The sequence below is a fragment of the Tenrec ecaudatus genome, chromosome X (genome assembly GCF_050624435.1).
Source record: "Tenrec ecaudatus isolate mTenEca1 chromosome X, mTenEca1.hap1, whole genome shotgun sequence".
Lineage (NCBI taxonomy): Eukaryota > Metazoa > Chordata > Mammalia > Afrosoricida > Tenrecidae > Tenrec > Tenrec ecaudatus.
The window spans coordinates 152,518,699-152,807,056 of NC_134548.1; the positions used below are offsets into that span (position 1 = coordinate 152,518,699).

A 288,358-nucleotide genomic window follows, 5' to 3' on the forward strand; every position below is an offset into this window, starting at 1 on the left:
GGAGGAAGAGTCCCTGATGTTCTGTCTCTGGGTACTTGTGCAGATTATTCTCCCAGTCTGCAATGCATTATTTCTTCACCTAGAAAATTCCCTCAGCTCTTCAGTGTTATCTTCATAGGGAGCCTTCCATGGCACCTCACCTCCCACCCTCCACGTCCCCACCCCTGCCCATTTCCTATGGCGTGATGTTAAATCGACCATTTCTTTTAGAAGGATTAACGCAAAGCTGGATCCTGTGAAGCAGATGTTAAAGATGCCCCAAAGGGCTAGCTTTGCCAAACTACCGGTCTACTCTATCATCTCTAACATCAACCACTCCTCCAGCCTGTACTCTCCCACCTGTCCCTGGGTTCTGTAACTTGTGGGCTGCCTCACAGAACACGTGAGCCCTCAAGGAAATAGCTTGCCTGGACACTTGCCCTGACTCATGGTTACAGGGACTGAATAATCCAAATCATCGGGTCTCCCAAGTCTGCAGATGCTGGAGAATAAGGTCAAACAACAGACAGCTGACTCAAGAATTGGAGGTCAGGTGGTGATGAGCCAGCCAGCTGCAGGACCTGGAGCAAGAAAAGAAAATTTTGCCAGAAGCATTCATATTTAGTGGATAAGACCATGCCTTCAAAGAAATCCCCCTTCTTATGCAAAGCAGGGCAAAGGGCTAGCTTGAATGGGGGTGGTTAGCTGATGACTGAGCAAAGATGGTGAACTGAGTCATATCCTCGAAGGTGGTGACTCCAGACACCCACCCCAGTCCTGCCTCATTAACATAACCGACAACTCACTCCCCAAAGGGACTCCAACCACAGGCGTCAAGTCTGTGGATTCACCACATATGCAAAAATGGAGGATAATTACAACAGACCACAGAGTGGTGGATGATTGCCCAATGACATAACTGGCACCAGACATCATTACATAACTGTCAGTCCAAGAAGAAACATAATGCAGTCAAGTCGGCACATATTCTTCACTATCCCAGCTCCCTCGGGCCAGGTTTACATTAGCAGCAAGTTGTCAAGTCGCCTTGGTGGACACGGGCACATTAGTTGCATAGCCCCACCCAATAATTCTGGGAGTATTGCTATCACTAGAGGTGCCATATTAAGTACTTTATTTGGGGAATGATATAGAAGGATGAGTGAGGATTCTTTCTGTCTTTGTGCTAGACACACAGCAGTGGGCATTAAAGTCATACAGTAAATGCAATCGGATCCAAGATCACACAACTAGAGTGTCTTCCCTGAATTTCCTTTTAAGCAGAATGTTCTCTCTATGATAGGCAGCAACGGTTGAGGGAACATTCTTCTCTCCAGGAGACAACTCTGAGCTTTGTTCCCTTGGAGGCTGAGAAAGGCAAGAACTCACCCATGCTCCCCAAATCCTTATTGGCTGCTTGCCTCAAGACTGGTTCTCGCTCTCCAGTGCCCAGAGGGTAGGGAGAACACTGGTGAACATTTACGGAGTCAGGAAAGGAGAGCCTTATATAACTTCTTATCGAAGGCTCACAACACCTAAGAGGCAGGAAGTGGTTTTATTAGCCTACTTGATAGACAAAGCAATTGCAGTACAAAGAGGTTAGTCAAATATATTTATTACCAAATATGTTTATTACCAAAGTCTGGCTAATGTCGGTCACTCCAACCAGCCTCTTAGAAGAATTGTTATACTCAAAGAACATTCCCTAGTTAGATTAACGGTGCCACTATTTTCAAGTAAATATGTAAAATAAATGATAACGTCCCATAGCTATAGATGTTACCACCACAGAGGACATAGAGATGACAAAGATGCTCCACATCATTACCCATGAGGGAAATGCAAATCAAAACCACAACGAGATCATACTGCTCATGTATTCTAATGATGAAAATAAATAACACTAGTGATACCAAGTGCTAGTGAGAATAAGGAGCAACTGCAACTCTCATTCAAAGCTAATCTTTGGTAACAGAAGACAGAATAGTAATTACCTGTGGGAGAAGCGGCACTGTTTGGAAGGCAACAAAAGAGAGGCTTTGAGATACTAGTGAAGGCCTATGATCTGGATGATGTCACAATGGAAGTGCATCGTTTATGATAATTTATTGAGTTATACACTTATGATCGGTGCACTTTTCTGTACATAAAGGTTTACTTCAATATTGATGGTGGTCTTTTCTTTCTTACTCACTATTTGTATTTTTATTGTTATATTATTATTAATTTATCCTTGCCATTTTATTTTGTTTTTTATCGTTTCTGTTGGGTTTCCCAGTTTGTGAGTCGCAGAGGGAGAAGATGCATAGAGATAATAACTAACGAAATGGGTTATCAGGGATGTGGGCATGGGCAGATAGGGATGGTAAGGGGCTTTGGGGAACAAACAATAAATAGAGGAGGAGGGAAAGAGCACTAGAACTGATTGTGATTATGTATATATGACTCATTTTTAAAAGCAGTGTAACCATGGAAGTGTCTGATATGTGAATACTTTATTAAGAAAAACACACACACCAAAGAAACCAAACTTGACCAGCGGTTACCATAAGTGAAGGGGAAAGAGTTGTTGTGTAGGGGGCATTGAGTAATGTCAATGGTGGTAGAGTAATTAGGAAAAGGGTATCAATAATGGTTGTGCAAGAAGAAGAATATAATCAATGATACTGAATTATACAAGTAGAAGTTGTGGAATTCTAGAATATTCTGTAGTGAATATGCTAGACACAATTAGGGGAAAATTACATGAATAACAGTGACTACAAGGAAGAAGAAAATATTCTGGAATTGAATATGGTGACAATTGTACAACTCTTCTTGATACGGTTGCATTATTGAATTGTTTGACAAGTGGATGGAGTGCTAATACAACTGTTTTTTACAGGTTTACTTCGATGCAAAGTCCATCAAAAAGTAAAAATACAAACGGCACCAAATGTAGAATGAAAAGTGTAACTCATCCTCACACCCCAGTGGTAACCACTGCTAATTTTATTTGTCTTGCCAAGCATATAAATAAATAGTCTTTTTTCTTATATAATAGGGAATGGGGTCAGGGTGCCCACAAATCAAAAATAAAGAACTGGCATTTGCCAAGCACACCTGGATACCGAGAATGGAAGTAGCCAGCCTACAGAAATGGAGAGTAAGGATTTGGAACACCCTATCAAAGCTATTAAATAAAAGCAGCCCGGCACTCTGACCAGCCCTCTGATTGCATGGAAGATGCTAGAGATAATTGCCTCAAAGTCACCTCCTCCTGTAGGCCTCTGGCCAGAGCAAACTAGAGAGCTGTGCACAGTGAAAACAATGGGAGATTCCAGACTAAAAAAGCCAGGGACAGAGATGAATACAGAACACTGGCATTTGTCACTGGAGGGCTGGAAGTCAGGGTACAAACAGTTACAACAGGGGTCCCCTCTTCCAGGGAGCTTTACTGAAATCCTTTCTATTCCACCCCACACCCCTGGTTGGGTAGGATGAGTGCCTCCTTGGGGTTCCCACAGTATTCTTTGTTCACCTCTCCAGGGGCACTTTCTAGGTTGTTTATGGCGATACGCTTACTTAATGGTTCGCTTCTCTGGACTGAGTACTTTCCTGGCATGGCCGGGCCAATATCCCAGCTACAAATCTGGACCACAGGAGGCATTCAGTGATTGGTGCAAATGAACTGATTGAAATGAGGTGCCTCCTGAAATGGCTTCTCACCACATAGCCAACAAGTGCAACCTCCTGAAGAGTGGTTCCAACGATCGATCGGGCTTTCTGCTGCGGGGATGCCCACATGGCAAAACCCAAGTCCTCAAGGCCCTTGGAAGCTTTGAAATGCAGTATGTGGCATTGACGAGGGTCTATAAGAATGCTGATATTAATTCATAGATCTGGTTAAGAGAAAATAAGTTTTAAGTTATCATCCCTAGAGTGCCATATGTTTGGGTTAACATGACAATTGGTACAGGTTAAAAAAAAGACATGATTTTTAGTGTAAGTCCTGCGGAATGCCTCAGAAGATCCTTTTACTACATGAATTGCAACTTTTTTTTATATCATAAGATTAGAAGCAACCAAACTCTTCACCAATAGCAGACTCACTCAGAGCCATAGAGTCAGTGCTGACTCATAGTGACCCCCGATGGGTTTCCAAGACTGTAACTGTTTACAAGAGTAGAAAACTCACTCTGTCACCCTCGGAGCTGCTGGTGATTTCAAAATCTGACCCTAGGGATCACAACGCCACGCATAACCACTACACCACCAAGGCTGTTTTATAGGAACCTAGTTAAAGAAAAAAATATAGAAGACTAGTTACAGAACTTATAGCATGGCATCCATAAAATAGAATACTATGCAGCTGTAAAAAAGAAAAAGAAGTGCTTAACTGCTATGGACTGCTCTCTGAGCTATATTGTTACATGAGAAAACAAAGGTGCAGAGCAGTGTGTTGCATACTATTGTCTGTAACCATGAGAACAGAAACTATGTATTTCCTTAAATATACATGAAAACATCTCTGCAAAATATACAAGAAACTGGCAGCAGTAGCCGATGATGGGCAACTTGGAGGTAGAGTTGGAAGGAAGACTTTGCACTTCCTACCCTTTTGCATATTTTACATTTTTGAACCCTGTAGATGTATGTGGGGGCTTCAAAATGGTCGTGGAAAAATGAAATTGAAAAATAATAAGATCTCTCCAGGAACCATTTGAAGCACCCTCCTATTGCCTAGTCAAAAACAACTGTAAAAAGCATGAAATCACAACCACTGTGGAAAACAAGAAAAAGTAACAGCAACATGAAGTAAATGTCGAGGCACACCAGGGAGCAAGAAAGCCAATGACTTTGGACTAGGAGAGACATTAGAATGGAAAACATGGCAATTCAAGAAATCAGAGAATTTTCCCCAAGATAGCACCGGCCTCTGAGCAGCGCGAAGAGCAGGGATGGGGTGAGGGATGACCACTGGGTAACTCAGCCATCACCCACCTAAACTGGTGGGCCTTTTCTCTTCTCTCCTTTCCCCCCAGCAGACCATTGGTCCGCAGTACAATTCGGTCTTTGTCTTCAGGCTGAAGTTGTTGGCAAGGGCGCCAGGCAGGGGACTGAGACCTAGGCAGTAGATAAAAAGGAAACAAAAGGAAAACCAGCTGGGCTCAGGCGTGTAAGCCTCTGAAAGGGCTCCACCCTTAGAGAAAAGCCCTCCCTACTTGATCAATTGTGGGGGTCCCTGGCCTTCCTGCCTCTCCACCCACATAACCTAATGGGAAGTTGGCATGTTGACAGACTCTACCCACTTCCACAGAACCCACAGCCAGCCTTCCTATTCCGGACAGAGGCTTGTAAGGGAGACGCTTCAACACCACTGCAGGGGAACCCTGTGCAATCTGCCTATAACGACCAACATGGTTTTACAATGTAAATATGACAAGTCAACGAAGACCTGGAGAGGAAGATATTTGAGGCCATCTATCAACATGAGACGCTGCTCCTCTCACGGTTTACAGTCTCCAGCATCGTGTATCGGACTGCTATGAGTCGCAATCTGCTTGAAGTCAGTGGGTTTGGTTTGGCGTTTGGATCAACATGAATAGAAGGTCCATATGAAGGTAATGGAACTAGTCCCAGAGGAAAGAGACCATTACAACCTAGGGAGAAAACATAGAGCATCTATATCCTGATTGGTCTTGCCGGCGAAGCTAGCTAGCATCATTCTCCAAGGCTAGACTGTTTCACATTTTTCTCTTATTTAGACTCTAAATGTTAGAGGTTCCTCGCAGTGTTTAGGGGCCACGGGTTGCGAGAATTGCGTTTAAACTGTATTTTGCCTCTCCTTGCTGCGGGCTTCAGGCAAGTCAATTACAAAGCGATGTGACAAATGCTATGGTCGATGAAGCACCAAACAAGATACCTTGTCAACTGGGAGGGGGTGCATCACAGAAAGGAGAACTTTTATGGGTTGTTGGGAAAGAGTTGAGGGGCCCTTATGCACACAAGGAGCAGCATTCACAAGCACAGACTAGTTAAGGAAATGAAACTAAGTCAAAATGGCTGGTGCTTAGGATTGAGCTTCTGTCCTCCAGGCTGGGATTTTTTTCCGAAGAACAAACAAGATTCTGATTCAGGTAAATCTTTTATATGTACTGGAAAACATTTTACTAGCAGAAATGATGAGTGTTCGAGCTAATCATTATAGAATCACAACCACGAATGTTCATAGCAAAAACAAGGGACTGAAGCATGGTACATTATTTTTTGTTTTTCCTTTAAGACTTACTTGCTGTGGCTCAAGCACTAACTAGCAGTTAGTAAAACAGTAATGGGCTACAGGGGTTTAAGAAGACTCTGCACTCGTTGCTGCAGAGCCATGGCTCTGTGGTTTAGCACTGGGCTGCGATCCACCACCCAAGGTCTGCACTTCCAAACCATCAGGTACTCCTGGGCCCAGGAAAAATATGGGCTTTCTACTCCCGTCCAGAGTCACAGTCTGAAAAAAAATATTGCTATGAGACATTGTGGTAGCGTTTGTACAACACTGCTTTATGTAATTGAACTATGGAATGGTATGATGTATGGATTAGGTCCTAATAAAAGGGTTTTTTTCTGTAAGAAAAAAAAACAAAGTAAAAATTAGGTCATTTAATCCATTAACTTAATTCTTTCCATGAAGTAGTAAAAGATGACCCAAGTTGCAGAAACCTTCATATACTTCATGGATTCACAAGTTTCTTGGCAATGAAGTTTGAGAATTACTTCTAAAAACATTAGGAATCTGAGTGAATAAAGGGAGACCCAAGGCCAGGGCTAGATCACTCTTTTATGGAGAAGAAATGGGCTCACCTTTTAACAAGAACAACAGGTGTGACGTTCTGGACAACATCACAGATTCGAGGTTTATGGCAAATGAAGATGGTAGTGAAAGCCATGAAAGGGCATGGGAATCACCCAAAGAAAACACGAAGAATTCGAAGATAAGGCAAGAAGAATGAGAATGGAGGTGACCAAATTTTAAGAATATCAGACAAAGGTGAAGAGGAAAGGGGGTCTCGTGGACAAAGATTCTGAGAAGGAGAAGCCCGGGGCCTAAGAATATAATAGTGTAGAAGTCAGGAGAGGAGAGTGTCCAGAAGAATCGTTCAATCCAGTCTAAACAGTGACTAACCATAGAAGACGAATGTTCAGCCCAAAGTATTCCACTAATAATGGTAGGAGTGGCTTCTGGGGCCTACTTGTGGGCAGAGGACAGACTGGAAGTAGGTGGGACAGCAGGAAATGGAGGCAGACAATTTGGACAATTCTTTCGTGAAGTGGGTTGCGTAAACAAACCCTGACTTGATCCTATTCTTGGTGATCCCTTCAGTGTTCTCTCTTGTGTCCTGGGGTCTGGGCTGAGCTTCTAAGGGTCCTGGCTGCTCTGGCATTCTGTGATGGGATCCAATTGCCCTTGGAGAGATCCTTAAGGTCATTTTGACTGAGGTAATAATTTTCCTTCCATGGAACTAAGGGGACTGGTCTAAGAACCGAAGCTTTTTGACTTGGGTGATCAAAGTTCATCATGTGCATGGAAGCCACCTACTTGGCAGGTGCAGTGAAAAGCTGAGCAGATCTAGGCCCAGGACAGGATGCTGGGGCGTGGGAGGGGAAGAAAGCAGGTGCTAGCTATACAGACAACGTGCCTGTCAGAGCAGCTTGCTACATTTCCTACTGTCTCTCAAAATGATTTTGTAGGAATCACCAAAGCAATCTTATCATGGTTTCTAAACCAAGTTGGGACGTAAGGTAGGGATTTCCATCGTTGCTTTTATTTTGAAGGCAATCTGCATAATCCTACACCTCAATGGTTCAATCCACAGCTTAGACTTTGAGTGCATTTTTAATGTCATTTTTGCTTGTTTTCTACTAATATTTAAGAAGTTGGCCATTGTTGGCCAGGCTAAACAAATGATCTCAAAATCAGAAAGAAATTTGTGTTATGACTTTTCAAACTCTTCCATACACATCTTTGGCCAATGCTCACAACAACCTATAGGAAAGACAAAGCAGGTGCCACCGTCCTCGTTGGACAGGACGGAAATTGAGACCCAGAGAGGTGACACGATTTCCCCAATGTCGGTAGCGACTCATTGGTACAGCAAAGACTAGAATTCAAGTCTCTTTACTGCAGTCCATGTTCTTAACCGTTACATTGGCATCAGCGGTTATTGGGTGCAGGGTACAGGGTGGACAGGCAATTTAGCTAACCTTTGCTAATGTCCCCACTTTCTTCTCCATTTCCGAATTCTACTTTGTTTTCCCTCAAGTTTCTACTTCTCTTGGCCTTTGTCTTCTTCCAGCCTAAAACTATCAGCCAGTTGTCAATCCTTCTATTTTTGTTCTGCACCATCTAGACATGAAGTGAAAAGCTACTGGGAGTTTGTTGCATTAGAATAGTTAAGCACTTTAAAGTCTTAAAATTCTCACTTGCAAAAAGAAAACTCGTTAGTGGCATACCGGTCATAAACTCAATCCAATCTTTTGTCGGCATTTGTTTCTGTCCCCATCTGCCAGGTTCCCACTTTAGATTAGTCAGATTGAAATTGAAATAAGTCTGTTGCTGGTGGATTAATTTCTCACTTTCCTTGAAACTGGTGAACCCTCAAAAAAAGTTAGACAGTGATAGGAAAATACTGCCATTGTCTGTTGAGAGGTCGATGACATTTCAAGGCAAGAATGAATGTATGGAAGAAGAAACTTGTTTCTTCTTTACTAACAAAAGGGAAAGCCTGGAAGTGAATGATATGAGTATAACCAAAAAAAAAAAAAAAAAAAAAACCTTTACGTAACGTTTTTTGACGGGAGAGAAGACTACGAAGCACATTTTCCAGGAAGTGTGGGCTGCAACGATTGCGTGCTCTTAACTAATCCTGAGTAAGGTGGCCACTTTGACAGTCTTCTCATGCTGCCTCTGCCACCTTCGCAGCCAGAAGACGCCATTTCAACTCTAACAAAGCATGATAGAAACTTACAGTCAACCTTCTCCCAGCTCTGTGACTACTGGACCTCCTGTCAGTATGAAAATTTTCATGTATTTACTGACTATTTTTCTTATCACCCAGATGATTGGGTCGGCATTTTTTGCTGTGTATCTTCACAGAAGGTTGGACAAGGTAAGATGAACCACAGCCTTTTCTGAACTAAATGTGCGGTTATTACTGATTTCTGTAGGTTCGTCTCATTTCTATCAAAATGGTGGACAATGGTAGAAACACAAAGAGATGAATGGTTTCTGTGCCATAAGATTTGTTATCTATTCAGGACAAGGTCATATTCGTGTATCAGGTTAAGAGTTTGGGCTCTGGAGACAGAATGCCTGGGTTGAAATCGTATCCCTGTTCCTACCAGCTCAGTGATTCTGGGCAAGTTACATTTGTGTGCCTTAGTTTCCACATCTGAGAAATGGGGACAATAATGCTAACCACCCCAGAGGTTAAATTGGCCTAGCCAGAGAAATAACTTAGGACAGTGCCAAAAGACTGTAAGTACTGTGGAGACATGAATGATAATGACTCGCTAAGGTTTGACTTAAAAAGGAAAAAAGTTTAAAAACAGAGACCTGGTTTTCTTCCTTTGAAATTTCCAAGTCAGAAAGTAGAGCACCAATTTGATCTGTAATTTCCGAGGACCTCAGATTAGTGTAGACGCGGGTAAGTCCTAGAATTTGCTATCATTTAGTGAGAGCGGTTTTCTTTGCACAGTTCTTCAGCTACTCAGTTGCCCTCCAAGATGCGTTCCATTATGAAATGCTTGGAGTTACTTAAGGGACAAAATTGTAGCATCACTCAGCAGGTGGTTTTGCATGATGAAAACAAAGAACCTTGACAATGTGCCCCGCTTCCATTGTGTTCGTCCATGTCCACTGAGAGGCATGATTGCTGTGTTAATAAAACCTCAGTCAATGGTAAACAAGAGATCTTTGATCAGGTATCAGAACTCTGGATGTAAACATCGTGGAAATGACTGCATTGTCTCAGAGATGTTTGGGCAGGTTGTATTGTGCCCCCAAACAAAACAAGCCTCTTGCAGCTGAGGGCAGCTCTGACTTACAGTCATCCTGTGGGACAGAGCAGAACTGACCGTGAGCCAAAGGCTTGCCGAGGCTCAGTCTTTACAGGAGCACACAGCCTCATTTTTCTCCATTGAAGTGGCTGTTGGGTTTAAACCGCTGACCTTTCAGTTAGCCGCTGAACATCTTAACCAGTGCCCCTCCACCTCTGGGGCTCCACCAAGGCAAATAGAGTCACCCAAAGCCCATTGCTGTGGCGTCAATCCCTAGTCTTGGAGCAGAGAAGAACTGCATTTTACTTTGAATCTAAAAATCGAATATGAAGACAAAATTATACAGAATTGGGTGATTACACAGATGAATTCCATACAATTAATTAAGGCTTTGGAAAACACAATATCTTGTTTACACTTGAGATAATAATTTCTTTTTAAAAATGCAAATGTATTCTGTGCATAATAATGGTCGAGAAGAGAAAATTAGAACTTGAGTTGACACGCATTGCAGTTAACTTCTTTTTCCCAACCATGACATCACAAACCAAAATAAAATAGGCAAATAAGTCCCGCAGAGAAGTATTTTATAGGATGCATACAGTATACAGTGACTAATCATTAATGGAGTCCTGGGAGATACGACACTTATTGAGTATTGCAACTATGTTGTCGTTATTGTTAGGTACCATCACTGGAAAAAATGTGTACGGTGAGATAAAATTTTATTACAATAACTTTAATTTCTACCTGGAGTTTCAAATAAAACGACATTTTAATAGCTTGTGTATCTGGATGTTGAAAATTGGGGAAAAAAACAAATAACAATGATCAAGCATAATAATCTGTTATTTCTCATTTAAACCTCCCCCCCCCCCATTTTCTCCTATGGAACCCTGGTGACGTAGTGGTTCTGCATCTCAAAACCACCAGCCCTCTGAGGGAAAAAGAGGGGTTTTCTACTCCCATAAAGAATTACAATCTTTGTAACTCGCAGGGACAGTTCTATCCTGTCCTGTGGGGTTGCTATGAGTCGGCATCTACTTGATGGCAGTGGTTTGATTTGGGGGGGTTAAAATTCTCCAGTAACCATAGAACAGTGGTTCGCAACCCTCCTCATGCCGCAACCTTTTCATACAGTTCCTCATGTTGGAGTGAACTCCCAATCATAAAATTATTTTCGTTGCTACCTCATCCCTGTCATTTTGCTACTGTTATGAATTGGGTAACCCCTGCGAAAGGGTCCTTCGACCCCCAAAGGGGTCGCGACCTACAGGTTGAGAACCCTGCCATAGAAGGACATTATGTTTGGTAAAGTAGAAGGGCAGCAAAGGAGAGGAAGGCCCTCAAGAAGATTGACACTGAAACTGTCCCAATGGGCTCAATCACAGGACCAATTGTGAGGATAACACAGGACTGGGCAGTGCTTCATCCTGTTGTGCATAGGGTCGCTCTGGGCAGGACCTGACTCGATCTCGTCTAACGACATCGTCCCATAGAAGTGAGTGTGGAGCCGCCACCATTAGCCACATTCTCCGACTGGAGTATATTTCAACATGTCTCCTTTTTGTCCCACCAACAGATAGACGAGGAAAGGACTCTTCACGAAGACTTTGTATTCATGAAAATGATACAGCGGTGTACCAAAGGAGAAGGGTCCTTATCCTTACTCAACTGTGAGGAAATTAAAAGGCAGTTTGAAGGCTTCATCAAGGTGAGCAGTTCAGTTGTTGGTAAAAGTATCAGTGAAAACTTTTACTGCATTTGCCAGAGCAGGAAACCGAGATCTGCCCGCGTGAAAATTGAAAATATTTGTACTACATGTGTGCCTGTGTATCAACAAATCAAAATCAAAAACCAAGCCGAAATACTATGGTAAAAGGGAAAGGAAAGTTGGAAGTAGGAAGGTTCCTACAGGATCAGAATAAAAAGACCCTCTGAGGAAACAACGGGCTCTCCTAGGCACCATTTACACATATACACTCGCATGCATGCGCCTGCCTCTGGGCAAAATTATGAAGTAGGTCCAAGCTTTTTGATGGTGCCTTGTTGTTACTGATTACTTCTTTTATCTCCCTATCCAATCCTCCGTACTCCCTGCTCTGGACTTATGATCTAGTCTCCATTTCCCCTACAGCCTTGGCAGGCCACAAGTTAAGTTCTTGTCTTGACTGGGAGTAGTGGGGACTCTTGAAGACAGAGTTATGAAGCAATACTTCTGTGATGACGGGACTTCAGGAACCATGACAATGAGGAGGCTTTCCAATCCCTGTGCTGTGGGGAAGGTGACAGAAAATAGTTATACTCAAATCAGATCCTACATGATACCCAGTGCTCATGAATCCAGTCCCCTCTGGGGGCAACCATGACTGAGGCAGAGCAAGTTCAAAGCCTTCTAGCCTAACAGACTGGTACGCAGAGCAAAGTCACTGCAGCAGTTGTGGCACCTAAAACCAGGAGTTTGCACGCCTTTTCTGAGGGTGCATCTACAATATGTATTACCTCACCACAGACACGGGCTCTAGGACATTTCCTCTGAGGCAGAGCTTCAAGATTTCTATCGACCCTTTCCCCTTTCGAAACAAGGAACCAAATACCCTTAGAGTTTACCTCCTCTTGAAGTTTTAGGTAGAACTCCACTTTGAACACAGCTCTGTGCCAAGTGGGAGGGTGTCCGGATAAATCAATATCTAGTAGGTCTCGTGTGTCGCCCATGTGTAACTTAACCCAGGAGTGACGATTCTAAGAGAATAGTCCCGAGTTACCTCCCGGTATCCGAATGGGGCTCAAGTCCTCTGCTACTTCTCGGGTTCTTTACACTAATCTAAGTTGTAGATTACCCGTACCTTACCTGCTATTTGCAAGTTTTGGCTGGCCAGTGTTGGGAAGTACTTGAGGTTTTTCTGGTGCTTTGGGGATTCTGGCCAATGTGATAGAGTACTGGGAAGGCTTGTACTTTTAAATGTTTTCAAAAATGTTAAAACAACAGTTTGTAATAAAAATAGCATATTGAATGTGCATGACTACGTGACCTGGGAAAATGACTCCGCTTCTCTGGCCATGAGTTTTCTTCTTTCTTTTATTGTAATCTCTGGACCACCTCACGTACCCAAGAACTTTTTCCAAAGGTCCAACACCCGCATGGCAGTGAACTTCACCCCAAATCCTGTGCTTTCTAAGCCCTGTGGGCAAAGCTAAAATGGAAGAGTAAGGGACACCTCTCCAGCCCTGGCCCACCCCACTAGCCGAGTTTTCCTCTTTATAAAAGGAGACAGTTGGGATTGTCTGTGTCATCTCACAGAGCACTCCAGCTCTGATCTTCTGTAAGGATGTGACTAGCCTTCAATTCTTTCCAATGGCGATGAGAGCTGTAGTTGGCTTTGTCTTCTTTCTTCTCCCTCCCTCTTTCTTCCTGAGAGTTTGTCAGCTGAACTGAGAATTCTTCACATTTTTATTTCATGCCAGAGATCTAAAACTTGCACCATCAACTGCCCGTGACTGGAGAATGGAAACCAGCTAGGTTGGCCTCCCTACGGAGCCTTGTATATTACAAAGTAATAGCTCCAAAATGTCCCATTCTGTGAGGATAGACCTTCTCAAACATGAGCCTGGGTGACCCCCTTCCCTATGACAGAGAAGGCCCCTTGCCTTCTATTGCAGCCACTGTGGGACCTCAGTCAATAGCATCTGTACATAAGGTACTCACGATGCTTATACAGACTCCTCCGACTATGCAGTCCACTTGCAATCACTGACTCCCTTCCCATCATCCATTCCTCAACATTGCTTATTCTAAAACAACATCGGCAGTGTTATTATTATTTGTTTGTTTGTTTGTTTTAAACAACAGGGCAATGAGAGCAACCCCAGACTAGATTTGTGTGTTCTTAGGAAAGGTCAGCAGGATATCTGTCTGAGCCACCTACGTTTTCCATTGAGCCTTCCCATCCCGGAGCTTGAAGAGTAGCATACAAATCATCACATTCAAATTGCCATTTCCAGAACGTCCAGTCTTCCCCCAACTGTCCCTCAGAATGGTGGTGTTTTCCAGCAGCATTGCCCTGTTCACCGGAAAGGTGGTGGTGCAGAAGCACCAGCCGTTCCATGGGAAAGCAGTGAGACAGCTTATAGCCTGAGAACCCCCATATAGGGTCTCTCTGAGTCTCGATGGCAGTGGAATTAGTGGCCAGCAATGCATTGCCTCTTGAAGAAGGGAGCACCAAACCGTTAGTCTGGGGGAAGATAGGACTCAGGATTATCGTGGGGGAAGCAGAGACAAGGTTTTGTACAGTGGGATTTGACACCAAAAGTCACCATCCAGCCACCCAGCACCTATCCCAACAATCTGTCCCATAATGACCTCGCCACCAAAGCCTGTGATCCCGTCATAGAATTCCTACTAAGAGAGAACTCACGAAGCCCAGATTTTCTGATGTGAACATTTTCAAATCTTTCCTTTGAGGTGGGGAATGAAACAAGCCAAAAAAATGAGGGGGGGCAGGGAGTGGGGCTGGGGGAAGTTCACAGAAAGGCAGCGCTGGGCACATAAAAGGCAGGTTTGCTGACTTCACATTTTCACCTCGGCCAAGCCCTGACACCAAGGCACCCACTTAGCCTAAAAGTATCTTGAGCTCGATCATCACACTCCATTTTTTGAACATACACGAAATAGTCATTTGTTTACTTATCTCGAACACATTTTCCTGTTACCGCATTTGCACAGTGCAGTGCGTCAACTCGAATGGAAAGTTGAGCCTTTGCAGCCCGTGTGAGCGTTCAGAGATGCAGCCAACGGGGCTGAGTCTACAGCAATATGCTCAAAAGGAACAATGGGGACGATTCACTCCAGCCCTGAGAAGGCACGCAAGAACTTTGATTCTCTGAACATATAAACATGCTCTCTTCCCTCCCTGCGGTTCAGAATGATGGCGGAGGAGAGCCTAGCCTATGAATGTGATCTAGCCATTTCAGTTCTTGACTTTGGCCTCCGACTCTCTGAGGGAGCTCACTGTCCAGTTGCTGTTGACATGTGTGTCAGAGTAGCGCTGTGATCCAGAGGACTCTCAATGGAGGAGCTTCCCCAAGACTTCCAGAGTGCCTCTAGGTGGACTTGAACCGCTAACCTTTTGATGAACACTTGAGTGCAGCAATAGCCTTCACCATCTGTTCGCATCTTTAAGTCCTTCTAGGCTTCATTCAGTTGTTAAGTGTGAAGCAATGGCCTTTGAACACCAGCAGTCTTGGTAGATGACCCACGTTTCCTAAATGCTGATTATTCTAAATAAATACAGGTCATTCGGTGCAACTAACAACAAGACAATCTTTTCCGTTCATTTAAAGGGGAAAGAACTTTTTTTTTTTAATCTCTGAAGGTCTTTCTATAATCTGGGAGTTCTCTCCTAAAACCAAACTTAACCTTTTCCTAAGAGCTTTCAGGCCAATTTTATCCTAAGAGCTACAAACTAATGATTTCTGTTTAATAATAGTCCATATATCAGAACCCAGTGCAGAAACACCTTCTAAGTCAGTATTATTTATCAGTATGTCAAAGCCACGAAGGCTGCAGTGACAGGAAAGGGTCAGGATCCCAGCCTCTGATTTACAGAAAGCACTGGAATGGAGATCATAAGACTAGGATTCTGCGTCAGGATTCACCCCAGGCTCCCAGTTGATATGATGAAATTCATGACAGGATCTGGTCATCCGCCTCAGAAACAATAAGGACATGCGCCAAATGAAGACTCGCATCTCAAACCTCACCTGCCCAAATGACCTTTTGCAATTATTTTTATTTTAGGGCATAATGCTAAATGAAGAGACAAAGAAGACAGAAAAAACTTTTGAGATGTTGAAGGGTAAGTTACCACTGGCCAATTTCTTACAAAATGAAAAGTTTAGTTGGATCATAATGGAATAGCCCAGTGTTGAATCTAGAAACGTTGAGGTCTGGAAAGAAAACAAAATGACACCTTTGCTGGCCCCTGTTGTTTGGGACGCCTTCATGTGTACATAATGCTGACAATACCAAGTGTGAAAAGATCCCCTTCTGTGTAAGCTGTAATCAGAGCAACCAGATAGCCTGATACCTCCCATCGAAATAGGGAACTATGATAGGAAAGTCCTTATTTGGTAGCAGGGGCATTCTGTGCTCACTGATAAGACGTTTTTCACGAGGAACAGTGGCCAAGTGGAGCTGATTTGTAGGACAATGTTCTCAACCCTCCTCCTGACATCATAGACTCTCGACGTCTCAGAGCACAAGTCCCCTTCCCAGGAGCATTGACTTCCTGGCCTCGGATTGAACCTGCCTAGCGAGGGGGCACCTGCTACCGCATAAGGAAGTTGGACTTGCCTAAAGATAGCTCTAATGATGGCAGTGAGATTGCTACACTGCCTACTTGTAATCTCTATTTGCTGCACCTGGTTCTGCTCTTTGGGCTCATAGCAAGCAAATTATCATTGGTCTCCGTCCCCGCAGCTGTCCAGGTATTGCATACAATCCTGTGTGGTCCTCTGAGCCTTTTCTTCCCCAGGCTTACCATCCTCAGTGCCCGATGTTATTCCGATGGCACTTTCCAGATCATTCCTCTCCTCATTGCTCTGTCTCTGAACGCCCTCACGTTGCTCCCTTCCTCTTGGAAGCTAGTACTCCACAGCGAACACAGTACTTTCTGACATAACCGTTGCCACAGAGTTTGGATAAGGTGGAGTGGTAATCAAGGGGTGATGGTAGAAAGACTTAGAGAAACAGGAAAACCCTGGTGCCACGGCCTCCTCAATGTAGCCTCCCACAGAGACAGACAGAGTTGCCGATCCCGCTTCTGAGGCAAAGGGAGAGCTCAGAGCTCGTCTTCACTTTTTGCCTGGATGCGAGGGGTCACCAGCTTCCCATGAAGGCGAGGTCTTTGAGATGACCGACTGCACCATATGTTCACTAGCTGCAGGTTGTGTGTGTTAGTTACATGAAATTTGAGGGAACAGTTTCTGTGGAGGCTGCCTAGCAGTCCTCAATGCAGTGGAGAACTTAGCCAGACTGCAAATTCAGTTTATAGGATTCTATTAAACATTTATAGGGTGTCCATAAAGTATCCAGTACTAGACTCACAAATGGGGGGAGGGGGGGAAACCTCCACAAATTTCTGCCCTTTGGAATTTGGCACATCTAATTAAGAAGCAACACGTTCACATAAGGTACAATGAGAGAAGGCTACAATGCCTAGTTGGACCAGTTGCTTGTCTGAATCAGACACCAGAAGCATCTTACAAAGTGAATCTGTAAACAAGACCTGAGGCCGCACTAAGATGCCCAATGCATAGGTGTTCTGCACAAAACGCGAATCTGTACTATGTTAAATGAAAACTGTTCACTACGTTCACTGACATCGAGTACTAAGCGACTATTAAGAGTATGAGATCAATGGGGACACCCTCCTCCATGGTGGAAATTTGTCAGAACTCAATTTTTCCCACAGTGAGAACAATTCCAGACCTGTTTATTCTCCCTTTCACATAGACTCTTCCAGCACAGTGTCTATGACACAGTCATAAGACTGGACCAAATAGTTCTGTGTGCACTTTGGTATTATTTTGGCCTGAAAGTTTGCTTTGGGTATGATTTCAGGTGATCAGGAGCCTCGAATTGCAGCTCATGTCATAAGTGACGCCAGCAATACAACGGCATCTGGTGAGTCCCACCACAGTCCGCGGGTCAGGGAGGAATGCTGGGGTGCTGAAGCAATGCTGCCCAAGCTCCTCTGCTCCTCTGAGACCCAATTGGCAAGGCTTCCCCTGTACCTCCCATATGCTTCAAAGTGAGCTAAAATGCCCTCAACTTGAGGGACATAAGGAAGTGGGAAGCAGTCTCCTTGTCCTGATTATGTTCTTGTTCAATGGTTGATTCCAAATGATGAATTGCTGGGTGGAAAGAGCATTACTCGACATCAGCGGAAGGGCAGGTAGTGACCTCCTGACTGGAAACACCCCTCCTCCCAATCTTGGTTCACCCACTTGTTAATGGGCCTCCAGGAGGGGTATTTCCAATCCCAGTATGATTAACCTCAGCCTCCCTGCGGCCAACCTCAGGGAAATTAAAGGTAAAACCATGCTGCAAAGATCAATAGGTGCTGGGATGTTAGAGTTTCCAATGAAGTAATGACAGATGACATACTGTGATCTTTTCGATGTGGAACGATTTTATTTCCATACATGGTCTGCCATTAGTCTAGCCCTTAGATCTTTTTATTTTTTTCCCAAATCGGTACCATGTGATCGCTGGTGCTGGAGAATCTGATAAATGGATGGAAACATACGCACTAGCATAAAATCTCCCATCAACATAAAGGCACTTCTAGAGCCTCAGAGCAGTCTTTGAAAAATTCAGCAGAGTGGTTTGGAAAGGAACACTCGAAGTGAGACAGGCAGCGAGAGAGGGCCTGAGAACAGAACAAGATGCCATCTCATCCCCGAGAGCGTTTTGGCTTTTCAGTGGGTGGAACCCATGGCCACGTCATCCTGGGATGGACATCAATCAGAGGGAAGTTTGGCACACTGGGGTCAAGGACCATGGCCACCACCTGCTTGCTTGCACAGCAGTTTCCTGCCTCATCTGCTTCGCATGGTTGCAAGCGAGCATCACATCAGTTCAGCGGTGAGATGCTGCTGCCTCATAAGGTGTCACGGCTCAGTTTGACTACAGAGTGTAGTTCACAAGTCATCCTTTCTCAGAAAAACACACTTCCAGGACAGCATCAAGATTAGTGACCTTTCCAAAGTGATCTTCCACAAGGCACCTTCACATTTGGGTTGGATAATAGCAACTGAGAAGTCTCCCCCGCCCCCCCAAAAAAATTAGCTTTCTACTGCTCTTTGTCTCGAATCTCGTTTGAGGGTGGCTTTTTTTTTGCCTTTGGATTTTTTTATGGGGCTCACATTCTCCCCAAAGGCCCTTGTTTGACATTGTGCCTAGAATATTTTACAGACTGCATCATAGTAAGCAAGCCTGCCCGGGATCAAGTGAGAATGTTTCTCATTCTCCTCGGGTCATGCTGTTCCAAAATGGCCTAAAAGATGGGGCTCCAACCCCTTCATTCTCCATTAAATGGTCCCCAAATGACATGTTGGGTATTGGTGGCTGTGTCAAAAACATCATGATGAAGCATCCTTTCTGAAGTGGTCTGCACCACCCACCCACCACCCACCCCCCAAAAAAGTCAGACTTTTCAGGACACCTCTTTATTCCTAAAGGACGCATTTTAGTAGCAAGGGTCTCCCTCTCGAATAAAGTCAAAGACTACCAAATGGAAATAAAAAATTGGCTCAAGGAAGCATTCGAACTTCACTTCTCCCCCGCCCCCACTGCACCTCCATAGACCTCGGTGGGAGCTGAGATTTGCAATCAGGTACACAAACCACTTTGAACCCACTCACCATCTCAGCTGAGAAAATGGCAAACTGATGGTGGGTACTCAGCTCAGCCACAAGAACGCAGGTCCTTTCAAGTCGATGGCACCCACTACAAGGGGAGATCAAAACCCACAGTGCAATGACAGGTTTATTTTCATACTTCCTTGCCTAATTTTAGTCGTTGCTGTGGGTGAGTGGCAGCATGCTCGGTAGAAAGAAATGGGGTCTCTCCTTTTCTCTAAACTGAGGCTGAGCTAAGTGGACTAGCAAGGCATTAGCATTATAAAATTCTACTCCAAAAATCTGCTGAGGTTCGTATTAACAAGGAATTTGTCTGAATAATTTAGCTTGTGTAATTTATGGCAGAAGCATGGGGATTTTCTTTTATCCAAGGGCAAATTGGGATGCTAGAATATCCTGGTATTCTCTGCTACCACAAGTCTCAGAGATCGGCTTGGACATTAGGCCCGTGTGACAGATACAAAGGACTCCCCCAGAAGGTGCAAATGGTTGCGTGCTCAGCTGCTAACCACAGAGGTTGGTGGTTTGAATCCACCGAGGGGCACCTAAGATGAAAGGCCTGGCAATCTACTTCCCAAAAGTCAGACTTTGAAACCTTATAGAGTACAGTTCTATTCTTAAACCCATGAGATCCCCGAAAGTCCAAATCTAGTCAATGGCTTGGGTTGTTTTTGTTCTGTTTTGTTTTGCTTTGGGGACAGATGAGGCACTGAGGATCAGGGAGGTTTAGTGACTTGCCCAAGAGTGGATGAAGCCCGAGGTGGAACCAGATTTCAAGGGACTCTAAACCCCATGCTGATTTCTCTGATGTACTTTCTCCCAAGTTTCTGAGGGCTGGAAGGGCCCTGACAAATTCCCAGTACCCAGATCTTCCATCTGTCTATGTATTCCACTTAGAAGTCTATTCCCCGCTGGAATATGAAGCATCCTAGGCTCCCCCTCACTATAACGTTCTCCCTTCTTCATTTCAGTTCTACAATGGGCCGAAAAAGGATATTACACAATGAACACAAATTTGGTAGAGCTCAAGTATAAGAAGCAGCTGACCGTTCAAAGACACGGATTCTATTATATCTATGCTCAAGTCACCTTCTGTGCCACACAGAAAGCTTTGGAAAACGGGCCATTTATAACCAGCATCTGCCTGAGGTCCCCAAGTGAATCTGAGAGAATCTTACTCAGAGGGACAGACACCCACAGTCGCAACCAAAGTTGTGAGCAGCAAACCATCCACCTGGGCGGAGTTTTTGAATTACAACCCGGTGCTTCAGTATTTGTCAAAGTGACTCATCCAAGCTGCGTGAGCCATGGGACTGGCTTCACGTCTTTCGGCCTACTCAAACTCTGAACAATGAAACTTCCCAGGGAAACTGCAGCTGCGCTGACGCGGGCGGTCTTCCTAATACAGCAAAGCAGTTAAGACCACCCCTGTCGAACTGCCTATTTATAACCTTAGGATCTTCCTCCTGGAGAGCTATTTATTAATACACCCCAAGCATGTAGGGCTGTAATAAGTGAATTGCAGGGTGCGAAAACCCCAAACAGGTCCTGCTTCCATGAGAGCTTCTATTTGAAAGCAGAAGCCCCACTGGTCCAGACATCTAGAGGTCATGCGCAAAGAGAAAATCCTCATGCACGGCGTGAATGCTGAGCAAAGCGATGATTCGCCAAGTTTCATTTTGTTTCTCTTGAGTGCAATGTCTTTCAGTGGATCGTGTGTTTGATTCTCAGTGGAGATGCAGGAGGGAGATGGGGAGAAGCCCGGATCTACCACTTACCCTGATACTTGGTCGCCACCCACCCCCCCCTCTCTCTCCACGCACTCACACACAGAGTCTGGTAGTTGCTAATCAGTTACCTATTTTCAACCCCGTCCCAATCTCCACCACTGTAGATGAAGGAGGGCAGGGACAGCAGCTCCAAGCCCTGTCCACTGCTCATCATGAAGGGACTGTATTTAAAGGAAATCTCTTCTATCTATCTGCAGTCTCCATTGTTTCCAGCGAGAACTGATGATTATCTTGTTATTTATTTTTTGAATAATAAAGATTTGAGAACATTACTGTTGTCGTTCAATCTCTAAAATCCCTATGCTGGGTTGGGGGGAGGAGAAAGCCTTTTCAGGGACTCGTGCAAACACTTGTGATGTTCCATGAGGTAGGTCGTCTGAAGTTTGCTACATCACCAAATATCGTGGGGAGCGCCAACTCTCTGGCAGTTTGCTCTCATCTTTGAATGATGATATGGAGACCTGAGAGGCAAGCTGGGTCTTGCCATCTTACTCTAAGCTGGTTGTCATGAACTGAAGGGGAATGGGGACTTAAAAGGGAAACAATAGCTTACCTTTGAAATATGCGTCCAGGGGCTTCCACTTTAGGCACAAGGAGAAGGTTCTGGGAAAGGCCGATGGGAAGTCAACAGAGCCCTTCCTGGTCACCTCCTACCAAGGGATTTTTCACCTCTGAAGGCCAGCAGCTTCAAGGAGCATTGTGTATGACAAATGACCCCCATCTAACTCACTGCCACCGAGTCCACTCTGACTCATGGTGAGCTGCTAACCTCAAGGTGAGGAGTTTGAAACCACCACCTGCTCCTCATGGGAAAGAGGAGGTTTACTACTTCCTGTAAGGTCCTCTCTGTCCTATACCGCCCCTATGAAATAGCCCATATTTATCAAAAACCTATCATTGTCGAAAGAAGAATGAGAAATGGGCTAAAACTCTTGTCGTCTGGCCCTACCCTTCAATCCTATAGATAGACTCATCCACGCTCAGCTACATGACTCTAGGCCTTGCTTGGAGCATGACCTTCAAACCCAAGGCAGAAATTATGCTCAGAAAACGTCTTACAGTACCTTCTCCCATGAGAGCACTTTGATGTGAGTAGAGGTGGCATTGGTTGATTCAGGGGCTCCCTGCAGAGATGCCCACAGTGCTTTTCCTATCCCGCTGGGAGCAAATATTCTACACGTGATCCTCTGCATTGGTGGTGGACAGGGAATGGGCCAGCACCTGGAGCAGTTAGGGAGGCATTGGTCATGAAGTTCTCATGGGTGTGGACTTCCCTTAGGAAGGCTAGGACACCAGGGCCAACTAAAAGGAGGGTCTCACCCGGTCTGGGGAAAGAGGAACTCTACCTGATGGCATGAATGCCCCGCCATGTCACAGTAGACCAGTGCGAACTTTGCACTTGCTCATCTTGCCGGGGAGGGGAACGTGGGAGTGTGTGCGGCCAAAGGGCATCATTCCCTCTTGCAGGGATCATAAGAGAAACTCTGTTTAGAGTCCACAAACATTTTTGTCATGTTTATATACCCATGACCCCCTTTAAAAAATAATGTGTTTTCCAGGAGAATTTACACAGGAAACCAGGTTCCCTTTTGGCAATTATGACACAAATTGTTCGGTGACATTGGTTACATTTTCCGCAGTGTGTTAACGTTCTCCATTTCATTCTTGATGTTTCCTTTCATCTTTGCCTTGCAGCGGTTCACGGCCTTCCTAAGGCCCCAACCCTTTCATACCGTTCCTCATGTTGTGGCGACCTCCCAAACAATAACAGTATTTTCATTGCTACTTCATCACTGTAATTTTGCTACTGTTATGAATTGAGCGACCCCTGTGAAAAGGTTGTTCTACCTCCAAAGGGGTCGTGATTCACAGGTTGAGAGCCCCTGTCTTAGAGTAATTGCTGATTGTTAGGTCTCCCACAGATGTTTGTTTTGATGTGCTTTTTAAAAAAAACTGTGTAATATTCAATAGTCATATTATTTTTTAGTTAATAAATCATTTTATTGGTAGCTCTTATAACAAGCACATGTGTACGTATGTTGCCATCATCATTTTCAAAACATTTTCTTTCTGCTTGAACCCTTGGTATCAGCTCCTCTGTTTTTCCCTCCCTTATCCACCCTCCCACCATCATGGACACCTGATAAATTATTATTTTCATATCTTACATCGTCTGCTCTCTCCCTTTGCCCATGTTTCTGTTGTTCGTCCCCCTGAGGTGGGGCATGGGGGGATGTTAAAACGTCGATCATTGTAGTCGGTTCCCTGTTTCTCCCCCTTTCCCCCCTCACCTTCCCCCTACCCTCATGGTACCATTACATATTTGTTTTATGAGGCAATCTGTCATTTATCTAAAAGGTGACCTCAAGGGGGCAGTTTTGGTTTCGGTCTTATGGGGTATCTCAGCGTGATAGCCTTGGGAAATCCTCTGGTCTCAACTGAACCAAGAAGTCCAGATATTAATAAAAATTTTGAGTTTGATTCCACATTTTTCTTCCCCTCTAACAGAATCCATCTATTGTGACCTTTCTCAGAGCAGCTGTTAATGGTAGCCAGGCATCATCTGGTTCTTCTGGTCTCAAAGTTGAGAAGGCAATAGTGTCTGTGCAGGGTCCTGTAGACCAGTTTCTTCTTTGAATTCTGGTTTTCCTGCTTTCTCTTTTGCTGCAGATGAAAAAAGATCGCCGGTTCTATCTGAGATGGCCACTGATAAATTTTTAATACCCCAGACATTATTCACCTAAGGAGGATGTGGACTACAAACTTTCTACACGATAATATGCTAACTGACTGAGCTGTCCCACAATCATGCCCCATTTTTATTTACATGTTGTCCCTGCATTTCACTCCCTTCCTTCTCCTTGGGAAATAATTCTATTTCAGCTTATAGCTACCACTAATAACCATATTTCTAGCACTCTCTGTAATCAGAGACAATACTATAAATGCAGACACACTGTAAACTCCTAGGATAGCCCCTCCTTCCCCACAGTTTCTAATATCCTCTAAATGCCACTCCCCACAGTCCACACCTTTCCCCTCAATTCCAGCCTTACATCAACAACATCCCTCAGCCCTTCCTGCTGCTTCCTCAGGAGGTCACCCTTCCCTTCCCGAGGGCAACGGGACCCATCCTTCATCTTCTCTGCTTCCTGTTTTATATACTCACTGTGGGTGTTCTCTCCCTGTGTTCATAGTTTTCACCTCCATCTTCATTCTACCCATGAAGGAAGGGCGGGTATGGGGAGAAGCCTCAGCTTCTAAAGCCAGGTTCTAGAAAGTCCAACTTTAGTCCCTAACTGCTCCCCAGGATTTAGATGAACAAATTCTGACAGTCCACCTTTCCAAATGGTAGGTACCTTTCAGAATCTCCAACCGCACCCATCCAAAGAGGACTCTTGACCTTGTCTTCTCGCTACTGCACAGACTTTCAGAGCCTCTCATTTCTGTGCATGGAATAGTCTTCCACCTGACTGCCCAGCCAGAAACCTACTTGGACTTCTCACTTCTGCACCCTCATCTCTCTCCAGGCCCATCAGCCACTTCCTTCAACCCTGTTCCTTAAAGAGTTCTCAACCCCGTTTACTTACTTCTACCTCTGCTGCGACGTCGATTCCAAACTAGCATCATCTCTCTCCTGGAACACGATCACAGCCTCCTCCTAGCTTCCTTCTTCCACTCTTTGTTCTCTCTCCTCACTTTCCATGCACACCCAGAATGAAATTTGAAAAACAATTTTCCTTAAAACACGCTCCTGCTTATAAACCTTAGCAAAAGACCAAAATGATTGTGTTCTTTCATGGCCTGCCAAGGCCTCTCTTAGTCTGAGAAGACCAAACTCTAAGTACCTCTAAGCAAAGCTCCAACTATGTTCTGCCTTACGCGCCAGGCACCTTGCTTTTTCACAAGGCCATCACTGTCTCACCCCACTGCACCCTGCATTTTCATCGCATTAGCAGGGTTGAAATCGTTCCCGTTATGCTTCTTGAGAACCAAGAACTTGTTCTACTCATCAGGGTAAGTCCAGGGCCTGCCACAGGATCTGACAAATAATTGGCACCCTATTTGTTACATGGAAGAATAAATGGCAGCTGCCTATCCCTAAATAGCTCATCAAACGTCTCTGTGTGCTGGTTCAAGGGGGAAATAACCATAGTATCAAGAGCCTTACTATGTGCAACATATTTCATGAAGAAAAAACTAGGGTTAGAGAATGACTGAGATGATATGATAGATAAAACAGAAAAGATATATTTTGTTATTGCTTTTACGATCGTTTCCAAACCAGCACATGGTATTTGCTCCAAACCACACTTCACCGATTTACTTATGATGCATCATAAATCAACCAATGCACGTTTATAAATGTCATTTCTGCATTCAACTTAAGGTAGTGCGTGTTGGGAAGGGTGGGGAGCGCTTGAAATATCAAATAATTATTATTTCTAGGAAAAGAGAAAATGATCAACATCTAATATATTACTGTTCCTGTAGTTTAAGCTCACTGCTAGCACGTCACTTCTCACTCATGGCAACTCTGTAGGATAGGGTAGACCTGCCCCCTGTGGGTTTCTGAGACTCCAACTCTTAAGAGTAGAAAGTCTCATCTTTCCCCTGCAGGGTGACGGGTAGTTTCAAACTGGTAACCTCCCAAATAGCAGCCCAACACATAACCACTACACCACCAGGGGTCCCTGTCTGTTGTTTGAGAGGACACATATAACTACAAAATACCAACAGTGTGCTCCAACAGCTGTCAGTATAGGGTGTCCTGCGTAAAGAAGAGCAACACATCCACTCCAGTTTCTCTGAAGGGAATTCATTTTCTACAAGCGTGGACTACGCCAGTAGATTGAGGCCTTCATTGAAAACAGTGAGAAATTCTTCCAGACAGAGAAATATGGAACCAAGTAAGATTTTCATTACATTCTTTATCTCTGTGAATGACATCCTCATTTATAAAGAAAAAAATAAAAGCAGAATATGCTGTGGTGATCAACTCTGAAATCAGGCAGTGTGTTAGTCTGGGTAAACTAGAGAAACAAATTCATGGACACACATGTGCATAAGAGACAGTTTTATATAAAGGGTAATTGCACATTAAGGAAGCATTCCAACCCAATCCAGTCCAAGCCCATAAGTCCAATATTAGCCCATACGTCCCATACCAATCTATAAAGTCCTCTTCAGACTCATGAAACGTATGCAATGATGCCGAATGCAGGACAATCACAGGTCAGTGGGTGAAGCCTTTGGAGCCTGTGGCGTTGTAAGCATCTCAGTGCTGGCAGGGGTCCAGTTCTCAGGGCACAGGGTCTATCAGTGTCGTGTCATGAGTCTTGTCAGTAGAGTTTTTCCAAGGGAGTAAGCAGAGAGAGAGGATGTCCCAGAATTCTCAGGAGAAGGCCATGCTCACACAGAGGCCTCATTGACTATGACCCGATTGACAGACTACACTCCATCCCTTCACTCTTAATCCTCTCAAGTCCCAGATTGACACCAGATTATGTAACTATCACAGGCACATAGAGTCTTCATCTAGACTCCACAACATTATAACCAGAAGAAATTCTTGTCATCTGTTCTGGATCTCAGAGTCCTCATCTATAAAATGGGGAACATAATAATGCATGCCTTTCGGGGTGTTGGAAGGATTCCATGAGATCATCCATTGTAGTCCCAGGAAAATCTGCTCTCTGGCTGCAGATCATCATACAAGAGAGCATCAAGTGGGTCTCTATTTGGCCCCTGGTCTACAGCCAGTGGTGCAACAGATAGAAAGACCACTTAAAATGGTTGAAACCTACCACAGCTGGCAGTGAAAGGGATGGAAGGAGAAGTAATAAGTTAGTGGGTAGACAGGTTTACTTGGGGGAGGAGAAAGAAAATCCAACAAGAGAGAGATGGACCCCTCGAAAATGATGGGAACAGGGTAATGGGAGGTTTAATGAGTTGTTGACTATAAAGCTGATGATCTGGTCCATAAATTTTCACCTAATTCACAACAAAGAGTTTTGGGTTTTTTTTTTAATTAAACAAATGATTGAAACCTCTCAGACCAAAGAAACTGCAAAGTGAGCCCAAGACACTGTGTGCAGGTAGTAGACCAGTCACACCCTTTGCGAGGGCTCAATCAAAAGCAAACAAAGCAACACAAAATAAAAAGGCTAAATTTTGGATGAGCATCTGCATACCGAGAATGAATCTGCATGCAATGAACATCTGTCATGGATCAAAGAAATTAACTATTGGAGTTGCCAAATGTTTCAGTCGGCCTGAGTAGTTCTATGTTCAGGATGGTTTCATGAGAACGATATGATCATTGGTTCACCACCACCCAAAGGATCTTGTCATGAATTGAATTCTACACCCCCAAAATACTGGATCAACTTGGCTCGGCCATGATTCCCAGGACCACATGGCTGTCCTCCATACCGTGCCTCATCTGTTGTAAATCCTAAGCCCTGCCTTTGGTGAGTGAAGGGAGGTCGTTGTGGTTGTTGCTAGGTCCCCTTGAGTTGGTTCCAGCTCCTAGTAACGATATAATGAAATGTCTGGTTCAGTGCCATCCTCCCAGTTGTTGTGTGCACCCGTTGTCATAGCTACTGTGTCAATCCATCTCACTGAAGCGCAGTAATTCTGTCTCACTGACCCTAAACTTTGCCTAGCACAATGTCCTTTTGCTGGGACTGTTCCCTCCTGATAATATTTCCAAAGTACACAAGGTGAAGTCCCACCATCTTCAAGTCTAAAGTGCATTCTGACTCTGTTTTGTGAAAGACATTTGTTTGTCCTTCTGGCTGTTCATGATCCTTTCAGTATTCTTCATCAACACCATAATTAAAAGACAGTGATTCTTCTTCTCTGAGCTTCCTTGTTCATTGTCCAGCTTTCCCATGCTTATGAGGTGATTAAAAATACCATGGTTTGGATCAAGAACACCTTTGTCCTCAAAGTGACATATTTGCTCTTTAACACTTTAGAGCAGTGGTTCTCCACCTTCCTAAGGTCGAGACCCTTTCATACAGTTCCTCATGTTGTGGTGATCCCCCCAACCATAAAATTATTTTCGTTGCTACTTCATCACTGTCATTTCGCGACTGTGATGGATGATAATGTACCACAGATATCTGATATGCAGGATGTATTTGCATTGTTACAAATTGAACATAATTAAAGCATAGTGATTCATCACAAAATAATGTAATTATAGATTGTGAAACATTTATTTCTAATGACAAATAAATAAAAATTTTTCTTGAAGCATGGTGTAGCATGGGTGTCAGTTTTCACACCAGGTCCTCGTACATGGGCGTATCTGCATATGGGGGGACCCACCTGGAGACGGATAAAGGAATGGTGTCTCAGTTTCTAAGACCATCAGAAATAGGCATTTTCCGATGGTCTTAGGCGACACTTCCCCCAAAGGGGTCGCGGCCCACAGGTTGAGAAGCGCTGCTTTAGAGTTGATTTACCCAATGTATTAAACGCACACACACGGCCACTAAGCCTATTCCCACTCATAACAACTGTATATAGGGATGCAAAACTGTAAATATTTATGGGAACAGAAAGTCTCCCTCAGAGATGCTAGTGGGCTTGAATTGCTAATCTTGAAGTTACTAGCCCAGCAAGTAACCCACTATGCCACCAGGACTCCGTACCAAATACAGTAGTATGTCCTTGGATTTCTTGGCTGCTGCTTCTATGAGCAATAATTGTAGATCCAATTGGACGTTAGAGGATTCATTTCTTGTTATGTTGATGATGCAGCATTAAAGTTGCTTTCAATACCCTTACTCAAATCACAACCCCGTCCAAAGTAAGGGGAATTCCCCGCAGGTGGGGCCTGAGTCACCTTTTATCTTAATAGGAGATAAAAGGAAAGAGAAACTAGCAGAAAAGGAGAAACCAGACTAACAATGGGGGGAAAAAGGTGAGAACACAGTACATCTTTTGGACCTGGGACCCGTGGGCTGAGAATCTCCTAAGAGAATTGATTCTAAGACACATGGAGAGCTATCTCCAAGGATAGAATGCTGGGCCCGAAGGGTCTTCTTCCAAAGCCAACAGAAGAGAAAGCCTTCCCCTAGAGCTGGTGCTCTGAGTTTGGACTTCTACCCACATCAACTGTGAGACAAAAAGGGGAGTTTGTTAAAGCAACTCATTCCTCATATTTGTGATACCAGCACTTGATAACTAACACAGATACAATCACACAAATTTACCCCTTCCTTACCACACCATGCTTGGTAAAATAGAGGGGCCAGGAAAAAGAGAAAGGCCCTCGACAAGATGGACTGGCACAGTGGCAGCAACAATGGGATCAAACATAAGAACAATTGTGAGGATGGCGTAGGACCCCGCAGTGTTTCACTCTGTTGTAAACAGGGTTGCTTCCAGCCAGGGTCAACTCAAAGGCACCTAACAACAACATACTACACTGTCAAAATGAAGTAGGCAGTCCATAGCTGAAGGATTAGCCACAGAAAATATTGTGAATATCAACAGAACATTGTCTGACGTGTTGCTGGAAAATGAGCCCCTCCGGTTAAAAGGCATTAAAAATATGACTAGGACTTCTTCAAGTAAAAGCAGCTTCAATAGCGTGGATGAAGCAAGGCTTTTGAGCTGTTCATTTTCTGGTAAACTATGACTCAAAATGAGACGAAACCGCTAACACAACCATTAAAAATTGGAATGTGGAATGTATGGAGTATGAATGTAGGAAAATTATTACTGTTAGGTGCCATCAAGTCAGCTCTGACCCATAGCAACCCTATGCACAACAGAACGAAACACTGCCAGGTCCTGCACCCTCCTCACAGTCATTCCTGTGCTTGAGCCCATTGTTGCCGCCATTGGGTCAATCCATCAGTTGAAGGCCTTCCTCTTTTTCATGACCCCTCCACCTTCATGATGTCCTTCTCCAGGGCCTCATCTCTCCTGACAATATGTCCAAAGTTTGTAAGATGAAGTAAAAAAAGATGAAATCTTGCCATTCTTGCCTCTAAGGACCACTCTGGTCTTACTTCTTCCAATACAGATGAGTTTGTCCTTTTAGCAGGTCATGGTCCTTTGAATATTCTTCTCCAGCACCACAACTGAAATGCATCTATTCGTCTACATCCTTTCTTAATGTCCTCAATGTCCAATTTTCACATGCATATGATGCAATAGAGAATACCATGACTTGGGTCAGGTGCACCTCAGTTCTCAAAGTAACATCCTTGCACTTCAATACTCTAAAGAGGTCTCGTGCAGTAGATTTACCTAATGAAGTAAGTCTTTTGATCTCTTGACTGCTGCTTCCATGAGCATTGATTGCGGATGCAAGTAAGACAAAATCTTTGACAATTTCAACCTTTTTCTTCATTTATCTGGTTACCTATTGGTCCAATTGTGAGGATTCTGGTCTTCCTTACATTGAGTTGCAATCCATAATGAAGGCTACAATCCTTGATCTTCAACATCAAGTACTTCAATTGGTCCTCACTTTCAGCAAGCAAGGTTGTGTCATTTGCATATGGCTGGTTGTTAATAAGCTTTCATCAAATCGTGATATCACACTTTTTTTTTTCATTTAAGCCAGCTTATCGGATGATTGGCTCAGTATATCATTTGAAGAAGTATGGTGAGAGGATACAACCCTCACCCATACCTTTCGCGATTTTAAGCTATGTCGTACTCCCTTCTTCTGTTTGAACATCTGCCTCTTGATCCATGTACAAGTTCCAAATGAAGTGTTCCAGAATTCCAAGTCCTCTCAAAGTTATCCACAGTCCATGTGCTCACACCGTAGAACAATATACTTGCTATTGCACACAAGGAACATTGGAAATCATTAAAAATAAAATAGAATCAATCCTAGGCAATAGTAAGCTGAAATGGCATGGTATTGACCATTTTTGAGTCAGAAAATCAAATGGTTCACTATGCCAGAGTGACAAATTCAAGAGGAATGGCATTGCATTCAACATCAAAAAGAACACTTCAAGATTTATTCAAGGAAGTCCGATTAATATGAGTCTTATTCAAATTTTCATACCAATCACTAAAGCTAGTGATGAAGAAATTGGAGAATCCTACCACCTTCTGTCTGAAATTGATCAAACATGCAATCAAGATCCTATCAGAATTACTGGTGGCTGGAATGCAAAAGTTGGAAATAAAGAGGAAGGAATAGTAGTTGGAAAATGTTTTCTTGGAAACAGAAATGGACTTGGAGATCACATGATAGAATTTTCAACACCAATGACTCCTTCATTGCAAATAGCTTTTCAACAGCATACATGGTGATGATACACATAAACCTTACCGGATGAAATGCACAAGAGTCAAATTGATTGTATCTGTGGGAAGGAATGGTGGAGAAGTCCAATGTCATCATCCAAAACAAGACCAGGGACCAATCCTCAATTGCTGATATGCAAATTCAGGTTGAAGTTGTAGAAAATAAGTCCAAGAGAGCCAAACATGACCTTGAGTATATTCCAGTTAGATTAAGAGGATCTCCAGAGTAGATTGTAAACATGGAACACACTAATGACGCCATACCTGAAAAACTGTGGGATGACATCAAGAACATATGTGGGATGACATAAAGAAAAACATACATAAAGAAAGCAAAAGGTCATTTAAAGACGGGAGAGATAGAAAAGACCAAAGTGGATGCCAGAAGAGACTTTGAAACTTGCTCTTAAGAACAGTGTGGCTAAAGCACATGGAAGAAATGAAGCAAAGGCATGGAACAGAAAACTTTAAAGATCAGCTCAAGAAGACAAAGCACAGTACGATCATGAACTCTGCACAAAAACCTTGAGTTAGAGAGCCAAAAAGGGCATAGCATATCTGAAGCTGAAAAAAGTTGAAGAAAAAATTCAGGCCTCAAGATGAAATATTGATATGGGCAAAATATTGAATGATGCAGGAAACATCAAAAGAAGATGGTTGGCATTCACCAATTTCAAGAGGTAGCATGTGATCAGGAAGTAGTCAAAACTGCACTGAAGGCATTAGTGAAAAACAAGGAAATGGAAGACTACAGATTCAAATGTTTAAAAAAAAAAAAACAAACCTGCTGAAGCACCGGAAGTACTCACTAGTCTCTGCCCAAAAACTTTGATGACAGCTCCCAGACAAAGCAACTGCAAGAGACCCATATTTGTGCTCTTTTCAAATTGGCCCAGCAGATTTTGTAAATTATAGAACAATCTCATTAACATCACATGCAATAAAATGCTGCTGAAGATCATCCAACCAGTACATTGCACCAGTACATTGGTAGGGAGATGCCAGAGGTTTAAGCTGCATTCAGAAGAGGATGTAGAATAAGGAATACCATTGTTGATATCAGATGGATCCTGGCTGAAATAAAAGAACACCAGAAAAATGTTTACTTATCTGTTTGTTATTGACTATGCAAAGGCATTTGACTGTGTGTATCAGAACCATTTACCAATACCATTGAGAAGAATGGGAAAAACAGAATGATCCATTGTGCTCATACAAACCTGTATAAGAGGTGGTCATATGAACAGCACTACTTTGTAGTTTAAAATCAGGAAAGGTGTGGGTGTGCATGAGGATTGCATCCTTTCACCACATGTTCTTGGTCTGTGCGCTGAGCGAATCATCAGAGAAAATGGACTGCGTGAAGAAGAGAACAGCATCCGGATTGGAGGAAGAGTGACGAGCCACCTTTGGTCTGTCTTAACACAACCGTCCTTGAAATCTAAGAGGACTTGGAGAACTTGCTGATGAAAATCAAAGACTGCAGTCTTCAGTATGGATTTCAACTTAATTTAAAGAAAACTAAAATCCTCACAACTGGACCAATAGATAAGATCACGATAAATAGAGAAAATATGGAAGTAGTCAAGAATTCCATCTTGCTTGAATACACAATCAATGTACATGGAAGCAACTATGAAGAAATCAAAGGAAGCATTGCAATGGGCAAATTTTCTGCACAAGGCGTATTGAAGAGCAAGGATGTACCTTTGAGGACTAATGTATACCAAACGCAGCCAAAGCCCTGGTATTCCAATCACTTCACGTGCTTGTGAAGGTGGACAATGAAGAAACAAGATCATAGAAGAATTGATGCCTTTGCTATCAGAAGAGATAGTGTCTGGGGTCTTAAAGGCTTGAAGGTGAACAAGCGTCCATCTAGCTCAGAAGCAGAAAAGCCCACATGGAAGAAGCACACCAGCCAGTGTGATCACGAGGTGCCAAAGGGACCAGGTATAAGGCATCATGCAAAAAAAAAGATATATGTGTGTATATGTATATATATGTGTGTGTATGTATGTATGTGTGTGTATGTGTGTGTATATGTATATATATGTATATATATACCATATTAAATGAAGGGGGAAGTGCAGAGTGGAGACCCAAGGCCCAAGTGTTGGCCAATGGAGATCCCCTCATAGAGGGGTTTAGGAGAGGAGATGGGTCAGTCAGGGTGCAAGGTAGTACAGACGAAGAGCACAGCTTTCCCCCAGATCCTGGATGCTTTCTCCCCCCAACTACCATGATCCGAATTCTACCTTGCAGGGCTGGATGGGGCAGAGGTTGTACACTGGTGCATATGAGGGCTGGAGGCACAGGGAATCCAGGGTGGATGATACCTTCAGGACCAAGGGTGTGAGGGGCGATGCTGGGAGAGTGGAGGGCGAGTGGGTTGGAAAGGGGGAACTGATTACAAGGATCCACATGTGACCTCTTCCCTGGGAGAGGGACGGCAGAGAAGGGGGGGAAGGGAGACTCCGGATAGGGCAAGATATGACAAAATAACGATGTATAAATTACCAAGGGTACATGAGGGGGGGGGAGGGGAGGGAGGGGAAATATGAAAAAGAGGACCTGATGCAAAGGGCTTAAGTGGAGAGCAAATGCTTTGAGAATGATTGGGGCAGGGAATGTATGGATGTGCTTTATACAATTGATGTATGTATATGTATGGATTGTGATAAGAGTTGTATGAGTCCCTAATAAAATGTAAAAAAAGAAAAAAAAAGAATTGATGCCTTTGAGTTAGTTATGTATGGTGTTGACGAAAAATATTGGAGGTGCTGTGGATTGCCAGGAGAACAAACGAATCTGTCTCGGAAGAAGTACAGCCACATGCTCTTTAAATAGAAGATGTTGAGATTTTTATCTCATGTACTTTGGCCATGTTATCAAGAGAGATTAGTCCCTCAAAAATGGGAAAGAAGGGGGTGGATGAAAAAGAGGAAGACCCTCCGTGAGACGGATTGACAACAGTGGCTATAACAATAGATGCAAACAGAATCATTGTGAGGGGTCAGAGGACCGGGCAAGGTTTTGTTCTGTTGTACAACGAGTGGCCATGAGTTGGAAGTGGCCGGACAGCACCTAATAGGGACACGTGCATGTGAACGATGGGTGATGCAGAAGGAAGACCAGAGAAGAATTTGGTGAAATTGAATTGTGGCATTTGAAAATGTTGAAAGTACCATAGCGTGCCCGAAAAACAAAACAAAAAAATCAGTCTTGGAAGAAATACAGTTGGACTACTCCTTAGAATCAAGGATTGTATCAAGTCTTGGGGTCATGCTATCTTTCCTTCTGGTATTCTAGTTCCAGATCTTTGCACATTTTATGATAATACTTTACTTTGTGTTCTTGAGCTGCCTTTAAAATGTACTATTCCCTTCTTTTACTTCATAATTTCCTCCATTTTCTTTAGCTGTTCTATGTTCAAGAGCAAGGTTCAGAGTCTATGTCTGACTGTGTTCTGCTGCTATTCATAAGGTTCATAAGGTTTTCGCTGGCTGCTCCCTCATAAGTCAACAGCCCATTCCTTCTTTGTAATCTGTTCTTAGTCTGGACCGTCTATGAAAACCTGTTCACCGGAGGTGACTGTGCTGGCACTTGAAAACTGATGGCACAGTTTCCAGCATGACAGTATCACACAAGTCAGCACAAACTGATGGATATGAATATGGGGTCATTGAAAATGCCCTGGCCTGGGCCAGATGTACTTGATTCCTCAAAATGGTACCGATGCTTAAGTTAGTAGTCAAGCACAACTCATCTGTGCCACCCAGCCACCTTTGCAGATGGATAAAGGACTCAAGGAAGCAGGCAAATGGTGTCAGCTCATAAAGAACCCTGCATGAGAAAGAAACAAGTGTTGTCTAGGCCACACAGCACAGACAGATGTTGTTGGGGAAGGGGTTCAATGTTCATTTTGCAGAGATAAACTGCCCTCTGGCCAGCCTTCGCAGAGGAGCTTGCTGGATGATCCTGCATAGCAGTATGTCTGAGGTGGCCTGCAGTTTGTGTCATGGGAGAGATGAAGCAGTGGTTGGGCATAGGCTGAATCCTGCAGGCTCTGAAGCCAGTCATCCATGTTATAGAAAGCTTAGAACCCCAACAATAATAACCCATTGCCATTGAGTTGATTTCCATGCTGCAGGACAAGGTGGAGCTACTCTACAGACTTTCTGAGGCTGTAAATCTGGACCAAAGCAAGCTGCCTCTGCATCATTCAGAGGACAGGCACAGGAGACTGAGGAGTGGTAAGAGAGTTGAGTGAAAGTCAGGGAAATGTGAGATCATAAAAATGAAGGAGAAGAAATCTATCAAAGACACAAGCGGCCAAATATTATGGAGAAGTCATAATGAATATTGAGGGGGGGGGGAAGTTTCCTTGATTTGCCCAGGAAGAACTCATTGAAAACGTCCTCAGAGACCAGGAAATAAGGCAAGGACCAGACCAAATACAGGGACACACATGGTAGGCAACTAAAAAGGAGGTGGGGAAAAGAAAATAATAATAATATTAATTAAGAAGAAATGGGTAGCGGGGGCACAGGACACTAATCCTCCCCAGGGGAGGGTATTGTTAATATCTCCACAGGGAAAGGGGGACCAGACCTCAACCCAGTGCTCCAAGATGCGAATGCAACATGCCGGCATGGAGTAGGGGACCAGTGGAGAGGTGGGGGGGGGGCGGCCCCAATCTCAACTACTAAGTGGACACCTGCCCCTCCTCCCAGAATGTATTTCAAAGGATGGCATTGAATCTGCAACTCTGGAAGAGGTACATAACTGATCACAGCACATGGGAGCAGATGAAGGGGGAGGAGAGAGTAGAGTATATCCTGGCCCATCTGATCTTGAGGACGATGTTTCCAATTAGAGCAGCCAGTCCACAGAGAGGACCACATGGCCGGCCCCACTATGAGACATGACGCCCCTCACTGAACCATACATAGCCCTATAGGGGACAACACTGGAGACACAGTGCGGGAATTGCACCCGATATGATCCCACCACACCGAGGCAAAACACTAAGTAGGTACAACAGAACAGCAAGGGAACGGAGCGGCGAGGTCCCCAGGGAATGCTTAAAGTGGACTTTGGGGCCAGGGTGTGGTGCCCCAACAGACTGGACTGGAAAACACTCGTAAAGGCCAACAAACAATCCTTGAACTAACTCCAAGCTTTTCTTTCTTGTTGTGTTTTGTTTTTATTGTCATTGACTTGTTGTTTTGTTGTATATTGTTGCTTGGTTTTGATCTGTCTTGTCTTTGTGCATGTTACTATTTCCGCAGGTCTGTATAAATAAGATAGCCTCAATGAACAATCTAGAGGAGAAAGCAATGGGACCGACAGTTCCAGGGCGACATGGGAGAGTGAGAGGTGGGGGGAAAGGAAGTGGTATTAACAAACCCAGGGACAAGGGAACAACAAGTGATCCAAATCAGTGGTGAGGAGGGTATGGGAAGCCTGGTAGGGCATGATCAAGAGTAATGTAAACAAGAGGAATTGCTGAAACTCTGGTGGGGACTGAGCATAATAGTGAGGCAGGAGGAAAGCCAAGGGAAATAGAGGAAAGAGCTGGGAGGCAAAGGGCATTTATAGAGGTCTAGATAAAGGCATGTACATATGCAAATATATTTATATATGAGGATGGGGAAATAGATCTATGTGCATCTATTTATAGGTTTAGTACTAAGGTAGCAGAAGGACATTGGGCCTCCACTCAAGAACTCCCTCAATGCAAGAATACTTTTATTAATTTGCCATTCTGTGATGCTCACCTTCCCAACACAATCGCTGAAGACAAAGCGGGTGAATAAGCAAATGTGGTGAGGAAAGCTGATGGCACTCAGCTATCAAAAGATATACCGTCTGGGGTCTTAAAGGCTTGAAGGTAAACAAGTGGACATCTAGCTCAGAAGCAACAAAGCCCACATGGAAGAAGCACACCAGCCTGCGTGATCACGAGGTACCGAAGGGATCAGTTATCAGGCATCAAAGAACAAAAAATCATATCATTGTGTGCTCACCTCCCTGATACAATCACTGAAGACAAATGGGTGCATAAGCAAATGTGGTGAAGAAAGCTGATGTTACCCGGCTATCAAAAGATATAGTGTCTGGGGTCTTAAAGGCTTGAAAGTAAACAAGTGGCCATCTAGCTCAGAAACAACAAAGCCCACAAGGAAGAAGCACACCAGCCTGTGTGATTACAAGGTGTCAAGTATCAGGCATCATCAGAACAAAAAATCTTATAACTGTGAATGATGGGTGGAGTGCGGAGTGGAGACCCAAAGCCCATTTGTAGGCCACTGGACATCCCCTTACAGAAGTGTCTCGGGGAGGAGATAAGCCAGTCAGGGTGCAATGTAGCTATGATGAAACATACAACTTTCCTCTAGTTCCTAAAGGCTTCCTCCACCACCCCGCACTATCATGATCCCATTTCTACATGGCAAGTCTGGCTAGACCAGAGGATGTACGCTGGTACAGATAGGAACTGGAAACACAGGGAATCCAGGGCAGATGATCCCTTCAGGACCAGTGGTGTGAGTGGCGATACTGGGATGGTAGAGGGAGGGTGGGTTGGAAAAGGATCTGTATGTGACCTCCTGCCTGGGGGATGGTCAACAGAAAAGTGGGTGACGGGAGATGTTGAACAGGGCAAGATATGACAAAATAATAATTTATAAATTATCAGGGGTTCATGAGGGAGGGGGGAGCAGGGAGGGAGGGGAAAAATGAGAAACTGATGCCAGGGGCTTAAATGGAGAGCCAACGTTTTGAGAATGATGATTGCAATGAGTGTACAAATGTGCTCTACACAACTGATGTATGTATGGATTGTGATAAGAGTTGTGTGAGGCCCTAATAAAACGATTTTTTTAAAAACCTACAAAAAAATAGAAAACATCCTTAGCATAGGTGGCTTGACAACAAAGCTCACATGGAGGAAGCACACCAGCCTGTGTGATCATGAGGTGTCAATGGGAAGAAGTAGCAAAAGCTCAAAAAAAAAAAGCAACCAAATTGATGGGAAGGGGCATGGGTATAGTGGCGACCCCAAATCCACCTGTAAGGTAACGGGACAGTCCCTCTGAGAGAGCCACATAGAAGGTATGATTAATCCAGGGTGCAGTAGAGCACTGATGAACCACATAACTATCCTCTAGTTCTTTAATATTTCCTCTCCTTATTTGCAGTTTTTGCTTCACTTCCTTAATCATGTCATATTCACGTGGGTTCATTTTTATATTTAAGATCATTGAATACATGAAAGCCAAGATCTATAACACTTCAGAAATAGAAACAGGAGTGATCATTCCCTGTGGGTACAGGAAGAGGGGTGGGAGGTGGGGATGGGAGCTGATAGTATTGAGGACTGTATAACCCGACTTGATGGGATCTAACAACAGAATTGTGTGTGAATACATATATTGGATGTGTAAGCTATGTCCATAAATAAATAGATAAGGGTTCCTGGGGGTATGGTGGGGGTGGGGAGGGTATAATGGGAGCAGATATGAAAGAGTTCAAGAAGAAAGAAAATGTTTTAAAACTGATTAGGGTAGCAATTGTACAATACTGATGGGATTGAACTATAGAGTGTTATATCTGTAAGAGCTCCCAATAAAATGATTTTTAAAAAAGGAATAGGTGGCTTGAAGGGCAACATGCAGAGGAGAGAATGTGGTAGAAAGAACCTGAATCCTAGAGGCACAAAAGGCACTTTCAAACACGTTATTGAACGTATCTGTGCCTTTATGAATCTGTAAACTGAAACTCACAATGGTGCAAACAACACAGGGTTGTTGAACGTTACATGAGCTTACCCATGCAAACCAGTGGTTCTCAACCTCCCTAATGCCGCGACCATTTATTACAGTTCCTCATGTGTGGTGTCTGCCCCACATAAAATTATTTTTGTTGCTACTTCACCACTATCATTTTGCTACTGTTATGAATCAGGCGACCCCTGTGAAAGAGTCATTCAACCCCCAAAGGAATCGCAACCCACAGATTGAGAACCGCTCATGTAAACCATTTAGTGCAGTACTGGTTCAAAAGAGGAGGAACGTAGTGCTAAGTGGTTCAGGGCAGGAAAGTGAAACCACTGAAGGTTTCTTAGCCTGGACTATTGGCTTCAAGGTCATCTCACTGTAGGTGTAATCATGTCAGGAAACTTCTGCTGCCATTGTTCCCACCATTGAGGCAACTACAGCCCCTCACCCACAACGCTGGGACTCGGCGCACTGGAGCATGGTGTACAGGTGCCACGATCATGTCTTTAGAAGCTCCCTACCAGGCACGAAGGCCCAGCAAGATAGCCTTTGCCTGACATACACCGTCCAGACCTTGTCCATGCGTGTTTCATCGTCCGAATCAAAAATGTAGTACAGCCCACGTTGTATAAGGACTTCCAGCTTCAAGAGAATCTGGAGCATGCATTTTGAGCTTTTCTATAGGGAGGGAGATGTGAAGGGGCAAGAGTGGGTGCTGAGTGCCAGTGGGTTGTGTCAAGCTCATAGATCTTGATACAGAGCAAATTTTCTCAGGCTAATCATGAACCACCATTCCAACTGTGGTCAAAATACAGTATCTCACTGATTGACAAAAGTGTACAAAATATAGAGGAATAGAACAAGACTCAAAACCAAAGGATCAACTTGAAGATTTCTTTTTGTAATATTGGAAGTGGGAGAAAGATGAGGCTCACTACTACTGTAAAGATTTACAGCCTTGGAAACACACAGGTAAAGTTCTGCCTTATCCTATATGGTTCAGAATCCATTTGATGTCAGTGAGTGACAATATTGGAAGATTATGGCGAGAGGGGGCACAGATAGTTTATAGGTTCGAGAAAGAGGTGGCGAGAGGTGGAGAAGCCAAGAAAAGTTCTGCCTCGCGGTGTCTATTTTCTGTGTAAAGTAGGGAGCAAACATTATCTGCCCACAGGCAAAGGGATGAGATGGACTAGGCAGTCTAAAGAGAGTGGACTAGCTAATGAAAGGGGAAAATGAGGAGCTGATTCCAAGGGCTTAAGTGGAGAGCAAATGTTTTGAGAATGATGAGGGCAACCAATGTACAAATGTACTTTATACAATTGATATATGTATGGATTTTGATGAGTTATATGAGCCCCCAATAAAATGATTAAAACAACAAAAAGAAAGAGATGAGAGAGGATGGCACAAGGCATCGCTCAGCATACCAGCTAGCAGAAAACAAAGAAACAAGAAGACAAGAAACCAAGGGTTTATTTTATAAAGCATTGTTATTCTTATTTATTGAAAATGTTCATTTTAAAAGTCTTCAAAATAAAAACAAGTTAGAAAAATTGAGCTTGTGTAATAGGGGGCATGACAGAAGAGGGACTAAAAGGCCTTTCAGGACAGCAGTTGAATTAATTACAAGGTGGCAGGGACCCAGTAACAGCGTACTGTAAACAACACAATCGTGGAGACACTGCTTTCAGGCTAACATGGCTTCATTTCCTTTATATTAATGTTTAGTGTGTGAGCCTGCGACACCAGTCTGGACTCAGAGACTCTTCGCAGGATGGCGAAGTCCAAACACATGCCTATGTACATATCACTTTCGAAGAAAGATCTGTCACGATTTGAAACAATCCTTATTGCCAGCTGTCGACTAACCACACACACAAGCGATTCGAAGATGGAAGTTGGTGGTGGTTTAATTTTTTTTTAGGTGAAGGGTGTTGTATTCTAAACCACTGTGCTGGAAAACAGGACCACCATCATTACTAGAAATCTCCACCCTTCCGCTTCCAAGGAGCAATGGGTGTGATTGGCGGATGTTGGACCGCAATTCCTGTGGATGGGGTTATTTCTACTGTGCAGTCAACATAGACAACTGCCCCATACTATATAGCCATGGGACCTTGAGGTGCCCCCAGTATCAGAGAGGAAAGGGGTTCCTTTAGCAAGCTGAGAATTTCAAGCTCCAAGTTTGACTCCTAAACATTTAGAGTGCCCACATTGGCAGGTACCCATTAAATGTACCTAGACGACCATTGACTCTTGGCCTCTCTTTCCAGTGACCTTTCTACCGGGTTACATTTTGCCTTTATTTGTGGGCAGAAGGTTCTGCTTTGTCCTGGAACCTAGGGTTGACTCTCAACTTTGTTGAATTTGGATGTGTGCTGTCCTCTGTAACACTCTCTTGAACCTGTGCTCATGTCCTAGTTTCTGGGTGACTCCCAAAGGTGCTTGGATTTGATTGGCTGAGCAGCTTGCATACACCAGCTCCAAATAAGTAGCTTCACTAGTAACCAGCACCCAGTCACCAAAGGGGCCTTCTCATTCTGGATATATATGCTGGACAATCTGAACGTTTCTGCAAATAATGCTTAGATCCTACTCACAGAGGCCAAGGAGTATTACTTCTCCCAGCATACACGAGAGAGCACTACAGTGAGTGAACGCTGTCTACTAGGGCACAGAATCCCTTCAATATAGATGGTTTTGAAGGTGGAAAGGTAAGAGTTTCCATGTGCAGCGTAGAGGATGTGATTGCTCAGAATCTAATTATGTTGTTAAGAAACACAGACATATCAGGTTTACACACTGTTTGGTACACTTGGCTAAAAGCACAGGAACATACAAACTTACACACTAGTCTGAAAGCTAAGAAAAACGCCCATCATGCACTATGAAGAAGTGGTCAACTCTGCTGTGGAGGGGAGGACTGTTCAGTACGACTTGCTAATGGATTTGGTGCTGGCATGAATGACCAGAGCTTCTGCTTCACTGAGTTTAAATGTAAATGGACAAAAAAAGGAATAAGAGAACTATTCTTGTCTTGTTTTGCAGACAACATAGGACAATAATCAAAAAAGACATGTGCCTTGAGGGCTGGCACATGATGGGCTAAGGAAGGGCATTGGGATCACTCGGCCAAGGACGTTTATGTTTCATCTTACTCTGGTCACACTAAGTACTAAGGTGCTTCCGACCTTTGAGGGGAAAGATGGATTTGCACTTAGCTCTCCATGGCCAGCCCCCGTAGGACAGCAATTGAACCCAACAAAAGTGACCTGAGCACAATGGTTTTGCAGAGGCACTGTGAATTGAAGGCCATATGAAGACCACTCGAAGTCATTGACCTGCGTGAGCTTTCCTTTTCTTAGAGAATGGAAAGGACCCTAGAAAGACTTCTACCACTGGCTTCTGCATTATTCTCTGTTTAAAAACAAAACAATCAACTAATAGCCAAACAGCCACAAACATCCAAGCAAAGATAGCGCACACAGGGGCATACACAGAGAGAGAGAGAGAGAGAGAGAGAGAGAGAGAGAGAGAGAGAGAGAGAGAGACTTGAACACAAAATAAAACCCAAAGAAGTCAACAAACTGAGTCAAATCGCTCAGCTGAACATTTTCAGATGCCCTGAAGGCACACTTTGCCCAGCTGCACAGTGCTGGTTATGGAAGAATCGAGGTCTTGCTACTGGCCTCAGCCCGAATACACTCATCCGTTTGCTTCAGCAATCTCCGGACCAGCTTCTCTAGGTCCCTTCTTGATTTCAATTCTTCTTCCAAGCATTGCTTCATTCTTTTATTCTCCTGCAATAGTAAAAATTGTTTTTCATTACAAAGTATAGTGACCCCTTCCCAAAGCCCCTCCTGCTCACCCGATCAGCAGTCTTCATAGCTGGCTACATGTTCTGTCTTAATTTCACCCTCCTCAGTTCCCAATACAAGGTGTTTTCCTGGTGGTCTTGCCTTTGTCTTTTCATTCAACACTTTCTTCACCTATTTTCTCCAACTCCAGGTTTGATAGGGGACTTCTAAATCTCAATGTGTCTGACTTCATCTCCTGAATACCAGGGGCACGAGGTCTAATGCTCACTTGCTCTGTGCACCTCAAACTCATTCGAGTCTAACCTGAACTCAAGATTTCTCCCATCACCTCACATGTGGGTACTTTCTGAATTTCATGAAGGGCATTATCAAATCACACTGGAACCAATGTTTCCCTAAGTGGGCGATACTGCGCCCCCTGGGGTGCTGGAACACTATAGGGGCACTTCAAAAGCGGATCTCCACCCTTCATTTAGGGTTGTGGGCTACAGTACAAACATTCTTCATTGTCAGGGAGGCACCGAGTAAATTTTTTTCTGACTATGCTAGAAGCCCTGATTTTAAAAAACTCCGTCTTTAATCCCAGATTATTCGTGTTGTGCCATGCATCCAGACTTGATTTCTCCAAGTGGCTGCATGAGATGCCCTTGCATGTACATGTTGAGTTGTGTTTCCCCAGTCATCGGTCGATATACTGGATGCTTCATTCCAACGGCACACCCTCCTCTTCAGCAGGAGCCACCTCTGCCATGGGCCTTCCTCTATGTCCCTTCTCTTTCTCCACAGCCCCACTGGCATCACCTCAGTTCTAGACTTCATCAGGTTTTCACCCGCATTTTTGAAATAACTTCTTTAGTGGTCTTCTGGTCCCTGGTCTCTCTTCTCGCCAACTCTTCTGTCATCCTGGCACCATCAAGTACAATCCGTCTGCAGACACGCTGGGAGGTAAAGTCCCATGTGCCCCAGGGAAGAGTCTGGATCGTGGTAAAGCGATGACAGCTGCAGAGGAGCCCACAAACCTCGAGGGATGGTTCTGCCGAGACTGACACAGTCAAGCATGGTTTCTCTTGTCTTACATCCTTTTTATAGGTGTGAGGGAACATGAGCGTGGTGACCAAGTTTGGGACTCGGTGGCAAACTGCTAGCGAGCAATTTAAATAAAGCTCCAGAAAGACATGTGAACTCAACGCCACATGCTTACAATTGATATCTAGCCCACCTTGATCACAGAAGGAAAAGAAAAACCGCCATCTTACCACTTTCCTTCTGGAGACTTCCTGGAAGCATCTATCAGTGTGAGGCGAGGATGGGAGAGTGGTCCAAGAAAATGACTTTTTCTTTTGCTTTTTTTACATTTTATTAGGGGCTCATACAACTCTTATCACAATCCATACATATACATACATCAATTGTATAAAGCACATCTGTACATTCCCTGCCCTAATCATTCGACTTTTTCCTTTTAATCATTTTATGGGGGGGCTCATACAACTCTTATCACACTCCATCCATCCCTCCATTGTGTCAAGGACATTTGTACGGATGTTACCATCATTGTTCTCAAAACATTTGCTTTCTACTTGTGTCCTTGGTATCAGCTCCTCATTTTCCCCCTTCCTACCCTCCCTCCCTCACGAACCCTTGATAATTTATAAATTATTATCATTTGCCATGTCTCACACTATCTGATGTCTCCCTTCACCCACTTTTCTGTTTATACGTGATTACCTGTTTCAGTTCTTTGACCTCATCCTTCAAGGCATAAACGGTATCAACGAGGCTCCTAGAAGAAAGATAAAATTCAGAGACGAATTTCTGAGGAACCGAGGAACTTTCTAGTTGATCCGTCGAGTTACCAGGAAGGACATTGCTTGGCGTTCCTTGTTTTGCATGGTGCCCCACCCCCACCCTCACCCGCTTCCCCGCCATGCTCATTCAAATACCATTTTCCTTTGTCTATGCTTCCCTCCTCCTTGGCCACTCACCCTCTAGCGGAGATGAGTACAAAATAAGGAGGAGGCCATCAGGAGGCATGGGTTGCTCTATCTGTGAGGTGGTAATGCACATGACCGTGATGAGAAAGGGACCACAGGGCCATGCTGAGGTATACTATCTGTGCTAGGGCCTTGCTTTTCGCATCGGTCTAACCTCCTGTGGACCTGCTCTTCTTGTTGTTAGGCGTTGACGAACACGTTTGGACTTATCGTGACCCGTATAGGACAGAGGAGAACTGTCCCCACAGGTCTCCTGAGATGTGTACACGACTAATTTGTCAGGTCTTTCTCCTTCAGAGCCAACTGCTGGGTTCACTCTGTCACACTTCATTAGTTAGTACGGTGTCACCAGGCCTCCTTGACATGACCCGCTAGCCCTTTAGAGAAGGGGCCTCGGGAAATGTACATATGTCACCAAAGAAGCGATGAGGCACCCCGAAGCTGGAGATCTGGGTTCCAGATCTGATTCTATCACTCGCTATGAAAGCTTGCCTGACTAGCTTCCTTGTTCTCGTCACTGTGTTGTTTCTGGACATATCAAATAGCAAGAATGCCACATTCCTCCCATGACCTCACAAATCTTCTGCTGGCAATTCATTTAGGTGAAATAATAATTACTAGAATGATCATCATGCATTGCGTGATTTCTGTAGGTGAGCCCTTCTACTTATTGATCCATTTAACCTCCCAATGTAGGACCATCTTATCCATTTTATAGATGAGAAAATGGGAGGTGTGGCAGTAAGAGGATTGGTGTAAGGTCGCACCACGTGGGAGCTGAACCAGGACTTTGCTCTGGAGCTCCCATGCCTTTATGATTGTGCTCTATGGCTTCATGCACCCGACAGCCAAACGCATCGGCAATACCGAACACGCTGAAATGTGCTGCTCTATGCAAATTCACGGCTTGACTTCAGAAATGACTCACCTTTAAACAAATGAATTATTTTGGCCCCTTTGTAATTATTTTATGAGCCATACGGTACTAAACCCGGTTTTCCCCCATTAAATCACACTTACTACTACTGTGCAGAGGTAGGCCAGTGATATCATTTCCCTGAACCCGAGTTTCTTCAACTATAAAAGCGGTAAGAATAGTGTCTCGTCTGATGGCTGTAGGATTTCATACATGGTGAAGTATGGAAAGTTGTGCCCAACTCCATCAATGCACGCAGTGGCCCTCTGGGCCAGGAAATCCATTCTAAACCCAACCGAACAAACAAAGGTGTGGATATCTATCAAAACAGCTTCCAGAGGGTCCATGTCAACAGCCCCATGTGTTTCACAGAAGAGCTGAGCTCCATAGGATTGTCGTGCCTGTGACCTTGTGGAAGAGGATCACCAGGCCTTTTTTCCAAGGTGCCTCTGGAAGGGTTTGACCCTCTAACCTTTTGGTTAATAGCACAGAGCCATCCAGAGTACTGATAGTCTCATGTGCTATAAAGGGCAGCTGCCTCCAGCAACAGCCACACCACTGAGTCATTCTGAATGTTCTAAGTCATCTGCCTCTGCTTTTCTCTTGACCTCGTTTGGGTGTTGGGGGGTGGTGGTAGCTTTCCCAAAGTTCCTAACTGCATACTCAGCAAGGAGGGTGCCATGCCCAGATAAGTAAAGGCTGTCCATCAGTGGCAGCTTTACAAGAGCCATCCTGCCCGGCCAGAACTTCCTTCCCAGCCCCCAGCTGAGTAGCCTGGTCTACTCACTTTTCTTCAATGATTGTCTGGCCGTTACTCCTGGTTTCTTCAATGATGAGTTTTTCTTCCTCGGGGAGTAAGACTTGTGGAACAGAGTCTTTGCGAGGGCCTACAGACAAGGAGTATAAGAGCCGAGAGTTCTAATGAAGTCAATTCATAGGTGCTAGCACCTCTCCACTATTCTTCTCGATGGAACTTGGTGGGTAACACTGGTGCTACCCAACATGAGCTAACGGGATCTTACTGGTATGAAAAATTCTAAATGTCTAAAGAAATGAATTTCATGGAGGAGAGCAGTTGATATTCGGTTCAATCGTGTGAAAGGGCTGTGGGAAATACCTGTCCTCAGTCAAGATACTCATCCTTGGCCAATGTGCTTCTCCCAAAAACAGGAGCTGACAGGGCATTTTCTGTTCCTGGGCAGTGCAAGTCGTTAAACACTCAGCTGCTAACAGAAAGCAAACAGGCTCAAGTCTACCGAGAGGTACCTCAGAAGAAAGGCCTGAGAATTTACTCCTGAAATAGCCATGAAAGGAAGGTCATAGGATGCCAAGCGGGGCTCAATCAAGGGCAATGTAGCAGCGAGGAATTACTAAACCCGAATAAAAGCCGAACATGACCTTTGGGCCTTCGGTCTGCCTGAGCCACTGCCCTCTTTTCTTCTGATCCAGGTTCCTTCAGAGTTGTCAGCACTCTGGGCTTTCACTCATGCATCTACCTTTCTTTTACCGAGGGCACATGTGGGTGTAGGGTCCAGCCCTTCATTGGTGCTTAATAAGTGGATGATGAACCGAGCGTTCTGCCATGTGCCAAGCACTGTACTAGGCACTCCCCACATGTCCCTGATGAGCTTGTGGCAAGGAGGGGCCAAAACTGTGACTCTTGAGACCAGATACCTGCCTTTTTGTAAAAAGAATCATGGGGAAAAGTCATAAAAGAGATGCTGAGGTCAAATCTGATGTTTAAAAAGAATTGCCACCAAGATGTGTCGGAACAGAAGTGTGCCTCATAGCATTTTCAGTGACTGATTTTCTGGAAGTAGACCTCCAGGCCTTTCTTCTGAGTTGCCTCTGGGTGGTTGAACCTCCAAACTTTTGGATTGCGGCTGAACTTGTTAACCATTTGTACTACCCTGGGGCTTCTTCTTCTTCTCTCTCTCTCTCTCTTTTTTTTTTTTTTGCATTATTCGCCACCATAGAGTCAATGCTGACTCAATGTGATCCCCTCCCCACTGTGGGCTTCTGAGACTGTAACTGTTGATGGGAATACAAAGCCTTTCTCTGGCTTAGCTGGTGGTGGTTTTGAACTGCTGACCATATGGATGGCAGCCCAACTCGTAACCAATAACACTACCAGGGCTCCTTTTTGCAATAGCGCTGTTTTTTTGTAGTAGTATCTCCTTATCCCCTTCTCTTTCCTAATTCTCACTAGAAAACTACTTTTACATTCCTCTCCTGGCTCCTGGAAACTTGTGATCGAAGCGGGCGGGCCCTAAGCCACAGGCAGGTGTATCTGTGAAACAGAAATCTGCCAGTCCCCCCTCCACAGTCAAATGGGTCAACTTTTCATGGAAGGTTTTCCTCAGGAGGGCCTTGGAAATGCATTCCTCGGCAAGAAGGCATCTGGGTAAATCCACCTCAGAACTCTCCTTCCACACTCAAATGACTGATAACTGGTTTCTCTAAAATGGAGCATTCTTGCTCCAATTGATCCATTCCTTATGCAGGTTCACAACCTTCACAAAAGGGACCCGAGGGTTTTTCGAACAGTGAAAGCCCAGAGACGCAATGGGACCCAACCTTGAAACAACACCAAAATGAATCAGAAAAATGTCCTTTCACTCCCTCCTTAGCCCGTGAGTCGTGCAGGGAAATAGCCTCACCTCATAGGATCCTTAGGAGTCCCAATCACTCGAGAGCAGTGAGTCTGTTGTTATGTAATTATTATTATTAGGATTTAGGTATGTGAATAGCTCCGACACTCTTTAAATATTTTGCTCAGGCCCTGCTAGGTAGCTACATTTCTAGTTTGGTGAAGCAATGTTCTCTTAAATATGCGGCTGATCAAAGATCACATTTTGACTTCCTTTCCAAATCAGTCTATAAGAGAAGATTAGCATCGGTTCACAGACACAGGAACTCTCTGGACTCTTTAATTCCTAACTAGTGCTGGTCTCTGTGTACTTCAAAGGCAAATAACTTTACCCCAAAAAAAGCCTTTTCTTTATTTCTATCACCTCCAACTTTTTTTTTTTTTTGTAATGCCTGCATCTCTTTCTCTCCCTCCCTCCCACTTTCTCTCTGGGTGAAAAGAAAGAGTGGGTAAACAAAGCGCTTGCTAGCAAAACCATCTTATCTGAAAGATGTGCAAAGTACCTGCTGTACTACCGTGCAGGCCTCCTGGGTTGCTTTTCTCTTTTTCTAAGAGCCAGTGAACAGGTACACAACAACAACACATTATTAATTAGAGATAGTAAGTTGGGGGGGCCTACTTAAACTATAAGGAACCTGGTGACCTAGTGGGTTATCACTGAACTGCTAAAGGCAAGGTCAGCAGTTTAAATCCACCACCTTGAGCCATGGGAGAAAAATGATGCTGTCTACTCCTATAAAGATCCAAAGTCTAGGAAAGCCCAGTGAGCAGTTCTACTCTGTCCTATCGGGAGGCTATGAATCCAAGAAGTTGATGGCCTTGGGATCATGGAGCTATAAGCACAATGGTTAGTTACTCAGCTACTAAACAAAGCCTTGGCGGTTCGAATCTACCCAGTGGCTCCGTGAAGTGGAAAGGCCTAGCGATCTGCATCCAGACAAATCAAAGCATCCCAGACAAAACAAAGCATCTGGGGGCAGCGCTGCTCTACGGAGAAGCCCTGAGCCAGAATCAACCCGGTGGCATGAAGTAGCAAGCACTTGAGCTGTGACCTTGTTGAAAATTTGCGCTGGTACAATAGGCTTCGATCACTTTGAGAATCTGAGCGTCCTCTTCCAGAGCAGCTGTACCTGTGAAATTTAATTTATAGTTAATTTTCAGAGAAATATGTGTCTCGTAGCCCTCAAACTATTGCAGTGCCCCCCCTTCCCCATTCCCTGGAACTGACTGCTCTGACCGGGATGTGACAAGAAGTCCAGAGAAAACCCTATCCTAGGCCCCTCATGAGGGAGCCAGAGTGATGGCATACCCGGGAAGCACTGGGGTCAACCTCGGTGAGTCAGCACCAAGGGTGGCTGCTCCTACAGGTCAGAGCTCGACATCGGGGGTCTTTCCAGCTACCTCTGAGAAGCCACGATGATAGCACTGGGCTGGGTGCTGGCTTCAGTTTACGTCTGATACACCACATCCTTCCTCTCCTTTAGAGTTCAAGGTCGTCTTCTCTAGGAAGCTCTCCCCTCCAACGACCCCACCCATTTTCCAACCAGCCAGCCTAGTCACCGATGCACCCAACTCAGTCTTGAGACCACAATAGGGTAGCACCCTAGTCACATACTCATGTTCACACCCAAGTGTGGGTGAGAAGTGGGGGGTGGGGAATGGAAGTAGAGCAAAGATTGATCCAAACCTTATCCCCCCCCCCCCAGAGATATGCAAACTTGTCACCTCTTTGTGAGTCATCACTTAGTCCTTAACATTTGCCCCAAAGTATCTTGTTCACAGCCTTCTGGTCAAGGACAGGAAGTACTGTGGACTGCTTGATTGAATTCGCGTTCATCCCCCAAACACAGAGGTATATTTGAGATGCCAGCAGGCTGATTCCTTGGCTACCCAAGGATGCCATTGAGAATTAGACTTCCAGAAAGAATTTAGCCTGCAGGTCGATGTATTCTACCTCTATAGAGGAGGTCATCGCGGGCATGGGAAACAAAGAGGGGGCAAATGCATCCCATCAAATGGGGCCCTTTAGTAGTTCTAGAACCAAGCAGAGAAAAAGACTGGACGCAAAGAAAACACAGGTGGTGTTCACCGAAGATGGCATAAAGTGCAGCAGGAAACTGCAGAAGTCTTCGAGATGACCAAGCCTCCCCACTCATTTGTATGTAGCAGCTGATGCCGAGAACAAATTGCTCCCATCAGCTGCTTTAAGCAACATTAATTAGTTCATCCGTAATTAAACCTCAGAAAGCACAGAATACATACTTTTCCGAATCACATACTCCTCCTCTGATGGTTTTCTTTCGGTCTTTCTTTTGTGAAGAAATTTCTTCATGGTTTTGGGGCTCTTACTGGATTCCTGTAAGAATAGAGGTGTCTTAATGATTTCAAATCCTCTCCCCAAGCACACGCACATACACACACACTCACACACAAAGAACAAATGAACAAACAGAACATCTCTTTCTTATTTGGGCAGTTTTAGTTATGAGTGCATCACAACTTAATATATACATATGAGCATGGCTCCAATAAGCTTTAGGAGGTCAAATAAAAAAGGGTCAATGACATTATCCTCTCAAATGCCATAGGAATGGAGAAGGCCTACTGAAGATGGGGGTGGATGCTGTCAGAGGCCAAATGCCTTTAGGGTACCATGTGGACAGAAAATGAATGGGAACCCAGGAGGAAGAACAGGATCCCTAAGTTGATTCCTGTTTCCCACCAATGTCCTCTTAGGAGAATCAAATAACCATTCTACCTGTTGAGGTGGTATATGTGCCTTTTCAACAGCTTCACAAGTTCTTCCATAATTTCCCTTAGCACGAATCCCAGAAAGAAGAGCACACTTGTCACTTCTCATATGGGAAAATTAAAGAAGGGAGAAGCAATCATTTTCCCAAGGTCAGATAGATGAGCATGATGAAGAATTTCCCAGTAACTAAGTTTGGATGAGGGGATAATGGATCTGTGGCCAGGTTTACGTAGATCTACATAAAATAATATCTTTACTTGGCAGATAAGAGGTGTTGATTATTTTGCTTTTGCTCTGCCATGGGGATAACCGGGAGGTCTAAAAAAGTGCTTATCGAAATAAACAGGCTATGACTTCATCTTCCTATTCCACCACCCCATGCCATGTGCTCTGGAATCATCCTTTACACTGTATGAAACGACGTTTAATTGTGTCCACTTCACCGCAGGGTTCCACTTAGACTTGAAAACAGATGGACGTAAAAAGCTCACATGTAGCAGGAACACTAATATTTTTTTAAGCACACAGACAAACAAGCATTGTTTAGGACGGTATAAGATGACATTCTCATATTTATTTCACAAGAGCCTGCTCTTTGAAGTTACTTACACGTCAGAATTGCATCTTCTTATTTTAGCCACCGATTGTAACAAGGAGCAAAATAAGCATCAAAGGCTACAGCGCAAGCATTATGACGTCACTGAAAGCCAAAGATATTGTTCTACCCTTACCTTCAAGATATAAGACATCCTCTAAAGTGAATATGTAAAGAAAGAGAAGATGAGCGTGAGAGGTTGATGATTATAATGACCCCCATCCATTTATCAATACTTCTACAACATTTTGAAATGTTAGTGTTATCATCAATTACACGGAAAGAATATTGCCATGTCCCCCGCATTAGTTTTAGGTGCAATACCATCATGCAAAAGCCCAGAGAACACAGTTCTGCGCAGAATAACAAATGCTGAAAATAACTGCAATGCACACCACCTAGTAAGACTATATTAATCACCCTTCCCACAGCAGAAACCAAGTGACCATGCTGTCGTTTTAATAGATTAGTTTTGTGAAAGATTAAGTCCACTTTATCCTTGGTGCTCCCCTGACCTTGAGTTTAGTGACTCGCAGATACAAAATGGACATGGTTTAAACTGGGACCTAGAGAACTGTGAAGTGTCACTCCCAGATTAGAGAAAAAAAAAATCGGTTGCTTACAGGCATCACAGGTCAATTTCCAAAACAAACCTACAGGACTATCTTCTGATCAAATCCTAAATTCAGGCACATACTAAAGATGCCACTCCAGGGATATAGCTCCTCGCACGTGGATCTGAAAGTGTCAACAAATTCTCCCGGGCCCACACATTTTCCAGTTTTTATTTTACTAAGAGCTGGATACAATAATTTATCAAAACAGCAGAAGTGCGGTGTATTAAGTGAAAAACAAAGTCACTGCCACGGAGTCGATGCCGACCCTACAGCAGGACAGGGTAGAACTGCCCCTGTGAATTTTTGAGATGATAACGTTTAACGGGAGTAGAAAGCTCCACCTTTTTCCCTTTCAGTCAAAAGAAATGCTAAATTGAGCTAGTCTGTGTCACTCATCCCAACACACACTTGACAGAGACATAGGCTGTCTTGGCGCCGTGATTACTGCATCTCATAACTGTCACCAATGTACTGTTCATGCCACAATTTCAAGAACAGTGATGGGTAAATCAGCCTCCTTCGGAGATCTGAACTTGACAAAAGCTGGGGGAGGAGGGGATCCCTGTTAGGATGGAAGGCTAACGTTCCACGTGGTCTTGCTAACTGCTAGTGATTGGCACAAAAAGAAAAATCAAACAAACCATCCCCACCCTATCTAAATATCAAATGTCTTTCTGAAAAGCCTTTCTTGAAAAGGCATCCCTTTTATTAAACTACTTCCTTCTGCAACTGCAACATGTATCCCTCCCATGTTCTAATTCATGCCATGGCCCCATGAAGCGTTACTGACTCATCGATCACAGTGATCCTCGGTGCAGAATTTTATCTGCTTGGCTGGAAATTCAACTCAAATTAAGCGGAGCTTGTCAGAAACGCGTGTACAAGCTTACTGATTTCTGGAACTACTTATAAAGGAACACCAGAGACCCTTCAAGCAACTCACAAGGACATTCACTAAGTATGCATGAATGTACAATGAGAGACATAGAAAAATACGACCTGAAAATCACCAAGTCTAGCACTCCAAAGTGGGCTGGCATACTATTGCCTCGTAAAAATTCTAACACATTCCCACAGAACTCCTGGTAATAGGCTCTGAAATTAGCTCGTCAGAAGCATTTTATAGCACAGGGAGCAAAGTTACCTCTTTATAACCTAGTGCTGCTGAAGGTCTGAGTGGGGGTGCAGGTCGTAGACAACTTAAACTCCACGGGTTTATAATTGGAGGAGGTTCCAAGGGTCCTCGGGGCTGTCCAGTAGAGCTAAAAGACTGGGAAACGTCTGATGAGATGTTGGCAGTCTGCCATCCGAACCCAACCTGCTGCCACATAGTGAGAAATTCACAATTGCTCCATCGGTTTTAGCATGATCAACAAAGCCAGCCATCGAAAGAGGAAGATGGGGAAACAAAGTTCTCTAGTTTGAGAGCTGGCCCTTTGCAGTCACAAAAAAACTGACTCCACATCCTATAATCTGGCAGGAGAGTTACACAAAAGTTAATATGTAATGGATTCAGTGATGTGTTTAGCACTGCATTAGGTGCTTACATTGGTAATTTTGTCGGAATTAACCTTAGACCCAGCAAAATGAAGTTAACTCGCTAGTAACTGGCAAAGACAAGATTTGAACCCAGTCTGATGCCAAGACTCACGTACTTCCCACCACAACACACAGTGCTCAGAACTGGAATTTTGGCATTACCGGTTCTAAGTGTTAACAGCACCACAATCATCCATGTCACCCAGAAAGTACAGTAAACACTCATCAATTCAAATTCCATGACTTCTGAATTTATGGTAACTCAGGAGGCAATGCTAAAAGGTTATCTGTGAAGAGGGTTACTGGGCAAATGTGTTAGCACGTATGAGATTACATGGAGATGTTGAAATACTGATGAAGGTAAATGATGGATTTAGATTTAGCATCTTATTCATATAGGAATAACTGACTAAAATAAGCCTTACAGGCTCATTAAGAGATCTTAACAGGACCACTCGTTAGAAACACTGATTAGCAGTTAGTTAGAGTAATTTAATACAAAGCTATGCATCTCAAAGTAAAACTTCTCGCTAATTTTGACAGGCAGGCCTTCACAAGGAAAAAAAATCTGAATTAGTGAGATTTAACTGTACTTCAAAATCTATAAATATCATAAATGACCCAGAGATTACAGGCATGCTCACTACTTTTTTGGTAAGTCTTCAGGAGGCAGGATGTGATGAAAAACTCCACAATCCCTGTACAAGACAAATGGACTACTTACGGAATGAGCACTGCCGGATGATGAGGTTTTAGATAATGAGCTGCAAGAAGCAGGACCTTGGGTCAGTCTGCAGAGTTGTTCCAGCCACTCCTGGAAGTCCTGACTGCTGTTGCAATGGACCACAAGTCGCTCTGTGATGTTACCTGCAACACCCAATGAGGGGCATTGGAAAGCAAAAAGGCAAGGCCGACCTTTAGCTGCGTCAGCAAGACTTCACACAAATAAAAGGTGGATGTCAATTTTCAAGGGCTCTTATAGCCAAGTCTGCAGTTTGAAACCACCAGCTGCTCCTGGGGAGAAAGTTGAGGCTCTCCAAACCTGCCCAGAGTTACAGTCTTGGAAACTCACATGGGGCAGTTCTACCCTGCACTATACAGTCATCATGAGTCAGAACTGACTCGATGGCAGTGAGTTTGACTTACGGGGTCTATCGATGGAGTGTTGCCCAGTCTTGCATCATTCACACAATTATTGGTAGGTGTTATCAACAAGATTTTCACTGACTAAGTTTCAGATGTAGATCACCAGACCTTTTTTCCTAGTCTGTCTCAGACTAGAAGCCCCACTGAAATCTCTCTGCGTGGGAGGGTGGGGGGGCTACTGGCATTTTCAATGCCAAGGGGATAGCTTCGAGTATCACACCAACATGCAAGCCACCACAATACAACAACCTGTCAGACACATGGTGGACCTATTGTGTAACCCTGTTTAAACTTAAGAGAGAAAGAACAAACACAAGCTATGTTACTAAAGTAAATAAATATTCATATTGACGTTTAAAACTCTCCTCGATTTCTACTGCATACACAATTTTTGTTCATCTAAAAATGAACTCACAAGCCAAAACCTCAAGCATGTCCTTGATATACATCGTCTATCTAGTCCAGGGAAAAATGAGAGTATTATACCGGTTACCACAGAATCGAAGTTGGAACAAGATCAAACTAAGATTGGCTCCAGTCACTGGGCAGACACTGACTCTTCGAAGAAGAGATGAAGGCCTAGCACCATTGTTTCTGTCCCCAACCACTGTGACATATAAATTCAGAGATATGTACTCATTACATGAAAATATCACAGGCCTGGCAAAAGGGAATAATATGCCCAACTACCGGGGAGCATTAGCAATGACTGGAATTTATTCAATGTATGAAGAAAGTTTCCTGGCTTTTCAGTACTTTTGAGAAACACACCCAGATCTTAATAATCCCTAGACTGATGATAAAAACTGCTGATAAAAGTCTATGGAGGAGAGAACAGAAAAGAAAGAAAATTACATTTCCATCAGGCCATTTTGTTATTTCTTAGCTTGAACAAGTAGCTCTTATGCAAGAGAAGATTGGAACTAATGGCAAAGCCATGGCTTCTGAATGACCAGAAAACTTCTCTGTACCCTAATTATCCCAGGGAATGGCAGAGATTTGGCCATGACTGTGTAAAACTTGAATATGATAGAAAATAATAGCACAGCCCTTATTTATTTAAGCCACACTGTATTCCAAAAAGGATTTAAAACAGCTACACAAAAAGAAGCAAATTACCTACCTGTGATTTCAAATGTGTAGTCATTCCCTTCTAGCTCGTCTAGTCTTGCTACCACCATTCCTGCTATGGCTATTTTTCCCTACCAGAAAAAGAGAATTACAATTAATTCTGTGATTATGTAGGTTTCTCCTTATTTCTATTAGATATTCTGACCCTCTCGGGAATCACCGCTGAATTATGGCTGAAGAGATTTCTTTGGTCTGCCCATTGAATAATATTTCTCTGTTCTAAATTTTAAGCAGAGCCTCTGTGATGCGTAATGGGGAAAGTTGGAAACAATAATGGCATTGAACGCAGCCCATGATGACTAGAGTTAATATCACTAAATTACTCGTGTGAATAATGTTGAAATGGCAAGTGTTTTGTTACCAACATTTTACCCAAAACAAAATTTAAACAAAAAGCCTGCCTTCACAATATCAAGAAGTTGAAAACAGCACAAATGTCCATCAGTAGAAGAGTGGGTAAAAGAACTTTCGTACACACACACACACACACACACACACACACACACACACATACACACACACAATGGAATACTATGCACTCCTAAAATGCAGTGATGAAAATAAAAAACAGTGATGAAACTGTGAAGCACCTCATGTTATGCATGGACCAGGAGATCATTATGCTGAGGGAAGTGAGACAATCACAAAAAAACAGATATTGTGTGAGACCACGACTATAAGGATAAGCACCAAGACTTGTGTACTGAAGGGAAGAGATTTTGGAGACTCCCAAAGGAGGAAGAGCAGAGCTGAGACGAGGAAGCAATGGGCCGTGGGTTTGAGATGTGTTGACCTAAGTGCAAAGAAGGGAGGTCCATAGGGGAGAAGAGAAATCAAGGGAAGGTGGGGTGGGATAGACTATGAGGTTGATAAAGTCTTTGAACTATTGACTGCAGAGTTGGTCTGAAATGTAACCCCCACTTCACAATAAAAAACTCATTTAAAAAGAAAAGGTATGCAATGTGTGCTAGCACATCCAAGGCCACCCCAAACACATTATTATGAGAATCAGTAAACAAAATAAAGTCTCAAGTCTTCTGAAGGGTCATCATTCAGAAATGAGGTGCGGAGGAAACTGGTGATTTGCTCTCATAAGTATTACCACCTTGGTAGGAGGCCTGGTAGGGCGTGATAGAGGGTAATGCAACCAAGAGGAATTACTGAAACCCAAATGAAGACTGAGCATGGTAGTGGGACAAGAGGAAAGTCAAAGGAAATAGAAGAAAGAGCTAGGAGGCAAAGGGCATTTATAGAGGTCTAAATTAAGGCATGTACATATGTAAATATATTTATATATGAGGATGGGGAAATAGATCTATGTGCAACTATTTATAGGTTTAGTATTAAGGTAGCGGATGGACATTGGGCCTCCACTCCAGTACTTCCTCAATGCAAGAATACTTTCTTCTATTAAATTGGCATTCTATGATGCTTACCTTCCCGATGCGATCACTGAAGACAAAGCAGGTGCATAAGCAAATGTGGCGAAGACAGCTAATGGTGCCCAGCTATCAAAACAGATAGCATCTGGGGTGTTAAAGGCTTGAAGACAGACAAGCGGCCATGTAGCTCAGAAGCAACAAAGCCCACATGGAAGAAGCACACCAGCCTGTGTGATCATGAGGTGTCAAAGGGATCAGGTATCATCAGAACAAAACATCCTATCATTGTGAATGAGGGGGAAGTGCAGAGTGGAGACCCAAAGCCTGTTTGTAGGCCACTGGACATTCCCTTACAGAAGGGTCTGGGGAGGAGATGAGCCAGTCAGGGTACAATGTAGCAACGATAAAACATACAACTTTCATCTAGTTCCTAAAGGCTTCCTCCCCCACCCCCCACTACCATGATCCCAATTCTACCTTAAAAATCTGGCTAGAGCAGAGGATGTACACTGGTACAGATAGGAACTGGAAACCCAGGGCATCCAGGGCAGATGATCCCTTCGGGACCAGTGGTGAGAGTGGTGATACAGGGAGAGTAGAGGGAGGGTAGGGTGGAAAGGGGGGAACCGATTACAAGGATCTACATATAACCTCCTCCCTGGGGGACAGACAACAGAAAAGTAGGTGAAGGGAGACGTTGTACAGTGCAAGATATGGAAAAATAATAACTTATAAATTGTCAAGGGCTCATGAGGGAGGGGGGAGCAGGGACGGAGGGGGAAAATAAGGACCTGTTGCCAGGGGCTTCAGTGGAGAGCAACTGTTTCGAGAATGATGAGGGCAATGAATGTACAAATGTGCTTCACACAATTGATGTTTTATGGATAAAGAGTTTAATAAGAGTTGTATGAGTCCCTAATAAAATGATTTTTAAAAAAGAATTACCACCTTGGTAGCCTATAAACAAATATGCCTGATAAAAATGATGTATGGATTGTTATAAAAGCTGTAAGAGTCCCCAATTTCTTTTTTTAAAAAAGAAAAAGAATTGGCACTTAGGGAAATCTATGAGGTAATTCTACTCTGCCAGATAGGGTCACTGCGAGTCAGAATGAACTGGACAGCACACAAGAACAGGGCAAGACATAAGGGGCAACATTACAAAGAGCAAGAACATCAATAAATCCGGCTGTTGATTCCCACTCATAATAACCATGTAAGACAGCATAGAATTTGGCCCCATACGGTTCCTAAAGTTTTCATCTTTACAGGGAAAGCAAATTCCCAGGTCTTTGCCCAAGTGGAGCTTGCTAGTAGGTTCTAACCTTGGAGCTTTGGTTAGTAGGCAAGCATTTAACCATCTGCGCCACCCTGGCTCCTTGATATCTTCATGTACACATTAAAGATTCAGCTCATCGCCCAGGCAGTTGGCAATCAGGATAAACTCATTACAGCAATACAAATGTTTTGGATCTAAGGAACATTAGCTCTTATAAGCAGATTGATTACAATGAAGGGTCAAAAACCATCTGCCCTCTCTAGCTGGAGCTTTTAATGTCAGGGTAGAGACAGAGCATTTGGATGGAAACCTGTTTTCATTCTGGGTCCCACTATTGGGTTTATATGAAATCTACTAACCTGATAGATAAAGCCACTCATCCGAGGGCTCGCAGACAGCAGTATCAAAACATTTGAAAATAACATGAGGTACCGCTCTTCTTTTTCCTGAAGGGAAGTGGAACACATGAAATGGAGAATGGAAATTAGACTTTTCTCTTTGTTGAGAACGTTTAGAGTCACTGCATTGAAACAGAGATTTTCTATAATCAACTGCAGTATGCCTGGAGGCTTTGATTTGATAAGCAGCAATGAGACAGTGTTTCCAAGTCACAGGAAATGTAGTAGACTATGTCTATGAAATTCTTATTCATAAACTTATGTTTAATCCTTAATCAGGATAATTATTGTACCCATGTAAACCCAAAGAATGAATACACACATACACATACAAGGTGCTTCTCTCCATGTCTCAATAGGTATGCAATCAATTGCTATTGCTGTTGTTCAATGCCCTTGAGTCAGCTCTGATGCACAGCAGTCCTATATACAAAGATGGCAGCACCAACTGGTCCTGTACCATTCTTGTTGCCATATTGGCGCCTATTGTTGGAACCACTGTGTCAGTCCATCTCATAGAAGCGCTCTCTCACTCTCTCTCTCTCTCTGCTGTCCTTTCAATTTAACATGCATGATGTCTTTTTTCCAGGGACTGATCTCTCCTAGTAACATGTGCAAAGAATGTGAGGCACAATCTCTCCAATCCTTGCCTCTCAGGAGCATGCTGGCTGTACTCCTTCAAGGCAGATGGGTTTGGTCTTTTGGCAGTCTTTGGTACATTCAATAGTCTTTTCCAGCCCAAGTCAAATGCAAGCGTTCTTCTTCAGTCTTCCTTACTCAATGTCTAATGTTCACATGCATGTGAGGTGATTGAAGATGCCAAGGCTTGGGTTAGGGAGCATCTTAAGTTCTCAAAGATATATGCTTGTTTTTCAACATTTTCAAGAAGTCTTGTGCAGCGGCGGTGCCCATGCAATGTGTCATCCTATGTCTTGATGGCTGCTGCCGTGGCAGGCTTCTATTGGCCATCCAAGCAAATCCTTGATGACTTCAATTTTTTCTCAGTGTATCCTGATGCTACCTATTGGTCCAGTTGTGAAGATTTGGGTCTCCTTGACATTGAGTTGTAAACTTGATCTCCATCAGCCAGCTCTCCAAGTCCTCCTCCCTTTCAGCAAGCAAGGTTGAGTCATTCATCTGGATATTACCAGTGTGAATAAGCATTCCTCCCATCCGGATTCCATATTCTTCTACCCATAATCTATCATCTCTGATGTTTTCCCAACATACAGATTCACTAAGTATGGCGAGAGGATACAATCCTGATGCACACCTTTCTTGATTTTAAACCATGCTCTGTCCCTTTGCTCTGCTTGCACCAACACCTCTTGATGTACATGTTCCACAAGGAAGTGTTCTGGAATCCCCATTCTTCTCAAGGCTGTCCATAGTTTGTCATGATCCACACAATCCAATGCCTTGGCATAGTCAATTATGCATAGTCACCATGCAATTAGTGGGTGCAAAATCTACATCTTTGAAAGAATGCTCCATGTGTCTGGGTCCTTCTCCTTCCATTCACTTAAGAGCAGCTGCCCGGCCTGTTTTACAACTAGTTTTGCCTCCTTCACCTTCAGCATCTAGCTGCACATCTCCAAATGACACCCTGCCTTCATGGTCTCCCTACTGAGGTCCTCCATAACATGGTCCTCATGCTCTTTGACCTCTGAACCTTCTGCGGCACTCAGAGAATTGACCATGCTCAAGTGCTCCTTGTGGAATGCCCTCTTTTGTTTGGGTTTGCTACCCTCCGGCACCGATTCCTGCTCCCTGCAAGAAGTTTATCCCAAAGGAGATAGTTTGACTATCTAACAATTTGATTCACTATGTGAGCCTTCCCTAGGGTATCCGCATATTAAATTAGAGTGTTTATGAACCCAATGCAATGACTCTCCAACGCAGAGATACCCGGGAACAGAGGAAAATGTTTTGGGAGAAGGAAGAACATTCTAGGACCCAATAAATCATACCAGGTGATGCAGCCAACCTTCTGTCCCTCCTATCCCCTGCCATCTCCCCAAACCAGATAATTCATCTGCAGCCCTTTGTGTCGCCCTCGGGATATTTGCTCCCTAGGATGGCATATTTGTTCATGACAGCTGAAGCTCTGGCCTGAACCTTGACCTCTCACTTACATATATCCCTGCTACTTTATCATAGCAGGCCACAGAGCCTCTCCACCTGGATAGATACAGGCGCTTGAAAGATAGCAGGCCTAAAAATCAAGCCCCGTGGGTCACCACTTCCTGTTGATTTTCCCTTCTCAGTGTGTGTCGGACCTGCCTCTTAGGCTCCATTTCCTCTACCACCTCTCTAGCTGGTGTTAGCACATCCCACCTCAGCTGACCTTTCTGTCTCTAGTCCTGCCCCCTGCCCCAGTTTACCTAATATACATCCTTGTGAGGTCAAGTGTCATAAATAGCCCTTTTATCCTTCAATAGTTTCGGATTGCCTGCTACATCTATCTGAACTTCCCTAGCCTGATGACCATGGCTCTCCACACCTGACTCCACCAGTCTTTTCGGGAATGGCCACGGCCCTCCTCTGCTCCCCTCAGGCTGCTTTCTTCACTGTTCTTCAGAGCAACCACATTACTGCTCTTTCCTGCGGTAAGAATGGTCTGCCTCTTTCAAAATCCTCCCCTTGTCTCTTCACGGGCCTCCTCCTCAAGTCTTATTTTTATACTCTTCTTGATTGCTTCCTGCTCTGAAGGGCTATAGGATCTCTTGTTGAACGAGCACAAGCTGACATGATTGCTTTGGGTTTGCTTCGGAGTTACAGGTTGTGTTTGCATTTGCTTGGAACAAGTTCTTGTCAGGTAGGGAGCTTGCTTGTTCTGTCCCTCTCTCTCCCAAATCACCTGGCAGATTGTTGGGCAAAGTGGAAGTGTTCAACTTCTGATATGCATGCTTTCACATCTGTCTTTGATGGAAGAATACAAGAAGCAAAATATGAATGGCGGAAGAGGGAAGAGATAATGTTGCAATTTGAAACATCATACCTCACATGCTCCGTTCTGCACCATTACTTGTGACATAAAAATCACATTTCCCAAGGATTTAATGTCCTCCCCTTCCCATGCCTGAATAGGTTCAGAGAGTATCTGCAACTCTAGCTGTTTTCTCTTCCTCAGATCTTGGCACTGACCCTGCAGAAGCAAAAGAGAACACAATGGAATGGAAATGCTTATGAAACAGACGTAACACAAGATCAAAAGAAGCTCTGGCTTGTGGATCAGGGATCTCCACTTAGTCTCTACTCTCCATCAGGAATCCCCTGGTCCATCCCATTCCTGACACCCTGAAGGACCTACTAGACCTTACAGCTGTAGCCTGGGGCTCTCAATCATTTTTGAAAAGAGATACTTTTTGTTTTCCCAAAATCTCAAGAAAAATTGCTAAGAAAGAGTTTGTTCCTCCCTTCTTGTAGAGAAAATGGGAAAATAAGTAGTAGAATTGCATCCATTGGAGCCTAGAGAGCCAACTGGTAGATGCAGATCTGTTCCAGCAATTCTAAAGCATGTTTCCCTTGAAGCACTGGTACTTTTTTGAACAAAGCAATTTGATTTTTCTAAAGCATGCTCCAACTCCAACCAAGCGACATCTTGAGAATGTCAAAGACCAAAACAACAACAACAAAATGAAGCAGTGGCGAAGTTATAAGGAAAAAATTATGCTAGCTCCCTGATGTCCAAATTCATCAAATCCATCTTATAATGCAATTGAATTTCATGATAGCTGCAGATTCAAACCAAGAAGTCATTAATTCACAGCTTACAACACTCTGTGAATACTTGCATACACCTACATATTTTCTAATCATTGCTTCAGAAAGCGTGAGGCTATCTCCAGGTAATTTAACAGCCTTCCTTTAAAATTCAATATGAAAAGCAGCATATGGTTAAATATGTTACTGTTTCTGAATGAATGCAATTGTTTGGGGGAAGTGGGTTTTCTATAAATCTTTGGCTATCTCACTTAAATGAAGATGAGAAGAAATAAATTCCTTGTAACATATTTTTTTAAGCATCCACGCCAGTAATGAGTACGCTACAACTGGCAAAACAAGTAATCATATCAAGTGATCAGAAAGATATTTTATTTCAAATTTTAATAGTCAACTGATCTACCAAAAAAAGGATTGCAAATGGCAAGATGTATCACGGGTGAACCATATAAAAATGATAATATTCAGCATTTTGACCTGCAACAACGACAATTTGCACTTCATGCCTTATTCTAACTTTCAACTTGCAATTTAGCCATAGGCATGTGATCTTTCTAGTAGCACTATAAGCCAGGGGCTAACCAATGCTGCCTCAAACCTTTACAGCCAGAATCGATCATTATAAACACCGCTCCAGCACTAAGAGTGCTAAACTTAACCCATCCCTCAAAAAAAAAAGTTCTCTCTCCTTCTGAAATGTTACCACCACGTGCTTTTAAAGCAATAGTTTTAAGGCTCAAAAGACAAGAAGGCAGGTACCTTTGAATGGCAATCTATATAAAGCAATTGCATTTTAGGGTTTGGTTTTTTTTTTGGCCTTTTAGAATTTATGAAGGATTTCTTTTTCATATGCAAAGAAACCCCACACTGTCTGGCAGAAATAGCTGAATCCATAGTGACAGCCATCAGTAAGAGAGGAGGTAAGCAAGGACAACGAGACAAAAGGAAACCCCCCACCTACACAGCCGTGCTTCATGTGGCACAGGCTTGTGATAGCTTTGCATCCTTGGCCCTGCAACCGTTCGTTCTCGTTCGCAGGTAAGGATGATGTTTGGAAGGCGAAACCTCGGTGAAACAATCACAGTGATATTGTCACTAAAGCTTAGTGTTTCCATTCTAAAGACCTTTGCAGAAGCAAAGAAAGGTCACACACAAAACACCGGATTTCAAAAAAAAATTTTTTTTAAGACTAAGAAAAAAAGGTGCTCACTTAACAAACAAAGCATGTAAAATGGAGAATTATCATTTGAAAGCATCACCTACCATGAGCATTCTGAATGCCGTGATTGCCTTCAGGATATCCTGATGATCTGGATGAGTATCCTATTAAAGGAAGACATTTGAAGTCAATCTTAGAGGAAGAACAGATCAGTGGTTGTCAGCCTCAGGGGTGGGATGAGAGAGTTCTCAATCCCATTAGCAGTCGCACTTCTCCTTACTAAGAAGTGCAGGGCTGTGCACAGAACAATCAACTTAAACACAGTCAAATGTGAAAAAAGAGAGGAGTATTGGGACAAAACCCTCCATCATTCGGTGATTCTGGAATTAAGACAGTGGGCAACCTGGAATGTATTTGGTAACAATGGACTCTGAGGCAAGAGCTATCATTTTCCTTCTTGCTGTTATGCCTTAGATAATAACGCATCAGTCTTTTGTGAGCATCATTAAATTGGGTTGTTAGTCACTAACAGGAGGCAGGGTATTGTGGAAACAAGAGTGGTAGTTACAGGAAAATCACCCTAATCTCATTTCCCAAAACACCTTCATTTTCTTTCAGCAGATTCATCATGGAAGATGGGAATCCCTGCCCCCCACCTGCGCAAGATTCCTGCCATGTGTCCCCTTGGAAGCAAGACTATTACACTATTACACCCATTCACAATTTAACAAAGCCCTGCCTGGTCCCTCGCTAGGCCCGCGATGGGAAGGGGGCCCAGACCTTTGTGATCTGTTGGATTTGCATTCAAATTTTGGAAACAGGCCTTTCCTTCTAGGCCATCTTCGTTTAGAATCTCAGCGCAAAGCTGTTCGCCATAGTAGTGGCAACACAAAAGCTTCCACTATCAGACAGGTTTGGGTTCGTACAAGAGGCACGTGTGTCAGGCACCAAAGCTGGGTCTCTTGCAGGGAAGTTGAGAGTTCTACCTCTCAACCACCAAGGCCTATTCCGTGGTACTGACAACCTTGAGTGATAGGTTTAGCATGCCTTTGAAGAAGTCACATCGCCACAGGAAGTAGAGCTTCCGGGGTGTAGATTTCAGCCTCACCTTTGGGGTCTGACCCAAGAATGGCAGTGCTCATGAGAAGCACCGTTTTACTCCTTGCTAACAAAACTCCTCCATCCCCAAATCAGCTGATGAACTGCTCTTCCAGTTCCAGTCTACCAGCGGCCAGCAGCCTTGCTAACCCATCAGGAAGCTGGAGTAAGCATCTCAGGCCGAGGACATCCCCAGACGTGTGGTGACCGGCGGGATAGGGGAGGCAATGGGAACACCTGAGTCTGTTTCCTCACGTGGTTGTTCTTTAGTACTGAGCAGTAACAGGATTTCTGCATTCGGAGAAACGAACCGGAACCAACCTCAAATGGCTCCGTGAACAGACCCTTGGAGAGCCCCAACTGCCCCAATGGCCGGTTGCCCATTGGCTTCAGTGTTCAGGCAGGCCAGACACCTGAACATGTGGTCTCACTCCGAGGGCCCGCCTTCCAGCCGTGTTGACGGGCCCAGCAGTGTGCACCCTTTCCCTTTAAGATAACCAACCCTTTTAAAACCTCAAAACCTTCCCCCAGACACAGGAAGAGCAACTAGGGTAAATGCCGCCTCCCCCACGGCCCTCCTCTCCCACCCACCGCTCAGTCCTCGGTGCATGATTGAGCAAGCACGGCTCAAGAAGCTCTACCTGCTGATTATTTTTAAATAACAAGAAAATTTGCATTTGTGATGAGAAAATATACCATTATCAAGCCTCATTGCAAATCTTAATGCTTACATGGTGAGCGCGATAAGACAACAGTTGCATGCACACTGTAATTTCATAAACAAAACTGGGAGGCAATTTTGAGGCACATGCATAGAGAGAGAAACTGATAGTAATCTTTAAGAAAATCCTGAAATCTTCTGGTATAATCCAGAGTAGGAGAGAGGAAGAACGACACTGGCCAATAGAGAGATCTTGCTTTAGAGTGGGTGTGCTTTGTGTGTTCTCTCGGCTTTCTTGGTCTACTTAGGAACGGTGGTTGTGATAAGAAGGAACAGCAAAAGACGGCTGTCTAATTTCAGGAGGCCACCTTTTACAGAAGGAAACGTAAGTCAATAAATTACAATAACTTTGAGGGACGCAACAGAAGCGAGGCAGGAAGAATGATCCCGAAGATCTTCTTGGGCTGCATAAACATTAAACAACAAAGAACCCCACCAAAACCCAGAAGCCTGGGGAGAGGAAAATAGAGTAAAGCAAATGTTGAGGCCAAGGCAGTTTTGGAATGACTGAGCAAGGTCAGTGTAGAAGCAGCTGGCCCCTCCCTCCAGAACATGAAACCACACATTGTACATAAGTGTCACAACTGTGGCTTCACTTACCTCCATGTGCCGTTCCAGCTCTTGCAGGAGAGTCACATACTTTTCCAGTCGCATGAACGGTTTGCTGAGGCTTGTTGTTAAAATGAGGATACCTGGGCTGGAGGCACCTTGATTCTCCATAAATTGCTCCAGTTCATCACTAGGAAACCAAGGGATTTAGCTCTGTCACTATCTCATAGTCCATGGAAATCCCTCATCCCCCTAAGTTTGCTATACCACACAGAACACAAAGACGAATACAATCCACTTCACGTGTGCAGATGCTGTTCATGCCAACCCATTGCAATTAACCCCAATCCAGCCCCTTCCGTGCAAGCACCGTGGTGAGCTGAACACTTGCGACTCCTGTTCTCCTCTACTCTCCTGGTCATCATTTCCTGAACATCGAATAAGCGCCGGCTCTGTCCTAGGTGGCTAGCACGAAACATGAACACAACCAAAGTACCCACCCTGCAGGGCCCGCACTCACGGGGCTGAGAGCCTAGCAGCTGATCTCTACATACAGTTCAAATATGTATGTATTTGCTATTGGCTGGCCAAATGCCAAGGGGAGCAACTCAACAAGGACTGCCTATCACTGGGGTATCCACTTGGAATGTTCTAGAATCAAATCCTGAACTCAGACACCAGCATGCTTATGACTAACCACAAAGTGTCTTCGTCTACCATCTGAGTCCACCATAGCAAGCCACCCAAACACTTCCATAAGGCAACCATTTATTTAAAAAAACCAAAAACATTTCAAAAGATGTGATGTTGATAGGTGCTGCTGAGTCAGTGTCAACTCCCGGCGCTCCTATGTCCAACAGAACTCACCACCACCCCGCCCTGAGCCATCCTCACGATTGCTCTTCTGTTGGAGTCCATTGTGAATCCATCGTGCGGAGGGCCTTCCCCTTCTTTGCTGCCTCTCTCCTTTCCCCAACATGACAGCTTTCTCCAGACCCTGGTCTCTCCTGACAGCATGTCCAAAGTGCGTGCGAGAGTCCCTCATCCTTGCCTCTGAGGAACAGGCTGGCTGGACTTCTTGCAAGACGGACCGGTTTGTTCTCCTGGGAGTCCAGGGTGCTTTCGGTACTCTTCCCTAGCACCGTAATTCGAACACAGCAAGTCTTCTTCCCGCTTCCTTATTCAAGGTCCATCTTTCACATTTGAACCAGCGCTGGGCAGCTGGGCCATCTGGGTGGCTAATTGTAAGCTTGGGCGCTCTCTCCCCTTTCACACCCTTCTGGACCAACTCTTTCCCACCAGCAGCTGTGGGAACTCCTGTGGCGGCTTAAAATACATGTAAGAAAGTGTGATTAGCGAAGGAAATGCACTGCCTAATTGGTGGTCTATTTGGAAAAACGTCTGCTTTACCAATTGACTCCTTCATCTCCTTGCTGTTCCGTGCACACCCCGATAGCCACAAGTCTTCTTGGAGTTGTGCGATCATTCCCAGTCGACTACTTTTGCCCAGACCTTCATCTTATCCCACAGGTTCACAGGACTCGTCCAACTGGTCTCCTGGTTTCCGAGTTATTTTCCCTTGAAACCAGGCGTCCTCAAACTATGGCCCGAGGGCCACATGCAGCCCCTCGAGGACATTTATCTGGCCCGCCGGGTGTTTTTGCCCCGTTTGTTTTTTTTTCTTCAAAATAAAATATGTGCAGTGTGCATATGAATTTGTTCATAGTTTGTTTTTGTTTTTTAACTAGAGTATGGCCTTCCAACAGTCTGAGGGCCAGTGAACTTACCTCCTGTTTAAAAAGTTTGAGGACCCCTGTTCAAGACCATCCTGGCAACCATCCCTCCGACTCACTCGCTGCCTGATGACTGGAAACTCTCTATTTGCCTCTAAGATTAAGCCTAACCTTTCCGCAAGGCCCCACCAAACCTTTCTCCCCACCCCCAGTCAGCAACCCTCTACTGCAGGGTGACCTACTTATCCTCCCTAGAACACATCATCCGTCCGTCCGCAGTGGTTCCCAACTCTCGGGGCGGTCGCCACAGCCTGTGAAGTGCGGTCAAAGAAACTCACTCTTCATCATTAAAGTACCGAAGGGGGTTGCGAATGGGGTGGATCGCTGGTTCTTCCTCTGAATAATCAACACTCTCTCTCCTTGGGCTTTGGCGAGTGGGAGGGAGAGGGATGAAGTTTCAGCTCTTGCACCAGCAGCGTTGAGTCATGCAGTGTCAAGTGTGTGGGAGCGGGAAACAAGGCAGAAGCTAGAGCTTCCCAGAGTGGTCACAGCTCACCGTCAATGCTAACCATGTTGTTAATTTTTGCAATCCTGCTCCATCCAGGAGCATCCAAGGAGAGAGAAGTAACAGAGAAGTCGATGAGCCTCAACGGACTCATCTGTAAAAATAGAGATAAAGCCTACTTTCTAATACATGAGTGAAGGTTAAAAAGTGGGTGTCTGAAGGCTACCATGTCACATTAAGATCTTTGTAAGCATTCAATTCAGCATCTCAACACAGGTGTGGCCCCTCCCTTACAGATCACGAACCTAAGACTGTGGATGGGTAACAGTCGGCAGGTGGCTAAGCTGGGATTCGAACCATGTCTGAAGGCAAGCCCCACATCTCCACATCGTACACTACACTGCCTGTCAACAGGAACAGATTTTTCAAACTTTAAAGTAATCACTTAAAGAAGAAAGAAGTCACTAGATGCATTACTAGTCTTATTCTTCCAAGGCAAAAACCTAGCTAAAATCATATCATTATAAACTACTAGTTTCTGTGGTTTCCAGCTTAATGGAAATTCAATTGTTATTTCTTTACACTCTAAAGCATGCCGAGATTTGTAAATTCGAGGCATGTAGAATCCAATTAGAAAAATAATCTGCATTGGGAGAGTGCATTTGAGTAGAAATGTAATTTAGAGAAAATCACTTTCCTAATTTCTATTCAACTTAGTAAACAAGTCTTGTTTTATTTTTTTTCTTTCCAGACAAAATGACTGCCTGCATCCTTAACACATTCTTCTTTAATTGATGTGAAGTTCAACTCTAATTGATTGACTGGTCTACTTTAATTACTGTTACATTCCACTCCATTGCTGTAAGGTTTACACAAATTAAAAGCAAATGCTAATTAATGTGTATTTTGTTATTCCTTTTCATGGAGCATTCTACCATCCAGGCGTGTGAAGCATTATAAAGCAAACACTGATTATTCAGAAGAAATAATTTCCTTTTTAAAAAAACTGCCATATAAAACCACTGCCCATTTTGATAAACAAACCCTAAAAGACATATTTCACTTACCCTAGTAAAATGTACACACCAAGTAATCACACAACTTTATATCAAAGAATAACCCCTGTCAAAAATTAAAAAAAAGAATAACCCCTGTCTTTAAAATGCAGTTTTTCTCCCTTTTATGTTGTTGCGTGGAAGGCTGGCCTGCTTGGCAGACTTTTACTTCACAATGTACATGCAGTCCTTAGTTTTATATGGTCTTGGGACATAGCAGCGAGTTCAGACTTGCTTTTCAAGCGGAAGATGTTCTATCACGTGATGTATCACACCAACAGCGGCTCTCAATGTCTCCCGTTATTAGGAAATCAATTTTCATGGTGGATGGGGTTGCTGGTACATTCTGGGTTGGCCGGGAAGCTCAAGATTATTGTACACTATAATAGCACTATCGAACCTAACCATCTTCTAAAACAATGTTACCTGTGGAACCTTTGGGCAGATTTCTAATTTGAACAATCATATCTCTTTCAAGAGCAGTCCTAGCAGAGCAAACTCACTGCTATGAAGACGATTCTGACTCATAGCGACCCTCACAGGACAGGTAGGGCAGAGTAGAACTGCCCCCGTGGGTTTCCGAGACTGTAACTCTTTACTGCAGTAGAAAGCCTCCTCTTTCTCCCGAGGGGCAGTTGGTTGTTTCAAACTGCTGACCTCAGGCTAGCAGCCTAATGAGTGTCCACTAGGCCACCAGGATACCTCTGCCAAACAAGCTCCTCCCACCAGTCTTTCATGGGAGGTGCTATGATGAGAAAAGATGGTGAAGCAAGAGGAGCTGTGCCACCAGTGAAGGGTCACTCTCACTGGACGGGCGCTCCCTCCTCGCCCTTTGTCTTGTCTTCTGTCCCAGAATAGACGACCTCCTTTTTTCATTTTTTGTGCCACCAATTTTTTGTTTGTTTCTTTGGAAGCAGTTTCATCTGCCCCTTGCCCTGGTTCCTTGTGCTCTGAAATTGGCCTATGCACCTTGTCCTCGAAACAAGGACCCGACTGCGGTTATAGTAAAGTCTTCATTACTGGCTACAGGGGTAAACATAACGTGAATCAAACTAACAAAAGGAAAGGTATAGGAGCTGCAATAGAGATGGAAGGAAGGTCCAGATGGATCTTGGTGGCTATCCATTGCCTACCCCCACCTCCACCACCCCTACCTCCTGCCCCTACCCCTAGCCCTACCTTGCTCTTTCAACCCTGGATCCTTTTGCTTTGTGAAAAGGATGAACACTACACTGAAGCTTGGGAGAGAAGAATATATTTTTGTAAGTCAGAGGTTATTCCCAGGAAGAGAGAGCAACTATAGTAGCAAGCCAAAAAAGGGACTAGAGGAGAAAATGACAAAAGTCACATCCACACAATGACAAGAGTTTCTGTGGATCTTTGGGATGACCATGTAAATGTATCAGCCGACCGACAATGTTAGGGCACACAAAAGATGGCAATCTACTTATATATCCAAATTCAGGTTATTTATTACTACATTTTGGACAAGGCATCTCAGTGGGTTTGGTAACCATACAACGTTGAAAGGAAAAGCAATTGTCATGAGCATTTTTGTACAATAATGCCACCTAGAGGTCTTCATGGAGAAGTTCACCTGACTGGCCTATTGAAGCTCTGAGTTAGAGAGCCACTAAGTCTGTGACATAGTGGTTATGCATTGACCTGTTTGCTAAGCACAGGGTCAGAGGTTTGAAATCATTAGCTGGTTCCTAAGGACAAAGATGCGGATTTCTACTCCCGTGAAGAGTCTCGGAAACTCAGAGAGGCAGTTCGACCCTGCCCTATAAGGTCACTATGAGTTGGAATTAGAATCAACTCAACGGCAGTGAGTGGCTTTCTCCTGGGGTCATTATCAGTCACAATTCAGATGGACTCGATGGCCGTAAGATGAAAGAATTTGTCTCTGAAACGCACAGGGGCAGTTGTATGCTGTCTTATAGGGTATCTAGGAGTTGGAATTGACGCGATGGCACTAAGTTTGGTTTTTGAGCAAATAAGGTGGTGTGCTGATGGACAGAGCTCGGAGTCGGAATGGACTCAATGGCAGTCCATAGTGGATCATCCCCAAGGGGTTCAGTGGGTTAAGGGTGGGGCTGCTAACTCCAAATCGGTGGTTCTAAACCCACCATGGAAGACACGGAGGCTGTCTGCTCTTGGAAAGATTGACAGTCTCCAAAACCCTAAGGAGCAGTTCTATTCTGTCCTATAAAGCCTGTGACTCAGAATTGACTCGATGGCTGTGTGTGTGTTTGGTTTACGCAGAGACCAAAAAAAAACCAAGCCCACTTATTGTCATCGAGTTGATTCCGACTCATAGTAATCCTAGTGCAGTGGTTCTCAACGTGTGGCTCGTGACCCCTTGGGGGGTGTCAAACGGCCCTTTCATAGGGGTCACCCAATTCATAACAGTAGCAGAGTGACCGTGATGAAGTAGCAACGAAAATAATGTTGTGGTTGGAGAGGTCACCACAACCTGAGGAACTGTATGAAAGGGTCGTGGCTTGAGGAGGGTTGAGAACTACTGTCCTAGAGGGCAGAAGAGAACCTTTGGGCTTCTGATATTGTACAACTTTATGAAAGACGGAAGCCTCCGATTTATCCTGTGGAGCAACTGCTGGATTTGATCTACTGACCTTGAAGTTAGCAGCCCAATGCAGTGGTCTCCAGACATAGAGAAGAAAAGATAAGGGGAGGGGGACAATAGGAGCCCTGGGGATATGTGTTGGGCTATGATTAGCAAGGTTGGCACTTTGAAACCACCAGAAGCTTTTGATGGCTCGGCAACAAGTCGAGGGAAGTGCGTTTTGATGGGGTTAATAGGAGCTCTGGTGGCGGAGTGGTTATGAGCTGGGCTGCTAATTACAAGGTCGGCAGTTTGAAACCACCTGTCGCTCTTCAGGAGCAAGATGGGGATTTCTACTCCCATAATGAATCACAGTCTTGGAAAACCACAGGGGCAGTTCTATTCTGTGTCGGCTTCCCGGTGGCAGTGATTTTGACTTTTTTTTTTTATTCCGAGGAGGGTAATGACTGATTAGGAGCCCCGGTGGTGTCGTGGTTAAGCGATGGACTTGGGCTTTCTACTCCCTGAAACAGCTACCATCTCAGAAACCCACAGGGGAGTCACTACCAGTCAGCACTGACTTGATGGCAGTGAATTTGCGTTAATGACTGATTATGGATAAGATTGGCTTCCTCTGGAAGACCTTGGAAATGTAAAGGTCAACCCCAGGGTTAGAAGGAAGTGAGTTACCAACTAGGTGTCCCTTGATCTTGGATGTTACTATTGTAATTGTCTGGGTGCCTGGGTCTGAAGGCTCCACTGGCCCAGCCACACCCCTTTATCTCGCCAATCCCCCAAAGCCTCGCCAATTCCTAAAGGAAGAATCAATCAGTGCAGCAAACTTCTTTAATGTCTTGTCTGAGGAAAGGGTTTCAGCCATCCCAACCTTCAGCAACTACCAACCTGAGCAGTCACAGCCTTCAACATCAAGGCAAGACCCTCTACCAACCAAAAGATTGTCCCTCGCGAAAGGCTCAGATGATGGTTGGACATTTTTAGCCAAAAATAAATAAAAATGAGTAACTCACAGCCATTGAGTTGATGCTGAGTCATAGCGACCCTATAGGACAGGTGTGAACCTGCCCCCTGTGAGTTTCTGAAACTATAATTGTTTACAGGACTAGAAATCCACACATTTCTCCCATGGAGCAGCTGGTGATCTTGAATTACTGATCTTGTGGTTCGCAGCCCAAGGCATAACCCACTGCACCACCAAGGTCATTGAGTCCATTCTGACTCAGAGCAACCCGATAAGACAGGCTAGAACTGCCCTTGTGAGTTTCTGAAACTGCAACTCTATACAGGAATAGAAAGCCTTATCTTCCCCCTTGGCGCAGCTGGTGGTTTTGAACTGTAACCTTGTGGTTAGCAGCCCAATATGTAATCACAACACCACCTGGGCTTCTGACACCTCTAGGCCTAGTATTATTTATTTGAGTTCTGTAAATTGTTTGTTTTTTTATTTAAAATGTATACTTGTTAAAAGACCTAATTCTGATCACTTAAAAAATACTGACACCAAGTCCATTTCAACTCATAGTGATCCTATCTAAGGTTTCCAGGGGTGTAAACAGTTATGGGAGTCTCCCCTGGCTCCTGAGGCGCAACTAGTAGCTTTGGGCAAATGGTTTATATGCTGGGAATTCATGCTTAACCCCAAGCGCCTCCACTTTAAAGTTTCTCTCTTTACAGTTATTATTCCTAGAATTACCTTACTAACATCGGTCAATGCGGTCAGTAATATTTTTACCCAGAGAGTTACAACAGAACTCTTTAGCATCCGAGACAATCTGTCATTTCTGGTACAGCATTTCTTGCTGATATTTATCCAGAAATACTATTCTAAGATTTGTGTTGTCTTCCTAATCAAAAGGAAAAGAATCTGTGATCATGTAAACAGCAAGCTGATGTGTACAGGAGGGGGCTCTCACTGTGTTAGCAGTAGGGAAGTTGCCCTTGGAAATGCAGGCAGTTAATGTCGCCATCAAAGGAAACAATTACCCTTGAATCACTGTTTGCTTTGTTGAGGATCCTGACTAAAGGATGTGGCAGAGAGAAAATTCAGATAGGTGGCTCCCTCTGTTGAGGGAGGGAGGTGCAGCAACTATTGGAGAGCACCGGTATATGGTGTGCCTGCCGCAAGTGCTTCCATCTGCTCCTTAAGCTGAACGGTGGGCAAGCGTAGACATATACTATACTACCTCTGCTCTTAGGTGTGCCTGAAATACTTCTTCTTCCGTGGCGAGTGATTCTAGGTAGGAGATGCATAAAGTAGATACGGAGACTGATGGCAGCCATCTGGTACTCTGTGTCAGCTCCAAAGATCAAAGCAAACTCATCGCCATTGAGTCGATGCTGACTCAGCCACATGATAGAGGGGTCAGCACCGATGATCTCATTTCATGCTCACACCAACCCTGCAACATGGGTGGCTTTATCCTCATCTTATAAGTTTAGACACTCCATAAATTGTCTGGGGTAGCAGCACAACTGGTAAAAAGCAAAATTAAGAATGGAGACTGTTTAAACATCATTTTTAAAGGGGAAAAAAGTGTAGGCTCAGAGCAGAAATGGGCACATAAGGCTAAAGAGAGAACCATGAGTTCCATTGGCTACTCATGCCTGCTCTCAAGCCAAACAAGGCTAACTGGTAGGGTTAAAAGAACAAGCATGGAAAGTATCCGCAAGGTGTGATACGAGCTTACTAAAGTTCAGGAAAGACCAGGAGAGTTGGTGGCATTTGAGCCAGGACTCACTCTACCCGCCCTCTAGCCCCTGTAGAGCTTAGCAGAGGCTCAATTCACCTCAGCTCCCCATCAAGGGATGCAATAGCCCATCAGAAGATTTCAAAATGACTTCATTGGGAACATCAGTAGGTGAAAACTCAAGCCTAACGGTACTCACAAAAATAAATGCTATCAGGGCGCTCCCGAAGGAGTGCAAAGGTTACACTCGGAAGCCAGAGTGTGGCACCCCATCGGACCTGACTGGAGGACATGCCTACATGTCAAAAAACAGACATTGATCCAGTTGCAGGTTTTTCTTTCATTTAAAAATTTTTTCTTTTCCATTTTTAAAAAATTAATGTATTCTTTTATGGGTCATTGGATTTCTTTTTTGTTATCATCGTAGTGTTCTCCTTTGTCACTTTGTCTTGCTATGCCTTGTTTTTTGGGTATATTTTATTATCTCTCCAGATCTATCTAGATAAGATGGGCTGGAATGAACAGTCTGGAGGAGAAAACAACAGGACTGATGGTTCCGGGGGACATGGGAGATGGGGAGGCAGGGGTAAGGAGGTGGTGCTGACCAACCCAGGGACAGGGGAGCAACAAGTGATCCAAAATGAGTGCCAGGGAGGATGTGAGAGGCCTGGTAAGGTTAATGTAACTGATAGAAATTACTGAAACCCATATGAGGGCTGAGGATGATAGCGGGACAAGAGAAATGTAAAAAGAAATAGAGGAAAGAACTAGGAGACAAAGGATATTTATAGAGATCTAGGCATTTACATATGTAAATATATTTATATAGGAGGGTAGGGAAATAGATCTACATGCATATATTTATAGGTTTAGTATTAAGGCAGCAGATGGACATTAGACCTCCACTCACATATTTACTCAATGCAAAAACACTTTGTTCTATTAAATTGGCATGCCAAGATGCACACCTTCCCAACACAATGGCTGAAGACAAATGGGTGCATAAGCAAATGTGGTGAAGAAAGCTGATGGTGCCCAGCTATCAAAAGACATAGTGTCTGGGGTCTTAAAGGCTTGCAGATAAACAAGTAGCCATCTAGTTCAGAAGCATCAAATCCAACATGGAAAAAGCACACCAGCCTATGTGACCAGGAGGTGTAGCAGGGACCAGGTATCAGGCATCAAAGAACAAAAAATCTTATCGGTGGGTGCCCACCTTCCCGATATGATCGCTGAAGACAAATATGTGCATAAGCAAATGTGGTGAAGAAAGCTGATGTTGCCCGGCTATCAAAAGATATAGCGTCTGGGATCTTAAAGGATTAAAGATAAACAAGTGGCCATATAGCTCAGAAGAAACAAATCCCACATGGAAGAAGCACACCAGCCTGTGTGACCATACGGTGTCAAAGGGATCAGGCATCAAAGAACAAAAAATAATATCAATGAGGGTGAGTGCAGAGTGGAGACACAAAGCTCATCTGCAGGCAACTGGACATCCCCTTACAGAAGGCTCACGGGGAGGAGAGGAGCCAGTCAGATTGGAGGGTAGCAAAGAAAAAACATACAACTTTCCTCGACTTCTTAAATGCTTCCTCCCACACCACCCCCCACTATCATGATCCCAATTCTACCTTACAAATCTTGCTAGACCAGAAGATGTACACTGTACAGATAGGAACTGGAAACACAGGGAATCCAGGACAGATGATCCCTTCAGGACCAGTGGTGAGAGTGGCGATACCTGGAGGGTGGAGGGAGGGTGGGGTGGAAAGGGGGAACCGATTACAAGGATCTACATATAACCTCCTCCCTGGGGGATGGACAACAGAAAAGTGGGTGAAGGGAGATGTCGGACAGTGTAAGATATGACAAAATAATATTTTATAAATTATCAAGTGCTCATGGGGGGGAGTGGGGAGGGAGGGGGAAAATGAGGAGCTGATATCAAGGGGTCAAGTAGGAAGCAAATGTTTTGAGAATGATGATGGCAACAAGTGTACAAATGTGCTTGACACATGTGTATGGATTGTGATAAGAGTTGGACGAGCCACCAAAAAAACAATTTTTAACATATGTATTTTACACCCGTGCCATTGGTTGGTTTCATCTAAAGTTATAGCTCTGCTGTAGGACTTGGGATATATAGTGCTCTCCAGTCTAAGCCAGGTGAACAGCACAAGGTTCTTTTAAGTCGTGAGCAGCCTCCAGAAGCCATATCCACTCTGTATCTAGTCTCCAGGTTAAGTCAAAAGAACTTCGTTTTGAACTTGCTGCTGTCCAACTTGAATTTCTATTACAGGAATTCACAGTGAAGACTGTGTTTTTAAGCCGACTGTATGGTTTTCCGTCCCAGTGAATGTATCATAGATGGGTAGTTCAAGAACAGAAAAGGGTAGAAGAGATATCACACTAGTGTGTGTGTGTGTGTGTGTGTGTGTGTGTGTGTGTGTGTGTACCATAGTGAATGAAGGGGGAAGTGCAGAGTGGAGACCCGAGGCCCAAAAGTCGACCACTGGAGATCCCCTCACAGAGGGGTTTAGGAGAGGAGACTGGTCAGTTAGGGTGCGATGTAGTACCAACGAAGAACACAGCTTTCCCCCAGATCCTGGATGCTTCCTCCCCGCAACTACCATGATCCGAATTCTACCTTGCAGGACTGGATAGGGCAGAGATTATACACTGGTGCATATGGGAACTGGAGACAGAGGGAATCCAGGGTGGATGATACCTTCAGGACCAGGGGTGTGAGGGGCGAGGCTGGAGAGTGGAGGGTGAGTGGGTTGGAAAGGGGGAACTGATTAAAAGGATCCACATGTGACCTCCTCCCTGGGAGAGGGACGGCAGAGAAGGGAGACTCCGGATAGGGCAAGATATGACAAAATAACAATCTGTGGATTATCAAGGGCTCATGAGGGAGGAGGGAGCGGGGAGGGAGGGGGAAAAAAAGAGGACCTGATGCAGAGGGCTTAAGTGGAGAGCAAATGCTTTGAGAGTGATTAGGGCAAAGAATGTATGGATGTGCTTTATACAATTGGTGTATGTATATGTGTGGATTGAGATAAGAGTTGTATGAACCCCTAATAAAATGTAAAAAAGGAAAATGATTAGGGCAAAGAATGTACAGATATGCTTTATACAATTGATGTATGTATATGCATGGATTGTGATAAGAGTCGTATGAGCCGCTAATAAAATGTTAAATAAAATAAAATAAAATAAAAAATTTTTAAAAAGGACTCATTTTTTGTTGTTGCTGTTGTTAATATAGTATTTTCTCTTTTATAAAAATTCATTTTATTGGGGGCTCATACAACTCTTATCACAATCCATACCTACATGAATTGTGTCAAGCACATTTGTACATTTGTTGACATCATCATTTTCAAAACATTGCCTCTCTACTTGAGCCCTTTGTATCAGCTCATTTTCCCCTTCCCCTCCCCAACCCTCCCTCGCTCATGAACCCTTGATAATTTATAAATCACGATTAATTTTGCATGTCGTACACCGATCAATATCTCCCTTCACCCACTTATCTGTTTTCCATACCCTAGGGAGGGGGTTATATGTAGATCATTGTGATCGGTTCCCCCTTTCTCCCATCACCTTTCCCTTATCCCCTAGTATCGCTACTTGCATTGTTGGTTCGTAGGGGGTTATCTGTCCTGGATTTCCTGTGTATCCAGCTTTTATCTGTACCAGTGTATATGCTCTGGTCTAGCCAGATTTGTAAGGTAGAATTGGGATCATGATAGATGGGGTGGGGGGAGCATTAAAGAGCTAGAGGAAAGTTCTATGTTTCATCAGTGCCATACCGCACCCTGACTGGCTGGTCTCTAACCTTGTGACCCTTCTGTAAAGGGATGTCCAGTTGCCTATAGATTGGCTTTGGGTCTCCATTCTGTCCCCCCCCCCCTATTGACATCGATATGATTTTTTTGTTCTGGGTCTTTGATGTCTGATACCTGATACCCATTGACACCTCGTGATCACACAGGCTGGTGTGCTTCTCCATGTGGCCTTTGTTGCTTCTCAGCTAGATGGCCGCTTGTTTATCTTCAAGCCTTTAAGACCCTAGACGCTATATATTTTTTGATAACTTGGCACCATTAGCTTTCTTCACCACATTTGCTTATGCACCCTCTGTCTTCAGTGATTGTGTTGGGAAGGACACAATGGAATGCCAGTTTAATAGAACAAAGTATTCTTGCATTGAGGGAGTACTTGAGTAGTGGCTACCTTAATACAAAACCTATAAATATATGCACATAGATCTATTTCCCCACCAGAAGAACTTATTCTTTTTTTTTCTTCCTCTTTTCTTTTTTTACATTTTATTAGGGACTCATACAACTCTTATCACCATCCATACATCCATTGAATAAAGCACATCCATACATTCCCTGCCCCAATCAATCTCAAGGCATTTGCTTTCCACTTAAGCCCCTTACATCAGGTCCTCTTTTTTTCCCCTCCCTCCCCTTTCCCCCCTCCCTCATGTGCCCTTGGTAATTTATACATTGTTATTTTGTCATATCTTGCCCTATCCGGAGTCTCCCTTCCCCCCCTTCTCTGCTGTCCCTCTCCCAGGGAAGAGGTCACATGTGGATCCTTGTAATCAGTTCCCCCTTTCCAACCCACTCACCCTCCACTCTCCCAGCATCGTCCCTCACACCCTTGGTCCTGAAGGTATCATCCACCCTGGATTCCCTGTGCCTCCAGCCCTCATGAAGAACTTATTCTTAAAGGAGATATTATTCTATCATTCTCTGTGAAGCTGAAACAATTCATTTTCATTTAAAAGGATTATCAGATGAAAATTTTGGAAAGACAGAGGCATAAGCTAAATCCCTCCATAATTAAAATAAATACAAGAGAACAGTGCTCAGCTTAGAGGAAATCATGGAGCAGAGGAAAGCAATCAAGAACTGCAGAGAGGATTGAACTTCGTCAAATTAGTTTATCTCACAGGGACAACAGAAAGAAGCACCACCCAGTTCTGCACTACCCTCACAATGATTGTTATGTTTCAGCTCATTGTTCTAACCGCTGTGCCAGTTCATCTCAGTGAAGGTCTCCCTTTTTCACTGACCCACTACAAAGCATGGTGTCCTTCTCCAGGGACTGTCCTCCTGAGAAACCTGCCCAAGGAACGTGAGACAAAGATTTGCCATCCTTGACTCTAATGAGCATGGTGGCTGTATACTTCTTTCAGGACACGTTGTTGGTTCTTTTGGCAGTCCACGGCACCTTCGATATTGTTTACCAACACCATAGTCCAAATGCATCAATTGTTTTTCAGTCTTCTTGATTCGGTGTCCAACTTTCACATGTATATGAAATGACTGAAAAAAACCATAGCTTACTGATGCCCTGAATAGTTTTAGAAAAATACAACTGGGAAGCTTCTTAGAAGCAAGGATGCTAAAACCTGAAAAGGTCAACTAACTTACTTTGAAGGAGTCATCAGGAAAGACCAATCACTAGAGAGGAACATGTTCCACAAAGTAGAGGGTCCAGCAAACGGAGGTCAACCCTCATTGAGGTCTACTGACACAAAAGCCACAATAATGATCTCGAATACATCAAAAGTTACAAAGAAGCTTATGACCAGACAATGTTTCTCTCATTCTATTATACATAAGATTGCTATGAGTCATGGCTGACTCAACGAAGCACAATAATAACTCTGCATGGTACTCGTGTGCTGTCAAATCCATTCTGACTCAGGTGACAAGCGACCCTTTATGACAGAGCAGAAGTGCCCTAGAGGATTTTCCTAAGCTATCATCTCTCCAGGTGCAGATGGGTAAGTCTTTGCTCTCACGGAGTAGCTGGATAGGTTCAAAGCACAGACCTGTTGGTCAGCAAGTGAGTGCTTACTCACTGTGCCACCAGGGCTCCTTTAAATGGTCCTTAGAGAGTACTAAATAATTAGTTTTATTCTGCAGGAATCCTCAAAGAGTAAAGAATATCGACTCTTAAAGAGAGGGTTGAAAGAAAATGTGACAAGCATAAGTACAAGCATGTATGAAGAAAGAACAATTGGACATAAAGATCAGGGTGGTGCCATCTAGGAAGACTAGGAGGCTTCAAGAAGGAGGCAAGATTGGCAGAAGTAGGAGTCTGACTAGGAGTGGAAAGAGTAAAATGCTTTCCAACAAAGGAAGAGCAAAAGCTGGGAGCTTGGGTTGGGCATGACATAGACAGGCTGGAATGTGGAGGGGGCAGAATTCCTATGTTTAGAGCCCAAGGAATGTGGCTGACAGATCTGATGGAAAATCATTATTAGAATAGAAGCTGAAAGCGCAGAAATAGATTGGCATCAAATAGTAATGGGCCTTGTATGTCATGTGAAAAATTTGGATTTCACCCCTAATGAGGCCAGTGTTTCTCCACATGGAGACAATGAACTACCTCCACTAGAATAACCTGGCTGTGTGTGATCATGAGGTATCAACGGGATCAGGCATCTAAGACCCAGAACAAAAACATAGCCAATGTGAATGGGGGAGGGGCATGGAGTAGACTCAATGCCCATCTGTAGACAATTGGACATCCCCTCACAAAGGGGTTACAGGGAAGAGATGAGCCAATCATGGTGCAGTATCGCACCGATGAAACACACAACTTTCCTCTAGCTCTTAGGTGCTTCCTTTACTCCACCATCATGACCTCAATTCTACCTAAAAAAAAAATCTAATAAGACCAGAGCCTATACATTGCTACAGAAAAGAGCCCGAAACACAGGGAATCCAGGATAGAGAAAACCCTCAGGGCCAACAAGGAGAGTAGAACTACCAGTAGGATTAGGAGAGGGTGGGGAGAGAAAGGGGGAATCAATCACAAGGATCAAACTAGAAACCCCTCCCAGGGGGGATGAATAATGGAAAAGTGGGTGAGGGGTGATGGAGGACGATGTAAAATATGGAAATAATAATCTATAACTTATCCAGGGTCCATCAGGAAGGGAGGGTAGGGGCGGGGAGAGGGAAGAAATGGGAAGCTGATATCAGGGGTTCAAGTGGGAAGAGAATGCTTTGAAAACAATGATGGCGGCCCATATGCAAATGTACTTGACACACTGAATGAATGTATGGATGGTGATAAGAGATATAAGAGCAACCAATAAAAGTATTTTTAAAAAGAATAATCTGGCTATTTGCATAAAAAGCAGGTTCCCAGCCACATCCCAAGACCTGCAATCATATATATGAGAGGGATGCCAAGGAATTGCATACTTAACAAGTGTCCCAGGTAATTCTGATGCACACTAAATTTGAGGATCATTGGAGACCCCTGAAGGGTTGAAACCAGTGGAAAATTACAGTCGAAGAGTGAATTAGAAACAGGACTGCTGACAGTGTGGAGACGTGGTAGTTGGATGATTTTATGTGAACTGGAATGTGTATGAAAGTATAAGGGTGCAATCTAATCTGCCAATCAGGTCACAACCTTATTGGGGGTGCTACTTTCTAATGAGGGAGAAACTAGGAACTTCTCTCTCCATCTGCCTCTGTGCCTATCTGCTTGCTGGGACTCTGCTTGCTCTGACTCTGTCATAGGGGTGGTCCCATATGAACCACCAAGCCCTGAGAGCGGTCAGCATCTTGCCATGTGGCCAATGACTGTGGATCTATACAACTCTGCACCTACCAGCCTGTGATGTTCTTGCCTCCTACTCCACCTTTCTGCATCATCAGCCTGCAGCTATGTGAGTCTGGAGAGAGGACCCCAATGTGCACCAGACTTATTTATGGACTGGACTGGGATGCCTTCTTGATATGATTATTTCTTTATAGCTTGTGTGTGTGTGTGTGTGTGTGTGTGTGTGTGTGTGTGTATGACCATAGCTTGCATCGGGCACAACTTAATCCTCAAAGTGACAGATTTTCTCTTCAATATTTGAGAGAGGACTTGTGCAGCAGTGTGGTATGTCATTTGGTTACTTCACCGATGTTTCCATGAGCATTGACTGTGGATCCAAGAAAAAGGAAATCCTTGACAACTTCAATCTTTTCTCCATTTATCATGATGCTGTCTATTGATCCAGCTGATAACATTTTGGTTTTCTTTACATTACGTTGAAATTCCTATTGAAGGCTTCAGTCTTTGATCTTCATCAGTAAATACTTAGATTTCTTCTCACCTTCAGCAAATGGGAGTGTCATCTGCATATTGGAGGTGGTTGAAAAGCCTTGATCCACGTATTCTTCTTCATATAGCGCAATATGTCTTCAACTCCAGTACATGGGAATCAGTCACCACTGTGGACCACATTTTAGGTCACAAAACAAGTCTTGTCAAATTTACAAAGACTGAAACCAGACAAGTATATCCTCTGACCACAATGGAGTGAAGGTAAGACAATAATAATAATAATAATAACCCAATGCAATATTAACCTACCAGTGAGTGTGGGTCATGGAAGAAATCAAAGGAAAATAACACCACAACATTACAAAATGTATGGGATGTAGTGAAGGCAAGTCCTCTGAGAGAAATTTAGATCAATATTTCCCTACATTAAAAACAAGATGAAGAAAGATATCAAATTAAGAGACTAATCTGACAACTCCAGGAACTCAAAAAAGAAGAGCAAGCTAAGCCTAGACCCACAAGAAGAAGGGAAGTAACAAAGATTAGGGCACAAATAAATAAAATAAAACAAGCCAGAGAATCAATAAAGCCAGAAGTTGGTTATTTCAAAGGGGTGGTAAAATTGACCAATTTGTTGCTAGACTGACAAGGGAAAAAGAGAAAAAAAATACAAATTATGAAAGTGGGGATATTAGAACAGACTCAACAGACATAAAGACAATTATGTACTCAATTGATGTATGCATGGATTGTGATGAGAGTTGTATGAACCCCAATAAAATGATTTTTAAAAGAAAATGATAGAATATTATGAACAACTGCACCGTAACAAACTGTATAATGTAGATAAAATGGACAAATTTTCAGTGCACACAATCTACCTAGAAAGTCTCAACAGGCCCATAACTAGCAAAGAGATCCAATCAGTGATCAAAAAGCTCTTCACGTACAAAAAAAGATAAATAATTAGGAATTAATCTAATGAGGAATATAATAGACTTATATAAAGAAAACAAAAAAGACACTATTGCAAGGCCAAAAATTGACCTACATAAATGGAAGAACATACTATGTCCATGGATGGAAAGATTGTTAGCATTGTGAAACTGTCAGCACTACTCAAAGAGACATGAAGAGTTGATGTAGTCTTGATCCAAATTCCAACAGCCATCTTTACAGAAATATAAAAACCAATTCTCAGCTTTATATGGAATGGCAAGAGGCACCATATAGCAGAAACAATAAGGTGTATGTACTTATACTGGCTGGTTTTAAAATAGTCAATATAGCTACAGTGATCAAAACAGTCTGATACTAGTATAATAGACTCAGAGACCTATGGAATAGAACTGGGAGTCCAGAAAGAAATATATCTATAGTCAACTGATTTTTGATAAGGTTGGTTAAGTCCTTTCGATGGACAAAGATGAATCCTCTTTAGATAAATGCTGCTGGGAAAAATTACGTTTCCAAGGGCAGAAAATGAAATCAGATCCTTTGCTCAGTCACACCACACACACACACATTAAAATGGATTGTTTGTTGTTGTTGTTGTTGTCAAGTGCCCCCGAGTTGGTTCCAACTCATAACGACCCTATGTACCACAGAATGAAACACTCCCTGGTCCTGCATGTTTGAACCCATTGTTGTAGCCATGGTGTCAATTGATCTCCCCAACATTCTTCTTTTTTGCTGCCCCTTCCCTTTATCAAGCATGATATTCTTTTCCAGGGCCTGGTCTCTCCTGACACTAAGTCCAATGGATGTGAGAGGGAGTCTGGATATTCTTGAATCTACGGAGCATTCTGATTGTACTTCTTTCAAACTGACCAAAATACTGTTTGGGTCTTTCAAACAGATCTGAAGGTTCTTCGGGCAGGACGTCAATATTCTTTGCCAGTGTCATAATTGAAATTCATTCATTCTTCTTTGGTCTTCCTTATTCATTGTCCAACTATCACATCCATATGGGGTGATTGAAAATCTCATGGCTTGGGTCAGGTGAACCTTTGCCCTCAAAGTGACATCCTCACTCTTCAACACTTTAAAGAAGTCTTGTGCAGCACATCTACCCAATGCAAAATGGATTAAGGACCTACATATGCTAATTAAAACCATAAAGTTCTTAGAACAAGCAGGTCATACAACAGCATTGTCACACCTGGCTGTAAACAAAGGGTTATCTACAATAATAAAAGAAACAGTAAAAAATAAAATAAATAAGCAGCAAGCTAACAGAGGATGACAGCACTGGGCCCAAACCTGTTGACCCACTCCCCAGAAGAAGGTAATAGAGAAGATAGTATTGAAGAGATAGCCCGGGGAGAGAGGCAGGTCTGTCCAGACCACACGGAGCAAACTAAGACAGGAGGAGAGAGAGAGGTGGGGGATCTCATCCTACCCCACCAAGCCTCGGGATGACATTCCTGCTAAGAGCAGCCAGTGCACAGAGAGGACCGCAGGGCCAGCCCCACCACGAGATATGACATTCCCTCGCTGACTAATAGTGCTATGGGGAATAGCACTGGAGACACTGTGCAGAAAGTGTGCCCAGTCTGACCCATTCACAGTGGGGTGAAACGCTAAGGGAGTGCAACAGGGCAGCAAGGGGAGCAAAGGAACCAAGTCCCCGAGGAATCCTGAACATAGACTTCTGACTCGGGGGACAGGGCTTGGCGCCTCACCAGACTTGATCAGAAAACATACATAAGGGTCATCAGACAGACCTGGAACTATCAGGTTTTTTTCTTGCTTTTGTTTGTTTTTGTTTTTCTTTTGCCCTATGTCTAGCTATATAAGGTAGGCAGGATGAACAATCCCGAGGAGAAAACAACAGAACCAGCGACTCCAGCAGAGACATGGGCGAAGCAGGGGTGGGAAGAGGGAAAGGGAAGGCAACAAACTCAGAGATAAGGATACAACAGGAGATCTAAAATTGATGGCCAGGAGGGCTTACAATGCCTGGTGAGGTATAATCAAGTAATGTATCCAAAAGAAATTACTGAGAGCCAAATGGAAGGTAAGCATGATAGCAGGATAGCAGGAAGGTAAAAGGAAGAAGAGGAAAGAACTAGGAGACAAAAGCTATTTATAGAGGTATAGCTAGCTATAGGCATGTATGTATACATATATATATGTATTGGTTTATAATGAAAGGTATAGAGACCAATGTACATTTATTTATATGTTAAGTATTAAGATAACAGATGGATTTTTGGCCTCTACTCAGGGCCGCCCTTAACACAAGAACACTTTGTTCTAATAACCTGGCACTCTTTGATGCTCACGTTTCCGACAAAATCGCTGAAGATAAAATGGGTGTATAATCGCTAAAAACCAGTGATCAACACAAGAAGTACATCGCCACATGGGAAGAACTGGAGGAAAGTATGCTAAGTGAAGTAAGCCAAGCACAAGAGGACAATCACAACAAGACTCCACTGAGGTAAACTTAAAAAATGCAAAAGGGGCATAGGGGAAAAGATACTGTATACAAACATTCCTGGAATGAGGTCCAGGTAGTATGCAGGGGCCAGACCAAATCCAGGGATACATATGGTAGCCAACTAAAAGGAGGGTGGGGGGAGAAAAAGAAAAGAAATGGGTAGCAGGGGAACAGGGCACTATCCCACCCAAGGGGAGGGTATTGTTTACATCTCCACAGGGAAAGAGGAACCAGACTTCAACCCGGTGCTCCAAGATGTGAATGCAACATTCTGGCAACTACGTGGACAGCCACCCCTCCCCCCAGAAGAGTTTATTTCAGAGGACAGCACTGAAGATGCAGCTCAGGGAGAGGGACATGTCTCATCAGAGCGCACGGGAGCAAATGAAGGGGGAAGAAAAGAGAGTGGCCCACATCCTGGCCCACCAAGCCTTGAGGACGATATCCCCACTCAGCACAACCAATGCATAAAGAGGACCATAGGGCCGGCCCCACTATGAGACCCGACATCCTTCACTGACCCATGGCCCTACAGAGGACAAGACTGGAGACACAGTGTGGGAATTGCACCCGATCTGACCCCAACACACCAAGGCAAAACACTAACAGGGTGTGCAACAGAACAGCAAGGGGAGCAGAGCAAGGAAGTCCTGAGGGAGTACCAAAAATAGACTTTGGGGGGAGGGCATGGTACCCCATCAGACCTGACCGGAAAACATTCCTAAAGGTCAACAAACAGTCCTTGAACTATTTAGAGGCTTTTCTCTTTTTTTGTCATTGTTTTTTTGTTGTTGTTTTCTTTTGTTGCTTCGTTTTGCTCTGTCTTGTTTTTCTGCATATTATTATCTCTGCAGGTCTATCTAGATAAGATAGGCTTGACAAACAATTTGGAGAAAACAATGGGACCAATGGTTCCTGACGTGGGAGAGGGAAAGGAAGTGGTGTTAACAAACCCAGAGACAAGGGAACAACAAGTGATCAAAATCAATGGTGAGGAGGGTATAAGAGGACTGGTAGACCTTGATCAAGGGCAATATAATCAAGAGGAATTACTGAAACCCAAATGAAGGCTGAGCATGATAGTAGGACAAGAGGAAAGTAAAAGGAAATAGAGAAAAGAACTAACAGGCAAAGGGGATTTATAAAGGTCTAAATACAGGCATGTACATATGCAAATATATTAATATATGAGGATGGGGAAATATATCATTGTGCATATATTTATAGGTGTTGTATTAAGGTAGCAGAAGGACATTGGGCCTCCACTCAAGTACTCCCCCAATGCAAGAATACTTTATTCTATTAAACTGGCATTCCATGATGCTCACCTTCCGGCCACGATGGCCGAAGACAAAGTGGGTGCATAAGCAAATGTGGTGAAGAAAGCTGAAGATACAGCGTCTGGGGTCTTAAAGGCTTGAAGGTAAACAAGGGGTCATGTAATTGAGAAGCATCAAAGCCCACATGGGAAAAGCGCACCAGCCTATGTAACTACGAGGTGTCAAAGGGATCAGGTATCAGGCATCAAAGAACAAAATATCATATCATAGTGAATGAGGGGGAGTGCAGAGTGGGTATCCAAAGCCCATCGGTAGGCAACTGGACATCCCCTTACAGAAGAGTCTCGGGGAGGAGCGAGCGACGAGCCAGTCAGGGTGCAGTGTAGCAACAATGAAACATACCATTTTCCTCTAGTTCTTTCATGTTTCCCCCCCCACACACACACACATACTATCATGATCCCAAATCTACCTTTCAAATCTCGTTAGACCAGAGGATGTACACTGGTACAGATAGGAACTGGAAACACAGGGAATCCAGGACAGATGATCCCTTCAGGATCAGTGGTGAGAGTGGCAATACCTGGAGGGTGATCAGGTTTCAGGCATCTAGGACCCAGAACAAACAGCTTATAATGATGCGGAGGAGGGGGGTTGGAGTGGAGACCCAAAGCCCATCTGTATCTAGACAACTGTCTATCCCTTCGCAGAAGGGTTATAAGGAAGGTATGATTCAACCAAGGTGAAGTATAGCACCAACAAATCACACAGCATTCCTCTAGTTCCTGAATGCTTCCTGCCCCACCCCTCACCCCCGACTGCCATAACCCAGTTCTACCTTACAAATCTGACGAGACTGGAGAACACACATCGGTACAAATAAGAGCTCTCCACACATGAAATTCAGGACAGATAACCCCCTCAGGAATAGTCGTAAGACTAGCAAACTCATGAGGGTAGAGGGATGGTTGGGGACGGGGAAGGGGGAGAAAGGGGGAACCTCTCACAAAGTTGGATATATTCCCCACCCCAAAGGGGACAAATAACAGAAATGTGGGTGAAGGGAGACAAAGGACAGTGTAAGATATGAAATAATATATAATTGGTCAAGGATTCACGAGGGGGAGAGGGGGAGGGGGGAGAGAGAAGCTTATACCAAGGGCTCATGTAGAAAATGCTTTGAAAATGATGATGGCAACATATATACAAATATGCTTGATGCAACTGATATATGGAATGTTATAAGAGCTGTGGGAGCCCCGAATACGAATGATTTTAAAGAAATAAATAAGACATCATAAAACATCAAAACTTTTATAATATATGTAAGACCAAACTGCCTGCCCCTGAAACCAACGCATCCTGAGTTAGAGGATTCAAAGTGATGACTAAATGGATGTTCTCCAGCCCTATGTAGTGCCCCTTCTAAGGAAAAACGTTGGGTGCTATATATATTTGTTTCTAGGGCAGTGGTTCTCAACCTTCCTAATGCCGTGACCCTTTCATACAGTTCCTCATATAGTAGTGACGCCTCAATGATAAAATTATTTTCGTTGCCACTTCATAATTATAATTTTGCTACTGTTATGAATCAGGTGACCCCTGCAAAAGGGTAATTTCACCCCCAAAGGGGTTGAAACCCACTGCTCCAGGGAGATCATTCATGTGCTGTTATATAGGGTAACATGGCCTGTAAGGGTGTGGAAACTCCTTGTTTTGTATTTTACTTTTGGATGGCTGATTTGACTGTTTTTGCTGTGCTCTTGGAATGCCTCTCTATCCCTGCCTCCCCATTTTGGCCATCTCTTTCTGAAAATGAAGCCGTGGATCCTCTAGCCCACTTCCATGCTCTCTCTCTTTGTATTGCTCTGCGTGATACAAGGTGGCTTAGTCTGGTTATTGGACAGCTTTGGAACCTGACAATCCAAATATCTGAAGACATTCTCAAATATCTGAAGACATTCTCTGTAAAATCAAACTGACGCTTTAAGAATACATGGCACCCTGCTTGATACTTGCCTTCAAAATAATCACCAAAGATCATATTGGTACTATAACAAAATGTGGTGAAGAAATCAAATTGTGTCCAGCTATCAGGATGACATCTGGTGTCTTAAAACAAGGAGCCATCTCAATGAGGTGTCAGACAACTCCAAGTGGGAGAAAATGCCAGCCAGTGTGATCAAAGCATTACGAATATATAAAATCCATGCTCAGAGGGGGAGAATTGTATTAGAGCTCGAAATTTGTTTGCAAAAGGCTATGAATGAATGAAAAAAAAGGCTATGAATGACAGCCCCATCTAGCTTAAGGCACTATTGAATTCCCTCAGTTCATTGACTAAAGCTGTAAATATTCTTGTCCTCAGTACAGCCAGATTGCTGCAGATACTGTTAAATTTAAACATCTGAATATGTTTTCCTTTTTGACTCATTTGTAACATGTTCTATTTTTCAATTCTGTTTTCTTCTGCATTGAGGTTTTTCTTTGTTTTGTTATTATTGGGGACTTTTTTGTATTACTTTATATGACATTCAGGATATGTAAATCTTTACTAGGTTAATAGTTTCTTAGGACTATGGCAGGGGAGACTTAGGGAAAGGAGGAGCTAACAATAAATATAAGAATGAAGATGTTCTAAGTGATCGTGGTGATAAATGCTAACTAATATACTTATTGTACATAAATCAACTGTATGTCAATAATAAAATTATTTGTTTTTTAAAAGAATCTAAAGTTTGCACAAATTATTGTAATTGTTGTCAATAAGTGTACCCTCGTATAAAATTCAATTAGCAAAAGTTATGTGAGAGAAATCTTGAAATAATAAGCACAAACAGTAGCTGCTAAGGCTGCTTAAATCTCATTGGATTTGGTTTCTTGATGTGGAAGTTTAAGACCATGGCTTCAAGGGACATCCTAGTTAATTGGCCTAATAGCATGTTTGGTGTACCTGTCCAACCTCTTAGTTCAGTGTCTGGTGCCGAGGATCGTAAAGGCTTGGAAGCAGGGTGGAAATGGTTGTACATCTCAAAGAATAGCATCAAGTCCCTGAACGACGCATGTACGAGAGGTTGAAATGGAAATATGTTTATCTGTGGATTTTCTCAACCACCGTAACAAATTAAATAAAATTAAGAAGAAAAAAAAGTATTATCATGGCTCTTTGCTGAAAGAATTCAACCGTGAGTTCACAGGACGTCTTACTTTCTTTCCACTTGCACTACTAATACCTGCCTCTTACACTACCTGCCAATGCGTGGGGCTCTCATTGCCAAATAAAGAGAAGTGAAAAGTCATAAACCACACAGGTGAACGTTCGTTCAGCAAAGTCGATCTAAGACTCACTGGGATAGGGGCTCTGCTACCCCATTAGCTTTCAAGAAGATCCCCTTCAGCAAAGCCTTCCTTGACACCGCTCACAGCCCTGCCCTGACAAGGTTGCTATCACCCAGCAGAGTCTCAAGCATTTCCCCCTTTTCTAGCAAATCCAACATGCCTCCAATGTGTGACTTCACCTACAGGGTCTAGTTTCTAGGAGGAGAGGGACCTTCTCTTCTTCACTGACCACTGAATCCCCATCATTGAACACGGGGGAGCGCTACGCAGCAGATATTTTTTGATAGAATATTTGTTGGATTCATGAGCAGTGAACACCTGTAACAATGAAACAATTCCTGGCATTATGAATAAGGGATACTCAAGAGGACAACTGGAGACCTCGGATTTCCAAAGAAGATGGTTCTAGAAAGGACTTCCCTGTGAAGCATCAGAGTTGAGGAAATGTCCGTGTTTTACCTGCGCTGCGTGAGTACATTTACGGCTGACGGATGGTTTGCACAGTAAGCCAGATACATGGACTTAAAGTGCGGCATGAGGTTCAGTAGGCAGCCTCCGACTTTGTGTTGGTTTTCCGGAAACCTGTAAGGAAAACAGGCGAAAGACACAATATAAAGGAGGAAACAGGAGGTCAAGTAAAACAATTCAAATGAAATGCGGATGCATGTACAAAAAAAATGAGGGGGTGCAAATTTCAAAGAAAAACTGATTATACCAGCTTTACAAATCAAATGCAAGTTTGTGAACTCTGCTTTAAACTCTAGCATTTCTCACTCGAAGCGTATCCTTCTAGATCCATCACCTGGATCTCGCTCAGCAATTGGACATTTATTCCACCTTCCTCCCTAGACATCCATCCACCTGTGCCCCACAAAGCTCAGGAAACTGACATTTCCTGATAGATGACAGTGGCCAACTGCCCTGAGATGATGATCTTGGAGAATCCTTTTTTTGTAAGGATTTATTTTTAAAAAAATAATTTTATTGGGGCTTTTCCAGCTCTTATAACAATCCATACATCCATTGTGCCAATCACATTTGTACATATGTTGCCATCATCCTTTTCAAACATTTTCTTTCTACATGGAGAATCATTTTTGTTACAGAAATATACTGCTTGATGAGCATTACAACTCACTCTGTAGGATATATGTGTACCTTTCAACAATTTTTCTCTCTTGAAGCAGCTGGCAGTTTTGAACTGCTGACCTTGAAGTTAGCAGCCCAGTATGCTACCAGGAGTCCACAATCGAGCTACTCATCAGATATATGCTGAGGTTGTTGGCATAATGATCTGCTTTCCCTTTGCCTACTATAAAGAATGACTAAATCAAGGACCGGATTCAGATGAAACGGAATGAATCATCTGAATGACTTTTCCCAATAATTAGCCAGGAACTAATCAAAATATGTAACCAATGTCAAGGCAGTCTCCATGAGCAATTAAAAATTGGTGTGTACTTGACCAAAAGCAGCGGACAAATGATTTCTCAATAGAGCTAGGAAGATTTTACTAGTTTTAGAATCCTGGTAAGGGAACCTTGGTGTTACAGTGGGTTATGAGTTGGGCTGCTTACCCCAAGATCAGCACTTTGAAACCAGCAGCTGCTCTGTGGGAGGAAGATGAGGCTCTCTCTTCCGGGAAGTCAGAATGGATAGTGTGGTAGCACGAGCCCTGATATTTAGTGCTTTGCTTGGAATCAAAGTCACAGTACTTAGAACATGCACTAGGTGGCAGTGTTCACAGTGTCAAAGCACTAACAATGTTGAAGCTGTCTCATAAACAAGAGCTACTTGTCAGGTGTCCTTGTCTAAGAATGTTCAGAAGACAAAAGTGAACAATGTCACTGGCTAGCCCCGTGGCAACACGTAACACTTACTTGGAACAGTCTTCCAAGGCTTGGCAGAGCGTCTGTTGAAATGTGCAGATTTCTTCAAAGTTTCCCAACAGAGCAGTAAACTCCACAGTACTCAGACTGAGAAAAAGAAAAAAATCCCATTTCAGTGAGTATTGTTTGAAGCTGACGGTAGTAATCTATCTCCAGTCTACAGAGCTGGCAGTTGCTAACATCTGGTACATCGGAGAAGTGATTTCTATAGTTCAGGGTTTGCTTTTAAATTCATCTAATTTATGATCTTAGGCAGCTTTCTTTAACTTCTTGTTTTGATTTGCTTTTTCCTATAAGAATCACGATCCTTAGAAAATGAATAGGTTGTAAGGGACATCTAGATGTTTTAAAAAACTAAAGGAACAAATACCAAACCAAAACCCATTGCTATTGCAGCCATTCTGGCTCATGACAACCTCATGTGCTACCACCAGGATGCGCTGTCCCATAGGGTTTTCCGGGTCGCAATGTTTCCAGAAACGGATCGCCAGGCCTTTCTTCTACAGCATCACTGGGTGGTGGTTCAAACTAACAACCTTCAGGTTTATATCATCCAAGTAAGTGACTAGTAAGTGCTTAACATCTAGTATCAAGGGAGATAAAATACATCATAGATGAACATTAAATACACACGTGTTTTTTTACTAACTTCCTCTTGATAACTGAGAAGGTAATTTTGAGAGAGTATATATCCTGATATAATATTTAGGAAAAAATAGCAAAATCCAGTTTCTCCTAAACGAAAATGCTCACAAATCAGTTAAAGAAAATCTTCTGGCGAAGCAGGAGGGCAGAAAATAATGCGGCCTTTCTTTTTCTTGTTGTCCTGCCTTCCTTCTTTCCTTTTCTTGTCTGTTTTCTCGGCGTGGCGTCAAATCAAGGCAAACTGGACAGTTTCATCCAAGGCTTCCATACTAGCCGCTTGCCGCCATTCTTGGTAATAACAAGAGCTAACCACTCACTGCGCTTTTCACTGATCCTATCGCTTTACAAATAACTCCATTCAGCGTCACAGCAACTCCAGGAGGTGAATGGGATGGCTTACTCCATTTCACAGGTAAGGAAATGCAAGCTCAGAGAGGTTATTAAGCCAGGATTTGAAAGGAATCAGTCTAACTGGAGGTTTTTTTTGGTCTCTATTCACTAATTTGGAGGAAGACGGTTTTTTACCCCCTTAAAAAAATGTGTTTAAAAGACCAGTGCGTGCCACCTGGTTTTTCTCCTAATTGACATAATAAAACTAGGGAGTAGGTGCAAAAGAGTGCATTTTATAGACTGATAAAGACAAGGAGACGCAAATAAATGTTACCAGTAAGCCCTAGAGTGTAAGAAGCCCCTAGTTCCTCGGCTAGCAAGCCCTCTTGACCCGCAAGCTGGCAAAGCCGTACTCTGGTACTTTCTCAGAATAGCAAGACTCTTACTTAGGGGGCTTATTTTGCTCCTTAGGGATCATACAGTAAACAGTCCGGATTGCTCAAATCAGTTTAGGGCCTGCAAGACAGACCTGGCAGGAACCCCGTCCCAGGATCCGAAATGGATTTAGAAAGGGCGTAGATCTCTCACCTCCTCTTCCTGGAGCTCTGCCTTGCCTTTCCCCTCACTTCAAAATCGGCAATCTCACCATGGCCCCTCCCTAGGGTCCCTCTCCTCCTCCTCTGCCTGCCACTCCCTGTGGTAGCTATATAATCCTTTCTCAATTCGAGGATTGAGAGTGTAGGGGTGGAGTCTAGCCTATCAATCAGATCATAGCCAATAAGGCCTCTATGTGGGCTTGGCTTTCCCCTAAGGATTCTGGGAAAACTCTGGGATTTCCTCCTTGGAGGCGGAAGACACACTCTCACTCTGCTCACTCCCTTGGAGGCACTCTACTGACGAGTCACATGGAACTACTGTAGTGCCCTAAGCTGGAGAAGCCAGGTAGAGACCCCTGTCAGTGGTGAGATGCTTACGCTGCCACTGGATCCAAACACTTTCCACCCACTGGCCTGTGATTGTCCTGCATTCGTTGTCATTGCATGTGTTTAGTGAGTCTGAAGAGGGCTTTATAGATTGGTATTGGACCTATGGGCTAATATCAGACTTACGAGCTTAGACTGGACTGGGTTGGGATGCTTTCTTAATGTACAATTATTCTTTATATAAAACTCTCTTATACACATAAGAGTTTCGGTGGATTTGTTTCTCTAGTCTACCCAGACTAACACATTTCCAAAACAAAAGAAGGTACATTTCATTTGGGGACTAAAGACATAGTCTACCCATTGACTGGCTGCGTGGTGGGCAATACACTAAACTGTCCTGAACTTCTGTTACCTGTCTAGTCAATGAGAAATGTCGTCATTTCTTCCCTGCACTAGACTCCCTGACTTATAAAAAGTCTCATCCAGTTCTAAGAAGTATAATTCAAAAAACACTTTGCATTTTAAACAGCAGTGACAAAAAGCACTTTATCCTTGATGATGTTTAAACTCTCCCAATACAGGAATACACACTAAAGTGAAACCCTTGTATGGTTAGCTCCTAGCAAGTCAGCACTCACTCCTGGTGAGCCTCTCTGTTCCGTGCCATCCCTATGCCAGTGATCACTTATCATTCTGCTCACTGTGGACTGCTTTTTGGAAACAGATCACCAGGCCTTTCTTCCTAATCTGTCTTAGCCTGGAAGTTCCACTAACACCTGTTCAGCATCACGGCAACATGAGAGCTGAGCGGTGGCTGCACAACATGAAGGACATGGGCCAGTGGCAGAGCCTGAGTCTCCCACCCAAATTTCCCATTTCCAATTTTTAGTGTCTGTGAAGTTGATTCTGAAGGTTACTCCGACATGGCTATCAGATTAAAACTGTGCTCCATCTGGGTTGTCAATAGTGTAAGGGGTTCATGCCAGTAGAAATGTTGGAGATTTGAGTATCCTTGGCGAAGCCTCAGAAGAAAGGCCTGGCAATCTACTTGCCAAAAGTCAACCATGGAAACTCTACGAAGCACAGTTCTACTCTGACACACATGGGATTGGCCTAAGTTGCAATCAACTCGACAGCAACTGGTGTAAGATTTCCACATCACCATGAAAAGAATGAAGCGGAAATTTTGGCAAGCCACCATTATGCCTAAGCTTATGCGATTTTGATAAAGGGGACAATTGCAAACTCTATGGACTTGGTTAAGCTTAATTTTAGTCGATAGCTTGGGCATCCATCCCATACAATTTACTTCCATGAAAACTAAGGTTTCAATTCAGGCCTCCAACACTTCGGATTCCAAAAGCTAGGATGGTTTTGAATATTTTGCTTAAACAACAAATACCACCACCATTTTGTCCTTCACCTTTGTCTGCATGAAGTGCCAGCTCTAAGTGCTCTTCAGAACCATGCAAAGGGCCACTCTCTTTCTACTCTCGGAAGTTCTACTCTGGTGAGCAAAGGTCAGGACAACAACCTCCCCTTTACACACTGAAAGCGCCAGGGAGGCTTCTCATGGTAAGACACAACCAGCTACCTCACTTTCAAATTGAACAAGATTAAAAACTAATGGCAGATAAGCAGAAATGCGCATCCTTCTCACAACCCAGAAAGAGAGAGAGAAGAGAGTCAAGCTCTCTCAAAGCAGCATCTTGCAGAAATTCTGTGGTCCTGACCATGTTCTTGGCAACCTGTGATCTGTGGAAATTCTTCTAAAGGGCAAAATCAATTATTCAGTGACATTAAGAGTGATGACTCCTTAGGCTTTCTTTAGCAAGAGGTTTTCAATATAATCTTACTTGTTATTGGACTGCAGGGGTCTCAAGTAAGTAACAAGAAGAGACTGAAGTTCCTTAGCATATTCTTTTTCAGTGTCCAAGATATTCTGTAACACCTATGGAAAAACAAAGGTCAAATTATTGTGATTGTCAGGAGAATCCATGAGACAATATAAGTTTGGCTTCTAAAGAGATTTTTTTCTCTTTTAACCAAAATAGTGTGTGTGTGTGTGTGTGTGTGTGTGTGTGTGTGTGTGTATGGGGGGGTGTCTTGTTTACTTAGGCTGGCATTGTAAAGGGCACAAAATCTGAATGCACTTCGTTTCAATCTAACTAATTTCAATAATCACATAGGGGCTGTCAGAATAAATCATACAAACATGAATTTTCATGGTGATCCACCAACTGTCCAACCTTGTCACTTACACAGTATTCATCCAAGTGTTTTCAAGAGCTTTAAGTCCTTCTATCTTCAGAAAATAGCTCAGGTAGCTAACTAAAGCTCATTAGTCCCATTTTATGGATGAGAAAATTAAGGCCAACTAACTCCGTGGTGGCATAATGGGTTATGCATTGGGCTGTTAATGGCAGTGTCAGCAGTTTGACTGTATCAGACACTCCACAGGAGAAAGATGAGGCTTCATGCTCCCATTGAGATTCTAGAAAATCCAGAGGAGCCGTTCTACTCGGGCCTCCAGGGTTTCTATGAGTCAGAATCGACTTGATGGCAGTTGCTTGGTTTCACAATCTTAAAATACAGTGACAAGGGTATTTAAAGGAATGATGTCAACCATCGCAGAATACTTTTGTTTAACGTTGTGTTTTCAATGAGACCTTTAAGGAAGAAAATTCTTGGACTCTAGATTTTTAAGCAGGACTAAAACGGATCTTGTAATAAAGCTTAAAGGTGATAGTATGAATAATTCAAAGAGAAAGGGATGCTGAAAATGATTACTTGGATAAGAAATCATATTTATCAGGATGATTAATGACAGCAGAATTAAAATTCTAGAGGCAAAAGAACCAATGTATGGAAGTGTAAGTAAGTCTTGTCTCCCCTGCCTGGCTTGAAGCCTTGCCCCACTTCCCAGCTTCTTCTGGAAGCAGACGACAACAACACACACTGCTATTGCTAAACACCGTGCTGCCCATAAGGCACTTCCATTCTAATTGAAGAAAACCAAATTCACTGCCATCGAGTCAAGAGTAATTCATAATGATCCCCTGTGTGTTTTCAAGACTGTTTATGGGACTAGAGAGCTCCTGGTGGGCTCCTACACTCCCCACCTTGTAAAATCATTTTATTGGGGTCTCGTACAACTCTTATCACAATCCATACATACATCCATTGTGTCAAGCTCATTTGTACAGTCGTTGCCATCATCATTCTCAAAACATTTGCTCTCCACTTAAGCCCTTGACATCGGCTCCTCATTTCACCCTCCCTCCCCACACCCCCTTCCCTCATGAACCCCTGATAATTCATAAATTATTATTTTGTCGTATCTTACACCGCCCGACGTCTCCCTCCACCCACTTTTCTGTTGTCCATCCCCCAGGGAGGAGGCTATATGTAGATCCTTTTAATCGCCCCCTCCCCTTTCTGCTGGTGGGCTCCTATGCTCCCCATTTAATGGCTCCCTCTTGGCATGGTGGTTATGCGTTGGGCAGTGATCCACATGGTCAGCAGTTTGAAACTACCAGCAGCTCCGAGGGAGAAAGACTAGGCTGTCTACTCCCATAAACAGAGTCTAAGAAACCCACAAGAGGTCGCCATGAGTCAGCTTTGACTTGATGGCAGCGATTCTGGTTGTTTGGAGGGGGGAGTTGTTTGGGAGATGGCAGTGTGACGCATTCAAGCCCACTTGCCCATTCAGCAAATAACTCCTCAATATCTGGCATCTGCCAGCCATCTACTCACAAGACAATGCATGCTGCTCTCTTTTGGAAAGGTAGAAGGCCCAAGTAAGTGGAAGAACCAGGTGCCTGTGGGCTCCCTAGGAAACAGCAGACGTGGAAGATGGTGGACTTGGCTGCACTGCCAACTGACAGGGGGCTTTACTTTTTTCAAGCTTTATTCACTTCACCCACATTGTGACCTTACACCTACCTCAAGGCCATTATGAAGGAGTGAGCCACTTTATAGGTAGGTGCTGGGGGAGCATAAAACAGCCCCTCCCCCTATATTAAAAGGTTTAAATGGGGTTTTTCCCCCCAATGGCATGGCTATTGATATGCCTTGGAGACATTCCACCCCAATTATAACAACCAAACATATTTATAAACTTTGCCAAATGTCACCTGCTAGGCAAAAGCCCTCCTGGTTGAGAACCTGGTTTGGAAGGTCACAGGGTATCTTCCAAAAGTGGTAGGCCCTCCCTCCCCAACTACTTGAGTCTACTTTCAGTTCCTCAAGAATTGTGCCCCCAAATTGTAAATCCGGGGGCCTGGAGATATTGATATGTTCCCTCCCTGGTGGGTACATGTTGGACGGGGATCCTCATGGTCGGAAGTTCAAATCCACCAGCAGCTCAAGAGAAAGACAGGGCTTTCTACTCCTGGAAACAGTTTCTATCTCAGAAACCCATAGGTATTTCTACTCTCATTAACAGTTACAGGGGGTCACTGTGAGTCAGCACTGACTCGATGGCAGTGAGAGGATACGTACTGGGGGTATATTCGTGATGCTTTGACATCAATTCATTTCTCTTAATTGGTAATGTCTTCTAAGACTGCATCTCCTAAGCAACCATGCCACACCCTCATTTGTCCACGTTGCCCCTGACGAACAGTGCTACCCGCCTGCCCCATGATAGGAACCCTGGTGACTCAATGGCTAAGCACTCCACCACACATCAGAAGGTTGGCCAAATGAGCCCGCCCAGCGAGAGAAAGACCTGGCAGTCTGCTCCCATCAATATCACAGTTTCTTCTATCACAGAGTTGGAATGGACTTGATGACATACAACAACATTCACTATAATATCTGTTGAGGGGGTGGGATAGTCATTGCCTGAGGGAATTTTTCAACCTGAGGGGAAAGAACCGATAGGATTGTCTTCATCAAATGTGATTTTTTTAATGTGTATGATAGTTTTTATACATTTTTATCACTAATGATGTGAATTTTAATTTAGCATGGGAGCCAATAGCTTTTTTTTTAACATCTTATTGGGGGCTCATACAACTCATCACAATCCATACATATACATACATCAATTGTATAAAGCACATCCGTACATTCTTTGCCCTAATCATTTACAAAGCATTTGCTCTCCACTTAAGCCCTTTGCATCAGGTCCTCTTTTTTTTCCCTCCCTCCCCGCTCCCCCCTCCCTCATGAGCCCTTGATAATTTATAGATTGTTATTTTATCATATCTTGCCCTGTCCAGAGTTCCCCGCCCCCCATTCTCTGCTGTCCGTCTCCCAGAGAGGAGGTCACATGTGGATCCCTGTAATCGTTTCCCCCTTTCCAACCCACTCACCCTCTACTCTCCCAGTATCGCCCCTCACACCCCTGGTCCTGAAGGTATCATCTGGTGCTTTTATACGTTTTAATGAACTTTGTAAGTTTCCCTCTCATTATGATAAAAACTCAATTGCCGTTCAATAATTTCTCAGCCTTTCATCAGTTTAAGTTTTCTTTTTTTAAAATCATTTTATTGGGGGCTGGTACAACTACAACTCTTATCACAATCCATACCTACATCCATTGTGTCAAACACATTTGCACATGTGTTGCCATCATAATTCTCAAAACATTTGCTTTCTACTTGAGCCCCTGGGATATCAGCTCCTCATTAAGGCAAGTAGACATCATGTGAAGTCCATCGTTGATAGAATCCAAACTCCCCTGCCCTGCTGACACAGCTTCAGTATGCCAGCTTCTTTTAAAAGTCCAGCAACTGAGCCTCTTTCAATGGCATCCCTGAGCTCTTGCAGGAAACGTGTCAAAGGTTTGATTTGCTAGAAGCAACGGTGTACTTCACAGGGTGCCACCTTTGCTGGAACTCTGCGGGCAGATACGTACAAAGACTTCCAGAGAGCTGCTACCCTCAGCTCCTACCTTTGAAGCATTGCGGGTAAGAAAATGCTACCTTGGCAAAATGAAAAGGACCAAGGTGATGAAGGAATTTTATTATTATTATTATTATTATTATTATTAAATTACGGTATATACTCATGGATAAGCTAAGTTTTTCGACACATTTTTAATGCAGCTTTTGTGGTAAAATTAGGTGCCTCGACTGATATTCGGATCAGCTTATACTTGAGTATGTACGGTATGCACACCAAAAAATTACTATCCGCTGCATGGGAATGAACTAAAGAGAATGGTCCTTGCTGTGCTTTGAGCAGCATCAAGGAAAGTCAGCATGGATGCTTGGGATTCTTTCCCCAATTCACTGGAATTTTTACTGCTATCCTCCTTCTCAAAGGACCAACTGATGAACTTGGGAGACGGGTTCTTTCTTTCTCTGGCCACCAGGCATCTAATGCTAGGAGGACCAGCAGGCAAGCAGACAGAGAAGGCTATGTGTTCCCAAACAGAAGGCCTCCGTGGGGAGGCAGGACACAGGGAGCTTGGCAGACCCATCCACTTCAGAGGCCAATTTGATTGAGATGAAATCCAACCCGGGGTCTGCAAATAGTCTCTGTCCAGACACTCTTTGCCACTCTGACTCTGGCTTCACAAGGGCAACTGGGCATCCTTTGGTTCAAGTAACCTTTGCCTGAGTTGGGAATAAAACAGATGGTGAGACGCCAGAGAAGGGGAAGGCCTTTTGTGCTTCCCTCACAGACTATTGATTTCCCAGTAAAACAGATCTCCTACGTTTCCTGGAAAGGCTTTCGAGTCAGTTCATTTATTTAACTCTCTGTTCCAAAGGGGAAGAGTCCTGTGAGTATGAAGACATTATTTTAAGAGGCTCACTGCATAGACAACAGCTGAAAATAGAGGTCTGTCTAATGATACAAAAGGAAGGCTAAAAGGGCCTCAGAAACCTTAAATGAAAGCAAACGGATCTGCTTACAGGAATTCTGCGATAATGATGCAGTCTGTAAAAATGAACGCAGGTTAGAAAAGCCTTTTAAGGCTTCCAGGAGCAGTGTATGGCTGGCTGTATTTGTCTCAGTGGACTGATAGGCTAGCACTGCTGCCTGTCTTCGTCTGAGGCAAGTGACCGATTTCATACCCCAAGGTCCTTGGCCTTCACCCAAACAGCACTGTCTCCCCACCAGACTCCCTAACTTCACAAGCTCCCGTCACTCCCGCCACCTCCCGCTCTCGGATGGAAGGAGTATTTGGAAGAACAAGACGGAAGGGCGGCGAGGGTAGAGGATGGGAGACACAGAGAACAAAATAGATGGGGACAAGCCACATAAGGCCATATAGGTTGGGGGGTGAAAAGGGATGGGTGAGCAACAGAGTACCCAAGCCAAGCTCACTGCCGCGAAGGTGATTCTGACTCATAGCAACCCGAAAGGACAGAGAAGTGCCTAGAAGGTCTTCAGGGGTAGAGATCTTTCTGGAAGCTGACTGCCGCATCTTTTCTCTGGCAAGGAGCCTGGTGGGTTCTAATTGGTAACCTTTTGGGTTACAGTCGAGCACATTAACCACTGCACCACCATGGTTCCTTGAGTAACAGAGAGGGAGAAAAGAATCGGGTGAGAGGAAATTGGTGGATAGATGAGGGAGGGAGGAAAGTGAAGGGATGCTGAAAGGGAGTGGCGGCGGCAAGGAGCTCAGGAGGCTTCCCTCCCAGGACGGCACTATGCTCACTACTCCGTGGAGCTTCAGTTAGGCCTACCCTTTCAACATCCACCATAAGTTCTGCGAAGGCAGGCTAACGTCGGGAAAAATAAATAACACTGGTCTTTACTGATTAGGTCTTCCCATTTGGACAGAGGAAAAGGTCGTTTCTCCCTCTGCAGACAGAGGCTCAATCTCAGAGTCCAATCGTAGGATTACTGTGCGTCTGGCTGACTTGTGACAGCAGAAAGGACAACTGTATTACAGTACGCTGCAGGAGCGGCACCAAGGGGGAATCGGTGGCGATGAGGAATGCTTGGAGGAGAGACTGTGTGAACTGCAGGGCCTGCAGAGATGAATCCCAGGCATGGGCATTCTGGCCCGGGTGCCTTTGATCTTGCAATTCTCCTACTGGAATCCCCTGGAGGATTAAAGTGTCATAGTTAAAGTGCTCAATTGCTAAACAAAGGGTCTGCAGTTCAAACCCACCTACCACTCTGCAGGAGAAAAATGAGGCAGTCTGCTTCTCCCAGGATGACAGCCTTGAAAAGCTTCTGAGGCAATTCTACTCTGTGCTACAGGGTGGCCATGTGCCAGCACCGCCTCAACCAGCTCAACCACAAGAGGGCACAGGAATTACCTTGCAGGTCCTCTCTGCTTAGCTAAGCCCCTCCACACTCTGACCCTTCCGTCCTCCCTTCAGCCTTTCTTTTATTGGTTCTCAAGATTTAGTTTCCAAAACCAAACCAAACTCACTGCCAAAGAGTCAATGCTGACTCACAGTGACCCCCTGTTAAGGAGAGTAGAAAGACCCAGTCAGCCTTCCCCAGGGCTGGTGGTGGTTTTGAACTGTTGACCATGCAGATAGTAGCCCAACTCAAAACCACTATACCACCAGGGCTCTCTAAACTGTAGGTTAATGAATACCAAAGTCCCCTGTGGGTGTTGGGGTCGAGGAGGAGCAGGAGCAGGAGGAAGAGGAGGAGGAGGAGGAGATAAGGAGTTGTTAAAATGCTGTTTCCTAGGATCTGTGCACAGAAATTCTAAGTTAGTAGCTTCAACATGGGGGCCAGACATCTTCGATGTTAACAAGCTCCTGGGTGCTTCCGCTGCAAAGGATCCCCCACCATCTTTTCCGAAACCTATCTCCCAACATCCCATGAGACCATGAGTGTCAAGAGGCCCGGTGTTAAGCACCACATACAAATTAAGTAGGACAACTGAACTACACAGATGTCTTTTTTGTTCTTTTCTTTTTCTTAGTCTTTCCTGGCACATACGTATCAAGCTACAATGAGCAAAGAATGCCAGCGAGAGGCAGAAGATGATTAGAAGCATAACTAATAGAAAAAATTAATTATCTTTTCAGTGGTTTTAGAGTTGGCAGAGAATTTTGAGGTAAATGAAGGAGCCAAGATCAAGGGCTGTAAACCCGTCTGTGGTCCATGAAAGATACTCATCTCCCATTCAGAATAACAGACCAGAGGACCCGCTCAATGGCACGAACACTTAAAGAGTTCCATTACTAACCGAAAGATGGCTGAGTCCAACCCGCCCAGAGGCACCTTGATTAAAAAAACACACACAACAAAAACTAAAGCTTGGATTTAATTTTTTAAAAAGCTTGGAATTGAAGGGGAATCCCTCAATGTGATTCAAGATATGGATGAAAAGTTACCAGGCAACATAACACATGAGATCTTTCCCCCTTGAAAAAGGGAACAAGCCAAAGATGTCCTCTCTAACTACTTCTATTCAACTTTGTCTTGACAATCCTAGCCAGAGCAGCAAGTCAAGAACAAGAAAGAAAGGGTGACCAGGTTGGAAAATATAAGTAAAACCATCTCATTTACAAATGATATGAGCCGATACATAGAAAATCCCAGAGTCTACAAAAAACCCTCTAGCGCTAATCTAGGAATTTAGCGAAGCTATACCAAAAAGTCAACACCACTACCAACAAAACTTAGTTGGGTTTCTAAATACCAGAAATGAGAAATCTGAAAGCGAAATTAGGGAAACAATTCTGCGCACAATAGCATCTTAGAGAATAAAATATCTATAATTACATCTTATCAGGGTTGTGAGGGACTTGCACAATGAAAACTGTATAAGAAACACTGCTGAAAGATCAAAAACAACTTCAATAAATGGACAAATGATCCATAATCATGGATTAGAAATTTTAATATTGTTAAAAGTTGTCAATACTTGCCAAAGAGATAGATTCAGTGCAGTCCCAAACAAAATTAAACAGCCTTCTTTCAGAAATAGAAAGAATAAAAAACCACCCTCCACTTATTTGAATAGGTATGAGGCCCTGAATAGCTGACACAAAGAATGAGGACTCACATTCCCTTTAAAGCATACTGTACAACTATAATAATCAAAATGGTCTGGCGCTTGTGTAACAATAGACTCATATGGCAATGGAATCAAAGGGTCCAGAAATAAACCCACACATCTGTGCTTAACTGATTCTTGACAAGCCTATTCAGTGGGCAAAAAGAGTCTCTTCACTATTTGGTGCTGGGAAAATTGGATTTCCACATGGAGGAAAATTAAACAGGGTCCTTTCATCATACCATACACAAAAACAAATTCAAAATGGATTAAATTCTAAATGCACAAACTACAATTATGAAGTTCTTAGGATAATCAGGGGTATCATTGTCAGGTGTCGCTTTCAACAATGAATTGTCCCATATGATAATAAAAGCACACACAGCAAAAGGCAAAATGAATAAATGAGACATTGTAGGAATTTATTTTTTATCAAAAAATGATAAGACAAGTTGCCAATTGGGAGAATGTCTCTGAAAACAATCACATATCCAACAAGAAGCTGATAACCAAAATGCACATAAAAGTTTGACAACCTAACAACAACAAAACGACAAATGGCCAAGTCCTAAAATGGGCAAAGGAGATGAACAGGAAGTTCTCCAAAGCAGGCATTCCAATGAGCACCAAGCACATGGAAAGATGGTCAGCATCATGAGCCATCAGAGACCTGCAAATTGAAACCATACTGAGATACTATTTCCCTCCCACAAAGAGGCTAAAGGAACTCTGGTGGGACTGGGGATGAAGCCTAGGGTCACTCAACGGAAAGGTCACTGGCTCAAAGTTTTCAGTTGCTCCATAGAACAAAAGATGGGTCCGGCAACTTCCAGAAAGATGCACAGCCTTTCCAAAACCTTATGAAGCCGTTTTCCCCTGTCCTCTAGGGTCACTATGAGCCCAAATCAACCTGATACCTGTGGCAGTGCAATAGGGTGCCTAAGATACAATTACAAACAGAAAGTAACAGATGTTGGTGGGTGGGGGAATTGGAACCCTTACCCATGGCTGGTAGGAATGCAAAACAGTACAGTCATTGTGAAAAACCCTATGGCAGTTCCTCAAAAAAGCTAAAACTAGCACTACCTTCTGACCCAGCACTTCAACGTGACATATAGACCCCAAAGACACTTGTCCACCCATGTTCATTGTAGCACTAGTCAGTCACCAAACGTTGGAAACAACCTAAATGCCCATTGATTGGTGCATGGATAAACAAAATGTAGTACACACATACAATGGACTCAGCTAGTTAAGGACATGCGTCAGTGTAGCTGGAGCTTGAAGCCACTATGCCAATCAAAGGCACCGGATTCTACATGAGGGAGTTGTTGAATTGGAGGATGTTTGGTGTGTATATCTTTGCCACAATTTAAAAAATAATTACACGAATAGCAATAAGCACAAGGAAGAAGAAAATGCTCTAAACTTGGTTGTGGTGATGAGTGAACAACTCTTCTTAATTTGAGGGGACTGTTGCATTATATGATATGTGGATGATGTGCCAATAAATTTTTTTAGAATAAAAATAAATGTTAAAAATTTAAGACATACTGAGGGAAATAAGCCAATCATAAAAGGTAAAATAGTTCAAAGGAAAAATGGACCGAGAGCAAAGTTTATCAGTGTTTACAGGCACAGGAAGGAAAGGAACAGGAGGGTCAACGGCGATGGGAACAAATGCATTGATTAAAGGCAGAGTTACACAGCTGATGATTGTAATTACTACCAATAAGTTGTACATCTGTAAAAAGGTGCATTGGCAAAAGTTATGTGGTAGACATATTTACAGCAATGATTAATTTTCCCAAGTAGCTGCCGAGGTTGCTTATATACTGTAAAAGCCTCATAGGATTTGATGCCCTAGTTTAGGGATTTAGAGTCAACATTTCATGGGACACTCAGTTAACTGGCCTAATACCATGTCCAGTGGTTCTGCTCTACCTCCTAGTTCATTGTGTAGTGCTCAGAGTCTTTAGAAGCTTGCAGGCAGCTATCCAAGGCAAACCACTCGCCTCAGTCCACCTGCAGCCATTGAGGAAGGAGAAAAGTTGTCACCGAGAAGAGGAAACAGAATGTGTGGCTAATTGTCTCCTCAAATATCTACTTCCTAATGTTTTGAGAATGATGAGGGCAACAAATGCACAAATGTGCTTGACACGATCGATGGATGGATGGATGGATGGATGGATGGATGGATGGATGGATGGATGGATGGATGGATGGATGGAATGTGATACGAGTTGTACAAGCCCCCAATAAAGTGATTTTTAAAAATACCTGCTTCCTTTGCCATGAGACCAGAAGACTTGGATGGTGCCTGACTACCACTAAACATTTTGGTCACAGATTCCATAGAAGAATCCTGATGAAAAGTGAAGAAATGCGCAAGAGAATTTCAAATTCTCATGTACCCTAGGCTTTGCGGAGTCATGGAGGTTGGATAAATGACAGAAATGACCGCCTTGAAATCATCTTTAAACCCAAAACCAAAATTATATTCCAAGTTGTCTTTAAGCTTCACTGGTAAAGCAAAGTTTACCTTAAACATTGTACTCTTTTAAGAACTATCTTTATGAAATAGAATCAACTATTACCATGTGCCACTGAGTTCATTTCGACCCCTAGCCACCCTACATGGGATTGTCGAGGCAGTATCTCTTTTAGGGAGCAGGATAGCCTCATCTTTTCCCCTCTGAGTGGAATGACTGGTGATTTGAACTGCCAACTTCTTAGTGAGCAGTCCAACACTTCCCCAGCAGGACCACCAGGCGTCCTTAAACCTGGCAATAGAAACGGGAAAGATGTGATAGGAACCGAAAGGGACCGTGAGCTATGTAAACAATTGTACAGAGATGTTTCAAAATGGTTTGTCCTTGTACCAAATGAAAGGAGCACACAGCACACATGTACACCCAGGACAGTGGGTTAACAACTGCAGGTGGATTTCAGCAGAGGTGGGGAGGAATGAGGCCAGCAGTCAGGGAAACTGAGGAAATGATGACTTGACCTTTTCATTTGTGACTAGAAGGAAGACATGAAGAAAAGCAGAAAGTAGATTAAAGAGAGTGATGTGATTTCTTTTTCAAACGGGAACTTATTTTGAGTGTTGCACATGCTCTATTTATAGCTATTATATTTTGACATCTCCATGTTCAAGCCAGAGTCATTTCCTTCTCCCCTCGGTGCCAAGGGCAGTCTTCCTTCCGGGCACTCCTCAAGAACAGGGTTGATAATCTTTCAGAGAACATAATAACGGATTGATTGATTCTAAAATAAAACCATAGAATCCAATCACTGAAAACGTATGGCATTGCAGGAATTATGGGGTCCACCTTTTACACAGCTGATAGGCTTTATCTAACTGCTGAATTTCAACACACACACACACACACAAAGTTGCCTTAAGTCATTTCTGAGTCATGTGTGTCATGGTAGAACGGTGCTCCATAGGGCTTTCAAGGGCTATGACTTTTGGAGGAGAGATAGCCAGGCCTTTCGTTCAAAGTACTTCTAGGTGGACTTGAACTGCCAGCCTTTCAGTTAGTAGTTGAGTGCTTAACCAGTTACGCTGCCCAAAGTCACCCAAATTTCACCAAAATGCATCCACATTAATCAACTTCTCTTTATCCTTTCTTTAAAATGCCTGATTCTGAAGTTTTGAGCTACTCTGAAACTTTCTGGTACAGTGTATCTAAAATTTCTAGACATCTATTAGGAGGCTTACAAGTAGAAGAGCTCGATTGTAATGTCTTTGACACTGAACCCTTTTCACGCCACTTTACCCAGCCTTCTGTTTATGTTGCACAGACACATCCGTGGTTGGACGAGTACAAAGATTCCATAAGGAGAGTCACGAAAATTTCTCGTCCTCATGTGGACACTCACCACAGTATAGTAATTCTTTGTAAGCGGAGCAGTTTCAAGTCCTTTGCCAACCTTAGGGGAGAGGGGTCTCTCTGAGGGGAAAAAAAAGACATTTCAATGACTTTAATATCATACAAGTCTAAGAAAAACATTGTCTCTCAGAAGTTCAATGATACTATAAATATTGTCAAGTGATTATGTCAATATATTAATATATAATGATAGGGCTTATAGGTTAAGTATTAAGGTAGCAGACAGACTTTGGGCCTCTCCTCAAGTCCTCCCTCAAAGCACGAACACTTTGTGGTAATGTTGTGACTTCTCCTTCTCCCATGGAGCTGTTCATGGTTGATGGCCTTCTGATTAGCAGCCCAATGCATAAACCACTACGCCACCAGGGGCCACCTCATTGCCGGCACGGCCAGGATAAGAACTTCATTCCCAATTTAGAATTCTTTCTTTGTTTCCAGACTACTGTATGCAATGTGTTCACAAGAGATAAGCAAAATCAAAACTAATCAGGTGTGGTAGTTACATAATCTGGTGTCAATTTGGGATTTGAGAGGATTCAGAGTGAAGGGGTGGAGTCTAGTCTGTCAGTCAGATCATAGCCAATGAGACCTCTGTGTGGGTATGGCTTTCCCCTGAGGATTCTGGGAAAACTCTGGTATTTTCTCCTTGGAGGCAGGAAACACTTCACTCTCTCGCCTCACTCCCTGGGAAACAAATGCAGCTGACAAGACACATGGAACTATACTGGTGCCCTGAGATAGAGAAGCCACATGGGCCTACCCTGATGCAGCCCTGATAGCTGGAGAAGCTACGTGGGGACCCCTGCCAGCACTGAGATGCTTACTAGACTCACAAGACTTCCCACCCACTGGCCTGTGATCTTCCTGCATTCAGCATCATTACATGTGTTTTGTGAGTCTGAAGAGGACTGTATAGATTGGTATTGGACAAATGGGCTAATATCAGACTTGATCTGGACTGTGTTGGGATGCTTTCCTAATGTATAATTACCCTTTATATAAAACTCTCTCTTATACACATATTCATGTTTATGAATTTGTTTCTCTAGTGTACTCAGACTAACATACCAGATATACAAAGATATATTTTAATGCCTATATTTGTAACTTGCAACGAACCGTGCAAATATAATAGTAATCGTGTGTTGTGGATGGAATTGTGTTCCCCAAAAAGTTAGGTTGAAACCCCAATGCCCCTACCTGTCAAAATGACTCTGTTTCAAAATAGGGTTATTTTTTTTTTCTTTTACCATTCAAGAGCAGGGTGGGTCCTAAGCCTAACCCTGCGGAGAGATGTTTTATAAAAGAGTAAAATAAAGGGGCGGGGAGGGAGGGGGAAAATGAGGGGCTGATACCAAGGGCTCAAGTAGAAAGCAAATATTTTGAGAATGATGATGGCAACAAATGTGCAATAGTGCTGGACACCATGGATGGATGCATGAATTGTGAAAAGAGTTGTACGAGCCCCCAATAAAATGATTTTTTTTAAAGAATGAAATAAACATAGACACAGACATAGGATAACAGAGGCCGTGTGAAGATGCATTTATAAACTGGAATGCCAAGAAAGATAAAAGGCTACAAAATGGAAAGAGGCAAAGGTTTTCCCCTAGAGCTCAAAGAGCACCGAGCCCTGCTGATCATCCCCTCAATTTGGACTTTGAGCCCCCAGAATGGTGTGACAATCGATCTGGTTGGTTGTTTTTTTTTTCAGTCTCTGTTCTTTAAAGCCACACACTTGTGGTATTTTGTCTTACAATCCCACTAGGAAACTTGTCCTGGGGCTATCAGCTAGGTCACAAACAACATGATCTGAATCTTTAAACCGTTCAAATCCAGAAGAAAAATCTTCTCTCTTTTAAGTATGAGTTTAAAATTTTTACATTGTAGGGTAAAATGGCTCCTTCCTTTCATAAAATGAATCATATCTACTAAACTCACAACTAATAGATAACCAAGGACATTTTCATGAAAGAAAGACAAAAAAAGCAAACCATCATGATGCCTGAGCTCCTCATTTTATCCCTTGGTTCATTCTCTGGGGCTTTTCCTTTTTTTCTTGCTATGTTACACACTTCATAATGTATGGTGGAGCATAAATTCAAACGAACAAACCAGCAGATTTTGAGTTTTCTCTTTTTAAGTAGAATTTTCTAATTATACATCTATGACATTCCCACTCTAAAAATGCAAACTCTAGAAAATAAAAATCAACCATTATCTCACTCGCAGTGACCTTTTGACGTGTGTCTCTTCCCACACTGGGATCATTCTTCGTTTCCCTACAGTTATGCCATGTTCTCATTACAACATCATTTCACGAGTGTTTGCACACATGACCTTGATTTTAATTATTAAGAGGTTAATAAAGTTCTTTGTATTTATTTGGTGATGAAGATATCTGAAGACTATTTTAATCTTTACACAGCAACCCAGTCAGGTAGAAAAGACATCTCATTGTACAGGAGAGCTCATGGAGATACAGGGAGATGAAATCAGTTGTCCAAGGTCATGCAAACAGGAAATGGCAGAACCCTGGTGCGTCTTGACAAGAGCCAGCACTCCTAATAAAAAAGGATGCCAAGAGATTATATAGTCAGTGGAGAACCCCGTTAATGTCAGGGGGAGGGGGTAACTCCCTAATGGACATGAGAGGGGTCATCGGTTTGATCTGAGACACAAAGATATCACAGGACTCCCTGGTGGGTTGTTAGAATTCCGGCCCGGTGGGCATAGGAGGTAAGAGAGAGCTTTCTGTGCAGGGAAGAGTTCAGAAGTACAGCTGTCAAAATGGCAATACTCAAGGAAGGCCTGTTCCTGGCAATGAATCACCCAGGTGGACCTGGCTGGGCAGAGTAGAAATACGGCAAAGGGGGCAGTCACAGGGCCAATTCTGTCACACTCCAATGGCGACAAGTATGATATAGCCAGTCCCTGGAAGCTTCATGCTACTTCCAGAGGTATCTGATAGCTTCATGTGGCTGAAATAGGCGAAACTGAGACAGTAAGCAGCAGACACATGTCTTAGGCCCAAGCACTAGGCTGTTAAGCCTCATGTTCCTTCCAGGACACCGTGACAGTGCACTCAGCCACTCAGCCTACTCGAACTTGACAGCAGAAAAGTCTAAGTTTCTATTAGACACGTTTGCTGTCATGTGACTACAACAATTTGGAACTCACAACTGCTTCAAAAAAATGAAAATTTCTCAAGATACCAGCAAGATAGAGTCACCTTTTGAAAACAAGGCCCAAAGGAGGGGCATGGCGGAGTGGCTGCCGAAACGCCGAAGAGGAAAGGAGAGAAACCAGGAAAGGGTCATTGAAAGAGAAACAAAATGTTAACTGTGTAAAGTAGAAAGAAAGGAAGCATTAATTGAAAAGAAAGAAGTGACTGCCCCGAGATCCCTGAAGTGGCGGAACATGATGCAAAAAAAGGAGCTGGCTTTTTGAAAGGATCAATAAAATGATGAAACCACTAGCAAGAGACGGAGATGAAAAGAGAGAAGATACCAATCACCAGTATCAGGAATGAAATAGAGGATATCATTGCCATCATCTCTGTAAGACATCCAAAAGATAATCAAGGAATGCTTCCAACAATTCCACACTCGTACTCTTGACAACTCCGATAGAACAATTTATTGGAGACTTCAAACTACCACTATTCACTCTGTAGGAAATAGATGATTTGAATATACCTAACACTATTCAGGAAACTGGATTTGTAATGGTAAAGCCCCTGACAAAGAAATCTCCAGGTCTACGTGGCTTCAAGGAAATCTTCAGATCCATGTGGAGAATTCTCCCAAATATTTAAAGAATTCATGCAAATTCTACACAATTTCTTTTCTTTCTTTCTTTTTTGATCATTTCATTGAGAGCTCTTACATTTCTTATTACAGTCCATACATCAGTTGCATTGGGCATATTAGTACTTATGTTGCCATCATTCTTTTCTAGACAATTACTTTCTATTGAACCCTTAGTATCAGCTCCTCTTTTTCCCCCTTCGTCCCTCACCCTCATGACCCCTTGCTCGATTATAGTTTATTATTATTTTCATATCTCACACAGACCACTGTCTCCCTTCCCCCATGTGTGTGTGGTTGTGTGTCAATCAATCATTATGATCGATTCCCCCTTCTTCCTCATCTCACCACCCCCTGCATACCCATCTGGTATTACTATTCCCATTCCTGCTCCTGGGTTGCATGAACAATTTCTTTTGAAAAATAGAAGATGCAGGATCATTTCCCAATTCATTTTATGAGGTCACAATTATCCTGTCAACAGAATCCAAAGGAAAAAAAACAGTAGAGAGAGAGAGAGATAGAGAGAGAAAGCTGCCTACCCATATCTTTCCTGGATATAGATCTTAAAATTCTTAACAAATTATTAGCAAATAGATTTAATTGATATATATTTTAATTACATACTATAACCAACTAGGATTCAGTCTAGAAAGTGAAGGTTGGTTTAATATCCAAAATTCTATGTAACCAATTGTATTAACAGACCAAAGAAGAAAACTAACATCATATTAATTGATGCAGAAAAGGTATACGTTATCAATGTCAATGGTTTCAATAATGTGCTATATTTTAATAAGATTTTACTATAAAGGAAACTAGATAACATGTATATGGATTTTCTGTTTTATTGCTTACAACTGCAGGCATTTCAAATAGAAAGATTCATTTTTAAAATGGTTAAAAAAGAACAGGTTAATGAAGCCATTGCTCTCCTCTGGATTTTTAAAGTTCTCTGGGCTACACGTTGAGCTGCTAAACACAAGTTCAGCAGGTCCAAGCCACCAGCAACCTCGCACAGGAAAAACGAGGCTTTCTGCCGAGGATGATATTCCTGCTCAGATAGCCAATGCACAGAGAGGACCATAGGACCAGTCCCACCATGAGACAACACGTCCCTGATGGACCCATATCTCTCCGAGGGACAACACTGGAAGCACAGTGCAGGAATTGTGCCGGATCTGACCCCACCGCACCGGGGCGAAACGCTAACAGCATGCGACAGAGCGGCAGGGAGTGCAAAGCAATGAAGTCCCTGGGAATAACAAAAATGGACGTTGAGACGAGGACGTGGCACCCATCAGACTGACTGGAAAACACTCCTAAAGGTCAACAAACAGACCTGGAACTATTTACAGGCTTTCATTTTCTGTCGTTGGTTTGTTGTTGTTTGGGTTTTTTTTTAATTTTGTTGTTTTGTTTTGTTCTCCCTTGTTTTTGTGCTTTTAAGTGTCTCTGCATGTCTAGATAAGATAGGCGGGATAAACAATATGGAGGAGAAAACAAGGGAACCGATGGTTGGGGATGAGGGAGGGAAGACGTGAGAGAGGGAGAGGTAGGGGAACGGAAGTGGTGCTAACAAAACCAGGGCCCAAGGGAACAAGTGATCTCAAATCGATGGTGAAGAGGGTGTAGGACGCCTGGTAGGGCTTGATCAAGGGCAATGTCACCAAGAGGAATTACTGAAACCCGGCTGAAGGTAGAACATGATAGTGGGATAAGAGCAAAGTAAAAGGAAATAGATGACTAGGAGGCAAAGGGCATTTATAGTGGTCTAAATACAGACATGTACAAATGTAAATATATTTGTATATGACGATGGGGAAATAGCTCTATGTGAATATATTTATGTTAAGTATTAAAATAGTAGATGGACATTGGGCCTCTATTCAAGTAACCCCTTCAATGCAAGAACACTTTGTTCTAATAACCTACTATTCCATGGTACTCACCTTCCCGACACGATCGCTGAAGACAAAATGGGTGCATAGCAAGTGTGGTGAAGAAAGCTGATGGTGCGCAGCTATCAAAAGATATAGCATCTGGGGTCATATAAAGGCTTGAAGATAAACAAGAGGCCATCTAGCTGGGAAGCAAGAGAGTCCACATGGAAAAAGCACACCAGCCTGTGTGATCATGAGGCGTTGATGGGATCAGGTATCAGGCACCAAAGACCCAGCACAAAAAATCATATCAATGTGAATGAGGGGGAGTTCAGAGTGGAGACCCAAAGCCTATCTGGATATAATTGGACATCCCCTTACAGAAGGGTCACAAGGAAGAGACGAGCCAGTCAAGGTGCACCATGGAAACATACAACTTTCCTCTAGTTCTTTAATGCTTCCTCGTACCCCCCCCCACCCCTCTATCATGACCCCAATTCTACCTTACAAATCCAGCTAGACCAGAGCATGTACATGGGCACAGATAAGAGCTGGAAACACAGGGAATCCAGGACAGATAAACCCCTCAGGACCAATAATGAGAGTAGCCATACCAGGAGGGGAGAAGAAAGGCGGGAGAGAAAGGGGGAACCAATCACAGTGATCTATATATAACCCCTCCCAGGGAGAGTTGAATAGGGACCAGTTGGTGTCTGGATAGGGTAAAAGAAGGACGCAGGGTGGAGGCGTGTCTGACCTCTGCTTTCTGCCAATGGCCTTGGGCTAGTGTGGAGATGGAGTCTTCTTTTCCCTTGGGTAACCAGAGAAGATCAGCTGTGGCCTCCCTGCCTTTTTCTCATACACAATGTGCTAAGTGGCTCCAATATGCCATCGATGATGAGTCATTGAAATCACTTTCCATGCGGTAAAGAGGTGCGATGATTTTAATAGCTAGAGTAAGTGGGGCCGAGCAAGGCAGATATGCGCAAGGTTTCAAAGTTAATAAGTGACAGGCTCTACGCCACCAGCTTAACTTAAGATGTTCTGGGTAGGAGAGCCACTGGCAAGCATGGTATCTGTGAATGACACTATGGCCTCTGAACTGTAGTTGAAGCACTGCTTGTGAGCTTGGTTTGAGATCAGGGATCAACACAAAGTTCAGGAGGAAAATAGATTTGGAAGGACATGTAGCCAAAGCAAACCCATGGTCCTGTGAGAACATTCCAGAGGGAAATGTAAAGAACCTTCTGACCTCACTGATTCTTGCCTCTTGCCTCCTCCTGCCACAAGGGATTTTCTCTGAAACCCAAAGTCAACAGCAGGGAGAATATAAGGAGGCCCAGAGAAACGAAGTTCAGTCTCTAGAGGTGGCTCAAAGTGAGTCAACAGGAAGTAACATGAAACCATCGACATTTTTGTTGAGGGCAATGAAAAGATTGGTCTATTCAGTCCAATTGGGTGGAAGAAAAAATGTACTCAATACTAAAAACTCAAACCCTAAAACTTACTGTCATTGAGTCAGTTCCAATTCATAGGGACCCTACAGAACTGGGTAGGACTGCCCCTGTGAGTTTCCAAGACTGTAACACTTTATGAGAACAGAAAGATCCATCTTTTTTCCTCAAGAGTGGCTGGTCATTTCAAACTACTGCCCTTGCAGTTTGCAGCCAAATGCATAACCACTATGCCACCAGGGCTCAGTGGAGAATGATTCAAACAGGAAGTGTCACACTGACACACACACACACACACACACACACACACACACACAAGAAAACTTCCTAATTCTAATAGGGAGATCCCTTTCCAATCAATTTTTTTTCTAAAAAAAAAGTATGGACTGCGTCGTGAATTAGCATGTCATCTTTGTGTCTGATGCATGCATGCTAATCCCTGGGCCATTCCAATTTTAGTAATATGTACCGTTGAAAGGGACATTCAATTAACTTTCAATTATTTCCTCTCCCTTTCTGATCTGCAGATTCCTGTTGCCTGTTGGTGGTTATAAAACAAAAAGGAACTTTGTGCCAAGTAGTTTCTCCGGACATGAAACCCCTAGGGATTAAAACAGGAAGTCTAAATCCAAAAACACAATCCTAGCTTGGATTTACAATGAACAGCACTCACTTGTTAATCTGCCTTAATACAAACTTAATTAACCATCTTCCTAATCCCCTCATTTGATATCTATATTTACCTGCCAATAAGAAGTTCTAGGAGAGTTGACTAGGCCCTTAACTTAATGAGCTGAAGAAAATAGAATATGCTTAAAATATATCTGCTATGAATATACATGCCTCAATATTTCCTTGGCATGGAAATTCTGCCAAGAAAATTTTAATGCAAAGCCCAAACAAAACTCATAGTCTCTGTCAGTAAGAGAAAACAAAAAAGAAAATAAACAAGAGATACAAATGATGAGTTACTGATGGGTTGGCAGGAACTATTTCGTTGTATAATATGTTCATTTCCAGGCTGCCATTGATTTTTTCAAAAAGGACAAAATTGTATAGATGTCTCATTTTCTTATTTATAATGTATCTGATACAAATAGATGAAAGAGCCCAAGTCCTATCTTCTGTAGCTTGGATAATGACTAAATTATCCATAATGTATTTTTCATGAAGATCAGTAAAGAAAAAAATGAACTCAAAATAGACTTCATTGCTCTTGTGACAATAAACCCAGGATTGGCAAGCAGGACGGGTAACAACAGTGTCCTAATGTCACCAGTATCCGGGTTCCACCAGCCCTGCTGGATCAGCAGCCTCTCGCTCATGTTGAAAGGACATTGGCATTCATGTGTTTTCTATTCAAGTGGTCTCTTTGAAAACTATGGTATTGTCAGGTTGCTCTTTCCGCTGGGCTTTCTCTGAAACCAGTCCCCTCTCAAAGAGAGGGAAGAAGTCGACCCCAGGACTTTGGCCGTGATTACAACAGCAGATTCCAAAGCAAAGGGCAAAGCCACCAGATCACAAAGTGCTCTTGTCGATGGTCGACTCAAGGGGAAGAGCAAGTCTGCACCACACTCCAATGGGAGTTTTATGGGCTCAGGTTCGCTTTGCTCTAACAATAATACAGCAAGGTGTACGATATCCAGTGAGAATAATCCCCCAGGCTGCACTGTTATATGAAATCTAATGAGGAACACTCAACCAGATGAACAGACACCAGAGCCGTAACAACGGATTCTAACATAAAGTGATCAGGAAGTCAACACAAAGTGTCATGGAGATGACACAGGATCAGGCCATGTCCTTTTCTGTTGTACATGGAGTCACCATGAGGTACAGCAACAACAACTGACTATCCGAGTGACCATACTGGACCCAATAGCAAGTTGATAGAGGTCTCCCACTCCACATCTCATTCAACTTCGTAAAAGATCCAAAGGATTGTTGCTACCTCAGTGGGATTGCTTTGAAAAATGTGCTCCATCAGGAATCATTTCCGAGAACTCGAGAGCAACACATCTTCTTTATGACACAGAAGCCTCATTCTGGATTGCTTCTAAACTAATTCCAAATCCCCCCGACAGGTTTTCCAGCCCAAAGGTGAAACAGCACCGAATGTACAACAGTCCTCAGCGGCCCCCTAGATTGGTTTTGTCAGACTCACCATTTTACAAACATGTCAAGAGTTGAGGTGGGAAAGCATTCATGTCAGCAAAGATTTCTTGTGCACCTCCTTTCCCAACAAGATGTTTCGTTTCCGTGAACTGAGCTCCTCCAGCGTTCCCTTGGCTCACTCGCCTCACTCGTAAAACCAAAGCGTCATGGCTTCGGTTTCTCCTGACAAATCGCTATTGCCTCAATGATCTGTCCCTCTCTTCTCGCCCTAGGCACAGTCTGTGTCTTTCAGGGTACGACTCAAGCCCTCCCTCCTCCATAAAGCCTCCTGGAACCACTTTAGCCACCAGACACCCTCTTCCCTGGAGCGCTGAGCTACTACATATAATTATATACTGTTAGTTACCGATCTCATCTCCACTTCTTAACTCTCTTATGCTCCACATCAATGCTGACAACGACCTGATGGGATTGAATTATTATGTCAGAATTATTATGACTCCTTAGTACCTCTACTCCACGTGTCTAAAATAGCTCATCAGCTTCCCTACGAATGGAGTCTGAACGCGCACGCACACACATACACACACACACACACACACAACTCCATTTCCCTCCTGTATTCTCTCTTAGTGGACTGCTTCATACATGTGACATTTCCTGTGTCTAAAGCAATGATAGCCACTGCGAAGGACATACAAAGATTTGGGAACCCTCTACTTTCCTGTCAGCCTGTGACACACCCCTCTCCTGTTCTCCACTGCCATAGCACCCTGCCCTTAGCTCTGTCAGTAGGCTTAGCATACTCGTCTGATCGTGCTCTCTATCGCCAGACAATGAGCTCTAATTCAGCAATGAGGAGAACAGAGGCCGGTAGGCTAGTTATATTAAAGAGGCATTTGCTAGCTGACGAACTCGATAACATGTTTGTCTTTAAGGAGTTTGCCAGCAAGCTGGATATCTAAATTTGTGTTATGCTCAACCCTTTCCTTTTTCTGAGTCACAAACTCAGAAATTCTCTTACTACCACTTCAACAGTAACTAGTGACATAGTGGTTACGCATTGGGCCGCTAGCCTCCAGGTCTTCCGTTTGAAACTGCCAGCTGCTTCTTGGGAGAAAGATGAGGCTTTCTCCTCTCGTAAAAAGTTACAGTCTCAGGAACCCACTAGCGCAGTTCTACCCTGTCCTTTAGGGTTGCTCTGGATCAGAATGGACTCTACGGCACTCAGTTGCGTAGTTGTTCTTGGTTTTGTTATCACCACAATGGACGACACCACTATCCAGATTGCCTGAACTTCAAGAGACCCCTCTACATGTTTCTCCACATCCATTTTGGTTAGCTCCACGATGGTCCTCCGATCCATGCCCTGTACTGTCACCCAAAGGACGGTTCTAAGACACATGTTGTCTCCTGCTTAAACTTGTCATTGCTGCCCTCCTTAAAGTAGCTTCAGCAAGGCCCATCTGTTTTCACTCTTCAGCTTCTGAACCCAAATCACCCCATCGCCCACTGCCTGCTCTTTCCTACACCATGCTGTCACGTACTCCGTCCCTCTAACCTCCATCTACTGAGCACAATTCTTCTTTCATCCTTCAAGATGCAATTCACAAGGATTGCCCCTATTTAGTTTATTGCTAATCAACTAGTTTCTTTTTAAAAAAACTACTTTATTGGCACTCCATCCACATGCGATACGATTTAATAGTTCCATCATATCAAGAAGAGTTGTGCATAAGGTATAGCATAGCACAGAGGAATCATACATCATGCCTCTACTTCCTGAATACTTCCTCCCCGCTGCCATCCTCCGCTACCATGATCCAGTTCTGCCTTACACACCTGGCTAGACCGGAGAACACACATTGGTGCAGATAAGAATTCGCAACACTGTACACTGGTACATATAGAAATTGGAAACACAGGAAATCCAGGACAGATGATCCCTTTAGAACCAGTGGTGAGAGTGGTGATACCGGAAGGGTGGAGGGAAGCTGGGATAGAAAGGGGGAACTGATTACAAGGATCTATATATAGCCTCCTCCCTGGGGGACGGAAAGCGGAGAAGTCGGTGAAGGGAGACGTCAGACAGTGTAAGATATGACAAAATACTAATAATTAATAAATTATCAAGGGTTCACGAGGGAGGGGGTGACGGGCAGGGAGGGGAAAATGAGGAGCTGATACCAAGGGCTCAAGTAGAAAACAAATGTTTTGAGGATGACGAGGGCAACAAAAGTACAAATGTGCCTGACACTATGGATGTAGGTATGGATTGTGATAAGAGTTGTACGAGTGCCCAATAAAATGATTTTGAATATAAAAACAAACAAAAGAGAGCTCTTGACACATGGAATTCAGGACAAATAAACTCCTCAGGAACAGCAGTGGGAGTAGCAATATCACGAGAGTAGGGTCGTAGTCAGGGAGGGGGAAGGTTGAAAAGTGAAAACCCATCACCACATTGGAAAGGAACCCCCCCCCCCACGCCGAAGGATAACAGAAATGTGGGTGAAAGGAGACAAGGGACAATATAAGATATGAAATAAATATAACCATATATAATTGATCAAGAGTTCCTGAGGGTGGGGGAGGGAAAGGAAAAAAGGAGCAGTACCAAGGTCCTCAAGCAGACAATGTTTTGGAAATGATGATGGCAACATAGGTACAAATATAGTGGATACAATGGATGTATGGAATGTTTTAAGAGCTGTAGGAGTCCCCAATAAAATGACTTAAAGTAAAAAGTGGAGAAAAAAACTAAAATTCCTTGTGGGTGTTTGTTTAAAAGAAGAAGAGGAAGGGTTGTGCAATCCTCACCACAATCAATTTCAGGCCATTATCTTCTTCCTTGTACTCATTGTAATTTTGTCATTGTGTTTTTAATAGTGGCAAAGATGGACACAACAAAACAGCCTTTAATTCAACAACTTCACCATGGATACATCATTGTGGACCACCATTATCGATAGCTGTTTCCAAGTGACTCCACCACCATTAATATCAACTCAATACCCCCTAAGCAAAAACTCTTCCTCCTTCACCCATAGATCAAGTTTGGTTTCTTCCCCCCCACCCCTTTTCAGTAGTATGTTGATATAATATTCACATATCCTATACTTCTATCATTAAATCGCTTTTAAAAAGAGTTGGGGATCCATCATCGCAATCAGTTCTAATGCTCCCTCCCCACGCGCCCCCACCCCCCAGTTGTTTCTTTACCACTTAAAGAGAGATGACAGCAAGAACCTAAGTAAGCCATGGATGTTGTTCCCTGTACTCCTAGCTCTAGGCCTTCCCTGAGTCTCGGGCCTCCTGGGTCCAGCTGCCCAGACCTCTCCTTATAGAAAGAAGTTACTCACGGGTTCAAATCAGAGTCATGTGAGCCCAACAAAGACTGTAGGAGAAACTTGAAGGGAAGAAGCCCCAATCAGGACAAACACTCAGGGGAGCCCATAAGGGCATGGTCAGACTATGGTAACAAAGTGACACAGTGAACAACATCATAATGAAGGCCACCCACAGGAGGATGTGCTATCCACTTCCCACGCACCTTCAGTGATGCTTGGGATTTCCAAGCATGGCAGCAATTGCTGGAGTCACTGAATCAAAAAGTACAAGGGAGAATCTAGAAACACTGTATTGGGGTTGAGATTGTACCACTTGAAAGATGTAGCAAGGCATAAGCAATGACTGTGAAAGCCATCCAGACCAAGGAAATTCCAGGCAAGGCCTGGGAAAATACTTCAGAGCTCAACAGGAAGTGCCCAGTTCCCAGTTTTAAAAATACAAAGAATTCGATGCACACAATGGTCAATGTGCTCGCATCGTTAAAGGAGATGCTCCTCTTTACCCAGTACTCAGTTACTGTCACCAAGTCCATTCTGAGCCTGTAGGGCATAGCAGAGCTGCTGCTCCTGGGGGTTTTCGGAGGGTTTCCATCTTTATAGGAGAAGGAAGCCTCATGGTCCTCCGGGAGAGTCACTGGTGGTTGTTACCATTCATAGTTCATTACACTCCCAGGGCTCCTGTCATGGCTCCATTCATTTTCAGCAAGCCGAATTACCGAATTAACAACTCATAATAATCCATATAAGTAAACCAGATAAGAAATGAGTAAGTTACACTTACTACAGCATCAGATGAAAACAAGACATTTGGTAAGTTCAATACATTTTAAAATGTATTAAAAACTTTACACAATTAAATCGATTAACACATATAAATATATTCAACAACACCACAAAGCATGCAAAAGAAAAAAAAGATCCTGAGGCACTTATCGCTCACAGGAGTCCTTAGGAGAACATTTTTTAAAATGAAGAATCCTGTTTTATCTGTACTGTGAACAACCAGTTTCATATAGCAGAGCTAGGGGCTTTTGAACAGAAGCATGGCCGACCTTCTTAAATAATAAAAGGCAAGGAAATTGCCCAGTAAAACTCTAGCAAGGCCGATCAAGAAGGAATAGAGTTCCTTCTCTGGAATTTATGACGAAGGAGGGGAAGTGGTTAGCAGTTATCAATGAGTTAAAGGCGATCTCAATCAGCATCAGAGTGGCCAAACACATCTCGGAGGCATTTGGTTTTAGGTCGGCTGAAAGAGCATAGAGCTAAAAAAGGAAGGTAGCACATGGTGATCCCCAGAGTAGCAGGAAGTGCTGTGTACTGTGTTACATAGGCTAGAGTTAGGAGATATAAAGGGGCATGGTTAAAGCGGAGCAGTTGTCTGAGCTTGAAATTCCTTTGCTCTTTTAGGTTTGGGTTTGGGATTTTGCTGCCTTTTTGTAATCAAAATGTAACCTTATTTCAAACTATCGCGCGACAGATTTTCCCACTTCTGTTCTAGTCTTATTTTTGACATAAACAATCAAGTATAAATAGATTCTGCTAACCAATTAAAAGTGCCAGGTTTTAGTAAGACTACTAAGAAAGTCCACGCGTTATATGCAAGAAGACTCTCAAAAGCTTCACTTACCGCTGGATTTAATTTCTCGGACATAATTGCTAGGGAACCAGCCTGTTCTCCCATTTAATGTGCCTTCCCACCAGCCTCCTTCTTCAACTCGAGTGACGTAAATGATGTCCCCTTTACAGACTGACAGTTCATCTTCATTAGTCTGCTTAAAGTTGAATCTCGCCTTTACAATCAACTGGTGACTTCCATTTTCCGTCATCTCCTAGAGAAACACAAGCCACGGCTGGTTAAGGGTTCATCAAAATGAAGGAGGGGTGGAAATGGTAGGAAGTAGGTGGATTGGGTGGGGTGGCCGGGGATCAGCCCTCTCAGCCCTGGGGTTTTGATTGAGGAGCCCAGTCTCGGGGAGAAACTGGATACAACCTTACAGTATGTGTGTTTTAAAGGGGGTCCTATCCTTCATGTCCTTCTTCCGTCTCCCAATAAATATTGAAAGACACCAATTTATTTGAGCCAGAAGGCAGAGTAGGGTGATAAAATAGTCCACCGCACCCTCAACCAAGCACACACAAACACATGACCAAGATTAGAGACTAACTTAACTCACATCAAATGGTCCTCCCACTGCCTACTCACTAGGAATATTTTAATTCGAATAATTCAAATACCAACATCAAATAAAGATAAACTAGCCCAGTTACTTAAATCAGGAAGTTTTAGCCTCTCATTGGAGAACTGGGCTTAACTTTTGATGGCTACACAAACCCTCTTGGAAAGCTGATGAGCTCATAGAGACGCACGCCTAAGGTTTTGTATATGATCCCTGAGGGTCCAAGGGGTATAGCATTTGTCAGCATCCCAGAGGGATCCTGAACTCACAGAGGTTAAGAAGGACATAGCTAAGCAACTTGGATCAGCTCAAGGTGACTTACACTCAACAGGTGGCTTTGGACAAGGAATAAAGGCTTCCCCTGAATAGCAGAACAGGAGGAATTTTCTCTCAAGTAAAAGTTCCTTACAAGACCAAAGGCTGGTATTAAACATCTGGTCTTGCTCAATGGGAATGCAAAGAGAAAGATAATCGTGACAATAATGAAGATGCTCTATCATGGGCCAGACACGACCTAATTTCCCTTAAGGAAAAAAAAAACAGAGGAACAGACCCGTTGCTGCAGAGTCCATCCTGATTCATGGTGAGGCCAGGTGTGTCAGAGGAAAACCGTGCTCATGCGTGTACTAGAGCTCCAGCGTTTGGGTGAGCCACCAAGCATGCGCACTATTTGCACCATCCAGACACACTTCACTCAACCCTGGGACTGGCATCAACTGCCATCAGGAAGGAGTCATCACAATGCACAGCATGATTTTCAGCAAATGCCTGCTCCCGTCTAGTAAGGGACCTTCCATGCTAGGCCTTCCATCCTAACTTCATACTCTGCGCGTCCCCGCTCCCTGCCCTTATATCCTGGGTTTGTTCTGATCAGGCCAGCCACAACTGGTGCTGGGTTTCAAATGAGTTCTCTCGGTGCCACCCGAAGTAAACCCGAGGGCCACCTCACCCCACACAGAAGACTAATAGAATTTTTCAGTTTTTCAAAGAGGCCAAGGAAACTGGCGGCTCTACTTACCACTGCCTTAGACTGCCTTTGCAGCCCCGGAGCGGTGCTAGCAACTGCTCCCGGTGGGTTTGTCTGAGAACTATTGGCAGCGCTAAGAGAAGAGGAGCGTCCGCATGGTCTTTCTGAGAGCCGATCTGTGAACAGAGGAAAAGGCATGGTAAAGGGAACCCCTCGTGCTAGACACCACATCACAGAGCCCTTGGGGGCACTGCTCGAGGCAACGTGGTCTCCACGCTGACTGACATCATTATGAGCATGATCCCACCCTCCCTTTGGGTGGCCAATTTCTTTTCCGGAACCTTACTGGCCATTTCTCTCCAGTAAAATGAAAAACAGCGACACAACCACATTTTCTCTTAACCCATGTCCCTACAACTCTTCCCTCCTGCACCAGTTGCAGCAGTGTGCCCTGTGAGCCAGGGCAGAACTATATTGAGTTCCAAACAGCTGTTTGTGGCTCTTATTACTTTGAAATATTTCAAATTTCTCTGTTTGCTGTTTGGGTCCATAACTGAGAGGTGCTTTTCTTACTGACATGTAACGCAAATGTGTGATGGCGTAGAGAATGGAAAATCTCCCACCGGAGGCTCTGTGTGTGTGTGTGTGTGTGTGTGTGTGTGTGTGTGTGTGTGTGTGTGTGTGTGTGTGTGTGTGTGTGCGCGCGCGCGCGCGCGTGCGCGCGCGCACGTGGGGGGATGTTAGACAGAGAATGAGAGTAGGCGCTGGGCTGGGTGGTTCAGTATGCTGCGAGTGTACGAATGGGAAGAGCTGGCTTCTTGACAAATTCAAATGAGGGTTCTTTTCCCCGCCGTTTATTTATAAAAGATATAAACTGCAAACATCTAAAAGCCCAAACATTCCCTAGGCGACAAGCTCAGTATCCAAGTAATTTCCTTGATGCTGTGGGTTTTCCCTTTCACCTCCTTGTATTTTTATGAAAATGTCTGTGGCAAGGGGAAGAGACGGTCAAACTTGCAGGGAAAGTTTGGCAACGGAACGTATCATTTGTGGAGCATACTGTGCAAATTAGACGATCCCTCCCCCCCCCCGCCCAGATCTGCAGAGTTGTCATGTGTGTTAAATATAGCTACTTGAATTTGCTGTGCTGATTCTGCTGTATGCCTTGCAATAGCTCAAAAGCATTTTCCCCCAATAGCAAAAGAACAACCTCAGAGGAGTATTTTCGCCTGGACGGTTCTATTATTTCCTCTGACTAAAAAGCGTGATAGCTTGATCGCTTGCTAGATGCTCCACCCTGTTTGGCACGCGTTTGTATTGTTTGCTCTTGTTCTCCTAATTGTTGCCCGTGGATAAATGGAGTCTCCCTAAATAGACTTCCATTTTCGCAGAGGCAAGGCTACATCTTCCACGTCCTTTGGAGCACCTGGTAGACACCACCGGTCTGAGCAGTGAGTCTGAGGTAGGATCTAAGAACTCTCAAGTTCATTGGGTTTGACTTCCATTCCCGTGTCTCAATCTCCACTTGGGCAACTAACTGTGAGCTTGAGTTTGCTTACCTAAACTAAACCAAAACCGTACTCATTGCCAACGAGGCGCTTCGCTTCTGACTCATCAGGACCCCGTAAGACAGGGTGGTTTCTGAGACTGTGACACTTTCTGGGAGGAGAAAGCCCCACTGAATTGCTGACCTTGTGTCACCTACAGACCTAAACATAATACCTGCATCCAGAGTGATCTCAAATATTAAGTGAAACTTGCCCATGGCCCTCAGGACAGCCTCGTGTCTATATAACCCAAAGTGCAGCATGTCGAACATTGCACGTGCCCCGTCTAGTGGCATTTATGTTCACTAGGCTGTGCCAACATCACGCCTATCTGTGTCCCTACTTCTCTCATCACTTCAAAACAGAAAGTGAGTGCCACTGAAGCAATGCCTTCCACTCCCTCCTGTCCTCAGTTCTTGGGACCCGCCCACCTCACCCCCCCCCTATAGACACTGGACTCGGCATTTGCTTATTCTAGATATTTCCTGTCATGAGGGTTTTCTAATATTTGTCCTTTCGTGCCTGACTTAGGTCACCCATCACCATAATGTTGTCAACGTTCATCCACGTTGTAGCTTATATCAGACCTTAATTTGTCCTTAAGGGTGAGGAATATTCCACTGTAGGGATAAACCACCTTTTGTTCATCCATTCATCTGCTGATGGACACTTGGGGCTATCTCCATCAAACTCAACCCGTTTTCACTATGATTATTACTACCCACTGCTAAGTAAGATACTATATCACAGACGGCATGGGATTGCACTGACTAGAATTGATATTTATTATGTTCAATCTAGTGGGTGTTAAAAGCATAAGTAGCAGATATTCTTCTCACTATGGGGTTCCATTGCCTGTGCAAGACTATTGATGTCCTTTCTGACTCAGGCCAACCCTTTAGAACAAGCTAGAACTACTGCATAGCGTTGCCAAGACTGTAAATCTTGAAACGCCGACTGCCACCTCTTTCTCCCACAGAGCACATGGTGGGGCCAAACCAATGACCTTTTGCTTTCCAGCTGAGCACTGAACCCCTGTGCCATGAGGAATCCTTACATCGACACAGCCATATGGCCAACTGTGAGGAAAAGGTGAGGCCTCGCACAGAGAAGGGCAGGTAGCAGCTATATTTTGTCAACGTTATGAAAAGAGGGAGCAGTGTTTTCCTTTATATCTTCTGTCCCGTTAGATTTCACTTGGTTAGTCAATAACTGGGAGTGAAATCTTTTTTTTGATTCTTCTCATTATGTTAAGGACAATGGAATGGCATCTGCAGTAAACCCACTCATTCGAGTCAGTTCCAACGCACAGCAACCTTATAAAGCAAAAGAGAAGTGCCCTATTGGGTTTCCAGGACTGTAAGCTTTCTGGCAACAGACTGCCACATCTTTTTTTCTCCTGCAACACCTGTGGTCAAAACAGAAACGGAGGCAAAGCCCTCACTACCACTCAGGATGCCAACTCCTCGCGACGCTACAGGACAAGATAGACACTGCTCCTGCGAGTTTCCGAGATCCTGACTCTTTAACTCAATAAAGCACTTGACCCACATTGGGGTTTATGTGCGGGCCAGGGCACCTTTTCGCACCAAGTGAACAATCCTGGCCATACTTGGTCATGAGAAACACGTGGATTCAGAAACGTCACCCAGACCTGGGTGCCTTTGCTTACCTTCTGTTGCTTTGTTGACAGCTAGAAGAGTACTCAGAACCTTGGAAAAATTGATCCCCAAATAAAGGTCCTCAGGTTCAAACACCTAGGAGAAAGGAAAATTGAAACTGTGAGGCTCTCGTAAGACTCAACCCACCAAAGTATCAAAAGGCCACTTCCTCCAGCTCTCAGAAGGGGAAAAAAAAAAAGTAAAAGGCGAGACGAGAACCTCTGTGTAGATCTCGGAGAGAAATGAAAGCGGCAGCTGAGCCACCTAATGACATGTGGCAGGCAGGCCATCAGAGAGCCCGAGAGAAGCAGTAATGGGAAATGAAAGCCAAGCCGAGAACGCAGCGCCTACCAGGAAATGCAGAGTGCAGACGCCGGGCCACTCTTTCAAACCTGACCCTGTCAATACTCCCGGCCCAGTTACAGGAAACACGCGTGCACAAGTTACTGCCCACTACCTGCAGAATGTTCTCCACAATCCACTCATGAGAAGATGGGATCTGTTTTAGACTCTTGGCCGTCCTTCCTCCCCACTGCCACCCATTGGATCCCACCTACCCAGGATCCCAAGGTCCACGTTGCCCCAACTCTCTGCTGCAGTCTGCCTTTTGCTCCCTGCTTTGTTTCCTGGTTTCTATTGCTTGGCCTTGCTCCTCTGACAGATATTCGTGCACTGGTACCGTCACTCCGAGTCACTGCCTGGATTTATCCTGACCTGAGAGGACAGCTAGGCTCTCGGCATCAAAACATGCCAGAAATAAAGCATTTCACTTGGCAAGTCTCGGCCATCATTCTGAATATTTATCCCTACTGACGATACCAATCACTTGTCGTTTTGAATAGTGCCGTTAATTTTAACGTATTAAAAGGCACTGAGACTTCTAGTCTCAAATAGATGTCATTGAAACTACAAGCATTGTCAGGTACCAGCACAATCTGTTTATTTGCTAATGAGGTTGCTATATATCTACACGGGGGTGGGGTGGGGGGTACAATACACCCACCATCAGGATGGAAAAAGTCTCCACTTAAACCCCGCCCCCATCCTTCCAGGATGTCTACAAATCTCTTGAAGAACACAGATCCAGCAGCTGATTCCTCTTGGCGCTACAGTAATCCTGTCTGGACGTAGTAAAGGAGGGGAAGGTGCTTCCCAACATCCAAGGTCATCGCCCAGCCAGCCATCCACCGCCTGGCTCCATGTGGCAGTGTCAAGCGCATACCGGGTCTTATTTATAAGGAGACCGCAGAGTTCTCAAAGCTTTCTTTGAGAACGTCATTGGCGACACAGTAACCTAAACAGAGCACGGCCATGGACGTGGCCTACACGCTCAAGCACCAGGGATGCAGCCTCTAGATCTGGGCGGCTAACTGGCTCCTGATCGCTGAGAAATCGGACACTGAGAATGCAAATGTGGGCCCGATTCTGTTGGGTTGTTGTTTCCTTGTTGCTGTAGGTCAGCGGTTTTCAACCTGTGGGTTGCGACGCCTTTGGGGGTCGAACGACTCTTTCACAGGGGTGGCCTGATTCCTAACAGCAGCAAAATGACAGTGATGAAATAACAATGAAAATAATGCTATGGTTGGGGGATCACCACCACATGAGGAACTGTATGAAAGGGTTGCAGCATGAGGAAGGTTGAGAACCACAGCTGTAGCGATACTGAGTACATATTGAAAATGTGGACACGAAATCACCAGCCTTGAGGTTTCTCCGGCACTCTCCAGACCCAAAGGGCTCAGCTGCTTACACAACAGGATTAGTCTCTGCCCCAATGACATTAGGCTTGACCTTTTGGTTTGCTATGGTCTGTGAATGTGAGGGAAAATGGCCACTCTTGTTCAGAAATCCTAAGAGCAGCCATATGGCCTTATCATTATTTCCTGAGTCTGATTCCCAGGGTGTAAGACACATGCAGACTAGAGCTGGAACTGATCCACAGGGAAACCACAGTCAAGACACATCATGAAAGAGAAATAAACCTACCGTATATACTCGTGTATAAGCCAAGTTTTTCAGCACAAAAAATGTGCTGAAAAATGGGGGTTCGGCTTATACACGGGTCAGTGGTACCCCAGCGAGGAGAGGTGTAACATCTCGCGGGTGATTGCCACGTTCCTCCACTGTTCATTCAAAGTCCCGCTGACACTGCAGGGCTTTGAATGTTTGTTTACTCACATCTAACCAATCAGAGCCGTCCTATGACGTGGATGGCTCCAATTCGCAGAAGCACCCATAGTGATTCACTTACGCGGCAGCTGAACTGCCTGTGGTGCGCTCCGTCTCTTCCCTCAGGTCTCTGTGTTAATTCACATCCTGCATTATTTTCCACCCTAGGCTTATACTCCAGTCAATCGGTTTTTCTGGTTTCCCAGGTAATAAGTAGGTACCTCGGCTTATACTCGGGTTGGTTTATATTCGAGTATACACGGTATAGGACAGCAAAGAAAAAAAGAAAGAAAACGGATCTCTCTCTCTCTCTCTCTCTCTCTCTCTCTCTCTCTCTCTCTCTCTCTCTCTTTCTGAATGTAGCCGTGGCAATGCAAGCACCTGCCCATAGGGGACCTGGTGGGTAATGGACTAAGACTGTCAAGGGTCTCTCTTCATGGAGTCATTAATTGTGTTTCTAATCTGCAAATCTTCTCGGTTCGGAGTCAAGACAAATCTGTATCTTTTTTATACATGGTCTAGAAGACCGAAATGTCTGTCAAACGAAAATGTATAGTATTCGATTTGTATGAGCCTCACTGGGATGGACTGACACAGTGGCTGCAACACTGGCCTTTAACATCACCATTGTGAGGATGGGGCAGGGCCTGGCAGCGTTTCTTGCTCTTGTGCAAAGGGCCGCTATGAGTTGGAACTGACTTGACATCATCCCAATGTGAGCCGCCTCTAATCACCCACGCTGTGATTCACAGATGTACTCTTCCTGTCATCAATGAATGTTGCTGATTTACTTAAAATAAAGTAACATCGATATTACTACTAATGGAGCGCTGGTGGTGCTGTGGTTAAATGTTGGGCTGTGATTCACAAGGTTGGCAGTTCAAAACCACTATCAGCTCCAAGGGAGAAGAACTGGGCTTTCTACTCCTGTAAACAGTTACAGTCCTGGAAACCCACAAGGTGTTGCTATGAGACAGCATTAACTCCATGGCAGTGAGAATATTATTGAAAAATTCAGTGATAGCTTGATCAAAATCCTTTTTCTGCTTTATACTACATTCTAAACCTCATTGGTTTCCAGGGGGGCTGCGGAAATGACAGGAGTCCTGCTTTAGTCTGCCAAAGCCTAAGTGACCTAAGGATATGTGTAGCACTGGTGGAGTCCTGGGGTAGCTCAGTGGTTAAGCGGTGAACTGTCGCCCGCACAGTGGGCAATTGGAAACCACCAACAGCTCTGCTGGAGAACGACTGGGTTTTCCACTCCCATAAACAGTCTCAAAGTCCCAGAGGGGGTCGCTATGAGTCAGCGTTGACTGGATGGCAGCAAGCTTGCTTTTGGTGTTGGGTGTTGGGTGCAGAGTAAGTGTTGGGCTGGCTGCTGACTGTAAATTAGGCAGTTCAAACCCACCTGCTGTTCTGAGAGAGAAAAAGATGAAACTATCTTTTCCTGTAAAAGCTTCTGCAAACTCGGCAACCCTACATAGGAGCAACATGGCTATATGGAGCCTTGGTGGTGCAGTGGTTTGGCGCTCGACTGCTAACTGAAAGGGCTGTGGCTTGAACCCCACTAGCTGCTCTTTGAGAAAAGATATGCTTAAGAAAAAATTACAGTCTGAGAAACCATCCTCTTCTGTCCTATAAGGTTGCTATGAGTCAAAATCAATTTGATCACAATGGAGGATTTTTTAAAATATATGTACATACTTTTAAAAAATCTACTATCAAGACTGCTATCCCAAAGCCATGGATGAGGAAGTCATTGGATTCTGGTTCAAAATTCATGCCTTGAGAACGTCCAGTAAATGGCTACCCAAGACTACCATCCATATACGTACTGTTTCCATGCTCTCTTTGCCTTGTTGGGCATTTATTCCAGTTCTACCTTTATGAATAAATATGATGGAAAGTGTTGCCCTGTTTCCAACCTTCATTGTGTGTGTAGTGTCCACTCACCTAAGTTGTTAATCGGTACATATCAACCATCTAAGAACTGTCGTATATATGTATACCTTCCTTTTCTCCACAATATTTTAAATTCTGTATATCTGGCTAAATTAATAGTAATATCAATAGATATGCTCCCTCCGAGGATCATTTATAATGTCTTTCAGCAAAATAATGTTTTTAAAGAAGTGAACCAGAGACAGATATAAACCATAGATATATGAGTGGATTTTGAGTTTGCACATAATCTTAGTCCTAATTTAAGAATAATTCATTCTTATGACACAGCCCTATTCAATACCTGCCCCATGAAGTGACTGCTGAAAATATGGTGCTGTGGAAAAGTATGGTGAAGTAACGAAATAGTGCCTGGTTACATAGCATTTGGGGTCTTACAGACTTGTCTTAAAACAGGCAGTCATCTAAGTGAAGGATCAACTAAATCCACATGGAAGTAGCACACCGGCCTATATGACCGAAGAATGGTAAATAATAAAAACAAACAAACCCAGAGAAGGGAACAAGATTACAGCCTCAATTCTAAACAACTGGTTGGCAGAAGGCTCTGAAAGCCCGAAACCCATTCCTAAGGTCTCTCACTCGGATTAAGCCTCAGGTAGATCTCCTCTTGTTGTCACACAGGGTATATTTTAGAGTGGATTACTGTGCTTGCAGCTAGGTTAAAACGTGACACGTTGCCATTTGGCCTACCTCTTGATCTAATGTATAATTGTTTCAGCTCTTAATATTTTCTACTTTTGTTGTCGATTGAAGTCTCTCTCTGTTTCATTCTGTCATTGTGGTAGGGCTACTTGTCTGAGTTTTCTTTTGATTTTGTATGTTCTTCTGTACATGAAACCCAGGATAGGTAACCTATAGAAAAAACAAAATCTGGAGTAACAGTTTCAAAGGGACACAGCAGAGAAGGTGGGTGGGATACAGAGAGCTAACAGCAACGAGCATAAGAAGGAAGAAATGTCCTGAACTGATAGTGGTGATGGTTGCACTACTCTTATGAATGTGAAAAGTAGGATGTGTGAACTATATATGTCATTGAAAATGTTACATATAAACTAATGAATGGGTTTGGTTTTTTAATCCGACCTAGAGTTTATTTTGTCTCCCTAACTGCCTACCCAGGACAGAGTTTTCATTGTTGTGATTACAATTTTGCCTCATTTGGTTGCAGAAGCAGTGCCTTGAAACCATCTAGGAGTAATCTCAGACGCTGGCAGTTCCTTCTTTCTTGTCTGTGTCACATTGGAGATAGGATGAATGGAGAGGGAACCCTGCTATTCATCCGGCATTCACAGATCCAATGGGAACTAGCCAGCTCATTTCCATACCATCTACCTCTGGACGCAAAGAAAATTTCGCTAATCTGGGACTCAAATCACATACCAGAGATGCTAAACTGGCTTGTGAGACGTGCACAGAGGGCCGTGCCCTGGAAAATTACAGACAGCAGAAATGTGTGCCTTTGCATTACCTTTTACCAGGTCAGTGCTTTGCGGAGGGAAATGGCCACAAGTTTTCTACATATGAGGGCCAGGAAAATGGCCTCTCCTGGAACTTATTTTCTCCTTGTTCTCTTCCCACCCTTCTTTCCCTGCTGGGTTATGTCCCATCTTCTTCTCTAAATTTAGCCACACACCTCTCGTTCCCACAAAGGTTTAACTACCAAGAAGCACTGTTGCCTTCCCTTCCAAGAATATTTTCATTTGAGTAGGAAATCGATCTTAATTGCATGGAAGAAAGGTGTGGGGTGGAATGTCCAATCTCATTTCATATGGAGCTTGGGAGGATGTACAGTGAAGGATACTGGTTGTTCCAGCTGATCTTCCAATTACCCTGAAATGAAAACCCACATGAATTGCCTCCTTTGCTGGTTCCGAGAGGCTCTTCCAACTCCCTGTGTCACTCCTAGTGTTTAGGCAGGGAGAAGAACAGGGTCAGTGGGCAAATTACAGTGCATCAGGGTCTTCTCAAAAGGAAACAGTGCACAGTTCCAGACAACTTGCCTCAAGCAGATACAATGGCTCTGGGTGCCTATTTTCATTTTCTGATCAACTTACTTGTTCTCAAATTCAATCCAGTACTCACCAGAGCTCCATTGGCAAGTTCCTCAAACTCCAGAACTTGCTGCCATCCAGTCAATTCTGACTCATAGCTATCCCATAGGGCAGAGGAGAACTGCCCCTGGGGGTTTCCAAGGCTGGAGTAGAAAGCATCATCTTTCTGTCATGGCATGGCTGATGGTTTCAAACTGTTGACCTTCTGGTTGGCAGCCCAACACATAACCCGCTACATCACCAGGGCACCTGAGAGCCACATATTAAAAAACATAGCAAAACAAAAAGCACTGCCATTGAGTCGATGCCAACTCATAGCGACCCTGTAGGACAGGGTAGAACTCCCCCTGTGGGTTTCCAAGAGTGGAACTCCTAACAAGAGTAGAAAGCCTCCTCTTTCTCCCACGGAGCCTCTGGTGGCTTCAAACTGCTGATCTTGGAGATCACAGGCAAACAAGTAATCACTACGTCATCAGGGCTCCTAGGTTCTACATATAGCCAGCTTAAAGTCCAGTCCTACAACAGCAGATGAAATGAGACAAGACCTGTAATTTTCAAATGTTTCCCCACATTTTTCTAATTTGGATATCCACAATGACAGCAAACCCTATTTTCCATCCACTAAACACCAGGTGCTGATTCTGAATTGTTGGGGAGTCTGCCAGTATAAACAGCACATAAGTTAATATTTTTATGACTTTACAAATAGATCTTTTTTGGAGTCCTCGGTTTCAACACGTATGTTATTTTATGACGTTTTCTCTAAGCAAAAAGAAGAACATGAGTGGAAAATAAATCTTGTTCCATTCCTTCACTAATCTTAAAAATGTAGCTCCCAGTTGAAGGGGCAGGAGGAGAGAGTGGAGCACAGCCTGGCCCACCAGGCCGTGATGATGATGTTCCTGAGTAGAGCAGCCAGTCCACAGAGAGAACAACATGGCTGGCCCCACTATGAGAAATGATGCCAATCAGTGACTAAGGGCGATACAGGGGACTGCACCGGAGACACAGTGTGGGAATTGCACCTGACCTGATCCCACCACACCGAGGCAAAACACTGGGGGAGTGCAGCGGAAAAGCAAGGGAATGGAGTGGCAAGGTCCCCAGGGAATGCTGAAAGTGGACTTTGGGGCCAGGGCGTGGTGCCCCAACAGACTGGACTGGAAAACGCTCCTAAGGGCCAGCAAATGATCCCTGAACTAACTACAAGCTTTTCTCTTGTGAAATGTTTTGTCCTGTTCTTTGACAGTGGTTTGTTTTTGTTGTTTTGTTGTCTGGTTGTATACTGTTTCTTTGTTTTCCTGTCTTGTTTTCCTGCATGTTAGTGTCTCCACGGGTCTGTCTGAATAGGACAGGCTGGATGAACTATCTGGAGGAAAAACAACGGGACCGACAGTTCCGGGGGGACTTGAGGTGGGGGGGGGTAGGGGAGGGTAAGGAAGTGGTGTTAACAAACACAGGGACAAGGGAAAAACATGGGACCCCAAATGGTAGAGAGGGGGGAGTGGCAGGCCTGGTGGGAAATGATCAAGGGTAAGGTTGCTTAGAGAAGAGGTATACTCTAGCCCAGGTGGCGACGAAGCATGGTAGTAGGGCAGGAGGAAAGTCAAGGGAGATGGAGGAAAGAGCTAGGAGTCAAAGGGCATTCATGGAGGTCTAGACAAAGACATGTACATGCAAATATATATAGGAGGATGGGGAAATAGATCTATGTGTCTACATTTATAGGTCAAGTATTAAGGTGGCGGAAGGACCTTGGGCCTCTACTCAAACACTCCCTCAATGCATGAATACCTTCTTTTATTAAATTGGAACTCTATGATGCTCACTCTCCCGACACAACGGCTGGAGCCAAAGTGGGTGAACAAGTAAATGTGGTGAAGAAAACTGATGGTGCCCGGCTATCAAAAGAGATAGTGACTGGGGTCTTAAAGGCTTGAAGATAAACAAGCGGCCATCTAGCTCAGAAGCAACAAAGTCCACATGGAAGAACACACCAGCCTGAGTGATCGAATGGTCCCGAAGGGATCAGTTGCCAGGCATCAAAGAACAAAAAATCATATCATTGACTACACACCTCCATGATAGGATCGCTGAAGACAAATGGGTGCATAAGCAAATGTGGTGAAGAAAGCTGATGGTGCCTGGCTATCAAAAGACATAGTGTCTGGGGTCTTAAAGGCTTGAAGGTGAACAAGCGGCCATCTACCTCAGAAGCAAAAAAGCCCACATGGAAGAACCACACCGGCCAGTGCGATCACAAGGTGCCAAGGGACCAGGTATAAGGCATCATGCAAAAAAAAAAAAAGATATAAGTGTGTGTATGTATGTGTATATGTATATGTATATGTATATATATACCATATTAAATGAAGGGGGAAGTGCAGAGTGGAGACCCAAGGCCCAAGTGTCGGCCAATGGAGATCCCCTCATAGAGGGGTTTAGGAGAGGAGATGGGTTAATTAGGGTGCGAGGTAGTACCGATGAAGAACACAGCTTTCCCCCAGATCCTGGATGCTTCCTCCCCCCAACTACCATCATCCGAATTCTACCTTGCAGGGCTGGATAGGGCAGAGGCTGTACACAGGTACATATGAGGGCTGGAGGTACAGGGAATCCAGGGTGGATGATACCTTCAGGACCAAGGGTGTGAGGGACGATGCTGGGAGAGTGGAGGGTGAGTGGGTTGGAAAGGGGGAACTGATTACAAGGATCCACATGTGACCTCTTCCCTGGGAGAGGGACAGCAGAGAAGGGGGGGAAGGGAGACTCCGGATAGGGCAAGATATGACAAAATAACGATGTATAAATTACCAAGGGCACATCAGGGAGGGGGGAAAGGGGAGGGAGGGGGAAAAAATAGAGGACCTGATGCAAGGGGCTTAAGTGGAGAGCAAATGCTTTGAGAATGATTGGGGCAGGGAATGTATGGATGTGCTTTATACAATTGATGTATGTATATGTATGGATTGTGATAAGAGCTGTATGAGTCCTTAATAAAATGTAAAAAAAGAAAAGAGGAGAAAAATGATTAGGGCAAAGACTGTACAGATGTGCTTTATACAATTGATGTATGTATATGTATGAACTGTGATAAAAATTGTATGAGCCCCAATAAATTGTTTTAAAAAATGCAGCTCCCATTGACTAATGATGATGCCTGGCATCCTCAAAATTAGCTCTCTTGATAAACAGATCTTTTTAGCTCACTGCCATTGAGTCAATGTGGACTCACAGCAACCCTACAGGACAGGGTAGATCTGCCCCTGTGAGCTTCTGAGATGACAACTCTTTATAAGTGTAGAAATTCCCATCTTTCTACCATGGAGTGGCTCGTGGTTTTGAACTGCTGGCCTTGCAGTTAACAGTCCAATGTGTAACCACTATGCCACCAGGGCTAAGGTCACCCCAAATCAACAGACACGCCAACCCAGGTGATAACGGGAATCTTATTGGAAATTCAAGGCAAGGGAAGGAGAGTGGAGGGGAGCATGTACATCTTGGAGAAGGTGATTACACTTCTGTTGGTATATAAACTGAGTGGAGCAACCTGCCATCAAGAAGAAAGCACAGAAGAGGAGGAGGAGGAGGAGGAGGAGGAGGAGGAGGAAGAAGAAGAGGAAGAGGAGGAGGAGGAAAACACTTAACAATACTTATATAAAACCCAAGGGGAAAATACACCAGAATTATGTTCCTAATTGGACACTTTGACCTAGCTTCTATCCAGCCCCAGGCCATGTGCTATAGACTACTGGGATTTTACACTCTGTTATTTTAATACGCAAAACATCCTTCATAGGCCACACCAGAAGGATTCGATGCAGATACCCAAGTAAGCAAACTGGGCTTTACCTCATGCTCACCTGTAGCACATGAAATGAACCGACATACTCACTTGGACTTATGACTACTGCCCCAAGGTTATAGAATTGGTGGTTGTTAAACTTTGGTTTTGATCTCTTGTTTTGAGGGTGCCCAATAAATGGGGGCCTGGAACGACCATATAATTACTATTTTTATGCCCTCCTTGCTTTATTATGCCATGACTTGGTGTGTTCTGCCCTTGTGAATGAGTGTTATTGAAAGTATTGCCCTAGAGGGAGGGCCCCTAGGGACTTGGCTTTCCATGGGTGGGCACCCTCTACTTTCCTCTCTTGCCTAGCCTCTTCTTTGTATTTAAAACTAAAAAAATAAAAAGAAAGTATTGCCCTATCACCAACATCTTTTGTTTGTGTAAATAACTGTCCCATCACTTAATACCTGTCCCATCACTTAAGAGCAGCGTCTACACATGGATGAAACCTCCAGGGGATCCCCTGTGATCACAGTCATGGCATGTGAATAGCCTTGCTGTCAGACGTAGTTAGGTTAAAATAGCTTTGAATGAATTATTGAGTTATGTGATATGTGCATGAAGTGCCAAAAAACTGGTAAAAATGTAATATCTTCTCATTTGATCTCCCTTCTGATTCTCATAAAGTTGTTACAGTTTTTAGTATTGTCTGCTTCCTTTTTTATTTAAATTTTCCTGTTTTGTTTTGTCACTATTGTTGAGTTTCTTGGTTGGTTTCTTGTTTGTGTTTTGCATGATTTTTTTATATATGAACTCCAGGGTAGGTAAATATATACAGGCAGTATCTGAATACATAATTACTTAGGGGTATGGCTGGAGAGATTTGAGGGAAGTGAAGAGCTAACAAGAAGCAAATGATCTGAATTTGACCGTGGTAGTGATTGTACAACTCTTCTTAATGTGATTGGATGATTAAATTGTATATTGTGTGAATTATATGCCAATAAAACAAAATTTTTTTTAAAGATTTATAGTCTTGGAACCCTGAAGGAGCAGTTTTACTGTGTCTTATAGAGTTGCTGAGTCAGAAACAAGTCTATGGCAGGAGAGTATTGAACTTGAAATGGAATGTTGCTGGCTTTTAAAAATGTGACCATTAAAAAATAATTAGAGTACTAATTTAATAAAATCAATTGCTATCCCTGGGGATTCTACTTAGGGAAGAAACAAAGGCAAGGAAAACTAATCTACTCTGTAAACTTTCACTCAACTTATGATATTTTTTTAAAATAATGAAATTCGGTACCTAAGGGAGCATGGAGAAAGGACTGGGATGGAAAAGGACAGGGGTGAAAGTAGCTTGAACCATGTGGAAGTTTTGCCTATTGAAAAGTTTAAGTGAAATGTACAAACACACAACAAAAAAAATCAAGGGCAGCAAGACTTCATCTCACATGCTTTGGATATGTTATGAGGAGATATCAAACCCAAGAAAACCCAACAAACCACCAAACTCACTGCCATGAAGTCGACGCCAACTCATGGCAACCCTGTAGGACAGGGTAGAACTGCCCCCGTGGGTTTCCAAGAGCATGACTCCTCACACAAGTGATAACCTTATCTTTCTCCCTCAGAATAGCTGGTGGGTTCACACAGTTGATCGCGAGGTTTGTAACCCAACCGTAACTACAAGACCACCAAGGCTCCTGGTCTCTGGAATAGGCGATAAGCAGCTGGGTAAAGTAGAGGGTCCGTGAAAAAAGCAAGACCCTCCATGAAATGGACTGTCACAGTGGCTGCAACAATGGGCTCGACCAGACCCACAATTGTGAGAATGGTCCAGAACCGGGCAGTGATCCCTACTGTCGTGTATAGGATTGCTATGAGTCAGAGCACATAACAACAACATGTCTGTATTCATAGCACCTCAGTCTGCCAGCAAATCTATAATGTGCTTACAATTATTTCTCTATGTTGCCCATGAGTACTCTGAAGGAGTGACTGACTGTGTCACAGAGCAAAAAACGATAAAACCCAAAGAATCTGTGAGTGGATTCCGATTCATAGTGACCCCGTAGGACAGACTAGAACGGTCCATTAGCGTTTCCAAGGCTGTCCTTTTTGCTGAAGCAGACTGCTTCATTTTTCTCCTGAGGAGTGGCTGGTGGTTTCCGAACCAGGGATCTGTCCTTTAGCAGCTGTGCCTGTCACCATGGCATCATTAGGACTTCTCAAGAGTGTGATGTTGGTGGTGGGTGTCAACGTTATGTACAACAGAATTGTATTGCTCTCTCCTGACAGCATGTGTAAAGTCCATGCGATGAAGTCTTACCGTCCTTGCCTCTAAGACGCATTCCGGCAGGACCTCTTCCCAGAGAGATCTGTTGGCTCGTTGGCCAGTCTATGGTGCTTTAGTGCTCTTCACCGGCACTACAATTCTTCTTCGGTCTTTCTTCCTCCACGTCCAAGTTGCACATTTATCGGAGGAGGAGACAACAGAAAATACCTTCCTCGCTTGGCTCTCGTGCACCTTAGCCCTCAAAGTAACAGCCTTGCTTCCTCAAAACTTTTGAAGAGATCTTGTGGGATGGAACCAGTAAAGTACCCACCAAAAAAAAGAAAACATGCCCTGGGAGATGCTGTAGCCCTGCACCAAACATAACCTTTTCTGTAGCACCTAAAGAGAATGAAAAAAATCTGTGGGTTCAGACACACAAAGAAACCCCTAGCTGCTTCAATACACACAGCAGTTGTGCAATGTGCGCCAAGTTGGTAACAAGCGTTAAAATCTACAATAACGAATCCAAATAACTGAGGCCGAAGAAGTCCCCCCAGATGCCGCGATTGTCTCTGCAGGAGCCTGGCCTAATTCCTGTGCTGTCCACCCCATGCCAATGGGGCAACCCCATCCCAGCAGGCACCTAGCCCTGTTTGCCAGCAGCACGATGGGGGGTTGCACTGAGCTACTCCTATTCATCTGGTGCCACTTTGTGAGCCATCGGCCACATTTATGACAGACTAGTTGCCTGTGAGTGGGGATGGGCAGTGGCAGATTGTGGTTACAGGGAAAACCTAAAGTGTCCGGGCCACTTGCAATGACCTTCTGCACTCTACCTTCCTTGACATCATGCTCGAATCACCTGAATAAACCAGTCATGACCTGTTATGGATTGAATTATGTCCCCACACACGCCAACTATTCTAGACCATGATTCCTAGTATTGTACAATTATCTTCCATTTTGTTATGTATTCCTCTATCCTAACCTCAGTCAGTGGCTAATGAGGCAAGATTAGGTTATGTTAAAGAGGATTAGGTTATGTTTATTCTATTAACGAGGGAGTATTAGGTGGCTCATCACCTCCCATTTAAATCACTACCCTTACTCAGGTCATAGGCCTGATAGGATGTAAGCTGTGATCTCGCATATATATATATATATATATATATATAGTTTTTCAAGAGATGAAAGAGTCATGGCAGAGATCTGAGGGAGTCACTATCATGAAGAAGAGACTGGCGAAGACTGCGTCCTTTGGACCCTGAGAACCTCCTGGAACTGGAAGACACACAAAGAAACACAGAGTGCCCAGATTTTTTCCAAGGAATGCCAGCCCACGGATGTTGAAAGAAGTCAAGGACCTTCCTCCCTAGCTGACAGAGAAAGAAAACATTCCCCCAGAGCTGGGGCTCTGAAGTCAATTTCTAACCTCTCAAAACTATGAGAGGAAAAAATGTCTGTTTGTGGAAGCCATCCACTTGTAGTCTTGGTGGGCCAGCCTCATTAGAGAACCAAGACGCAGCCCCAGCCGCATCCTAGAAAAGACGAGGAGCCCTACCCTGTTCTAGTTCAGAACCAAACAGTTCCATCTAGATGACTAACATTTCTAAAGTGACATGGCTTCACTGCCAGCCAATCAACTTATGTTTCAAGCTCATTTCGGGGTTGAGATGACCACAAAAGGTTCCATCAGTCAACGGTTCGGAAAGCCACAACATCTAATCAACTGAAAAGCAAATGATTCATAACTTGCTTCGGGCTCTCTCCAACGGATTCCAAATATTTCAGAAACATTCCAGCTCTCCCCCTCGTTATTAATGTTCTTGAACAAAATCTGAAAGTAAACTGAGCTCATCTTGAATCACATTGTCTAATTCTCACAGCTGAGCACCCAGTATCTGGGAAGCGCTGAAGTTTGGGGCAATGTCATTACATAGTGCAACAGAACAAGCCAATCTGAGTTGCTTAGTCATATGTCCCTGGGTGGCAGCACTCCAGGCTCTGTGAATGCAAGCTGGGATGCTTCCATGTAACTCCTACTAAAAGCAGTCACAAAGTCAGCAACAAATAAGGCTCTTAGCTCTGCAATTGGACTCAATTACCCGTTGGTATTCCACTTACTAGAGTGCAGTGGATGGCATTTGTGCCCTGCCTGGTATTAAATAATAACTGTTCTATTTTAATACCGAGCAAATGCAAGAGCCTAAACCCGGCTCTCCATTCCGTTCTTGCCTCCTCCCCTTCTCTTCATTTCAGCAGTGTGTGGAACAAGATCTGGCTTGTGTGTGTAACAACAATATGATACAGTGCGTTGAAAAGGGCACCTGTGTCAGGGTGAGAGGGAGCCCTGATGCTGTCATGCGTGATTAAGCGCTCAGCTTCTGATCAATAGGCTGACACCCAGCAGCCACTCCATGGGAGAACTATGTGGCAGTCTGATTCCATAAAGTATTACCCTTCCTCCCAGTATCAATTAATCAAACCCGTCCCCACTGAGTTCAAATTGTAGTGTTTCTATTTAAAATAATTATTTTTTTTAACTTGCTGCCATCGAGCTGATTTCAACTCACAGTGATGCTATAGGGCAGAGTTGAACTGCCCCTGTGACTGTGCCAGACCGTACATCTTTACTGGAGTAGAAATCCTCCTTTTTCTCCCATGGAACACCTAGTGGTTTCGAACTGCTGACTTCGAGGTTGGCAGGCCATGGTGCACCCCATTACACCACCAGGGCTCCAGGGACCCAAAAGGGTAGGGTATCGCTGCCCCATAGGGTTTCCAAGGTTATAAATCTGTACAGCAGCAGGCTGCCACCTCTCTATCCTGCAGAGTGGTTGATGGGTTTGAACAACTGACCTTTCCGTTAGCAGATGAGCACTTAAATAACCATTACACCACTAGGGCCCCTCGGTAAGGACTACGGTTTGCAATCCTATGGGGAAGATATTCTCTGTCTTATAGGGTGCTATGAGTGAGAACAGACTCAGCAGCAATGAGTTCAGTTTCGTATGAATGAGGTCAGAAAAACTGGACTCCAATTTCAATTTAGTCCATACCACTGTTGTGTAGTGCAAGGTGGTATCTGGTCTGGGTCTCCATGGTTCAGGTCTTCGAGTCCCTTGAGAATCGACTCATAGTAAGCGAGTTCACAAGAGGTCAATGCATAAACCAAATGCCAATCTATGAATTTTTCCTGACAAACCAGAGGCCTGGACAGAGCACTCCCTTCCAGTAGAGAAATCTGTATGGTAGACCAAATTATAATTAGAAATGTGCTGGACAGTGTAGAATCAAAACAAAGACATCTGGAGTACCATGGCCTAAGGTGATCGTTGTTGTGTGCTATTAAGTCACTTGTGACCCATAGTGTCTCCATGTGACAGATTAGAACTGCACCATAGCGATTCCAGGCTGTAATCTTTACAGAAGCAGCCCAATTCACCTTTCTCCCATGGGACAACTGGTGGCTTCAAGTGGCACATCATTCAGTTGGGTGATTAAACACTGTGCCCCCAGGACTCCATTACCTGACAACAAACAAACAAACAAACGTCCCTGCCACTGAATCAACTCTGACTCACAGTGACCCTATTGGACTGGGTAGACCTGCCCTTTGGGTTTCGGAGGCTGGAACTTTATGGGAAATAGACAGCCTCCTCTTTCTCCCTTGAAATGCCTGGTGATTTCAAACTGCTGACCTTGTAGTCAGCAGCCCATCACGTAACTAACTACACCACCACCCCTCCTTGTTAGTCACCTTGTGTATTATCAAATAGGTTGTTGTGGGCTTGTGAGAAAACATAATTACCACATTGAACTTTGCTTTGATGGAGGAAAACAACCCAACTTTTTTTCTCCCCATTTCCCACCAACTTCTCTTGCCATAACCCTCTCAAAACAACCTCACTCGCATGGAGGCCATGCTGTCGCACAGGGGCCTGCCCCGCCAGGTTTCCAAGACTATCTAACTCGTCTCTTTTGTACATTGTTGTTGGCATCTAATCCACATAGCCTACAATTCAATAGATCAATCATTCAATAATATCAATAAGGATTGTACAATAATTATCATAATTCATTTTAGGACCCCCCCTCCCCATAGTTTAATTGCTTTTAAAATGAGTTCTCGTGCTCCCTCTCCCCTCCTGCCTTCATTGTCTACTCCCCAAATCCCCTCCCCCTACCTATCCTCACCTCCCACCCTTATAACTCCCTAAACCCTTGCATCAGTTATTATCTCTATGCATCCAGTCCTTCTGTGCTTCACAGACTGGGAAACCCAACAGAAACAATAAAAAAACAAAATCAAAATAATGTGGGAAAGATAACATAATAATAATATAAAGAAACAAATAGAAATAATGAGTAAGAAAGAAAAGACCACTCTCAATATTATAAAAGCCAAGAAAGAAAGTTTTTCATTGGAACATGCCAGAGATACTGACACCTAGAACAAATTCAGGTTAGGTCAATAGGGTGGTTACCTGACCGAGGATCAAGTTCAATCCAGCATAATCAAGGTTACAATGATCTCTGTTTGATAGTAAAGCTGTTTGAGACTCTTGTCTACGGCTCGTGGGAATTTGCCAGCAGCTTAATCTAACTAGATTAAGATGGGTTTAGCTGATGGGTTTGGGCTCCCACTGTTCTTCGATATAGCAAAATGTTTTTGCTGTTCTTAATAGCTTGGAAATGTTTGGTATGTGTAGGAAAAATCACTTTTGTTTTTTTGTAAGCATTTTATTGGGGGATCATACAACTTACCACATTCCGTAGTGTGAAACACATTTGGACATTTGTTGCCATCATTTTCAAAACATTTTCTTTCTGCTTGAGCCCTTGATATAAGATCCTCCTTTTTTCCCCTCCCTCCTGAGCCTTTGATAATTTATAAATTGTTATTATTTTTTCATGTCTTTCACTGACAAATGTCTTTCTTCACCCACTTTTCTGTTGTCTGTCCCCCTGGGAGGGGGTTATATGTAAATCCTTGCAATCAGTTCCTCCTTTCTCCTCCCACCTTCCCCTTCCCCTCCTGGTATCGCCACTCTCCTCATTGGTCCTGAGGGGTTTTTCTGTACTGGATTTCCTGTGTTTCCAGCTCTCATCGGTACCCGTGTAGAAGCTCTGGTGTAGCCAGAAAAAAATCCCTTTTTCAGTTGAGGAGTACAAGGGTTTATAAACAGGTCGAGCTTTGGAAACATATAAACAGGTACTGGTTAAGTACCTGGCTACTAAGCAGAAGGTTGGTTGCATCCCTAATCAACATCCAATGTCCTCTTTGTTTTTCCTTGTCTTCTCCTATAAAGTGTGTATAGATGGCCTACAAATTAAAAAAAAAACCCAAACAGCAATAGCAACAAAAGCCTCACTGCCATCTAGTACATGCCAACTCATGGTGGCCCCACAAGATAGGATGGAAGCTCCCTGTAAGTTTCCAAGACTGTAACTAATTACGGGAGTTATAAGCTTCATTTTCTCCAGAGGAGCGGCTGGTATTTTTGAACTGCTCACCTTGCAGTTAGCAGCCTAATAGAGAGCATAACCACTACACCACCCACTCACCAAGAACCAAACTCACTGCCATCGAGTCAATGCTGACTCATACAAGGGTCCCTGTGGAACCCCTCAGGACCAATAATGAGAGTAGGGATACCAGGAGGGGAAGAGGAAGGTGGGGGGAGAAAGGGGGAACCGATCACAATGATCGACATATAACCCTCTCCCTGGGGAGGGAGGGAACAAACGAGGAGCTGATACCAAGGGTTTAAGTAGAAAGCAAATGTGCTGCCCATGATGATGGCAACAAATGTACAGAGGTGCTGGACACAAAGGATGGATGCATGCATGTATTGTGATAAGAGCTGTATGAGCCCCCAATAAAATATTTTTAATAGGAAAGGAAAAGAAAAAGAGGCCCCCTGTGGGTTTCCGAGACTGTCACTGCTCACGGGAGTCAAAAGCCCAGCCTTTCTTGGTGGTTTCAAACTGCCGACCATTTGGATTGAAACCCAACTCATAACCACTATACCACCAGGGTTCCAACATCACACTCGAAGTACTACTAATTTTAGATCTCTCCATGATGAGAAAACCAAGCTGTGAGTATGAGGACTACGAGACTCATGTCAGAAATGTCAACAGTCGCCAGCTCCAACCTGTGTGACAGATCCACCTGGGTGGAGATGGGGCTCCGCAAGCCTCTCCTCTCCTCTAAGCACCTCACAGGATGGCAGGGGGGAGCCCAGTAGCACCACCAAAGCAACTGCTGCACTAACTTCAAATGAGCTCCACACAAAGTGGAGGGTGGACCAATCCCTGGTCGGCTTTAGACCTTGATTCAAAAACATCCCCTGAAGTCCTCCTAAAACCACACAATGGTTTCTTTAGCTTCATCATTTAAGCTTGCCTGCCTTGAACATTCTGCTCGCTTGAGCTCTGATCATCTGGGGCTCAATTGACAGCAGCCACTTGAACAATGAGACAGAGACCTCAGCAAGTCTTGAGAAAGGATTAGGAGGTGTGAACTAGGGAAAGGGGGGTGAGAAGGGTGGCACGACTTGAAGAATGCCCGAAGAGAAATGGCTGAATTGCTAGATGCCCTGCTGAGCGTATGGTCAACCACAAAAGTATTATTCCAAAAATAATAATAATACATGAAGGAGGTCCAAAACAAAATATTTAAAAGGAGTCACGGCTGCAGGTTGCATCCTGCAGTTCTCCTGGCAGCAGTTCTCCTGGCAGCTTCCCTCGTTGGTTTTAGAAAGGCCTCCACTGCCCCTACACTTGGAATGGCTCTAGACTTCCAGTCTCTGGAGATGCTGCACACCGAAGGCCGCCAGACCCTGTCATTCAAATTTTCCCTCTTTATTCTACAGTGACAAGATTGGTGCTGGATTTCCAATTCCAAATCCAGATTCAAGAAAACCAAGACACGTGGTCGACAGTCATTCTTTCGCTACTTGACAGTACAGTCTGCCAGAGAAATTTGATTATAAATTATATCTAGAACGTAAGCCCCCATGGTAGTTCAGTGGCAGCATGTTGGCTTTCCAATGGGGAGACCCCTGCTCGATTCCTGGTCACTACACCTCAGACGCTGCCACTACCCCATCTGTCAGTGAAGGCTTGTGTGTTTCTGTGGTGCGGAACAGGCTCCCATGGGATTTCTACACTAAAATGCACTGTGGGGGGTGAGCGGATGGGGGGGGGGCTAGCCATCTACTTCTAAAAAAATTATCACATGAAAATCCAGAATCCAATCACAATGAGTCAAAGGCCAGCTTGAAAGTAGTTAACAATCTGCAACACATGAAATCAGCTCGACAAAATTAGCTTCCCTCCCCTCTTGCCTCCACAAGGAGCTGTCACGTACGAGGCACTCAACGGGTATTTGAATGAATAAGCATTTAGGATGATTAATCGTAAGTGAAGACAAAGTCTAGCTCCAATTATACTCAAGTAAAAAGATATATATATATATTATATATATATATCATTAAGAAAGAAATGAAAGTCAATTCCCATAAAACTGTCCAAGAATACAACTAATCTCTATGACAGACCTGTACTCGTGTGAAAAATTAAGCTCTGTGACTCTTAACGTGCCCAAGGGCGCTTCACACGCCACAAGCTTATGGATTTCATTGCGCTATCAGCAAAGTCCTCAACTGCTGCCGGGTCACAGTTCATAAAAAGCCAAAAACTCACCGCAGGCGATTCAAAGAAGCCTCATAGGACCAAGCAGAATTGCCCCTTAAGACTTCCAGGGCACCAGATCTTCCTGGACGCAGACTGACACGTCTTTCTCCCTCTACATGACTAGTAGGTCCAATCTGCCTACCTTTGTGTTGGGCAGGTGAGCACTAAACCATAGCACCACTAGGGAGCCTTCCTTCTTAGTGAAATCCTAGCACAGTAGAGAACAGAAACTGGAAAGAACTATAGGATTGTACTGCTCTGATGAAATCCACTGTATTTTATTGTAAAATAGATTCTAAGGTAAAGGGTGACCTCTCTAGTGACAGGCACGACAAGTCACAGTCACCTTGGTCATACCCCTGTTCTAGAACCAGCTCTGGCTTACAGCTAGAGTTCAGTGGGACAGTCCAAAGTAAGCCACCACAAGTGAGATTCTGTTATTCTGGGTTGATTAGAGAAACAAATCCAGAGACACTCATATGTGTATAAGAAAGAGCTTTATGCTTGAAAACAAACAAGCAACCATCTAGCTGAGAAACAACAAAGCCCACATGGAAGAAGCACACTAGCCTGTGTGATCACAAGGTGTTGAAGTGATCAGGTATCAGGCATCAAAGAACAAAAAATCATATCACTGTTAATGAGGGCAAGTACAGAGTGAAGACTCAAAGCCCATCTGGACACCCCCTTACTGGACACCTCCTTACTGAAGGGTTGTGGGGAGATGAGCCAGTCAGGGTGCTAGGTAGCAACGATGAAGCATAAAACTTTCCTCTAGTTCATAAATGCTTCCTCCCCCCACTATCATGATCCCAATTCTACCTTACAAATCTGGCTAGACCAGAGGATGTATATTGGTACCGATAGGAACCAGAAACACGGGGAATCCAGGACAGATGACCGCTTCAGGACCAGTGCTGAGAGTGGCGATATCTGGAAGGTGGAGGGAAGGTGGGGTAGAAAGGAGGAATCGATTACAAGAATCTACATATAACCTCCTCCCTGGGGGATGGACAACAGAAAAGTGGATGAAGGAAGACGTCAGAAAGTGTAATACATGACAAAATAATAACGTATGAATTATGAAGGATTCATGAGGAAGGGAAGGGGAAAATGAGGAGCTGATACTAAAGGCTCGAGTAGAAAGCAAACGGTTTGAGAATGACGATGCAACAAATGCACAAATGTGCTTGACACCATGGATGGATGGATTATAAGAAGTGTACGAGCCCCCAATAAAATGATTTTAAAAAGAAAGAGCTTTATATGAAGAGTAATTGTATATTAAGAAAACATCCCAGCCCAGTCCAGATCAAGTCCATAAGTCTGATAATAGCCCATATGTACAATACCAATGTATAAAGTCCTCTTCAGACTCCTGAAACACATGCAATGATGCCGAATGCAAGAGGATCACAAGGCAGGATGAGGGAAGTCTTGTGGATCCAGTGGCATTTTAAGCATCTCAGCACTGGCAGGGGTCTCCACATGGTTCCTCCAGCTCCCAGGGCTCTGGTTGCATCAGGGTCGTTTCATGTGGCTTCCCCTGAGAAATGTCTCACAGGGAGTGAGCCAGCGTCCCACCTCCAGCTAGCTCTTTATCTCCTTAGTGCCTCCAAATGAAGTCATCAAGCTGCGACCTGATCGACAGGCCAACCTCTACCCCTCCGCTCTCAAGTCTCAAATAGACACCAGATTATGTAACTACCACAGAGATGTAGTAATGAGCAACTTAAAATAAGTCACGTACGGGCATTTTTGGTTCAGTGACAGAATTCTTGCCATCCATGACGGATACAGAGTCCTGGTCAACAAAACTCCTAGACAGCCACCATTCATCTGTCAGTTAGGACATGTATGTTCAGTTTGTTTCCAGATGAAGATGGACGTGCAGATAAGTAATGTCTTGCCATCTACTTCAGAAAATGTAGTCTGAAACTCATCCTGGTGATGGTGCAGGATTGGGCAGCCTTTTGTTTCATTGTGCCTGGTGTCACCAAGAGATCAAGGCAGACTCTGTGGCAGCTAACAGCAACAATATAAATCATATGCCCCTTATACCTGCTTCTACTAGTCAGTGTGGGAGGGATTTTGTGCTGTTACTACCACCTTTTTTATTTAGAGATCCCCTTCCGTAATGTCATCTGTCAAAGACTTTTGGCACACGTCACTTTTTTAAATGTTATTTTCAGAGTCAATGCCAAGTAGACATCAATCAATTATGTTTACTCACTCGTATTCCAAGCAGGATTCACACCTAGGAAACATTTCAAGCACTGTGAGGCATCCTGATGGTTAATTTTATGTGTCAAGTTGGCTCGGTGCTCAATTGTTTGGTCAAACACTAGTTTAGATCGGTGGTTCTCAACCTTCCTAATGCTGTTGTGACCCTTAAATACAGTTCCTCGTGTTGTGGTGACCCCCCAACCATAAAATTATTTTCGTTGCTACTTCATCACTGTCATTTTACTACTGTTATGAATCAGGCGACCCCTGTGAAAGGGCCATTTGACCCCCAAAGGGGTCGCGACCCACAGGTTGAGAACTGCTGGTCTAGCTGTGGCTGTGAAGAATGTGTCTTGGATTCATCATTAGCATCATAAGCAGGTGACTTTAAGTAAAGTTGATCACTCTAGAGTCTACAGAATGTCTGTTGTGGGCCTCATCTAATCAGCTGGAGACCACATGCGCTCGCTCTAAGTCTTCTTGGAGAAGTAGGGATTCTGCTACGGTATTGTGACAGTTACATAGTTTCCAGTCTGCTGGCCTGTCCTAAAGATTTTGAACTCAAAATTGCAGCATCAACTCTACACTGAGTTCCTTGGCCAACACATCCCTCCACATTGCAGACTCACTAACGCTCACAATTACTGTGAGTTAATTTTCTCTCTCAATCTGTCTATTCCCAGTAATGTTACACAGGGATCTCTAGAGAAACAAAACCAGGACACTAATAATTCTGTATATATTTACATAGATAGATAACATGAGAAATAAACAATCTATAAAGCAGTACAAAGGGCTCAGTGCAACTCACTCCCGTGGGACAACTAATACACCGGCAGTCCTTCAAGTCTTGAGGGCCACCGGGTAGTCCTCCGTGGAGCAATTCAGGCTATCCGGCCACAGGCAGCAAACAGCAAGCACATCGCCAACAGTCAGCCAGATGACAGAGTCCGCGACAGTCCCCAGCTTCCAGTAGCGTGGCGAAGCAAACTTGAAGGAACCTCAAATTACAGCGACACAGTCCACGGGGTAGGTGTCCCACAGGTAGTGTAGCTTGCAAATGGAGGCACAGAACAAGCACACTGGTCTGATGATCAAAGAGCAAGAGAGGGAGAGGCGAGGCCATTTATCTCTCCACCCTTCAACTATTCTCACATGTGTTCAATAGCAATGTTGGCACAACAAACCTAACTATCACACCATGTCTCTCAAGGCACAGCAATTCCATCCAGTAAAACCTAATGGAAGCCAGCCTCTAACTGCCTAAAAATCCAGTCCGCACTCCCTAGGCTGACATTCAGACTTCTTCTCAAACTGGCCCTATCATAAGAAAGCCCATCATTCCTGTTCCTGTATATCCCAGAACTTTTGCTTTCCACACTGTGCCTCTCCCTGCTATTGATACTTCTCTTTATGAATGTGCCCTCAATCATCTGGATCCTAAATATCCTTCAGTGTCCATTCCAAATAATCTCAGGCCTCCTCCATGTCTTCCTCAAACGCTATTCCTCGGCACAAAACCAAACAAAGTCCCATTGCTGTTGAGCGTGCTCTGATTCAGGGCAGCCCTCTGTGTTTCAGAGTGGAATTACGCACAAATGGGGGGTTCGAGGCTGTGACCTTTCAGAAGCTGGCTGCCAGGCCTTTCTTTCAAGGCACCTCTGGTGTATGCAAACTTCCAACCTTGTGATTAGCAGCCAAGCACATGAACCATTTGTGCCACTCAGGGACTCCATTATGGAGTGTGACACTTCACACTGACACTTTCCAGTAGAGAAAGACATGGCACACACTGTAGTGACAGTTAACAAATATTTGCAGACAGCCAGTCATTCCTTCCAACCTAACATGTAATTAGGTGGGCATCTTTTCCACAGGAAGCACCTGTGCCCTAGGCATGCCTTCACCAGAAGGAAACAGACAACCCTCTACCACCAATTTGATTCCAACTCATAGCGACCCTATAGGGCAGAGTAAACTATTCCTGTGGGTTTCTAAGGCAATGGATACTTATGGGAGAGGAAGCCTCAATTCTCTCTCCCAACTTGACCTTGAAGCTAGCAATCTGAGGACTAACACACTACTATGATCCCTGGGGCTCCGACAAAGGGAGAAGGATATTTTTTCCCTTTTGGTTTTTTCCCCTTTGTCTAGTAGCAGTTGATAAATCGCGGCTCATATTTTTTCCATCACAAAAACCTGTCGCTGTTTGCAGAATGTGACTGATGGAAGTGAAGAGTGCCGAGAACAAAAGGCAGCGCAGCTACTGCCGGCCTCACTTTAGAGAAAGTCACCGAGAGCCCTCTCGTGCAAACCTCACACCAGGGAAATGGAGGAAGTTTGGGTAATATAAGAAAAAAGGGGGGGAAAGAAAGACAAAAATAAGAAATGGCTAGAGGCAGAGAATGGAGAGAAGCTCTTCCATATGAAATCATGGTCCCTAAACCCCTGCACATTAATTGTACTGATTGTTCTTTCCTTTAAAAAACACTGAAATATATGCTGTCGCTGGGCATACAGAGACTGAGTAACAACTATACTCAAGGAAATCTGGTTTTCTACCCCTTTTCTTCACCTGTGTTAGTCTGGGTACTTTAGAGAAACAAATCCACAGAAACTCATGTGTAAGACAGAGTTTTATATAAAGGGTAAGTGTACATAAAGAAAATACCCCAACCCAGTGCTGCCCAAGCCCACAAGTCCAACATGAGCCCATTTGTCTGGCACCAATCCACCAAGTCCTCTTCCATCTCACAAAACACACGCAATGACGCCGACTGAAGGAGGAAAGCCGAGTCAGTGAGCGTGTAAGCATCTCAACGCTGGCAGGGATTTCCACATGGCTGCGCCAGCACCCAGAGCTGCATTGGGGTAGGTCCATGCTGCTTCTCCATGGGGATGTCTCTTGCAGGAAGTCACCCTTGCCAGCTGAAACAGGGAACTGCTAAGACAGCTGCACCCTGGTCCGACCATCACAAGCAAGAGACCTCAGAACTAGAAAGGCAAGGTTCACCGAGCCATATATCCTTCCACCCTTCAACTAACCCCACCTGTGTTTATGGGCCAGGTTGGCACAATAAACTAACGGCCTCACCACTGCAAGGGCAGTTCTGCCCTGTCCTAGGCCACTATAAGAAGCGAATCGATGGCAATGGGTTTGTATGTGTGTGTTTGATTTTCACCACAAAAGATTAACTTCTATGAATAAAAGTCAACTCTTATTAATATAGATGTAGACTGTTAACTAGACAAGCTCTCTAAACAGAAAAAAATAATTTCTTTCATCCCTTCATCATTCAACCAATATTTACTGGACATTTAGCTGATGCTAGGCACAAATACGTAAACTGCTTACAAGATAAACCATCAAAAAACAAAACAAAAAAGAAGATATGTAATCAAAAGGATATGATCTAAAGTCTGGGAAACAGTGAAGGCATCAACAGATACAAAAACCTCTTCCATTGTTTTCCATTCTGTTGTCTTTGCTTGACGGTGATTTTTTTCAACCTCAAAGAAATGTTACCCCCACCCCTCCACCACTACCCCACACACAACACATTGACGAGCACCAGCATGTCTGCAGAGAATACAAAATGATTCTAATACAGTGAGAATGCTTGTTTGCCCTTACACTATCTAGCGTGTTCCAGACTTGCTCAGATTCTTTGTGAGTAACGCACTAGTCTCTTGGTTGTACACTTGTTCCTCGGAAATGCTTGGTCAACATCACCCATGTTGCTAGTGACCTAGACATGAAGAATAGACGAACTGCACGACACAATGCTCCTTCGCGTTCAGGTCTACTTCACAGGCAGGGCTCTTCAGAAAAGATGTCAAGAGCTTGACACCTTCCAGCCGTCTCTTAAAATAATGCTCACACTTCCGAGGAGTAGGGAACCATCTCGATTCTTGTCTGGGCCGAGAGAAATCCTTAATAACGATTTCCCTCCCTGCTTTGCAAGCTGCTATATTCGGCTCACCTTAATTTAATTCCTTCTTTTCCCTGTTGCCTTATTTAATCCCTCAATTGACACATCGCTGATCTCTGTAATAACATCCAAGTCCCCAAGAAAGTATTAAACTGGGATTTTACTCTATTTGTCTAAGCAGAACTTAATTAGGCAGGTAAATCTTCTGGAAAGGAAGTGTGACTATATAGTGTTTGGGATGATTCACTTCTCTGAACCCGGGCGCCGCTCTGGGTAGCAGAATCCAGCTTGCCTGGGTATGACACAGCCTGAAGCTAATCAGACAGATGTCTGGCATCGTAAATCTTTCCTCCAGTTGACAGCCGAGGAAATGGCAATGTTGAAACGCAGGTATGGGCAGCATTTGGATTAAGTGGCCAAACGCCCCCTCTAAGAAGTTGGGAAGCCACAGCCTGAGACTGGCAAGTGGCTTCACACTTCTTCATTTGCAATTCAAGGCCAGGCCCTGTCTTTCCTTATGTTGGCAACACTTCATCGTTTCTCAGAACGATCTTTGGGGGCCGCCACTAAGCTAACATATGACCAAATTAGAATTCGGCTGGAGCATGGGGTGGCTGGCCAAGACCATGGATTTAATAAGGAACGGTATTGTGCTCTGTTGCCCCCCCCACCCCAGAAAATGGCTGGATTGGAACCAACAGTTAAAGGAAGGTTACAACGACTTAGATTTAAAGCAAGACCATTTATATCTGCAGTCAGGAAGATTTACGTTAGCAAATGTTCTAAGAAAAAGCACTCCTTTGGTTATGTATCAGTATACAGGTACAGTCGGCCCAACACTGAATTAGTGGATGTTTCCTTTGTAGGTATCACATACTCTGTGGGGAGGCTTTCTGTGTGTATGCAGGTGTACCCAGTTTACAAAGTATTAAAAGTAACAACCATTCCCACTTAGGTCCATCTGTTTCGTGTGTGTGTGTGTGTGTGTGTGTGTGTGTGTGTTCAGTACATGCCCACAGTAGTAATATGACCTATATTCAATGTTATGCCCCACAATGTTGTGGTGTTATCATTCTCCGCTGTTCGCTTGCAGATGCTCCAAGGCCAAACTTACAAATCTTCTCATAATAAGAATGAAAACTAAAAAGCACCGCCTACGCTGGAACAGGCAGAATGGCACCCCATCATAAGCCAGGGACCACCAGAATAAAGAGGCGATTATTTTTGTCCCTCAAACTATGCCCAAAGCAACAGGTTGGCTATTCCATGGGAAAGGAAAATATTTTTTGTCAATCATCACCAAAAACAAAAGAGCATGTGTTGAATTGTTTAATTTAGCGAAGACAAAACAAAAAACATCTGAGGGACATTATTTTTTACATTTCAAGTACACTGAATTATAGTACCTTTGTGTGAAAGATAGGAATTTAGCTATTTCAACCAGATCAATATAGGGGGGGGGGGAGTGAAATGCTCTTTTCTTACATTCTTGCAGCTTATGCATATAAACAAGTGAGAAGCTTCCCCAATTTTTCAACTCTTAAGAGGAATCCGTCCAAACGGTTTCTATTATTAGAACAAAAAAATGTAGCTAAAGGACTGACTGTGGTTAATAACTAAAGAATTCAGTCTCTGAAGAATTCAGCTAGTTGCTCTGTCTTCTCTACTTCCTGGCTACAACTCTTTTAAAACTGGATCCTCAAACATATTTCTAGAAAAGAAACGCCGTAGACGAGCACATGTTCACATCAACAGTTAAAACGTGGTCACAGTAAACACAGAGAATAGCAAGACAATAGACTCTGATACAATGGGAGCTATTGCCACCTGTTCATATAACTCTTCCGAGTATCTGTATCACTTCTGAACAGCATTCAGTTGCTCACCATAAGGTCAGTGGTTCAAGCTCACTAGCCAATCCCCAGGAGAAAGATGAGGCTGTCTTCTCCTGTGAATAGATTCAATCTCAGAAACCCTAGGGAGCAGTTCTACTTTGTCCTATAGGGTCACTATGAGCCACATTCAATAAGAAGGCAGTGGGTGGTACAGTTCAAAATTCCATTCTCTGTTCCATGCTACCTTTGGGCTACAAGATCACTGAGATCAAATGCTTCAAATAAATTACACAGTGTAAATAAGCTTTATAATTTCAAACATACTTCAGCACATTCTGGTCTAAGTTCAAGTATTTCCTATGACGAGAAGTACTGAGCTTTCAAGTCCAGGGAACAAAACACTTCAATTAGTGAGTGACAGCTGCTCATAGTGCTGAGGATTCACTTCTGCTGTTAAGCAAGAGAGCAGAGGTCTCGCAAGCCAAGACTCTTGTGCTAAAACTCCCAGAAGCGTTCGACATGGTCTTGCCTTTGGAAGAATGGTGTGAAGTGTGGGAAACTATGTGGAGATTTTACCTTTAGCTTTTTTTTTTTTTGCTGTTGTTTTAAAATGTTTTCCCAAGAACAAATAGTCCTTGCCAAATAAAGCATAGAACCAAGAGACAAGATGGCTAGGATTTTTTTTTCCTTTCCTATTTTTAAGTAGCACCCTTGTCCAAATTCACAATGTAACTAGAGTAAAACCTCAGAGCCTTTGGAGAGGTCTTGGTTTCATACAACCCACAGTTTATTCCTTCCTGCATCATATATATAGTGTTAACTGTTTCCAAAGGAATCTTTCTAAAAACGCATTAGTCATTTCTTAAACTGACTAAAACCTAAAAACCAAACCCACTGCCATCAAGCTGATTCTGACCCCTAGAGATCCTGTAGGACACAGGAGAATGCCCCCACCCCCAAAGGTTGCTAAGACTGTACATATTTACCGTAGGAAACATGTATCAGTTTTCACCATCAACCTTTGGGTTAACAGTTATGTGCTTTACCCAGTGTGCCACTAGAAATCCTAGTACCAGACTAAGTGAACTTGTTTTGATAATGCCATGTTAGCATTTATGGAAATAGATTAAAATGACACTTAGGAGCAAGTTCTTTTTTCTTTTTTTTAAATCATTTTACGGGGGGCTCATATAACTCTTATCACAATCCATCCAGCCGGCCATTGTGTTGAGTACATTTGTTGCCCTCATCAGTTCTTACTGAGTCAGGTGCTCAGTGCTTTACATGCTTCCTCTCATTTAACTTTGCTCTTGTTGCAATCTGCAGTCCCGTTCCAACTTATGGTGACCCCATGTGGTGCAGACTGGAACTGCTCCATAGTGTTTTCCAGGGTATTAATTCTTACTTCTTGAAAGCTGATCACCTGCAGAAGGGCCTCTGGGTCAATTTGAACAACCAGTCCTCGGGCTAATAGCAGAATGCTTGACCTTTTTGTGCCACTTAACCTTTTGTGCCACCCAGGGTCTCCTCATTGAGCTCGAGGTAGTAGCATATACCTATTAAGTGATCTGCTCCTCAAGAGAAACATGAGGCTTTTTGCTCCCATCAAGTTTTTTTTTTTAATTTTAACAATTTATTGGGGTTCATACTCCCATCAAGTTTTACAGCCTTGTCAGAACCCCCAATAAAACGATTTATATATACATATATATATATATATAGCCTCAAAAAAAGAAAAAGATTTACAGCCTCAAAAATCTAAAGGGGCAGTTCCACTTTGTCCTTAAGGGTCACCATGAATTGGAATCAACTTGTGAACTCTAAAATGTCAAGCAAGAACAAACATGGATTGTTCTGGTGAAGCTTGGGTGGAAGAATGGTGAAACCATTGGTGCTTTATGAAGCGTTGATGGAGACAGTCCCCCAGAGATATCAGCAATTTACAGTTAGAGGAGCTTATTTTAAGAAGGGATGAAATGATATTGAAGATGAAGCCCACAGTGGTGGGCGATCCACATCCATTTGCAAGGAAATAATTTCATTCATGCCCTAACTGAGGAGGACTAATGATGACCAGCAGAAATAATAGCCAGCACCATAGACATCCCAACTGATTTCGTTGATACAATTCTGACCGAAAAAGTATAGTTGTGCAAGCTTTCTGCTCAATGAGTGTCAAAACGATTGTGTCCTGATAAGCTCTAGACAAAAGCCAAACTGTCATGGAAATCTTAAACATGTGGGATCGAGATTCTGAAGCACTTCTGGGAAAAATTGCCATAGGACATCAAATACGGTGTCCACCTTACAGCCCTGATTGGGATCCTTCTTGGCTTCTTTTTTGTTTCCTAATCACAGAAAATCTTTAGAGGACAACTATCTGGGAGTCAGATAGTTGGTGGATGTTGGCTTAGGGGTAGTGGAAGACAGGCCCCTCGGCTGCAGAGGGGAGGCTGGAATAAAGATGTGGTTGATCCGCAATGTGAATTGCCACCTAAGTTACAATAAAAAAAGGGGGAGGACACCCATTTTTCTTCAGTGAAGAGTGAGGAAAAGACTGTCTTTTTCTTTTTTTTAAAGGCTGTTTCATCACTTACAAAGAGACTTGACCTTGGCAGGGTTAATTTTGAAAAATAGAGTTTCTGGGGTTTTGTCTTTTAATTTCATCTTTCATAAAATGTTTTAATTAATTTCGTATTCATTAGGAGTCAATACATATTCGTATATCATCTCATTCCATAGCTCAACCGTGTCAAGCAGAATTATACAATTGCTACCACATTCACTTTCCAAGCATTCTTTTTCTCCCTGGACTCCTTGATATCGTCTCCCTTTTACCACCCCACCCCTACCCCGATTTCACAAAATGTTTGACTGGGCCTTGCCTGTCCTATGGCTTGACACTGGGATAACTATCATGCAGTACCTATGAAGGCAGAATATTCATGCACCCAATGGCCCAGTAGCTCCACTCCTAGGTCTAAACCCAACAGAAATGTGTGTCTATGTTCAGAAGACATGCATAAAAATGTTCATACCAGTCCAAAAGTGAAAACAACCAAATTTCTATTGACAGGTGCCTAGATCAACAAGATGCGCTAACCCATACATCAGAATATTGCTATCCAGCAATTAAAACACAACCCCCCAAAAAAACAATAAAGCACTAGTTCCTGCAACAGGGATGAATAGTACAAAGGCTCGCTGAGTGCAAGAAACGTCCACAGCTGAGCAACTGTGTACGACTACATCTACAGATATGCACACAACACCAACACAGAAAACACGAAGCTATCGTCTTAGAACTTAGGGAAGAGGTTCCCTTTGGTGATGGGTTGTGACTGGGTTGGGACGAGAGGGTTTCTGGGTGCTGGTCATGTTTTCTTTCTTAATCAGAGCACTGATTACACAGGTGTTTCCAGTTGGTGAAAAATCATCCAGCCCGACATTTAAGATGTGTACAATATCCTGGATGTATGTTCTCCCTCTCTATCTATTCCAAGTCACTGCCATTGAGTTCATTACAACGCATAGTGACCACAGGGTTTTGGAGGCTGTGATTTTTTACAGAGCAGATAGCCTCAGGCTGCTCCCTCAGAGCGGTTGATGTGCTTCAATGACCGACCTTGCGGTCAGCAGGCCAATGCTTACCTGACAGCGCCACCAGGGCTCAACATAGAGTTCACTTCAAGATTAAGAACTGGAAAAAGAAGTATCAGTGCCTGGGCCTCACGGCAGACCAATTAGCCACAAACCTCTAGGAGTAGGGCCCAGACATATTTTTTAAAGCACCCTAGGTGATTCTAATGTGTAGCCATGTCGGAGAACCAAAGGAAAAGGTGCTCTTAGATTTAGCAATAGGTCCTTAGGAGGCGGAAGTCTGGTACATGGCAAAGAATGTGAGTTCTGATGTATTGGGCATTTGTGTAGATCATCCCTAAGCCGCCGTTTCCACAATTATATCATGGGACCAATACTACCTCTCTCTCAGAATTGTTGCGTGAGTTACACGAGATAATAGGTTTAAAGTATCTCGTAGAGCAGGACTAGGTCCCGGTGGCATAATGTATTACACATTGAGCTGGAAACCACCAAGTGAGTAGTTCAAACCCACCAGTCAGACACTCCATGGGAGAAAGGTGAGACTTTCAGCCTCCACAGAGATGCATAACCTAGGGAAGGTGGCCACTCAAGGTAGCGGCTCTATTCTGCCCTATGGGGTCGCTGGGAGTCAAATTTGACATGATGGCCTTGAGTTTGGTTTGGAGCATAGTACGTGCTACAAAAGAGGCACTTGAAAAATGCTGGGTATTCTTCTTCCTCTTTTGCATCCATGTTTCATGATGAGCATGGAGCCCAGTGGCACAATAAAGCCAAACTCACTGCCACTGAGGTGATGCCGACTCCCAGCAACTCTCTAGGACAGGGTAGAACTGCCCCTGTGCGTTTCTGAAGCTGTGTAACTCTTTTAGAGTATAGAGCTTCGTTCTTCTCCTGAGGAGCAGCTGGTGCTTTTGAACTACTGATCTTGTGGCTAAACAGTCCAATGCAACACCACTATACCACCAGGGCTCCATAGGGCCACGATAGTTAGTGATTAAGTTCTAGGCTGCTTACCAAATGGTAGGTGGTTTGACCCCAGCCACTCATGCTGCAAGAAAAAAAGATCTAAAAATCAACTGTGGAGACTCCAGTCAATATTATTCCCTATGAGGCAGTTCCACTCTGTCACAAAGGGTTTCTATGAGTTTGTGGTAGTTACATAATCTGGTGTCAATTTGGGACTTGAGAGGATTAAGAGTGAAGGGGTGGAGTCTAGTCTATCAATTGTGTCATAGCCAATGAGGCCTCTGGGTGGCCATGGCCTTCCCCTGAGAATTCAAGGAACTCCAGTTTTCCTCCTTGGAGGCGGGAATCTGCTCTCTCTCTCTCTCTCTCTCTCTCTCTCTCTCTCTCTCTCTATATATATATATATATATATATATATATATATATATATATATATATATATATATATATATATATATAGGCTCAATCCCTATGAGACATCCATCCCTGAGAACAAGCCACATGAGGCTATCCTAATGCAGCCAGAGGAGCTGGAGGAGCCAGGTGGAGACCCCTGTCAGAGCTGAGATGCTTACAATGTCACTGGGTCCACAAGACTTGCAATCCACTGGCCTGTGATCTTCCTGCATCATTGCATATGTTTCATGAGTCTGAAGAGGACTTTATAGATTGGCATCTGGCATATGGGCTAATATCAGCCTTATGGACTTGATCTGGATTGGACTGGGATGTTTTCGCAATATTCAACTGCCCTTGTATATAAAGCTCTTTCCTATACACATAAGAGTGGATCTATGAATTTGTTTCTCTAGTCAACCCAGAGTAATACAGAGTTGGAATCCACTAGAAAGAACTTAACACCAGTGACGAGCCAATTGCAGTAAATGAACAAAACTTGCGCTCTCCAATTTCTCCTCCTGAATGAGTTGCTTTATAACGAGGCAGGTAATACAACACTTGGACTGGTGATGTCACAGGAACATGGGATCTTTCTGGGCCCTGGTTGCTGGCGCTATTCAATACCTGCTATTCTTGAACATGAATGGAGAGGAAGCAGACCCTCCACTGGAAAACTGTGCTCTCAGCCTGACCCCTAAGATCAGCGCCAGACAAAACCAAGAGGCATGTTGGCAGAAAGAATAGAAAATGAATAGACATATCCTCCACTAGATGTGCCAAATGCAACACTTTCGTATGAAATGTCACATTTCAGTAACAACAAACACACAGTTCAACCCTGGACCAAGAGCAGGAGATCTAGGTTAGCGTTTGAGATACCACCACTGAGGACTTGGCGTGCCCTTTCTCTCTTTCTGTTGTGACAGGAAAGCCAAGCCATCTCTCCTCCATCCTTTACAAGGGCACTGAGATTCAGATAAGAGAAATAGATGGTATCCAGAAAATGAAGCCCCCCCCCTCCCAGAATGCAGGTGAGAATACTAACTAGGGATGTACTTTGTGCAAAATTGAAATCACTGCCTCCTCCACTCAGCCGGCAACCCAGACTGAGACAGAACTCTCTCTGGTGTCAAGTGTTCCAAACACGGCCAGAACCCCCACTCTACCGGCAGGCTGGCTTATGTAAGAAGGGACTGTATGCAGCACAGCCTGGCGGGTAGCAGAATACATTGCTTCAGAGAAATCCTTGGAAATGTCTCAGCCTCAAGTACAAGGGCAGGGTCGGGTCTTAGGTTTCTGAGAGAGAGGTGCTGTGCACATGTGAACACCAGATCTATGGCTGGAGCAAATGAGGTCATCCAAGCTCCTCTTACCACCGTCAATGTCAAAATTTGGATAGGAAGTTCAAGGACACGCTGTGGTTTTTTTCCAGAGCAATATCCGGTAGAAAAACACTTGTGAACTTAAAAATCTTGCCTAAAAAATTAGTCATACTTTCGCTGAAACGGATTTTGTGCGAGGTGTTTTGTTGTTTGTTTTTTTGTATCTTTGGATGTTTGTTTACATAAGGTTTTATCGCCTAAAACATAATTATATCTTTGTAATATCTTCTTTTACTGCCTTTTTCAATCTCACTAGACAAAGCCAAGGAATCGTGGGAGTCACCCCTCTATTCAAAACCAACAGCAAAGCAACAAAACATAAAAACACAAGCTCTCTGACAAGAGAGTAACTTAAGGGCTCCCCACTCGAGCTCAGAGAGGAAATAACTCAAATGCCTGTTGGGATCCTAACTGAAAACTCAACGTTAACCGCGGGGCATGTCGGAATATTGTGTACCCTGAAACCTTTTGGAAGGCATACTTAGGTACTCAAGGCCCACATACAGGGAAGAAATGCCCACACACCAGGATGCAGGGGTTGAACTGGCAGCATCGAATTAATGTCAAATCGGACTCCTGTCCTGTTGGGAGGAGGGGGAAGGAATTTTGCCCGATCCGACCCCGCCTTGGAGCTGGCTGCTCGCCCCCTAAGTTTTGGCGCTCCCAGCTCCTTGTTCCCGGCACCCACCTCCTTCCCCCTATGCCTCCTGGAGCTCAGCGCTCCCTGGGGCCCTGGTGGAGACGGAACTCCCAAGAGAGGAGCCAAGACTGTGGGGTGACTCCTCTCCCAGGGGGTCCTCAGCGCCCACGCCAGCCCCCCCCCAGCCCCCGCGCGCGCCTCCCGCCTGGCTCCCTGCCCCAGGCGGTCGGTCACCTGGCTCTGCCGCCGCCGTCGCCGCCGGTCCTCCGCTCCCGCCGCTCCAGCGGTGCAGCCGCTGCCTCCGAGACGCGCTCGTCCTCCGGTCACGCGGCCGGGAGCGGCCGGCGAGCTGGTGCCAAGGCTGTGGGACCGCTCAGCCCTGCCGCGCCGGGGCCTGCCTGCGCGCGGCCGCGACCAAGGCGACACTGGCGGGCTGGGCTCGGCGGCCCGCGGGGGGGCGCCTGCAACTTTGCTCCGGACGCGGCGGGGGGCGGGGGCAGGGTGGCGCGGGGGGCGGGCGCGCGGGCTCCAAACTCCACGCCGCCCCGCGCCACCGCAGGCCACGGCTGGACTGGGGCGGCGCACGCGGGGCGCTTCTTGGGCTCTAGCGAGAAGCGGACTCGCTGGCGGAGTTGGGCGGCGAAGCCCCGCGCAGGGTGGGGAGCTGGGGGCGCGGGCGGGATGGCCGCGGGGTGCTGCCTCCCTCCCCTCCTCCCCCCCCCCCCCGGTCCTCGCCCCCCTGCAGAGCTACCCGCGCCGCCCTCCGTCCCGGAGCCCGGGAGGAAAGCAGTGACCCGGACCTGGATCGCCGCAGTAGGAACTGGAAGTGACAGCGGCGGCGGGCAGAGCAGTGGCGGCGGCGGCAGCCGGGGTGGGTGGCCGTGGCAGCAGCCGCCGCAGCCGTTGGGGTAGCGGGGCGGCTACACTGCGCATGCTGCCGCCGCTACGGGCGCCCCTTCCTGTGGGGCCGCTTCCTCCCCAACCCCGGGGGCCACTCCAGCCCGCTCCCGCCCGCCCCGCCTTGCGATGGGCTGCAGTGACCATGCAGCCTCGTGATACTCCCTGGAGCAGCCCCTGGCGCCCCTTTCGAGGGTCCTCCTGGATGCCCTTCCTGGGCTTCCAGATAACAGGCCCCAACTCAGGGACTGGGGGTGGGGGGTCTCGGAGAGGTCCGTAGTATTGGAGAAACACGAACAATCTCTCGTTTTTACAGAAACACAGTGGCGTCGGTGATGGACGAGGGTGGCCGGCGTCAGGAGTGACATTTAATGTAACTCTTGGAACTTCCATTAGGGGTTTGAGATTTGCTCACCGGTCCAAAATGATTTTTTTTTAAAGGCAAAATCTTCTTCAGTCTTTCTGCTAGCTCCAACCAAGCAAAAAGCTTTCCCTGGGGAATGAGGGGAGGGGGGCTAGATAGACATAGTCTAAAAGCACCGTGTCCAACCGTTAGACGGGGCCTACTTCCTTCTCCAGATTCCCCTGGTTTCACAGAGGAGAGGTGAGTCGACTGAGGCCTAGAGAAAGGACCTCTGACTTCACACAGGCGGCAGGGTCAAGGCCAGGGCTGGAAGCCAGGTCTGCGGACCCCATGTATGTCCCTAGTTAGTTGCCTGCCATTATGCCTGGCTCCTCCAGTGAGTCCTTCTCTCCTAGAACTAGAGCTCTCTTCTGGAAGATTGAACTCTGAAACCTCCAGTACCGCTTCCCCACCGAGCAAGCAATCAAGTAAGCAAGCAAACAAACTTACTGGCATCCAGTTAGCTCAGACTCAGGGTGACCCTCTAGGACGGGGTGGAACTGCCCTGTAGGTTTCTCCCACAGAGTCACTGGTGGCTTTGAACTACTGACCTGCCTTGCAGAATAGCCCTTGGGAAATGGCAAACCAGCCGTCCCACGGGCCCCTGCTTTGGGAAGCACACCGTGCTGTTCCAGTGACAAGGCAGATGGAGTGACTCAGGGAGACAGGAGGCAGTGAGGGGGTGGGGGCAGATTAAAAGCCATCCTGTTAGGAACTGGTATTGACAAGAAAGAGTCCAACAGACTGATAGAAAGAGGGGAAGAGGGACAGAGGAGAGGAGAGCACGATAAAGGGAGGGAGGAGAGGAAGAAGGAAAGAAAATAAGCAAGACACTCTGGCTGAACCTCACATACATTCAATGTACTCTTTCACGAACAGAACGCCTTTGTACAAAGTGGACTTGGTCCAGGAGCAGAATGGAAAATGATAGGGCGGCCCTGGCCATGAGTTGGCGTTAATGGTGGCAGAGGAGAAAGCCAGAAGACCTGCTGGGGATGAGACAGGGCGACTGAGAGGAAAACCACAGGGATAGAGTTCTCACAGACTAGTCAGTCATGCGGCTGAAGTCAAAGTGAGAATCAAGCTGGACTACCAGGTACTCCCCAGGCCACTCACCTCATTACCGCACATCCCTGATTCCCACCAAGTTCAAAGGTAGCACAAAGCCAAAACTGTCCTTGCTGGAAAATCTTGGTGGATTTCCAGTTCGCATGAGTGACACAACCTAAACACAAAGACTTTGCTTTAAGTTCGGGAAAATTTTCTCTTAAGGCCTATAGGTCCTCCCTGCCTTCTCCATTTTTTATTTCATGCTAACAAGAGAGACCTATTTGGTGCGCGGAAGTAGAAATACAAGTAGATGACAAAAATGGTGAGTGGATGTCCAAACTCACTTAGGCATCATGGAAATGCTAAGTACAGAAACAAGGAAAATACCAGTTCATTGTTCGGTCACTAGTTTGCTGTTGCTATTGGGTGCCGTGGTATTGAGTCCAGCTCCCAGCAACCCATGCACAACAGAACGAGACACTGCCTGCGCCATCCTCGCAACAGTGCTTTTGTTTGAGCCCATTGCTGCAGCCACTGTTCAATCGCCTTATTTTGCTCTTTTTCGCGGACCTTCCACTCTACTGAGTATAATGGCCTTTTCCAAGGACTGCTCTCTCCTGATAACATGTCTCCTGATAACCATCAGTTTAGCCAACATTAAAAGTTCGGAGGGCATGAGAAAGAAGATGCCTTTTTATAATATTGGTGGAGTGCAACCTAGCAGAGTATTTTTTAAAGACAAATTTGCCAGTATTCATTGAAATGTGACACAGGAATTCAATTTCTATGGAAAAGATGCTCCAATACTAATCACAAAGGCACACAAAGACATATATGCGTAGACACTAAATCCACGTGAGATTTATCCCGGCAATGTAAGACTGATTTAACATACAGAAACAATCGATGTAAATAACATATGACTATCATAAAGGGCAAAACACCACATGGTCATCTCAATAGACATAAGAGAAGCACTTGACGGCAATCTAACGCCCTTTCATGATAAAAGCAACCCAGGAAATCCCTCAACTTAATAAAAGGCATCAGTAACAAGACAAAGGTGAGAGTGGTCTCATCGCTCTACTTAACCTTATACTGGCCATTCTTGCCAGGGCAATTAGAAAAAGAAATTGAAAAGGGCATCCGGATCAGAAAGGAAGAAGTACAACCATCTCTGTTTCTAGACTGATTATTCAATCCTGTCTGAGGGCAAATGGAATAGTATTGCTATGACATCAAAGAAACCTTTATTGAACAAAAATCCCAAACGTGAGGCTATTGCTCTCAACATACCCTCTACACTTTGAAGGTAGTGGTTCTATCTTTCTGCTCCCCTGTGCGCTTCAATCTTTACCGCGTCAAAATGGCAGTTTTGGCATTTTCCAGGGACTAAAATTATATTCCTTAAAATATTCTGTGAAAGAAATCTATTCTTTGAGTTTGGGGCACAAAGAGAAGTCTTGAAGGGGTACGATCAGGGCTGTAGTGTGAATGGGATGAAGGTTCTCAGTGAGCTGCCTTCAAGAATGAACAAGTGCGTCGTCATAATGCAATAAAACAACTTGTGTGGACCCTTTTTCTTAGCAGTATACGTTTCCATTTTCTGAAAGGTTTTCCTAATAAGCCCCTTGATCATTCTGTGTCCTTTGAGAAAATCTGTCAGGATAATTCCTTGGTAACCCCCCAAAGGTCACCAGAACCTTGTGGGATGAGCTCTCTACCTTGAATTGAACTGCCCCAGCATTTGCCTTTGGAAGTCAGTCCCTGGACTGGACCTTTTTGGTGAAGGAAATATAGCTAAAATGTCCCTTAGAGTCAAGGATGGTGATGCTTACTTTGGACGTGCTATCAGTCCCTGGGAAAGGACATCCTACTTGGTAGAGTCGGTGAAATAGAAGAACTTCAAGGAGATGGATTGGCACAATGGCTTCAACAATGGGGTCAAACAGAACAACAATTGTGAGGATGGCACCGGACTGGACAGTGTGTTGTTCCCTTATACATAGTGTTACTGTGAGTCAGAGCCAGCTCGATGGCACTTGTGTTAGTCCAGGTAGACTAGAGAAACAAATCCAGGGAGACACTTATATGTGCCTCCTTGTCAGTGGAGAGTCTCCAAGGAAGTGAAAAATCCAGATTTCCCAGAGTTCTCAGGAGAAGGCCATGCCCACATAGAGGCCTTACTGGCTATGATCTGATTGACAGACTATACTCCACTCCTTCACTCTTAATCCTCAAGTTGACGAACGATTATATAACTACCAAAGCAGTTAACAACAACCCTAATGAGACCACGAAAAGTACATTACTTAGAGAACTTGTCTGCAGCCAACCATTGATCACAGAGACATGATTAAGTACAATTTGTTTGGAATAAACCCATGAACTGGAAACAGTACCAATACTTTTTCACTTTATCTCTTACCTAAAAATTATAAGGACTACACTTAAACCTATTGGAACTAATAAACAAGTTCAGCTGGTTGGGGACTGTAAGATCAATATACAAGAATCAATTACATTTCTATATACTTGCCATGATCCACCTGAAAATGAAATTGCAAAAGCAATTCCATTTACAAGAGCTTACAAAATAATAAAATATTTAGAAATAAATTGAACCAAGGAGGTCCAAGACTTGTACCTTGAAAACCACAAAATGTTGTTGATGGAAAGATATCATGTGTTCAGGGACTGGAAGACTTAATTTTGTTAGGAAGAAAATACTCCCTAAAGAAATCTACAGATCCTTGGGTGAGGTTGAGGTAGGGGCCAGACCAAATCCAGGGGTACATATGGTAGCCAACTAAAAAGGAGGGGGGGTAGAAATGGGTAGTGAGGGAACAGGGCACTAACCCACCCAAGGTGGGGTGGGGTGGTAATTGTTTATATCTCCACAGGGAAAGAGGGACAAGACTTCAACCTGGTGCTCCACGATGTGAATACAACATACTGGCATGAAGCAGGGAACCAGTAGAGAGGTCTGAGGTGCCGGCCCCAATCCCAACTATGTGGACAGCCGCCCCTCCCCTCAGAAGAATTTACTTCAGAGCACAGCACTGAAGCTACAGCTCAGGGAGAGGGACATGTCTGATCAGAGCACACAGGAGCAAATGAAGGGGGAGGAAGAGAGAGTGGAGCACATTCTGGCCCACCAAGCCTTGAGGACAATATTCCTGATCAGAGCAGCCAATTCATAAAGAGGACCATAGGGCCCGCCCCACTATGAGACCCGACATCCCTCACTGACCCATAGCCCTACAGGGGACAACACTGGAGACACAGTGTGGGAATTGTGCCCGATCTGACCTCACCACACTGAGGCAAAAGGCACACTAAGGGCATGCAACAGAACAGCAAGGGGAGCAGAGCAAGGAAGTCCGAAGGGAGTACCAAAAGTAGACTTTGGGGTCAGGGTATGGCACCCCATCAGACTCGACCAGAAAACACCCCTAAAGGTCAACAAAAAGACCTTGTACTATTTACAGGCTTTTCTTTTGTCATTGATTTTTTTTGTTGTCATTTTGTTTTCTTTTGTCGATTTCTTTTGCTCTGTCTTCTATTTTTGTGCATATTACTATTTCTGCAGGTCTATCTAGATAAGATAGGCTGGATATACAATCTGGATGAGAAAACAACAGGACCAATGGTTCTGGGGGGAACATGGGAGAGGGAGAGGTGGGAGAAAGAAGTGGTGTTAACCAACCCAGGGACAAGGGAACAACAAGTGATCCAAAATTAGTGACAAGGAAGGGTGTAAGAGTCCTGGTAGGCATTGATCAAGGACAATGTAACTGAGAGGAATTACTGAAACCCAAATGAAGGCTGTGCATGATAGTGGAACAAGAGGAAAGTCAAAGGAAATAGAGGAAAGAACTAGCAGGCAAAAGGCATTTATAGAGGTCTAAATACAGGCAAGTACACATGCCTGTACGGGGAAATAGATCTATGTGCATATATTACTAGGTTTAATATTAAGGTAGCAGATCGACATTGGGCCTCCACTCAAATACTCCCTCAATGCGAGAACACTTTGTTCTATTAAACTGGCATCCCATGATGCTCACCTTCCAGACAGGATCACTGTAGACAAATGTGTGCATAAGCAAATGTGGTGAAGAAAGTTGATGGTACCTGGCTATCAAAATATATAGCATCTGGGGTTTTAAAAGCTTGAAGGTAATCAAGCGGCCATCTAGCTCAGAAGCAACAATACCTACATGGAAGAAGCACACCAGTCTGTGTGACCACGAAGTATCAAAGAGATCAGGTATCAGTCATCAAAGAACCAAAAAATCATATAATTGTGAATGAGAGAAGTGCGAAGTGGGGACCCAAAGCCCATGTGTAGGAAACTGGACATCCCCTAAGAGAAGGGCCTTGGGGAGGAGATGAACCAGTCACGATGGTGTAGTGTAGCAACAATGAAACATACAACTTTCCTGTAGGTCTTTAATGCTTCCTTCCCGCAACTACCATGATCCCAATCCCACCTTACAAATCCGGCTAGACCAAAGCACGTACACTGGTATAGACAGGAACTGGAAACAGGGAATCCAGGACAGAGGATCCCTTTAGGACCAGTGGTGAGAGTGGCGACACTGGGAGGGTGGAGGGCAGGTGGAGTAGAAAGGGGGGACCGATTATAAGCATCTACATATAACCTCCTCCATGGGGGATGGAGAACAGAAAAGTGGGTGAAGGAAGACATCGACAGTGTAAGATATGACAAAATAATGATAATTTATAAATTATCAAGGGTTCATGCAGGAGTGGGGAGCTCAGAAGTAGGGGAAAAATGAGGAGCTGATACCAATGACTCAAGTAGAAAGCAAATGCTTTGAGAATGATGAGGGCAACAAATGTACAAATGTGCTTGACACAATGGGTGGATGTATGGATTGCGCTAAGAGTTGTACAAGCCCCCAATAAAATTGCTTTCTTATTATTAAAAAGGACAGTGCACATCAGAGCACACGGGAGAAAATGAGGGGCAGGAGGAGAGAGTGGAGCACAGCCTGGCCCACCAGGTCGTGAGGATTATGTTCCTGAGTAGAGCAGCCAGTCCACAGAGAGAACAACGTGGCTGGCCCCACTATGAGAAATGATGCCAATCAGTGACTAAGGGCGATACAGGGGACTGCACCGGAGACACAGTGTGGGAATTGCACCTGACCTGATCCCACCACACCGAGGCAAATCACTGGGGGAGTGCAGCAGAACAGCAAGGGAATGGAGTGGCAAGGTCCCCAGGGAATGCTGAAAGTGGACTTTGGGGCCAGGGCGTGGTGCCCCAACAGACTGGACTGGAAAACGCTCCTAAGGGCCAGCAAACATCCCTGAACTAACTACAAGCTTTTCTCTTGTGAAATGTTTTGTTCTGTTCTTTGTCAGTGGTTTGTTTTTGTTGTTTTGTTGTCTGGTTGTATACTGTTTCTTTGTTTTCCTCTGTGTTGTTTTCGTGCATGTTAGTGTCTCCACAGGTCTGTCTGAATAGGACAGGCTGGATGAACTATCTGGAGGAAAAACAATGTGACCGACAGTTCCGGGGGGAATTGGGGTGGGGGGGTAAGGGGGGTAAGGAAGTAGTATTAACAAACCCAGGGACAAGGGAAAAACATGGGACCCGAAATGGTAGAGAAGGGGGAGTGGCAGGCCTGGTGGGAAATGATCAAGGGTAAGGTTGCTTAGAGAAGAGGTATACTCTAGCCCAGGTGGCGACGAAGCATGGTAGTAGGGCAGGAGGAAAGTCAAGGGAGATGGAGGAAAGAGCTAGGAGTCAAAGGGCATTCATGGAGGTCTAGACAAAGACATGTACATGCAAATATATATAGGAGGATGGGGAAATAGATCTATGTGTCTATATTTATAGGTCAAGTATTAAGGTGGCGGAAGGACCTTGGGCCTCTACTCAAACACTCCCTCAATGTATGAATACTTTCTTTTATTAAATTGGAACTCTGTGATTCTCACTCTCCCAACACAATGGCTGAAGCCAAAGTGGGTGAACAAGTAAATGTGGTGAAGAAAGCTGATGGTGCCCAGCTATCAAAAGAGATAGTGACTGGGGTCTTAAAGGCTTGAAGATAAACAAGCGGCCATCTAGCTCAGAAGCAACAAAGTCCACATGGAAGAACACACCAGCCTGTGTGATCGAGTGGTCCCAAAGGGATCAGTTACCAGGCATCAAAGAACAAAAAATCATATCATTGACTGCACACCTCCATGATAGGATCGCTGAAGACAAATGGGTGCATAAGCAAATGTGGTGAAGAAAGCTGATGGTGCCCGGCTATCAAAAGAGATAGTGTCTGGGGTCTTAAAGGCTTGAAGGTGAACAAGCGGCCATCTAGCTCAGAAGCAAATAAGCCCACATGGAAGAAGCACACCGGCCAGTGCGATCACGAGGTGCCCAAGGGAGCAGGTATAAGGCATCATGCAAAAAAAAAAAAAGATATGTGTGTGTATGTATGTGTATATATGTGTATATGTATATATGTATATGTATATATGTATATATATATATATCATATTAAATGAAGGGGGAAGTGCAGACTGGAGACCCAAGGCCCAAGTGTCGGCCAATGGAGATCCCCTCATAGAGGGGCTTAGGAGAGGAGATGGGTTAATTAGGGTGTGAGGTAGTATCGATGAAGAATACAGCTTTCCCCCAGATCCTGGATGCTTCCTCCCCCCAACTACCATCATCCGAATTCTACCTTGCAGGGCTGGATAGGACAGAGGCTGTACACTGGTGCATATGAGGGCTGGAGGTACAGGGAATCCAGGGTGGATGATACCTTCAGGGCCAAGGGTGTGAGGGACGATGCTGGGAGAGTGGAGGGTGAGTGGGTTGGAAAGGGGGAACTGATTACAAGGATCCACATGTGACCTCTTCCCTGGGAGAGGGACAGCAGAGAAGAGGGGAAGGGAGACTCCGGATAGGGCAAGATATGACAAAATAACAATGTATAAATTACCAAGGGCACATGAGGGAGGGGGGAATGGGGAGGGAGGGGGAAAAAAAGAGGACCTGATGCAAGGGGCTTAAATGGAGAGCAAATGCCTTGAGAATGATTGGGGCAGGGAATGTATGGATGTGCTTTATACAATTGATGTATGTATATGTATGGATTGTGGTAAGAGTTGTATGAGTCCCTAATAAAATGTAAAAGAAGAAAAGAAAAAAATGATTAGGGCAAAGACTGTACAGATGTGCTTTATACAATTGATGTATGTATATGTATGAACTGTGATAAGAATTTTATGAGCCCCAATAAATTGTTTAAAAAAAAGGTATACATTATACATAAACATTAAATAAACTACCATCATGGTAAACTGAAAAAAAAAAGGACAGTACAAAAAAATCAAACCAGGAGAACTGAAAACAAAACCACAACAAAAATAAGAAATCTACAGATTCAGCACAAATCCTTATCACAAGCCCAGCTATTTGTTTGTTGTTTCCATAAAAGGACAAACTGATCCTAAAATCCCAGTATACATGCTAAGGAATTAGAACAGCCAAACTAAAATGAAGAACAAAGTTCACACTTCCTGATTTTAAAACTTCAGTAAATGGCTTGATGGGGGAATGAATAGTCTTTGCAACAAGCCGTGATGAAAAATTGGATGTCCATATGCAAACATAAAATGAGGTTGGCCCCACAACTCACACAAAAACTAAGTTGATAAGAATCAATGACCCAAATGAAAGAGCTAAGACCATAAATCGTGTAGAAGAAAATGAAAGTTTAAGCTGTCACTCCGGCCTAGGCCAAGGTTTCTTAGCTGCGACATCAAGAACACTAGCAACAACGACAACAGCAGCAAATCAGATGAGTTGGACCTCAGCAAATATTTTAAATATTTGTGGTTCAAGCGATATTATCAAGGTTGAGGTTCAGAGAACACTATGTTTCTCAAGTAGATTTTCAAACCAGTTTAGTAGCTGTGTGAGCCTCTGAAGTACTGAGGACACAGAAAAGGCATTTGTGCAGAATAACGAGACACCCACAGAGATGGTCGGCAGATGGCGGTTCTTCATTGTGGTCACGCAATTTATCGGTGTGATGCTCCATTCTTACTCCAGTTCCAAACTGGCCATTTTAAGCTGTCATTCTTCCTTTGTTCTTGTGTGGTTTGGGGGGGAGGTTGTTGGTTTATTTGTTCTATTTTTTTGCTTATTACTGTGGTTTGGGTGAGAGTTTACAGAGCGAATTAGTTTTTCATTAAGCAATTTATATACGGTTTGTTTTGTAACATTAGTTGCAATTTCCCAATGTAACAGTGCTTCCTACTTTTCCCCTAAGTTGCCCGTTTCCATTTGTCCTTCTTTCCTCCCCGTTTGGAGCAAAGGTTGCTCTTTTGGCTTTAATGGTTCGCTGTCCCGGGAAATACGTCGCTCACTTCATGCTACAGCTCTGTGTGTTGTCTGGCTGAAAGGTGATCCCCAGGGTTGAGTCCATGGCATTCTTTCTTTATAAATAATAATGCGCTGTGGACAATCTTAGCAGTTTTATGCAGGCAACACAATCTATTAAGCATACCCTATGTCATGGGCGAGGAGGAGTCGACTCGATGGCAGTGGACGGTGTTTTTATTCTTTGTTTGTTATGTCCTGCATTATGTTAGGCACATTGGGCTTGGGTGGGGGGGGTGTTCTATCTGAAGTGACTTTTGCAAATATTGGTTCTGGTCTCCTAAATTCCTGGAGTTTGCGATTGCATGGCTTTTGAGTATACCCCAAGTCACTTTGCAGACTCCTTCCTGATGGGTTGATTTTATTTGACTTCTCTGAGGGTCCTAGGTGTGCCTCAGTATGACTCTTATGTTCTTCTTCCAAGGTGCCTTGGCGGTGCTGACAGGTAAGTGGTCAACTGCTAACCACCAAGGTCGCTTGTTTAAATCTACCAGCTACTCCTCAGGAGTAAGACGAGGCTGTCTGCTGTTACAAAAATGTACAGCCTCAGAAACCCTGTAGAGTCACTCAGAGTCAACTCAAGGTGGTAGGCTTGGTACTTGGGTTTTTTGTTTGTTTTGTTTTTTTAATTTTAATACAGCATCTTATTGGGGGCTCTTGCAGCTCTTATAGCAACCCATCCATCCATTGTATCAAGCACATTTGTACATATGTTGCCATCATCATTTCCAAAACATTTCTTTCTAATTGAGCCCTTGTTGTCTCTTATAGGCATACTTGTGCACACAAGAGTGCAAAGAACACTACTGAGTAGTAACTGAAATCACGAAAAGTTATCATGCATGTATTAGGTGCAGTAATCAAGTTAGTACCTTAAGTATCTCACCTTATTTGACCCCTAAAACCACCTCACATAGCAGATAGGATCAATGTCCCCATTTTACAGATGAGGAAACTGGAGCATCGCGCCACTCTGTCAGTAACTGGCAAGTCAAGACTCTAAGTCCAGAAATATCAAACTAGAGAATAGATATGCTTATTAAACATGACACCAGACAGACACCCACTTATTACCATATTCACAACAGTCAGCCTGAATAATAAAAAAATAGAAATATGCCCCAGTGCCTTTCATTTAAGAAGATAGACTTATTAAAAAGACTTTCATCCAAAACAGACCAACAGATTCAAAGCACTGGTGGGTAAAGGAGTAAGCACTAGAGAGCAGGAAGATTGGTTTTTGTGAGACAGTTGACACGAGGCTCAGGAGATGCTTCTGTTTCTTCCAGTATTCTAAGAACGGCAAAGCTTCAAAGTGCTGAAACTATTGGCAATCTCAACACATGTTTATGATAACTAAAAAAGAAAATGCTTGCTCTGTTCCATAGTTCATGAGTAGTAGACAGTGGTCTCATTTCTGACTCATAATGACCCTATAGGACAGGGTAGGATTGCCCCTGTGGAATTCTGAAAGTGTAATTCTTTGCTGGAGTAGAAAGCCTCCTCTTCCTCCCACGGAGTTGCTGGTGGTTTCAAACTCCCAAACTTGTGGCCAGCAGCCCAATGCATCACGTACTACACCACCAGGGTTCCACGCAAAACTTAAAAATGAATTAAGGAAAATCATTGCATTTGAATTATGGTGCCGGCAAAGGATACTGCAAGTACTATAGACTGCCAAAAGAACAAATAAATCTGTCTTGGAGGAAGTAAAATTACAGTGCTTCTCAGAGGCCAAAATGGCAAGACTTCAGCACATGTACTTTGGACATGTTATCAAAAGGGACCAGTCCCTGGAGAAGGACCTCAAGCTTGGTAGAGGGGCGGTGGACAAGAGGGAGACCTTCGACAAGACTGCATCTATGGGCTCACACATAAGGACAACTGACTCCATGGCACCTGACAACAATATAAAGTGGTCTTGAGCCACGACTACCTAAACCCAGCACATACACACTCAGAGAGAGAGAGAGAGAGAGAGAGAGAGAGAGAGAGAGAGAGAGAGAGAGAGAGAGAGAGAGAACATTCAAAATGGACTAGACAGGAAAACTCAAAATCAAATATTTGGCGACAAGTTTAAGTTATGAAGGAAGCAAAGTTTATCTGGGGCAGTGCTATTACGACTCTTAATAATAACAATTGCCACCCGGAGAACGCTTTTTACTTATTACGGACCAGGCCCCTTCTAAGGGCCTTCGGTGTATGAACTCTCACACCAGTACTATGAGGTCGGCGCCATTCTTCTTACTATTTTATGGTTGAGAAGATACAGGCATAGAGAAGGTAAGCGATTTGCCCAACTTCTCAAAGCTTTGAGTGAGAGAGAACTAAGATTGGCACCCAAGCAGACTGCTTCCCTAATCCATTCACCAAACCACTACAAAGGCTGCTTCTCCACAAATAATGTTCCTAATGGTTGCTTACTAATTTAGAGTACTTAGGTCTTTGGTCCTATGATGAGTATTCTATGTACATTATCTTGTAAATCCTGAATTAGCATACAAGCATCTCATTTGATCCTTAAAACAACCCCAGGAAATAACCAGTTGTCATGGAGTCAATTACTACTCATGAGACCCCATGTATGTCACAGAAGTGTGCATGGGGTTTTCAATGGCTGCTTTTCTGCATGTAAAGCACCAAGTTTTATTTTTCCCAAGGCATATCGGGGTGGATTCAAATTTTAATCCTTGCCATGAGCCGCCAAGTGAGCAAACCATTTTTCACCACCCTGGAACTTCAATTCCATGAGGGAGTTATTATTATCTCAAAAGCAACAACAACAAAAACCAAATTCCCTGCCATCGAGTTGATGGTCAGGGTTTTCTGAAATCGTAACTCTGTACCAGAGCACAAAATCCCATGTTTTCCCCAGAGAAGCTGCTGGTGGTTTCAAATGCCGGACCTTGAGGATCACAGCCCAACTCTGCAGTAACCACTGCGCCACCAGCGCACCTATTATTGTCTCCATGTTACCTATAGAAACACGGAGGGACCAAGTCATCAAGGAACTGGACACACAGGTGAAAGTGCCACTTCCCTTTCAGTGACACCCTTCACGCACACTGAATGGAGCCCGAACCCAGACTCCTAGCGACGCTCTAGGACAGCGTAGAACTGTGTCCCCCGCTACACACACACACACACACACACACACACACACACACCACACACCCCCCACCGACGGCTTCTAAAGCTGTAAAGCTTTACAGAAACAGATTGCTTCATCTTTCTTCCACGGAACGACCGGTGGGTTCCAACCATGTAACCTAGTGTGCCACGAGAGTTTCTCACACACACACACCCAGAAGGGACCACGACAATATACAAAAACGCACTGTTACTGAGTGTCCATCTTCTACCTCCAGATCAGCTTCTCTCAGCTTATCAAGGTCTCTGTTCTAAAGTGCCAGGGGGTGAGGGTGAGGGGGGGGGATGGGGGGGGAGGGCAGTGGCCTTTGCTCCCTTCCCAAATCAGGGTGATTAACACTGTTTGTCGTCATTGGTCATTGGCCACACTGGGTCCCCTCAGCAGAGGCGCACAGCCACACAGCCACATAAGTCCTGTCACCAGAAAACTCCCTTCAGAGCTCGGATGGTCTATTTAAAAAGTATCAGTTGGGATCCTTGAGCTTTCCTTCCTACCTCGCTCCCTTTTGGGAAGTGGCTTCTGGAAAGGACAAAGGAGCACTCCATCACTGGGGACACGCCCCCCATCTCAAATATTGGTCCCACCAAATGCTACCTCTATTTAATCTGGTGGCCATAGACAGTAACAAGAAACCAAGGATTTTTACTACAATTTCCTCTTCATTCAGAGTGCAAAATGGGGACATCTCAGAAGGCAGTCTTACCTCCACTTGAAGTGTTGCACATCCTTTCAGGAAGCCAGTGATGTTGTGGGTGCAGTCCCCTTCACATTGGGGCTCTGGACAATACTGAAAAAGTACAATCATGTGTCACTTAGAGACTGTCCTGCTTTTGACCAACAGCCCATGTTCATCACTCGCTGATAACTAGATAAAGGAGGCTTTTACAGGCAGGGCCAATGTTGCCGTGAAACCAGGAAGAGAACTACCCAGTGAAGGAAGTGATGACAAATCTAAACGGTCCGTCTTTGTTTCAAATGTCACCAAACCTTTAGTCACCGACCATCTCTCCTGACGAACTTTGTCTCGGGCTTTCTGCCAACGGGTTGCAAGAGCAAATCAGAGAGAGCAAGACAGGGCTTTTGAATTTGGTTAATGTTTTCAAATGAGGAATGTTTTTCAGCCTGATGGCTCCCGGCCCCCTCTTCATGAAAATTCAGGAAAATTCCATTTTCCCCTTTGCTGCTCTCTACACTTTATCAAATTTCTCCACATTTTGCCACCATTTTATCGTCAGGTCTCAAGGTTAAGAAATAATAAGTCAGTTGATTTTCTCAATAAAAACTCAAAGTGGCTCAAGAAGGCAAAAGAGAATATGCAGTCACAGTCCCCGTGGGTTGGAAGAAAGTAATTGTTGGACATTATCCTTAAACTTACTTATAATGCCTACTTTACAAATTGTTTATCTTCATGGTCATGAATTTCCAAAATTAAAACATCTAAAGTTTTCAGGGTTTTTTTTTTAAGACAGTAAGGTTAGTTTCACTTTGAACACATGTTACATTTTAATTACATACAAGGGGGTTTCATAAAGTTCATGGAAAGACATGATCTTTTAATTTCATTTTTGCACAAGCTTTGTAAAGCTTATCACTCATGACTTCGTTTCTAGTTTTGTTTTTTACAAACCTTTATGTGTTATTTTGAATTATTTATCCTAGCTGCAAAATTGTCTGTCGGTTAGTGGACACGGATTCTTCATTTTTATAAGAAAATCTATGTTGGTGTTAAGTCAAATTGTCAACAAACACCATAATGTTGATTAAAAACCATCCCATTATTCTACAAAGTCTCAAGGCCCCCAGTTCAAATCGTGGCCTTGACAGCCAGGAAGGTGTTCTCATTCCACATGGCCGGTAGCATACAGGTTTTTGCTCTACTAAAATGTGTGGGCCAGTTACTGCAGGGCAACGTTTTATTTTCTGATTTTTCTCTAATGACACACACTGAGTAAGAAAAATATATATATTATATCCAACTCTTAGAAAGATAAGAGGATTTCAAAAAGTTTGTGGTCCCCCCAAAAGGAATGAAAACACAGTGGAATTGATCCATGCGCTTTCTGAAACTCTCTCATAGTCAAGAAAGGGATTCCCATGACCTGGGCAGTAGAAAATTCCAGCAGTTGCTGCCCTGCTACGCCCTGGAGGTAAGCACTCCCCAGGATCAGACGCGCCATGCCTTACCTTTTCCACAGAGCCAGGAACAAGTCTGTTGATCAGTTTGCACAGCACGACCCCATTTTTCAATGAGGACTTCAAGAACTCCTCCGGATCACAGATGGTCTTTTTGGGGGAATCCAAAACTCCCAGAGAGATAAGCCATGTGACGATTCTCTCTTCTGGATTCATGACTGAGGACGGGCAGCTCGGCGCAGCTCTAGGGGCCGCTGCAAGGACTAAGCCACATCCGTGATTGCACCTGATGTTGCCCTTCCTTTCGACGAGCTGGGCTGGGGCGCGCCCAGCGAAGGTCTCCAACAACCTTCCCTGGACAACAGTGAAACCCCCTCAAAAGAGGGAATTTGTCAAGCCACACAGACCACACTCGAAGATGAGGAACCGGATAGAATGAAAGTGACGATCCTGGACAAGATTGGTTTTCTTTTTGAAAATCTGCAAAACACACCCATTAGGATTTAAAAAAAAGAACACACACACACTCCTCACGGGGGAGGAGGAACCACTTCGAGAAGCTGCAAGGGAAGGAAGTGAGGAAGATGCTGGGGAGGGAGGCGAGAGTAGGAAGCAAGTGCTCTTGGAAAACAGAGGTGGGCCAGCCCTTCAGGGGACCTTGGAAATGAGACACCCTTGGGCCAGTCTGGGGAAAAGCTGTCAATAAATAGTCTAGCCCCAGTAAAAAATCTGGCTTCTGTCAGGAAGAGGATGCCAACTGGCTCTTAGGTCAGACAGCTCCGAGGCTCACGGGGAACTGTGCCGATGCGACATGGCTCAAAGAAGAAAATTCTTCCTCCAAGAAGTGGCTGGGTGCCCTCATCCTATCTCACAAAGATGGTGTGCCACGATCATGCCTTCCCTACAAAGCGCGGTGCGCTGCCTGCTGACAGCGTGCCAAGGACAGGAAGATTGTAATTGCTGGCAGCCATGTCCCTGTGTGTAAGCAGAAGCTAGAACAAGGGCATTTTACTTTGCAGCCAACAAGCCATGTTTAGGGAAATAGGCGAAGGATAACATCTGACATCCTGTTTACTTGCATTCTTTAGCAATTGTTTTTCTGGACCTGCTTCCACTCCTCAGGCCAGCTGCAATGCCCTCAGCAAAGGCTCAGGCACAGGCTCAAGAGTGGGTAAAATACACTTGAACATAGAGCGTTTGAGAACAAAAGCGCACTTGTTCCCTGTCTACACTATAGTCAGGGAGACTGGTGTTTTCCCAGTAACAAACACTTTGAATTAAATGTGCCGCTGTGGAAAAGACAAACAGAAAACAAAACAAAACAAAAAATGAATCCTTAGGAAGAGATTTTCACAAGCCCACATGGAAAAAGCACACCAGCCTGTGCGATCATGAGGTGTTGACAGGATCAGGTAACAGGCATCAGAAGACCAAAAACACAAACAACAACAACAACAAAAACATGGTTCAGAACAAGGCAGGTCAGAACAGAGACTCAAAACCCATTTGTAGACTATGGGACATCTCCTCACAGAAGGGTCACAAGGAAGGGATGAGTCAACCAGGGTGCAGTATAGCATCAGTGAAACACACAAACATGTCTCTGAATCTTTGAGTCTTCCTCACACACACACAGCCCAACATTATCATGACCCCAGTCGCGCCTTTCAGTTTTGGCTAGACTGGAGCGTGTACACCGGTACAGACCAAAGCTCACGACACACAGAATCCAGGTCAGGTAGACCCCACAGGGGCAGCAATGGGAGTAGCACTGCCAGGAGCTTAGGAGGAAGGGGAAACCAATAGCTGTGATCTACACATAACCCCCACCCCCCCCGGGGAGGAACAACAGAAACATGGGTGAAGGGAGACAGCAGTCATTGTAAGATATGAAAATAATATTAATTTATAATTTATCAAGAGGTCACGAGGGTGGGAGGAGGGGAGGGAGAAAAAAAAGAGGAGCTGGTACCATGGGCTCAAATAGAAAGTAAATGTTTAGAAAATAATGATGGTAACATATGTACAAATATGCTTGATACAATTGATGTATGGATTGTTATAAGAGCTGCAAGAGACCCCAATAAAAGGATCTTTAAAAAAATTTTTTAATAAAGTATGATAATAAAAAAAGAGAGAAAGAGAGGTCTTTATTATACTCAAATGTTTTCACAGCCAGGTGCAATAGTTACACTACCAGACAATTTATCATAAGACCAATCTTTAATAGCTTACTCCCCTGTTAGCAAATACATTACTACCCCTCCTCTTCATGCAATGGAGACACTGTCAACCAATCATAGTTCTTTTGTGCTAAGCTTCAGAATCCTTCTGAACACTGCTTCAGACAACCAAGTAATAAGTTGTCCCTTCTTCGCCTATACTGGCACTTGTTACACGTGACTGCTATTGCTGGTGGCTCTATCCCCCCGCCCCTCTCACGGCAGAATGGAAGCTCCCTGCAGTAGGTATCTCACCTGTCTTATTTATCACTGGACTCTCAGCACAATGGCTGGTACATCATAGAAGTTCAAAAAGGCTGACCAATGGATGTGCTACGTGGGGTTCCAATACAGATACTATGTGACTATACAAGGATTGTAGAGCTGAAAACAGACATTTTCTCGCAGTAATGATTTTTTTTACAGCTCTAGTCACATATAATTGACACAAAGGAAACGCCAAAACTTTAGGGTGTGTGATTTAATGGAGTTTGACTTATTTATGTAGATGCCCTTTAACCCCTTCCTCTCCACCCCATCCCAATTCCCAGACAACCACCAATCTACTTTCCGTCATATATTAGATTACATTTCCAAGAATCTTAAATATATATATGATGAACTTTCTTTTTATTTATTTAGTTAGTTAGTTTTTTCTATCACAATCCATTCATAAATCCATTGTGTCAAACACAGCTGTACATATGTTGTCATCATCTTTTTCAAGACATTTCTTTCTACTTGAGCCCCGAGCATCAGCTCCTCATTTTCCCCTCCCTTTCCCACCTTCCCTCCCCATGTGCTCTTGATAATTTATAAATTATCCCTTTTTTCCCCATATCTTACATCAACCGCTGTCGCCTTTCACTCACTTTACTGCTGTCTGTCCCCCTGGGATGGGGGCCATTTGTCGATCACTGTGATCGGTTCCCCCTTACTCCACGCCCCCCCCCATTACCCTCTTAGTATTGCTGCTCCCCTTATTGGTCCTGAGGGGTTTATCTGTTCTGGATTCCCTGTGTTGTGAGCTCTTATCTGTACCAGTGGACATGTTCTGGTATGCTATTCACTTTCTCTGGTCTGAATTCCTTCGCTCATTATCATGATTTTGAGATGCATCCCTGGTGTGGTGGCTATCAGTTTTACAACAAAGATTCTACCTCCACGTGTTTTGCTTTGATATTATCAGAAATATAAGCAAAAGTAAGTGTGGTCCATCAAAAGTATTACTGAATTTTTGACCCAGGGCAAAATCTGTGCATTAGAAATAAAAAACAAAATTCACTTGCTAAGAAATGAAATCCCCAAATTTGACCTACTTTAAACACACATTTCTATGTCATTTGGATAGTGTTCATAATTGGCCATCAAAATTTCACTCTACAGCCAAGTAACTGGGCAGTGTTAGTGTGATAGTTGGTTTTCTGATAAAGAGCAGTCAGAGTAATCTCAGGAGCCCAGCCCCATTCAAAATAGGCCCAAGCCACTGAGGCTGCCTGGATAAACATCTCCCTAATTTTGAATACAAAATGAATTGCAACACGTCAGAACAGTAAAGCTACCTCCTCAATGTAAAAGAAGCAGCTCTATCATATAAACACTGGAGGTTATAACTGTACAGTAAACTATCAAGAAAGCTAGTAGTTAAGTGCCGAAAGGTTGGCAGTTTGAAACCATCCAGAAGGACGTAGGAAGAAAAGCCTGGCCATCTGTTTCTGGAAGGTCACAGCTTTGACAATCCGATGGAGCAGCTCTGCTCTACACACATGCAGCTGCCATGAGTTGCAATGAACAGCACGGCCACTAATAGCAGCAAGTCAGTATATCCGTGGAATGACTAACCATGGTCCCCAGGCTGCGTAAGGAAGAAGTGAAAATGGAAAGAAGCTGGTGAACTGGAAGAATAGGAAAAGATGAACGACTGAAGGCCACTGTTTTCACCGAGCATGCGTTCAAAGTGCCTCACTCCACTTCAGATTCTCTGTATGTACATCCTGGGCCACTGCTCCTGCCTCGTCACTGGCTTTCCCACCTCCATTCTCTCTCCCAATAAACTCTCTTCCAACAAACACAATGTGATTGAATTTTCAGAAACACTTCTAGTAGTGCATTACTGCTTCTCAAGACTCTCTAAGGCTTCTCAGAGGTTCTCCAATTGCTTAAGGTGGTAGTCTTCATGAGAATTTCAAATTCACATGGAATCTAGACTTTCTGGGGCCCTCAAGATTGTATGAAGCCCTGAAACTATTGCCTTGAAATAACCTTTAAATTAAAAATATCCCCTAAAATCATCTTCAAACCAAACAATAGTTTAGCTTAACTAGTTAAGAGTGTCTGGCTTAAACATTGTGCTCTTTGGGGATCCAACTGACAACACCTCAGAGTAGACAGAGAACTTGGGGCAATGAGTTTATCTTAATGGGAAGCAATAATGGGGTAAAGAAGGATGAGAATAGATGCACAAGATTGTATGTGGAAGAAAGGGATATACCGAAGAATATCATCAATGTCACTGAGTTGTGAATGAAGAAATTGTTAAATATCCTGCTATGTATATTCTCAAGCACAACCGCAAACAAAAAAAACATTTTTCAATTGTTCATAATAAATATCTCTAGTGAGGAAGGAAGAAGAAAGGGACTAGAGGGTGCCACTTGAGCTAAAATCCACTACCGCCACCAGTTGCCTTAGACTTGATCCCAACTCTCCCAGACCTTGACTTTCAGAGCAGTCCTGCACTCCATTGGATTTTCATAGGTGTGAACATTCAGGCCTTTCTTACAAGACTCCTCTGAGTGGAAATGAACTATCAGCGTTTTGTTTAGTAGCTCAGTGATTAACCATCTGCTCCACCCAGAGATTCCTGGAGCCAACTCAGATAACATTTTACGATGAGGAGAAAATAAGGCAAATGTTAACGTTTATTGGATATACGAGTGTCTGTTATATGATTTTCTTTTAAAAGAAATGGTTCATTTTAAAATTTATTAGAACACTTACAAAGCAATTTTCAGGGGTTTATACGACTGTTATCACAATCCATAGATACATACATGTGACAAGCACATGGGTACATATGTTGCCATCATCATTTTCAAAATACTTGCTTTTTACTTGAGCCCTTGGTATCAGCTCATTTTCCCTCCCTCCCTCATGAGCCCTTGATAATTTATAAATTGTTATTATTTTTTCATGTCTTACACTGACAGATGTCTCCCTTTAACCACTTTGCTGTTGTTCATTCCCCCTCAAAGGGGGTTATATGCTGATCATTGTGATTAGTTTCCCCTTTCTCCCTCCACCTTTCCCTTCACCACCTGGTATCACTACTCTCATTATTGGTCCTGAGGGGTTTATCTGTCCTGGATTCCCTGTGTTTCCAGCTCTGATCTGCACCCGTGTACACGAAGAGCACTTTTTTAAAAGATTTCTTTTGTTGTTGTTAAAAAGATTTCTAGGTGATGTTCTCAGATGCTCCAGTTTAGAAGGTCTTCCATCGGCAGAAGAATGTATATTATTAAGTAATCCCTTTTGACCTCTTTAATTCCATCCTAATTTGGGCCAACACCCAGTTTAATTCAACACACACACACACACTAAAGAAACCAAAAACAACAAAGAGGAAACCATCCAACATCATTGACCAGATAGGTCCTGGCCCATCTGTACCCTGCACTCCAAAAATGAACCTGGGGCCTTTAAGTATTTTTTATTACTTTGCTTGCATGGTATGAGGTGTTATCGTTAGACCAAGGTAGCCAGACAGTGCAGGAAGAAGAAGTTTTACTTCCTGTTTCCTGTGCGCTCACTCTACAAGCTCCCACAGCGCCCCCAGCTTTCTTTGGGCCCACCTTCTGCAACACTGGCTTCCCTGTGTGCGCTGCTTGCAGCAGCTTCCCCCAACACCACCCTCTAGTAAGACACCTCCCCTGTGAACAGGAAGCCAGCACCCAAGAGCAGATGTCCAGTAAGTTCCACCAACTCAGCAAGGCAGTAACTTCTCTACTAAAGTCTAGTCTCCACCCGAGGAGTGTGTGGATGGGAGGCTCAATCTTCGCTCTAGAGGAGGTGATGAGTATCGATTATTTTTATGTTGTGGCTACTATGACCTATTCGATCTCTTTCCACGTGTTTTTGGTGCTTAGAGTTCTCTGTACTTCTTACTAACCAGTCCCTTATTCATCTAATCCCCTTTCTAATGTATTCTTTATATTAAACTTTCCCTGCTCAAGTTACTGTGTGGTTTCTCCCTCCCATTTGGACCCAGATTAAAATACCTCATAATTTCCCATGAACTCTTCCTCTCCACCTTTACAAGGTCACACCTTGAATTTGGTCAGCACACAAACGTCTCTACCTTCTAAATTACAAATCTGATCCTTTCATTTTTTCACCACAACCTGCCACCTTTCAGTCTGGCTTGTTCAATTACTCCTTGCTGTCCTAGGATTGCTAAACCATTGTTTCCCCAGACCACACAGACTTACACTCCCACAAACCAGGTGTGAAATATACATTTCTCTGATTACTAATAAGGAGCACCTGGTCATTTGTTTTTGGTCATACCTCCTTCCTCTTTTGTGAAGTACTTGGTCATTAAAAAATAGCTTTATAGTACTTGTTCACTTTTATTACCCATTTTTTTCTATTAGATTCTTTACAAAAGTTTGAACCCTAAACCTTTCTTTTTTAAAAAATTCATTTTATTGGGGCCCATACAATTCTTATCACAATCCATACATACATCCATTGGGTCAGGCACATTTGTACATTTGTTGCCCTCATCATTCTCAAAACATTTGCCTTCTACTTGAGCCCTTACTATCTGCTGCTCATTTCCCCCCTCCCTCCCCGCTCTCCCCTTCCTCATGAACACTTGGTAATCCATAAATTCTTATTATTTTGTCATATCTTATACTGTCCAACGTCTCCCTTCAGCCACTTTTCTGTTGTCCATCCCCCAGGGAGGAGGTTATATGTAGATTCTTATAATCGGTTCCCCATCCTAAACCTTTCTTAGTGCTTGCAAATATCTTCTCCCACTCTTGTTTTTCAGCTGTTCCGTGTGTTTCAAGAAAGAAAAGTCTTTAATTTTATTAAAGTAGTCTCTCTCCCTATGATGTGAAGTAAATCCAGAGACTGGCCGTCCAAAGCTAGCAGGGCAGCTCTGTGGCCATCAGATGCTCAGAACGTCACTCTCCTGCTGCCTTCGGATTTTCAGCATGATCTGGAATACTCCCATAAGGAATGACAGGGGCAGTTCTACTGTGTCCTATAGGGTCATGATAAGGTGGCATCGACTCGATGGCAGTTGAGTTTAGTATTGTTTGTTTGAATTAGGCAAGGTTTTCTCGCATGTAGTATTAAAGGCTCATGCAACAAAAGAAAATAATAAAGTTGCCTCCATTAAAATGAAAACCTCTGGTTTCAAGGAACACCACCAAGAAAATGAGAAGATAACACTCGGAGTGGGGTTTGTTTATCTATTTTCCCTAGACTATCTTTAGCTACTTGTCCTCTGAAAGTTTCAGAAGCTCTCTAGCTTCCTGCTTTGTGGACCCTGCTTTGCAGATGAAGTGTGATGACATGGTAGCTGTCTTTATTTCAGCACCTCATTTTAGGTGATAACCCACTGTAAACTTAATCATTAGAAATTGGAAGAGACGAATTATGAGAGCTCTATGGTTAGTTGTTTCATTCATTAAAAAAAATTTTTTTTACCGCATCTATAGTTAAAAAGTTATCTGCATCGTTCTCCTATATCTTATACACTGCCTTTTAAGGAAAAAAAAAGATTGCTATCGGGCAGTGGAGTAAAATTGTCTGGGTTCCAAAGATGACTGCAATATATTCTCTGGGATGAAATATTTTCAGGTCATGTATCAGATAAAAACGACTTGTATCTAGAATACTTAGGATTCTTAAAACTCAATGATAAAGGAAAAGGAAAAAGGGGAAAATACAAATAATTTTTAAAGGGCAAAGATCTCAATAGACCTTTCTTCCAAGGTGGGTGGGGGTATATATGGCCAATTGTTTTTATTGTGATCAAGTACCACGAAGCTTTTTCCCACTCAGTCTGACCCTATAGACAACAGAAAGAAACACCTCCTGGTCCTGCCCCATCCTCACAATGAATATCATGTTGGAGCTCATGGTTACAGCCACTGGGAGGGCCTTCCTGTTTTTTGCTGCCCCTCTACTTTACCAAGACTGAAGGCCTTCTCCAGGGACTGACCTTTCCTGACAACAGGTCCAAAGTACATGAGAGACCATCCCTGCCTCCGAGGAGCATCCTGGCTGTACTTCTTTCAACACAGATCTGTTTATTCTTTTTTGGTTGTTTGTTATGTTTTTGATTGGTAACGTATTTTATTGGTTGTTTTGAGAAATTATAGGGGATCACACTGGCTGTGTTTCTGATGTGAGGGTGGGCAGGTTGACCACTTTGCTGCCATTTGTTCAGGATGTTCTCAGAAACTGACTCAGCTCGGTATCCACAGCCAAGGGAAGACAAGAGCTCTGCTCCACATCTCCCGGTGCTGTTCTTTTGATCTCTGGCCCACACCAGGGGGAGTTCTAGGCAGGGGACTCTACAACTTCCCAGAACCTCTCAGATATGCTTATTCTTTGTAGAGTCTATGGTACTTTTAATATTCTTCACCAGCACCATAATTTAAATGCATTGATTCTTCTTTGGTCTTTCTTCTTCAATGTCCAACTTTCACATGCAATGATTCTTCTTCGATCTTCCTAATACAGTGTCTAACATTCACATGCATATGAAGCAATTGAAAGTTTGCCTGGCCAAAACATACTTGAAAAGATGCACAACATCATTAACCATCAGGGAAATGGGTGGGGGGAGGCAATTCATCAAGCTCCCCCAACCCCGCCACATGTTAAAGTTCAAGCATGCACCTGGCTTGAGACCACATCCCTTGCCACTCCCAATCTTGCTACTCTTGGTCTTTTACAGGCTTGGGATTTTGTTTTCCTCAAAGTCCCCTCCCTTAAGAAAGCACATGTATCCAAATCCCCCTCTCAGGCTCTGCTTCTAGGGAGCCTAATCTAAGAGTGACTCAGTCTTAGTCAACTTGGAAAATTGTAGGCTTTGCCTTCAAGGGCAGAGCCTTCTAAGAGCAGAGCAGAGCACATAGTCTCTACCGGCAGGAAGATCTCAGAGTGAGGGAAAGAGACAAAGGCATGGGGGGACAGGAAGGATCTGGAGAAGTCTGGGGTGTTCCTTGGTGGTGGCCCTGCCCCTGACAACTGAGGAAGTGAGGAATGCGGAACCCCCTTTACCGTGGGGTGGGTTTCCCAGAAGCAGACCCTGAATGAGGATTCGTGCCTATGTGATTAATTAAGAAGGCAGATAAGGAAATAGAGGAAGCAAGAAAGGAGAAGCAACAGAGCAGACAGGTCATTTCAGGCACAAAGTCGTAAAGGATTGCTTTAGCAGGTTCCAACAGGGAAACAAGGAGTATAAATTAGGCCTCGGAATTTGTCCCTACCAGACACAAAGGAACTCATCTGAGTTAGTTTATTGTGCCAACCTGGCCATTAAATACATGTGGGGTTAATTGGAGGGCGGAGGGATAAATGGCTCAGTGAACCTCGCCTTTCTAGTTCTCAGGTCTCTTGCTTCTGATGGTGGGACCAGGGTGCAGCTGCCTTAGCCAGGTCCCTGCTTTAGTGGGCAAGGCTCACTTCCTGCAAGACATCCCTGAGGAGAAGCCACATGGACCTATCCCGATGCAGTCCTGGGTGCTGCAGCAGCCGTGTGGAGACCCCTGCCAGCGCTGAGATATTTACACATTCACTGACTCGGCTTTCCTCCTGCAGTCCGCATCATTGCGTCTGTTTTGTGAGAAGGAGGAGGACTTTGTGGATTGGTGTGGGACATATGGGTTAATGTTGGACTTGTGGGCTTGGGCAGCACTGGGTTGGGATGTTTTCTTAATGCGCACTTAAGCTTTATGTAGAAACTCCCTCTTATACATATGAGTGTCTGTGGATTTGTTTCTCTAAAGTGCCTAGATTAACAAATCATCCGTCCTATTCCCACACCAGTCAGCAAGACAGGACTGTGCAGGGCTTGCAGGCAACACCACTGTATTATCCTGAGCACAAACTAGGGAGAGGGTGGTAGCAGCCTTTAGAAAGAAACATACCTAAAAACCAGGGGAGGGGTGCTCAGAAGTTGTCGAAGAGATCAGTGTGCAGAGCAACACCGACCACTCAGCCTCATTCTCACAACTGTCAAGCCCGTTCTGACACATAGCAACACTAATCCAAGGCGGGTAATCTTTCTGCCAGCAGATTGCCAGGTCTTTCTTCCTCGGAGTGCCTGGGGGCTACAAGCTGCTGACCAACAGGTAACCGAAATGTATCAGTTTTATTGTTTTTTTGAAATACTGTCGTGAAGTATGTTTGTCCATTTCAAGGATACAATTTGATGTCTTAGTACATTTACCAAGTTGTGTATCTATGACCATAATTCAGTTTTTGAACATTTTCATAACCCCAAATAAGATCCCATTTACTGTCTTAGTCCATTCCCATCCCCAGGTCCAAGCAATCATGGATGTGCTTTCTGGTTCTGTGGATTAATCTTGGGTGGACATTTCACATTTAGAATCATGGAATAGGTGGTCTTTAGCATCTGGTTTATTTCACATAAGGATCCCTCATGATGCAGTCCAACATTTGTCTGTCAGTTTGTGGTGGCTTGTGTGTGGCTATGATGCTGAGAGGTATGTCACTGGTATTTCAAAGACCAGCAGGGTCACCCAAAGGGAACAGGTTCAGTGAAGCATCCAGACTAAGGGCCAAAAACAAAGAAGGAGTCAGCTGCCCACTTTAGCAGAAGCCAGTGAAAACCTTATGCATCACTTCAAAACATTGTCAGATACTGAAGGCCTAATGAATGGAAGCAGAACGTTGTCATAGGCCCAAAGTTGAGCCTCTGGGGTTGGAAGACACTCAACATATGACTGAGGGAGAGCTGCCTTTCCAAAGTAGAGTTGACCATAATGATGCAAATGGAGAAAAGCCCTGAGGGGTAAAGCCTTGAGGACCTTCATGTGCCGGTGGGGCACAACTCAAAATGAGAAGAAACAGCTGCAAATATAAACTAATAATTGGAACCGGGGCTGTCCAAAATATGAATCAAGGAAAATGGGAAATCACCAGAAATGAAATGGAATGCATAAGGATCTAGATCATAGACTGAAATGGACTGGCATTGGCCATTTTGAATCAGAAAATAATATGATCTACTATGCTGGAAATGATTGGCATTGCATTACATGTCAAAAAGGACATTTCAAGACCAATCTGAAGTACAATGCTGTCTGCGATAGGATTACACCTATCTAGATTAAGGATATAAAACCAGTACAACTAATATTGAAATGTATGCACCTACCACTAAAGCTAGAGATGAAGAAATTGAAAAATCCTATGGTCTTCAGTCTGAAATTGATCAAACATGCAATCAAGGTCCATTGATAATTATTTGTGATTTGAATGCAAAAGTTGGAAACAAAGCGGAAAATATGGTCTTGGCAACAGAAATTAAGCTGGAGATAGCATGACATACCGGTAATTTTGCAAGACTAACAACTTCTTCGTTGCAAATCATTTTTCTCAATGACACAAACTATACATATGTGTGTTAAGCCAGTTTGAGTAGAGAAACAAATTCAGCAACATTCATATATATATACATAAGGAAGAGCTTTAGATCAGAGAGTAATTGTATAGTAAGAAAACATCCCATCCCAATCCAGATCAAGTCCATAAGTTCAATATTTGTCTATATGTCCAATACTGGTCTATAAAGTCCTCTTCAGATTCAAACTGCACCTGCAATGATGCCGAATGCAGGGAAGATCACAGGCCGGTGGGTTAAAAGTCTTGTGGATCCAGTGGTGGTGGAAGCATCTCAGCACTGGTGCAGGTTTCCTCATGACTCCTCCAGCTCTCTGATTGTCTCAATAGCAGGAAAGTGAAGCAGAGAGGCTTTCACAAGGCTCAGCAAGTCTTCACGTGGTTGTCCACAGGAAGATGATAGCAGAGAGAAAGAGAAGTTCCCAGAATCCTTCATGACTCTGTCCACAAGGAGGCATCATCAGGCTGTGACAGGCTGTGACCTGAATGACAGGCTAGATGCCACCTGTTGACTCATAATACCCTCAAGTTGACCTGAGATTATGCAACTACCACAATGTGGACTTCTCCAGATGGAATACCCAGAAATCAAACTGACCACATCGCTGGGAAGGGAGGATGGAGAAGCTCAATGTTGTTGAGTGCCATGGGGTTAGTTCCGACTCCTAGCGACCCTATGTCCAACAACACACAACCCAGTCCTGGGCCATCCTCACAATTGTTTTCATGTTTGCGCACATCGATACAACCACTTTGCCAATCCATCTAGTAGAAAGTCTTCCTCTATTTCACTGCCCTGCTACCTAAGCAAGCATGATGTCCTTCTCTAGGGACAGGTCTTTCCTGATAACATGTCCAAAGTGTGTGAGAGAAAGTCACCCATCATTGCCTCTAAGGGGTATTCTGGCTGTACTTCCTCCAAGACTGATTTACTTGGTTTTTTTTGGCAGTCCATGGTCCTTTCAATATTCGTCGCCAGCACCATAATTCAAATACATTGTTTCTTCTTGGGTCTTCTCTATCCATTGTCCAATTGTCAAATGCATATGAGGCACTGGAAAATGACATGGCTTGAGTCAGGCACACCATAGTCCTCAAAATAACATCCTTTTCTTTTTTATTTTTAAATTTTATGGATAAATATTCCACTTATATACACACTGGTATAAACAGATTTAAAACACCTATGCAATCATCACTACAATCAATTTTAGAATATGTTCTTCTTTCTTGCACTCATAATTATTAGCTCCCAATTTTCCCCTAACCTCCCCTGCCATAACCCAAAGAAACTATTAATCTAGTTACTGTCTCTATAGATTTACCTATCCTGGGGAATTTTTCAGGAAATTATAAGTATGGAAGTTAGATCCAGGGAAAACAAAAACAGATCATGTACAATGTGCTATGTTGTCTGGTGTTGTTGTTGTTGTTGTTAGTTGCCATCAAGTCAGCTCTGACCCATAGCAACCCTATGCTCAACAGGACAAAACCCTGCCCGGTCCTGCACCCTCCTCACATTGTTCCTGTGCCTGGGCACTTTGATGAAGTCTTTATCTGTACACTGTATAGTTTGTACAGTAGAGATCATGTCTTTTCTATTTACCTGTCGAAGTCATAATGAGTAAATAAGTAAATGTATGTGAGAGTTTTGAAGAATAACAGCACCATCTGTTAATAAAAAACTAACATCCTTGCCCTCAACACTTTGCAGAGGTATTGTACAGCAGATTTACCCAATACAAGGCATAATTTGATCTTTTGACTGCTGCTTCCATGAGCATTGATTGTGAATCCAAGCAGGATTTTTTGTTCTTTTGACAGCTTCAGTCTTCTCTCCATCTATCATGATGTTATCTTTCAGTCTATTTGTGAGGGGTTTGGGTTTGTTTAGCTTTCAGCAAGCAAAGTTGTATCATTAAGACGCCTTCCTCCTGGTAGGGGAGGGGAGGAAGGGAGAACTGACTCAATTATCAACCCATAACTGCGCCCCACCCCAGGGGGACAAGCAACAGAAACTGTGGGGGAAGGAAGACAGCAGTAGGTGTAAGATATGAAAATAATAATTTATCAAGGGGTCACGGGGGTGGGGAGGGGAAAAAAGAATAGCTGCTACCAAGGGCTCAAGTAGAAAGAACATGTTTTTAAAATGATGATGGCATCATAATAAGAGCTGTAAGAGCCCCCAATCAAAATAACCTTTTAATAAAAATAAATAAGTCTTCCTTCCATCCTTCTTCATTTAGTCCAGCTTCTCAGAGTATTTTCTTAGCATCCAGATTGAATAAGTATGGTATGAGGCTACAATTCTGATGCACACCTTTCCTGGTTTTTTTTTATTTTATTGGGGCTCATACAATTCTTTTCACAGTTCATACATATACATGCATCAATTGTATAAAGCACATCTGTACAGTCTTTGCCCTAATCATTTTTTTCTCTTTTCTTCTTTTACATTTTATTAGGGACTCATACAACTCTTACCACAATCCATACATATACATACATCAATTGTATAAAGCACATCCATACATTCCCTGCCCCAATCATTCTCAAGGCATTTGCTCTCCACTTAAGCCCCTTGCATCAGGTCCTCTTTTTTTCCCCTCCTCCCTCCCCCTTCCCCCCTCCCTCATATGCCCTTGGTCATTTATACATCGTTGTTTTGTCATATCTTGCCCTATCCGGAGTCTCCCTTCCCCCCTTCTCTGCTGTCCCTCTCCCAGGGAAGAGGTCACATGTGGATCCTTGTAATCAGTTCCCCCTTTCCAACCCACTCACCCTCCACTCTCCCAGCATCGTCCCTCACACCCTTGGTCCTGAAGGTATCATCCACCCTGGATTCCCTGTACCTCCAACCCTCATATGCACCAGTGTACAGCCTCTGTCCTATGCAGCCCTGCAAGGTAGAATTCGGATCATGGTAGTTGGGGGGAGGAAGCATCCAGGATCCGGGGGAAAGCTGTGTTCTTCATCGATACTACCTCACACCCTAATTAACCCATCTCCTTTCCTAAACCCCTCTATGAGGGGATCTCCATTGGTCGACACTTGGGCCTTGGGTCTCCACTCTGCACTTCCCCCTTCATTTAATATGATATATATATACATATATATATACATACATATATACATATACACATATATACACATACATACACACACTTATATCTTTTTTTTTTTTTTTGCATGATGCCTTATACCTGGTCCCTTGGGCACCTCGTGATCGCACTGGCCGGTGTGCTTCTTCCATGTGGGCTTATTTGCTTCTGAGCTAGATGGCCGCTTGTTCACCTTCAAGCCTTTAAGACCCCAGACACTATCTCTTTTGATAGCCGGGCACCATCAGCTTTCTTCACCACATTTGCTTATGCACCCATTTGTCTTCAGCGATCCTATCATGGAGGTGTGCAGTCAATGATATGATTTTTTGTTCTTTGATGCCTGGTAACTGATCCCTTTGGGACCACTCGCTCACTCAGGCTGGTGTGTTCTTCCATGTGGACTTTGTTGCTTCTGAGCTAGATGGCCGCTTGTTTATCTTCAAGCCTTTAAGACCCCAGTCACTATCTCTTTTGATAGCCGGGCACCATCAGCTTTCTTCACCACATTTACTTGTTCACCCACTTTGGCTCCAGCCGTTGTGTCTGGAGAGTGAGCATCATAGAGTTCCAATTTAATAAAAGAAGGTATTCATGCATTGAGGGAGTGTTTGAGTAGAGGCCCAAGGTCCTTCCGCCACCTTAATACTTGACCTATAAATATAGACACATAGATCTATTTCCCCATCCTCCTATATATATTTGCATGTACATGTCTTTGTCTAGACCTCCATGAATGCCCTTTGACTCCTAGCTCTTTCCTCCATCTCCCTTGATTTTCCTCCTGCCCTACTACCATGCTTCATCGCCACCTGGGCTAGAGTATACCTCTTCTCTAAGCAACCTTACACTTGATCATTTCCCACCAGGCCTGGCACTCCCCCTTCTCTACCATTTGGGGTCCCATGTTTTTCCCTTGTCCCTGGGTTTGTTAACACCACTTCCTTACCCCCCCTACCCCCCCACCCCAAGTCCCCCCAAAACTGTTGGTCCCGTTGTTTTTCCTCCAGATAGTTCATCCAGCCTGTCCTATTCAGACAGACCTGTGGAGTCACTAACATGCACGAAAACTAGACAGAGGAAAACAAAGCAACAGTATACAACCAGACAACAAAACAACAAAAACAAACCACTGACAAAGAACAGAATAAAACAGTTCACAAGAGAAAAGCTTGTAGTTAGTTCAGGGATCGTTTGCTGGCCCTTAGGAGCGTTTTCCAGTCCAGTCTGTTGGGGCACCACGCCCTGGCCCCGAAGTCCACTTTCAGCATTCCCTGGGGACCTTGCCACTCCATTCCCTTGCTGTTCCGCTGCACTCCCCCAGTGATTTGCCTCGGTGTGGTGGGATCAGGTCAGGTGCAATTCCCACACTGTGTCTCCGGTGCTGTCCCCTGTATCGCCCTTAGTCACTGAGGGGCATCATGTCTCATAGTGGGGCCAGCCATGTTGTTCTCTCTGTGGACTGGCTGCTCTACTCAGGAACATCATCATCACGGCCTGGTGGGCCAGGCTGTGCTCCACTCTCTCCTCCTGCCCCTTCATCTGCTCCCGTGTGCTCTGATCAAATATGTCCATCTCCCAGAGCTGCAGAGTCAATGTCGTCCTTTGGAAAAAATTCTTTTCGGGGGAGGGGCAGGAATCCACTTAATTTATGGTGCTGGGGCCAGCCTCCCAGACCTCTCCACCGGTTCCCTCCTCCACACCGGGATATTGCGTTCTTTCCTGGTTTTAAACCATGCAGTATTCCCTTGTTCCAGTCCCACAACTGCCTCTTGATCCAGACACATATTCCAAATGAGCACAAGAAAGTGTTCTTGAATTCCTGTTCTTCTCAATGTTATTCATGTTATGCTATGATCCACACAGTTAAATACATTTGTATATTCAATAAAACACAAGTAAACATATTTCTGTTGTTCTCTGCTGTGAACCAAGATGCATCTAACATCAGCAATGATATCCTGTCTTCTACCTCCTTTTCTGAAGCCATCCTGGCCCTTGGAAACCCCCTGTCAATGTTCTGCTGCGATCTTTGTTGGATGATCCTTTGCAAAAGTTTACTTGAAGGTGATATCAGTGATGATGCTCTATAATATGAGTATTCTGTTGTGTCACCTTTCTTTGGAATGGGTACAAATCGGGATCTCTTCCAGGCAGTTGGCCAAGTAGCTGTCTTCCAAATTTCCTGGCATCGATGAGGGAGATCTAGTCTGTAATCAGCTTGTTAAAAACATTTCCAATAGTATTCTGTTAATTTCTGGAGCCTTGCTTTTGGCTGATGCCTTCAGTGCAGTTTGTACTTCTTCCTTCAGTACCATCTGTTCTTCCTCATGTGCTTTCTCCCTCTTGACATGGTTGAATGTCGACCAGTTCTTTTGGGTACAGAGGTTCCATGTGCTCCTTCCATGTTCTTTCGATGCTTCCTCCAACATGCATTATTTTTTCCATAGACTCTTTGAAGATTGCAACTCGAGGCTTGACTTTTTTTCATCTGAGTGCAAGCGCTTGTGTGTCCGTATTTTTTGTTTCTGCTGGGTATATGCCAACGAGTGGAATTTCTGGGTCATATGGTAACTATGTTTTAACATTTTTTTGTTTTCAAATATAATAAAAGAATCAATACATATCATTGTGCAGCTGTAAGTACTATAAACAATTTTATAGGCCAAACTGTTGGTTTTGAGAAATACAAAATGGTAAGTTGAGCTGTTATAGTTAACGGGTCACAGAGGTGAATGTGACAGGTTCCACTGTGTCAGTTTCAGAACCATTGTTGTGTTAGTGCACATAATAGCCATGCTTCTTAGGATTATGTTACTAGAAAATAGCTTTCAATAAATACTCTAAAATTCCCATACAGAATGAAAATGCAGATAAGAAAATAGGTAAAATTACCACTTTATCATTTTTACTACATTTCATGTTGATAGTATCAATTTGTACACTATTTTTGGAGCTTAATTTTTTAATTAAAAGATCATTTAATTGGGGACTCTTACGGCTCTTATAACAGTCCATACATCAATTGTATCAAGCATATTGGTACATATGTTGCCATCATGATTTTCTAAACATTTACTTTCTATTGAGCCCTTAGTGTCAGCTCCTCTCCCCCGCCCATATATTTAACATTTTGGGCATCAAAATGTTTTCCAAAACAACTGCACACTCTACATTTCTACCAGCAAAGTATAACCGTTCCAATTTTTCCTCATTCTCACCAACATTTGTTATTATTTTCTTCTTGGTTCTAGCCATCCTAGTAGGTGTGAAGTAGTAGCTCGCTGTAGGTTTGATTTACATTTCTCTAATAGCCAATGCAGAGTATCCTGTCATGGGTTTATTGGCCGCGGAGAAATGAAGACAATTAGCACCTGTTCACTGCTTAACTCAAATTCCTTGATGCCCTGCCGGGTAGTGGCAAAGGGTGAACTCTTGGATCAGCGCTGCTGACATGGCAGTGTATAAGTGGCCTACTGTATTGTGTAGCCTGCACTTGCACACCTCCTCCAGTCTCATTGATGCTGGGTGGGTGCGGAGACTCAGATTTCCACTGGCTCAGGTGGCCATCAGGACTGGTGAGGTGGAAGGTGGCAGGGTGCTGCCTCACACAACATCCTTCCACTTGGGGACCCTACACTGTCCTAATGTTTGGCTTTTGCAGTAAAGGACATTGATGAGATACTACAGGAAGCAAAGGGTTTTACTTCCTGATTCCATCATGCTTGCTTGGCAGGGCCTTGCCGCATGGACTGCCTTGGCAATGACATCTGCAGCCTTGGGTCCCTGCTGTGTTCACAGCTTCCTCGGTGTCCCTGCTCTTGAAGTGTGACACAAGGTTCATGCAGTTTTCCCCAGCACATTCCTTGGGCAGTTTTGTAGCTGAGTGCCTCTAGGGAAATATGTGGCCCCGCAAACAGCTTGCCCTGGTATCAAAGAGAGTACATTTTCAGCAAGGTCTGCCCATGCACAACTACACTGACTTCTCCACCGTGCATGGAGCCACATCCATGCTTTGCTAATTGAGATATCTCCAGGTTGACATTTCAGCCCTGGAGTGAATGGCGGACTCTTCTTGAGTCTTCAATTGCAGTCCTAGGGGAAATCTTCCTACAGAGCTCTTTCTCAACCTCATGGGTAGTGGTAATTGCATATTGCTATCATATATCATATCTGCTATTATATGAGGTGGCTCCAAAAATTTCCTGGAAAGTGGAATTAAAAGATAATGGTTCAAAAGAGCAAGAAGACAGAAACATCTAAATGCCCACCAGTAGAAGAATTCATATGAAAACTTTGGTGCTTGCTCACAATGGTATACTATGCAACCCTAAAAACAAGGATGAACCCACCAAGCACGTCATAGCATGACTGGACCTGGAGAATATTCTGCTGAGTGAAATTAGTCAATCACTAAAGCACAAATATTGTAGGAGACAACTGTTGAAAGAAAGAGAGAAAGAGAGAAAGAGAAAGAGAGAAAGAGAGAAAGAGAGAAAGAGAGAAAGAGAGAAAGAGAGAAAGAAAGAAAGAAAGAAAGAAAGAAAGAAAGAAAGAAAGAAAGAAAAAAAGAAAGAAAAGTACAAAGACTTTCGTACCAAAAAGAACAGAATTTGGAGGTTACTAAGTGGGGGAAGGTAAGGAAGGAAAGATGGAATAACTGAAGCGGGCTGACAGGTATTAAGTTGGGGGAAGGGAAAGACAGTAATCCATAAGAGAGAAAGGATAATTCAAGGGGGTGGGGGTTAGGGTAAGTGAATGGAAGGTTTGAGAAGTAGTTTACATTGTTGAATACAAACTTGCTTATCTGAAATATAACCCCCTGACTCATTCACTATTATTTAAAAATATATATTAAAGTGAAAAAAATATTAAAGTGGTGAATATATATATATATAATGGAATTTTACCATGAATTTTTAAGCCCTTGATATGTTATCCTACTATTATATCTAGCATGCCTTTATTCTTCTGTACTATCTTTACTTCTTTTGTTTTCCCAAGTGGCACCAAGGGTGATTTGCTTGTGTTTGCATTTGAAGTATTCGTCAATGACATCCTTGGCCTGAGGTGCTTTGCCATAGTCCTGAACAACCACACAAGTGCAGCAACTGCAACCAGCACCCTTTCAGTGCTTTCCTTCCCTCCTTATTGCACTGGCTTCTGGTTGGCATCCACCTTCACGAGGTTGATGTGTTGTTCAGCACACAGAGCCTCCGCTCACTTGACATTCATAGGCTCATCACAGTTGAATGCAAGCACGTACAGATAGACTTGGCACTTGTCTAAGGCTTTGGTGGCTTCATGAATTCCATGTGCTAGGCCATTGCGTTAGCATCTATCACACACGTGGTAGCAATGCCTTCTTTGGGCATGGCAGTGGGTTGCAGGTGAGACCGAATCTTGAATGCACCTGAGTCTCTGCCTCCACACAGCTCGGCAGTGAAAAGCAAAGAGCTCTTTACTTCTTAGCCAGTCACTCATTAATCCTAAGCCAAAACCTCATTGCTGGCACATCAATTCCAACTCACAATGACCCTATAGGACAGAATACAACTGCCTATAAGGTTTCCAATACTGGGGTAGTTACATAACCTGGTGTCAATTTGAGAGGATTACAAATGAATAGCGTGGACTCTCGCCTATCAATCAAGATATATGAGGCCTCTTTGTGGGCTTGGCCTTCTCCTGAGAATTCTGGGAATTCTGGTATTTCCTCCTTGGAGGAGGAAGACACATTCTCTCTCTGCTCACTCCCTGATAGGATGCTCTATGCTGATAGACCCCTCACCCTGGAGCAGCCATGTGGAGACCCCTGCCAGCATTGAGATGCTTACAACGCCACTGGATCCAAAGACTTTCTACCCACTGGCCTGTGATCCTCCTGCATTCGGTGTCATTGCATGTGTTTCGTTAGTCTGAGAGGACTTTATAAATCGGTATTGGACATACGGGCTAATATCAGACTGATGGGCTTGGACTGGACTGAGTCGGGATGCTTCCTTAATGTACAATTACCCTTTATATAAAACTCTCTCTTATGCACATATGAGTTTCTATGGATTTGTTTCTCCAATCTACCCAGACTAACACAAATATTCTAACTTTTATAGCAGAGCCTTGGCATGTGGAAGAAAGGCGGGGCTTTCGACTCTCCTAATGAGTAGAAACTCGGAGAGGTAGTTCTAGCCTGGCCGGCAGGCCAGCAACAAAATGGCAGCGAGTTTGTGCTGTTGTAGCTGTTATTAGTTCTTTGTTTTCACTCTTTATAGAGTGAAATATATATATATATATATATATATATATATATATATATATATATATATATATATATATATAATATATTGCAATATCTTTCCCCTTCAGCATGGCCATTGGATTGAAATGGCCAACTTTTTGCTCAGTAGGTTAGTGCCTAGCCGTTTTATTGCCAGGGCTCCTTCTCTGTTATACTTATCGCCTGTTACATTGATAATTACTTATATCAAACTTACCCTATTCAAAGTGCTTTTTGGATTTCCTCTCCTGACTGGACCCACACTGCTATTGCACTGATACTGAGTTGCCCCAGAAATACATGCACAAAATTGAGAGTTGGGGGTCAGTTTGTTGATGCCTCTGGGTTTGAGTGTGGCACTCCTTGCCAACAGGAAATAGGATGCTAGCCATGTGTGGCCTGCAGTTTCACCAATTAGACGCTCACCTCTGGTTGATCAAGTGCCAGCTGAAACCCATGCTTTGGGAGCCCCAGTAGCTGCTGCCCGTTTTTATAATGACCACAGAGACTGTGAATAGATTCTTTTGAGTTCACTTGAGTGCTGTCAAAGACCAAATGACAAGTTAAGGTCCTTTAACGCTCAGCTCAAATCATAGAGTGAGAGTCAAAGAACTTCTGTACTTGCCCTAGAAGCGCTTATTTTCTTGTAGTCAAGGTATTGACGTTGCCAAAAATCAATTATGCAGGATACTGAATTACAAGGTTGGTGCCTCTAAGTTGTTTATGGGAAAGAGCATTGATTGATAAGAGCTGAGTCTGAAACTTAAAATGGGAACATGTGTTCAGAAGCACATGGAGCTGAAAATCTGGACACGCCCCCGCATACACACACGCAGACATACATCATTCTAAACTTCCTTTACCAGTTACAGTTAGGTTGCACGCCACTGTCTGAGGAAATAAGCCTTCTTCTGCTTGAAATCCCTGGGACAGATGCCATTCCCACTACAGTATTCGCAAAGACTTTCTACAGTCACGTCCCCTGTGACTAACCCCACGCTGTTGTTACTATTACTAGGTGCCATTGGGCTCATTCGGATTCATAGCAACCCTAGCTCCAACCAAACAAAACAAAGCAAGTATTGTTGCAGCCACGGTATCAATTCATCACGTGAGGGCCTTCCTCTTTTTCTTTCTTCTTTTAAAAAACTGTTTTATTAGGGGTTCATACAACTCTTATCACAATCCATATACATCCATTGTGTCAAGCACATTTGTACTTTCATTGCCCTCATCATTCTCAAAACATTTGTTCTCCACTTAAGGCCCTGGCATCAGCTCCTCATTTTCCTCCTCCTTTCCCACTCCCCCCTCCCTCGTGAACCCTTGATAATTTATAAATTATTATTTTGTCATATCTTGCCCTGTCCAATATCTCCCTTCACCCACGTTTCTGTTGTTTGTCCCTCAGGGAGGAGGTCCTTGTAGATCCTTGTAATCGGTTCCTTGTAATCGGTTCCCCCTTTCCAACCCACCCTCCCTCTACCCTCCCAGTATCGTCATTCATGCCACTGGTCCTGAAGGGATCATCCGCCCTGGATTCCCTGTGTTTCCAGTCCCTATCTGTACCAGTGTACATCCTTTGGTCTAGCCAGACTTGTAAGGTAGAATTGGGATCATGACAGTGGGGGAGGAGGAAGCATTTAGGAACTAGAGGAAAGTTGTATTTTTCATCGTTGCTACATCGCACCCTGACTGGATCTTCTCCTCCCCGAGATCCTTCTGTAAGGGGATGCCCAGTGGCTTACAAATGGGCTTTAGGTCTCCACTCTGCACTCCCCCCTCATTCACTATGATATGATTTTTTGTTTTGATGATGCCTGATACCTGATCCCTTCGATACCTCGTGATCACACAGGCTGGTGAGGGCCTTCCTCTTTTTCGCCACCGCCCTTCTCTCTATTTCACCAAGCATGATGTCTATCTATAAGGACTGGTCCCCCTGATAATATGTCCAAAGGACATGAGACAAATTCCTCCCTTCTAAGGAGAATTCTACTTGCACTTCTTTCAACGCCAAATTAACCTAAATGAAACTCATTGCCAAAATGCTGATGCCAACTCATAAGGACTCTACAGAACAGGGTAGAACTGAGACTGTAGTTATTTTTTAAAAAATCATTTTATTGGGGTTGCATACAACTCTTTTTTTAAAAAAATCATTTTATTAGGGGCACATACAACTCATCACAATCCATACATACATCAATTGTGTAAAGCACATTTGTACATTCATTGCCCTCAACATTCTCAAAGCATTTGCTTTCTGCCTAAGCCCCTGGCATCAGCTCCACATTTTTGCCTTTCCCTCCCTGCTCCCCCTCCCTCATGAACCCTTGATAATTTATAAATTATTATTTTGCCATATCTTATACTGTCCGATGTCTCCCTTCACCCACTTTTCTGTTGTCCATCTCCCGAGGAGGAAGCTATATGTAGATCCTTGTAATCAGTTCCCTCTCTCTACCCTACCCTCTCTCCACCCTCCGGGTATCGCCACTCTCACCACTGGTCCTGAAGGGATCATCCACCCTGGATGTTTCCAGTTCCTATCTGTACCAATGTACATCCTTGGTTCTAGCCAGATTTGTAAGGTAGAATTGGGACCATGATATTGGGGGTGCGGAGGAAGAATTTAGGAATTAAATGAAAATTGCATGTTTCATCATTGCTACCCTGCACCCTGACTGGCTCGTCTCTTCTCCGCGACCCTTCCATAAGGAGATGTCCAATTGCCTACAGGTGGGTTTTGGGTCTCCACTCCGCACTCCCCCTCATTCACAATGACTTGATTTTTTGTTCTTTGATGCCTGATACACGATGCCTTTAACACCTCATGATCAGACAGGCTGGTGTGCTTCTTCCATGTGGGCTTTGCTGCTTCTGAGCTAGATGGCCACTTATTTACCTTCACGCCTTTAAGACCCCAGATGCTAGATCTTTTGATAGCTGGGCACCATCAGCTTTCTTCACCACATTTGCTTATGCACCCATTTGTCTTCAGCAATCATATGGGGAAGTGAACACACAGTGATATGGTTTTTTTTTGTTCTTTTATGCCCAATAACTGATCCCTTCGGCACCTCATGAGTATGCAGGCTGGTGTACTTCTTCCACATGGGCTTTGTTGCTTCTGAGCTAGATGGCCGCTGGTTTACCTTCAAGTCTTTAAGACCCCAGATGCTATATCTTTTTATAGCTGGGCACCATCAGCTTTCTTCACATATGCTTATGTGATTGTATCGGAATGGTGAGCATCATGGAATACCAGTTTATTAGAACAAAGTATGCTTGCATTGAGGAAGTACTTGATGGAGGCCCAATGTCCATCTGCTACCTAAATACTATACCTAGACATATATGCACATAGATCTATTTCCACATCCTCATATATAAATGTATTTACATATGTGCATGTACAACTCTATCATAATCCAAACATACATCCATTGTGGAAAGCACATTTGTACATTTTTCCCTTATCATTTTCTTTTTTTAAATCATTTTATTGGGGGCCCATACAAGTCTTATCACAATCCATACATACGTCAATTGTATAAAGCATATTTGTACATTCATTACCCTTGAGACTGTAATTCTTTACAGGAGTAGAAAATGCTGTCTTTCTCCCTCGGAGTGACTGGTGGTTTCTACCTACTGACCTTGCAGTTAGAAGCCCAATGCAAAACCATTACATCAGTCTTCCAACAAAGGTTTGTTTATTTTTCTCACAGTTTGTGGTATCATTGATAGTCCTCACCAACACCATAATTCAACAACATCAATTCTTCGCTTGTCTTCCTTATTCATTTTCCCGCTTTTGCATGCCTATGAAATAATTGAATAACCAGTTGCCAGTTATTCATATGCCCCATGGGGATCATTTATAATGTCCTTTAACAAAACAATTATGCCTTTTGAGGGAACTGGAGATTAATCCGTAGAAACCACAGCTAAAGGAATGTATTTTTGAGCTTACACTTCGTTGTAGCCTTAATCTAAGAACAATCAGACATAACATAACTTTGCTCCATGTATGTCCCCATGAGGTGATCACTGAAGCTATGGGTGCAATAGTAGAATGTGGTAAAGAAAGCAGGAAGGATAGTCTGTGGTCTTAAACACTTGTCAAAACAAGCAACTATCTAAGTGAAGTATCAGCCAAGCCCATGTGGAAAAAGCACACAAGGCTATGTGGTCCAAGAGTTGTAAATAATAAAAACCAAGCCCAGAAAGGGAATAGTATTAGAGCCTAAATTTTGAGCACATGGCTTGCAGAAGGCTATGGACGACAGCAGAAGCCCAAAACCCATATGCAGACTACGGACCAGGGATGAGAAAGGCCTTGTTTATCAGAAAAAGTACTTTGTAGGATGAAATACTGCATTTGCAATTAGGTCAAAATGTGACACCTTGTTATTTGATCCCCCTCTTGATCCAATGTGTAATTGTTCCACTAGAGCCAAATATGACTTTGAATATATCTCATACAAATTTTGAGAATATATCAAGATGAGATTTGCTACATAAAACACTAATGATAAGAGACCCGATGAGATGTGGGAGTACATAAGGACATTCATGAAGAAAACAAAAGGTCATTAAAATGTGATTGAACTATGGAATGAGATGTCATATGTATTAACTTCCAAGTTACAGCAAATGGGGAAAAAAAGCACAGATCCAAGGATGGGTTTAGGGCTTGCACTAAATCCTAGCTCCAACTTAAGTACAATTAGTTCTTACATCATGGCCCTACTCGATACTCACCCTCAGGAAGGGAGCACAGAAGAAAGAGGTGCTATAGCAAAATGTGAATAAGAATCTAGATGGTGCCCAGCTATCAGATTAAATAGTATCTGGGGTCTTAAAGGCTTGTCTCCAAACAAGCAGCCATCTAAGTGAGATGCCAACCAAGTCCCCATGGAAGAAGCACACCATCATCAGTCACCGAAGCACTGGAATCCAGATAATCTGAAGTCAAAGGAAGGATCAGTATCAAAACCTAAATTCTGAGAATCCGGTGTGCAGAGGGCGATAGATGAGAGTGGGAGGCCAAGATCCATTAGTGAAACTGCATAGGAAATCAGAGAACTCCCCCTATCTGAAATGGAGGGATGGAAGGAGAGTGGTCCCTAAGCAGAGTGCTTGGGAGAGAGGAGTATAGAGGATCAAAGGCATAAATCTGACCTGAACAGTTAAACCTTTGTCCATAGATCCCCCTATGATGCAGGCTGGCTGGACTTGATCTGGGTTCCAAAATTTTCTGTATTTTTGGTTTGCATTGTTTTGTTCAATTTCTGTTTGTTCATATTAGAGCGTGTCTCAGAGGGATGTTGCCATTGGGGGGTCACCCTATTGAATCTGTGTTATTTGTTTCTCTGTGTTTTCAGTAAATGAAACCCAGGTACTTTGAACCTAAAGGGAAAGCAAATAGAACAAGGGTTTCAGGGGCAGGGGATATATAGAGGGGATGGGGAATAAGAGGGAGATGATGTCAAGGAGTCCAGGAAGAAAAAGCATGTTTGGAGGCTGATTATGGAAGCAATTGTACAATTCTGTTTGATGTGATTAAATTATGGAATGATATAACATATGTATTAGCTTCCAAGATACTACAGCGAATTAAAAGGAAGGTGGGGGGAAACGTAGATCCAGGAATGGGTTTTGGGCTTGCACTAAATCCTTACTCTAAGAACAATTATTTCTTACATCATGACCCTGCCTGTTACCCACCCTCAGGAAGGGAACATGGAGGAGACCGGTGCTATAGCAAAATGTGGTGAAAAATGTAGATGGTGCCCGGCTATCAGATAAAATAGCATCTGAGGTCTTAAAGGCTTGTCTCCAAACAAGCAGCCATCTAAGAAAGAAGTCAACTAAATCCACATGGAAGAAACACGCCAACATCAGTCACTGCAAGATTGGAATTCATATAATCCAAAATTGAAGGAGCGATCAGGAGCCGAGCCTAAATTGTGAGAACTGGGTGTGCAGAATACGATGGATGACAGTGGGAGCCCAAGATCTATTAGTGGAACTGCATAGGAAGTAAGCCTCTAGAGAACTCCCCTATCTAAAATGGAGGGATGGGAGGTGAGTGGTCACTATACAGACTTCTTGGGAGAGAGGAGTATGGAAAAGCAAAGGCATAAATCGGACCTAAACACTAAAAACTTTGTCGGTAGATCCCCCGCTATGATGTAGGCTGGACCTGATCTAGTTTCCGATATTTTCTGTATTTTTTGTTTGATTTGTTTTTGTTTGTTCATATTCGAGTGTATCTCATTCTCAGAAGTGTTAGGTCAATGGAGGTCACCCTCTTGAAACTGTGTTATATGGTTTTCCATTTTTCAGTATATGAAACCTGGGATCGATAATCTTATAGGGAGAGCAAGTAGAATAAGGTGTTTGGGGGGTAGAGTGGTGGAGATAGAGTAAAGGGGGATAATATGTCATGGAGTCCATGTAGAAAAAGAATGCTTAGAAACTGATTGTGGTAGCAATTGTACATTCTATTTTGTGTGATTGAAATTTGGAATGATGTGTGTATTTATTTAATCCCAAGTAATAATTCTTTAAAAGATAGGAACGATGAAAGTGGATGTCAGAAAAGACCAAAACTTGGTCTTAATCCTAAAGTAGCTAAGGCAAATGGAAAAACTGATGAAGTCAAAGATCTGAACAGAAAATTTTATAGAGCAGCTTGAAAAGACAAAGTCAAATATTATCATGAAATGTGCAAAGCCCTAGCGTTAAGAACCCAAAAAGGAAGAACACGCTCAGCATACCTTATAAACGGAAAGAACTCAAGAAAAAAGTCAAGCCTCGAATTTCAGTATTGAAAGATTCCATAGGCAAAATATTGAACGATGCAGGAAGCATCAAGAGAAGATGGAGAGAGTGGAGCACATTCTGGCCCACCAAGCCTTGAGGACAATATTCCCGCTCAGAGCAACCAATCCACAGAGAAGACCATCTGGCCGGCCCCACTATGAGACACAAGATCCCTCACTGACCTTTATCCCTACAGGGGACAACACTGGAGACACAGTGGGGGAAATGCACCCAATTTGATCCCACCACACCGAGGCAAAACACTAAGGGTGTGCAACAGACAGCAAGGGAAACAGAGCAACGAAATCCCCAGGGAATACCAAAAATAGACTTTGGGACCAGGGCTTGGCACCCATTCAGACTCGACCAGAAAACACTCCTAAAAGCCAACAAACAGTCCTTGAACTAACAAACAAAGAGAGAAGATGGAAAGAATATATAGAATCACTGGACCAAGAATAACTAGTAGACATGCAATCATTTCTAAAGGTAGCATATGAGTAAGAACTGATGGTACTGAAGGAAGAAGTTCAAGTTGTACTGAAAGCATTAGCCAAAAAGGCTCCAGGAATTGATGGAATAACAATTGAAAAGTTATTTCAAGCTGATGAAGCTCTGAAAGCACTCACTCATCTATGCCAAGAAATTTGGCAGACACCTACTTGGCCAACTGTTCACTGGAAGAGATCCATATTTGTACCCAGACCAAAGAAAGATTACCCAATGGAATGCTCAAATTATAGAACAATATTATTACTATCACATGCAAGTAAGATGTTGCTGAAGATCATCCAACAAAGGTTGCAGCAATACATTGATAGGAAGTTGTGAGACGATCAGGCCAGATTCAGAAGACAACATGGAACAAGGGATGTCATTGTTGATGCCATTTGGATTTTGGTGAAAACAGGGAATACCAGAAGTTGTTTACTTGTGCATTGTTGTCTATGCCAAGGCAGTTGACTGTGTGGATCATAATAAACTATGGGTAGCATTGAGAGGAATGGGAATTCCAGAACACTTCATTGTGCTCATGCAGATCTTGCACATGGACCAAGAGGCAGTTGTTTGAACAAAACATGGGAAGACTGTGTGGTTTCATATAAGGAAAGGTGTGTGTTAGGGTTGTGTCCTCTCACCACACTTATTCAATCTGTGTGCTGAGCAAATCATCAGCGAAGCTGAATTATATGAAGAATGCAGCATCAGGATTGGAGGAAGGCTTATTAAGACCTTGGCTTGCTAAAAAGTGAGGAAGCCTTGAAGAACTTGCTGTTGAAGATCAAGGATTGCAGCCTTCACTATGGATTAGAACTCAATGTAAATAAGTCCCAAATCCTCGCAACTGGACCAGTAGGTAACAACATGATAGAGAAATGATTGAAGTTGCCAAGGATTGTGTCTTGCTTGGATCCACTATCAGTGTTCTTGGAAGCAGCAGTCAAAAAAATCAAAGGACATGTTGCATTGGGTCAATCTGCTGCACAAGACTCCTTTAGAGTGTTAAAAATCAGGCAAGTTACTTGTTGCACAAGACCCCTTTAGCGTTTTGAAAAGCAGGGAGGTTACTGTGAGAACTAAGGTGTGCCTGGCCCGAACCATGGTATTTTCAATCACCTCATGTGGGTGTGGAAGTAGAGATTTAATAAAGGAAGACTGCAGAATTGATGTATTTAAATTATTGTGCTGGGGAAAAATATTGAAAGTACCCTGGACTACCAAACAAACAAACAAATTTGTCTTGGAAGAAGTACAGTCAGAATGCTCCTTAGAGATAAGGATGGCTAGACTTCATCACATGTGCTTTGGACATGTTTTCAGGAGAAACCAGTCCTTGGAGGAAAACATTATGGTTGGTAGAGTGGAGGAGCAGCGAAAAGAGGGAGGTCTTCAAGGAGATGAATTAACACAGTGGCTGCAACACTGGGCTCAAGCACAGAAACCATAGTGAGGGTGGCCCAGGACTGGGGCAGTGCTTCATTCTGCTGTGCACAGGGCCACGAAGGGTCAGAAACCAAGTCAATGAAACCTAAGGACAACATGTTTTCCATTGAAGTTTTTGCTCTGTTTCAGCCTGTCATTGTGTTTTGGCCATTTATTTGTTTTGATTTTATATGTTTTTCTGTATATGAAACCCAGGCTAGGTAAACTCATAGAGACAACAACTGGATCAATAGTTTCAAAGGAACATGGCAGGAGAAATGGGCAGGAAATGGAGAGCTAACAATGAGTGCAAGGAAGGAACAAATATCCTGGAATTGATAGTGGTGATGGTTACACAACTTTTATGAATGTGATTGAACTAGTAAAATGTATGATGTGTGAACTGTTTATGTCCGTGACACTGTTAAACATAAATGTGTTTAAATCAAAACTGATGAATATGATGAATTTACTTTCTATGCTGAGGGTCAAATCATGCCTTCTTGCCTGCTTTGCCCTGTGCTATCCCCTACCCCCCCCACGCCCCTCAAAAGGAAGAAAAGGTTTGTAGTGGGTACTTTCACTTTCAGTCCTTGATATGATGACCTGACATAAGCTGCTTGTTCCTGCCCCCAGTTCCTACCCTGAAAATGACACAGAAGATGAAAGTTGATGGATAATGATAAACTCTTAATACAGAGGCATTTACCATGTTCCAGGCACTATTTGGCTCATTTAATATTTGCAGTGATGCTAGGAAATAGTTCCAGAGTGACCAGCTAATTAGTTACTAGCTGGTTACATAGTTACAATTGGTTGAGTAAATTCTACACCCCCCCATGCCCTCCCCCGGAGCTGGTAATGGTGGAGTTGGAATTTGAACTCAGATTGTCTAAATAGAAAAATAACTAGAGAGTGGAGAGGGTATGTTTGCAGGGGAGAGTGGCCGAAAATGGGAGGGGGCAGACAATATTGGCAGAGATGTTTATGGAGTACTTTGTGATTGTGTCTTTTTTCTGGAACAGTACTACAGCAGAAAGGCCACACGTAGGGGGGCTGTAACAAACAAGTGGATTCTCTCAGTTTAAGACACTAGAAATATTTCTAGGTTTAGTATTAAGGTAGCAGGTGGACATTGGGCCTCCACTCAAGTGCTCCCCACTCCCTCATGAACCCTTGATAATTTATAAATTATTTTGTCATGTATTAAACTGTCTGACATCTTCCTTCATCCACTTTTCTGTTGTCCTTCCCCCAGGGAGGGGGTTATATGTAGATCCTTGTAATCGGTTCCCCCTTTCAACCCCACCTTCCCTCCACCCTCCTGGTATTGCCACTCTCACCACTGGTCCTGAGAGGTTCATCTGTCCTGGATTCCCCGTGTTTCCAGTTCCTATCTGTACCAGTAAACATCCTCTGGTCTAGCCAGATTTGTCAGGCAGAATTGGGATCCTGAAAGTGGGGGTAGGGGGAGCATTTAAGAACTAGGGGAAGTTGTATGTTTCATTGTTGCTACGCTGCACCAATGGCAATGTTTTTAAATGCTTAAAATGTGTAGATATGCTACGGTCAAAGTCACTGTTGCCTTCTCTGGGGGTGGAAGATAGGCTATTAACTAGGAGGAGACAAAAACTTCCTGGAGTGACATATATTATCTTCATGGAGTGTGGGCTCTAGATGTGATCGCCCTCCCCCCACCCCCCAAATGGATCACAACTGTACACTTGAAAACATACACATTTCACTGTATACAGTCAATTTAACCATGAGCTCATTTTTACTCATCAGAGTAAAACAAAGTAAATCAATAATCACATAATGCAACACCAGAATGTTAACCCCCAAATGAAGCATGAAATAATTAGGACACCCATGAAGGGGCTTCAGGAAACAAATACAATCCACGATCTTCCAGTTCCTTAAAACTTTTCAGGAGTCCCCCTCCTGTTTTAAGCAGTTAAGATGTCATTACCTTGGGAAAACGCCTGGCAGTGTTTTTAACTAGACGTTCTAGTCTGTGGTCCTAGCAATTTCATCTCAGCCAAAAACATCTTTAGCAACTTTATTCCTAATAGTTTAAACTAGGAAGTCTAGCTTTCCTTCAAAAACTGTACTAAAAAGTAACCAACATGGTCATGCACAAAGGTGCATTCCTTTACATTCTAACCAAACAATCAAACTCCCTGGGTCTGTCTTTACCTAAAAACCAAAATGATGCTTACTCTTGGGGAATGAAGTTAAACTGTGCTGCCAGGTAAGCAAATGGAATGCCATGCTTACTTTGCACGCTTCACTATTTGATAACTTATTTTACAGTCCCAGGTCTCCCTTCACTCATTTTTTGTTGTCCAAGGGCATATGTAGATCCTTATAATTGACTCCCTTCCTACCCCAACCTCCCAGTATCACCTCACCAGTGATGGGCTAATCTGTCCTGGATTCTATTTCCTGTTCCAGTGTACATACTCTGGTCGTTTCCTAAGGTAGAACAGGGATAGTAGGGCGGGCAAGGAAGAGGAAACAGGAGCCAAGACCCATCTATATGCAACTAGACATCCCCTTACGGAAAGGCGGTGGGGAGATCCAGCCAGGGTAGTATAACAACGCTGAAGCATTTAGGACCCCAACTATCTTCGTTAACTTCCAGAGGAAGTCTATGGACCAAGTTTTGGTGGAATTTTAGGGTAGGACCAATGCTCAGCTACATTATTCCCTTCCACAAATCAAACTCAGCATTCCTCCCAAGTGCTATTTTAGGTGCAAATGTTATGGCTTGGTAGCACAGGTCCCAGTGACTTTACATTAAAAAGTAAACTAATTTGATGGCTAGCTAAAACTAAAAGGAATTGGCAAATTCAGTACTGGCATGGCAATCTTCTTGTACCAGTCCCCCTTGACTGAAATTGATGTGGTGACCAGATGTTTAATTCCCCCCAAAAATGACAGCACGTACTTTAGAAAAGAAAGCCATCTCCATACCAAAAACGTGTATAACGAGTTTTATTAAGTATCAAATACAAAACATTGCAAAAGAGTAATTTACTATGTCTAAGTTGTAGTAACGGTGAACTGCCTGTTATACAAAAAAAACACCCCACCTTTCACAACCAAGTTGGAAGACTCAAAACCCACTTTTTCTTAATTGTGAAGTCTGCTAGATCAGTAAACATGTCAAATCAGGTGTTTGGCCATTTAAGCATACTTGGTATGAATGTAATATTCATGGCATTTGCTACAATCAACGATCTACATTATCTCCAAGATTATCTAGAAATGCAGAGGCAAAGGGGCCTCTAATGTGGGCTGAGGTGGTTAATTATGGAAGATGGTCCCTATACCAGTATGCTCTGCTTAATTTCAAGTAAAATGTTACTATCAGTTTTCCCTTTGACCACTGGGTTTTTATCCTACTGGCTCTCATCTCTAAAGCATGAAGATATTAGTTACCAAGAAAAAGAATTAGGAGTTGAGGTAGGCTTACAAAAGGAATGTAGTGCCTACCAAGTTATTTTGCTACCTGGTTAAAGTGTTTTGATCCTTGAAGCAGTTTGTCATCTTTGCCCACCCTCCCCATTTTTCCACACATCTCTGCTTATCACTTGAGCCTTTCATCCCCTCATTCAACCTTCAAATAGTTTTTAATCGCAGGATTGTCCTGTGTCTAATAAAAATGAAAGCCAGCAGGAGTAACCTCTTGCCCAGTTACCTCCACTCCATTAATTTCGTTTCCCTTTGTCTATTTGGACAATTACCTATTACATCCTTCAAGGGCGCTGCTCAGGTTTGAATCTATTTAATCTGTTTCAGACCCCTCTGCTGAGAACTTGTACTTTAGGCCCAGATAGACTCAGACTTCACATCTTAACAAGATCCTTAAAGCAGACTGATTAAGTGAGGTGGCAAATTCTCATCAGGGCAGTCAGGTCAAGAGTGAATAGATTCAAAACCCAGTCTAACCCAGTGATGTCTCCTCCCTGAGATTCACAGGAACCATTTATGGCAAAATCTATTGCCTGGACCAAACCAACTGATGAATATTGCCAACTGGTGTGACTTATTGACAATCAGCGCTCTTCTGCTGCAGCAACTCTAAAACGAAAAACATGGGGTCAGATATTTATTGCTACACATTTAATAGCACCCCCCCTATTTAACCTTACATTTTCCTTAACTGGAAAGAAAATTGTTTTCAAGTGAAAACTTGCTATCTACCCATCTGCAGTTCTTAAGCACCAAACTTCTATCAGGTGTGTATCCATTATCGCACCAATAAAAGTACTACCTCTCAAACTAGTAACGGTAGCAGTGTACTAACAATGGAAATGTCCTTATACACACTGTCTGAAAACAAATTTGCTTCAGACCATATGTGCAAATGTATACAAGGCGTATTCCAGTGAAGAGAGCAATTCAATGGTTTTCTATTAGCGACTGTAATTTTATAAGGACAAAACCACAAGTAGAAAAGATTACTTTTAAAAGTCACCTCACCAGGCATTCAAATAATTAACCTGCCAGGTAACATTACACATTGGCTCCAAGAGTCATCTTTTTGTAAACCAATCAAACTTCAAAAAAACTTGCCAGTTACAATTCTAAAATGTGGCAAAGCTATAGTAATGAGACATGACAAAAGCCCCACCCCATTACAACCTACCTTAGCATTTGATTTCTCTTGCGCCAGCTTAACCTAGTGAATAAATCAGCACTCCCATGACCAGATTTGACCATAATCAACCTGGAAAAACAGATTAAGACTAGTTACTGCAATGAAATTCTTTAAAACTTGCCTATAACTGCCCTCCTTTCCCAGACGAATAGGCAAGTTCAGACTTGTAGTTTAATGTATTTCATGTTCTACTACTTCTCTTAAGTGGTGGAGGATTCACTGGCTTGGGATGGACTGGAATGGCTTAAATGGTTAAGTTGCATGGCTTATGGATTGTCATTCTGTTCCAATGGTGCACTGCCATGTTAAATCCATAAGTTGAACGCACAAAACTTATTTGAAGGATTAAGTGCAGTAAAAGGATTTTTAGTTGGAGGTCTTCAAGTTTACTATATTCAAGAGCATCTTTTTCAACTTCATGGCTGGACCTGGGTCATGTTGCCTCAGGTTTTGTTTTAATGACCACTTGCAATAGATTTTCTCCATACAGTGTAGTTTCATAGAACTAAAAAACAAGTCAGGCATCCAACTAAATGTCAAGTTTGCAATGGCTTATAGGGGGCAAAGAGGGGGACCCCAAAGCTAAGCCATTTCCCATATTGAATAAAAGACTAACATGAAAAATGTTCAAATACACTAATGTAGCATGGTTAAACGTCTTCCATCAGATTCTTTAAAAAAAAAATACCCCCTCCCAGACCCCAGATCGCTATTGATAAACAATAGCTACATTTAGGCCTTAAGTGTCATCACAACATGCTTTAAAAAAATAAAAATTAAAAAATCCAAGTGCTGAATTGGGAGGACTTCTAATATGCTATTGAACATCTGGCTTTTCCAAACGTGTTTAAAGCTAGAAAGCATTTCCATTGCCATGGTGTACAGTATGTCTCACTGTACTATGAGGAAGTAACGGTTCAATTTCGATTTAGACGGAAAAACTAGTTTGCTTTGCTTACCATCTTTGCTGTTTCACAGGCATTTGATGCTTTAAATCTGATGTGGAATGCTGATTGATTCACTTTTTAGAAGTCATAAGCCTTTGAGAAGTTGGAGAGAACTTCATTGTTTATCTATTTTCTCCTTTGCAATCAAGCTGTTCCTTTAAAAGTGAGACACTACAGAGTTGCAAAAATTTGAAACAGTAAGAGCAAGCATCGTTTGCAGCTTCATGGTTGGTTTTGGCCAAACTTTTTTATTTAGTATTCTGTAGTTGTTTAATACACACTTTAAATGGTCTTAACGGGGGAGGGGGAAAGGGGAGGCTCTTGCGGATTCTCAAGGAAATGTCAGAAAGGCAACATATTGGCCAGCATTATCCTGTTTTGGGTTTACTGAGTGAACAGCACTTTCCTAAGCACGCATCTGATCTCAGGTTCTTCATCCTGAGAACATTTTGGGGATTTCAGTTTGAAGACTCTGAAATCTTAAAGAGCAGCAGAAAACCCAACCAACCCTTCTAAAATCTAGCTCAGTTTCTATAAGTAGAATGAGTCATCTCTCCATTTTAGATGGCTAGATGTTTGTGGAAGTATTGTTTGCCTCACTTACTGGGAAGAATCAAACAGGAAGTGGCCTTCAGGAAAACTTAAAAGAGAATCACAAACACTAGTACACAAGTCAAGTCTTACACACTTAACATTTGCTTGTTGAAAGCAATGTCATAAAAATCAAATAAAATTAAACAGGTTTTACTTTTTCCTCACAAAACATAAAAATTATGGGAGAACTTAAAACAGGTTTTTAAAGTAACACAATTTTTCCTTAATAGTCCTTGGGTAGTTATGACAGAATAGTTTCCATTTTTTTTTGTTTCTTTGAACAGGTATTTTGGTCCAAAGTTTTGTTTGGTTTTAGTATCTGCTTCTGCCTCCCCCTCTATCAGATCGGCTTCCTCCACGGCCACCACCTCTTGGTGCTCCACGGCTTGAACTGCTGTAGGAATCACGGGGAGGAGGATACCCCCTCTCCATGGAAGGGGGAAGCCCTCTTTCTTGTCTGCCAACCCGATCACGACCACTTGAGTAGAGATCACTTCGGCTGCTTGAGTAACTGTCTCGACTTCCACCATATCCGTCCCGTGAGCTGCTGTAATCATCATAGCGACTGCTTCCACCATAAGATGGCGGGGGCCCTCGTGTAGGTGGAGCACTACGTGAGTTACCTGCAGGGTCAATGGTCAGGTAATATGGCAACACTTTAAATTGTATATATACAACATTTAAATCTGAATTTACAGAATTCTTGTATTAAACCTTTACTTTCTCAACTGGGAAAGTTTTAAACTCTGCCATTGCTGGCCATAACAGGGATTTGCTCATCTGCTGAGATACGGAAATGGATTGATTCTAATGTTTGTTTGAAAAGACTGAAGACGGTGTGTATTTCAAGAGGATATTCCAGACAGCTTGTTATTTTATAGTAGAAACTCAGCCACTTTCCAGAGATAAGTTGCAAGTTTGAACTGTAGACTTTCCTTCACATTGCAATGGTAAACATTTGATCTTGTTAATAAAGTGTTTTAAATTTTATTTTCACTGTTGGGGGAAAACACATAAGGCTGCCAATTTAAGCAAGCAAAATCCCCTCCAAAGCAAGCAAACAGCCTCAAAAAAAAAAACTTTGAAAATAAAAGCCCCTCAACAAAACTAGGATAAGCCCAGCTGTTACCCCCTCCAAAAAGCAAGCAACCCCCTTTTAAAGCAAGCACCACACAGCCTAATAAAACTGGCTTCATAACCCTAAATTCAAGCTGGAGTCATCATTCAAGACCCTCCAGAAGTCTTACCATAGCTCTCATAGGAATCTCTGTAGGAACCTCCACTTGGATGGTCTGAATAGTCACGATCACGACCATAGCCATCTCTATCACTAAAAAAAAGGCAGACACGGTACACTGTAAGGCCCACGAGCATCACACTGGAAAACCATCTATACAATCCAACTACCACTGTGAAGGGACTTACCTATAGCCTCTGGAGGGATACTCATCACGTGAACTGGAATGACCATAATCACGATAGGTATAATCTCTTGGTGGTGGTGCATAATCTCTTGTATCACGAGAACTGGGGTAATCTCTGCTGGAATAACTATAGAAGCAAAATTATTTTGACTCACGCCCCCCACACCTTATTAATAAATAAAGTGGCAGTGAAATATACCTGTCTTTAGTAGAATATCCATCATCTCTTGGGGACAGATAAACATCTCTACGGGAGGGCAGGGGTTCCCTTCGTGGTGGGCCTCCGTAACTATCTCTTCCACGGGACACAGGTGCTTAAAGGAAAGAAAAAGATGTCAGAAATGTACCCCAGAAAAACAGGATGAATTTACACTCAGGATATTATAAAATAGCATGTACACGTGAATAACTGTCACCAAAATGTGATTTCCTTTGTTCCAAATTCTTCATATAGCTAGATTCCCAAGTACATTAGCCAGTTCCAAATATTGTTGGAAGGCCCACCTGTTTGTTTCTTGTAATACAGGTTTTAGGGAATATTAGAAAATGGAATTTTACCTCTTCCTCCCATTCCACTGCTGCTGCGCACCGGTCCTGAAGGAGCTGACCTCTTAGGAGGTGGCCCTCCACTTCGTGGTGGAGGTCCTCTTTTCACTGGAAGTGGTCCTCTGGAAGAACTCATGTTGAAATTCATGGAATAACCACCATCATCTACACAAGAGGAGGAAACAAAAACATTACAAGTTAAAAACTGAAAAAAAGGCCTTGCATGACTAAGACCATCTTTCCTTAAGGGAATCTGGCTCGAAATTTACAGCAGGAATTCAGTCATAATCATGAAGATAAAACTTTGTCTTAGAAATTCTATGTCAACTACAACAGATTAATTTATCAACATGTATGTCTACCAAAAGGGATACATCGTCTTTTTTCTAAAAGAATGGTTAAGGCACTAGATATACACCATCTTCTAAAACTTGATAACCATTCTGTGCTTTTCTCCTTTAAAAAATATAAGTTGAGTATTTTGAAAGTTATAGCCTTAGAAGAATTGAACCTACATTTCTGAGATTTTCAAATGACTTAATACACAAATCCCCTTGTCCACCGTTATTACCCATATGCCCTCCACGTGAAGGGGGTCCCCTGGTTCCTCCACTGCCTCCTCTTCCACCTCGAAGTCCTCTCGGGGGTCCTCTGCTTCTTGGAGGTGGTGGTGGTCCACGTCTGCCACTTTCAAATGTTGGTTTAGTTGCTTGTTCAACTTTAATTGCTTTTCCATCCAATGACTTAAGAAAAAGTAAATTAAGATGAAAAACTTTGGGCAGATGCAGTATGCACTATGACAGTGAAATACAATTACAAAAATTCTACCTACAGATAAATTTCACCCAGCCTAGAAAATATATTTGAAGTCTACTAGTACTACTCAGAAAAAAACCCAACTTCAGTTACTTTGCTTTTAAATGTTAGTATCCCAACAAAGGGAGTACTGATACTGTAAACCAAAGCACCAGGTAAACTCACCACTTACTAGGTAAATGTGACACATGACAGGCCAACAAAGACTTATAGGACACCATGATAAATAAGAAGGGGCTCTAGGAACAACTGCACTTTCTCATTTGTATATTAGTTATTTTTCTTACCTTGCCATTCATATCTCGGGCTGCATCTTTAGCATCCGCTGGGCTTTCAAAGGTAACAAAAGCAAATCCTCTGGATTTGTTTGTTTCCCGGTCTTTCATCAGTAGTACTAAAAAAAAGTTTAGGGGAGGTTTTACTCTAGTGTTACAATGAAATAACCAGTCACACATTGCTCGTAAGTAAACTCAGAACTTCTTAGAGGACAAAATACAGCATCATTTCAGATGATCAATGCAAGCAAATTCATCATAGTTCATTTTTTCATGGGAAGAGGCCCAATGCATATTTTTGTTATTTACCTTCTACAATTCGTCCATATTTGCCAAACACTGCTTCAAGAGCCTTCTCATTTGTTTCTGTATTAAGCCCGCCAATGAAGAGTTTCCCAGGCCGATCGGCTTCAACCATTTTCCCCCAACGATGAATTTCTGTTCACAAATATAGTATTAGTCTCCCCAGAAAGGTTGGTCAGACCCATGAATTGTACATTTGTATCCCCCTCTTGTCACTGAAACCATTACTCCAAATTACCAGTTACCCCTAATCGTTTCCGAGCCTAAATCCCCGTAGGAAAGCATTAAAAGCAATTAAATTTGTTTAGTAACGTCATTTATCTTAACCCGGTTAAAGGGGCCAACTTACGTTTTGCCATTGCCCTTAATCTCCTTCGGCTGTTTTTAATCAAACAGCTAATTCAATGCTGGTGGGGGAGGGGGGAGAGCAGAGGGTGAGGGGGAGCTTTCTTTTCCTACGAATGCCCATATTTTCCATTGCTTAAAGATTCGATTAGCTAGCACACCCCCAACTACCATAAAGAGGGCTTTTTGAAAGTCTGGCGACTCACTCAAGGTCACAGGCCAGACCTAGCACCAAGCCTCCCGCCCACCCAAAGACTGTTCTCACTAGTGCGGAGAACCAAAGTTTGCGCCAAGTTCAGCCTCCCGCCCCCTCTTATGCCAGGCTCCGAAGCCCGGGAAAAGGTTACGTTGCTTAAAAAGCACGGGAGGGCCACCACGACTTCTTACAAAATAACGGGGCGCGGACGCGCAACACGGGAGACTGAAGCCGGCACGACTGCGGCAGAAGCCAATTAAAAGCAGTCAGTAAAAACCGCGTGGTGTACACAAAATGGCGACACTTGGATCCCGCCCAGAACAATTGACGGCGGCGAGCCGGCCAACTTTTCCCACCCGGAGAGGAAGGCTTCCTCTGCAAGGCCGCCCGGGCGCGAGGGCTCAGCACCAAACGCGCAGCCCGGCGTAGCCCACGCGCCCGCGCCGTCCTCGGCCCGCCCCAGCCCGCGCCCGACCCCGCACCCTCCGGGCGCACCTTCAAAGTGCCGGAGCATCCCAGGGCACAAAAGCCCTGCACTTGGGGCTTCCTGGTGAGCCTCAACCTTCTAGAAAACAATTTGGCGCCTTTGTGTTCTAAAATGGCGCCGGCCGACCCGCCCCCCCTGCCCCCAGGGAAATAATTCCACATCCTAAAATGGGAAAAGCATGCAGGAGGGGAGCGAGAGAAAAACAGGCGTACATACTAGCGACGTGAGGGCCGCTCCAAGACCCTGTGAGCCCGCCAACCGGCGCTTCGTGGCGACTCCGCACGAGGACCGGCTACCGGTGCGGGAGCGGAAGAGAGAAGCAGCTAGTACTACTGCGCAACGAGGACGAACAAAGGAGACAGCAAACTTTATACTGCCCGGGAACGAGGCTGAAAGACCCGGATGAAAACCGAGCTCAGAATTTGAAACGCTGAGGGCGGGGGCAGTGGTTCTCAGCCTCCCCGTTGGTCAGCCTCTCTGTCAGTCATTCATAGCTCCTCCCCTTTACCCGACAGCCGCTCCGCGTTGCGGCCGGCACAGTTTCTAACCGTCTTCCCCGCCCCCCTTCCGCGCTGCGCTGTCTTGCGCGCGCGCTTTTGCTTTCTGCTGAAAAGGGCTTATCAACTTTATAGGCTTAAGAAAGGAGGGCCGTGCAAAAGAGAAAGGAGGGCCATGCCCGGGGCATTCTGGTGCGTCGGCTCGGAGTTAAATACTTCCCATCCCTGCACTCCTTTAATTCTGAAAACAATGTCATGAGGGGCTGTACCCCTATCGCATTTTCACAGAGTGGAAAACAAAGAAGTTAGTTTAGAAAATATATCCCCCCCCCCCAAATTAACTTTTAACAAGCCTTTTTAAGGAAAGGTCGAAACTGATTGATGTCCGGAGAGGGAATGCAAACCGTACAGGGGGAGGGGCTGCGGGGAGGCATACAGCTACTTGTGTAAATTATGAGGCACTGAGGACAAATCTGATTAACGCAAGTGGCCTCGATGCTAAGTGTCCAGAATTAGCTACCACAGGACGCTCGGTTACATTTGAATGGCAGCGGAACAACGAGCAATAATGTGTGGTGTAAGTATCCCAGATCCCACACACCAAGAAAACCTCTTTGTTAGGCTACAGGATTATCACAAGGGCAGGTTTCCATTATGGCTGGGGAGAATGCAGACTCGTGGCCTTTGATAAACAATGTTAGGGAAACCAAATTTAATTAAGAGGTCAGGTAAGGTCTGTCTTAGAATTGCCGCGCTGATCCGAAGGGAGAGAAGGGACCAACTATGGGTGGGGGTCGGGGTGGGGGGTGTTGGATCTTCAGGGGAAAGCATCAAGAGCACCACACAAAGTGGAGGGCATGTATCAAGGAAATGAGGGATCCACGGACCTTGGATGGGGAGGAGACAGTAATTGCTGCGTTGCTACAGCAGGAAAAAGTAGCCTCGGAGATCCCATGCAGGGAAAATTGAGGGTGGAATTGAGATGGGGAATTCACAAAGGTCAGCTCCCAAGGATCTGCCTGTAGTAGGACAATGAGTGGTTCCATTTACATTAAATAGAAAGATTGCAAGGGGAAAATTTGAGGGAGTGGAAGGGGAAACAGATCTGGGCTGAATCTTTTCTTTAGAGATGATCATAAAGCCATCGGAATGGATAAAAACCAGAGTGATGTGTGGGGGAGAGAAGGCCAATATGAGCTCTAACTGTATAAAGACCAAGTAACTGGAACATGTTAAAATGCTGCCAGTTGTGGAAGGTGGAACTTAAGGACATTTTATGGTTTGTGGCAGGCGGTGTCGAACACCGTGTCAGATTTATGGAAGGAGTTTCCACTGCAAATCAAATATTATCTCAACAAAGCTAGGGTTCTACTCAAGATTCTGAATACAAGGCACAAGCCTTGTTTTTGCAAAAGTAAATACAAACTCCCACGGCAGGCAAATGGTAGGTAGGAGGAATAGGATTGATTGGGCCAGAAGGAAGGCTCCCTAGGAAGTGTGATGACAACAGGTATGTAATTCTCAGGCCAGAAACTATGGGGAGCCAGAAGCCGGAGGAAGTGCTGTCAGTTAGGAGTTAAAGCTTGCTGCTGTTGCAGACTGCTCTCCTTGTGACGCACCTGGCCTGAGCACTGCTTAATAATATATTGGTTAGGTTTATACAGTTTAATTTCAGTCCTATCAGTTCAACTAGGCTTCCGTCAAAGGCACCAGAAGGGTCTTTGTCTATCCAGAGATAACATTAAAGGGTGTTTCTGTTACTCCCTTAGGGTGTGTACATCACGTGTTTTCCTTTGGGCGGTTTTAGGGCAAGAGTGGTGCTCTGTACAGGCAGATAGTACATATGCATCCCTCTGGACATCCCTGTGGACACACAGACCTTTGCAATTAGATCCCAGGAAAGCTGGGAAGAGGAGAGTAGAGCGCACTGAATGTATGTGGTGAGTGACATAGACACATCTTGGAAGATGGATTTTCAAGGTGTCATTTAAAAGTAAGCTATAGGAAAGTGAATAACATATAGCCCAGGAAAGTTGACTGGTGGGCTTCTTTGGAAAAATTAGCATTCGGCTTACGGTGCCAATGAGACCCCCCCAAATCTCAAAGGCAAGAAGTCATAACGGCATTCAAAGGTTTATGGAGAATCAGTAGTTTAAATAAGAACATAGGAGGAGAAAGGAAACTGCCACAGAAGCATGATTGGTGGCAGATCGGTACATCATAATTGCAAGCAGGACTTCAGAAATGTTAATGGGACCATGATTGGGACACATAAAGTACGTTAGAACATACAAGATTTGTTCAGGACATGATTCAAGACTATGTGACCCCCTAGATCGAACACCATATTTGTCCAGTTGACTTCCTTGTAGACATGACCTGAAATTGTTCTGGGTGCAAGTCTCTCTTAGTTGTTCCATGACAGAAAGTTCTTCCCTGGCTTTTTGAATGTTGATGGAGATCTGCTCCTTCGCACACATCATTGGTATTGTTATCTTTATGCTAATATGATCCAATCCTTACCACCTTGCTGCGATCGGGTTTTTAGTTGTCTTCTTTTGGTTTCCCAGCCGTGAAGGGCAGGAGGAGTGGAGGGTGTATCATGATAAAAAGGGATACAAGGTGTTACAGGGAATGCAGGTGTGGGGGATAGGCCATAGGGAGAGAAAGAGGATTTCTGGAGTAAACAATGAAGGCAGGAGTCCCCACCTGCCTGCAGCTAACATTTTAGTGTGGAGGTGTGAGTACCATGTGAGTACGTGGTATCCGATCTCTGGCTACACAAGGGAGGAGAAGCCTTGTCCGCACAAACCCACAGCTGATTGCCATATGGCTCAGACGTGCCTCCAGCCTTCATTCTTTTCCACTTTTCTGCCATAATTACGCTGATCCATTTGGTCAGATGTTTGCTGAACTCATGGCTAAGGTGATGACACAACTTTGCTGAAAGTGAGGAGGATTTAAGTACTTGCTGATGAAGATCAAGGACTGCAGCCTTCAGTAGAAAAACAAAACCCTCACAACAGCATCAGTAGGTAACATCCTGGTAAATGGTGAAAAGATAGAACTTGTCAAGGATTCCATCTTGTTAGGATCCACAGTCAATGCTCATGGAAGCAGCAGTCAAGACATGAAACAAATACTTTGCACTGGTACATGATCTCTTTTAAAATGTTGAAAAGCAAGGATTTTACTTTGAGAACTAACATGTGCATGATAGTTTTAATCACCTCATATGCAGATGAAAATTTGACATTGAATAAGGCAGGCCAAAGAAGAAGGACGCTTTTGAATTGTGGTGCTGGTGAAGAATATTGAAAGGACCATGAACTGCCAGAAGAACAAACAATTCTGTGTGGGCAGAAGTACAACCAGAATGTTCCTTGGACATCAAAGACCCAAAACAAACAATCATATTGATGTGAATGAGGGGGAGGGCGGAGTGGAGACTCAAAGCCCATCTGTAGACAATTGATCCTCCCTCACGGGAAGGTCACTAGGAAGAGAGGAGCCAGCCACATAACTTTCCTCTAGTTTTTTAATGCTTCCTCCCTCCCCATCCCCCACAGACACTCTCATGACCCCAATTCTACCTTACATATCCGGCTAGACCAGAGCACATACACTGATACAGATAAGAGCTAGAAACAGAGAATCCAGGACAGATAAACCCCTCAGGACCAATAATGAGAGTATCAATACCAGGAGGGTAAAGGGAAGGTAGGGTGAGAAACGGGGAACCGATCACATTTATCAACATATATCCCTCTGCCCCCCAGGGGGATGGAAACAAAAAAGTGGGTGAAGGGAGACAGAAGATGTGAAAAAAATGATAAACTATTAAGAGATCATGAGGCAGAAAGGGTGGGGGAGGGGGAAATGAGCTCAAGGACTCAAGTAAAAAATGTTTTGAAAATGATGATGGCAATATATGTACAAATATGCTAGACACCACGATGGACGGATGGATTGTGTTAAGAGCTGTAAGAGCCCCCAATAAAATTATTAAAAACGAACAGAATGTTCCTTAGAAGGAAGGATGGCGAGACTTCTCACATGTTTTTGACGTGTTGTCAGGAGAGACCAGTCTCTGCAGAAGAACATCCTGCTCAGTAAAGTAGAAGACCCACAACAAAGAGCAAGGCCCTCCATAAGAGGGATTGACACAGTGACTGCAACAAGAGGCTTAAACTTTAGAACACCGCATGTGAGGGCTGGAACCGCTTTTTGGCGAGACGTGTGATGTTAGTTGGTATTGATGATATTTGCATGTCTTTTATGTTCTACAGGACCCCAGGTAGCATAGTGGTTATGTATTGGACTGCGATCCTCAAGGTAGGCAGTTTAATACCACCAACTGCTCCTCAGGAGAAAGACAGGCTTTTTACTCCCATAAGCAGTTACTGCCTCAAAAACTCACAGGACAGTTCTACCTGGTCCTATTGGGTCACTCTCAGGCAGCATCAACTCAATGGCAGCGAGTTTGGTTGTCTTTTTGTTTGTTTTTTATTTTTTATTAGGCCTTCCCTACCCCTGCTCTGGATCATGGTCTCAGCCTTTGCCATTTCAGAAATCTCAAGCATGGTCCATGGGTGGTTCTTCTTCCAATGGTCCTTGTATTTTTCCTCTGCTTCTGAGACAATCCTTATACACGGAGTGGCTTGGATGAGGTGTGGTTTTTGTATTTCAGCAGGTGGTGAATTAACAACCTCTAGGAAGGTGGAGACTCAGAATACACCCCAACTTCATCCTCTCTATTAGCATAATGGAGAACTCGCTCCAAATGGAATAATAACCACAGGCTTACAGGCTGAAGGACCCTATCAAGTAATTGACCACATCTCAGTGTGGGAGATAGACAATAAGTAATAAATCAAGTATATACATTATAAAATATGTTGGAAAGTGAAGGTGATATATACACAAAGAGGCTGCAAAAATTCATGGGAAATTGTCCATAGACTTAAAAATTTTTTAATAAATCATTTTATTGGAGGCTCTTACAGCTCTTAGAACAATGCATACATCAATTGTATTGAGCATATATGTACAGATGTTGCCATCATTATTTCCAAAACATTTTCTTTCTACTTGAGCCCTTGTTACCAGCTCCTCTTTTTTCCCTCCCTCACCTACCTTTCCACCTTCGTGAACCCTTGATAATTTATAAAGTATTTTTATTTTAATATTTTACACTGCTATCTCCCTTCACCCTTGTTTCTGTTCGTCCCGCTGGGTGAGTTGGTTTTTTTAAATCATGTTATTTGGGGCTCTTAAAACATTCTGTTTATCAATTGTATTAAGTATATTTGTACATATGTTCCCATCATCATTTTCTAAACATTTACTTTCTATTTGAACCCTTGGTACCAACTCCTTTTTCCCCTCTCTCCCCTAACTCCAACCCTCGTGACCCCTTTATAAATTATTGTTCCCATATCTTGCATCGACCGCTGTCTCCTTTTACCCAGGTTTCTGTTGTTCATTCCCCTGGGGGGGGGGTACGCGTTAAACATTACTATTGGTTCCCTTCCTCCCTCTTCCCTCCACCTTCCCTCTACCCTCCTGGTATCGCAACTCCCATTTCTGTTCCTGAGGAGTTACCTGACCTGGATTCCTTGTGTCCTGAGCTCTTATCTGTATCTGAATGAACTGTTTGAAGTTCCTTTATATAGGCTCAAATGAACACACACACACACACACACACACACACACACACACACAAAGGAGGGCTTCAAAAAGTTTACAGAAGCATGGAATTAAAGGATCATGGAATTTTTCAATAAAGTTTAATATATATATACACACACATATATGTTGTCATTTAAGATGTGACACAAGTTTTTCCTCCTTGGAGGCGAGACACCTCTCTCTGCTCACTCCCTGTGAGACATCCCTGAGGAGAAACCACATGAACCTAATCTGATGTAGCCAGAGACTCTCACGTGGTTTTTATCCTCTGTACAGCAGAAGGAAAACCTGCCCTCAGTCCTGCACGATCCTCACAATCACTCTACCCTGTCCTACAGAGTCGTTCTGTGAACATGTACAACCCATTTGGAAAATAATATGGCGCTTCCTCAAACCACTAGGAATATGCAGAGTTGATGGTCTGAAATGTAAATTCCCTCACCAAATTTGCAAAAAATTAATCATTAAAACAAATCCCACTTTGTCGGTGGTCTCACACAGTATTTGCCTGCTGGCCTCCCCACGTTTGCTGTGACCCCTCTGCGATCACATCTTCAACTGATGAAATATACAATTTTTCCTTTGGTTTTTTTAATGCTACCTCCCCCACCCACACACACACTATCATGACCTCAATTCTACCTTACATATCCTGCTAGACCATAGCATACTTTTATTGTTGAAAACCTTCCAGACTTTGTCATCTGGGAGATGCATATCAAAGCAATGATGAAATAGAACTTTACACTGACAACAACAGCCCAATTAAGCCAAACAGAAAACAACAAATGCTACAGAGGGTGCAGAGGGATGGGAACTGTTTCATGGTCCATCTTTTTGGCTGACCTTCTATGTTACCAAGCATGATGGTCCCAGAATCCTCAGGAGAAGGCCATGCCACTTGTCTGTGATCTTCCTGCATTCAGCATCATTGCACGTGTTTCGTGAATCTGAAGAGAATTTTATAGATTGGTGTCGGACTTGTATATAAAGCTCTTTCTAATACACATGAACATGTCTATGAATTTGTTTCTCTAGTCTACCCAGACCAACACACATGGCATCTCCGTGTCTAGCTCTCAGAGACTCAAGCATAACAAGTTGAAATACAAACTTGCCATCTCCATCAGTCTTACACCTGATTCTCTTCCATTACGCCAGACCACATTGGATGGCTTTCCCCTCCCTCCAAGTGTACAAGCCAGAACAGTTCTCTCTTCTTTATCCCCCACTGCCTCCGAATCCATCCATTACCAAGCCCTGTCAGTCTTATTTACTAATGGTGGCAGACATTGTGGCAATCTGTATATGCAGCAGTTCTCACGGTGTGGTTTGTGGGACATCTGAGACCCTGGAGGAACCGTGGCAGTGGTTTTGGTCTCATGATTGCTCTAAAAGGGTCTAAGGGGCCCCCAACCCATTGCCATTGAGCTGTTTCAAACTTCCTGGGATCCTCTAAGAGTAAAACTGTGTTCTATACAGCCAGACTTTTTGTCTGGAAAAGTTCTTTTTCCTTTTCCTTCATATAAGTGGTTTTTATTTTTTGGTGTTCTATTTAATGGTGAAATGAGTTGACAATTATTTGTTTCCACCACTTGTCTATCACTTGGTTGTACAGTGGTGACCTGCATGTTGCTGGCATTCTGGAAAACTATGCCACCAGTATTTCCAACACCAACAGGGTTACCCACATCACACAGGTTTCAGTGGAGCTGCCAGGTTAAGACACGGAAGAAAAAAAGACATGGAATAAAGGCCTGGCGATCTACTTCCCAAAATTAACTGATGAAAAAATCCTTGGGATCACAACAGATCATTTTCTGATAGAGTGCAGGAAGAGGAGCAACCCTCGGCCAGACTTCTTGCTGTCAAGTTAATTCCAACTCCTAGTGATCTATCGGTTAGAGTAGACCTGCCCCGGAGGGTTTCTGGGTTTGTAAAGGTTTACAGAGGCAGACTACCACATCTTTATTCCTCAGAGTGGCTGCTGGGTTTGAAGTGCTGACCTTACAGTTAACAGCTGAGCACTTACCCACTACATCACAAGGGCTCTTTCCTAGCTTGGAAGGCAGTCAAAAACACAGTGGCTTAGAGCAGTGGACTCCAGCATACCAGAGATCATTAAGAACCAGAGATCCCAGAACCAGGAGTTGCCTTGCGTGCCAGCCGAGAGGAGAACAATTAACACTCATTAGTTTAGCACAAATATTTTTTAAGCTCTCAGTCTTATTTGATAATGGTGGTAAACACTCATAGTTATATCTGCCTTTGAATTTTCAATAACTGCCACCCTTATTCTAAACCACTCTTCTTCCTCAGGCAGAATAACGACAAGAGGCTCCCTGTTGGCCTCCCCATGTTTGCTGTGGCCCCTCTCAGATCACATCTTCAGGCTGCCACGCCCCTCATCCCCACCACACGTGGTTGTGATTGTCAGGTGCCCTCAAGTTAATTCTGATGCTTATCAACCTCCTGGAAGAGAGGAGACAGGGAGTTCTAGACTGGGATGGCCTTAGTCCCACAGAACTTCTCTTTCTAGTCTTCAGGCAATGCTGAGCGCTTAACTACTGTGTCACCAGGGCACTTTAACACACACACATTAAAAAACAAGAGCACTGCCATTGAGTAGATGACAACTCAGAGCGACTCTGTAGGACAGGGTAAATCTGTCTTTATGTATTTTTGAGACTGTCACATTTTACGGGAGTAGAAAGCCTCATCTTTCACCCTTCGAGCAGCTGATGGTTTTGAACTGTTGGCCTTTTGGATCGCAGCGCGATGAGTTAACGCTATGTCCACCAGGGCTCCCAACCAAACCCACTGCCATCGAGTTCCTTCTGACTTGTAGCAACCCGATAGGACCTAGAATAGAGTAGAATTTCCCCTTTTGATTTCTGAGACTGTAAAGCTTTTTTTTATTATTTAAATTAAAACTTTTATTACACTCGCATCAACCACCTGGGTTCATGTCAGCTCCTTGACTGCCAAGCCTGGGGCAGGAACTGCTTCAGCTTCTCGGCCTTCTCTTTCTCTGCAATGACCTACAGCAGTGGACTTTGAACTTCACAGTATCCTTGTTTTTCTTGATCTTGGCAGACTTGGCATTCTTTCTCGTGTGTGAGCAGGAAGTCCTTGATCTCTTCAGTTTTGCAAGGCATGGCTTCATTGGATTTCATTGGGCAGGGGATTGGATGATTCCCACTTTCCTGCTTACCGTCTGAGACACTCACGTGAGCCTGTACATCTTTACAGAAGCAGACAGACTTGTGCTTCACTCGCAGAGAAGTTGGTGAGTTTGAATCGATGACCTTGTGGTTAACAGCACAGTGCTTATTCAACCACTTGCCTTACATAGACCCAGAGATTTACAATTCTTCAGGGACTTCCCCAGTGTCTTTAGAACAAAGTTCCCTTTGTAAGGCAATTGTGCCTTGGATCTTACTGATGTACATTTTGTGTCCTCGGCTCCACCCACCTTCTCCTCTTACTTTTCTTTCAAATCTGGATCCCTGCTGCAGGGTCAATGTTCTGGGTTTTCTTAGTAAGTAGCTTTACATATCATAAGATCCAGCCATTTCAAATGTTCGTGAATTCGATGGTTTTTAGTAACACTACCAAGTAGTGTGATTGTTGCCATCAATCAGTTTTAGAATATTTTTTATATAATTGCTTCTGGGCCTTTTGGTTAAGATCAAGTGTAGAATATTTTATCTTCCCAACAAAATCTCAAAACCAAAATCACTGCTATCTTGTCATTTCTGACTCATAGTGACCTTAAAGCACAGGATAGACCTGGCCCTGTGGGCTTTCGAGACTTAAAAAAAAACTTTAAAAGAGCAGACAGCCTCATCTTCCTCCCACAGAGTAGCTAGTGGGTTAGAACTGCTACCCTGTTGGTTAGCAGCAATGCTCAACACACTACACCATTAGAGCTCATCCTCATTTACAGTGCTTTCACGCCCAGCCTCAGGCAACCAATAATTTACTTTTTGTCTGTCTGTTATCTTTTATAAAAAATGGGAACTTTTTATTGTGAACTAGTGGAGGTTTAAATTTCAGATCATCAAATTTGTGTTCAATAGCATAAACATGAACATCTGATTTTTTTCTGAACATTTCATGCAGATGGAACTATGCAATATGTAGTCTTTGTGTCTGGTTTCTTTCATGGAGCATAATGTTCTTAATATTCATTTATATTGTAGCATGTACCAGTAGTATATTTCTTTTTATTGTGTAATAATATTCTACTGTAAGGATAGGTCAGGTTTTATTATTATATTCATCAGCTGCTGGAAATTTGGATTGTTTCCAGTTCAGAATATTATGAATAATGATGCTCTGAACATTTTCATAAACATTCACTCTAGCTATAAAACAAAAAAAACAAACTAACTACCATAGAGTCAATTCTGATTTATGGCAACGTTCTAAAACAGGCTAGAACTGCCCCTGTGGGTTTCCAAGACATATATTATCATTTTTATATATTATTTAATATATAGACAAATATTATCATTTTTTTCTGGATATACACCTAGAAATGAAATTTGTGGGTTATATGGACATTTTATGTGTGACATTTTCCAGAAGGACTTCCAAAATGTTTTCTACAGTGGTTAGACCATCTTCTATACCCACTAGCAATATATGAGGGCTCTAATTTTTTATATCCTTGTCAACATTTGTTGTTGTCTGTCTCATTTATTATAGCCATTCTAGTGGAATGCATGAAATAAAACACAGATTTCAAAGGGCATCTCTAGAAGACAAGCTAGAGTATTATAAGGAAATGTTCGAAGACCTAGAATTAAAAACTCAAAAAGGAAGAACATCATCAACATAACTCGATCTGAAGAACTGTAGAAAACATTTGCGTCTCAAGTTGCAACACTGAAGTATACCATGGGCAAAATATTGAAAGATATAGAAAGCATTTAAATAAATTTTTAAAAGATGGAAGAAATATACAGTGTCACTGCACCAAAAAGAATTGTTCAACATTCAAAAATTTCAAGCAGTAGTATCAAGATAAGGATCATGATCATGTTCAAGAGCAATCGTATTAAAGGGAGATGTCAAAGATGCACTGCGGTCACTAGCAGTTCAACTGGTAGCCATTACCCCACCAGGGCCTGGAAAAGGCCATTGTGCCAGTGGGGGGGGGGGGGAAGGGAGCCCCTCAATGAGATGTGGATTGACACAGTGGGTGTAACAGTGGGTTCCATCATCACAACAATTGTGAGGGCGGAGGTGCAGGATCAGGCAGTGCCTTATTGTGTTGTGTGTACATAGTATCCCTATGAATTGAAACCAACAATAGTGGGTATGGCGAGACCCAATGAGTTAGGTCAGGGAAATCACAGCAGTCGGTGGGGCAGTGGGATATATGTAGGATTTGGGTCAGGGAAATATGTAAATGAGGTGAAGAGAGCTGCTGGTGCTTGTGCCAATAAGGAGAAGGGAGGCTTCCTGGTGTGTAGCTGCAGAGTCTGAGTCCTGCACAGACCAGCTTCTTGGAATGTGGGGGAAGAGGGCTCCACAGTCCAGCTCTGGCCTTGAGAGGCCAGGGGAAGGGGCTGAGAGATAGCTGCCTGGAGAGAGCTCCTAGGAATGCTGGAGGCCAGGACTGCAAAGTCCAGCACATCACCCATCTTTCTGAGAGGCTAGGGGAAGGAGCTGCATGGTCCGGACCTGGCCCAAACATCTCAGTGTGATTTTAGTTTGTATTTCCCTAATTGTTAATAATATTCAGCATCTTCTCATGTGCTTTTGATTTGGATATCTTTTATGATGAAATGCTTGTGCATAGACTTTGATCATGTTTTCTTGATTTGTTTTCTTATTGAATTCTAAGATTTCTTAGTAAATTTATGATTCACACCTATTATTAGATAAGTGTTTTTTTCAAATACTCCAATGTTTCTTTCCAGTCTGGGTTTACACATTTTCTTTTTTTTAATCTACAATTTTTTAAATCACTATTAGGGTCTCATACAACTCTTTTTTTAAAAAACATTTTATTAGGGGCTCATACAACTCTTATCCATGCATACACATACATCAATTGTATAAAGCACATCTGTACATTCTTTGCCCTAATCATTTTCTTTTTTTCTTTTCTTTTTTACATTTTATTAGGGGCTCATACAAGTCTTATCACAATCCATACATACATCAATTGTGTAAAGTGCATTTGTACATTCATGGCCCTCATCATTCTCAAAACATTTGCTCTCCCCTTAAGCCCCTGGCATCAGTTCCTCATTTTTCCCCCTCCCCATTCCCCTTCCCTCATGAACCCCTCCCCATTTTCTTAAAGAGATCTTTTGGAGGAAAAACCATTTAAATTTTGATAAGGTTAATTTTTATCAGTTTTTAAATTTTATCATCGGAGAAACCTTTGCCTAATACAAAGCCCCAAAAGTGTTCTCCTAGGGTTTATGTTAGACGTTTCATGGTTTTAACCATAAGATTTAAGTCAGCAATCCATTGTAAGTTAAGTTTGGGGCGTGGTGGGAGTTGAGCACTAAGTGTATCTATCTATCTATCTATTTATTTATGTATTTATATGGGTTTGGGGGTTTTTGCGTATCTTTTTATTGATTGTTTTAACACCATCTTTGAAGAGCCTATGTTTTTCTCTGTGAATTGCCTTCACGTCTTTGTCAAGACCAATTAATTATAAATAAGAGAATTTCTTTATGTACATTAAATTCTGTACCACTCATCTATATGCCTATTCTTATCTCAGTAACCCATTGACTTAGTAACTCCAGTTTTATGATAAATACACACAAGGAAGATAAATATCAAGTGACAGCCCTTTACAAGGAGTTACTGGGGCTACTGGCAATGAAAGAAGCCCTGAGAATGCAGTGGGTTAAACCCTGGGCTGCTAAACTCGAGGTTAGAAGTTCAAGTCCACCAGTGGTTCTGACGAACAAGAGATGAGACTGTTCGCACCCATAAAGATTTAGCCTCCAAAACACTACTATGAAGCCGTTCTACTCTGTCCTATAAGGTTGTTATGAGTCAGCAGCGGGTGGGTACCTGAAATAAAGGAATCACCAATTCTGCAGTCTTGAATTGGACTTTGGCCTGCAGAACTGTGAGAAAATAAATTTCTGTTCATTTTTTGCTTTAATCATTTTATCAGGGGATCTTACAGGTCTTTTCACAATCCATACATATGTCCATGGTGTCAAACACATCTGTACATATGTTGTCATCATCTTTTTCAAAACATTATCTTTCTACTTGAGCCCCTGGCTTCAACTCCTTATTTGCCCTCCCTCCCTCTCTCATACCCCCTTGATAATTTATAAATTCTTCGTGTTTTCATGTTTTACACCAACAGCTGTCTCATTTCACCAATTGTTCTGTTGTGCACCCCCCTAGGATGGGGGCCATACGTAGATCATTGTGATCGGTTCCCCCTTACTCACCCCCCCTTACCCTCCTAGTATCACTGCTCCCCTTACTTGTCCTGAGGGGTTTATCTGTCCTGGATTCCCTGTGTTGTGAGCTTTTATCTGTACCAGGATACATGTTCTGGACCAGCCAGATTTGTAAGATAGAATTGGGGTCATGGTAGTGGAGGGGGGAGGAAGCATTAAAGAACTAGAGGAAGGTTGTGTGTTTCATTGGTGCTATATTGCACCCTGACTTATTCTTCTTTTCCTTGTGGCTCTTCTGACCAGGGGGTTGTCCAATTGACTACTGATGGGCCTTGGGTCTCCACTCTGCCCCCCCTCCATTCCAATTGATATGCTTTTTGATCACACAGGCTTGTTGTATTTGTGAGAGTGCAGAAGTAGTTGACTAAGACCTCCTAATAATAATCTTATGATATAGATGCAATCATTATTGCTCTCATTTATAGGTACAGAAACGGAAACACAGATTTTAAGGAACCTTTGAAAGATAACACAGCTCTTAAATGGCAAAGCCAGCAATATAATACAGTTCTATCTCGTGCCTGCACTTTTAAAACTCAGATACAAATGAAAACTAATTCCTACTATTGTTCAATATTTCTTAGTAAATATACATCATTCCAGTTGGCAATAAAATATTGCTCCTCCCCTTTAGGAATTTCCTATCCAGTTAGGAAGCAGATAACTAAGGAGAAATGATTTTCTGGTGTAGGGAAACATTTTGCGCTCAGTGGGAAAACTATGCATTGTCTGGTTCCAGAGGAACTGTCTGAATGAACACATTCTGATCTATTGAAAGCTATTCACCAATTCGGCAAGTTGTAGCCAAATCAAAACAATGCATAGCACTCTTTGTTTATAGTATTGGAGATTCTGTCCTGTCTGCTTGAGGTTCAATGGACTTCACTGCACCCCTTCCCTTGGAAAATGAGTTTGGTTTCTACATGTACAGTCTTTCCAGCATCCCTTATTTACAAGTGTGTGCATGTGTGTGTGTGATTTATTATGGTTTAGGTAAAAGTATACAGGGTATACAGTTGTCCATTCAATTATTTATTTTTTTCCATTCAATTATTTATACACATTTGTTTCAAAACATTAGCTGTATGCATGGGTCTGCTGGAATCTCTTCTGACATTATAACATCTGCTGAGATCCCTCATGAATTAAATAAAATCATTTATGTGTTCACTTTCATGTTGTATGACAGTCGTGATTTACCATTAAAACTATCTTGGGCGGAGGGAGGGGAAAAAAAAAAAGAGGACCTGATGCAGAGGGCTTAAGTGGAGAGCAAATACTTTGAGAGTGATTAGGGCAAAGAATGTACGGATGTGCTTTATACAATTGATGTATGTATATGCATGGATTATGATAAGAGTTGTACAAGTCCCTAATAAAATGTTTTTTAAAAAAACTATTTTGGGCTAGGTTTTCTAGATAACTGTAAAACCAATTAATCGTTTTTATGTATACATATATAGAGGTTTATATCAAGGAAATGACTCACACAGTCCTAGAGGCAGGCAAGTTTCAAGTCTGTGGGTCAGATGCCAGGTTTGAGACTTCTCCTGAGTCATGTAGCTGCAGGGGCTGGTCAACCCAAGGCAAACAGGTCAGGCAACAAGGCTTCTGGCTGCAGGGATGAGTGAATCCAAGGTGGGCAGATAAGATGGGAGGTTTCTGAGAACTCCTAAAATCAGCAGGCATGACAACAGGCCTCTGGCTAAAGTCAACAGAACCAGAGGTCAGAGGATGTGTCAGATGCAGGCTTCAGACCTAGAGAAAGCAAGTAAGGTTTTCTACTGAGTCCACTTATCATAGAAGCAGGCTACAACCCCAAGGAGATCTTATTATAGGGAATGTCTACATCTTACCTGCCAAACCACGGAGCCCTAGTGCTATGGTGGCTACACGTTGGAACGCGATCTCCATGGGCTGCAGCTGAGCCAGTATTGCCTTGGGGGCAGTGAGAGTTTGAGAAGTGCCAAACCACCGAGCATCATGGCTCAGCCACGTTGACACAGTCTTAACCACCACAACTACTGTTCCTCTTGCCTCAAACCTTGCTTAGCATTCATTGCTGGTAGACATTAGTCTTTAATGTGTGCAATAGTCAGATAGTAGATTTTAAAATATGGACTTGAATGGGCAACGTTGGATAATGAGATTATCAATAAAAGTGAAGTAGGTGCATTTTGTTCCTGATCAGAATGTTCAGTAGTGGTAACCAGGCACAATCTAGTTGAGAAGACAAAATACTTAGCTGCTAACAATAGGTAAAAAAAACACACAAAGAACTGCTAAACTACTTAGAAGACAATTGAACATAATTGATTTTAAATTTTGTGAACTCCTTTACTGAGTAGCCTTGCTTCAGTTTTATACATGGTAAAACTGTAGCAAAAGAACACACTCTTTTCATAAATTGTTGATATTTGTACATAAAACATTCTCAGTCTGAAGTCCACAGTAACAAAGAGAAAATTAAAACTTGTTGCTCTCACATATTGCAGAGTATATAAATTACAAGAGTAATTCCTCCAATGGGAAACAATCCCCGAAGCCTTACATCTGTGAAATGAAGCTATTTCAATGGCCACCTTGTGAGTATAGGAGGTAAAGATGGAGCATTATCTACTGATTGCTGAGGGGTGGAGGGGGACACACAAAACTATTAATATAGAGGTACACATAGAGTACAGAGGAAGTACATATAAAAATCCACTGCCGTTGAGTGGTTCCAAGATTATAAATCTTTACGGGAGCAAATCGCCTCAACTTTTTTTTTCTTTTTGTAATCCAAGTGAGTTTTTATGAAGGACAAGACAAGTTTCAGGTTTTACAGTCGCCAAAGGGTATACACTATATCTGGAAGTCATGCTGCGGTTCACCACTGGGCACGAACAAACCACATGGAAGAAAGCATCCATGTGTGTAGGCAGGACGGAGAAATCCCAGGGATCAAGAGGGCAAGAGAGTGTAGCAGAGCATGGGCCCTGCCTTTATTCTAGCCCACTCCTGGCTGAGGGAGGCATGGTTGAAGGTATTTGTTGACCTGTAATAGCCTCATCTTTCTCCCACCCAGAGACTAGTGGATTTCAACCACTAACCTTGCAGTGGACAGTCCAATGCCTCACCCACTGCACCACTAGGACTCCACACACAGGGTGCACTGGGAGTACATACAAGACACACTTAATCCAAATGTTTGGGGGGGGGGGCGAGTGGGGTGTCCTGGGGAGCCTGCCAAAGAAGACTTGATGGGAAAAGTAACTTCTTTAAAAAAAAAACACATTTTATCAGGGGCTCATACAACTCTTATCACAATCCATACATATACATACATCAATTGTATAAAGCACATCTGTACATTCTTTGCACTAATCATTTTCTTTTTTTCTTTTAAACATTTTATTAGGGGCTCATACAACTCTTATCACAATCCATACATACATCAATTGTGTAAAGCACATCTGTACATTCTTTGCCCTAATCATTTTCAAAGCATTTGTTCTCCACTTAAGCCCTTTGCATCAGGTCCTCTTTTTTTCCCCTCCCTCCCCCCTCCCCCTTCCCTCATGTGCCCTTGATAATTTATAGATGATTATTTTGTCATATCTTGCCCTATCCGGAGTCTCCCTTCACCTCCTTCTCTGTTGTCCGTCCCCCAGGGAGGAGGTCACATGTAGATCCTTGTAATCGGTTCACCCTTTCCAACCCACTTACCATCTGCTCTCCCAGTATCGCCCCTCACACCGAAAGTAACTTCTAAGTACAGAGCTGAAATAAATGAGTAGTATTCCAGCCACACAACAAGGAGATGGGGGTGGCAGGGCAGCAGTGCATACTGGGCCAAGGGAACAGCAAGGATCTTCATCCAGAGATTAGAGGGAATACATGCTTGGTGGCAGTAGAATGGTTCAGTGGAGCGAGGCCAGAGAGTAGTGTGGGAGTGGAGGCCTAGGCTCAAGCTGGACAAAGGCAAGATACGAGAGGCCTTCAAAAAGATCATGGAATGAAAAGATCATTTATTTTTCAACAAACTTTTAAAAAACAGTTTTATTGTCGAGCCACATATCACACAATTCAATTCTTCAATCATATCAAGAAGAGTTGTACAGTGATTACCTCAATCACTTTCAGAAAATTTTCTTTTTATTTTCCCCATGATTAAATCGCCTTTCTGGGGTGAGGACCAGGTAATATGGCAGGGACCAGACCAAATACAGGGATACACATGGTAGACAACTAAAAAGGAGGTGGGGAAAGGAAAAGAAATGGGTAGTGGGAGCACAGGGCACTAACCCACCCAAGGGGAGGGTATTGTTTATATCTCCACAGGGAAAGAGGGACCAGACTTCAACCCAGTGCTCCAAGGTGTGAATGCAAAATGCCCGCATGGAGTAGGAAACCAGTGGAGAGGTCTGGGGGGACTGGCTCCAATACCAACTACGTGGACACCTGCCCCCCGCTCAGAAGAATTTATGTCAAAGGATGGTATTGAATCTGCAGCTCTGGGAGAGGGACATAACTGATGGGAGCACATGGGAGCAGATGAAGAGGGAGGAGGAGAGAGAGGAGCACAGGCCTTGAGGATGATGTTCCCAATTAGAGCAGCCAGTACAGAGAGAGGACCACATGGCCGGCCCCACTATGAGACATGACACCCCTCACTGACCCATAGCTCTACAGGGGACAGCACCAGGGGCACAGTGTGGGAATTGCACCCGATCTGATCCCGTCACACTGAGACAAAACACTAAGGGAAAGCAATAGAAAAGCAAGGGAATGGAGTGGCAATGTCCGCAGGGAATGTTAAAGGTGGACTTTGGGGCCAGGGTGTGGTGCCCCAACAGACTGGACTGGAAAACACTCCTAAAGGCCAACAAACAATCCTTGAACTAACTACAAGCTTTTCTTTCTTGTTGTTTTGTTTTGTTTTGTCATTGGCTTATTGTTGTTGTTTTGTTTTCTTTTGTTGCTTGGTTTTGCTCTGTCTTGTTTTTGTGCATGTTATTATCTCTGCAGGTCTGTCTAAATAAGACAGGCTGGATGAACAATCTGGAGGAGAAAAGAACGGGACTGACATTTCCAGGGGGACATGGGAGAGGGGGAGGTGGAGGGAAAGGTAGTGGTGCTAACAAACCCGGGAAAGGGAAAATCAAGTGATCCAAATCGGTGGTGAGGAGGGTGTGGGAGGCCTGATAGGGCATGATCAAGCGTAATTTAACTAAGAGGAATTGCTGAAACAGTGGTGGGGACTGAGCATGATACTGGGACAGGAGGAAAGTCAAGGGAAATAGAGGAAAGAAATGTGAGGCAAAGGGCATTTTTAGAGGTCTAGATAAAGACATGTATATATGCAAATATATTTATATATGAGGATGGGGAAATAGATTTATGTGCATTCTTTGGATGTAGTATTAAGGTAGCCGAAGGACATTGGGCCTCCACTCAAGTACTCCCTCAATGCAAGAATACTTTCTTCTATTACACTGGCATTCTATGATGCTCACCTTCCTGACACACCACTGAAGACAAAACGGGTGAATAAGCAAATGTGGTGAAGAAAGCTGATGGTGTCCAGCTATCAAAAGACATAGCGTCTGGGGTATTAAAGGCTTGAGGGTAAACAAGCGGCCATCTAGTTCAGAAGCAACAAAACCCACATGGAAGAAACACACCAGCCTGTGTGATCCCGAGGTGCCACAGGGATCAGGTATCAGGCATCAAAGATCAAAAAATCATATCATTGTGTGCTCACCTCCATGGTATGATCGCTGAAGACAAATGGGTGCATAAGCAAATGTGATGAAGAAAGCTGATGGTGCCCCACTATCAAAAGATAGAGCATCTGGGGTCTTAAAGGCTTGAAGGTAAACAAGTGACGACCATCTAGCTCAGAAGCAGCAAAACCCACATGGAAGAAACACACCAGCCCATGTGATCATGAGGTGTCGAAAGGATCAGGTATCAGGTATCATCAGAACAAAAAATCTTACCATAGTGAATGAGGGGGGTGCGGTGCAGAGTGGAGACCCAAAGCCCAGTTGTACGCCACTGGATATCCCCTTACAGAAGGGCCTCAGGGAGGAGACGGGTCAGTCAGGGTGCGATGTAGCAATAAAGTAAAATACAACTGTCCTCTACTTCCTAAATGGTTCCTCCTCCCCCACTATCATGATCCCAATTCTACCTTGCAATTCTGGCTAGACCAGAGGATGTACACTGGTACAGATAGGAACTGAAAATACAGGGAATCCAGGGCGGATGATCCCTTCAGGACCAGTGGTGTGAATGGGGATACTGGGAGGGTGGGTTGGAAAGCGGGAACTGATTACAAGGATCTACATGCGACCTCCTCCCTGGGAGATGGACAACAGAAAAGTGGGTGAAGGGAGATGTCGGACAGGTTAAGACATAACAAAATAAAAGTATATAAATTATCAAGGGCTCACGAGGGAGAGGGGACCGAGGAGGGAGGGGGAAAAAGCTGATGCCCGGGGCTTAAGTGGAGAACAAATGTTTTGAGAATAATGAGGGCAATGAATGTACAACTGTGCTTTACACAATTGATGTATGTATGGATTGTGATAAGAGTTGTATTCAAAGTTCAATGCTATACCAATTCATATACCAGCAACCTTCTTCAAAGAATTGGAAAAACTGACCACCAACTTCATATGGAGAGGGAAGAAACCCAGAATTAGCAGAGAACTCCTCAAGAAGAAGGACACAATTGGAGGACTCGCCCTACCTGATTTTAATGCTACAGTGGTCAAAAGAGAGTGGTACTGGCACAACGATAGACACTCAGACCAGTGGAAAAGAATAGAAAGCCCAGGAGTAAAATCATCAGCATATAGACAACTGATCTTTGATAAGGGTCCCAAAAACACCAAGCGGGAAACAGATGCCCTCTTTAATAAGTGATGCTGGGACAATGGATATCCACATGTAGAAAGATGAAACAAGACGTTTACCTCACCCCATGCACAAGAATACACTCAAGGTGGATCACAGACCTAGAGGTTAAACCCCAAGCCATCAGGACCATTAAGGAGGGAACTGGGACTAACCTCAGAGCACTGGCCTAGGGAGCTCATAGGCTCACTGCAACAGGGAAGGGTACACACACAGGTGAACTGGAAATCGACAAATGGGATCTTATTAGAATAAAGCACCCGTGCACCTCAAAAGACTTCACCAAGAGGGTGACAAGGCAACCCACAGACTGGGAGAAGATTTTTAGTAATGACACATCAGACAAAGGGCTCATTACTAAAATCTACAACACCATCGTGACCTGCCAAAAGAGGAAAACAGTTAGCCATCTAAGGAAGTGGGCAAAAGAACTGAAAAGAACTTTCACTAGAGAGGAGACCCATATGGCCAATAAGCATATGAGAAAGTGCTCGAAGTCCCTTGCCATAAGAGAAATGCAAATCAAAACAACCATGAGATACCACCTAACACCCCTGAGGCTAGCCCAGATCAGTAAATCAGAGAGCAACAAGTGTTGGAGGGGCTGTGGTGAAGTAGGAACCCTCCTCCATTGCTGGTGGTCGTGCAGATTTGTATAGCCACTGTGGAAAGCAATCTGGAGATACTTAAAGAAAATGGAAATCGATCTACCTTATGACCCAGCCATCCCTCTACTGGGCATATACCCGGTTGAAGCAGCAAATAAAACACGACCAGTCATATGCGCTCCAATGTTTATTGCAGCACAATTCACAATAGCAAAGACTTGGAAACAGCCTAAGTTCCATCGATAGACGAGTGGATCAGCAAACTTTGGCACATACACACAATGGAGTATTATGCAGCACTGAAAAGCATCGATGAGCACATGAAACACGTTATTTCATGGGAAGAGCTGAAAGGAATTATGTTAAGCGAGGTAAGCCAGACCCAAAGGGACAGGTACAACATGAGTCCCCTGAGGTAAGTACAATCAGCATGACAGAAATAGAAGAATAAACATCCATCCCACAATAAACGGGGGGAAGCATAGATAGTTGGAGGGACATGAGAGCGTGGGAGGTAGGGGAAGGGAGGAGTGTTGGCCAACACAGGGACAAGGGAACAGCGAGTGGTTCAAAACCAGAGGAGGGAGGGGAGGGGAGGACTGGTAGGGAGTGAGCAAGGGCAAGGTAACTGAGAGGAATTACTGAAACCAGAATGAAGGTTGAACATGGTAGTGGGATGGGAGGAAAGTGAAAGGAAATAGAGGAAAGGAGTAGGAGGCAAAGTACATACAGAGAAGCCTAAATACAAACATGTACATATATAAATATATTTATGATTATGGGGGAAATAGACTTATGTGCATATATTTATAGGTTCAGTAGTAGGGTAGCAGATGGACATTGGACCTCCTCACGCACAGTTCCTCAATACAATAGCACCTTGCCCAGCTAAACGGTCATTGCATGATACCCACCTTCCCGACACGATCGCTGAAGACAGACGTGTGTGTAAGCAAACGTGGTGAAGAAAGCTGATGGTGCCCAGCTATCAAAAGAGATAGTGTCTGGGATCTTAAAGGCTTGAAGGCAAACAAGCGGCCATCTAGCTCAGAAGCAACAAAGCCCACAGAGAGGAAACACACAGCCTAAGCGAATACAAGGTGTTGAATGGACCAGGTAGCAGACACCAAGGAACAAAAACAATCTTTGTGTGATCACCTTCATCACATAAACGCTGAAGACAAAGGTGTGGATAAGCAAGTGTGGTGAAGAAGGCTGATGGTGTCCGGATACTGAGAGATATAGCGTCTGGGGACTTAAAGGCTTGAGAGCAAACAAGCGGTCATCTAGCCCCGAAGCAACAAAGCCCACACGGAAGCAGCACACCAACATGGGTGATCGTGAAGGGCAGAGAAGACCAGGTCTCAAACAACAAAGGCGGGGGGTGGGGGGGAATCACATCACCATGAATGAGGGGGAGTGCGTGATGGGGACCCAATGCCCATCTATAGACAGCTGGACATCCCTTGCAGAGGGGTAGTGGGGAGGAGATGAGTCACTCCGGGTTAAGTGTAGCAACAATGAAACTCAAAACCTTCCTCTAGTTCTTGAACACTTCCTCCCCTCCCAATTATCATGACCCCAATTCTACCTTGCGGACCTGGTTATACCAGAAGATGTACAGCGGTGCAGTAGGGATCTGGAAACACAGGGAATCTAGGACGGATGAACCCCTCAACACCAGCTGTGGAAGTGGCGACACCGGGAGGGAAGGGGGTGTAGAAAGGGAGAACCGATCTTAGAGATCTATGTGTAACCTCCTCTCTGGGAGATGGTCAATGGGGAGGTGGGTGAGGGGAGACGCCGGGCAATGTAAGATAAGATAAAATAATTATTTATAAACTATTAAGGGAGCAGGGGGAAGGGGGAAGCGGGGAGGGAGAGGGAGGGGAAAAAAAGGAAAGCGAGCTGATTCCAGGAACCCAAGTGGAAAGCGAATTTTGAGAATGACGAGCGCAACGAATGTATAAGGGTGCTTTGCTCAATTGATGTATGTATGGATTGTGATAAGAGCTGTATGAGCCCCAATAAAAAGATTTATTAAAATAAAAAAAGAGTTGTATTCAAAGACTATTGAGGGCAATCTCAAATCTACATGTATACTCACAAGGAGGGAAAAAAAGGCCTCTCTCAGTTGGGTTTTTGTTTTTAAATCCATTTTTTGATCTGATGAGTTGGATACTTAACACAATAAAATTTCCTCTAAAAGGAAAAAGAGAAAAACAGAGTTGTATGAGCTCCTAATAAAACGATTAAAAAAAAGAAGAAGAAAAGGATGTACACCCTCGGAAGCCCTAGGGAGCTACTCTACTCTGTCCTATTGGGCCTCTCTATAAGTCAGAATTAACTTGATGGCAGTTGGGTTTCAATTTCTTTTACCTCTACCCAAATTCTGTTTCCTGTACACCCCTTGGCAAAGTAAATGAATGAATAGTAAAATAAAAAAAGAGATTAAATCGCCTTTGAAATGAATTGTGTAGTGCTTGCTTCAGCAGCACATATGCTAAAATAGGACTGATACAGAGAAGATAAGCATGGCCCTTGCACAAGGATGACACGCAAATTCGTGGTGTTCCATTAAAAAAAGAGTTGTGTAAAACAAAACAAAAAATAAATGAGTTGTGTAATCACCTTCAGTTCTAGTACTCACTCCCCCTCCCACCTTCATTGTTTACTCCAGTAATCCCCCTACCCCTCCACTTCCCCTCCCCCAACCCCTACATTCATAGGAACCTTTGCATCAGTTATTATCTCTTAGCACCCACTCCCGTGCTTCACAAACTGGTAAACCCAACAGAAACAATAAAGAACAAAAATGAAATGAAGTGGTATGAATAAAATAATCAACAACTTTTGTAATCCCTTAGCTGGAACCCTGGTGATAAAGTGGTTTAGAAATTAGACTGCTAACCACAAAGTCAGCAGCTCGAAGTTACAAGGAGAAAGGTGAGGCTTTCTACTCCCGTAAAGAGTTATGCTTTCCCGGGACCCACAGGAGCAGTCCTAGTCTGTCCTGTAGGGTCACAATGGGTCAGAATTTCCTGGACAGTCGTGAGCACCATATGTGCCTGGGGGAGAGCATAGGCCATGCACTCTTTCCAAAGTAAAATGAAGAATTTGGACTGAATCCTTAGGTCAGTGAAGAGCCAGTAGAAGAATTCTCAAAGGCTGCTTTTTTTGAAAGAATTTTAGATTTACGGAAACATTGCAAAAATAGTACAGGGAGGGCTTGTATACTCATCCACCCACTTTTCTTAAAAGAACATTTTACATAACCGCAGTACAACGAGTAAAACTAAGCCAGTCATGTTGGCACAAGACTATGAACTAAAATATGGGCTTTATCCAATCTTCTCACAAATCCAGTTCAGGATCTCACAGTTAATTTAGTTGTCTCCTAAAGGACCTCAAAGAGGAGTGTGACTCACTGGGATTTTGTCACATTAATTCCAGAGAATCATAGATTTGGGGGAGCTGGCAAGAAAATGATGAGCCAATGTGGGAGGGGTGGGAGTGAGTTTAGCCTTGGCATTGGGCTGCGAAATGTAGAGTGTGGTGTTAGGACTTGACGTGCCCAGACATATTAGTTCCTCTTTTTTATTACTATATATCATATCATTCCATAGTGCAATCATGTCAAGCAAAAGTGTACACTTGCCACCATAATCCAATTGCAAATATCCTTTTCCTACATGAGCGCCTTGACATCATTTCCCCTTCAAGCTCGCCCCCCCTCCCCCGCTCCAACCCTGAACTCCCCTTGCCCAGAAACCCTTATTCCACTTGCTGTCTCTATTGGTTCATCAATTTGTTTCATATATTGACAAATGGAAAAAACATATAGCACAACTTCAAGAGCGTGACCACCAATGGCAGGACACCTTTAAGCTACATCCTAATGTGGACAAGCGAAAACCAAACAGAATAATACAAGCCAAAGATACGGACAATTTTTGAGGCTCCGGTATGCTTCTTTAGAAGCCTGGCTCTGGGCATGAACCCACGAGATCATCGTTCCTATGCTCTTGGTTTCATGACTGAATTTGGTATTCCTTAGCTGAAGTGAGTGAACTGGAGAGGATGGGAACTGTAGCTCCGACACCTTTCATTTTAAATTGTTAGAAACGTAACCCTTAAAAGACCTAGCAGTTGCCTTACCAACCAACACACAAATCTATTGCCTATCCCTTGATTCTCACTCATATCGAGTCTATAGGACAGAGTAAAATGCCCCATAAAGTTTCCAAGGCGGTCATTTCTACGAAAGCAGGTTGCTATGTCCCTTTCCTGTGGCATGGCTGGGGGGTTTAAACCACTAAGCCTTCAGTTAGCAGCCAAGCAGGACCGAGCATTGTTTCATTCATAGGGTTACTATGAGTCAGAACCAATGCCACTACACCTAACAACAACAACAACAACAAAACATTCCACCCAAACTCACTGTCACTGAGTCGATTCCGACTCAGACTGATCCTATAGGACAAGCTAGAACTGTCCCTGTGAGTTTCTGAGACTATAACTGTTTGTGAGAGTAGAAAGCCTCATCTTTTTCCTTTGAAACAACTGGTGGTTTTGAACTGCTAAGCTTGCAGTTACCTGTCCAACTTGTAACCACATAAAATGGAATATCAATAACTAGTCTGCCTATCCTCCACGGCCATTGGGAGGATCCGGTGAAGAAATGAATGAGAAACCAATCTTGCAGAGTTAACTGTTACATAAACGAGGATTGCACTTTACACTTACTCTCATCTTTGATTGTGTCTCCTTTGGATTCGTAAGTCAGGGGGATATGTGAACATACTCGAGAGTTTTCATTTCTTCTGAATCGATGTAGGGGATTCTTATTAAGTGCCCTAGTCTGTACTCCGGATGTGAAGAGAAAAAAGCGGACCTTATAGAAAAAGAGGGAGAGGGAGAGAGTCACATAATAAAATAAAATGAAAAAAGTGATTGGTATTCTTTCCCACCAAAATACTGATGGTACAGAAAAGAGGAATTTGGGATACAGCCTTCATTAATAAGTACATTCATTTTAATTTTATCATTTAAAAAGCTTGTGGATTTACTTCCTCCCAATTTTTTCCAAAAAAAATATGTGGGTATATATTCCAGAAATGGATGGTTGAGTTAAGCAATCTAAAATCAGCCAGTGTAATCCATATGATTGTATCGATTAATACAGAAAAGAAGATAAAGTTCAATATCCAAGCATGATAGACAGTCTCAGTGAAGTAGGAATGGAAGGGAACTTCTTTAACCTGATAAAGGACAACTACAAAACACAATGAATATTATATATAATGGTGAAAGACTGCTTGCTTTTCCTGGAGATTGAAAGAAAGAAAGGTTGTCTGCTCTCAGCACTTCTATTAAATATCAACCTGAATCTTAACCAATGCAATAAGACAAGAAAAAGAAACATAGAAAAGGCATATGCAGGCACACCTCATTTTATTGTGCTTTGCAGATAATGCTTTTTTACAAAAACACATGGAAGGTTTGTTCTAATTTTGTCTTCAGCAATTCTACCAGCATCATTTTTCCAACAGCATATGGCTCACTTGTGTTCCATTTTGGTAATTTTTGAAATACTCCATTTTTTCCATAATGCCATTGCACTGTTACTAGACCACAGTACAGTGTAAATATAACTTTTATATGTACTAGGACAAATGAACAAACAAAAAATCCCGTGACTTGCTTTCTTGTGATTTTTGGTTTATGGAGATAGTCTAGAACCAAACCAGCAATATTTCTGAAGTATGCCTGTACACAGGAAAGGAAGTAATAAAAGTGTTCCTATTTGCAGGCACCATGATTGTCTATGTGGACAATTCCAAGTAATCTACCACAAAAAAAAAATCCTAGAACCCACAAGTGCCACGTTCCAGACTACAAGGTTTCCACAAAGCCTCAGCTGCATTTCAGTCTATTTCATGAAAGAGGGAAGTGGCTGTTGGGTGGATGTGGACTCCTGGCAACTCCTTGTTTGCAGAGCCGGGCTGCACTTCCCAGGGTTTTCAGAAGTCCAGCACCAAGTCTTTCTTCCAAGATCGTTTGGGGGACACACACACACACACACACACACACACACCAGAGTAAATGCTATTTACTGTTGGTCAATAGCAACGACAACAGACAGCCAAAATACAACCTTAGAGTGGAGCATGCTGCAATCTTTGTTCCCACGCTGCAATGCATGTTCACCCGAACAAGCCAGGCAAAGGCAGGGTTGTTGGCGGCAGGTTTGCTTTTAGAGTAAGGCTTACTGCTTTCTTGGAGAGACTTGTCCATGTAGGGCCATGAAGGGCTAAGCACATCTCATTCTGGAAGGAAGCCCTCCTGGGAGATGAAGTCATATGGAGCTATGAGCTGGACATGAAGAAAATCCATTTAGAAAATCTGCCCGGAGGGTTGCAGGACAAGGCGAGCACAACCTGAGAGCAGTCAAGCTTGGAGCGTAGACCCGGTGGGGCATGCTGAGACGGAGCACAGGACTGGCCAAGAGAACAGGTGGCGAGGCTTGTTCCTGGCTTTGTCTGTCATCTCTAGATTAGAAGAAGTTATCAAATCGGGCAGAGAGAAGGCATAGGGCTACACACTGGGGTAGATATCAAGCCTACATGCTGGATAATTTACACAAGACCGAAGACAAGCCCAAGGTCATGGATCAAGAAGACAAATTAGGTTCTCCATAGCCTCTGGGATATACTAGACCACGACATAGAACGTGGTCTCGTAGCTCACAGTGGTACTGAATTATAGAAAAGTGGCCATGGAAGATTGTGCACAGCTCACTCCATGTGATCTTGGGGCCCAGGTTTTGACCCAGCAGCTGGGTGAGGTTGGTGACACTTGAACCCTGGTGGCACTAGAAGGGCAGAGTCTGGTTTCGGACATAGCTGTCAATTATGTGGCACTTCTGGAAGTTGGCATGTTGGCAGATCTAAATCTTCAGGGAGCCAAAAGGAAAAAGTTCAACGGCACACTTGGATCGTAAACAGTGAGGATGGTGATGCCAGGCCTGGGAGGGGATGGGGGTTGAAACCTCTCTTATTGGGTGTGTCGTTCTCTTGATATAATATTCACATATCGTATACTTCCATAGTTACATCGGTTTTTAAAAGAATTGTATAGACATCATCACAATCCATTCTAATGCTCCCCTCCCCCTCCCACAGTCATTGATTGCTCCCAAATTGCCCTCACTCTCCCCACCCCGCCACCTCTGTTCCAATAACCCCTTGCCTCAGTTATTGTTTCTATGCATCCACTCCTTCTGTGTTTCTTACACTGAGAGACCTAACAGAAACAATCAAAACAAAATGAAGCAGAAAGAAGAAAAAATAACAATATAAAGATAAAAATAAAGAGTAAGAAAGAAATAAAATACCACCGATGATATTTTAAAAGCCAAAGAAGAAATTTCTGTCATGAAAAAACTGAGAAATATTTGAGAATAGAGTAAATACAGGTTGGGGCCAGAGAGAGTTCTACTGACCAAGTATCATATTATATGCAATTTGATCCACCTTAATCAAGTTTATAATCATGTCTGATGGTAAAGCTGCTCGAGTCCCTGGCCTGTGGCTAAAGGGACCTGCCAGAGGCTTAATCTGACCAGATACTCTGCGGATGGATTTTGGGGCTCCCATTGCCCTCTATATCCTTCTACAAATTGGGTGTTCACAATTTAAGCTCTGATACTTTTCCCTTCACCGTATTTTGGATTACACAGGCTGATGTGCTTCTTCCCTGTGGACTTAGTACACTCCCTCCTCTGCCCTCCCTTCGGGCCTCATCCTCCAGCCCTTTCTTTCTGCTCGGTCCTCTCCTTTGCTCTTGTGCCTCCCTCGCAGTTCCTCCTTCTTGCACTAGAATTCAAAGTAGGCAAATTAGTTCCTTGTTAGTGATCACCCCCAAAAACCTACTGCTATGGAGTGGATTCTGACTCAGCAAATCCTTTTTCTAAAGCTGCCAGTTGCTTTCTAAAAATATATGTATATATGAAAGTGTATTCGGTAAAACACATTCCCATCCCACAGTTTCAAGGCATAAGGGTTGGTGACATTGGTTATATTCTTCACACTGTGGTTTCCATTTCAGTAGTTTGACACCCATTAGCTTACGCTCACTGTTCCTAAACGTCTCATCTCTGATTCAGAGACACTATTATTCATTTGGTCTCTTTTGTAAAAAGAATGATGCACTTAAGGATGACATTCTTTAGTTTTTGAGTTAACCTGTTACAAGTATTTAATTCAAAGGTGACATTAAGAGAAGAGTTTCTAGGTGTCTTAGGCAGGTACAAAAGAGACCCCATCAGAAATTTAAAGTGTTCATGTGTTACATGCTGTGAGAGATTAAAGACCACTATAATGCCTTCAATCCAAATTAGGAGTCTTTATTAAGCCGGCAGCCCCAGGAGACTAGTGTCACTTAAAACCTGGATAGTAGTTAGGCAGGGTATGTATAGCCCAAAACCACATTCTGCTTTTCAAGCTGTAAGGTGTAGGACTCCAGCTACCTCTGTGGAGTACAGACATTCCACTCTAATTAGCCAAGCTGATTACAGAAGATGAGAAGCTTTAGTCTGCATAACATCCTCAAACAGGGTCGGAGGGGGTAGGGTACATACATAGAAACGGGGTGGGGGTGGAGAGTTATCTGAAGGCCACAAGCATAAGTTTGGAAAATTACCATGACTGCTTGACATAGCAAATTACCAATAGGACAGTGGGCTATAGGGACCATGGTCTTCAGGCAAGATGGCATTACCTACACTTCTGGGGGAAGAGTAAGGCCAGAATATTGGGGGTAGGTTGGAACACATGTATTAAGTCTTAAAAGAGACGAAGACAACACAAAGACACAGACACATCTCTGGCTGAGGGAGGCCACTAACAAGAGACGTCTGAAGACTCACAACTGGGAAGCAAGAGGGCTTGGGGGGGCAAAGGAAACTATCACAAGAGTATGATAGTGGCAGATCAATACATGACAATTACAGGTGGGACTACAGAAGCAGGAATGGAACCATGATTGGGACGTGAAGATAGAGGGGCTTACAAGAGTAGTCCAAGGCCTTCCAACCAAGGCAGTCAGGTGTAGACAAAAGAGACATGACTCAACTATGCCAACCCCTGTACCCTTCCCAGTTGGGTGACCTCCATGAAGCACACACCTAGGCAAGCCCCCAAGTGAGAGACTGCCCCTCCCTGGGCTTGGGTGAGGGGTGGAGGCAACCCACAGTCAAAGGCATTCTGCCTGAGGGTAAGATGATCTGCATTCTTGATTAATGATAGCAAAGCAACAATGGAGGCTTAATGTATGTGGAGATTTTGCAAAATGAATTTGGCTTGGCACCGCCACCCACACCCTTTTGCAAACCACGGTGCTTAGAAGTTAAGCTCTAATGCACAGTTTCACGGTTTAAAGGCTATTTCAGGATAATAGTCGCTGTTCACCTTTTGTTTACTCACCTTCATCAAACAGATATATGTTGCTCTTGATATATTTCTGATTGGTTTTTGCTAAGTGCAGATAAAAACCTCTTATTTGGCAGAGTTACAGTAAGATTGTTTTTATTGGTTCTCAAACCTGATACTGTTCTATATTTTCTTCCTCTTTCAAAAAGTTTACAGTATGGTGGAGATCAGATGTCTATTTATTTATTTTCCTTCAGTAAGTAGCCTGTAGAATTTTTTTTAAAGGTGTGTGTGTGTGTGTGTGTGTGTGTGAATAGTGATGCCCAAGTCCTGCTGTTTCTGTAGTTTAAATACCAAATCTGGTTAACCATCAGAAACACAGCTGAGATTCAGAGAATTAACCCAAAAGGGTCAGCTAAAATAGGTGTCAAAATATTCATAAACTAGTGGGTGAAGGGAGATATTGTATAATCTAAGATATGACAAAATAATACTAATTTATAAATTATCAAGAGTTTACGAGGAAGGAAGGCAGGGAGGGAGGGAAAAATGAGGAGCTGATATCAAGGGCACAAGTAGAAAGGAAATGTTTTGAGACTGATGATGCAACAAATGTACAAATGTGCTTGACACATGCATGGATATTTGGATTGTGATAAGAGCTGTACAGGTCCCCAATAAAATGATTAAAAAACAAAAAAATATTCATGAACTAAATTTCATGTTCACAGAGGCGCTATTAAACGTAGTGTTAATGTATAGTTACCCATATTTGTTCAACAATTTGAAGGCCTATTCTCTAGTAAATTAGTAGGTGGCGGGGGAGGAAATAGTCTAGTGATATCTGACAGCCCAAACAAAAGAGATATAACAGCTTTACAAATATCTAAGTCACCTTACAAATCCGGGTAGACCAGAGATTGTACATGGGTACAGATAAGAGCTGGAAACACAGGAATCCAGGACAGATAAACCGCTCAGGACCAATAATGAGAGTAGCGAGACCAGGAGGTAAAGGGAAAGGTGGGGGGAGAAAGGGGAAACCGATCACAATGATCTACTTATAACCCCCTCCCTGGGGGACGGACAACAGAAAAGTGGGTGAAGGGAGACACCAGTCAGTGTGAGACATGAAAAAGTTAAACAATAAATTATGAAGTGTTCTTGAGGGAAGGAGGGTGGGGGACAAATGATAAGCTGATACCAAGGGCTCAAATAGAAAGAAAATGCTTTGAAAATGATGACGGCAACAGATGTACAAATGTGCTTGACACAATGGATGGATGAATGGCTTGTGATAAGAGTTGTACGAGCCCCCAATAAAATGATTTTCAAAGTTTCTAAGTCAAGTTTGGAGACAAATAGCTCTTCTTGCCTCACTTGATCCCGAGGTGCAAATGTCAAAGCAGGTGTTTGATGTTTAGAATGATCCTGAGTCTTCAAGGAGGTCAAGTTATCATCATCACTTTTTGTGAAAGTTAGGAAAGAGTGAAACGCGTGATTGTTTTAGAGTCATTCTCATGAAAAAATAATGGCTAATGCAAAGGAAAGTACCTATCTAGGTAGCTTTGACTAACCCTTTGAGAATATGATGGGTTCTGTGGACTGTATCAAGGTTACAAACAGCTGAGCTATCTTAAAACTTTCCGTATCTGGAGAACATAATGGTACTAGGCAAATGAAATGTCCTATAAGTTCAACCTGGATCACTGTGCTGTCATCAATGTATGACCATACCCATAAACCCCATCGCTGCTTTGCTCGTAGCCACGGTATAGGACAGAGGGAGAACTATCTCGTGGGGTTTCCGAGGCTGGAAATCTTTTGAAAAGCAGACTTTGAGGTCTTTCTTCTTCACAGTTGTCAGGTGCACTTGAACCAACATTTTGTTTAGTAACACAGGGCTTCCCTGTGCCAACAGTGACTAAGCACTGAGCTGCTAGCTCCGAGTGTAGATCACTATGGGAGCAGAGAGCCTTAGCATCTCCCAGCTCAGTGGGTGGGTTTGAACCACCAGTCTTGTAGCTAGCAGTCCTCCGCTTACGTGACACCGGCAATAGGGCTCTTCTTGAGGAGCTGATTCCAGGGCCTGACGTGGAGAGCAAATGCTTTGAGAATGACGAGGGTAATGAATGTACAAGTACTGTGCTTTATACAATGGATGGATGTATGCATTGTGAGAAGAGTTGTATGAGCCCCCAATTAAATGATTTAAAAAATCGGCTCTTTCTATAAACATACACTTATCAAAATGTGTAGCAATAGGCTCCTTTACCTTTCCGTTGTGCATTACTGAATTTTCAAGTGATACCTTAATTTGCTTTGTGTTGTTCATGAGTCTCTCGCTCTTTCTCAGAGGCATCAAACACCACGGCTTTGTGAGTAGGTTAGACTCGGTGAAATCTATGAATGTGGTATGATCTAATTGCATTAAGTGTGCATTCCTTTTTGCAAGCTAGTGACGAAAGCCCCAAATATAGTAAGAACCGTTATGGTAACTTTGCAATATAAGGAACAAGTAAAAAGATGAGAACTCTCAGTGTCAGACAAATGCTTTACAGATTAAGACATTGCTACTGCTTGTCTTTCTAAGGAAGACAAAGGGTGAAACACAAACTCACTGCTATTAAGTGCATCCCAGCTCTCATATAGGGTTTCTGAGAGTTTGTAACACTTCACAAGAGCAGACAGCCTTCTCTTTCTCCCAGAGCAGCTGGAGGGTTTGAACTAGCACTCCTGTGTCATATTTCACCCTGGTGCTTATCGCTCAGTGCCACCAGAGAGCCGTAGACAAAGGATCTCTTGGAAGTAAAAAACATATCTTAGGAGAGTCGCAGCTTGTTTGCAAAACATGGACTAGGTAAGTTTGTACTAACGTTTTACGTAGCGGACGAAGGTGCTTAGTTTAGTAGTGAGCAGTTATTACATGATGATAAAAATACAATCATTTGAGAATACCAATAAGCAATATGCTTTTTAGAAACAATGATGGTAGTTCCCAGTCAAAGTGCACCTTAGAAGCAACGATGGAGGGTGGAGTGTAAAGGGGAAACTGATCACAATGATCTGCATATAACCTCTGCTCTGGGGGACGGACAACAGAAAAGTGGGTGAAGGGAGACATTGGACAGAGTAAGAGATGACAAAATACTAATTTATAAATTATCAAGGTTTCATGAGGGAGGGGGAAAATAAGGAGCTGATGCCAGGGGCTTAAGTGAAGAGCAAGTGTTTTGAGAACGGCAATGAATGTACAAATGTGCTTGACACAATGGAAGCACGTATGGATTATGATATGAGTTGTATGAAACCCCAATAAAATGACTTTTAAAAAAAGATTTTAAAAAAGAAGCAAGGATGATGTGACATTTTATCAGGAGAGTGCAGTCCCTGGAAAAGTGCATTTTGGTTGGTAAAGTAGAGGGGCAGCGAAAAAGAGGAAGCCCTGCTACAAGCTAGATGGCCATAGTGGCTGTAGCAATGGGCCGTAACATCACAATTGTGAGGATGGAGCAGGACGGGGCAGTGTTGTCATCTGCCGTGCAGAGGAACCTAACAACAGTGAGGAAGTATAGTGATGACCTTCCTCTCATGGAATGTGTGCTTCAGTATCCTGATGTTTCAAAATCTTCTCATTTTAAGTGTTTAGGAGGTTGTTTTTGGTTTTATAAATAGTTATCAATCATTTCCTTTATAATTGTGAAATATGTGATGAAGCCTTGATTTCTTTGATATCTACAATCCACAAATCATGCCACTAGTCATTAAAATTCATGATCTACCAGGCTCAGATGGTCTCTTTGCTTTGGGTTCTCCTCGCCTGCTGTCCACGGCCCAGGTAAAAAGTAGATTTTATCCCCTCCCTGAGAATCTCTTCATAATGCTCTTTCTCCTAAGGCTAGCCACGAGCCAGACTTCAAACGAATGATGTACACATTTTTAGTGTAGTGACTGTATATAACAAAGCATTTGCCATTTCAACAAGTCTTTACACGCACACTTCAATGACATTAAATTTGTTCATATTTAGCCATCACTATTAACCATTCCTGAATTTGTCCTTTTATACAAATCACTGCCTTGGGCTCCTTTTAAAAAGTTTTATCGTAGAGGTGAGCGGGGAGGGAGGAGAAAAAATGAGGAGCTGACGCCAGGGACTTAAGTGGAGAGCAAATGTTTTGAGAATGATGAGGACAATGAATGTACAATTGTGCTTTACACAATTAATGTATGTATGGACTGTGATAAGAGTTGTATGAGCTCCTAATAAAATGATTAAAATAAAAAAAAGTTTTATCACAAAACATACAACTTTCCTCTAGTTCCTAAATGCTTCCTCCCCCCGCCCCACCCTCACTATCATGATCCCAATTCTACCTCACAAATCTGGCTAGATCAGAAGATGTACACTGGTATTGATAGGAACAGGAAACATGGGGAATCCAGGACAGATGAAACCTTCACGACCAGTGAGTGGTGAGAGTGGCGATACCGGGAGGGTGGAGGGAAGGTGGGGTAGAAAGGGAGAACCAATTACAAAAATCTACATGTAACTTCCTCCTTGAGGGATGGACAACAGAAAAGTGGGTAAAGGGAGATGTTGGACAGTGTAAGATACAACAAAATAATAATTTATAAATTATCAAGGATTCATGACGGAGGGGTAGTGGAGAGGGAGTGGGGGGAATGAGGAGCTGATGCCAGGGGCTTACATGGAGAGCAAATGTTTTGAGAATGATGAGGGTAACGAATGTACAAATGTGCTTGACACCATTGATGTATGTATGGATTGTGATAAGAGTTGTATGAGCCCCTAATAAAATAATTTTAAAAAGTTTTATCGCCCAAGTGTACATCCCTAGATAGTATAATTTATACTTGATTATTTTTTATTAAAAGATCATTTTATTAGGGGCTCTTACAACAATCCATACATCAATTGTATAAAGCATATTTGTACATATTTTTCCACCATTATTTATGACATGCTTTATTTTTGTTAGCACTTCATCCACATGTTATTCAATTCAATCATTGAACTATATCAAGAGTTGTACAATTGTCACCATATTCAATTCTAGAACATTTTCTTCGTCCTTGTAGTCATTGTTGTTATTCATGTAATTTTTTTTCCATTTGTGGCAAAAATATATACAACAGAACATTCTCCAATTCCACAACTTCTACTTGTATAATTCAGTGTCATTTATTACACTTGTGTTGTACAACCATTATTGATATCCTTTTCCAAATTATTCTACCACCATTGAGATAACCTCAATGCCCCCTACCTAACAACTCGTTCCCCTTCACCTATGGTAACCATTGGACACGTTTTTGTGCCTGCGTGGTTTTCTTGATATTGTATTCACATATCATACACTTCCATGGTTACATTGCTTTTAAAATGAGTTGCATATACATCCTCACAATCAGTTCTAGGGCTCCCTCCCCCCTCCTACATTCATTGTTTGTTCCACAGATCTCTTCACCCTCTCCATCTCCCTCCACCCCCACATCCTTGAGAAACCACTGCATTAGTTACTATCTCTATGCAGCTACTCCTGAGCTTCACAAACAGGGGAACCCCAAAGAAACAATAAAAAAATAAAATAAAAAACCAAAATAATGTGATAAGGATAAAATTGTGATAATAATAACAACATAAAGAATATACTACGAAGAATGAGTAGAAGAAAAGGCCACAATCGATATTTTAAAATCCAGGGAACAAATTTTTGTCATGCAGCAAGCAAGAAATACTTGCGCCTAGATCTAATTAATGTTGAGTTAAGAGGGAGGTATAATGACCAACTATCAAGTCTGATCCAGCAAAATCAAGTTTACACTAATCTCTGATAGTAAAGCTGTTCAAGTCCCTTGCCAGTGGCAAGAGGGGATCTGCCAGAGGCTTCACCCGACCATATAATCTGCAGATGGGTTTGGGTTCCCACTGTCCTCCATGGCCTTCTACACTATTGATATGCAAGGACAGTGCCACCACAGGCTGCAACTCCCACTTGATTGAGCTCCGTTTACCTTGACCATGGGAATTGGTACCAGGGGAAAACTTCCTGGATCAATTCTTACAAGGGCATATCCCTGCCCAACAGATCAGAACCTGACTTATCAGTGCAAGGGGGGCATTGAGGTGTTAAATATATGGTGATTATGGGTCCCTTACGATGGGACATCCACCAAGCTAGGGGTTCCCCTTACCATTTCTACAGCCCCCAGGGTGGCCATTCTCTGTTTCCTAGCCCATCAGAGTACCCCAGTCCTCAGTCCAAGGGCACAGAAGCTTCGAGGCAGGGCTCAGTTCATTCTGCCAGACCTTTATGTTGAGTCCTTCTGGTGTGGCTCCTCAGGGAATGCTATGCTGCTTGCAAGGTTAGCATTCAAGGTCATCATGGCGCTTAGACCATGGCCAGGCCCACTGAGGGTTGGGTAGAAACATATTTGTAGTGTCTTCCCAGAAACATACAATCTGGTTTGTTGACCTCTTTGGTTCCCTACAATCATTGTCCAGCATCCTTTCCCCATGTGAGGTTGCTTCTACCCATTCACTCACCATATTCACCAACAGATATATCAGTGCCTCCTCCAAAATATAGATGTCCCCCTCCCTTGGTCTTAACTTGATCTTTCGGCAAGGTTCTCCTTGCATGCCCATGGCGTGGGGGGCACATTGATTTGTCATGGCCTTGTCTCAATGTACAGTATCAAGTAGATGGTCTTATCCTGCCCAACCCCCTTGAAGGAGTGACCCCAGACAATGTGAGGTCTCCTCCAAGACAGCTCTTGTGAGGTACGCAAAAGGCAGGTGGTGTAAGGTTCATGTGTGGTAGGTTTACCGCTCTCCCTCTGTTCAGGAATTGATCTCTAAGATTTGTTTAATTGGTGCTTCTCCTTATAATAGTGGACTCATACAATACTTGTCCTTTTGTGATTGACTTGCTTCATCACTCAGCATAGTGTTTTGCAGGTCCTTCCACATCATGTGGTGTTTCATCACTTTTTTTAAGGATCTAGAGTATTCCAGTGTGTGTATGTATCAGAGTTTCGTTCTCCATTCTTCCACTGGTGGGCATTTGCGGTGCTTCCCATTTCTCGCTGTTGTGAACTGTGCTGCTATGCACTTGGGAGAACACACTTCCACTCGTGTTGTGTCTCATTTCTTTTGAGTATATGCCTAATAATGGTATTGCTGGATCATATGGGATTTCAATTTCCAGTTGCTTTAAATATTGCCATATCAATTTCCATAGTGGCTGTATGTTCTTTATAGGCGCACCAACAGTGTACAGGAGTTCCAATATCTCCACATCCTCTCCAGCATTTTTTTTGGGGGGAGTTAACATTGTGGGGGTAAAGTGTTATCATATTGAGGTAGTTTTATAAATGTCAATTTGAGGATTAAGAGTGAAGGGGTGGTGTGGTAGTTACATTATCTGGTGTCAATTTGAGATGATTATGAGTGAAGGGGTGGAGTTTGGCCTGTCAATCAAGATATAACAAATGAGGCTTCTGTGTGGGCATGGCCTTCTGAGAATTCAGAGAACTCCAGCATTTTCCTTCTTGGAGGGTGGAGACAGACTCTCTTTCTGTTGTCTCCCTGAGAGACACTCTATTGACAAGACATATGTCACTATGCTGATAGACCCCGTGCCCTGGGAACTGGAGGAGCCACTTGGAAATCCCTGCTTCTGCTGAGATGCTTCTACTGCCACTTGATCCCAAAGACTTTATACACACTGACCTGTGATTGTCCTGCATTGGGCATCATTGCATGTACCTTGTGAGTCTGAGGAGGATTTTATAGATTGGTGCGGGATATAAAAAGCCTTTCCCCCAGCTTTGTCTCCCCCAAAGATATGCCAAACCTAAGAGGCTGTTTGCCAGCACATGGTGGGAGGGCAGATGCTTAGAGATATTCTCCCTGAAGGCATTCAACCATCCAGAGCAATTAGACTACTGTCCGGTCCATTGTAGGTGGGGCTCACACACTATTGATAGGATAGTGATTATTTCCCTGAAGAGCTTAGAATAAGTCAACCCTGCTTAGTGACATCCAAAGTTAGGCTGCTGTCCTGAATCTAGGATCTGCTCATCTTGTGACATGCGTACCCCCAATCCCTCCCCTTCCTATGGTGTGTATACCCTTAGATTCCCCTCATTACAGTACTACCTTTAGTACAACCCCTTCATGTGACACATGTGTTACCTGTAATCAGAGGGCTTGCATGCCCCCAAAAGACATATAAACCTTGGTTACAAATAAATCACTCTCTCTCCTGCTATTCCCACCTTCCACATCCCCAGATGGAGCACCAAGTGGGACTGAGGTAAGCATGCTACCATGAAATGTGTCTGACTCCTTCATTTTACTTTCTCTCTTATTCTCTATGACTTCACTGTAATCTTTACATATTATCGCTGTACAGTTGCACCTGTTGGGCCTGTGATGATTTCTTAGGGGCTGGTTACTGTGACAGATTGATATTGGACACATGAGCTAATGTTGGACTTATGGACTTGATCTGGACTGAGCTGGATGTTTTCTCAATATTCAGTTGTTCTTGTATATGAACATCTTTCCTATACACATATGAGTGTCTCTATGAATTTGTTTCTATAGTCTACTCAGACTAACACTGGTGGAGTCTAGTCTGTTGAATCGATCATAGCCAATGAGGCCTCTGTGTGGGCATGGCCTTCTCCTGAGAAGTCTGGGGACTCTGGAATTTCCTCCTTGGAGGTGGGAGACACCCAGTTCACTCCCTGAGATGATGCTTTACTGACAAGACACATGATGCTATGCCCTGGGAGCTGGAGAAGCCACATGGACCTACCCTGATGCAATCAGACCTCTGAATCTGGAGAAACTATGTAGAGATCCCTGCCAGTGCTGAGATGCTTACAACACCACTGGATCCAAAGACTTTCTACCCACTGACCTGTGATCGTCATGCATTTGGCATCATTGCATGTGCTTCGTGAGTCTGAAGAGGCCTTTATAGATTGGTATCAGACATATGGGCTAATATCAGACTTATGGGCTTAAGACTGGACTGGGTTGAGATGATGTTTTGTTAATGTAAAACTATCCTTTATGTAAAACTCTCTCTTAATACACATGTGAGTGTCTATGGATTTGTTTCTCCAGTTAACCCAGACTAACATATTTATTGTGGTTTTAATTTGCATTTCCGTGAGGGCTAGTGTTCGTGAGCATTTTTATGTGTGTTTGTTATCCGTTTGTACTTCATTTTTTGGTGGTCTGTTCATGTCTTTCCCCCATATCTTAATTGGGTCATTTGTTAGTTTCTCATTGAGCTGTTGTAGAGTTCTGTATATTTTGGTAATTAGACCTTTGGTCTGATGTGTCCTTGGTAAAAATTGTTTCCCATTCTGTGGGCTTTCGTTTTACCCTCCTAATGAAGTCTTTTGATGTGAATAACTGAGGTAATTTCAGCACTGATAAGATTTTTTAATAATTTTATTATAAAAAAATCAAGTGCAATAAAAAATCCAACAAGTTATGCAGTGAACACTTATATATCCATCACCCAAATCCCACAATTACCATTTTATTGTATTTGCTTTATCGCATGTCTGTACATCTATCTATCTCTGCATCAAGCCACGGGAGATGCTCTGCTCTTTGTATTTTCTGTAAACTGGTAGCTGAATTCAGAGGCTCAATCAGTTTCAGGTTTGATCTCTTTGGCAAGATAAGGTGATGGTATATTCATGTTTTTTCTGTCCCTTTCTTTTTGTTGATCCATGAATTCATTCGAGGTTGTAGCTCACTGGAGAACAAGAGCCTGTGTGGTAAGCACCTATCGAAAAGGAAACAAATGCCTTTCCACTTGCCATAGCTGTGCAGCGCCCTCTACTGGCAAAGCTTTAGGCGCTAACTTGCTTTACCAAAAGAAAAAAAAATGCTTAAAGGGCCCAAGTTATTCTGAATGAGAGAAGTAACACCTTGCAGGCATGGCATGATCCGTACTATACTGCAGATAGGAGGAGAAAGCTGCTGAATATCTCCAGAAATCCCTCTATCGCTCTGGTTCTCCATCCTGCAACTTCTAGCTGCCTTCACGTACTTGGACTGGAAGTCTGTCTTTTCAACTCAAGGACTAGCAGACTCTGCTTGGATACTCCTTCCCTGTGTCCCACCCTGGAAATTCTCTTTGCGAACTAAGCTTGAGGTTGGAGTCATGTTCATCTTGTTTTCTCCGGATGGTAACTCTCTCACTCATTGTCAAGTGTCTGAAAAAGCTTGGTTTCTGATATTTTTTGACCGTGTTTTTAATTATTTTAAGCTGTGAGGGTAAATCTGAACTCATATAACTCCATCAGGTCTGGAGAAAGAAGTGCAACTCCCATGATTTCTTTCTGTATGAATTTGCTTGGCATCGCTTACCTATTTTTAATATATTATTTTTCAGCACCCCCTGTTCTAAATATATCTTTAAAAAAACATTTTATTAGGGACTCATACAACTTTTATCACAATCCATACATACAACAATTGTATGAAGCACATCTGTACCTTCTTTGCCCTAATCATTTTCAAAGCATTTGCTCTCCACTTAAGCCCTTGGTATCAGGTCCTCTTTTTCCCCCCTCCCTCCCTGCTCCCCCCTCCCTCATGAGCCCTTGATAATTTATAAATTATTATTTTGTCATATCTTGCCCTGTCCGGTGTAAATATGTCTTTTGTATAGAACATACAGTTGAGTTTGTTTTGTGATAGTTTTCACTATATAGTGATACTTATTATATCATATTCAACATTCTGTCATTGCAGGAGGTAACAAAGAGCAAGCTGCACTGAAAGTATTCGCCAAAAAAACTAGGCTCCAGGAGTTCATGGAATACCGATGGAAATCTTTTAATAAGTTGTTACCTTACTGGAAGCACTCACTTGTTTATACCAGGAAACTTGGAAGACAGCTACTTGGCCAACTGACTGGAAGAGATCCGTATTTGTACCCATTCCAAAGAAAGGTGACCTAAAAGAATGCTCAATTTGTAGCACAATATTACTAATATCACGTTCAAGTGAAATGATGCTGAAGACCAGCCACTAACTGTTGCAGCAGTACACTGACAGGGAACTGCCAGTATTGCAGGCCAGATTCAGAAGAGGGTATGAAACAAGGGGTGTCCTTACAGATGTCACAAGGATCTTGGCTGAAACCAGAGAATACCAGAAAGATGTTTGCTTGAGTTTTATGAACTGTGTGGATCATGACATGGGTAGCTATGGGTAGTCTTAGAGAAGAATGGGGATTCTAGAAAACTTCATTGTGCTCATGCAGAACCTGTATATGGACCAAGAGGCAATTGTGTGAACAGAACAAGGAAATAGTTGCTGGTTTAAAATGAGGGCAGGTGTGCATCAGGTTTCTAGCCTCTCGCCACGCTTATTCAGTCTGCATGCTGGGCAAATCATCAAAGGAGTTGGGATAGATGAAGAAGACTTGGGCATCGCAATTTGAGGAAGGCTTTTTAAAAATCTGTGATATGCAGATGACATAATCTCACTTGCAGAAAGCTGGGAGGATTTGAAGCACCTGTTGATGAAGATCAAGGATTGCAGCCTTCAATGTGGATTACGACTCAATATAAAGAAAACAAAAATCCTCCCAACTGAAGCAATGGAAAAAAATTGACATTGTCAAAGGTTTCATCTTGCTTATATCCATAATCAATGCTCATGCAATCAGCAGCCCAGAGATCAAAACCACCTTGCATTTAGGTAAATATGCACACCACCTTTGTTGCTTGGTGTTGGTCTGTCTTGTTTTTGTGCATGTTATCTCGGCAGGTCTGTCTAAGATAGGTTGGATGAACAATCTGGAGGAAAAACAAGGGGATCGACAATTCTGGGGGGAAATGGGATAGGGGAAGGTGGGGGGTAAGGAAGTGGTGTTAACAAACCCAGGGACAAGGGAACAACAAGTGATCCAAATTGGTGGTGAGGTGGGTGTGGGAGGCCTGGTAGGGCGTGATCAAGGGTAATGTAATGAAGTACTGCTGAAACCCAGGTGGGGACGGAGCATGATAGGGGGACAGGAGGAAAGTCAAGGGAAATAGAGGAACGAGCTGGGAGGCATAGGACATTTAAAAAAATCTTTTTATTGGGGGCTCATACAACTCTTATCACAATCCATACACACATCACTTGTATCAAGCAAATTTGTACATTCGTTGCCCTCATCATTTTTTAAAAAAACATTTTATTAGGGGCTCATACAACTCATCACAATTCATACATAGATCAATTGTCTAAAGCACACCTGTATATTCTTTGCCCTAATCATTTTCAAAGCATTTGCTCTCCACTTAAGCCCTCTGCATCAGGTCCTCTTTTTTCCCCTCCCTCCCCGCTCCCCCCTCCTTCATGAGCCCTTGATAATTCATAGATTATTATTTTGTCATATCTTGCCCTATCTGGCATCTCCCTTCACCCCCTGCTCTGTTGTCCGTCCCCCAGGGAGGAGGTCACATGTACATCCTTGTAATCGGTTCCCCCTTTCCAACCCGCTCACGCTCTACTCTCCCAGTATCGGCCCTCACACCCCTGGTCCTGAAGGTATCATCCACCCTGGATTCCCTGTGCCTCCAGCTCCTATCTGCCCAGTGTATTCTTCATTGGTGCTACATCGCACCCTGACTGACTCATCTACTCCCCTAGAACCCTCTGTGAGGGGATCTCCAGTGGCTGACAAATGGGCTTTGGGTCTCCACTCTGCACTTCCCCCTTCATTCACTATGGTATTTTTTTGATGATGCCTTATACCTGATCCCTTTGACACCTCGTGATTGCATGGGCTTGTGTGCTTCTTCCATGTGAGCTTTGTTGCTTCTGAGCTAGATGGCTGCTTGTTCACCTTCAAGCCTTTAAGACCCCAGACACTGTCTCTTTTGATAGCCGGGCACCATCAACTTTCTTCGCCACATTTGCTTATGCACCCATTTGTCCTCGGCGATCGTATCATGGAGGTGTGCAGTCAATGATATGATTTTTTGTTCTCTGATGCCTGATAACTATCCCTTCGGGACCACATGATCACACAGGCTGGTGTGCTTCTTCCATGTGGGCTTTGTTGCTTCTGAGCTAGATGGCCGCTTGTTTATCTTCAAGCCTTTAAGACCCCAGACACTATCTCTTTTGATAGCCGGGCACCATCAGCTTTCTTCACCTACATTTACTTGTTCACCCGCTTTGGCTTCAGCAGTTGTGTCGGGAGGGTGAGCATCATAGAGTACCAATTTGATAGATGAGAGTATTTTTGCATTGACGGAGTGTTTGAGTAGAGGCCCAAGGTCCTTCCGCCACCTTAATAATAAACCTATAAATAGAGACACATAGATCTATTTCCCCATCCTCATATATTTGCATGTACATGTCTTTGTCTAGACCTCTATAAATGCCCTTTGCCTCCTAGCTCTTTCCTCTATTTCCCTTGACTTCCCTCCTGCCCTACTATCATGCTCCATCCCCACCTGGGTTACAGCTATACCTCTTCTTTCCGTAACCTTACCCTTGATTATTCCCTACCAGGCCTGCCACTACCCCCTCACCACCAATTTGGGTCCCATGTTGTTCCCTTGTCCCTGGGTTTGTTAACACCACTTCCTTAACCCCCCCACCTATCCAAGTCCCCCCGGAACTGTCGGTCACATTGTTTTTCCTCCAGATAGTTCGTCCAGCCTGTCTTATTTAGACAGACCTGTGGAGATAATAACATGCACGAAAACAAGACAGAGGAAAATAAATCAACAGTATACAACCAGACAACAAAACAACAACAACAAACCACTGACAAAGAACAAAACAGAACACATCAAGAAGGAAAAGCTTGTAGTTAGTTCAAGGATCATTTGTTGGCCTTTAGGAGTGTTTTCCAGTCCAGTCTGTTGGGGCACCACGCCCTGGCCCCAAAGTCCTCTTTCAGCATTCCCTGGGGAACTTGCCACTCCATTCCCTTGCTGTTCTACTGCACTCCCCCAGTGCTTTGCCTCGGTGTGGTGGGATCAGGTCAGGTGCAATTCTCACACTGTGTCTCCAGTGCTGTCCCCTGTAGCACCATTGGTCACTGAGGGGCATCATGTCTCATAGTGGGTCCAGCCATGTTGTTCTCTCTGTGGACTGGCTGCTCTAATCAGGAACATCATCCTCATGGCCTGTTGGGCCAGGCTGTGTTCCACTCTCTCCTCCTCCCCCTTCATCTGCCCCCGAGTGCTCTGATCAGATATGTCCATCTCCCGGAGCTGCAGAATCAATGTCGTCCTTTGAAACAAATTCTTTTCGGGGAGAGGCAGGAATCCACTTAATTTTTGGTGCTGGGGCCAGCCTCCTAGACCTCTCCACTTGTTCCCTACTCCACGCCAGGATGTTGCATTCACCCCTTGCGGCACTGGGTTGAAGTCTGGTCCCACTTTCCCTGTGGAGATATAAACAATACCCTCCCCTTGGGTGGATTAGTGCCCCATGCCCCCACTCCCCTTTTCTTCCTTATATTCATCCTTTTGTTTTCCTTTCCCCCCTCCTCCACCATTGTCTACCATGTGCATCCCTGGTTTTGGTCTGGTCTCTGCCTATTACACAGTCTTCACCCCAAAAATGTTTGTATACAGTAGCTTTTTCCCTATGCCCCCTTTGCATTTTTTTAGTATTAACCTCAGCGGGCTCATGTTGTATATACTTGTCCTTTTGTGCCTGACTTACTTCGCTTAGCATGATTTCCTCCAGTTTTTCCCATGCCGCTATGTGCCTCACATGTTCATCACTGCTTTTTAGTGATGCTTAGTACTCCATTGTATGTATATACCATAGTTTATTAATCCAATCGTCAGTTGATGGAAATTTGGCTTGCTTCCAGCTCCTTGCAATTGTGAACTGTGCCGCAGTGAACATTGGAGCACAGATGTCTGGCCTTGGTTTGTTTCTAGAGGCAAAGGGCATTTATAGAGGTCTAGACAAAGACATGTACATATGCAAATATATATGATGAGGAAATAGATCTATGTGCCTACATTTATAGGTTTAGTATTTTAGTATTAAGGTGGCGGAAGGATATTGGGCCTCCACTCAAGTACTCCCTCAATGCAAGAATTCTTTCTTCTATTAAATTGGCATTCTATGATGCTTACCCTCCTGACACAACCGCTGAAGACAAAGCGGGTGAATAAGGCGAATAAGCAAATGTGGTGAAGAAAGCTAATGGTTGCCGGCTATCAAAAGATATAGCATCTGGGGTCTTAAAGGCTTGAAGTTAAACAAGCAGCTATCTAGCTCAGAAGCAACAAAGCTCACATGGAAGAACACAACAGCCTGTGGGATCACGAGGTGCCGAAGGGATAAGTTATCAGGCATCAAAGAACAAAAAATCATATCATTGGCTGCAAACCTCCATGATATGATCACTGAGGACAAACGGGTGCATTAGCAAATGTGGCAAAGGAAGCTGATGGTGGCCGGCTATCTAAAGGTATAGCGTCTGAGGTCTTAAAGGCCTGAAGGTAAGCGAGCGGCCATCTAGCTCAGAAGCAACAAAGCTCACATGGTAGAAGCACACCAGCCTGTGGGATCACTAGGTGTTGAAGGGATAAGGTATCATCAGAACAAAAAAATCTTACCATAGTGAATTAAGAGGGAGGAGCAGAGTGGAGAACCAACGCCCATTTGCTGGCTACTGGAGATACCCTTGCAGAGGGGACTAGGGGAGGAGATGAGTCAGTCAGGGTGTGATGTAGCACCGATGAAGAATACAACTTTCCTCCAGTTCCTAAATGCTTCCTCGCGCCCCCCCCCCCCCCACTATCATGATCCAAATTCTATCTTGCAAGTCTGTCTAGACCAGAGGAGGTACACTGGTACAGATAGGAGCTGGAGGCACAGGGAATCCAGGGCAGATGATATCTTCAGAACCAGGGGTGTGAGGGGTGATACTGGGAGGGTAGAGGACGAGTGGGTTGGAAAGAGGGAACCGATTATAAGGATCTACATGTGGCCTCTTCCTTGAGGGACGGGCAACAGAAAAGGGGGTGAAGGGAGACGTTGGATGGGGCAAGACATGACAAATGATAATTTATAAATTATCAAGGGCTCATGAGGGAGGGGGAAGCGGGGAGGGAGGGGGAAAGAGAGGACCTGATGCCAAAGGCTTAAGTGGAGAGCAAATGCTTTGAAAATGACGAGGGCAATGAATGTACAGGTGTGTTTTACACAATTGATGTATGTATGAATTGAGATAAGTGTTGTATGAGCCCCTAATAAAACTTTTTTTTTTAAAGAAAGTATTCAAGAGCAAGGATTTTAGTTTGAGGACTAAGGGATGTCTGATATTTTCCGTCACCTCATATACATGTGAGAGTGGGACATTGCGTAAGGAAGGCAGAAGAATGGATGGATGTGATTTGTGGTGCTGGGGAAGAAACTGGAAGTGCCAGGGACTGCCAGAAGAACAAACAAATCTGTCTCAGAAGGAGCACAGAATGCTCCCTAAAGATAAGGATGACGAGACTAGATCTCGCATACTTTGGACATGTTATCAGGAGAGACCAATCCCTGGAGAAGGCTATCTCCTGCGAAAAAGAGGAAGGTCCTCAACAAGATGGCTTGGTAATGGGCTGGAACATAAGAACAGTTGTGAAGACAGAGCAAGACTGTCACTTCCTGTGGTACAGAGTGTCCCTATGAGTGGCACCTAACCACAACAACATAACATAAATACCACGAGTGTGTGGTTTTTGACAAACAGGAATTTATTCTTTCACAGTTTAGGAGGCAAGAAATCCAAAGTCAGGACGCAAGACAGCTTGTTGTCTGTCATCAGTCAGTTAATGAAGAAAGTTCTTGTTTTTTCTCACTATCTATGGGCCCTGCATTCCTTGAATCTCCTGTGTCGTGGCCTCAGTCTTTGCCTAGGTCTAGGTGTTACTCAGCACATGGACTATGGGCTGCAGGAAACATTCCACCAGGCCTCTATTAAGTGGTAATGAGGCTCCTCGCCCTCTGCTCTTTTCTCTCTCCTAAAATCTCTTGTCGCATAAAAGGCGATGCCACATGCCAGGGAAAACCCCTGTACATTGAACCAGGCCTGCGACCTGCTTAAAAGGGTCACATCCTGCCCTCATCCTTTCCCATCAGATCACATTAGGGAAGGATGATCCCATCATTACATAAATGCCACATTCTATTACATAACTGCGGAGCCACTGAGAATCATAGTCCAACTACATTGATAAATATTTGGGGGGGGGCATAGTTGAATTCACAGTAGTGATCTATCTTGAAAATAAGGTTTCTATTCATTAGCTAGGCCCATTTACTTGTATTGCTATGACGTTGATTTGATTGGAGTTCTATTATTATCTTATGCTGACTGTTTTTATAGTCTAGGGATGTATGTCTAAAGATACTGTTATGAAATCATAGAAAACTTTATCCAACAAAATATAAACACGTGATTGTATTGTTTCTTGACTTCCATCTCAGGCTATACAGAGGTTCCCCAAGTGGGTGAGGCTGAAAGGATCCCTTGGGGCGGGGGACGGAGGGGGGTACTGCCAAAACAGATACTTCTACTTTATCCTAGATTATGGCCTTTGGCACAAACCTTTTTAATTACCAGGAGGATACTGGGACATTTTTCTTTCTTACAAGGGCATGGTAGGCCAAATAAGTTTGGGAGCCTTCCCTAACAGCTCTGAAGAGAGTGTTTTCATCTCTCTAATCCTTCCTCAAAAGATTCTGCCCTCAACGTCCTTAGCATGTCAGTTCGGGCATCTTTAAAGAATTCAAATTGTGTTCCTTTTCGATGTTCTTTTGGTTTGGGGAACAAAACATCTTAAGGGGCAGGATGAATGGGGTAAGGTTGTCGCCCAAACTCTCATAGCACAGCCCTTACTAACTTTGTTAACTAAAAAAGTGCGTGGTGAAAAAAAAGTTTAGACTTTACAATTGATGGCATTTCATACTTTTCTGTCTATTTTATTATTGTAATTGTTCTAATACTTAAGAAAATTAAGTCCTTACCTTGAATTTAGAGTTCTCCATTTGGGGTGAGAACATACACACCAGCCAAACACCATTCCAACCATTTCGCTGACCTGGGTTACAGTCCTCACGTTCTGGAAGCATTCTTACGCTTTGCCTTTCTGAGTTGTTCCCTCCTCATCCTCCCCTGGTTTTCTGTCTCTGGAGTTGCTGTGTAATTACGTCCCAGACAGCTAGCCCTTGAAAGCACAATGCTTGATGCGGACATCCTTTGATATTTAACTATTGTTTGCCTTCAAGATGCTGCCCGGGCGATAGTTCTGATTGATGTAAGGTTTGAAGATTATCTCGGGGTAATAGGAGTAGGTAATAGTTCCAGCCTCTGTGGTTCCAGAAAGTCTGAAGCCTACGAGCTTTTGCAATTCTGCTCTGTATTTACTACATCTAAATCTTTTACAACTGTTTCCAGTCACCCCTTTCCTTAGTCCTGAATGTCTGCAGTTTCACCATTATGTGTCTACTTAGGAATATATTTTTGTTTGTAATTCTATTTGTGATTTCTTAGGTCTGCTGGATTGATGTCTTTAATTAGTTCTAGATTTCTCAGTCATTATCAGATATTGCCTCTGCTCTATTTTCTTCTTTCCTTTTTAGACGCCAGTGAAAGCTGTGCTAAATAGTTTCATTTTTCCCTTTGTGTATTTTACCTTCCCTTCTGTATTTTCCATCTTTTTGCCTTCTTTTAGGTTCTTCTGATCTACCTTCTAGTCTACCAATTTTCTCTCCAGCTGTTTCTTATCTTTTCCTAAGCACATGTAATAATTCTTAAATTTCCACAATCATCCTTCTCAAGTTCTATTTTGTTCTTTGTGAAATTTGTTGCATCATTTAAAAAACAGTTTCTATTTCCTGCATAGGCGTACAAGCTATTATTTTCTTGAAAGATATTCAAAAGCAAAACCAAACTCACTGCCATCGATGTTGACTTATAGTGGCCCTAGAGGACAGGGTCACTGTCAGAACTACCCCTGTGGGTTTCCCAGACTGCAACTCTTGACAACAGTAGAAAGTGTCACTTTTCTGTGTTTTTACTTAAAAAATTATTGTGAATTAGGTGAGGGTTTACAGAACAGAGTAACGATGCTTGTAAAAGCAACAGCTTGTCTCCATTGTGTTTCAGTTCATCCATCGCAGTCCCCTCCGTGTACCATCGTTACTCTGCTTTCTGCAGTTTCCATCCCATTCCTCCTCCTCGACTAATCCTAGGAACTTTGTCTTTAGGTAGATGCTGCCCCTTTGAGCTTAGTTGGCTGATATCTTATCACAGGGGTTGTGGGTTCAATTCCGGACCTGCTGGGTGACTGAGTGCCTTAGTCTTGGGGGGTCCACATTTTCCCCACCACTCTACCCAGGACCTTCTAGTGAAATGGTTTTCCGAGCAGTTTCACTACAATTTTCGTGTCCTTGTATTGTCATTCGCACACGTGAAATAAGGAAAAGGTGTCGATGAAAACTCAGTCATCACATCAATTGGCGTGTCATCATTCTTCTGAGCAATGGCTGATGATTGCAAACTGCAGAGCCTGCAGTGCGCAGCCAAATGCATAACCACTATGCCACCAGGGCTCAGGCAAGAATGATTCAAACAACAGTGTGCCCACTGCTGCTTGTTTATCACGTTGTCCTTTAAAGTTGTTTGTGGAGGGGGGCAGGGACGGGAAGTTGATAGCGCTGATGATTGTGTAATGCCTCTCCAAGGGACTGAACCACAGAATTGGGAATTGTATGTGAATTGATATATTGGAATTGCGTGAGATATGTCAATAAAATAATAAAAATGAAGTTGTTTGTGGAGCTTTGCTTCACCCCAGAGACGATTTGATACACGCACTCACTCACTGCCTTTGAATCATCACTGACTCATAGCGGCCCCCTTGGGGTCTCAGACTGTCACTATAACTGTTTACAGCTGTTGCTGGTTTCGAAATGCCAACCCTGATGTTTGCAGCCCTATGTGTGACCAATACACTCCCAGGGCTCCAAATACATGATTGTTTTAGGTGACAGTTTGCACGGCAAATTAGACTTCCATTCATCAGTTCAGACAGATAGTATCCCACGTTGTGGGTTACAATCCCAGCAAGGACGCTGTTCTCTCAACCATGTCCACCCTGCCAACCCCAGCCTGCCAGCTTCCCTACCACTCCTTCCCTGCCATCTCTGCTTCTGAGTAAAGGTTTGACACTTTAGTCTCCTCCAGGGGATTGTTGAAGGAAGTACATTCTTCACGGGTGGTTTTGTTTCTTTTGTAAGCCAGTCCATTTATTCAGCTGAAAGGTAACCTTCTGAGAGTGGCTTCATTTCCAGGTTAAAAGGGTTTCTTGGGGGCACTAGTCTCAGGAGCCCAGAGATTTCGGTTTGCAGTGCTTAGCTGCTGAGTCATAGGTCAGCAGTTTGAACCGTTGGCCATTCCACTGGAGAGAGGTAGCAATCTGCTTCGGTAAAGATTTACAGCCTTGAAAGTCCTGTGTGGGCAGTTCTGGTCTGTCCTACAGTCTCTATGAGTCATAGTCAATTCAGTGGCCATTTGGATTTGGTTTCTACCAGGTACTTTTGGAAAATACCCATCTGGAATCACCTTAAAGCAAAGGGCCTGGTGTAAATTGAAATCCTCAGGACCACCTTGGTGATGTTAAATAGGGCTGCAATTCCTTGCTCTCACCAGCCTGGGGCCACAACGACCTTCCAAGGACTCACCCTAGCCCTAACACTGTTAGCCTGAAAGCACCCCCCCCACCCCCACCCCATAGTCTTCTGGGGTCTCAGAGCAAGCTTCCTTCTGACTCACTTTTACCCTGAGGGTGCTGCCTTTTGAGGGGGTGGTGGTGGTTGGGTGAGCTCTGCTTAATGCGCAGTCTCCTTTTACACTTCTCACCTGGGAGGATCTTAGGTGCTGGGATACCTCCCCTCAACCGGTGAGGCCACTCAGACTGAAGTTCACTTTTGCTAAAGCCAGCAAGTCTCTAGGTCAGAAGCAGTGATGGTAAGTTCTTTCTTTACCCAGTTTACCTGGCTGGCTTCTCTCATTCCCATAGATTTTGGTGGAGCAGTTGATTACATTCCTGTCTGCTTATGTTGGAGCTATTTGATAGGTTTCATTTGGCATTTGTAATATTTAGCAGATTCGCTCCAAGGGAGAATTGAATTGGAAATGTAGTTAAAATGTACTTTTTATTTTAAAAATGTATGCTCTCTTTTTAATTGATCTGTAATTCACACACCATACAATTCAGTGTGTGAACTCACATCGCGAAGGGCTGTGCGGCCATCATCACAATCCAGTTTGGAGCTTTTTTCCCTCCTTTGACACACTGATGTGGAGTCCCTCTCCTGTTCCCTCCACATCCCCAGAGAACTATCAGTCCCCATATTACCTGCGTATTTCCATCAATCCCAGTTTCCCCATACAGATAACTACAGAAGACTAAGGCATATACCCAGTAAGGATCTACTAACATTGATAGCCACCGCAATCTAATAGAGAGCAGAGAACATTAAAAGTTGAGAGTAAATTCATATTGGGTTTCTAGGGAGATCAGATTCCAAGACGTTACATTTCAGCCTGAGTCCAGTCATGACTTTGATGTCTTGGTTGGAAGGACATTCACATTTAATGACCTCATTCTGTACCAGGTGCTGTTTCAGGCTTTTCCATATTATTTCTCATTTCATCCACCTAGATAAAAAAACATTTTATTGGGGACTCATACAGCCTCTGAGATGTTTTATGAACTAAGTGATGATATTCCTATTGTACAGGACAGAAGTACATCAACATGTCTGTGGTCACCCAGATTGTATGTAGCAAAAATCTGAATTCTAGCCCTGATATTTTTGGATCCAAAAATTGTTCTTTTGGTTCGAAGTCCTGTGATTTCCCAAAACCAAACTCAAAGAGAAGTCTAAGTCATAGTGAGTTTATAAGTGGGTTCATGAGGCCCTAACTCTTTACAGGAGTAGAAAGTCTCAAATTTGTCCCATGGCATGACTGGTGTTTTCAAAACCGCTGGCTTTGAGGTTAGCAGTCTAACTCTCTTACACCACACCATCAGGGCTCCTAGGACCTAGGAGCTCTTCCAAACTCAAACCAGATTCACTGCCATGGAATAGATGCCAATTGATAAGGCGACTGTAGGACAGGCTTGAACTGCCCCAGTGGGTGTCGGAGACTGTGACTCTTTATGGGAGTAGAAAATCTAATTTTTCTCTCAAGGAGCTGCTGGTGACAACTGATAGAAGAGTGCTATGGGGGCACACATAATGAGTTCTCGTTGGTCATTGAGCAGGTTACAAGTGGGGGTTGTGGCAGGAGATGTCTGGAGAGAGAGGCAGGATCCAGCTTAGGAAGGGCCTTGTTAACACTACTCTTGTCTTGCTGAGTATACGTCTCAGGTGATGTAATTCTCACAGAACCCTGTAAGATAAGGTAGTTAATGATCTCTGCTTTATAAATATGGAAACGGAAACAAAGAGAGGTGAAGTGACTTTGTCAAGATCATACAAACTAGTATATGGCGTGGCTGAGCTTTGAACCTAGGCAGTTTGACTGTGGAGTCCACCTCCTTAACCACTATGCTGTGCTGTGTCTCTCTATTAGTACATAGCACGGGCATATTTCATACCTGTAGATGTAGGTAGAGCTGTTAGGGGTGTTCTATTGCTTTCTTTCTTTTTTGAAAGGCAAAGTAAGGAAAGCACATGAGAACCAACTAAGAGGGGAGTGCAATGGACCAGCAATGGGAGCAAAGGCACAAAGTCCCTGCGGAATCCCAATGGTAGACTGCTGACTGGGAAGGCAGCTTTTGGCACCCCATCTGAACTAGTGTGGGGTTATTCACCGGGGGGTCCTAAAGTCTACAAGTGTAACAGGATGGGGTGGGGGCACTAGACTGCTTCACCCCTGGCTGCAGGAAGAGCAAGGGGTACTTGGAGAAGGTACGCCTCTAGGTCATGGTCATGAATGCTGAGGACTAAATGCATGTACATGCTGTTAGGTAAGTGGGTTCTGGGATTTGGAATTCTGAAGAGAAGGGGGTTGGTCTGATGGATTCTAACAGGGCCTGCTCCTTATTCACCTGAGAGGTACTCACTCACTCTGGGTCAGGATAGCAGTTAGACTTGCAACTATTTGTATTGACTTTCTTTTTTTCTTGGTGTCTATCTATATAAGATGGGCAGGATAAGGAACCCCAAGGAGACAGCAAAGGACAGATGGATGTGGTGTGTGTGTGTGTGTGTGTAATGGGAGGGGAGGAGGCGGGGCTGGGTGGTGGGTGAGCAGTGAGGCATTAAAATCAGAACAAGGGAATAGCAAAGGATCTAAAATTGAGAGTGAGGAGGGTGTAGCTTTCCTGGTCATGTTTGATCAATTGAAATGTATCCTAGAGGAATTACTGAGAGGTGACCGATAGGTAAATATGATAGTGGAGCTGGAAGAAAGAAAAAGAAGAAAGTAATAATTATATATAGGTAAAAATATAGATTTGTAAATATGTAAATATATAATGATAGGGATTTGTCTGTGTGTGTGTATATCTATGTTAATACAATAAGGAAGCATATGTACTTTGGGTCTCTACTCAAATCTTACCTCAGTACAAGAATGACTTATTCTAATACTTTTACACTGTATGATACTCACCTCCCTTACATGATGGCTGAAGACAAAATGCGTGTATAAGCAAATGTGACGAAGAAAGCAGATGGTGTCAGGTGATTAAAAGATATAACTCCTGGGGTCTTAAAGGCTTGAAGGTAAACAAGTAGCCATCTAGCAGGGAAGAAATAAAGCCCACATGGAAGAAGCACACCAGCCTGTGTTATCATGAGGTGTTGACAAGAAGAGGTATCAGAAGTTCAAAAACAATCAAATGACGTCAAGGAGCACGGACAAGGTGGAAACCCAAAACCCACTTGTAAGATAATTGAGCAGTCCCTCACAGAAGGGCCACACGGAGGGGATGATATATCCAGGGTACAGTATGGCACTGATAAGCACATAATTATCTCCTCTAGCTCATTAATATTTCCTCCCTCTACTATTATGATCTTGGTTTTATCTCATTAATCTTATTAGTCCTGTTTATGTTCATTTGTATAGTTAAGATCATTCCTGGTGTGTGGAAGCCAAGATAGATAACTCTTCAGAAACAGTAACAGTAATGATTCCCTGAGGGTATTGGAAGGGCGGGGAGGGGAGCTGATAACAATGATGATTGTGTAACCCCACCAGAGGGAAAGAATAACAGAATTGTAGGTGAATGGACACATTGGATGGTAAAGATATGGGAAATATATATATATATATATATATAAATTAAAAGGGTTGCGGGGGGGGGACGGGGTGGGGGAAGGGATAAAAGAAAACAGATACCAAAGAGTTCAAGTAGAAAGAAAATATTTTGAAACTGAATTGTTTTTTTTACCAAGCTGTACAGGAGCAACGTTGCAATGTGATTCCATAAGAATTGCAGCTTCATAGAGTTCCAATTTAATAAAAGAAGGTATTCATGCATTGAGGGAGTGTTTGAGTAGAGGCCCAAGGTCCTTCCGCCACCTTAATACTTGACCTATAAATATAGACACATAGATCTATTTCCCCATCCTCCTATATATATTTGCATGTACATGTCTTTGTCTAGACCTCCATGAATGCCCTTTGACACCTAGCTCTTTCCTCCATCTCCCTTGACTTTCCTCCTGCCCTACTACCATGCTTCGTCGCCACCTGGGCTAGAGTATACCTCTTCTCTAAGCAACCTTACCCTTGATCATTTCCCACCAGGCCTGCCACTCCCCCCTCTCTACCATTTGGGGTCCCATGTTTTTCCCTTGTTCCTGTGTTTGTTAACACCACTTCCTTACCCTCCCCTACCCCCCCCCCCCCACCTCAAGTCCCCCCGGAACTGTCGGTCCCGTTGTTTTTCCTCCAGATAGTTCATCCAGCCTGTCCTATTCAGACAGACCCGTGGAGACACTAACATGCAGGAAAACAAGACAGAGGAAAACAAAGAAACAGTATACAACCAGACAACAAAACAACAAAAACAAACCACTGAAAAAGAGCAGAACAAAACAGTTCACAAGAGAAAAGCTTGTAGTTAGTTCAGGGATCGGCTGGAGCCAAAGTGGGTGAACAAGTAAATGTGGTGAAGAAAGCTGATGGTGCCCGGCTATCAAAAGAGATAGTGACTGGGGTCTTAAAGGCTTGAAGATAAACAAGCGGCCATCTAGCTCAGAAGCAACAAAGTCCACATGGAAGAACACCAGCCTGTGTGATCGAGTGGTCCCAAAGGGATCAGTTACCAGGCATCAAAGAACAAAAAATCATATCATTGACTGCACAGCTCCATGATAGGATCGCTGAAGACAAATGGGTGCATAAGCAAATGTGGTGAAGAAAGCTGATGGTGCCCGGCTATCAAAAGAGATAGTGTCTGGGGTCTTAAAGGCTTGAAGGTGAACAAGCAGCCATCTAGCTCAGAAGCAAATAAGCCCACATGGAAGAAGCACACCGGCCAGTGCGATCACGAGGTGCCCAAGGGACCAGGTATGAGGCATCATGCAAAAAAAAAAAGATATAAGTGTGTGTATGTATGTGTATATATGTGTATATGTATATATGTATGTGTATATATGTATATATATCATATTAAATGAAGGGGGAAGTGCAGAGTGGAGACCCAAGGCCCAAGTGTCGGCCAATGGAGATCCCCTCATAGAGGGGTTTAGGAGAGGAGATGGGTTAATTAGGGTGTGAGGTAGTATCGATGAAGAACACAGCTTTCCCCCAGATCCTGGATGCTTCCTCCCCCCAACTACCATGATCCGAATTCTACCTTGCAGGGCTGGATAGGACAGAGGCTGTACACTGGTACATATGAGGGTTGGAGGTACAGGGAATCCAGGGTGGATGATACCTTCAGGACCAAGGGTGTGAGGGACGATGCTGGGAGAGTGGAGGGTGAGTGGGTTGGAAAGGGGGAACTGATTACAAGGATCCACATGTGACCTCTTCCCTGGGAGAGGGACAGCAGAGAAGGGGGGAAGGGAGACTCCGGATAGGGCAAGATATGACAAAATAACAATGTATAAATTACCAAGGGCATATGAGGGAGGGGGGAATGGGGAGGGAGGGGGGGGAAAGAGGACCTGATGCAAGGGGCTTAAGTGGAGAGCAAATGCCTTGAGAATGATTGGGGCAGGGAATGTATGGATGTGCTTTATACAATTGATGTATGTATATGTATGGATTGTGGTAAGAGTTGTTTGAGTCCCTAATAAAATGTAAAAGAAGAAAAAAAAAGAATTGCAGCTTTAGAGAGCCTATGGGAGCAGCTGTACTCTGTTAGACAGGGTCAGTATGCGCTAGAATCTGCTCTCTGGCCTTGGTCGGGGGCACACTTTACATATGTATATAATATGTAGATATAGATCTATGTTTATTGTATCTAGTTATACATCAACAAAGTTGTTTTTTGAAAAAAGGTCATTTGCTCAAGTTTCCTATTTGTTCACACAAGCATAGAGTAGGCTGGTTTCTGGGACAGTTCCGGGAGTTCCAGACCCTGAACAGTTTCATCTTCTCCCCTACTCACTGAATATCCCCTGGCCTTAACCCCAAATGGGGACCAGTACCAGTTACCATTTAGTTGACTCAAACTCAGGGTGAGTCCATGTGCGTTGTACACTGTGTTCTAGAGAGTTTTCTTTCTTTTCTTTTAAAAATCATTTTAATGGTGGCTTGTACAACTCTTATCACAATCTCCATGGGGTTTTCCATGCTTGAGTTTTTTGGACGTAGGTCACCAGTTCTTTTTTCTGAGGCTCTCCTGGGTGGACTTGAACCTCTAAGCTTTCTTCTATTAAAAAAAAATTGTAACTTTAGGTGGGTTTTTAAAAATCATTTTATTAGGGGCTCATACAACTCATTATCAAAGGTGGGGGTATACATTTCAGACCAACTTTGGATTCAATAATCCAGACTACTAATCAAAGTCTCCAATGGTTCACCCCACCCATACCCCTACCGGCCAATAGACCTGTACCATTCGTTTCATGCAAATCAGCACCCAGAAATCATCCAGCCCTCTGCTCACTGTCCACCCCCGTTTGCTTACCCTCCCCTTGGCAATCTCCATTCTGTTCTCTTTGCCTTGAGAATCTTTCTCATGTTCCCACCCCCTCCCTTATGTCAGTATAATATCATATTTGTCCTTTTGTGATTGGCTAATTTCCCTCAGCATAATGTTCTCCATATTCATTCATAGCATGAATTGCTTCTTGGTTTCGTCAGTGTTTTTTAGCGATTCAATGTATTCCATTGTGTGCATGTGTTGATGTTTCTTTATCCACGGGCACATTTATATTGCTTCCATCTTGTAATTGTGAATAGTGCGGCAATGAACTTGGGTATGCATATGTCTGCTTGTGTTATTATTATAACTTCTTGAGGATCCATGCTCAGCAGAGGAATTTCTGTATCGATGGGATTTCTATTCCCAGTTGTTTGAGGTAGTGCCATACTGCTTTCCACAGGGGTCATTCAGATTTCCAGTCCTACCAGCAGTTTATAAGGATTCTAATCTCTCCACAGCCTCTCCTGCGTTTGTTATTTTCTGTGTGTTTAACTTGAATGTCACTGGATTTGAGGCACTGGTTCATCACTGCTTTGGTTTGCATCCCCTGGATAGTTAGAGCTCACGAGTATTTCTTCATGTTTTTTGGCTATTTGTGTGTCATCCTTGGTGAACTGTCCAAGTTTTTTTTGTGCCACTTTTTAACTGGTGATTCATCAGTTTCTTATCAAGATGTTGCAGTTTTCTATAGATTTTACAGAACAGTCCCTTGTGTCAATCTCCCCCAATTTTCCCCCCTCTATGGGTTCTCTTTCCAATCCTTTGATGAAGTCTTTCTTTGGTTTATTTTGTTTTGCTTGCCCTCTGACCTTTCTTTTTTTGAAAATCGTTTTATTAGGGGCTCATAAAACTCTTATCACAATCCATACATACATCAATTGTGTGAAGCACATTTGTACAGTCATTGCCCTCATCATTCTCAACACATTTGCTCTCCGCCTAATCCCCTGGCATCAGGTCCTCATTTTCCCCCTCCCTACCCGCTCCTCCCACCCTCATGAACCCTTGATAATTTATAAATTATTATTTTGTCATATCTTGCCCTGTCCGATGTCTCCCTTCACCCACTTTTCTGTTGTCTGTCCCCCAGGGAGGAGGTCACATATAGATCCTTGTAACCGGCTCCCCCTTACCAACCAACCCACTCTCCCTCCACCTTCCCAGTATCCACTCACACCACTGGTCCCAAAGGGATCATCCTCCCTGGATTCCCTGTGTTTCCAGTTCCTATCTGTACCGGTCTAGATTTGTAAGGTAGAATTGGGATCATGATAGTGGGGGAGGAGGAAGCATTTAGGAACTAGAGGAAAGTTGTATGTTTCATCGTTGCTACATTGCACTCTGACTGGTTCATCTCCTCCCTGAGAGCCTTCTGTAAGGGGATGTCCATTGGCCGACTAATGGACTTTGGGTCCCCACTCCGCACTCCCCACCTCATTCACTATGATAAGGTTTTTGTTCTGATAATGCCTGATATCTGATCCCTTCAACACCTTCTGATCACACAGGCTGTTGCGCTTCTTCTATGTGGGTTTGTTTCTTCTGAGCTAGATGGCCGCTTGTTTACCTAAAAGCCTATAAGACCCCAGATGCTATATCTTTTTATAGGTGAGCACCATCAGCTTTCTTCGCCACATTTGCTTATGCACCCATGATGAAGTATTTTGAAGCGTATAAATGCCTTATTTTTAGTGGGTCCCAGTAATCTATTTTTCAAGATGCATTCTAATTCTTTGTATGGTTATAACATCAGTTATTGAACAGTTTTGGTACTGCTAGTCGGTTTGGGTTGTTTCCAGTTTTTTATTATTATTTTTATTTTTTACAATCACAGACAGGGCTTTAACTTTAGGGAGCTGTATTTACTGCCTCTCGGGATCATGTTTCCTCTCCTCTGCCACCTGTGCACTAAATGATATCTCAGTTTCCTTCAGGACCATCATCGTCAATTTTGAGATTTGCAGTGCTAATTATAGTCTAATCTGACTGCTTCACGGTAGAGTCCTAATTCACAATTTTGCACTTGTATTTTGAGGATTGAATGCCTAGGTGACATAATTGTGTACAATCTTGGAAAGCTTCCTATGCCAAGCACTTTAATGGCCTAAGGACTTTGCATACATTAGTCTATGTAATTTTCTCAGCAATCCTATTACCAATGCTATTATTGTCTTCATCATTTTAATGCATAATTTTATTTTGTTGTTGAGAAGATACACAGCAGGACATGAGGGCGCTTCAAAAGGTTGATGGAAAAATGGAATTGCGTATACTGGCATGCGTGTGACAGTTTCTACATGTACAATTCAGTGGGCTGTGTAGCTGTTCTCATTATTAACATCAACTAACTGCATGCTATGGTTTATCTCTGCTTTTTTGAGTTGCTGGGTCGCTATGAATCAGAGAGCTGATAGCAGTGAGTTTTGGTTTGGTTATCAATTGTATCCCCTTAGCTAGTTCTTAAGGATCCGTGGTGGCACTGTGGGATAAGCATTGTGCTTAACCACCAACCACTTGGAAGGGAATGATAAGGTTGTCTGTTTCCAATGATTTACAGCCTCAGAAACCCACGGGGCAGTTCTACTCTGTTTTATAGGATCGCTATGAGTTGGCATTTACTCAATTGAAGTGTATTTGTTTTTTTCTTTTCAGTAGTTCATTAAAAAGCAGAATGCTCAAGGCACTATTATCCACATTAAAACTAATTTTATTGGGGGCTCGTACAACTCTTATCACAGTCCATCCATCTATCCATTGTGTCAAGCACATTTGTACATTTGTTGGCATCATCATTCTCAAAACATTTGTTTTCTACTTGAGCCCTTGGTATCAAGCTCCTCAGTTTTTCCCTCCCTCCCTGCCCCCCACCCCATACACATGTTTAAAGTGAGGAAACAGGCTAAAAAGAGTTAACTAACTTGCTTGTGAGGGGGTGGGTGATTTCAGCTTGGTCCTATAGCTACTAAATAAATGGGCATCAGATCACTGAACTTATATTCTCAACCCTTATGCTGAAATGGCCCCAAATACCCATGGAAAAATAGCCATTCACTCTTCCTGAATCACTTTCACAAAAAAATGAGCACTCAATTTTTTTTTCTTCTCTGCTAGAGTAGTGGTACTCAGTATGATTCAAGACCAGGATTATCAACATCTTCAGGGAGCTTTTTAAAAATCTAGACGACTCTCACACTTCATTGCGTCAGATCTCAGGTAGTTTGTATGAACCTTCAAGTATAAGAAGTACTGACCTACGACATTCGCATCATTATCTTCAGTTATTGTTGTAGCTGCTCAGGAAGGAACTGAAAAACACTTGACTGGTAGGGAGGATGTAATTCATTTTTGTATGTGTTTGATGATTTTGATTATAAATATGAAGGCATGTTTATTATGGAAAATTGGAAAGTAGAGAGAAGCGTACGTTGGGGGCAGAAAACTATCATCTCACCACCCCGAGCATTCTGAAACATCCTTATTTTTTCTTGCTTCATTTTCACTTTTACCATAAAGGCCTCCCAATCTTGATGAGCTTAAATGTTATATACTGATCATTTTTATTAGTTTACCTGTGTTATTTCACAGTCATGTGGTTAAAACAGACATATTTTTAAGTGAATTCTGTAGCGTTGCATTATTTCTTCAGCTGTTTATGGAACTGTCAAATTGACTGACATTTCATTCAAGGCCAGATCCTATGGTTGCATTTTTAATCTTATAAATGCACACTCTTCCATATCTTTGCTTTATAGCTTCATTTCCTTGGAGTAAGATCTCTCAGTGTTCTTCTTACAAGTCCATGATAAGATTATATATATACATATATATATATATGTATTTACAATTTTTTAATAAATCATTTTATTGGGCCTCATTTTCCAGTTTCTAGGGAAATTTCAAACCTCTTTACAATGTCTCTTCTGACTTCAAGGAAAATAATACTTTCTATCTCTCCAACTCTGTGACATCACCATTCCATATCACATAGAAAATGAGAGCAACTTGGGATGGTGCAAAGTTGGCTATTGCGAGATTTGGCCCTAAAAAGTAATTGCAGATTTTTAGTTTTTAATCTGCTCCATGAATTTAAATTTCATTTAAAATATAGAAATTCTCAACTAGCATCACCACATCTAGGATATCTAGCTGCTATAACCTTAGATATGCGTGTACAGATGGGCTTTGGGTCTCCACTCTGTGTTCCCTCTCATTCACATCAATATGATTTTTAAAAACTCATTTCATTGAGTGCTCGTACAACTTATCACAATCCATACATATATCCATTGTGTCAAGCATATTTGTACATTTGTTGTTCCCTTGTCCCTGCATTTGTTGACAACCTCCTTCCTTTCCTCTGCCTCCTCTTCTCCCGGGACCATATTGATTGACTACCTCTTACCTTCTTTTTGTTTGTTTGTTCTTTTACCTCTTACCTTCATATGCTCTTTCACCCAGTATTTCAACAGACACTTGTCTATCAGTTTTTCATGCTGTGGTAGCTTGTGTGGTGCTGTGATACTGGAATCCAAGTCACTGGCATTTCAAATGCCAGCAGGGTCACAGCACAGGTTTTACCACAGCTTCCAGACTAAGAAAAGACTGCAAGGAAAGAAGAGGTTGTCCACTTCAGAGAAATTAGCCACTGAAAACCTTATGAGCAGAACTGAAACATTTTCAGATACGGAAAACCTATTGAAAAGAAGCAGAACATTGTCAGTGATAGTGCCAGAAGAAGAGCCTTCATGTCAAAAGGCACTAAAAATATGACAGGAAGAACTCCCCTCTCAAAGTCGAGAGAACTATGGGGATATGGGTGGAGTAACGCCTTTAGGTCCTTCATTTGGTGATGGGGCATGGCTCAGAAAGAGACGAACAGCTGTAAATGTCAATTAATAATTGGAACTGGGAATGTGTGAGCTATGTATCTAGGAAACTTGGAAGTGGTATAAAAAGAAAGTCAAATGCATAAAAATTGACATTGTAGGCATTAGTGAGCAGAAATGGACTGATACTGGCCATTTTTACTCAGAAAAGCATAGGGTTTACTCTGCTGGGAATGACCCAATCAAGAGAAAAGGCATCACATTCATCAGCACAAGGAACATTTCAAGATCTATCTTGAAATACAATGCTATCTGTGATAGAATTATATTTATCAACCTAAGGAAATCCAATCAATACAACTGTTATTCAAACTTATGCATCAACCACCAAACTAGTGATGAACAAATTGAAGAATTCTATGAATGTCTTCAGTCTGAAGTGGAGTACACAGGTAATTAAGATGCATTGATAAATATTAGTGATTGGAATGCCCAGATAGTTCCCAGCTATCAGAAAGAATTCTCAGGGACTTTGAAGGCTTGTTTTTAAAATAAGTAGCCATCTAAGTGAGGTGTTAACTAAGTCTGCATGGAAGCTTTTGTGATGCAAATATTGTAAATAATAAAATCAATTCTGAAGAAGGAAAGGACATCAGCTGGTTTTCAGAAGGGTGTGGATGTCATTGGAAACCCCAAATCCATTTGCAGGGCCTGAACAGGGATTACGCCTCTGGTGAATCCCCTTTGACCATGGTCCAGTGTGTGAATAGCCCTGCTAGAAAGCAGGGAACATTAAAGTTGATTTTGGAAAATGTAATAGTTTATCATTCGATCTCCCTTTTGACCATTACTGTTTCAGTTTCGCTGTCTTCTGCTTTCTTTTAGTTTGAGGTTTATCTTTGTTTTGCTTAGTCACTGTGTGTGTGTGTATGTGTGTGTTTTTTATGATTTTTTTGTATATGAAATCCAGGACAGGTAAATCTATACAGAGAGTAACTGGATAAATATCTACCTAGGATCATGGCAGGGGAGGTTAGCGGTGGTGATGGGGAGCAAACAACTGTGGGTTTGGGGAGGATATGTTCTTAAACTAATTGTGGTGATGATTGTAAAACTCTTATTAATATGACTGGATGATTAAATTTTATGCTATGTGAAGTACATGCCAACAAAAATAGTTTAAAATAATATGAACATGGAATGTACAAAACATGAATCGGGAATTTGGAAATCACACACACACAAAATGAAATGGAACCCAGAAAGATTGATATCCTAGTCAGCAGTGAGCTGAAATGGACTAGTATTAGCTCTTTTGAATCAGACAATCATATGATTTACTGTGTCAGGAAGGAAAAAATTTTAAAGGAATGGCAAGGCATTCATCATCAAAAAGAATATTCAATTCTCTATCTTGAGGTATAAGCCTGTCTGTGGTAGGGTAATATCTCTATGCTTATAAGGAAGACTAGTTAATATAACTACTATTCAAGTTTACACACCAGCTACTAAAGCTAGTGATGAAGAAATTAGAGAATTCCACCAACAATGTTAGTCATAAATTGATCAAACATGCAATCAAGATGCATTGATAATTAATGACTATTAGAATTTGAAACTTTGAACCAAAGAAGAAGGCATAGTAGTTGGAAAATATGACTTTGGTGATAGAAATGAAGCTGGTGATCAAATGTACATATAGATCTTGCCAGAGAACACAGGAATCAAATCGACTACATTTGTGGGAAGAAAGGGGAAGGAAGACTGGGTTTTCTATTCCCATAAACAGTTACAGTCTCAGAAACCTGGTCGTGACCGTGGGTCAACATTGACTCAATGGCAGTGAGTTTTGTTAGAATAGAAGATGGAAAAGCTAAATATCATCAGTAAGACAAAGCCAGGGACCAGATGTGGAACACATCACCAAATACTTATATGCAGGTTCAGTTTGGAGCTAAAGAAAATTAGAACAAGTCCATGAAAGCTATAGTGCAACCATGAGTGTATCCCATCTGCGTTTGAGAACATCTCAAGAACAGATTTGACTTAGTAAACACTAAATGAAACAAGATTCAGTGAGCTGTGGGATGACATAGCATTTTTTTCATAAAAAAAGAATATCATACACAAAGAAAGTAAAAAGTCATTACAGAGATAGGGAAGAAACAAAAGTCCAAAATGAATGTCAGGCAAGACTCTGAAAGTTGCTCTGGAGTGTAGTTTAACTAAAGCACATGCAAAAGATGATGAAAAGAGCTAAACAGAAAATTTTTTTTACTTGATTAATTATTTTGTTTTATTCTAAAATCATTTCATGGGGGCTTATACATCGCTTATCACAATCCATACATACATCCATTATGTCAAGCACATTTGTACATTTGTTGCCATCATCATTTTCAAAACATTTTCTTTCTACTTGAGCCCTTGGTATCTGCTCCTAATTTTTCCCCTCCCTCTCCCACCTCCCCTCCCTCACAAACTCTTATTAATTTATAAATCTTAATTTTTTTCATGTCTTACACTGAACGATGTCTCCCTTCACCCACTTTTTTGTGGTCTGTCCTGCTGGGAGGGGATTATATGTAGATCATTGTGATTGGTTCCCCTTTTCTCCCCTAGCTTCCCCTAACCCTCCTGGTATCACTACTCTCATGATTGGTCCTGAGGGTTTTGTCTGTCCTGGATTCCATGTGTTTCCAGCTCTTATCTGTACCCATGTACATGTTCTGGTCTAGCTGGATTTGTTTTTATTTATTATTAAACATTTTATTAGGGGCTCACAATCCATACATATACATACATCAATTGTATGACGCACATCTGTACATTCTTTGCCCTAACCATTTTCTTTTTTTCCCTTTTCTTTTTTTACATTTTATTAGGGGCTCATACAACTCTTATCACAATCCATATATATACATACATCAATTTAACCAGAAAATTTTAAGAGCAATTCAAGAAATGTATACAGACCTGGAGTTAGAAAGCTTAAAAGGAGAACACATGCAGAATATCGCAAGATGAAAGAATTGAAAATAATTTGTCTTGAGGTGAAATATTGAAGGAATCTATGGGCAAAATATTGATAGATTCAAGAAACATCAAAAGAAGATAGAAGGAATGCAGTCACTATACCAAAAATAATTGGTCAACGTTTGATCATTTTGAGAGGTAGCATATGGTCAAGAACCAATTGTACTGAAAGAAGAAGTCTGAGCTATGCAGAAGGCACAATAAAAAATATGGCTGCAGAAAATGAAATGGTTCAATAAGCTGATGAAGCACTGGAAGCACTCAGTAATCTGTACTAAGAAATACTAACCTCCCAACTGACTGGAAGAGATCCATATTTGTGGCCATTCTAATGATTAGTGACCCAACAGAACGCAGAAATTATTGAATACTATCATTAATATCCAGTGCAAATAAAAGTTGGCTGAAAATAAATAAAAATTGGTTGCAGCAGTACATCAACAAGGATATGCTAGAAATCCAAGCAGGGTGTAAAAGAAGATGTGCTACAAAGGATATCATCGGTGATGTCAGATGGATCTTGGCTGAAAGCAGAGAACACCAGAAAGGTATTTATGGTACTTGTGTCTTATTGACTATACAAGGGCACTAGACTCTGTGGATCACAATAAACTGGACGATCTTGAGAAGACTGGAAATTCTAGATCACTTTACTGTATGTATGTGGAACCTGTAATTGGGCCAGGAGGCCATGATTCAAACTGAACAAGGAAATACTGCCCAATTGAAAACAAGGAAAAATTTTGTCTTTTCTGGGTTGTATCCTTTCATCCTACCTATTCAGCCTATATGCTGAGCCAATAACCCAAGCGGTTTGACTACATGGAGATGGACGTGGCATCATCATAGGAGGCGAGCTTCTTCACACGTAAGGACGACTGGAAGCACTTGGGGGATTTCAGCCTGCAGCCTTCAGTACGGCTCTCCACTCCACATAAGGACAGCCCGAATCCTCACAGCTGACCCAGAGGTATTATGAGCCGAGATGTCATCTCGCTAATCCACAGTCAGTGCTCCTGGCAGCAGCCAGCATGAAATCAAACGCCATATTGCATTGGGTGAATGTGCTGCACGGGGGATCTTTAAATGATCGAATATTAGGATATCACTTTAAAAATTAAGGTGTGCCTGACCCAAGCATGGTATTTTTAATGGCTTCATATGTACCTGAAAGCTGGCCCACGAATAAGGAAGACTGAAGAAGAAGACCGCATTTGAACGATGGTGCTGGTGACGAATATTGAAAACAGCATGGGCTGCTGAAAGAACAAATGAAGGTGTCTTAGAGGAAGTCAGCCAGAATGCTCCTTAGAAGTCAGGACGGCGAGACTTTGGTTCACGTATTTTGCACATGTTATCAGGAGAGACTAGTCCCTGGGAAAGGACATCATGCTTGCTAAAGTAGGTCAGGGAAAATAGGAAGATCCTTATCGAGATAGATTGACCTCGTGACGACAACAATGGGCTCAAGCATCACGATTGTGAGGACGGAGCAGGCCTGGGCAGTTTTGATCTACTGTGCACAGGGTCACTCTGATGCAGGACCTCCTGGACGGCACCTAACAACATCCACGTTTTCTTTCAGCTTTGATTATACTTGCTTTGGGGTGAAATTTATGTATTTATTTTTATTTTAGCCAAGGTTTACAGAGCACACTGGTTTTTCCTTCAAAGATTCGTACACATTTACTTTCATGACTGTGGTATTTATATAATTCTGTGTCAACTTGAAGCTATACAAGTATAAAAGTGAAGAGGTGGTATGCAGGTTGTCAATCAGGTCATAGTCTGATGATGCCACCTAGTGGGCCCTATCTCTGCCTGCGCGTTCATGCTCTCTGGCCACCCTGAGAGCAGCAGAAGCCCTGCCAGGTTTCCAGCGAGCTTAGGGACTTGAGTTGGACTGGGCTGGGAGTTTTTTCTTGACGTATAATTACTTCTTGATACAAAGCCCTCTTATACATATGTGAGTTTCACTGATTTGTTTCTCTAGTCCAGCAGTTCTCAAGCTGTGGGTCACGACCCCTTTGGGGGGGTCAAACGACCCTTTCACAGGGGTCGCCCAATTCATAACCGTAGCGAAATGACAGTGATGAAGTAGCAACAAAAATAATTTTTTGGTTTGGGGGTCCCCACAACATGAAGAACTGGATTACAGGGTCACGGCATGAGGAAGGTTGAGAACCACTGCTCTATTGTGGTGACTGTCAGAGCCAGCAGCAGTGGTAGCAGGGGCACATGTAGTTCTTTTTGTCTTTGGGGGCTGAGGTTCACATGGGTTATCCATCCTTTGGGATGGCTTATTTCCATGCATATTTGATTTTCTTCATTCTTCTTTGCTCTGAATGAGGAGAGACCAAAAGGTGCACCTTGGATGAGTTTATAAGAGCCCAGTCACAATTCACCAAAGTAGGGTGTGGGCTTTTGTCTTTGTGGGTTTTATGCCACTTGACTTTAGTGTCCTCTTCCACACCAGACCATGGTCCTGAATGAGCCCCTGACCTAGGGACTCCTTCTCTCAAGGTATAGCTAACAGGTTCAAATCACTTTGCCGTACCCACAATGTAACACTTCAATGTGAAACCTTTTAATAACTCAATGTAAATCTGTCATTTCTCTGTTTAGTCTATTTTTGAGATTTTAAAAAATTAGGGGCTCATACATCTCTTTTTTAAAAAACATTTTATTAGGGGCTCCTACAACTCTTATCACAACCCATACATACATCAATTGTGTAAAACACATTTGTACATTTGTCTTCAGCGATCATATCATGGAGGTGAGCACTCAATGATTTGATTTTGTGTTCTTTGATGCCTGATAACTGAGCCTTTCAGCACCTTGTGATCACACAGACTGGTGTGTTTCTTCCATGTGGGCTTCGTTGCTTCTGAGCTAGATGGCTGCTTGTTTACCTTCAAGCCTTTAAGACCCCAGACGCTATATCTTTTGATAACTGG

At 43.4% G+C, this 288,358-nt stretch overlaps 3 protein-coding genes and 2 non-coding genes across 13 annotated transcripts; 2 read left to right on the forward strand and 3 right to left on the reverse strand.

Moving 5' to 3' along the window:
• The first annotated feature begins 8,963 nt into the window (after window positions 1–8,963).
• On the forward strand, window positions 8,964–20,779 carry CD40LG (CD40 ligand). Its single transcript, XM_075539287.1, has 5 exons — window positions 8,964–9,119; window positions 11,591–11,722; window positions 15,806–15,863; window positions 17,630–17,692; window positions 20,403–20,779. Exons 1-5 carry the CDS (start codon window positions 8,964–8,966, stop codon window positions 20,777–20,779), a joined length of 786 nt encoding a protein of 261 aa, XP_075395402.1.
• A 19,993-nt stretch (window positions 20,780–40,772) lies between these two features.
• On the reverse strand, window positions 40,773–163,847 carry ARHGEF6 (Rac/Cdc42 guanine nucleotide exchange factor 6). 6 transcript variants are annotated; one of them, XM_075539482.1, is made up of 21 exons: window positions 163,829–163,847; window positions 128,097–128,181; window positions 124,929–125,053; window positions 123,361–123,562; window positions 109,112–109,182; window positions 97,149–97,243; window positions 93,383–93,478; window positions 91,962–92,084; window positions 66,823–66,961; window positions 64,508–64,567; window positions 62,520–62,666; window positions 59,480–59,566; window positions 56,452–56,530; window positions 54,907–55,049; window positions 53,788–53,961; window positions 52,163–52,183; window positions 50,942–51,035; window positions 49,732–49,809; window positions 46,817–46,916; window positions 44,848–44,902; window positions 40,773–43,101 (listed from the first exon to the last, which is right to left on the reverse strand). In XM_075539482.1, exons 4-21 carry the CDS (start codon window positions 123,557–123,559, stop codon window positions 42,961–42,963), a joined length of 1,902 nt encoding a protein of 633 aa, XP_075395597.1. In that variant the 5' UTR covers window positions 123,560–123,562; window positions 124,929–125,053; window positions 128,097–128,181; window positions 163,829–163,847; the 3' UTR covers window positions 40,773–42,960. The 6 variants fall into 6 exon arrangements, with proteins under 6 accessions (XP_075395597.1, XP_075395592.1, XP_075395594.1 ...); XM_075539477.1 differs by lacking the exon at window positions 163,829–163,847 and adding an exon at window positions 163,263–163,665; XM_075539479.1 differs by lacking the exon at window positions 163,829–163,847 and adding an exon at window positions 163,263–163,660 and having other exon boundaries at window positions 53,788–53,913.
• A 48,262-nt stretch (window positions 163,848–212,109) lies between these two features.
• On the reverse strand, window positions 212,110–220,101 carry RBMX (RNA binding motif protein X-linked). Of its 4 annotated transcripts, XM_075538202.1 has the most exons (13): window positions 219,944–220,082; window positions 219,736–219,805; window positions 219,049–219,106; window positions 218,706–218,834; window positions 218,409–218,515; window positions 217,877–218,048; window positions 217,318–217,470; window positions 216,959–217,073; window positions 216,761–216,886; window positions 216,583–216,665; window positions 214,754–215,958; window positions 213,783–213,863; window positions 212,110–213,214 (listed from the first exon to the last, which is right to left on the reverse strand). In XM_075538202.1, exons 3-11 carry the CDS (start codon window positions 219,056–219,058, stop codon window positions 215,648–215,650), a joined length of 1,206 nt encoding a protein of 401 aa, XP_075394317.1. In that variant the 5' UTR covers window positions 219,059–219,106; window positions 219,736–219,805; window positions 219,944–220,082; the 3' UTR covers window positions 212,110–213,214; window positions 213,783–213,863; window positions 214,754–215,647. The 4 variants fall into 4 exon arrangements, with proteins under 4 accessions (XP_075394317.1, XP_075394315.1, XP_075394316.1 ...); XM_075538200.1 differs by lacking the exon at window positions 219,736–219,805 and having other exon boundaries at window positions 219,944–220,101; XM_075538201.1 differs by lacking the exon at window positions 219,736–219,805 and having other exon boundaries at window positions 219,940–220,082.
• Window positions 218,588–218,659, reverse strand: LOC142435327 (small nucleolar RNA SNORD61). Its single transcript, XR_012781403.1, has one exon. It is a non-coding gene; the product is annotated as a small nucleolar RNA SNORD61 (small nucleolar RNA).
• Window positions 220,102–243,368: 23,267 nt separating the features above from the next.
• Window positions 243,369–243,475, forward strand: LOC142435233 (U6 spliceosomal RNA). Its single transcript, XR_012781336.1, has one exon. It is a non-coding gene; the product is annotated as a U6 spliceosomal RNA (small nuclear RNA).
• Window positions 243,476–288,358: the final 44,883 nt, after the last annotated feature.

Excerpts from the sequence above, each read along its gene's own strand:
- RBMX (XM_075538200.1), bottom strand. Across the intron at positions 216,887-216,958 it reads GGATATTCTACTAAAGACAG|TTATTCCAGCAGAGATTACC; the intron begins GTATATTTCACT and ends TTGCTTCTATAG. Across the intron at positions 215,959-216,582 it reads AGATTCCTATGAGAGCTATG|GTAACTCACGTAGTGCTCCA; the intron begins GTAAGACTTCTG and ends TTGACCCTGCAG.
- ARHGEF6 (XM_075539482.1), bottom strand. The coding sequence starts at position 123,559 with ATGACGGAAAATGGAAGTCACCAGTTGATTGTAAAGGCGAGATTCAAC. Across the intron at positions 92,085-93,382 it reads GCCTTGGAAGACTGTTCCAA|GTTTCCGGAAAACCAACACA; the intron begins GTAAGTGTTACG and ends TTTTCCTTACAG. Across the intron at positions 62,667-64,507 it reads CGGCATTCAGAATGCTCATG|GGTCAGTGCCAAGATCTGAG; the intron begins GTAGGTGATGCT and ends TTGCTTCTGCAG.
- CD40LG (XM_075539287.1), top strand. The coding sequence starts at position 8,964 with ATGATAGAAACTTACAGTCAACCTTCTCCCAGCTCTGTGACTACTGGA. Across the intron at positions 15,864-17,629 it reads AACTTTTGAGATGTTGAAGG|GTGATCAGGAGCCTCGAATT; the intron begins GTAAGTTACCAC and ends GTATGATTTCAG. Across the intron at positions 17,693-20,402 it reads CAGCAATACAACGGCATCTG|TTCTACAATGGGCCGAAAAA; the intron begins GTGAGTCCCACC and ends TCTTCATTTCAG.